The sequence below is a fragment of the Rhododendron vialii genome, chromosome 4a (genome assembly GCF_030253575.1).
Source record: "Rhododendron vialii isolate Sample 1 chromosome 4a, ASM3025357v1".
NCBI lineage: Eukaryota > Viridiplantae > Streptophyta > Magnoliopsida > Ericales > Ericaceae > Rhododendron > Rhododendron vialii.
In genome coordinates, this window is record NC_080560.1 from 7,184,855 (window position 1) to 7,399,134 (window position 214,280).

General features: G+C 40.6%; 8 protein-coding genes, 1 long non-coding RNA gene and 2 pseudogenes across 31 annotated transcripts in view; 9 read left to right on the top strand and 2 right to left on the bottom strand.

Moving 5' to 3' along the window:
* Window positions 1–6,064, top strand: part of LOC131322978 (probable LRR receptor-like serine/threonine-protein kinase At3g47570) — a 6,252-nt gene extending 188 nt beyond the window's left edge. The window contains exons 1-2 of the mRNA XM_058354589.1: window positions 1–2,027; window positions 2,516–6,064. The exon at window positions 1–2,027 is cut by the window's left edge and continues 188 nt beyond it. Coding sequence (XP_058210572.1) covers window positions 1,112–2,027; window positions 2,516–2,847 — 1,248 coding nt within the window. The 5' untranslated portion in view covers window positions 1–1,111 and the 3' untranslated portion in view covers window positions 2,848–6,064. The remainder of the gene's footprint in view (window positions 2,028–2,515) is intronic.
* Window positions 6,065–8,372: 2,308 nt separating this feature from the next.
* Window positions 8,373–99,894, top strand: LOC131322969 (putative receptor-like protein kinase At3g47110). 3 transcript variants are annotated; one of them, XM_058354582.1, is made up of 4 exons: window positions 8,373–11,200; window positions 11,598–11,932; window positions 12,839–12,897; window positions 99,595–99,894. In XM_058354582.1, exons 1-3 carry the CDS (start codon window positions 8,470–8,472, stop codon window positions 12,872–12,874), a joined length of 3,102 nt encoding a protein of 1,033 aa, XP_058210565.1. In that variant the 5' UTR covers window positions 8,373–8,469; the 3' UTR covers window positions 12,875–12,897; window positions 99,595–99,894. The 3 variants fall into 3 exon arrangements, 2 of the variants coding, with proteins under 2 accessions (XP_058210565.1, XP_058210564.1); XM_058354581.1 differs by lacking the exon at window positions 99,595–99,894 and adding an exon at window positions 13,609–13,854; XR_009199027.1 differs by lacking the exons at window positions 8,373–11,200; window positions 11,598–11,932; window positions 12,839–12,897 and adding an exon at window positions 98,488–98,992.
* LOC131323604 (putative receptor-like protein kinase At3g47110) lies at window positions 93,416–95,751 on the top strand. The gene is made up of 3 exons (XM_058355457.1): window positions 93,416–93,603; window positions 94,100–95,660; window positions 95,725–95,751. Exons 1-3 carry the CDS (start codon window positions 93,416–93,418, stop codon window positions 95,749–95,751), a joined length of 1,776 nt encoding a protein of 591 aa, XP_058211440.1.
* Window positions 94,750–127,646, top strand: LOC131322976 (probable LRR receptor-like serine/threonine-protein kinase At3g47570; annotated as a pseudogene).
* Window positions 127,647–131,358: 3,712 nt separating this feature from the next.
* Window positions 131,359–133,318, top strand: LOC131323605 (putative receptor-like protein kinase At3g47110). The gene is made up of 4 exons (XM_058355458.1): window positions 131,359–132,005; window positions 132,451–132,508; window positions 132,827–132,883; window positions 133,061–133,318. The coding sequence occupies exons 1-4, from the start codon at window positions 131,359–131,361 to the stop codon at window positions 133,316–133,318; spliced, it is 1,020 nt and encodes a 339-aa protein (XP_058211441.1).
* LOC131323606 (probable LRR receptor-like serine/threonine-protein kinase At3g47570) lies at window positions 133,318–190,099 on the top strand (annotated as a pseudogene).
* LOC131322983 (uncharacterized) lies at window positions 138,903–143,240 on the top strand. The gene is made up of 2 exons (XR_009199043.1): window positions 138,903–141,879; window positions 142,794–143,240. It is a non-coding gene; the product is annotated as an uncharacterized LOC131322983 (long non-coding RNA).
* Window positions 146,494–148,321, top strand: LOC131322979 (putative receptor-like protein kinase At3g47110). Its single transcript, XM_058354590.1, has 2 exons — window positions 146,494–146,647; window positions 146,976–148,321. The coding sequence occupies exon 2, from the start codon at window positions 147,149–147,151 to the stop codon at window positions 148,319–148,321; it is 1,173 nt and encodes a 390-aa protein (XP_058210573.1). The 5' UTR covers window positions 146,494–146,647; window positions 146,976–147,148.
* LOC131322981 (uncharacterized) lies at window positions 166,079–167,842 on the bottom strand. Of its 19 annotated transcripts, none has more exons than XR_009199035.1 (5): window positions 167,268–167,833; window positions 167,081–167,174; window positions 166,892–166,975; window positions 166,438–166,486; window positions 166,079–166,342 (listed from the first exon to the last, which is right to left on the bottom strand). XR_009199035.1 is itself a non-coding variant. In XM_058354595.1 (4 exons), the coding sequence occupies exons 1-4, from the start codon at window positions 167,499–167,501 to the stop codon at window positions 166,243–166,245; spliced, it is 246 nt and encodes an 81-aa protein (XP_058210578.1). In that variant the 5' UTR covers window positions 167,502–167,832; the 3' UTR covers window positions 166,079–166,242. The 19 variants fall into 19 exon arrangements, 4 of the variants coding, with proteins under 4 accessions (XP_058210578.1, XP_058210577.1, XP_058210579.1 ...); XR_009199038.1 differs by lacking the exon at window positions 167,081–167,174 and having other exon boundaries at window positions 167,268–167,344; window positions 167,485–167,832; XR_009199040.1 differs by lacking the exons at window positions 166,892–166,975; window positions 167,081–167,174 and having other exon boundaries at window positions 167,268–167,349; window positions 167,485–167,842.
* On the top strand, window positions 177,860–182,540 carry LOC131322968 (probable LRR receptor-like serine/threonine-protein kinase At3g47570). 3 transcript variants are annotated; one of them, XR_009199026.1, is made up of 4 exons: window positions 178,879–180,900; window positions 181,369–181,704; window positions 181,788–181,966; window positions 182,234–182,540. XR_009199026.1 is itself a non-coding variant. In XM_058354579.1 (3 exons), the coding sequence occupies exons 1-3, from the start codon at window positions 178,137–178,139 to the stop codon at window positions 181,799–181,801; spliced, it is 3,114 nt and encodes a 1,037-aa protein (XP_058210562.1). In that variant the 5' UTR covers window positions 177,860–178,136; the 3' UTR covers window positions 181,802–182,213. The 3 variants fall into 3 exon arrangements, 1 of the variants encoding a protein (XP_058210562.1); XR_009199025.1 differs by having other exon boundaries at window positions 181,788–181,960; XM_058354579.1 differs by lacking the exon at window positions 182,234–182,540 and having other exon boundaries at window positions 177,860–180,900; window positions 181,788–182,213.
* Window positions 190,100–207,680: 17,581 nt separating the features above from the next.
* Window positions 207,681–208,649, bottom strand: LOC131323607 (uncharacterized). Its single transcript, XM_058355460.1, has one exon. The coding sequence runs from the start codon at window positions 208,647–208,649 to the stop codon at window positions 207,681–207,683; it is 969 nt and encodes a 322-aa protein (XP_058211443.1).
* Window positions 208,650–214,280: the final 5,631 nt, after the last annotated feature.

Sequence of the window (214,280 nt, forward strand, 5' to 3'; positions counted from 1 at the left end):
TGAAGGAGGCATTGTGGATGAGAGGTTTGCTTTGTGAGCTTGGTCTTGCACAGGGTGTGAGTTCAGTATTTTGTGATTCGCAGAGTGCTATACATTTGACTAAAAATCTGATGTATCATGAGAGGACTAAGCATATCGATGTCAGGTATCACTTCGTTCGGGATATCATCTCACAGAAGCAAGTTGAGGTGAAGAAAGTGGGTACGGCAGATAACCCAGCAGATATGTTGACTAAACCGGTTCCGGTTGCCAAGTTCAAGCATTGCTTGGACTTGCTTGGTATTTGCAGTTGATCGCCCCTCGGGGGCATTTGGCGAGTGAGAGGTTAGAAGGGGATAGCTATATTTGGTGATTTAGTTCGGTGGAATTCAAGTCAAGGTGGAGAATTGTTGGGAATGCCTTGTATTCTTTAGTCCCACATTGGTTAATTATGTTGTTCCCGTTTTTGTAGCCTATTATAAATAAGGCTTTTGGGGTACTTCTAGAAATAATCTTTTGGGCTTTCATATTGTGGCCTTTCTAGAGTTACGGATTATAGCCGGCTCTTTGTATCTCTTCTTCACGTTGGTTAGTGAATCCTCTCTCTCCTCGCCCGTGGACGTACCTATCTTGGGGAACCACGTATATCTTGTGTCTTTGTGATTTCTTGTTTAGTTTTCAATTTCTCGTTCTTAGCTTGCATTCATAGCGTTCGTTACAACAGTTACAGCTGACACTTTCTGGTAACAACCTTAATGGGAGCATACCAATACAACTTTTGACGGTCTCTTCACTGTCAATTAGATTGGATCTAGCTCGCAACAGTTTGTCTGGATTCTTACCACTTGAGGTTGGAAACCTCAATCATTTATCAGAAATCGATATCTCCGAGAATGGTTTGTCTGGTAAAATTCCAAGCACTCTTGGTGCGTGTGTCAGCCTTGAATACCTATATCTGGAAAAAAATTTCTTTGAAGGATCAATTCCTTCATCAATTTCATCCTTGAGAGGTATTCAGAATTTGGACCTTTCCAACAACAACTTATCCGGTCAAATTCCGAGATTTTTAGAGACATTTATTTTGCTTCAGAATCTCAATTTGTCTTTCAACAATTTTGAAGGCGAGTTACCAATGAAAGGTGTTTTTACACATGCAAGTGCAATATCAGTTGCCGGAAATTATAGGATTTGTGGTGGCATTTCCAACCTACGACTACCTCGGTGCACCACAGAGAAATCGAGAAAAAGGATGTCTTTTTTACAAACACTTGGAATCACAGTAGCTTTGGTAGCAATCCCAGTAGCTTTGGTACCCATTGGATTAATCGCGGTATCATCTTTTGTTAGAGTATCCACGGTATCTTCTTTCCTTATATGTCGTTTGTTCAAGAAGAAAAGAAAAACCAAACCTACAATTACATTGTTGAAAGATTCATTCTCAAAAGTCACTTATGGAGAACTTCTCAAAGCAACTAAAGATTTCTCTTCTAGGAATCTTCTTGGGTTTGGAAGCTTTGGCAGTGTTTATAAAGGAATTATTGACCAAAACGGGAAGTTAATTGTGGCGGTCAAAGTATTTGACCTTCAAACTCGTGGCGCTACCAGGAGTTTCGTGGCAGAGTGCGAAGCCTTAAGGAATGTTCGACACCGACACCTAGTTCCCATCTTAACTTCTTGTTCTAGTGTTGATTTTCAAGGGAATGAGTTTAAAGCTCCAGTTTACGAGTTCATGTCCAATGGCAATCTAGATGATTGGTTGCATCCAATTCCGAAAGCAAATGATTTGGAACATGGGTTTGTGGGACTCAATCTTCTACAAAGTGTAAACATTGCCATAGATGTGGTTTGTGCACTCGATTATCTTCATCACCAATGCGAAAGGCCAATTATTCATTGTGATTTAAAGCCGAGTAATATCCTTCTCGATGGTGACATGGTTGCCCATGTTGGAGATTTCGGTCAAGCCAGATTTCGTGCAGAGCTCACCAGCAGTCCAAATACATGTAGTTCAACGGCAATAAGGGGAACCATTGGATACATAGCTCCAGGTAAGAACAAACCCTTTTGTCAGATTTCTTATTTAAATCTCCCTTTCCTAATATCAAATCACCAAATTTCAGCTCATTGGGTATGTTAGATTCCATGGAAGGATTGGATGTGAAGTAGGTTGCATGTGATCCATATATTGATGACATTCACAATGTTAAATTTTGTATGGTTAACAATGTTAAATTTTGTATGGTTAATTATCCTAAACCAAATCATAGTCAATTCTTTTCTGTTATTTAACCAGGACTGACATGCACACGCGATAATTGGATGATGATGTAAAATAAGTAGTTGATTGATAAGTTTGTTATAGAAAATAGTGTCACATAACTTTCAGCTCATTGCGTAAATGTGCCAGTTTCATATTACAAGACGCACGCTATGTATTCTAAGAAAGTTCTCTTTCATTTTGTATCATTTTTCTTTTTGTGAAAAAAATTGAAAGATCACTTTTGTTTTATACGTTAGTTTTTCTTACAAATGGTAGAGTATGGACTTGGAAATGAGATATCAACGAGTGGAGATGTTTATAGTTATGGGATCTTGTTGTTGGAGATGATAACAAGGAAGAGACCTACTCACAAAATGTTTGGGGCAGATCTTAATCTTCATAACTTCTCAAAGATTGCCTTCCCGCAACGTGTGATGGAGATTGTAGACCCTGTGCTCTTAGCGGAGGACAGACATGACAGCATTATGGTGGAAAATTTGATCTCCATTGTAAAAATAGGATTGGCATGCTCAACAGAGTCCCCAAAAGATCGAATGAGTATAAAGACTGTACTCCACGAACTACATCTGGTCAAGAACAAATTTTGAAAGGTAAGCAATTGAAGATCTTACTCAATATTTTGAACCTTGTCCTTATTTCTGACATTAGATTTAATCCTCCATGGTTTTACCTTGCTAGGGCGACATGAATTGCTAGACAATGTTGATAATTAGGAAGTGTCTAAATTAGCATAGCTGACCTTGATGATCCCGGAGGACCAATGCCACCTTTCATTAGACAATGTTGGAAGCAAGCAAGAAACGGATCTTCTTGCATGGCAATGCCCACCATGACCCTGCAGTATGGGTATTTTGATTATAAAGCAAGATTCAAGTTAATTAATGTTGTGGCCAACAATGTTTTCATTTTAAACTTGATGAATTATATGTTAGAACCACATAACCAATGCTTTCATAAGTTCTCTAAGTATATATGCCTTCGACTTCTCTGAACCTGTTGGGTTCACCTCGTTTATATTTGCTTACTTTTTCAAATGCTATTTCGTATTTACTGTATCTATTCAATATGGGCAAAAAAAGCAAGTATACGATGCTCCGCATTGGGTTTTTTTTTTTTCTTTTTTTTCCAGTTAATCTTTACATTCTTTGCTCTTCGTAATGCTCTCGTTGAGATAACAAAAAGTGCACAGTTTGTGTTTAGGAAGAAGAAGAAGAAGAGGCAAATTAGCCAAGATGCCCAAACAGCTTGAAGCTTCTTTAAAGAAATGAGTAATGCCATGAACACTAAACAGGGAAAAGCCAGCAAGGAATCATTTGGGTTGGGTAAACTATATGCGACAAATTGGATATTAATTTGCATATGGTAGTGGCAAATTAGAACTATTCAGTGTACGATTCAATTTAACTTCTACCGTTGGGAGCTCTTATACCATAGTTCAAACCAAAAATCACTTTTTGGGGAAGAAGTTTTGATGAGATAGATAAAATCCTGCACGCCCAACCAGTAGAATAATTTTTCTTTAGTAGCAAACTTCGTGTATTCTAGAGCCTCGTGCCTTTGAAAATGTCGTAATAACTTTTAACACGGACGAAGCCAAGTCTAAACTAGATGTTCTTCCTGCAAATCTGGAACAAACTAGTGCTTCATGAGCTGAATGGACCAGATTCTTGGAGGGATATAATTGAATGTCTTTTTCAGTGTTTATCATATATTCTATGGAATTCAAAAGGTGTCATTTTGACGGTCGGTTTAATTTCTCCTTGGTAATTTTACCTTGATAGGGAAGCATTGATTGTTGGGGACAGCAGAAGTATGAATGGATTTGCCCACCAAATTATAAATATAATTGAATGATTTGTGCAGAGAATATGAGAGAATTTTATTAACACAAAGTGTTTACAATGATTTATGAATTATACAAAGCTGCTGCTCTTGTATTTGCTTCTAAACTTCTCTGATCTTCTTTCTTATATCTATCTCTCAGATTTTCTTCAATTCTTATCAATTACAATCACAATCTAACCTATTTATTAGTTACATAACCATGTATCAATCGTGTACAAGGTGTGTTGAATTTCATTCAACACTCTGAACTTACCTCGGAGCTTCCATGGCTGCTCACGCTTTCCATGTTGATGAAGAACTGTGTTGAAGCTTCCCCTGGCTTCTTGAGTCTTCTCAAACCTTTTGAATCTTCCTGAATCCTCTGGGTTCTTACCAATCAAGCTTATTTTCAACATCCCCCTTAAGCTTGATGTTCTGGGATTTTTTTATTTTGGCAATATGGGTGAATGCTTCGCCATAGTCGATTTCTTTTCTGTGCTTGTATTTTTTTATTTTTTTAGTTACAAGCCTGGCTTTATTCCCTTAAACTTTTCTGTATACGACTGCTGTACAATTATTACTGTACCTGGAGCAGGGTTCGAGCAAATATCGGCTCCTCCTGAGCTGTTTTTTAATCCTGCCGAAATAGTGTTAGGACAGTACTATTCACCCGTATAGCACTATTCACACACATGACACTATTCCTCCGTATGACACTATTCATCCGTATAATATTGTTTACTTATACGGTTGAACCATACCACACATGGTACCATCCACACTGAATAATTTCTCCTTAGTGGAAGTAATTATTGATGCCAGGTGATTAAGACTGTAATAAAGAAGCCGACAGCTTTTTTCCTTTTCTTTTTTACTTTTGACTCCTTTTCTTCCTTGTTTCTTTTCTTCTTCTTTTTGCAGCTTCTGCGTGTTCTTGTTCAAACAAAAGAGTACAACGCAATACTTCAAACAGCTCGGGGGAGCTCGTTTCAAATCCGAATTTGATGCTGTTTGGGGCAATGACTTCGTATTGTTGAGAGGATTCTGATTCTACTCTCAAAACTTTGATTTGAGCAAATCAATCTCTGGGCAGCGGCTCTTTGGGCTGCACATGACTACATGAGGGCCACACCGAAATTTTCCGGCGGCGGAAAGGCTCCTCAACGATCTTCTGGGTCCGACGAACTCATTTATCGTGTCAAAATGTGTTTTCGATTATTTCGAAATGTCGGCCTTCAAACCAGTGGTTGTTTCGACTGGTCTTTGCGATTGTTGTTGGCCCCGATCTTGGGCTCTAATACCAAAGTTTGTTGGGGACAGCGGAAGTATGAATGGATTTGCCCAACAAATTATAAATATAATTGAATGATTTTTGCAGAGAATATGATAGAATTTTATTAACACAAAGTGTTTACAATGATTTATGAACTATACAAAGTTGCTGCTCTTGTATTTGCTTCTAAACTTCTCTAATCTTTTTTCTTATATTGCGACACGTCGTCATGTTCTATTTATTGATATCACAGTTTTGCAACGTAGCGCGATTGTAATTTATTTGAAGGAAAAAAATGTTTACACTAACGGTGTAAAGAATTTATTCTCTATATCTATCTCTCAGATTTTTCTTCATTTCTCATCAATTACAATGACAATCTGTTGAATTTCGGTCAAAGACTCCGAACTTACCTCGGAGCTTCCATGGCTGCTCACGTTTTCCATGTTGATGAAGAACTGTGTTGAAGCTTCCTCTGGCTTCTTGAGTCTTCTCAAACCTTTTGCATCTTCTTGAATCCTCTGGGTTCTTACCAATCAAGCTTATTTTCAACATAGATAGCCAGAAAACTGTTGGAGCAAGCATGAATCCAATCTCCTTGCAATGGCCACCATGATCCCGTACTGTGGGTGTATTTCTCCTTGGTCTTTGTACTTGTACTCATATGTTGAATGAGAACCCATCTTGAATAAGCATTACTTGTATCTTCATCTTCTCCATTTCGTGCTTAATGTATCTTAGTGGCTGAAATACTAAATCAGAATTAGATCTGGTGGCACAATACATTATGCTAGAATGCATTTTTAACATTCAGAGATGGAGGCACGATATCAAAAGTAGATCTGGATGCAGTTTTCTATTCTCATTTAGAAATCTCTTTTCACATTCAACGGAAAAGACTACTTTAACCGGAGCAAGTTCAAACAATTACTACCCTTGGTAATTACTGACTATTTGTAGGCTATGACTACATGGTAAAACTGCACATCATAATCTATACTTCAGGTTATACACCAAAACATTGTTCTGTTGGAATATCAATATTTATGTGCATATGATCCAAACACTTTTAAATATTTGAATCATAATCCAATGTAATTCAAAGAATCAAAATCTAACAAACATCGACTTCCAAAGAAAGGGCAACAACGTCTCTGGTTGAGACTGTAGGTTCGAACCCCCTATCCTTTGAGAAGGGCCGGTCAACAGAGAAGTTGGCTATCATGGAAATTCCATGATGGAATGGAGTCCAGGAATATCCTCCTCATAAAATGTCTTCACGCTCTAGTGTTAAAGGAAAGGAAAAAGCAAAGCCAACTCTCTTTTTTTGGGTAAGAAAGCTAGGGCTCTTCGCGGTCCAGATTGGACTGGATTGCAATGAATCTAATCCTAATTCGCGAGTTATGATTTTTAAAAAATACAATTCGTGTCGAGACCAAAAATTTTACGGTTCAATTCCAATCCAATTCGTAAGTCACGGTTCGGTTCCGATTTTATCCACGGATTACATTCCATAATCACTAAATTTCAAATCCAACGAAAAAAAAAATTTTATTGCCACCAAAAAAACAAGTATTACAATCTGCCATTACATCCAAAAAGGTAGCAACCAGGTAGCATTCAAATGAAGTAAAGTATACAAATATTACCTAGAATTCCAGATTAGTTATAACACAACATACACGATTTTTTTCTCTCCTATGAATGAAATACAGTTTACTCCGTGAGGTTATATATTATTATAATATAGTATTACATTAAGATAAAATTACTGAAAAATTATAACAATGGTAAAACTTATAATTATTAATTTGCTAAATATTACATATATATAGGTATTTTATTTTTATTTATTATTTTTAAATATTTTACAACCCGATTCGATTAATCTACAATATCATAATGAAAATCCGTGGACCAAACCATATTTCATGGTTTTTTTATTTTTAAATCTGTGTCCGGGATTCACAAATCGGTTCGATCCGGTTCGGTTTCACGGTTCTCGATTTTTTTTTACAGCTCTAAAGAAAGCAAAGCTAACTTCATTAGTAAATGTCCCGGATGTGACGTAAAAAGTGGGAAATTATTGGAAGTCGATGACGTAAAAAGTCCAGCTAACTTCATTTGCTGGACTTTACGAAAGTGTTTGACACGGTTTTTGAGAACGTATTTTGAGAAATTACTCCTTATTAGCGTTTTTGACGGACTTCTGGAACAGAAAGTCTACTCACACAGATTTTCTGTGCACATATTGTGCACAGATCACTGTGTAGAATCCACTAAGGGTCCCACACAAATGATCCGATCCGTTCATTAAATTTAAAATTTTTTTTCAAGGGCCCTCGCGAGAAATCAACTAAATCCGATACCTATAGGTGCTCGATCCATATCGGATTGAGTTGATTTCTCCCAAGGGCTCTTGAAAAAATATTTTAAATTTAATGAACGGATCGGATCATTTGTGTGGGACCTTTAGTGGGCCCCACACAGTGATCTGTGCACAATATGTGCACAGAAAATCTGTGTGAGTAGACGGACTCCAAAATATTGATCTCGAACTGTTTAGTTTCGGACACCACGAAAAAAAAAAAAAACCATCTCAACAGAAAAGAAGTTTTATAGGACATCGAATGGAAACCGAAGTTCAGATATTTTTTAAGATGGCAAATGGAGTTTAGTCATAAACTGTATATTTTATTAAAAAATCACGATCTATTCACATGTCTATCCAACTCCAATTAAGCTAATCTTCTGCAATGACATCGTTTTGCATCGTCTATGAGATGAATGTTTTGGATTAGTGAAATTAAAACTCTTTTGGGACCCCCAAAATAAAGTTTAGATGGGTATTGAGAGATGGGATACAGAGGTGAGCTGCTCCATTCTAAATAATGCATGCCAATCAGTGTCCTCTTCTTCAACCCCACATTTCCAGGACCCATGTACCAATATGAAGACGACCAAACAAAGATTTGCAAACAAAGACTTGACCAATGAGACGACTAGACTAGAGTCAATTAGATAGATATATATCATGTGGTTGAACTTGGATCTTCATGCATGTTACATATATAGTAGTTCGATCAAACAAAATTGAGAACTCAGACCACACATGAAGATGAGTCTAGTAACCCAATGTCTATCAATTGATCTTCTAGCCTTATTTCTCCTTCTCATCCCATTGCTTCAAATCAAAGCCCTTGCCCTTCACACAACATCTTCCCTTAGTCGTGTCAACACCATTAATGTTGCTAGCAACGAGACTGATTTCCGTGCATTATTGGCCTTTAAGTCAACTATTCTCCCAGAATATCGACAGGCCTTGAGCTCATGGAATGAGTCTCTCCATTTCTGCCACTGGCAAGGCGTCAAATGCGGTCGCCGACACGAACGAGTCACCGTTGTAAATCTCACATCCAGAGGTTTAACGGGTTCTTTGTCTCCTTACATCGGAAACCTTAGTTTTCTCCGGGAGCTTAGCCTCTTTAACAACACTCTTACAGGTGAAATTCCAACTGAACTCGGTAATCTTTTCAGGTTATACATACTAAATCTAGGCGTTAACGGTTTTGAAGGGAAAATTCCACCAAGCCTATCTCGTTGCTCCAATCTCAAGTTCCTTAGTGTACGCATAAATAAGCTAGTTGGAGAGTTCCCAAAAGAACTTGCTTCTTCAATGCCTAGACTCACATCACTCTACGTCAATAACAACAATTTGACCGGGGGGATTCCTCCGTCAATTGGGAATCTTACTTCTCTGGTAAACTTTAGTGCCATTTACAATCCGTTTGGAGGAAGTATTCCAAATTCTTTTGGTCAATTGAAAAATCTAAGGATACTGGCGCTGGGTGCCACTCAAATTTCAGGTACCATCCCTCCTTCCTTATACAACCTATCGTCGCTAGAAATATTATCGGTGGCTTTTAATCGACTTCGGGGTAGTCTTCCGCTGACATTCGGTTTCATATTCCCTCACCTTCAGCTCCTTCAGCTAGAGCACAACCAATTTAATGGTCCCGTTCCGCTTTCATTATCCAACTCTTCGGAGTTGGTACAACTCGCATTGGAACATAACAGTTTCAGTGGAAAAGTAAGAAATGATTTCGGAAACCTACAATATCTCCAATGGATAAGTCTAGGTTATAACAATTTTGAAACTAAGGGATCTGATGGACTTGCCTTTCTCAGTTCCTTGAGCAATTGTAGCAACTTGGAGTGGGTACTTTTGGAGAATGGCACATTTGGAGGGGTATTACCAGACTATGTGGGTAATCTATCCATTTCTGTCTATGCCTTGGGACTAGCTGGAAATAAATTGTATGGGTCTATTCCTTCAACAATAGAAAACCTTGTGAATCTGGTAGCCTTAACTCTAACGGTTAACCTATTCACAGGCCAGATTCCCAGTAGTATAGGTCATGTTCATAAGTTGCAGAGGTTGTCAATTTCATACAACGCTCTCTCAGGTGAAATTCCAGACTCTATTGGAAATTTGTCCTTGATAGAAGAACTTTACTTGGAGAAAAACAGACTAGAGGGGGCCATACCCGCAAGTCTTGGCAACTGTCAAAAATTGTTATGGCTATCACTTTCTGAAAATAATCTTAATGGGAGCATACCAAGACAACTATTGACGATCTCTTCTCTGTCAATTAGATTGGATCTAGCTCGCAACCGTTTCTCTGGATCCTTGCCACTTGAGGTTGGAAACCTCAAAAATTTAGTAAAAATGGATATCTCCGAGAATGGTTTGTTTGGTGAAATTCCTGAGACTCTGGGTAGCTGCAGTAGCCTTGAATACCTATATGTTCATCAAAATTTCTTTCAAGGATCTATTCCTTCTTCAATGGAATCCTTGAGAGGTATTCAGGATCTGGACCTTTCTGAGAACAACTTATCCGGTCAAATTCCGAAATTCTTAGGGACATTTGACCTGAAAAAACTCAATTTGTCTTTTAATAATTTCGAAGGAGAGTTACCAATGAAAGGCGTTTTTACAAATGCAAGTGCAATATCAGTTGCCGGAAACTATAGGCTTTGTGGTGGCATTTCCGAACTACGACTACCTCAATGCACCACGAAAAAAACAAGAAATGAGATATCTCTTTCGAAGACGTTAGCAATCACGACAGCTTCGGTACTCATTGGAGTAACCGTAGTGTCTTCTTTCATCATATATTTATTTAAGAAGAAAAGGACGACCAAACATGCAGTTTCATTGTTAAAAGATCCATTCTTGAAAGTCTCTTATGGAGAACTTCTCAAAGCAACTGAAGGTTTCTCTTCGACGAATCTGCTTGGTTTTGGTAGTTTCGGTCGTGTGTATAAAGGTGTTATGGAACAAAACGGGATTTTGGTTGTTGCGGTCAAAGTACTTGACCTTCAAACTCATGGCGCTACCAAGAGTTTCATGGCAGAGTGCGAAGCCTTAAGGAATATTCGACACCGAAACTTGGTTTCGATCATAACTGCTTGTTCTAGCATGGATTTTCAAGGGAATGAGTTTATGGCTTTAGTTTACGAGTTTATGCCGAATGGAAGTCTAGATAATTGGTTGCATCCTATTCCGGAAGCAAATAATGGGGAACGCGAGTTCGTGGGACTCAATCTTCTACAAAGAGTAGACATTGCCATAGACGTGGCTTGTGCACTCGATTATCTTCATCACCAATGCGAAATGCCAATTATTCACCGTGATCTAAAGCCGAGTAATATCCTTCTTGATGGGGACATGGTTGCCCATGTTGGAGACTTCGGTCTAGCTAGATTTCATGCAGAGCTCAACACTCCAAGTACTAATAGTTCAAGTGCAATAAAGGGAACCATTGGATATGCAGCTCCAGGTAAGAACAAACTTTTTTATCGGTTTTTTACTTTAATTCCGCCTCTTATAATGTCAACTCACCAAATTTCAGATCAAGGGTAGTTAGTTAGACACCACGAAAATGTTAAATTGGTTGTGATCTGCCTCATCATGAAATAAATCATCTTCAATTGGTCGGTTCCTTAAAAAACAAGGAAATGCACACACCATAACTGAAGGATAACTTTGGCATAGAAAATAGTCACATACACATAAAGAATGATGGGAGTACCCTTTACATATTAGAGCAAATGCACTAGCTAATATTACAAACTCACATGGTGTGTTGAAATCAAGTTTTCTCTGTCTTTTGTATCACTTTCGTTATACGAAAAAAGAATTCTTTCGTGTTAAAGTTTGAATTTTGCAAATTGCAGAGTATGGTCTCGGAAGCGAGATGTCAATTAGCGGAGATGTTTATAGTTATGGGATCTTGTTGTTGGAGATGATAACAAGGAAGAGACCTACTGACAAAATGTTTGAGGCAAACCTTAATCTTTATAAATTTGCAAGTATTGCCTTGCCTCAACGTATGATGGAGATTGTAGATCCTATGCTCTTAACCGAGGAGATAGATGGCAACAAAATGATGGAAAATCTGATCTCTCTTATTAAGATAGGACTGGGATGCTCTACAGAGTCCCCAAAAGACCGAATGAGCATAAATACTGCCCTCAATGAGCTTCATTTGGTGAAGAAAAATATTTTAAAGGTAAGCAGTTGAAGATGTTACTCAATATTTCGTAAATTCGTTCTTTTATGGTTTTGAACCTTTTTCTTTTCTCTGAAATCGGTTTCAATCCTTCATGGTTCTATTTTTTAGGGCACAATTGATAGCAAGACATTGTTGATGACTTAGGGTGTCGAGCCAGCATGCACAACACGACCCGCGTTTGGATTACTTTAAATTACTTTAAATTACTTTAATTAGTTACAGAGGTTAAGCATTATTATTAAATCTACTTTGACTACATTACTTTAAATTCTGAGGACGAAATTATTTTAAGAAAAATAGACTGTTACACCCCGTATTGTATATGTCTTTGGTAGATTTTGTTATTTTGTAGTTTTGTCAAGTCTAGCTCTAGTAGGAACCAAATCATATCCTAAACTAGTTGTATAGCCGTCCCTTTTCCCTCAAAACCGTCCCCTCCATTTGCCTTGTCTCCTCCTACGTGGACTCCTACTCACCAAAATTTCCCTTGTATTGAGCCAAACCCATTCCCTTTTCTTCCCATTCTACATTTAATTGTAGAGAGAGAGAGAGAGAGAGAGAGAGAGAGAGAGAGAGAATTCTCTCTCCAATTTCCAATTTGCAGTACTTCGAATTCATCCGTTTTCCATCCTGGTCCAGTTCCGACCAGATTTGGTGTGTTGAGTTTTCACCCTACTTCTGGGCATTTCTAGCCTTCGAGTTCTTCAAGACTTGTCTTCCTAACATCTTTTTTGAGTTGGATTGATATATGGGTTTTCATCGTTTCCATAGACTGCTTTGTTTTACTAGAAACTATACTGTATAGCTCGAGCCTTACACTTTATAGATAAACTACTTGGCGCTTAACGTACTTGTTTGTGTGACATATTGTGAACCTTAATAGGTTTGGTTTGATGTGTTTAGGTCCGAACATCGGGGACCCATAGCTCACACGTTTGACAAGTTTGCTCGGCACGCTCTTGGTGAGTCTTGTATATGCCTTACTTGAATTTTCGAATGAGAAGCATGCTTGCTTTGTTTTGGCTTAATGGTAGAACTTATAGTTGTGAAATTATACAATAATTAGGAGCACCGCCACGTTATATTACTAACCACTTTACAACCACACATTCCTATGAGGTTCATATAGTCCGTAATATCATGTGGCGGTACTCCTGGACTATTAATTAATTACTCCTTATTGTTTCACATGTGCTATTCTGTTGCAATATGGTAAATGTTTACAAGGATTTCGAACCACGTGAAGAGAAAAAAGAAACGCACGCCATCTTTAAAATTGCCATGATTTATATGAAAACGGATAATTTGAGATTCATAATTATTAATGACACGTGGTTTGGACGGTGCCCTGGCCGCTAGAGGAAGTCAGAAGTGAATAGCAAGGTGAAGTAATAAGGGGGATCATAGCCAGGCGTTCATTGGTGACATCACGCCAAATATTCATATTTAAGGTCGCTCTCTACTACTGGTGGCCGTTGAATATTTTTTAGTATGGAACACTTGACACATGATTATCATGAACAGGCCTAGTTGAGCCGTTATTTGTTGAATGAAATGTTAGATATAAAGATTTACATTTTGAGATATGAATTCGTTGACTTATAAATTCATGGAAACTAGTAAGTTTGTCTCACACTATACTAATGCTTAAGATGTTGTACGTAACATTGCAGGAAATTTATGATTTTGTGGAACACACTTGACGACCAAAGAAGCCTGCATGTTGTTGGTTTGTTTCAATTATGTAGTAGGATCGTGTGCACTTGTAACTCAGACTTGTATCTTTTGTTGACGGTTGTGCTAGACTTGTGCCCAAGACCGTGGTTATGCTTATGTTTAATTCAGGATGTTTGTAATAACTTTGACCTATCTTACACTTAGCTCTGGTTAATTTATCACGCTTTCACTTTTTTTTGTTATACTCGAGTATTTTTATTTATTTATAAATTAATGAGCAGAAAATTCCTAAACTATTTAATTTGTAGGCCTTAGTGAGTAAACCTCATTGGCCGATCATGACCCATGTGTTTTAGGGTTGGATCGTGACATGCACACTTTGATTAAGCCGAGAGACCAAACCCACCTTCCATTCGACAATGTTGGAAGGAAGCAAGAATCGAATCAACGTGGCAATGCCCACCATGACCTTCAACATGGATATTAAACAGGAATCAATTTGATTAATGGTGTGACCAATAAGACTTTCATTGTAAACTGGATGATTTATATGTCAGGACCACATTACCGATCTTTCACAGTTTTCTAAGCCATGTCTTCAACTTCTCTTAAACTGTTGGGTATGACTCGTTTATATTTGCTTACTTTTCCGAATCCTATCTGTGCATTTACTGTATGTTTTTTATTTGGACCAATAATGCTTTCATCATATGATGTTTATTGGCAGTTTTGATTTATCATTTTGCTCTTCGAAATACTCTCACTGAGATGATCAACTGGCCGGGATAGTCTTAAAAGATTCGCACAAGAGCAATGCCACTAAGAGCACCTCCAGGAGTCTAACCAAAATTTTAGCCATTTGGTTTGGATTTCCCTCTTAGCTAGCCACCAAACAAGTGTAACACCCAGCAGTCTAGTCATTTGCCTCAACAAAAAAAACAAAAACTATACATGCACACATATATGACCGCATATATACTCATGTACGCATATATAAACAACTGGAAACCAGATCCGGCCACATATCGCTTGGAAACTCGAGAAACCCACAGATCAAACTCACCAGGAAACTCGAAAATACCACCAGATCAAGAAAATCAAGCTCGAATGGAGACAGTCGCATGACGACAACGGCGAGATATGACTTAGCCGGATGGAGTGACGGTTGACTGGTCTTTCATCCGTACGTAGCCAAGAACAGGGCCGCCGCCGCCGCCAACCGTTTGAGGGGCTGGATCCGGCCAACGCCAACGATGAGATTCGGGGGGAGAGAGAGAGAGAGAGAGAGAGAGAGAGAGAGAGAGAGTGAGTGGAAACCTTGCCACAACAGGCGAGGATTTTTGGCTGTGGACAAAAAGGCGAGTTCCGAGCAAGGCTGCTAGGTCTTCCTTTTTCGGCCATTTCACGCCATTTTGTCCGACAAGAGGATTACCCGAGTCTGCTAGAGATGCTCCAACACCACATTTTTTATTTCATATACACAAGTGTGGTGGGCTCCATAAAAATACTTATAGGGCCAGGGACCACCACACTCGTGTGTATGTAGTAAAAAATGCAGTCTCACAAGATTTTTTCTGCATGCGCACATAATGTCAAAAGGTACACACAAAGAAAATATCTGAAAAAAGAAAGGAAGAAAAAGATAGGAAGCAAATAAGCCAAGCTGCCCAATAAGGTGCTAGAGCAGAACAAGCAAAAACCAACAAAAGAGTTGAAAAATGTGCTAGACGCCTAGACCACAAGCACATCATGAGAGAGATATTGAAACATCACAAAAACAACATAAAACAACCGTTGTATTTTCTGAACAAAGCTATTGAACAGGAAACTATCAAGGAGCAATAGAACACTTTATTTGAGGCCCATAGTTTCGGAAAGCCTATTTAGCAGTCAAATAAACGACAACGGGAAATTCCTGGCCGGTTCCAAATTTTACACGGGTTCCATGCAAATCTTTTTTTTAAAGTGTTATCCCATCTAGATCCTTTTTAAAGATGTTTTTACTATTTTTCCTCTCACTTTTCATACCCCAGAATTCACACCCTAAGAATTCACACCTCCTAAAATTCACACCCCCAAGAATTCACACCTCTCAAAATTCACACCCCTTTCTAAAATTCACACCTTTGCGGAATTCACACCCCTAAAATTCACATCTTTTTTTGAAGAATTCACCTGCACTATTCATACCCCCAGAATTCACATCTCTTTCAAGAATTCACACTCATTTTCCTAAATTCACCCCTAAATGCAGAATTCGCAACTCATTTGCACAATTCACACCCCATCTGCAATGGAATTTCTCGAAGATTTTTATTATGACCATTCTAATAGATTGGTGTGAAGTCTTGGTGTGAATTATGGGTGAAGTTTTGGTGTGAATTCTGAATGAAGTCTGGGTGTGAATTCTTGGTGTAAGGTCTGGGTGAAGTCTTGATGTGAATTCTAGGTGTAAATTCCAGGTGAAGCCTTGGTGTGAATTCACACCCCTTTTTCAGAATTCTGCAAAATTCACATTCATCTGCACAATTCACACTTCAAATTTTTTGAACGTGTGAATTCTGTATTTTGGGACATGTGAATTTTCATTTACAAATAAAGAATTCACACCTGTTATAAAGATAAATAGTGCCACGTTAAACAAAACAACACAACAGTGAAGAAAACCCCCCCTCTCTCTCGAGACCCCAATTAAGCTTGAATTTCACAAATTGCAGACTGTTTTGACTCAGCTATGGCTACGGTGGTGGATCAAACCATCGTGGAACATGAATTATTCGGCTATAGCACCACCACCACAACGATAGAGGACGAACACGGCGGGCCCATCGACTTGACTTGTTGACGGATAAGCTACAGTCGAGTCCGGTGTGCGAACGGCGGGTTCGGGAACCGCGACGGCCGTTACAAAGGGGTGAGGATGAGGAAATGGGGGAAGTGGGTGGCGGAGGTGCGGCAGCTGAACAGCCGTGACAGGATCTAGCTGGGGTCGTACCGGACGGTGGAGGAGGCTGCCCGGGCCTACGACACCACCTCCTTCTACCTCTGCGGGCCGTCGGCGACGCTCAATTTCTCAGATTGTCTGCCGGTTGTTCTGGACGTGGCCGAACTGTCGCGGTCGCAAATCTAGGTGGCGGCGTCGAGGCACGCGCAAAGGGCGGAGGAGGAGGAAGGGGAGTTGGGTGGTGGTGGTGCGATGGGGACATCGGAGGCGAGTTTTCCGACAGCGGCGGGGTTTTTTATGTCGGAGAGTTTAGTGGTGGTTATTTTGGTGGTGGCGAGTTGATGATGACAGGAGATAAAGAAGGGTTTGTGGGAAGGATAGATGAGAGGAGAGGCGAGGATATTGGGGTATTTTGGGTACCTCACTTAAAACAGGGCTTATATGGGTAGGATTTGACATTGGGTGGGGTAGAATGGGAACAGGAAGACAAAACGGGGCCGGCCTGGAAGAACCCCAAACGACAACGCCCATAGTTTCCAAAAGCCCATTTCGTGATCTTTCTCATTCAATTAAACCCGTCCAAAAGTGTTTTGGACAATTCGGATTAGAAACAAATTATTACCGGTAATAGATATATATTAGCAATCAAAGATTAAAAACATATCTCAATCATTGATTGTCGAAACAAATGGTTGGGATTGCACAGTTCCGTGAATAACTTATTCACGGCTCCTCCATGAATAAGTTATTCTCTTCTAAGAACCCTCAGAATGGTAAGAAACAGGTTGAGGATGTCCAGATACAGAGTGACAGATGCCCATATGTACTCATCATATGAGCAGGGACGGAGGGAAAGGGGGGCACGTGCCCCTGCTTGAAACTAAAATAATTTTGTTATATTTTCGTATATTTTGCATAATTATGAAATTAAGTGTGCTATTACACATAAACACGTGCATATATCTTGAAAATATACATATAAAACTAGTTTTATGTTTCAATTTCGTCATATGGTGCATTTATACTTGTTGATTTTCGAACTATTTGTCTATTTGGATCGATTCTTTCTTAATTGTACTTATTTTTAACCGTCTAAAAGCAATATTTTAAAATAATATCATTAATAAAACTATATCGATCATTCTAAAACTTGTCAATATACATATAAAACATACTCTCAAATTTTGTTTGAGATTTTTTGCTTATTTTTACATAATCTAAGTAAAAGTATGTGTTATATATTTTTGTAGTTTGTAATGCAGGCCTTAATTGTGTACGATCTTATTATGGTTAACTAGAAAAATAAATTTTCGCCACCATGATTAACAAGGTGCCCCCATTAAACGATATTTCTGAATCCGTCTCAGCGTATGAGTGTAGATGCGTATGCAAGTGATTGTAATTGGTTGGGCATAATAGTAACTAAGGCTCCATTTTTTGCTATATGTACAATATTTTCATGACAAATATATTGTAGTTTTTGGCTCGATTTGGACTTCTCGATATCCATGGTCCGGACCAAGGCCTTGGTGCATGGTCCGGACTAGCACGTGTTCTACATTTCTGGTGCTTGCTAATTTTTTGGTCCGAACCAGCCCATACTTGGTCCGGACCAGCGTAGACAGGACAAAAAACTATATAAGCAATTTTTATGGTTTTTTGCTAATTGTATTGCATTCATAGCAACTTTTCTGTGAGAGACAAAGAGAGGAACTCTGAGAGATCTCATCTATAGCCCTTTGGGCATCCGATTCCTTTCGTATAGTGAAACCCTCGATCGTCTTACTGCCCGTGGAGTAGGTATTCATCACCAAACCACTTATATCTCTGTGTTCTTTGTGATTGCTCTCTCTCTCTCTCTCTCTCTCTCTCTCTCTCTCTCTCTCTCTCTCTTCTATGGTTTGTTCAATTACAAAGCAATTAATCACGTCCGTTTCTGAGTTTGTTAACGTTTCCACACAACAAACTGGTATCAAAGCTCCAGGTTTTCGATCTAGGGTTTGTTTCTGGTGATTTTTTCTTTGTTATTGAACAATGATGTCTGAAGAATCCGGTAAATCTGGTAAAACTCCAAAAGATGGAGAATCTACCAAAACTGAATCGAGTTATCGGCCTGGGGCTTCGAGGCCGATTCTGTCGAGTGCGAAGTTTGACGTGGAAAAATTTGATGGCAAAAATAACTTCGGTATGTGGTAGTGCAAAGTTATGGATGCTCTGTGTAGAGACCCATAAATTTCTTTATTTAATTTTAATGTTCGTAATTGAGGAAAAAGGGTGAGAATGTCGTGAATATGAATGTGGAGATAAAATGTGCAAAGTTTGGAAAAAATATGGGTGTTGGTGTGATTTGGTGCATGTGTGTATATGTGTGTGTGCCAAGGAAAATTTTTCCCATTTTTCCTCCCTTTCCATCTCTCGGTCTCTCTCTCTTCTCTTGGCTCTCTTTATCTCTCTCACTCCTCCACCCAAAACTCATCTCTAAACTCAAAACTCAAAACCCACAATAATCAACCTCTACTCCATCTTCTACACGTGTATTGTGGTTCAAATTCCGTTGGATAGAGCTCGGTGCGGTGTATTTTGTTCGGTTTGGATTCCAGGAGCTAGGGCTTGCTCAATCTCTTCGATTTCGACTTGGATACTCGAGATAGGGAATTCTACCTCTCTTTATATGTTGTTTGAGTGTTTCTATGCTTTTCTCAAGCTTGTTTGGGTTGTTACCGAGATTGGATTGAAATCTGAAATTCCTGTCAAAAATCACCCAGAGATACTCTCCCTACCAGTAGGAACTTTTCACCTACCGGTAGGACAAGTGAGAAATTTTTCTACAACCAGCCCAAACATACTGCATCAGCTCAAAAGCAGCTCAAACTTATTCATCCACCTACTGGTAGGACAAGTACAAAGTTGTTTCGTGAAAATTGTTGGCCTTTCTGTTTCCAGTTTCTACCGGTAGGAACCTTCACCTACCGGTAGGACAAGTGCAGAATTCCCCTCTTCTACCGGTAGGACTCATTCAACTACTGGTCGGTAATTGAGCTGCTACAGTGTCTATGAGCAGCTTTTCATACATCTTCCAAATCACATTTTGAAGCTTCTCATCGATTTTAATAGGTTTGTTTATGCAATCTTTCACGTGTTTCGGAGAGTATTACTTGTTTCACACTTAGAGTGGTATCCAGTGTACTAGAGTGAACTCATTGAGTTAAGAAATGAGGAATGTAAGTTATTGCACGTCAAAACACGAACAATACACATGAGCATATCTGGTGATCCAATGAGTAGTATTGCAAATCGTTTTCTCTTAACTCATAGAATCCTTTAGATTCCTTTAGCATATGATTTACGGACACCAAGTATAGCAACTAGAATGCCGGGCATCGCAGAGTCTAGTCGTGGGCTGATACGTGATACGTGAAGGTACGGGGGTGTACTTGGAGGTACGGTGAGAATGTGTGTATTTACTTATATGCGTTGCAGTAAATTGTTGTCTTCGTAATATCGTGTGATTAAATAAATGGCTTTGGACTTGACTGAATGATTTGATGTTTGTGACATGGGATTACCAATGATTGTTTTATTAAATCGAGATAGCGAGAACATGAATGGTTGATATGACATGAGATGAATATGATTGATTTACTGATATTCTGGACACAACGTATATATACATATATGACATTATGGGCATCACTGATATGTGATGTGTCCCGGAGTATATTAATGGGCATCAATGATATGTGATGTGTCCCGGAGTATATAAATGGGCCTCATTTATATGTGATATGTCCCGGAGTACGTGCGATACATGCGAACACCTCGATTGATGAGACGAGAGATCTTGAAAAAAAAAGATTAATTTTTAGTAAACCGGATTGTTTAAAAGGAAAGGGGATATTTTTTGACATAAAAACCCTCTGGTATTCTTGAGCGAATCAACGGTTTTCGGTATTTGGGCACAAATCAATGGACTTCGGTACCCGAATCAACGAAGCTTGACCTATAATGGTCTAGAGTTTTCTCTAAATTGTTTTGGAAATCAAAAAGGAAGGTTTTATGAAATTAGGCTCTATGGTGAATGGTATAGAATGAGGAAGTTGTTTGTGGCATTCATGCGAAAAGTTATTAAATGATTGAATAGTTGTAGTTTGTTGGATTGATATGAGTTTAAATGCTGCTTTTAGTTAACGTGTGAAAGGTTAGGGCTATCTCTTAGACGTCCGAAACCCCGAAATCTAAATTAGTCAGTTCATTTTGGTAACCCCTCTTGTATTTCATGTTCACTTGTTGAGTCTCATCGCGTTTGGTGCATACTTCATTGCATGATAAAGGGTTCGACGACGATCGAAAGGGAAATGGGAAAGAATGTGGTACCTGGATTGGCAATAGTCGGATACATGATCATGATAGTTATGCTTATCTCTGTTGTCATTGGGTCTCTATCATTTGTTCTTCTGTATTGCTGTATTGCTCATTTGCATATAGAGTTTGCGTAGACTTTTCTACTGGGCTAGTGTAGCTCAAGCCTTATATCATTTTCAGGTGCTAAACCGGAAAAGTAGCTTGCATGACTGGAGTGCTTGGATTGTGGACACACTTTTTTGAAAGCTAACCAAATGAGTTACTCATTCATCTTTGTAAACTTCTTTTGAGAGATGTATTTTGTAATTTAAGTTATAATCCTTTTGACTACGGAATGTTTGTAACTCTTAACTCTCATAACACTTGTTACCTAAGTAAATTTGGGTCGTTGAGCCGATGATGTAATATTTGGAAACCTAGTGGACTTGGAACTATGATTACGGAAATGGAAATGTTGAGCTCTTTTGGGTATCGTACGGATTAATGTGAGGGTTTTTATTACAAAAATCATTTATATTTATGTTTAAATTCGAGGGCGTGACATTCTGATCCAACAAGAGTTGGATTTTACTTTAGAAGACAAGCCTGAGGACCTTGATGCAAGGGATTAGGATCGGATCAACCTCCAAGCATGCGGTTTTATCAGGATGTGTCTTGCCAAAGATCATAAGTATTTTGTTATGCGGGAAACGAAATCGAAGGTCCTGTGGAAAAAGCTCGAGGACAAGTACATGACCAAGAGCGTGGAGAATCGCATTTATCTGAAGAAGAAACTCTTTAGGTTTCAGTATTGTTCAGGTATATCGATGACTGAGCACTTGAATGATTATAATAAAATACATGCTGATTTGTTGAATCTAAATGTTGAGATTCTAGACAAGGATAAAGCCCTGCTATTATTAAATTCTTTGACCAAAGATTATGACCATCTATCTACCACCTTAATGTATGGGAAGGATACCATTAAATTTGATGATGTCTCCAATGCTCTTGTGAACAATGAGTATCGCAAGAGGGATATACAGGCACATGGAGATTCTGGAGAAGCCTTATCTGTCAAGGGCAGGTCTGAAAATAGGAAGAATAGCGGTAATCGGGGTTGCTCCAAGTCTAAGGGGGGAGGGACCTCAACTTTTGGTAGAGTTGCTAAGGATGAATGCGCCTATTGTCGTGAGAAGGGCCATTGGAAGAAAGATTGTCCCAAGAAAAGGGGCAAGGATAGTCCCAAGGCCAACATAGTACATTCCAATGAAGATGATGATGCTAATTTAGCTTTGTTGAGTTCGTCACTAGTTTGTCAGTCTGATTAGTGGATTATGGATTCCGGCTGTACCTACCACATGTGTCCTAATAAGGAGTGGTTTTCCAGCATTGACATGGTTGATGGTGGATCAGTTTTTATGGGCAATGATCACGCCTGTAATACAATCGGGGTAAAGAAGATCAGGTTGAAGCTACATGATGGGTCCGTTTGTATTTTGTCTGATGTTCGGTATGTACTGGACTTAAAGAAGAATCTGATATCGCTAGGTACTTTAGACTCCACAGGTTACCGGGTTACCATTGAAGGTGGAGCTCTAAAGGTTTCAAAAGGTGCTATGGTTGTGATGAAGGGCATTCGACAGAACAATTTGTATTACCTGCAGAGTAGTGCAATTGTAAGTGGGTCAGCCGCCGTCTGTAGCAACGTTGGGGAGGATGATTCGGACACTACCAGACTGTGGCACATGCGTTTGGGTTATGCTGGCGAGAAGGCCATGCAAGGCTTGCTTAAGCAGAACTTGTTGAAAGGTGCCAAGACCTGCAAGATGAATTTCTGTGAACATTGTGTTCTGGGGAAGCAGACTAGAGTCAAGTTTGGCATTGCTACTTACCAAACGAAGGGTACACTTGACTACATTCATTCGGATGTTTGGGGGCCAGTTAAGGTTGCTTCTCTTAGTGGTAAGTATTACTTTGTTTCTTTGTTGATGATTTCTCTCGCCGTGTTTGGATTTATATTATGAAACATAAAGATGAGGTGCATGATATTTTCCTTAAGTGGAAAAAGCTGATTGAGACCCAGACAAGTAGACAGATCAAGCGCCTCAGATCAGACAATGGGGAAGAGTATCGATCTGATCCTCTCTTTGATATTTGTGAAAAATTTGGTATAGCGCGACACTTTATGGTGAGAGGCACACCACAGCAAAATGGTGTGGCAGAGAGGATGAACCGTACTTTACTAAACAAGGTGCGGTGTATGTTATCGACATCTAGTTTGGGTAGACAGTACTGGGCTGAAGTAGTGATGTATGCATGTCATTTGGTCAACCGTTTGCCATATGTTGCACTTGAGGGTAAAACGCCATTGGAGGTATGGTCAGGTAAACCTGCATCAGATTATGATTCCTTACATATTTTTGGTTGCCCTGCTTACTATCATGTTAGGGAATCAAAGCTGGATCCTAGAGCCAAGAAGGCATTATTCTTGGGCTTTACGGAAGGTGTTAAGGGATACAAGTTATGGTGTCTCGATTCAAAGAAGGCGACCAGTAGCCGCGACGTGACCTTCAATGAATCTGAGATGATCAAGCCACTGTAGACAACCCATTCTGGACTGTCCAGATAACGTTATTTGTCGATCCTTTATTACCCCAATGATGATTACAGTCGAGAACAGTCTGAGGATGAAGGTGTGTTTAAGCTTTGAGCGTCCCAAACCCCTTTTCAAACCCATTTCAAACCTTTCAAACCAGAGCCAAACAGCCCCAGCAAAACCCAACTGGCACACGCCAGTGTATTGGACGCGTACGCCAGTTATCTGCCACGTGTCAGTCATCGACCGTTGACTCAGCTATCACTGGCGCACGCCAGTCTATATGTGGCGCACGCCAGTCAAACCCAGTCAAATCAACTTTATTCAGCCACATGGACGAGACTTTTGTGCCACCCTGACGTCGGCCACAGTAGCCCCTGATGATTATCTCGGCCAGGCCCGCTCCCCCTCTCTCCTACACCCCCCATCAACTAGTCCCATGCATTTAATGCATGGGAAGGCTCTCTTCTTGACCCAAGCCAGCCAAACAGGCCTTAACACCAGACTGATCTCAGTCTCTCTCTCCTATAAATACCCCCCTTGCATTCATTTGCAAGGGGTTAGCCTCATCAAGAAGCAAAAGCTCCCATCTCCTTTCTCCTTGCTCTTCTTCTCTCTTCTTCCATTGAAAGAGAAAAGAAGGCCATACACTTCCACATACCCTGCTGACATACAGCCACCTTCTAAGCCTCCATCTTCAACCTATAAGCTCAATACCTCCTCCAAACCTCAATACGAAAAGGTATTTCACCTTTACGTTCTTTTCTGTTCTCGACTCCTGAGGGGAACCAGCAAGGCCCAGGCTAGTAAACAATACTAGTCCTGGCCTTGGACTGGAAAAATACAACAATCGTATGAGGTGACGCATGGCGCACGCCAGTGACCATATGCCGTACGCCAGTCATGGCAGAACGAGCACTATTGGCGTGGGGATCATGGATCACCATTTCTGTCATTTTATCTTTCTGTCAATCACCCTCGCATGCTAAATAACCAGTTTACTGCTTTCTGTATGTTTAGAACTGTTTAGATATAGAGGTTTTTGCTTATTCTTTATCTGTTTAGAAGGCCTCTGGGATCCTTCTGGTCATGTTCCAGAGCCCAGATGATGCAAAGCCAAGCATTGGATCAAGGTCAAAGTGGCGTACGGCTATCCATAAGCGGCGTACGGCAGTTTGTTCCAGGATCCAGTGGCTGGCCCTTGCATCTTAGCTTAACCTCGGCCTATTTCCTGTCCCCCCACCGTTTTGGGGTATTTCTTCTATTTTTCGTGGCTTGAAGCCATTTCATCTGTCTGTAAATATATTCATTCCTGCTTTATTAATTGCGTGGTTTGTCCTGGGTGTGCGCTGGTCCCTTTCCAGAGCCCAGAGGGTTGAGAACAAAGACTGAGCAAACAAACAAGTGGAGTACGCCATTTATGGGGTGGCGTGCGCATGTTCTGTCAGCATGCAGTGGCTCGGCCAGTGTATGCCGACACAGAATCTGCTCACGTCCCTGCAGGGCAGCGTACTTCAGGTTATTCAGTTTGCTCAGTGCTTGTTCTCAATCTATATTCAGCATTGCAATCAAGTCATCCATAAACCATTTTGTCACATAAATCACAACTTGTTATAGTTTTAACCCCCATTAACTGTTCCCCCGCCCTAACTGGCCAAAAGATGACCAAGTGAGAGAAAAATGCAAACGTTTTTACAAAATGCCCGAGTAGAGACCAATCTCCGGATTGGGCGAGAGGGGTGCCATAAAACCCTTCCCCTCTCGTAACCTGGCTCCCGAACCTCAGATATCGAAGGTGACGACGGTCCAGTCTACAAAGCCTTTTTCAAATCAAACAAACGTAGCAAAACGTTTTCGAGTTCGGTTCCTTGGGTGTTTTCACCGCTAAAACCCGAGTGGCGACTCTGAATCGAGGCGTTTCGCCGTGCTTTTCCAAACACAAAAAGGGCCGCACCCGATTCCACAAGCGGAATTTCTGGGGCGCGTGCCCACAGCCACCTGTGCAGGTTGTGGGTAATAAAGTTACTCAGAAACAGGTGGAGTTAGAAACCTCGGTGGTTCCTCAAAATCCGATTCAGCCAGTTGAAGAAGACAGTGGGGTTAAATCAAATGATAGTGATACGTACGGTTGAGGGTGCAGTTCCAGTAGACAGTTCTTCGCAACAGCAGCAGTAGAAAGATTCCATTGCAACATCTTGACCCAAAAGGACCATCCGTGTACCTGCAAGGTATGTTGATATGGTTGCCTATGCATTGGCGGTTATAGATACTGATATCCTGTCCACTTTCAAAGAAGCTATGGGTAGTCCAAAAACTATGGAGTGGAAGAAAGCGATGGGTGAGGAGATGACTTCTCTTCACAAGAATCAGACATGGGATTTGGTTCTACTTCCGAAAGGCAAGAAGGAGATTGGTTGCAAATGGGTTTACACCAAGAAAGAAGAGTCAACAAGGAAAGGTGGTATTCGCTTCAAAGCTAGGCTGGTAGCCAAGGGCTACGCACAAAAGGAGGGAATCGACTACAATGAGGTATTTTCTTCTGTTGTGAAACATGCTTCAATTCGCATTTTGCTAGCTTTGGTAGCTCAGTTTGATTTGGAGTTGGCTCAATTAGATGTTAAAATTGCATTCCTACATGGTGATTTGGAGGAAGAGATTTATGTGTCTCAACCTGATGGTTTTCTTGTTGCTGGTAAGGAGAAGTTGGTTTGTTGATTACATAAGTCTCTCTACGGGTTAAAACAGTCGCCGCGTCAGTGGTATAAACGTTTTGATAGCTTCATATTGAGTCAGAAATACACTCGGAGCCAATTTGATCATTGTGTATATTTTAGAAAGTGTGGGCACACGCCCCGAAAAATCTTATCTTGCATACAAAATCGGGTGCGCCCTTTTTGGAAAGTGCGGCTAAACGTTTCAATTCAGAATCGCCACTCGGGTTTTAGCGGTGAAACACCCAAGGAACCGAACTTGAAACATTTGCTATGTCTTGATTTGAAAAAGGCTTGTAGACTGGACCGTCGTCACCTTCTATATCTAAGGTTCGGGAGCCAGGGTACGAGAGGGGAAGGGTTTTATGGCATCCCTCTCGCCCAATCAGGAGATCAGTCTCCACTCAGGCATTTTGTAAAAATATTTGCATTTTGCTCTCATTAATCACTTTTTAGCCAATTAGGGCGGGGGAGCAGTTAAAGGGGAATAAAACTGTAACAATTCGCATTTTATATGACAAGATGACGTGTGTAAGGACCTGTAATTTTAGAAATTATTAAAAGGATTATTCGATATTATAAATGAGAAAAATATGGAATTTGTTGAGTTTAAATGAGTTGCGGTTAATGTGATGAAATTGTTTGTAGGAGGGTGCAAGCACAATGTGTGTTTATGTTGGTATATATTTGTGTAGGTGTGTGTGTAGCAGAGTATTTTACTCCTCATTCTCTCTCTCCATCTCCCGATCCCTCCCTCTCTCTCGGCTCTCTCACTCTCTCCACTTCATCACTCGCAAATTCACTCTTTAGCTCAAAACCCATGGCAAACAACCACCAATCCATCATCCAATCATGTTATTGAGCTTGAATCTCGGTGGGTTAGGCTTGGAACGACATATTTCGGTTGATTCTTGGAGATTTGGGGATTCGAAGTTCTAGGGCTTGTTCAGGCTTGATCTTGTGCTTTCGATCTTTGAGGTAGGGATTTCTCATTCTCTTTATATGTTCTTAAGTTGATTTGGTACATAATTTGTGCTTGAATCCTTGTTTGAGGTTGGGTGTTGATTCGACTGAAATCTGCAGAAATCTACAGAAATCTGCTCGAAGTGCCTTGGTACCGGTACCTAGTTTTTAAGGTACCGATACCTCTTTGTTAAAAACACCATATTTTGACTCTAGTACCAATACATACTTTTTGAGGTACCGGTACCTTAGTACCGATACCTACTTTTTGAGGTACCAATACCTTGACTCTGATAGCTCACTGGATTGGTCTGGTACCGATACCTACTTTTTGAGGTTTTGGTACTAATGACTCAGAAAACTGTTTTTGAACTTTGTTGATCATTCGTTGATTGTGTTGATCCCCAGTCACTTCTAACACTCTCCAATCACATTCTAATCACCTCTAAACATGGTTACTTGCAGTCTGATGATTCCTTGATTATCCTCATTCGTTATCTCTCGTTGTGTAGAGTTCTAGGATTGCATGAAATGAGTATTGTTCCAACACCTTGATTGCGTGTTCATTTAATTATTAATGATATTATGAACTGTTAAAATAGACAATGTGAACTCGTTGAACCTTATGTGTGTTGTTAAGATTGAATGTTAAATAGAAGGATGGAGAATCATATACGTAACACGACAACTTGACGCTTGATGCCATGTAGTACGAGGAGTAAATTGAGATAACGAGTTTGGAAACAAAATGGGAATATGAGGTGGAATGTGGGCCATTTACTTATCATCCATATCTCTCACTAACTACATTCTTCAAATTAGAGTTTTGGAAATGCGTACAATGAAATGTGAAATGGATATACGGGGTCATGAGCACCCGGAATGTATTATGAGTATATGGGGCCCTAAACCCCGGAATGTATTATGGATATATGGGGCCCTAAGACCCGGAATGTATTATGCGTATATGGGGCCCTAAGACCCGGAATGTATTATACAAATATGGGGCCCTAAGATCCCAAAAAATTTCTTAAGCTTACTATTCGGTATATTAATGGAGGAAGGGCTACTTGAGCTCATATTGGAGATCAATAGGAGATGTACTGGGTCCTTAAGACCCGGAATGTAAGTCAATTAATGTAGAAGCATGCGAGATGAAGTTGATCAATAAGGACACATAAAATATGGCTAATAGATTGATTAATGACAAGTGAAGTGCCCTTTTAAGTCTTGAGTTCCCTTCATGAAGTTGCGTTAGTTATATTCTCTTTCGTTGTCTCAGACCTCGTTCTTTTATGTTCAAATCTTCTCATTTGCATATAAAGTTTGTAGAGATTTCTCTACTGGGCTCGTGTAGCTCAACCTATTATTATTTTTAGGTACACCTCAAGGGCATTAATGTGGAGTGTTTGATTTACATACAACTTCATCATTTTGAAAGCTGACACAGAAGAATTACTTTAACATTCTTGTAAAATTCTTTTGGGAGATGTAATTGTTATTTTGAGCCAATCTTTTGTCTTGAAAATCATATAATCTCTAAACTTGCCGTCTTTTACTTAACTATGAAATTTGGAGCCGGAGTGCCATCATTGTAAACTTTTAAACTTGATTGTTCTCTCAGATGAATTATGGAAAGCATTTTGGGGTATTACGATGTACTATTACGAAAGCATTTTTATTGGAAATCCTATTATTATTATGTTGAAAATCCGAGGCGTGACAACTTGGTATCAAATCGTCTAGGTTTAGAATACCTAGAGACCGAGGGGAGACTTAGTCTCATGGGTTCAAAACTCATTGCATATTTTTACATGAACGTGCGCTTACATGAATGAGTCAATACATCGGCGTGACATTGTCTATACGATAACATAGATGTTTATGGTGTTGTTGACCCGTGTTGGGGAAGTTTGAGGTTTGATTTCACGATGGAGACGTGGTTGTTATCATTGATAGTTGTTGTCGTTGATGTTGATTGTAGAGACCCGTAAATTTCCTTATTTTTTTTTAATTTTAATATTTTATAAAGGGATAAGTGATGGTTTAGTGTGGAGATTGTGGTTGTAGGTTAATGTGCAAGAATATGGAAATTATGGGTGTTAGTGTAATATAGTGCATGTGTGTATATGTGTGTGTGTGCCAGGAGAGAAAATTCATTTTCTCTCCTCCCTCTCCATCTCTCGGTTCTCTCTCTCCTCTCCCGGCTCTCTTCATCTCTCTCACTCTCTCACCCAAAAACTCGCCTCTAAACTCAAAACCCAAAACTATCAACCTCAACTCCATTTTCTACTTGTGTAATCGGGCTCGTATCGCATTGGATAGAGCTCGGTTCGGTGTATTTAGCTCGGTTGGGATTCCGGAAGCTAGGGCTTGCATAATCTCTTTGGTTTCGGCTTGGATACTCGAGGTAGGGAATTCTACCTCTCTTTATATGTTTTATGGGTGATTTGGTGCATGAATCGTGCTTGTAATGTCGTGTTTAAGTTTGGATTGAAAATTCGTAGTTGCTGTTAGAATTGTCTGTTTTTCCTAGATTCCTACCGGTAGGCCTGTCCTTTCTACCGGTAGAACGTTGTTACTTTACCAGAAAATCGATTCCCTACCGGTAGGAGCCTTTTCCTTACCGGTAGAACAATTGAGGAATTTCTTCGTAACCAGCTCAAACGTACAGCAGCAGCTCAAAAGCTGCTCAACGTATCGAACTTCTACCGGTAGGAATTCCATGCCTACCGGTAGGTCAAGCACAAATTCGAATGTTGACCTTTCTGTTTCCAAGTTCTACCGGTAGGACTTTCTTGCCTACCGGTAGGTTGCGTGAATTGGAGTTTCTACCGGTAGGACTTGTTCACCTACCGGTAGGTCTAGGTTCTACCGAAATGTTGGCCTTTCTGTCTTCAAGTTCTACCGGTAGGACTTGCCTGCCTACCGGTAGGAGACTAGGAGTTTGAGCTGCTTTCAGCTGCTTCCTTGAGCTGCTGCAGTATCTTTCAGCTGCTTTCCTATATCCTTCAACTCGCGTGTCGAAGCTTTTCATTGACTCTATTGGGTTCGTTTCCGCATCATTTCTAGTGTTTGGAGAATAATACATATTTCATACCTAAAAACATGCCCGATGGACTTGAATGAACTTATTGAGTTAATTATCACGGAAACTAGGATCAACGGATTGACTTTAATGGATTACGAATATAATGTGATATGCTACCGCCTAATTTGAACTGAAAACCGCAGTGAGTAGTTGATGCGTGGGTCATGGGTTTAACTTGAAGTAAAAGGTTAGTAGATCGCTTAAAGGGGAATTAATGACGGTTTCAGAACATGTGAATGATAAGATGGCAGAAACGGTAGCTAATCAATGAAACGAGAAACATGTAATGTAAGGATTGATTTCTGTTGAACCTGAAGCTGGGAACAAAACATGTGATCGGATATACGGGGTCCCGAGAACCCGGAATGAGAATCGGATATACGGGGTCCTGAAAACCCGGAATGAGAATTGGATGTACGGGGTCATTATCACCCGGAATGTAAATTGGGTATACGGGGTCCTAATGCCCGGAATGTCTTTTGATTGATATCGTGATGCGACGATGTGAAGGATTTCTTGTGTGCCCATCAAGGATCCATAGGGAACTTATGAGATACTAAGCGGTTGTAACGTAACCATATGAGGTGGATGCGTGAAGATCGAAAGATGAGTAAAAATGAATTCGAAGGACAAAGATAGGTTAACTGTCAAGAGTGAAGTGTTCGTTTACGTTCTAAATTTCTAATATAGTACTCGTGTCTCATCCATGCTCCCTTTGTTATTCGAAAGTCTATGTTTCATCGACATCTTTCATCTTATTTGCATATAGAGTTTGCGTAGACTTTTCTACTGGGCTAGTGTAGCTCAAGCCTTATATTATTTTCAGGTGCTAACCCGGAACCATAGCTTGCATTGCTTGGCGTGCTTGGAGTGTGGACATTATTTTTGAAAGTTAACCGAAGGAGTTGCCTATTCATCTTTGTAAATTTATTTTGAAAGATGTATTTGTAACTAAAATTGTAATTCTTTTGACTCGAAATATTGTAACCACTAATTCTTTTTCGAACTTCGCTACTTATGATAATCTGGGGCCGTCGAGCCAATGTTGTAATATGTTGGAACATTATGGACTTGGAAGCTTAATCGAGGGAATGGGAACACAGTGATCTTTTGGGTACAGTACGGATATTTGTGAGTATTTTTATTATGAAAATCATTTATAATTATGTTAAAATTCGAGGACGTGACAACTTGGTATCAGAGCGTTTAGGTTTGAATACTTTGAGACCGTGGGGAGACTTTAGTCTCATGGGTTCAAAATCATAGCAAAATTTTTACATGATATGTGTGCTTGCATTAAGGAGTCTGTACATTGGCATTACATCGCATTTACGATAATGTAGATTGTCAAAGCATGGTTGGCTTGTGTTGGGAAAGCCGAACGTTTAGTCTCACGATGGAGTCGTGGTTGTTATTGTTGATGGTTGTTGTCGTTGATTGTGTTATGTTTTCAATCCTTGTAGCGCGATGCCTCCGAGACGTGAGAATAACCTTGCTAGGGAGATTGTAGCGGCACTTGCGGAGTCGAATCTTTTGAATTCAGCATTTAGGGCTAACACGAATGACCGTGCCATGGAAGCAATGAGGGCATTCCATCGTATGAAACCACCTCAATTCGATGGGGAGAGTAGCGATCCTCTTGTGGCCGACCATTGGCTTGCACAAGTTCGTAAAATCTTTAACGCTCTTAGGATTACTGAAGATGACCTACGAGTGAGCATTGTGGCCATTCAACTTACTGGCGAGGCGAATGAGTGGTGGGAATCAGTTTTAGGAGCAAGAAGAGACATTAGGAGAATGTCAAGGACGGTTACTCGAATAAATGAACCTGATGCAGAGAACTTGACTTGGGCTGAGTTTGAAGAACTCTTCGAGAATCAATATTTTCCAGAAACGTATCGCGAGCAACTTAGAGAACAATTTGAGAAACTAGAACAAGGTAATATGACCGTCTCCGAATATGCTACGAAATTTCAGTCTCTGTCCCGTTTTGCTCCGGAATTAGTGGCATCAGAAGAAAGAAAGTGTAGGCGTTTTGAGAAGGGATTACACCCATCCATTAAGTTGTTGGTTGTGAGCCAGCGCATTGGAAGGTTTTCCGAGATTGTTGAATGTGCAAGGAGTGTTGAGAATCCAGTGGGTGCGCAGGGAGAACCAAAAGTGTGGGAAACTAAGCAACCGACCTCTAGTGCAAGTTTGCCTTCGGGAAGTTCTGAGAGCCAAGGGAGAAAGCGACAGCGAGAACCACATCAATCATTGCATGTTCAACAGAGTTTGGGGCCGCCTACTTCTTCGGGAAGTCATGGAGCTTTTGTCAGACCACAAATTGTGTGCCATCGGTGTGGTCAGTCAGGTCACTTTCGTGCTCAGTGTTCGCAACAGCGGAAGACATGTTTCATTTGCGGTGCACCTGATCATCTTGCGAGAAGATGCCCTCAAAAAGTAGGAGAGCATAGTGGGCCTAGTTCAGTGAGACCAGGGCAGAGTCTAGTTCGACATCACTCCCAATTCCAGTCTACTTCGGGTCAAGGGTCACGCGCTGAGCGAGGAGCGAGTTTTACCATTTCTCAAACTCCAGAGACACCAGATGTGTGGGGTAATTTCTCCTCTCTCGTTTAATCCTTTGCTAGGATTCTTTTAATTTGGGAACATATCATCTTTCCGTGGTTTGCATCTTTTCTTTTACTTGAATTTGAACACCAAGGATTCCTAGACCATTCTTATTTGTTGAGTAACACCTCCAGATAGTATTAGCCGAGACAATGAGTTGGTTGTTTCAGGTTATCGTTTTGTCTGTGATCTCAGTGTCTTACGTGAGGTGAGGTTTGGTCTTGTCTTGAGAAAAGATTGGCTATGCCAGTGATTGCTTGCTATATGTCGAGCGTGTCTTCATCCGAGTTTTTCTTTTCCCGCTCTTCTCTCTATGGTTTAGTTGAACCTTGATTGAAAATTGTATCTGGGCTTGCTATCCATGAAGTCGTTTGTTCATTAGCTTGAATAGATTTTGACATCTGCATCTATTACCACACGATCCTTTCAAGTGCTACTCTGTGCTACACGAATCCTTGTCATGAAGTACCATGTGGTGTACCTACTATTGATTTTGAAGTAACTATTGTTGAAATCTATGAGTACTTCTCGTCTATTATTCTCATTCTACCCCTTATGTTACGATTCATGGTATAAAATCTCGTTAGTCGAATTGAAATTCTATTGCTATGGTTACAAGTTTCTTAGTTTGCAGTAGCTATTCACTTGATCTCTGTTGTTACAGCCCCTATCTATTAAAGCTAAGTTAGTAGTGATGTCTTCAACGACATCGCATCCTTTTGTGTTGTCAAATTCAAATCTTGTTGTGATTGTGGCCTCTCTCGGGCGTTTAAAAAAAAAAAATCTGATATAGTCCTCAGCCTTGGAGGTACATAGTTTGTTCTATACTATTTCGTTCTAGATTATCAAGAGTTATGCACCTTTCGGTATTAGTCTAAGTATGGTTGCGCATCATTCGTTAGTTTTGGCGCTATCTTTTATATTGTGCTCATCATTGGTATCAGGATACTCGTTTGCCAAGGCGTATGTACTAGTTTCCTAGACTCGTGGACTAGTGGGGCAGATGAAGTTTCTTTTCCTAGATTCTTGGGTTTATTATGAGTTGGTGCATTGAGTTTGTGGCCGCTTTAAAGATTTTCCATATTCCATATTATACAAATTCATTGGTGCCATTAGATGCGGACTTGCCATTTTTGCCTACTTTAGCATTACAGTTCGTTGTGACTCCTCAACGTTGAAGTTACGAGATTTGAACTTACTTTTGCTTCATATCGGCTTGCTCAATTAGACTTTATTGATTGGTCTAAATTCCATCATTGCTGCTACTGGTCCATTTATTGAAAGCTGCTACTCTACTCAAGTTCTTGTGTCTTAACACTCACTTATTGGAGACAAATTTTTGGTGACCTATTGGTTGATATTGATTTATAGTTATTGTTCGATTCAAATTCACTTGTTGTAGTTGGTCTCTGTGATGTTCAGATTTGTAGCCTTCGTGGTAGTCCCTTGACTCTGAAAGCATAAAACTCATTCTATATTGCTCAATTTCACTCTGTTAGAAGTTTTGCTTGTCCTTGGTATTAAACACATTGTCAATCTTGCCTCAGTTTGTTTACTTAATGAGCTGTCCTGTTGCTATGTGCTTGTCCCCAGTATTGAAATCTATCATTTGCAAGAGATTGTTCATAAACTCATTTGGCTTGTAGAGCAATAAAAAGGTTATGATCGGTTATTTCTATGTTCCTCGGTACGTTGAGTTGGGTGTTTAGCGAATTTAAAGATTTCATGTGTTCCTTGGATTCCGGATGCCTCGTCTCCATTCTTTGAGTCCTTGATCAGTGTTGTCTGAGTCTTGAAGCTCATTGTTTCGTTTGAGATAACCGAAGGATGATGTTGACCGTTGTTGATACCCCTTTGTCATTCGAAGTGGGAGGACGTATTTCGTAAATTATTGCCGCGTTGAGGTTAGTTTCGTTGAGGCAGAAAAAGGAGGAGCTTTTATAGTTTGAAGAATACGTTATGTATCGGATACGGTGCGTGTCTTTCGGATACCCAGGCGACAACTGACGAAATCCAGTTGGAAGAGGCGATTGATCACCGCCCATTCCAGATGGAAGTCTCGGGAAGTCAATTGGACTATCAGGTATTCTTGATGCATTTTAATACATAGGTATTGAGGAAGTATGAAACGAATCTGTATGAAACGAGTCTATTGCATGTGTTAGAGAGGTCCAAAATTGAGTTAAAAGCCGACGTGTCCTAAGGTGAGAATCCGACACGTATCCTAGATTTGTGTAGCCAAGTTTTGAGAGGCAATACGATACGATTAATATGAGTTTACATGGGGAAAGGGGGACGAAGTTCGAAGGAGATATCCACCTTCGTTTTAGTTGATTGATGTGAGTATGACGTAGCACTTTCATGATTATTGAACCGTTACATATATAAGTTGTTGTGATTTTGCGTATCTATATGATGCTTGGTAGCGTTGGACCTGGTTTGGCAAATTTCGGGACGAAATTTCTTTAAGGAGGGTAGAATGTAGAGACCCGTAAATTTCCTTATTTTTTTTTAATTTTAATATTTTATAAAGGGATAAGTGATGGTTTAGTGTGGAGATTGTGGTTGTAGGTTAATGTGCAAGAATATGGAAATTATGGGTGTTAGTGTAATATAGTGCATGTGTGTATATGTGTGTGTGTGCCAGGAGAGAAAATTCATTTTCTCTCCTCCCTCTCCATCTCTCGGTTCTCTCTCTCCTCTCCCGGCTCTCTTCATCTCTCTCACTCTCTCACCCAAAAACTCGCCTCTAAACTCAAAACCCAAAACTATCAACCTCAACTCCATTTTCTACTTGTGTAATCGGGCTCGTATCGCATTGGATAGAGCTCGGTTCGGTGTATTTAGCTCGGTTGGGATTCCGGAAGCTAGGGCTTGCATAATCTCTTTGGTTTCGGCTTGGATACTCGAGGTAGGGAATTCTACCTCTCTTTATATGTTTTATGGGTGATTTGGTGCATGAATCGTGCTTGTAATGTCGTGTTTAAGTTTGGATTGAAAATTCGTAGTTGCTGTTAGAATTGTCTGTTTTTCCTAGATTCCTACCGGTAGGCCTGTCCTTTCTACCGGTAGAACGTTGTTACTTTACCAGAAAATCGATTCCCTACCGGTAGGAGCCTTTTCCTTACCGGTAGAACAATTGAGGAATTTCTTCGTAACCAGCTCAAACGTACAGCAGCAGCTCAAAAGCTGCTCAACGTATCGAACTTCTACCGGTAGGAATTCCATGCCTACCGGTAGGTCAAGCACAAATTCGAATGTTGACCTTTCTGTTTCCAAGTTCTACCGGTAGGACTTTCTTGCCTACCGGTAGGTTGCGTGAATTGGAGTTTCTACCGGTAGGACTTGTTCACCTACCGGTAGGTCTAGGTTCTACCGAAATGTTGGCCTTTCTGTCTTCAAGTTCTACCGGTAGGACTTGCCTGCCTACCGGTAGGAGACTAGGAGTTTGAGCTGCTTTCAGCTGCTTCCTTGAGCTGCTGCAGTATCTTTCAGCTGCTTTCCTATATCCTTCAACTCGCGTGTCGAAGCTTTTCATTGACTCTATTGGGTTCGTTTCCGCATCATTTCTAGTGTTTGGAGAATAATACATATTTCATACCTAAAAACATGCCCGATGGACTTGAATGAACTTATTGAGTTAATTATCACGGAAACTAGGATCAACGGATTGACTTTAATGGATTACGAATATAATGTGATATGCTACCGCCTAATTTGAACTGAAAACCGCAGTGAGTAGTTGATGCGTGGGTCATGGGTTTAACTTGAAGTAAAAGGTTAGTAGATCGCTTAAAGGGGAATTAATGACGGTTTCAGAACATGTGAATGATAAGATGGCAGAAACGGTAGCTAATCAATGAAACGAGAAACATGTAATGTAAGGATTGATTTCTGTTGAACCTGAAGCTGGGAACAAAACATGTGATCGGATATACGGGGTCCCGAGAACCCGGAATGAGAATCGGATATACGGGGTCCTGAAAACCCGGAATGAGAATTGGATGTACGGGGTCATTATCACCCGGAATGTAAATTGGGTATACGGGGTCCTAATGCCCGGAATGTCTTTTGATTGATATCGTGATGCGACGATGTGAAGGATTTCTTGTGTGCCCATCAAGGATCCATAGGGAACTTATGAGATACTAAGCGGTTGTAACGTAACCATATGAGGTGGATGCGTGAAGATCGAAAGATGAGTAAAAATGAATTCGAAGGACAAAGATAGGTTAACTGTCAAGAGTGAAGTGTTCGTTTACGTTCTAAATTTCTAATATAGTACTCGTGTCTCATCCATGCTCCCTTTGTTATTCGAAAGTCTATGTTTCATCGACATCTTTCATCTTATTTGCATATAGAGTTTGCGTAGACTTTTCTACTGGGCTAGTGTAGCTCAAGCCTTATATTATTTTCAGGTGCTAACCCGGAACCATAGCTTGCATTGCTTGGCGTGCTTGGAGTGTGGACATTATTTTTGAAAGTTAACCGAAGGAGTTGCCTATTCATCTTTGTAAATTTATTTTGAAAGATGTATTTGTAACTAAAATTGTAATTCTTTTGACTCGAAATATTGTAACCACTAATTCTTTTTCGAACTTCGCTACTTATGATAATCTGGGGCCGTCGAGCCAATGTTGTAATATGTTGGAACATTATGGACTTGGAAGCTTAATCGAGGGAATGGGAACACAGTGATCTTTTGGGTACAGTACGGATATTTGTGAGTATTTTTATTATGAAAATCATTTATAATTATGTTAAAATTCGAGGACGTGACATTGATTGTGTTATTTTTTTTAATTATTGTAGCACGATGCCCCCGAGACGTGAAAGTAACCTTGCTAGGAAAATTGTAGCGGCACTTGCAAAGTCAAACCTTCTGAATCCAGCACTTAGGCTAACAAAAATGATCGTGCCATGGAAGCAATAAGAGAGTTCTGCCGTATGAAACCACCTCAGTTCGATGGGGAGAGTAGTGATCCTCTTGTGGCCGATCATTGGCTTTCACAAATTCGTAAAATCTTTAACGCTCTTTGTAGGGGGATGAAAACAATTGGAGCCTTGAACTGCACCAATTGGCAACGGCTACTCTTGCCTCTGCACCGGAACCCTAATTCGTCGTCGGAACACTAATCTGCAAAAAAGACAAGGGGTGAGCGCACCTTTGCCTCTCGTGGCAAAGGCCCTTCGATGCCTAAGTTAGTCTCACGTACTAGCAATAGAACCCTAATTATCAGTAGGAAAACAATATGAATGACTCGTATTGCGTACCTTTTACCTTTAGGTTTACCTTATATTTATAGATTCATGGATGCTTGCTGCCCAAGTATCTGTGTTGCCCTAGATTTCCTACCTCGTATAGGAATCCCAGGATACCTTGGATTCTCGTTCCCTTATCAGTTCATTACCTTAGTCTTTGTAGGACTCTTTTCCATAACAAGCCGTACATCCCATTCTCGTTAGGTATCTTTTCCAGATCCTACATTCTTGAGATCTTATTCTTTAACGGAATACCACTGTTTCTGGACCCTTCCAGAGTGTTTCCTTTACTCCAACATTTGATTGGATTTCTTCCCTTGTTCGGCTATCTTATCGCCGAACAGACCGCCTAGACCAGTCACTTCACATGCAACTGGTCCTCTATCAATTATTTAGAGCTTTCCTCCTGTTCGTCTTTCTCTTTGCGGAACAAGCTACTTGGACTAGTGACTTCTCATGTCACTGTTTCTTTATTAGTCTCCTGGTCCAATAACTTCTCATGTTAACCGGACCTAGACCACGTACAACCTTTCTGGACCAATGACTTCTTATGTTACTGGTCCATATTGCCGAACACCGTCTAGCACGGTGACTGTCCCTATTATTGTTATACCATGATCCCTCTTACCATGTGTTCGGGCCCTCCTTGGGCCTGTTCGGGAATACCTCCCTACAATTGCTCCCCAGCTTTACTCGTTATTATTACTCAAATGATGAGTAAAGCTCTTAATTACCGAGCAAATTTATTCTGTTCCTGCACCTTATTTCATAAAATTGGTGCAATTTTCATCATTAGTCCAGGCAAAAACATCTCTTCGTTCGGCTTGGACAAGCTTTTTAGTCCTAAACTTTACACGTGGCGTTCGTTGTATTGCTTACATTAAATGCGGGCGGACGCCTTTTGGGGAACGGAACGCCCAAACGGCGTTTGGGGCGACGTTTCACATACGCCACCCCACTTATTTGGGTATTTTTGGGTTTTCATCCCATTTTAAACCCGCTGTCTCTCTCTCTCTGCAAAAAAAGACTACTCGTACACACCCACCATTGGAGCTCTGTTCACCCTTTCAAGGTTTCCTCTTTTCTGCATTAGGAACTCCGATCACTGATCCATTGTAAGTCTTTGCTCCCCATTTCGCCCTATTTCTCTCGTAGATTTAGGGTTTAGTTATTTCTTAGGGTTTCTTCAATACCCTTTCTGTAAAACATACTTTTCAACAATGGGGAGATTTAGATAGCAGTGTAACACACCCCAGGATATGGCTAACTTCAGATCACACTACGAGATCCCTGAGAATGTCGCCACCACCCTTGCCCCTGCGGACGCCCTTCGTGAGTGTCCAGATCATGACACCCTTCATATACCAGTAGTTGCCATCGTTGAAAGTGGGGTTAGGTTTCCCCTATCACCCCTGCTTCGTCATGTTTTAGCCCACTATGGTTTGTCCCCAATGCAGGTTTCTACCAATTTCTTTCGGGTAGTCATGGGCATAAATGCTCTAAACCAGATGCTAGGCACATCCCTAGGTCTGCACGATATCCATCACTTGTACAACATCTCGAGGACAAAGGACGCCCTTACTTATTATCTCAAAAGTAGAGATTCCAGAAAAAGACTCGTGCTTGAACTTTCTGACTCTGCCTGGGGAGACGATGATGACTTCCTCATCGTTACGGGAAACTTCGAACCTAGAGATGAGGATGGCCGAGTGATAGGTTTTCATGCCCCTTACAGATTTGGGAGCCCACGTTAGTGCTCTCCTCTTGTTTTGTCTGTCTTTAGTCAAAGCTTCTTCGTGCTTTTACTAACATTCTTGTGTTACGTATGTTGTTGTAGCCACAAATGTCAACCAGGGTTATGCCATCATCACCCCTCAGGTCCATGTTGCAGATATCAGGCAGGTATTAGCGTTCAACGGACAGGGTACTTATCTTACTGGCCGAGCAAGGGCTGCCCAAATTCTTCTTAGTTATAGGGCCTCATATGGCGGGTTCATTGATCGTCGTACCCGTCCAGCTGATAACCTGATAGCTGCTGGTCCCTCCACCTCGCATCCTGAGCAAGGAGAAGAAAGGCATTCTCAAATGCCTCCCTTCCAAGGCGAGCCAATCATTTTGGCCGAAGAAGCATTAACGTCCACATCAAGCGGCTATACCCCTTATCCTCCTCAAGAGATGAACTAGCCAATCGACCTTGGGGACCTTCTCACCATTCCTGGTGCAGGTCGAGGTCGTGGCGTTGCTCGAAGCCACAGTGGCTCTCAGGGCCATGGTCGTCGAGCCCACATTCAAACTGATGTTCCCCCTGGGTTTTCTCAAGAAAAAATTGACAATAGCCACCGGGACAAACGTCAACGGGTGGAATCATCACACGAAAGGCCCCTTCCGCAGTCTTCATCGATTTCAGCTCCTATTTGGGCTCCTCCACTCACCAATGGGAATCGGCCTATCACTGCTCGAGACAGTGTAGAATCTGAGGGGAGAGCCATTGCACTATCCCAGGCTTTTCTACTGTTAGGGGACATGCAAAAAGAGGTTGCATGCTCTCCTGATAACCTCCTTGGCTCATTTATGACCCACAGTGCCAAGGTAACCTTCCTCGTAATTTATTTACTAATCACTTAAGTCATATCTTCTTGTAATTGTGTTAACTGTTTGGATCTCCAGGCAATTCAGAAGATGGTGACTATGGCCTAAAAACTCGGCCAATCTGAACCCCAACGTGCCAAGCTGGCAAATGAGAACGCCCAATTGCAACCCACAATAATCAGGCTTGAGAGAGAAAGAGACTAAGCTCGTGGGGAGGTGAACGAACTGAAAGGTAAGCTTGACAGTGCTGAGGACAGTTTGAACCAAACTATTATGGAGCTAGAGTCAAGTAAGAATGAAGCAAAAGACGCATACCAGCAGGGGTATAATGAAGGGATCAACGTAGCCACTAAGAGCTACAAAAATCAAATCCCTGTCATTCAAGATCGGATTTGGGTTGCCTCTTGGACAACTTGTCTTACAAAGATTGGAGCACCTGAGTCTTCCCCTCTGTGGACCAACAATGACCTACTGAGCACACGAGCCTTTTCCAAAGATGAGACAGTAGTGGAAAAGGGGAGTTTGGACAGAGAGCTCAATATTGTTGTCCCCGATCAGCAGGTAACAAATGCCGACCAAACGATTGATACGTCTAACCTTGGCCAGAAGGAAGCCAGTGGTGGTCAACCTGGGGGAGATAGTGCTGCGGAGGACATTACTGCACCAGCTTCTCTAGCAACTGTTCAAGATCTTCCTGAAGATGAGTAAGTACAATCTCCTCCTTTTGACAGGCAATCCTAGTCTTTCAAACAGTTGAACTGGCCCTGCGTGGCACAAGTATGGTTCTAAAAACTTGTCTAACATAGGTGTTTTGGCCTTTTGTGGCCCTGTCTGGCCTGAACACTGTTTTGCTTGGCCCTTCTTGGCTTTACATTTCATTTTTTAATGCCAAGGTTCCTTTCTAGATGCATATTAGCTAAATGTTTCATACTTGGTTAAGTTTCTCGTACTTATGCATGTATTTGTATGCAACCCCAAGCTTGTTAATACTTGGACATATTCGTATGTCTAAGTTTTTCATATTTAGACAATCCGTGAATTCTAAGTTTATTCATACTTAGTTCGGTGCCCAAATGTATTCGCATGTTTATCATATGTATGCCAAGTGCTTCGTACTTGAACTATATCTGCATGTTCTCGTATGCATTCTAAGTGTGTTCGTACTCAGGCAATGTTGTATGTATTCGTACATACTAAGTTTGTTTATGAATTTTTACTTAGATGATTGCATCTCCTCGTATGCATCCCAGGTTTATTCGTGCTTGGATAACCAGCTAAGTTTGCTCGTACTTAGTTGTCTGTGCATATTCGTGTATGCTTTCCAAGTTTCACGTACTTGGATATATGCCTAAGTTCACTCGTACTTTAGACAGTCAACTACATATTCTCGTATGTATGCAAAGAAAGTGTATGGGCCCACTCTCTGCTCCCCAATATGAAGGAAGGTTGAAGAATGAGTGTCATACTGCATATTCTAGTACCCAGAATAAAAATTTGCTAAAAAAGAAGAATGTTTCATAATTCAAAATCAAAATTCATAACTCAAAACTCAAGGGGGCGTTACTCGTACCCCTTGCAACTAACAAAGAATAAGACACAAGAGAGTTTTGTTCGTAACTCCCACACAATCACGATGTGCATCCTAAAAAATAAACTTGAAGCTATTCAGACAAAGAACTTTCTTAAATTATGGACATTCCAAGGCCTTGGCAGCGGGTTCCCGTCCAAGTCGGCCAATCGATAAGCCCCAATGCCCACAATCTCAGTGACTCGATATGGGCCTTCCCAATTGGCACCCAACTTACCCTCGTTGGCCACCTTGGTGTTGCCGAGCACCTTTCAAAGCACAAGGTCTCCAACAATAAACTCTCGTGGGTGGACATTTTTGTTGTAGGTTTTCATTAGCTGCTCTTGGTATGAGGCTAAATGCACCAGGGCCCGCTCTTTTTGTTCCTCGGTAAGATCTAATTCAATCTCCAGGGCTCTGTCATTGCCTCCACTTTCAACCAAAGTGGTTCTATTGGTCGGCAGACCTACTTCTAACGGAATAACGGCCTCCGTTCCATATGCTAATGAATAGGGGTCTCTCCCGTAGACCTCATAGGCGTTGTTCGGTGCGCCCATAAAACCAGTGGCAATTCGTCAGGCCACTTCCCCTTTGCTTTATCCAACCTCTTCTTGATCCCGTCAAGAATGATTTTGTTGGAAGCTTCTGCCTGCCCGTTACTTTGAGGGTAGGCTGGGGTCGAGTAGTAGTTCCTTATTCCATACTGGGCATAGAATTCTTTGAACTTTTTTTGAAATTGGGACCCATTATCCGTAATCAATGAATAAGGGACCCCAAACCGAGTAATGATTCTTTTCCATACAAACCTTTCTATCATAGGTTCAGTTATCTTAGCCAAAGGTTCTGCTTCAATCCATTTGGTGAAATAATCCATTGTTACCGACAGAAATTTCCTATTTCCTGTTACCTTATGGAGTGGACCCATGATGTCCTTGCCCTATTGGGCAAATGGCCAGGGACTCGTTAGTGGCACCAAATCTTCTGTTGGCATTCGTATCATTAGTGAGAACTTCTGACACTTCTCACAGATCTTTACATAAACCTTAGCATCTTCTTGCATGTACGGCCACCAGTAACCTTGGGTGATTGCTCGATAGGCAATGGATCTGCCCCCTGCATGGCATCCACATGTTCCTTCGTGAATCTCGTGGAGAAACTTCTGTACCATCTCGGGGTGCACACAAAGCAAATAGGGACCTGTAAAAGACTTCCTGTACAATTTTCCTTTTGGGGACAGCCAAAACCTAGCAGATTTGGTTTTTATCTTGTGAGCCTCCTTTTTGTTTAAAGGGAGTATTTCGTCTCGTAAAAACTCCACAATTGGGTCCATCCAACTTGGTCCTTGGTTCACGCCCAAGACCAACTTCACACTTCTCCTAATGCTCGGCTCACTCAGATACTCTACTGCTACCTTTCTTTTTAACTCAGTTGGTAGAGCTGCAGCTAACCATGCTAATGAATCTGCGTGAGCATTCTGTCCAGGCTTATCTGCTCAATACACACCATTTCGAAGGTATCAAGCAGATCTTTGGCGGCCTGCACATAGGCCGCCATCTTCTCACTCTGGGTTTCCTATTCCCCGAAAAGTTGATTGACTACGAGCTGTGAATCACAATATACCCTAACCCGTTTTACTTTTAGGGTTTTTGCACTTCTCAGGCCAGCTAAGAGTCCCTCGTATTCTGCCACGTTGTTTGACGCACTGAATCCTAGCCGAACAGATAGTTCCAACATTGCTCCTTCAGGAGGAAAAAGCACAACCCCAATTCCTGATCCAGTGTTACATGCTGATCCGTCAACAAACAGCTTCCATTCCATGGGATCCTGTTCGGCTGGGGCTTGGTTCTTCTTTGCTGGTGACCCTGTTACTTGCTCTTTTCTCATAGGAGGCAAAGGTGCTACTGCAGGCGAGAATTCTGCCACAAAATCAGCCAACACTTGGCCTTTGATTGCCGTGCTCAGCTGATAATCAATATCTGCTTTTCGTAGCAGCGACTTCAATGGGAACTCAGTATAGACTACAACTCTATGGCTCTAGAAATAATGTGGCAGCTTTCTAGTTGTTGTTCTTAATGCCAGGACTAATTTCTCGAGGGGCAGATGTCTCGTTTCTGCGTCTAGCAACGTTTTGCTCACATAATAGACAGGGATTTGCTCGGATCCCTTATTCCTTAATAGGACTGCACTCACAGCATGTTCAGAAACAGCTAAATACAAAATTTGAGACTCACCTGGTTCTGGAGTTACAAGAAGGGGAGGGGGGGTGGGGAAGCCAAATATTTCTTTAGGTCTTGAAAGGCCTGCTCACACTCTGCTCCCCATTCAAATCCTTCCCTTTTCCTCAACAATTGGAAAAAGGGTCTGCACTTGTCACTTGATCGGCTGATGAACCTATAAAGGGCCGCTGCCATCCCAGTTAGCCTTTGGACTTCCTTAGTTGTCTTCGGACTCTGCAACTTCTGTAAGGCCGTTATTTGGTCAGGGTTTACCTTAATCCCTCTTAAGGTTACAAGGTGACCCAAGAACTATCCAGAACTGACTCCAAACGCACAATTTGAGGCGTTGAGCTTCAGTTTGTACTTCCTCAAGATTTCAAAAGCCTCTTTCAAATCTGCTATATGGCCTTGTTCAGTTTTACTTTTTACCACCATGTCGTCTATGTAAACCTCCATAGTTTTGCCGAGCAATTTTCTGAACATGATGGTTGCCAATCTTTGATATGTTGCCCCTGCATTCTTCAATCCAAAGGGCATGACACTATAACAGTACAACCCTCGTGGTGTAATAAAAGAAGTCTTTTCTTGATCAGGCCCAAACATGGCAATTTGATGATATCCTCGATATGCATCGAGAAAATCATCCGTTCGTATCCAGCAGTTGCATCAATCAACTGGTTTATCCTTGGAAGAGGGAAGCTATCCTTTGGGCATGAATTGTTTAAATTTGTGAAGTCCACACAGACACGCCATTTTCCATTCTTCTTCAATAACAGTATTGGATAGCCACTATGGATAGTAAACTTCCCTTATTGCTTTGGCTTCCAACAAACGATCTACCTCTTCAATTACAGCGTCAACATGCTGTACGGCTGCCCTTCTTTTCTTTTGAATGACTGGCTTATGTTGTGGATCAACATTCAAGTGGTGGCAGATGACATCTGTATCCACCCCAGGCATTTCCTCTGGCGTCTAGGCAAATACATCAACGTATGTCTTTAGGAAACTTGCCAATTCAGCCTCTTCCTCTGCTGGCAGCGATTCCCCAATTAAAAAATACCTATCAGGATCACTTTCGTTGATCTGTATTTTCTTCAAACCCTCAATTACCCTCTCTGTTGGGTCCTTTCTGACGTCCTCGGTAGTCGGTTGATTCGAGACTTCCACCGTATGGACATGGTGGGCATTTTGGATTCTCTTTACGATGGATGGACACCAAGCACTGTTGAGCTACCTTCTGGTTACCCTTGATCTTTTCAATCCCATTGGATCCCGAGAACTTTACCATTTGATAGAAGGTGGAAGAGACTACCCTCATTTTGTGTAACCGTGTTCTCCCTATAATCACGTTATAGGAGGATGGCACATCCACCACAAGGAAGTCAGTTCGTAATACCACTGTCCCAGCCCGAACAGGCAAAGTTACCTTTCCTAATGGCCAAACTCTCTTGCCCCGAATCCGACCAAGGGGGTTACTGACTGTACCAAATCTGCTTGAGTCAATCCCCAACTTCTTGAATGCATCGTAATATAGCACCTCGGTGCAACTCCCTGAATCCACCAGGATTCTTTCCATGTCATATTCCCCAACTCGTAGGGTTATGACTAAAGCATCATTTTGAGGTACTTGGACTCCTCCCAGATCCTCATCCGTGAAAACTATGCCCTCGTTGCATGTTTCTTCGTCACGCCCTTTTTTCTTTCCCAATCGCATCACATGTTGGTCATGTTTGATCTGTCTCTGAAGTAATCTCACCTCATTCCTCGTATAGGGCTCGGCCAATCCATGTATCATATGGATTATACCCTTTGGATTCTGCTCGTAATCCAATTCCATTACTTTTTCTTTATCCTTGGGATCTTCCTGGATAAATTCCTTGAGATAATCTCGCGAGACCAGATCATCAAGGTGCCTTTTAAACATCTCACAATCCTCTGTCATATGGCCCCAATCCTTATGGTAGCTGCAGTGCTGATTCGTAGCACGTTTTGTATTTTTATCTCCACTAAGACTTGGGGGCCATTTGAAGTAAGGCTGATTTTTTATTCGATAAAGAATCCTATAGATGGGCTCCTTCTAAACCGTGGTAATGGAAAAGAAAGATTTTGGATCAGGTGCTTGTTTATTCGGCTCTCTCTTAGCCTGCCCAAAGTCCTTCCTCTGTCGATAGGTTTTGGGCTTTGTCTTGTCTGCTTTCTTTGCAAGGCCTCTGACTTGCTCGGCAACTACCTTGCCGTCTTCCCGGAGTATGTCATCTTCGTTCTTGGCATGCTGCTCTATCCGTTCCATTAACTTTGCTAGTGTTCTCACTGGACTCATGTTCAAGGACTTACGCAGTTCTCCCCAAACAGGCAACCCGATTTTGAACGTGGCTATCGCGTATTCCTCACTGCAACCTTCAATCTCATTGAAAGTCTCCTAGTATTTTTTGGCATAACTTTTGATCGGCTCATCCTCGCCTTGCTTCATAAAGGAGAGGCTCTCAAAAGTTTTTGGAGCTCTTCTGCTTGTTAAGAAACGAGCAGTGAATTCTTCAGCCAACTGCACCCATGTTCGGATGGAGCGTGGTCCCAACTTATGGAACCAAGACAAAGCTACCTTCTCCAAACTTGATGGGAACATCTTGCACATAATTGCATCGTCTTCTTCATGCATGAACATTGCCTGCTGGTAATGCTGTATGTGTGCCACGGGATCAGCATCTATTTCGTAGATGACGAATGTTCCGTGTTTCACTCTGCTCGGCAACCTAGCCTCCTGTAACTTCTTTGCAAAAGGGGAGGATGCAATATTCCTCAATGCCTTTCGTGCTGCTTCTCGTGTAGTCATGGTTTCATCTTCTAGTCCCTTCGTTTTGTTGGGTCTAGTCATTTCCCAATCGGAATTAGGTCTCTCGTACCTGTCCCTATGATGTTTCCTAGTCCCATTCTCCTCAGGGGTAGAACGTCGGCCCCTGCTTCTCCTCCTTTTTGAAGAAGCCCTTCTTCGTTCTGGTGTTCGGCTCTTACTCCTGCTCCTCTCTTTTCATGGAGAAGCTTTGTGCCGCCTTGGGGTTGGACTTCTGCTTCTGCTCCTTCTTCCTCATGAAGGGGCTTCTTTGTATTTTACCATAGCATACCCGTTGCCCCTGGAATTTCTTCGAGACAGTCCGGAGTCCTTCGGGTGTTCTCGGATCCCCTCTAGCTCTCTGATTTCATGCTCTCATTTTTTAATCAGACGAGCATACTCCACGATTTCTAGCCTCTTTTTATCGAGGACATTTTTGCTGTAGTGCACACTATTGGAGTGTGCAACCGATTCATCCCTTCGGTGGGATTTACTCCTTTTCGTGGATCTCGAAGCCGTCCCTCCCTCTCTGTTCTTAGAGTTGTCATGAATAGTAAGGGGGCGGCCCTTACTCGTTGTCCTCCTATGTCCGCCTTCGGGCTTTCTTGGAGCCCCGGGCGGAGATTTATCTCCGCCTCCATCTAACAGACTTTTTGGATCATGTGGTGTTGATGGATCTATTTCCACCATGGTCGTTTTTTAAAGGGAACTCGTTCGATTCCCATAGACGGCGCCAATTGTAGGGGGATGAAAACAATTGGTGCCTCGAACTGCACCAATTGGCAACGGCTACTCTTGCCTCTGCACCGGAACCCTAATTCATCATTGGAACACTAATCTGCAAAAAAGACAAGGGGTGAGCGCACCTTTGCCTCTCGTGGCAAAGGCCCTCCGATGCCTGAGTTAGTCTCACGTACTAGCAATCTAATTATCAGTAGGAAAACAATATGAATGCCTCGTATTGCGTACCTTTTACCTTTTGGTTTACCTTATATTTATAGATTCATGGATGCTTGCTGCCCAAGTATCCGTGTTGTCCTAGATTTCCTACCTCGTATAGGAATCCCAAGATACCTTGGATTCTCGTTCCCTTATCAGTTCATTACCTTAGTCCTTGTAGGACTATTTTCCATAACAAGCAGTACATCCCATTCTCATTGGGTATCTTTTTCAGATCCTATATTCTTGAGATCTTATTTTTTAACTGAATACCCCTGTTTCTGGACCCTTCCAGAGTGTTCCCTTTACTCCAACATTTGATTGGATTTCTTCCCTTGTTCGGCTATCTTATCACCGAACAAACCGCCTAGACCAGTCACTTCACATGCAACTAGTCCTCTATCAATTATTTGGAGCTCTCCTTCTGTTTGTCCTTCTCTTTGCCGAACAAGCTACTTAGACTAGTGACTTATCATGTCACTGTTCCTTTATTAGTCTCCTGGTCCAATAACTTCTCATGTTAACCGGACGTAGACCCCGTACAACCTTTCTGGACCAATGACTTTTCATGTTACTGGTCCATATTGCCGAACACCGTCTAGCATGGTGACTGTTCCTATTATTGTTATACCATGATCCCTCTTACCACGTTTTCGGGCCTCTTTGGGCCTGTTCGGGAATACCTCCCTACACTCTTAAGATTACGGAAGATGACCTTCGGGTGAGTATAGTAGCTTGTCAACTTACCGGTGAGGCGAATGAGTGGTGGGAATCCATTTTAGGAGTAAGAAGAGACGCAAGGAGGATGGCTAGAGCGGTGAATCAAGGGAATGAGCCGGATGAGGAAAACCTAACTTGGGCCGAGTTCGAGAAGCTCTTAGAAAACCAATATTTTTCAGAAACATGTCGTGAGCAACTTAGAGAGCAATTCGAGAAGTTAGAGCAAGGAAATATGACCGTCTCTGATTATGCTGTAAAATTTCAATCTTTATCACGTTTTGCACCAGAATTGGTGGCAACGGAGGAAAGGAAGTGTCGGTGATTTGAGAAGGGGTTGCATTCGTCTGTCAAGCTGTTGGTAGTAAGTCAGCATATTGAGAAGTTTTCTGAGATTGTTGAGTGTGCGAGGAGTGTTGAGATTTCGATAGGTACACAGGGAGGTGTGGAAGTGTGGGAACCTAAGCAACCGACCGCTAGTGCAAGTTTGCCTTTGGGAAGTTCTGGGAGCCAAAGGAGGAAGAGACAACGGGAACCACCTCAGTCATTGCAAGTTCAGCAAAGTTTTGGACCACCTACTTCATCAGAAAGTCATAGAGTTTCTGTCAAACCACAAATTGTGTGTCATCGGTGCAGTTAGCCGGGTCACTTTCGTGCTCATTGTACACAACAACGAAAGACATGTTTCATTTGCGGTGCACCTGATCATCTTGCAAGAAGATGCCCTCAGAAAGTAAGAGAGCATAGTGGGCCTAGTTCAATAAGACCAGGGCAGAGTTTTGTTCGACATCATTCACAGATCCAGTTTACTTTGGGTCAGGGGTCAAGCGTTGAGTGAGGAGCGAATCCTACCATTTCTCAGGCTCCAGAGACACCAGATGTGTGAGGTAATTTCTTCTCTCTTGTTAATCCTTTGCTAGGATTCCTTCGATTTGGGGAACATGTCATCTTTCTGTGATCTGCATCTTTCTATTGACTTGAAATTTAGCACCGAGGAATCCTAGGCCATTCTTGTTTGTTGAGTAACCACCCCCCCCACCCACCCACCCACCCCGAATGTATTTGCCGAGATTATGAGTTGGTTATTTCAGATGATCATTTTGTCTCTGACCTCCGTGTTTTGCGTGAGGCGAGGTTTGGTCTTGTCTTGAGAAAATATTGGTTACACCATGATTGTTTGCTATACGTCGAGCGTGTCTCCATCTAAGTTTTTATTTTACTACTCTTTTTCTATGGTCTAGTTGAACCTTGATTGAAATTAGTATCTGAGTTAGTTATCCATGAGGTCGTTTGTTCATTGGCTTGAATAGATTTTGATATCTGCATCAATTACCACACGATCATTTCTAGTGCTACTCTATGCTATGCAGATCCTTGCTATGAGATCTCATGTGGCGTATCTGCTATTGATTTTGACATATCCGTTTTTGAAATCAACGAATATTTCTCGTCTCACACTCTTGTTCTACTCCTTATGTTATGATTCATTGTGTAAAATCTCGCTAGCCGATTTGGGATTCCGTCACTATGGTTAAAAATTTCCTTGTTTGTAGTTGCTATTCACTTGATCTCTGCTATTATGGCCTCTATCTGTCAAAACCGAGTTAGTAGTGACATCATCAGTGACGTCGTCTCCTTTTGTGCTGTCAAATTCAAATCTTGTTGCGGTTGTGACCCTTTTTGGGTATTAAAGATCTGACATAGTCCTCAGCTTTGGCGGTACATGGTTTGTTCTATACTATTTCATTCCGGCTTATCAAGAGTCATGCACCTTCTGGCATTGGTCTAAGTTTGGTTGTGCGTCTTTTGTCAGTTTTGGCCATACCTTTTGCATTGTGCTCATCATTTGTATCAAGATACTCTTTTGCCAAAACGTATGCACTCATTTCCTAGACTTGTGGAGTGGTAGGGAAATTGAAGTTAACTTTTCTAGATTCTTGAGTTTGTTGTTGTGAGTTGGTGCATTGAGTTCTTAGCCACTTCAAAAAAAAAATCTCTCATACTTCATGTTATGCAAATTCATTCGTATTGTTAAATGCGGACCTTGTTGCCATTGTTGCCTACTTTGGCGTCACAGTTTGTTGTGACTCCTTAACCTTGAAGTTATGTGATTTGAACTTACTTTTGCTTCGTATCGGTTTGCTCGTCTAGACTTCATTGGTTGGTCTTGATTCCATCGTTGTAGTTACTAGTCTATTTATTGGGAATTGCTACTTTATTCAAGTTCTTGTGTCGTAATACTCACTTATAGGGGCCAAAATTTATGGTGACATATTGATTGATATTGATTTATGGTTGTCGTTCAATTCAAACTCACTTGTTGTAGTTGGTCTCTGCGGCGTTCAGATTTGTAGCTTTTGTTGTAGCCCCAATTCTGTAGGCATAAAACTCGTTTTATGTTGCTCAATTCCAATTTGTTAGAAGCTTTGCTTATCCTTGGTATTGGACAGATTATCGATCTTACATCAGTTTGCTTTCATAGCAGCTTATCTTGTTAATGTGTTTGTCCTCAGTATTGAAATCTGTCATTTGTAAAAAGTCATTCACAGACTCATTTGGCTTGTAGAGCGATAGGAAGGTTATCATCGGTTATTTCTAAGTTCCTCATATTACCCCAGAATTGGTATGCTGAGTTTGTTGCCTAGCGATTTTAAAGATTTGATGTATCCTTTGGATTTCGGATGCCCCGCCCCCGTTCTTTGAGTTCTTGATCGGTGTTTGAGTTTTAGAGTTCACTTGTTTCGTTTGAGATAACAGAAGGATTGTGTGACCATTGTCGTCACTCATTGTCATTCGGTGAAAGGTTTCACGTATTTCATAAAGTATCACCGCGCTAAGGTTTGAGTTGTTAAGACAGAAAAAGGGGAAGCTTATATCGCTAGAAAGATATGTTATGGTATCAGATTCGGTGCGTGTCTTTTGGGTACCCAGGCGACAACTGATGAAATCTAGTTGGAAGAGGCGATTGATCACCGCACCATCTAGATGGAAGTCTCGGGATGTCAATTGGATTATCAAGTTACAGTTAGGGGCTGAATCTTTATGATGAAATAGATGACCGTATATAGGAATTTTGCAATAAAAAGGAAGCTTATAAATCGCATGCCGCTTGATATTGCCGCTGTAGTTTTCGAATATTTGTGATGCGCTCCATCCATAAATACTGTGGAAGTACGAATCGAATTCATTGCGTGTTAGAACGGTCCGAACTTGAGTTAGAGGCCGATGTGTCCGATGGTAAGAAACCGATACGTATCCTAGATTTGTGTGATCATGATTTGAGGGGTAATACGATACGGTTAGTGCGAATTTACGTGGGAAAATGAGGACAAAGTAAGAAAGAAATATCCGCATTTGTTTCGATTTGGTTGATGTGAGTTTGACGTAGACTTTCATGATTATCAAATTGTTGCATGATGAATAGTGTTATGGTTGAGGCACATCTATGTGTTGTATGTTTGGTTGGGCTTAGTTTGGCAAATTTCGAGGATGAAATTTCTTTAAGGAGGGAAGGGTGTAAGGACCCGTAATTTCAGAAATTATTAAAAGGATTATTCGATATTATAAATGAGAAAAATATGGAATTTGTTAAGTTTAAATTAGTTGGGGTTAATGTGATGAAATTGTTTGTAGGAGGGTGCAAGCGCAATGTGTGTTTATGTTGGTATATATATGTGCAGGTGTGTGTGTAGAGGAGTATTTTACTCCTCATTCTCTCTCTCCATCTCCCGATCCCTCCCTCTCTCTCGGCTCTCTCACTCTCTCCACTTCATCACTCACAAATTCACTCTTCAGCTCAAAACCCATGGCAAACAACCACCAATCCATCATCCAATCACATTATTGAGCATGAATCTCGGTGGGTTAGGCTTGGAACGACGTATTTTGGTTGATTCTTGGAGATTTGGGGATTCGAAGTTCTAGGACTTGTTCGGGCTTGATCTTGTGCTTTCGATCTTTGAGGTAGGAATTTCTCACTCTCTTTATATGTTCTTAAGTTGATTTGGTACATAATTTGTGCTTGAATCCTTGTTTGAGGTTGGGTGTTGATTCGACTGAAATCTGCATAAATCTGCTCGAAGTGCCTTGGTACCGATACCTAGTTTTAAGGTACCGATACCTCTTCGTTAAAAACACCGGATTTTGACTCTGGTACCAATACCTACTTTTTGAGGTACCGGTACCTTAGTACCGATACCTACTTTTTGAGGTACCAATACATTGACTCTGATAGCTCACTGGATTGATTTGGTACCGATACCTACTTTTTGAGGTATTGGTACCAATGACTCAGAAAACTATTTTTTAACTTTTTTGATCATTCGTCGATTGTGTTGATCCCCGGTCACTTCTCACACTCTCCAATCACATTCTAATTACCTCTAAACATGGTTACTTGCAGTCTGATGATTCCTTGATTATCCTCATTCATTATCTCTCGTTGTGTAGAGTTCTAGGATCGCATGAAATGAGTATTGTTCCAACACCTTGATTGCGTGTTCATTTAATTATTAATGATATTATGAACTGTTAAAATAGACAATGTGAACTCGTTGAACCTTATGCGTGTTGTTAAGATTGAATTTTAAATAGAAGGATGGAGAATCATATACGTAACACGACAACTTGACACTTGATGCCATGTAGTACGAGGAGTAAATTGAGATAACGAGTTTGGATACAAAATGGGAATATGAGTTGGAATGTGGGCCATTTACTTATCGTCCATGTCTCTCACTAACTACATTCTTCAAATTAGAGTTTTGGAAATGCGTATGATGAAATGTGAAATGGATATACGGGGTCATGAGCACCCGGAATGTATTATGGGTATATGGGGTCCTAAGACCCTGAATGTATTATGCGTATATGGGGCCCTAAGATCCCGAAAAATTTCTTAAGCTTACTATTCGATATATTAATGGAGGAAGAGCTACTTAAGCTCATATCAATAGGAGATGTACTGGGTCCTTAAGACCCGGAATGTAAGTCAATTAATGTAGAAGCATGCGAGATGAAGTTTGATCAATAAGGACACATAAAATATGGCTAATAGATTGATTAATGACAAGTGAAGTGCCCTTTAAGTCTTGAGTTCCCTTCATGAAGTTGCGTTAGTTATATTCTCTTTCGTTGTCTCAAACCTCGTTCTATTATGTTCAAATCTTCTCATTTGCATATAAAGTTTGTAGAGATTTCTCTACTGGGCTAGTGTAGCTCAACAAATTATTATTTTCAGGTACACCTCAAGAACATTAATGTGGAGTGCTTGATGTGCATACGACTTCATCATTTTGAAAGCTAACACGGAAGAATTATTTTAACATTCTTGTAAAATTCTTTTGGGAGATGTAATTGTTATTTTGAGCTAATCTTTTTTCTTGAAAATCATGTAATCTCTAAACTTGCCGTCTTTTGCTTAACTATGAAATTTGGAGCCAAAGTGCCATCATTGTAAACTTTTAAACTTGATTGTTCTCTCGGATGAATTATGGAAAGCATTTTGGGGTATTATGATGTACTATTACGAAAGCATTTTTATTGGAAATCCTATTATTATTATGTTGAAAATCCGGGGTGTGACAACGTGTACACCTTATTGGAACAAAGAATATAGATTGAGAACAAGCACTTGTGAGAGCTTTAAGTGGATTAGAACACACTGGTCCTATGTGTCCTACGCAAGAAGAAACCTGCATGCACTGGCCGAACCACTGCATGCAACCATGACCTGCGTACTCTACATCATAACTAGCGTGCGCCGGTATTCTCAAACCCTCAACTCTTGTTTTCAACCCTCTGGGCTCTGGAGAGGATCAGTGCACACCCAGGACAAATTTCAAAAATAAAAATAAAAGAATAAATACAGATACAGATAACAGGAATGGATCTAGAGAAATAAAATGAACAGAACACCCCATAAACAGTGTAGGGGACAAATAGAGGCAAGGGCTTAGCTACCATGCAAGGGCCATCCACTAGACCTTGACATAACTGTCGTACGCAAGTTACAATGGACCGTACGCCAGTTATATCATCCATCCAGTGCTTGGCTTTACATCATCTGGGCTCTGGAACATGACCAGACGGATCCCAGAGGCCTTCTAAAGTAGAATTAACAAATAAATAACTATATGATTCTAGAACATCGAATGCAATAAACCGGTTTTTACAATGCAATAAAGTGATAAAATGGAGAGAAAGACATAAAGTGGCTGATTGATGATCCCCATGCCAGTAGTGCACATACAACCATAACTGGTGTACAACTCAACATCACTGGCATGCGCCATTGATAGCTGTGCACGATCCTTGAAACTCTGCCAGCTTTAGGGCCAGGATTGATATTGCTTATCAGCCTTAATCCTACCAGTCCCCCTCAGGGGTCAGAACAGAAAGTTTACAAAAAGGTGGTATACCTTTGGATTGAAATTGATAAGGTGTTGAAGTCTTGAACTTCGGGTATGAGAGATGGTAGATGGGTGTAATAGTGCTATGGTATGTGGAGAAGAGCTTCCTTGTGTAGACACTCCAATCTGGGCTTCCAGATTAGTTTACTTTCGACTTTTGATTCCCCGATGATGAATCGGATAAAGAACACCCCAGGAATGATAAGTGTTTGAGCTTTGAGTGTTTGACACCCTTTTGAACCTAACCAAGCCTAAGCCACTTCAAAAAAGCCGAAAACCTTACTTGTACACACGCGCGCCAGGGCGCAACCATCGCGCACCGGGGCTCACCATCGCGCTCCAGACTGACTCCCGCGCGTGACAGTCAACCTGTCAGGTGGTGGTCAACAGTCAAAGCTTGACCGTTGACCATTGCGCGCCAGACTGACTCCCTCGCGCGACGGTCCAAGCTGTCCTCATCGCCTTTATCAGCTGCTCAGCTTAACCACCAAGTAAACCTCAGCCAGCCTCGTGGACTAGCTAAACTCCTCTCCTTGTACCAACCAGATTCACCTCCATCCCTCTCTATATATATCCCCCTTTGTTTCTCTTTCAAAGGGTTCAAAAGGTATTCAAAGGGTCACACCATTCTCCATCCCCACACCTCAACCAAGCAATAAGCTACCTTGTTCTTTGCATTTACCACTCAAATAAACACTTCAAATCCTATTTTTAACCTCAAAGCTCAAACACCACTCAAACTCAAAAACCAAGGTATAGCTTACCTTGGTTCTACTTTCTGTTTTGATCCCTGAGGGGGGCTGGTAGGGCCAAGGCTAGTAATCAATACCAGTCCTGGTCCTAAAGCTAGCAAGGTTTCAAAAATCGTCATGGTAGAAACCAGCGCGATGGACCCATATACGCGCGCAACACTCTGTGGCTGCACTCGATGGTTCGCGTGGGGATTGGTTTCTTACTGTTTTATGTATTTACTTACATATAGATCACTGTAAGCATGATAATAACCAGTTTATTGTTTTCCTTAGTATAAACTGCTAGTCTTAGTTCAATATGAGTTTCTACTGTTATGGAGTACCTCTGGGATTATTCTGGACCTGTCCCAGAACCCAGACATGCAAACCAAGCACTGGTCTGGTTGCGCCAGGGTGCGATAATCGCGCGCCAGAGCACAACCATCGCACGCCGGAGTGGCACACTCGAGCGCCAGAGCGCATCTGACCAGTGGCTGGCCTTGCACGAGTAACTTGGCTTTAAGCCATTATTTTGTCCCCACGCTGTTTATGGGGTATTTTGTTAGTTTTTAGGGCCTTTTAGCCTTTAAACTGCTTAGAACTGTGTATATTAACTGCCTATAAACTGCTTGGTTTGTCCTGTGTGTGCATTGGTCCTTCCAGAGCCCAGAAGGGGATAAAATTCAATCTGTTAGTAGGACATCAACTCGCGCGCAATTGTATGAGTTTGACGCACGATGGTTGGCTTGCATGCATGTAGATCCATGCATGCAAGTTGGCTATGGTCCGTGTCAAATCCATACAAAGGCACATTGTTTTGATATCTAGTCACAGTGTTGGATTTTATCTCATTTATTTTCTAACATATCATCCATCGATGCTATTTATCATTCACATCCTCCAAACATGTTAACAGTTTAAATCCCCTTAAACTGTTCTCCCGCCCCTAATTGGCTAAAGAATTGATTAATCAAACAGAATCGCAAATGTTTTCGCAAATGCCTAAGTAGAGACCGATCTCCGGATTGGGCGAGAGGGGTGCCTTAAAACCCTTCCCCTCTCATAACCTGGCTCCCGAACCCAGATATGGTTATGATGGACCGGTGCCCTCACCTTTTTCAAATCAAACAGTGCAGCAAGCATTTCAAGTTCAGTTCCTTAGGTGTCAAACCTTCAAACTGTGGGCATGCGTGCCCGTTTTCGGAATTTCTGGATTCCGAGACGCGAGATGCCCGGGTCGAGGGAGCGCGAGCGAGGAAGCAAGCGCTCGCAAAATACAGAGTCGCCACTCGGGTTTGAAGGTCCGACACCCAAGGAACCGTATTTCGAAGCACTTACCGCGCTGTTTGATTTGAAAAAGTTAAGGAACCAGTCCGTCATGACCATATCTGGGTTCGGGAGCCAGGTTACGAGAGGGGAAGGGTTTTATGGCACCCCTCTCGCCCAATCCGAAGATCGGTCTCTACTTAGGCATTTGCAAAAATGTTTGTTTGCGATTCTGTTTGATTAATCAATTTTTAGCCAATTAGGGCAGGGGAACAGTTAATCGGGGATTTAAAACTGTAACATGTTTGCAGGATGTGAATGATAGCATGGATGAGCAGTTAGTATAGGATGAGAACAGATTGCTGTGGGAGTTTAAACAAACTGGGAGGCCCCTGTTTTGGAGTGACGTGCGTAGGAAGAAACCAGCATGCACTGAGCAAGTCACTGCATGCTGCTTACTCCTGCGCACACAATTCCAAGACAAGCGCGCGCTGGTAAGCTCAAACCCACAGCTCTTATTCTCAAACCATCTGGGCTCTGGAAGGACCAGTGCACACCCAGGACAAACCACGCAGTTTATAGCAGCATAATATACAGTTTAAAGGAATGTTAAAGGCTAAAAAGCCCTACAAATTAATAAAACACCCCATAAACAGTGTGGGGACAAAATAATGATCTAAAACTAAGCTACCCGTGCAAGGCCACTCACTGGTCAGAGGCATACTGTCGCGCGAGGATGCGCCTTGGCGCACTGTCGCGCGAGGATGCGCCTTGGCGCACTGTCGCGCGACGGAGTGAGTCTGGCGCGCGATGGTGCGCCCTGGCGCACTGTCGCGCGATGGAGCCAATCTGGCGCGCGATGGTGCGCCCCGGCGCGGACCAGTGTTTGGTTTACACATTTCTGGGTTCTGGGACAGGTCCAGAATGATCCCAGGGGTACTCCAAAACAGAAGACATGCAAATTGAACTACAGCTAGCAATTTCTAACAAAGGAAAGCAGTAGACTGGTTATTAACATGCTCAACAGAGTGATCTATACACAAAATAAAGCATAAAACAGTAGGACACCAATCCCCACGCGGTCCATCGCGTGCAGCACCGGAGTGTCGCGCGCGAGAGTGGGACCATCGCGCGTTGGTTCCTACCTCGACGGTTTTTGAAACCTTGCTAGCTTTAGGACCAGGACTGGTATTGATTACCAGCCTTGGCCCTGCCAGCCCCCCTCAGAGATCAGAACAGAAAACAGAACAAAGGTAAGCTATACCTTCGGTTTTGAGTTTGAAAGGTGTTTGAACTTTGATGTTTGAAGGCTTGATTGAGGAGTTTGAGTGGTAGAAGCAAAGAACAAGCTTTGTTCTTGGAAGGTTGAGGTGTGAAAATGGGGAATGGTGACCCAAAGTGTATTCTTTTGAAATTCTTAAACCCTTTGAAAGAGAAACAAAGGGGGATATATATAGAGAATGATGGAGGTGAATCTGGTTGGTGTAATGAAAGGAGCTCAGCCAGTCCATGAGGCTGGTTGAGGTTTGCTTGGTGGCTAAGCAACCCAGCTGATAAAGGTGATGGGGACAGCTTTGACCATCGCGCGATGGTTTGAGTCTGTCGCGCGATGGTGCGCCCTGGCGCGGGATGGTTGCGCCCTGGCGCGCATCAGTAGGGTTTTTGGTTTTTTGAAGTGGCTTGGGCTAGGTTAGGTTCAAGTGTTTTGCAAACACTCAAAGCTCAAACACACTATCATTCCTGGGGTGTTCTTGATCCATTTCATCATTGGGGAATCAAATACCGTAAGTAAACTAATCTGGAAGCCCAGATTGGGGTGTCTACAGTAGCCCCTCTTTGACGGCACTTGAAGCACCATCGACTTGGTACAAGTAACGTCAAAGAATTCTAGACACCCCTCAAGGCAATCGAGAGCAAAGCATACTAGCAAAGTAGACCAGTAAACTTAAGGAACCTGATCGGTGGAATGGACTGGCTGGTCCATTGCCGGGGATGGAAGTAGAAGTGGACGAATGCATCGCCGCTTGTTGATCGAATTTGGACAGGACAGGCTGTCACTGCAGATGTGGACGGGACAGGCCGTTGTTGCTGGGGATCAAGCTATCCTCGGCACAAAGTATTCCAACAAACACGGGTAGGTCGTGTCAGGCAAGTTGAATTCCATCTGTAGGGAATCAGAGCCAATCTCCTTATCAAAGACCATCCGAGACAGAGCAATAAGCCTGCTGGAAGATGCACTTGCGGCTAGACTGAGGGTGATTGTCGTTCGGGACAGGACAAGACGGACTCTCCTGGAGAACAATCAGTTGCGGATGAACGGACCATCGAATGATGTTCTGGCCGTTGTTTGTGGATTTGACAGGACCGGCTGTCGTGAAGGCAGACGGGGAGATCAATGTGCCGAATGATCAAACCGTTGGAGAACTGTGACAGGAGACGGGCTGATCAGTGTACCGAAAGATCAAGCCGTTGGGGGATTTGACAGGAAGGATCATCAGTATAAATGATCGAACCGTTGAAGTCTGGATGGGAGGATCATCAGTATAAATGATCAAACCATTGCATACATGACAGGAGACTGGCTGATCAGTGTGCAGAATGATCAAGCCGTTGATTTGGTGGAGATAGACGATATGGCTGACCGTCATGGATGATATGGCTGACCATCGTTGAATGACTGATATGGCTGACCGTCATGGATGATATGGCTGACCATCGGGTTGATTGAGCCGGACGATATGGCTGACCGTCGTTGATGATATGGCTGACCATCAAGTTGATTAGGTCGGACGATATAGCTGACCGTCGTTGATGATATGGCTGACCATCAGGTTGATTGAGTCGGACGATATGGCTGACCGTCGTTGATGATATGGCTGACCATCAGGTTGATTGAGTCGGACGATATGGCTGACCGCCGTTGATGATATGGCTGACCATCAGGTTGATTGAGTCGGACGATATGGCTGACCATCAGGTTGATTGAGTCGGACGATATCGCTGACCGTCGTTGATGATTTGGATGGGTGGGAAGATCACTTTGCAAAATTATCAAGCCGTTGGAAATTGGACAAGACCGGCTGTCGTTGATTTGAAAGGGGAAGATCAGTGTGCAGAATGATCAAGCCATTGAGATTTGGACAGGACCGGCTGTCGTTGATTTGAAAAGGCAGATCAGTGTGCAGAATGATCGAGCCGTTGAGAAATGGACAGGACCGGCTGTCGTTGATTTGAGATAGGCAGATCAGTGTGCAGAATGATCGAGCCATTGAGAAAATGGACAGGACCGGCTGTCGTTGATTTGAAAAGGCAGATCAGTGTGCAGAATGATCAAGCCGTTGAGAAATGGACAGGACCGGCTGTCGTTGATTTGAGATAGGCAGATCAGTATACAAAAAGATCGAGCCATTGAACATTGGACAGGACCGGCTGTCGTTGATTTGAAAGGGCAGATCAGTGTGCAGAATGATCAAGCCGTTGAGAAATGGACAGGACCGGCTGTCGTTGATTTGAAAGGGCAGATCAGTGTGCAGAATGATCAAGCCATTGAGAAATGGACAGGACCGGCTGTCGTTGATTTGAGATAGGCAGATCAGTGTGCAGAATGATCGAGTCATTGAGAAAATGGACAGGACCGGCTGTCGTTGATTTGAAAAGGCAGATCAGTGTACAGAATGATCAAGCCGTTGAGAAATGGACAGGACCGGCTGTCGTTGATTTGAAAAGGCAGATCAGTGTGCAGAATGATCAAGTCATTGAGAAAATGGACAGGACCGGCTGTCGTTGATTTGAGATAGGCAGATCAGTATACAAAAGGATCGAGCCATTGAACATTGGACAGGACCGGCTGTCGTTGATTTGAAAAGGGCGGATCATGCTTCAGGATGACCGTGCCATTGAATTGGGACAGGACCGGCTGTCGTTGATTTGAAATGGGCAGATCATGCTTCAGGATGACCGTGCCATTGAATTGGGACAGGACCGGCTGTCGTTGATTTGAAATGGGCAGATCACTATACAAAAGGATCGAGCCATTGAACATTGGACAGGACCGGCTGTCGTTGATTTGAAATGGGCAGATCACTATACAAAAGGATCGAGCCGTTGAATTGGATTGAATTCTGATTCCCCAAAGGGCATTCTAAGTGCCAACAGAGTGGGACAGCGAGGTTGTGTGCTTGATGGTTACCATGGCAAATGAGACAAGGAAAGTGGTGTGTGGCATTCCCCCATACTTGCACTAACCCACAGAAGCGATTCCGTCATAGAATTTTCCTGCTTTAAACATTTGATATACAATATGCAAAGATGCATACTAAGAAAATGCACAAATTGAAAATGTAGATGCAAGCTAAGGGCGGCTCCTACGAGGACAACGACGCCTAAGGACTACCACTGAGCCCAAGTACTTTACTGCCTTTTGCCCTGAAGATGCGCACCAAGATAGAGAGACATTGAGCGGGCTGGCGTGCCCAATTGACATGTAGCAACAATAGTGGGCCTGCGTGCCCTTTCTTCGATGCTTAGGCAGACGAGCCCCAGAAATATGCTTTGCTTGGCCTTGGGCCGACATGCCCTTGATGTCCACAAGATTCCACTGCTTGTGGGTTACAGATACTAGGGTAGCAATGTAAAAATTGCGTTTTCCAGTTTATTGACCCCCTTTTACAAGTGTTGAAGAGAATGCAAAAACTAACCACTAATATCTAATTTGCATTGACAAGTGATTTGAATCGACACACAGACGTGCGCACATAAACAGACTCGCCTAGCTCGAATGAAAAGGGAAAAAGAGCCCCAGGGTATAATGCAAACCCTTAGACACACGGAACATAATGAAATTTTTGGGTATTAATGAGCCAAAAACTCACAACATTCCTCAGACAGGTGAAACTGATACTTGCGAAAGACGCAAAAAAGCACAAAGACCTGTACAAACAAAACCGAGAAAAGCATCTCGAAATGACAGTTGATTGAAAAGCTGGAAAAATGTCGCAAAAACGGACATAAGACGTAGAGAATGACTCGTATAGGCCCGGACTGAAACCGACAACCCCGTGTAGTCACATTAAGTCCATATGACTTGCATGGTATGACAAGACTTGGCAAAAGCCCCTGGAATGACATTCGAGGGTAGTAGCTAGCTGCTACTGTCTGTTGCAAGAAGCGTGCGCAGGTTTGAGACCAACGCGCATCACTTCGAACAAACGCGTTGCGGTTGCTTATACCAGACTTCGCTGAACTTAGAATAAATTGTGAGCCGGTTAAGGCCACTAGCATTTCGTTCTGTTTTTGATGCTTCAAATATTTTAAGACTTATGCTCAGCCTGTAAATTGAAGAAGCAGTTTGTAATAAAATTGAAAGACAAAGGTTTTCCCCCTTCTGATTCCTCCAATGCAGCTTGATCTGATCTTCGATCCTCTTCGACCTTTGATGTGTACCAAAATGTCAACCATGGATCCAATTGATGGAATGTGACCGAGTCTCAAAGAGAGACTGCCTACGTATCCCAAGCTAGGGAATCAGGTCAGAACGTAGTTCAGGCCAAGGTTCACTCGAGTATTTTACCTCACCTTTTACGCTCGAACTTTTGCCTAGAACCGCCCATTCGGGTTTTCGGTCTAGCGAGCTTTCAAACGTTGCCTTTACTTTTGCCTAGACCTCCTTCATAGGTTCTTGGTCTAGCGGGCTGCTCTAACTTTTGCTTGGAACTGCCCACCCTTGGGGTTTTCAGCCCAACGAGCTTCTCTCAGGGAAAAGACTTTTGAATTGATCCACGTTGACCAAGGTATTTGAAATTGATTGCCATCGAGGTCGTCGAGATCGATGATCTCTGGCCACAGCCTCAGATAAAACAGCCTTGATAGCGCAGAGTCCAATGTGCTTCGGTTGACATGTCTCGTTCCAGGCCAATTTTGAACTTGCTAACTTGTACTTGGTGGAACGCTGCTCCTACAAACTTGAACATGTATGAGGCGCTGGACCTTTTGAGCTTCTGCTTTTTGGCTTGGCATCTGGTAGCAAAGGGATTCGATGTTTCTTCATCTCAAGATCAATACCAGGCGTGTCTTTGTGAGACCATGCCAAGTCGTTGCTGAATCCTTCGAGCTTGCCTGACCGGGCGCAATGCTCCTTTGGGGGCAGTGCTTGGACCAACCTTGAACCTTTCGGGAGGTTATACTTGTCTTTCAAGTTTATTTGAAACTACTTCTCCTTTTAATAGGCTGAGCACGCCTTTCGTCTTCCCTTTCGGCGAGGGAACACATTTCCTTGGGGATGATCCCATCAAAATCTATCCCTTCGTCGTCAGAGTCGACACAGTGTATATAAAAGCCAGCGAAGTACTTAGAAGCAAGATAAAGCATATCATAAAAACCCCTGGGGTTTGCCAAGTACAGCAGACTCAAAACTTGAAACAAAAGCTATGACGTGGAGGGCCAAGAGGCACAACCTCCGACTCAGAGCTAGACTTAGATGACTCAAAAGACTCTGTGTCAGACTCAGACAAAACGCCAATGCAAACTAGACGCGATTTGAAAATGCAATATTTAAAAAGCTACCTATAACTTCCACAAAAAGAGGTAGGATCCAGCGGGTGTCAGGCCCAAGCAACAGCACTTCGGCTTCCTCAGCTTCTTTGACCAAACCTACTCGGTGCTCTTTTGAACAATGGACCTCAGCCTGTCAGCCTGCTCCTTTGTAAGTTCCTCATCACTGTCAATCTAGTTGTCGGCAGTGAAGACCTCAATTGCCCAACCTACAGCCATCATGTTAATCTCCGGTTCGAACGGGATGGATACGATTAGTTTGGGTTGGCTCTCTGGGACGATATAGTGGCTAGGGTTGAATATGGTGGAGCTCGGGTTGATTTTAGTGGAGGTGATAGATATCTGACCAACCAGAGGGTCAGAGTTGTGTTGAGGCAAGGAGTTGGAAATGACGTTGGGCTTTGGTGGAACTTGAACCGTGCCATTGTCAATGAGATCTTGAATCTCATGTCGAAGACGATAGCATGCGTCAGTGGGATGGCCAGGCATTTGGTGGAAGGCACAGAAATGGTTTGCATTGCAGTTGGCTGGTAAGACTTTGGGTGGGGAAGTCGGGGTCAAAGGCTTGAGATGCCCGGATTGGAAAAGCTTCTCCATTACTGTAGATAGAGGTGCCTCGAAGACAGAGAAACTCCGGGGTTGGGTTCGGGCTCGGAAGCTTTGAGCGTTTTGAACCTGATTGGTATCGGCTGTTGATGGTGGTGGGGTTGTGATGATACCACAATCAACGAGATCTTGAACGGCATGTCGAAGCCGGAAGCAAGCACTGGTAGGATGGCCAGGCATCTGATGGTAGGCACAATAGAGGTTATACTTGAAGTTGGGTGATGGATTTTTGGGTAGAGGAGTTGGATTGAGGGGCTTGATGGAACCAGCATCGAGGAGCTTCTCATAAATTGAGGCCAAAGGTGTAGAGAAGGGTGAGAAAGTCCTTGGTGGGTTTCGGCGAGTGAACTGAGAATCCAAAGCGGAACCCTTGTTTGCTTCGCAGTTGCAACATATTGCCTCATCAATAGGATGCATTCTTTTGCCTTCGGGGCTGAATTCATCACTAAGTATGTCCTCCCCTTTGGCAATGGCTTCGACAAAGGAATCAACATCCTCCTTCGAGTGAGTCCTGGCCTCATGAAACTCAGCCAGGTCTTTGAACATATCTCCTGAGCACAGCTTGATTCCAACCGTCGGAGGGTGGTAGGCTTGAGAAGGTTCTTTGACTAGCCCCATATCTGGCTGCGGGGCTCTGGAGGTAATGAGGCCAACGAGTCCCTGGACCATAATCATCTATTTGTCCATCTTGTGACCCAATTCTTCTACAGTCTTCTTGAGCTCAGCCAGCTCCATTTGTACTGCCATTCTGAATTGATGGACAAGGCAGGTGATATGACCTTGGAAGCAAAGGTGCAACAGCTCCGGTAGATGTTCCCAAGCAGGTTTGGCTCTTCTTGTTGGTACTCTTTGACGATGCAATGGCCCGAAGCTTTGGACAGCAAAGTAAGACAAAAGCTCAGTGGTGTTCCTACAGCAAAATGCAATGTACACGTCGTTGTCGGTGTCAACCCTAGACTCTAGAACTAGAGACAAGTCTGTCTCATGATGTTCGGAGGCTGCCAGAATCCTCAGAATTCTTTTTGAGGGTGTATCCTTTGAATAGATCAAACTGATCCTAAGAGATGTCAAAACAGACTAAGTCTTCGACTAGTCCCATTTGAAGATTCGACTTTGAATTAGAAACAACTCGGTATTGACGGCGTGACACCTTAACCGGGGTGGCGTGAGCAACGCTGTGCTTTAGCCGGGGTGGTTGTAAGTGACAAGGCACTTGTAACCTGAATGATATCAATGTCACGACATCAATACTTTGTGGTTCCTTATTGTCAGTTGAATCCTTAATCAGGCATGAGCCAAGGACTTAATAAGGTTTGATTTATCAAAGTCTCGCTAATCTAAGGACTTTGAAAAATTAACAACGTGCACCATCGAGATGCACGACTCTTCATCGGGTCTAGCAGCGTCCTAATAAGCATAAGACAGACTCGAAAGAGAGAGACAACCTAGAAGCCGCCCTAATCATGCTCCTACGCAAAACAGAATGTATGTATGTACAGTTCCAGAGACGAGTTTGCCTCACGAGTTTCAGACGTTGCCGGAATCCTCAGAATTCTTTTCGGTGATGTGTCCTTGAGTGGATCGACAGATCCTAAAAGATGTCAAAATAGACTAAATCTTCGACTAGTCCCATTTAAAGGTTCAACTTTGAATTTGGAACAACTCGGTAGTGATGACATGGCACCTTAACCTTGAACACGGCGGTGTATAGTGACTTCGCACTTCAACCTGGGTAGTACCAGTGACATGGCATCACTACTTTTGTTGTTTCATATTTTCAGTTGAATCCTCAATCGGGCATGAGCCAAGGATGTAGTAAATTTTGATTTCTCAAAGTCTCATTGAACTAAGGACTTTGCGATTGATAACGAACATTCAACAGAATGATCGACTCCTCATCGGGTCCAACAACGTCTTAGACAGCGTAAGACAAACTCGAAAGAAAGAACCACCTTAAGCGTGCTCCTATGCAAAACAGTGCATGTACAGTTCATGCGATAGGAAAAGCAGTAACACGTAGACAGTATATGGGGTTAGATGCAAATAGATCTTAACCTGTAGGTACCTGTCCTAGTTTGGAGAGTTCTAATGCTTTGTATATGCAAAGGCTGGTTTTGGTTTGTAACGGGTTCCTCGGACTAGAACCAAGATATACCTCCCGCTGCCCGCGTAATCGCAGAGCAACAGTCAAACGGTAGAATGACTCATCATCGTCGAAGGTTGTTGGTCATTCGGGGTCCCCGAGCTCCGGTAAACCGTGCCAGATTGCCAAAACGATCCAACGAGGCTTTATCCCACATCGATGCATATGAAAAATGCTAAAGAATTTGATTAATCGAACAGAATCGCAAATTCACAAATGCCTTTTTCAAATTTGGCTATCTTTATTGATCAATACTTAGAAAAAACTACAAAAGAGAACAATCGGAAAAGCCCCAGATTGGATGGCCGGACACGAGGTCCTGTTAAATCACCAATCCTTTCTTTAGCAGCGCGAAGCTCACTATTTTGATAGACTTTTGTGGGATTGTTCTCGAGCGTATTAAAATCTAAGCATAGACCAATATTGATTCGATCCCCAGCAGAGTCGCCACTGTGGGCATGCGTGCCCGTTTTCGGAATTTTCGGATTTCGAGACGCGAGATGCCCGGGTCGAGGGAGCGCAAGCGAGGAAGCAAGCGCTCGCAAAATACAGAGTCGCCACTCGGGTTTGAAGGTCCGACACCCAAGGAACCGTATTTCGAAGCACTTGCCGCGCTGTTTGATTTGAAAAAGTTAAGGAACCAGTCCGTCATGACCATATCTGGGTTCGGGAGCCAGGTTACGAGAGGGGAAGGGTTTTATGGCACCCCTCTCGCCCAATCCGAAGATCGGTCTCTACTTAGGCATTTGCAAAAATGTTTGTTTGCGATTCTGTTTGATTAATCAATTTTTAGCCAATTAGGGCAGGGGAACAGTTAATCGGGGATTTAAAACTGTAACATGTTTGCAGGAAGTGAATGATAGCATGGATGAGCAGTTAGTATAGGATGAGAACAGACTGCTGTGGGAGTTTAAACAAACTGGGAGGCCCCTGTTTTGGAGTGACGTGCGTAGGAAGAAACCAGCATGCACTGAGCAAGTCACTGCATGCTGCTTACTCCTGCGCACACAATTCCAAGACAAGCGCGCGCCGGTAAGCTCAAACCCACAGCTCTTATTCTCAAACCATCTAGGCTCTGGAAGGACCAGTGCACACCCAGGACAAACCACGCAGTTTATAGCAGCATAATATACAGTTTAAAGGAATGTTAAAGGCTAAAAAGCCCTACAAATTAATAAAACACCCCATAAACAGTGTGGGGACAAAATAATGATCTAAAACTAAGCTACCCGTGCAAGGCCACTCACTGGTCAGAGGCATACTGTCGCGCGACGGAGCCAGTCTGGCGCGCGAGGATGCGCCTTGGCGCACTGTCGAGCGACGGAGTGAGTCTGGCGCGCGATGGTGCGCCCCGGCGCGGACCAGTGTTTGGTTTACACATTTCTGGGTTCTGGGACAGGTCCAGAATGATCCCAGGGGTACTCCAAAACAGAAGACATGCAAATTGAACTACAGCTAGTAATTTCTAACAAAGGAAAGCAGTAGACTGGTTATTAACATGCTCAACAGAGTGATCTATACACAAAATAAAGCACAAAACAGTAGGACACCAATCCCCACGCGGTCCATCGCGTGCAGCACCGGAGTGTCGCGCGCGAGAGTGGGACCATCGCGCGTTGGTTCCTACCTCGACGGTTTTTGAAACCTTGCTAGCTTTAGGACCAGGACTGGTATTGATTACCAGCCTTGGCCCTGCCAGCCCCCCTCAGAGATCAGAACAGAAAACAGAACAAAGGTAAGCTATACCTTCGGTTTTGAGTTTGAAAGGTGTTTGAACTTTGATGTTTGAAGGCTTGATTGAGGAGTTTGAGTGGTAGAAGCAAAGAACAAGCTTTGTTCTTGAAAGGTTGAGGTGTGAAAATGGGGAATGGTGACCCAAAGTGTATTCTTTTGAAATTCTTGAACCCTTTGAAAGAGAAACAAAGGGGGATATATATAGAGAAGGATGGAGGTGAATCTGGTTGGTGTAATGAGAGGAGCTCAGCCAGTCCATGAGGCTGGTTGAGGTTTGCTTGGTGGCTAAGCAACCCAGCTGATAAAGGTGATGGGGACAGCTTTGACCATCGCGCGATGGTTTGAGTCTGTCGCGCGATGGTGCGCCCTGGCGCACTGTCGCGCGATGGAGTGAGTCGGGCGCGCGATGGTGCGCCCTGGCGCGGGATGGTTGCGCCCTGGCGCGCATCAGTAGGGTTTTTGGTTTTTTGAAGTGGCTTGGGCTAGGTTAGGTTCAAGGGTTTTGCAAACACTCAAAGCTCAAACACACTATCATTCCTGGGGTGTTCTTGATCCATTTCATCATTGGGGAATCAAATACCGTAAGTAAACTAATCTGGAAGCCCAGATTGGGGTGTCTACACAAACCCAAGTGGCGACTCTGTATTGAGCGCTCGTCTGCCAAAAAAGCGTGCTCATCGATCCGCCCTTTTTCCGGGCACGCTACCCACACCTTGCTTACTTTTTTAATAGAAGAAGAGAATGCAAAGAAACTAGGCAAATGAGAAAGAAAAAGGCTTGAGAGTCTTGATGGTGGTTAACCCCTTGCATATAAATGCAATGGGGTATTTATAGGCCAAAGGGTGACTGAAAGGAGGTGGTAACCAGGCTAGTTGAGTTAGAGAGGGAGCCTCCCATGCATTAAATGCATGGGACTAGTTGATGGAAGGTGTATGAGAGAGAGGGGAACAACCCTGCACAATTATAATCATTAGAAGACTGTTCATCGTACTGGGGTGGCCGCAAAAGTTTTGTGCACGTGGTTGAATAGTGATATTTGACTGGTTTTGACTAGTGTACGCCAGCCCTATACTTACGTGCGCCAATGACAACTGAGTCAACGGTCGATGATTGACACGTGGCAGTTTACCATCACACGCCAACACAGTACTAGCGTAAGCAAGTATGGTTTTGCTGAGGCCATTTGGTTCTGGCTTAAAGGGCTTGGAAGAGGTTCGACGAAGGTTTAAATGAGGTTCAAAACTCTCAAAGCTCAAACATGCCAACAATCTCAGGGTGTTCTTGACCTCAATCATCATTGGGAAATCAAAGACCGTAAGTAAACTAATCTGGATGGTCCAACATAGGGTGTCTGCAGTAGCCCCCCTTTGACAGCACTTGAAGCACCATTGGCTTGGTACAAGTAATGTCAAAGGTTTTCTAGACACCCTTCTTGGCAATCCAGAACAGAACGTACAAGTCAAAGTAAACACAAACTTAAAGAACTTGATTGATTTGAACTTGAATGGACGGATAGATCGCCGCTTGTTGAAATTGGACAGAATAGGCTGCTGCTTGTTGGGGATGCTATGGACGATGTGAACCGCCACTTGATTGAACTGAAAAGAACAGAGTGGGCTGTCATAGAAGGTCAACTCTCCTTGGAAATGATCCATTTGTAAGCAAGTCGTTGTCACTCGCTTGACTTAAAAGGACAAGGATGGGCGAACCGTCGTTGATTTGAAATTGGACAGGCAGACCGTCGTTGATTTGAAATTGGACGGGCGGACCGTCGTTGATTTGAAATTGGACTGGCGAACCGTCGTTGATTTGAAATTGGACGGGCGGACCGTCGTTGAAATTTGAAATTGGACGGGTGGACCGTCGTTGATTTGAAATTGGACGAGCGAACCGTTGTTGATTTGAAATTGGACGGGCGGATCTTTCGTTGAAATTTGAATTGGACGGGCTCTGCTTGGGAAATAATCTGCCATGGGTACCAACATGAGTTAGGACAATATGGGCTTCCGTTTGAGAACGAATTTTGATGTAAAGAGTGATTTGGGCCTGAGGCCCAGATGATACTGGCATACGACACTTCATGACTGGCGTACGCCATAATACCCAATAGACCCAAGCCTAGATCCGCTCTGCCCAGTTGCTTCCCATGCTTTATATACTTCTGCAGGAGTACGAAATCGCCATTCTTCAGTTTTGAACTCCCATAATCCTCCAAACTCTCTCAAATTCCTCAATCTCTTCCTCATTCTTTCATTCTTCTCCCAAAATACACCTACCCACATCCATCTATGGCTGAATTCGGCGGCGGCAGTGGCGATGAAGGTGGTGATGGAGGCTGTGGTGACGGGGTTCGGCTGAGAAGTGAGACTGAGAGTCCTCAAATCGATGATCAGTTAACGGGTGAAGTTCAAACGAGCATTGGTGCAAGGGTTTCAGGCAGTGGTGGTGGCGGCGGCGATGGTGGCCTTGCAATGAAGGTAGTTGGTGACGATGAGCGGCGTACGCCAGGAGAGGTGGGGCGTACGCCAGCCGTCGTTGAGATATGGGGCCCACGGGTTCGATGGTTGGACTCCCGGAGTGAAGTGGAAGGCTTGGTTATCACGGGGGTGGGTTCAGTTGGGGCTGGAAGCAGTGGCAATGGTGGTGGTAGCGGTGGTGATCGACTGGAGACACCGCCAAGGGATCCGGCAAGGGGCAAAGACCCGGTGGTTATGGAAGAGGCTTCCAGAGAGATGCCAATAGGGGCAGCAGAGTTTAGGCTAGTAGTAGGGTCCTCGACGCATGTTCCTATTATGCGCGGAGACTTTGCGGAGTTTGTGACGGAGGAGGAACTTGGCCGACTGCTCCGAGAGAATCCAGGGGTTGTGGCGGCAGTGATAGCGGCACGTGAGGACAGGCAGAGGCAAGTTGAGAGGGCTCAGGAGGAGGAGTGTAACGACCCGAATTTTCGACCCAAAATTTTTTTTTAAATACAAATTTATATTGATTCCTAATTCAATAATTAATTAGATTGAATAATTAAAATATATTATTATGTGTACAATTAGTATTATTTATTCTATTATATAAGATATATATTTATACTTTAGATATACAACGAATCAAGGATTCATATTCATCTATTATCTTTCCTATCTAAACTCTAATTAGAACTCTATTCAAACTAACTCTCAACTTCCCTCTCATACTCTACCACCTCCATCTTTATCCTTCAAACTACACCCCACATTTAAGAGATTTTGTTCCCCTATTTCTCTCCCTCTCTCTCTCATCCTATACATACTCGCGTCCACATACATTCTCACCTTATACATACACGCGTCCACATACATTCTCATCTTATACATATACGTGTCCACATACATTAGATTAAAGAAAACCCCACCAAATGTGGCACTTATCCCCTATCTCTCTTATCATTATCAGTATCCCTCTCATTCACTCTCCTTTCCCATTCCACCACTTCCACACTTATCCTCTCACGTTCTCACTACCTTATTCTCCCTCATTATACATACCCACATAAATCCGAAAATTGAACACCAGTATATTAATCATTCCCAATTCTATGTTGAGTCTAGAATAGAGAGAGAGAGAGAGAGAGAGAGAGAGAGAGAGAGAGAGAGAGAGAGAGAGATTTCTACATAAAATCCCTTCGTTCATCATATTCATGTTCTCAACCAACCACTACATCACCAAGCCTCCACAAACCACTTTCCAATCATTTCGAGTCAGTCCCGAGTCCTCTGCCGCCGCCGTTTTTATTTTTTTCTCATTTTACCGAAATCGTCCGCAAACTAGTACCCGCTTTTCGGCTGGATTAAAGGTATTATAATCGCTACTCTATTTTCTCCTAAGTATATTAAGTGCTTACGTATTGATTTGTGATGTTCCGGAATAAAATAAAACAATCAGAGGCGTCGCATGGCCGGAGCTGGTAGTTCTCGGATTTTCCTCGGCTGTGAACAGTAGACCCACAACGTGGGATTTGAAATATTTTGTTAAAATAATACTTTAGTCCTCTTGATTATTTAGTGTATTGATTTCGGCCCAGATGTATTGATAACATATTACATATAGCCCCCTAATTTATAAAAGTATATATTTCGCCCCTGGAATTTGTTATTTTTGGATTATTAGATTTTCCATTTTATTAAATTGACCACTGACTTTTGAAACAAATTACTAGAAATTACTATTACTGTGAAGAATGTTCATGTGATATTATGTGTTCCTAATATATTAATAAATTAATCTACATCAAAGATTAAGACTAAGCTCGAAATTATTAGAAACTAGAATTACTATAACATAAGAGGTTTAACTCTTGTATTAGTTAAGTAACAAGTAGATAAAGATTCAAAAAACTATTAACCAACTTAAGTATTCACTAAGTTACTATAAGTTGACATCTACATCTAGGCTTCCAAAAATTTATGAATAAGGTTAAAAGCTAAACCATTCAGTTAAACTCTATATTTACGTAACTTATTAGACCACTTTGGAAATTGATTAAGTTATACTTGATTACTACAAAAAGTCAGTACAATTGAAACTAATTCCCTTCAGTCATTAGATTATACTTAGAAGCCTCAAAAGCCTATCTTACTACATGTGGAATATTATTATTATTAGAGATTACTAAAACACTTTAGGGCCTACAAAACAATTTGTTGTTTTTCTTAAGTTAATACTATAACTAACTACTTGTTTGATAAAGAATTTTTAACAATCCAAAAGGCATTGGCCCAATCCAAATCCCTTATGTGTTTAATTATTTGCACATATTAATTGTTATATTGTTGTCTCACTGAAATGTATCATGTTTGAGCTGTTGATTGATTGTATCATGTTGAACGTGTTAGAATGGACTTGGGTTCATGGGTGGTTTCGAGTAGTGAACACGTAGACGTGACACGTGGTTAAGTAAAGGATAAAATGGTAAAGTTGATTGAGGATGTTGGGTGCCGATAAAGGACCCTGGTATGGTAAAGTACCTTTAGTTGAGTTGAGGAACGGTAAAGGACCCCGAGTATGGTAAAGTACTCAGAGTGTGTGGAGGACGGTAAAGGACTCCGGGTACAGTATTTGAGATATAGTAAAGGATCCTAAATATGGTACAGTACCCAGTGTGTGTGTGGAGGACGGTAAAGGACTCCGGGTACAGTATTTTGGGAAACGGTAAAGGATCCCTGAATACGGTATAGTACCAGTGTGTAGATTAGGGGTACGGTAAAGTACCCAGTGTGTAGAGTTGGGAGACGGTAAAGGATCCTGACAATGAGATAGTGCGACCTCTAATGCTGAGTTGTCATGTTGAGCTGTTCCTTTATTATGTTTGTAAGCGAATCCAGACTGGATACATATTTTAGTAGTATTCGCTTAGAACCCTGGTGCAGGACAAATAAAGGGAGAGTTATTCCATGGGACGGTCAAAGTTGGTGGATGTGGGAGGAAAGGATCTCGTGGAGAGTATCCTTAGATTTCATGTAAGATGATGAATAGTAAAGAAAAAGACGATGTGATATTATTCTGTACCTCTCGTGTATTATCAATTGTGATATTATTGTTATTATTGAACTGCTAATTGCAGAGTAAGGGTTGGTAGGGTTCGGATTATTCTACTGGGTAAATTATCACTCACGGATACGTTTATATCTTGGTAAATCGGTTGCTTTGGCGATCAATTTGCCAGAGGGTGCAGGATTCAATGGCAGAGCTATTTGACACAAGAGAAATATCAAGGGCGAAGACCGAGGATGCTTGAGATCTATTTCACACTAGAGTCGCTCTGAAGACATTTAAATAAATGTTAGATTTATTTTTTTGTATTTTTTTTAAATGTAAATTTTGTATAATGACAAATAGGGGCCTAATAGTTTGTAAAATTCAGTGTATTTTAGGGTTAATGCCTCCAAAATTCTTTAAGAAAATCGGGGCGTTACAAGGAGCGTTTGAGAGCCTGGGTCGAAGGGGCTAGGGTCGAGGAGGATGCCTTTGTGAGAGAGACCGAGTCAGCCGAGAGGGCTCAGGAAGAGGAGATATGGGCGTATGAGCATGCAGTGACACTGGCCAAGTCCTTACGGCAGGCACCCCGTGCCAAGTTTGTGGCGGAGACATACACCCCACCAGAGCCACACTTGTTCATACCGTCTGGGATTGAGAGCTATGTGCCTTGGCAAGATAGCTATGACGCAGAGCTCATACTGAGGGACCCCCGAGAGACACTTGTCCGTGACTTGGGCACAGGTATACTTCTGAACTTGCTTCAACTTCCATTTTGTACTATCGCATCTGCATGTCGTTTGAATTTTACTATATAGCTTGTAACGCATGTGACTTGAACTTGGGTTTGACTTGGCATGCTTCGACCAATAATATAGACTTGGGATTTGATTCGACTGATAGGATACCAGGTATAGTTGAATTCGACTATAGAACACCTAGAACTTTGATGGAAATTACTAATAGTGAAGTCGAATCGACCATAGACTGCCTTGACTGATGGTATGACCCTAGAGCTTGAAATCGACCGAGTAGAATGCCACAATACGATAATCATCTCGATAGCATGCCCAATAACTTGAATTGACTATTTGATGAGTAGAATGTCTTTGAAATCGACTGAAAAGCATACCTTGATGGAAATGACCGGAGATAATGCCATGGTAAAATGTTCTTGATTCGATTGAGGGTAAAATTGGATATGATAATCATGTAAACGAACACCCGATAGCTTGCTCGACCTTTATAATGCCTGTTTCGACTGCGGTATTGCTTTTGAAATTCTTGATTCGACTCTGTTGGATTTGAATTGCATTTATTGATAATCCTCTTTTTGTTTTGACTGTTGTGGTACGCAGAGAGGAACGGCTAGTACTCGGGGACATGGTGGTCCAGCGAGCGAGCTCGAGCTATACAGAGAGCTGCCTGAGCGAGTCAAGGCTTTGGTAGATGCTGCAGGGTTCAGATCGTTCATCCTTACTCTAATAGCGGTGAAGAGTGACCATGCTCTACTTACCGCACTGGCTGAGAGGTGGTGGGACTCGTTGAATACCTTCCACTTTCCGATCGGGGAGATGACAGTGACTCCGTCAGACTTTGCAGCTCTTACTGGCCTGAGGGTAGCAGGAGAGGCCATCCCGTTTAACTCGGGGATTCATAGAGATACTGAAGCACTGGAGTGGTTCTTGGGATAGGTGCCAGTGGGTGGTGTAGAGTTGCTTGCTAGATGAAAGTGTTTTTGTGATTGGGTGTTTATGTGTAAGTAAATAACATTGGTAAAGTTTTGTGTTAAGGGAATGACATGTGTAAGTTAACTATGTGCTGAATGAAATTACATGTTTGGATGCTATGTGTTGATATGGTAAGTGACATTTTTTGATAAGTTTACCATCATTACCATTGTAATACTCCTTTTCCTTGGTACAGCTGATTCTTGTCTCAGTTTGTCTTAATTTGCTTCCATTGGTCTGAGGTCTTTTGTATCCTTGACCTGCATGTCTTGGTTTTCGTTATCTAGATTGGCTACCACAATGCCATTCCTAGTATTATCTTGGGCTATTAATTTGAATCCTTGCTATTGATCGCCTATGGTGTGTCTATTATTGTCGTTGGTGGCTCTTCTTGTGGCATATGCTTCTTGCTTCTTCGTTCTACTTCTGCTACTGTACTTTGATATTATTTTTGTTGGTCAGTTTTTGGTTTCTCTATTACCGTTGCTAGTGTTTATTGCTGGTAATTGCCATTTTATCCTAATTCTGATGTTGCTAACTTGCTACTGTTTCTTATTGGGTCAAATTTGATGGTGTCTTATTCACCGATGTCAAAAAAAAATTTCGGTACTATTAGTTTCAGATTCTACTGTTGTTTCCTTCCTCGATGTCAAAAAAATATGATGCCATTTCCTTTCCTTCAAGGGAAATTGCTTGTGAGCTTTAGCATTTCTAATGTTGGCCTTGTACCTTATCGCTTGCTTTGGCGTTGTTTCATTGTGTTGATCTCTCATCAACTGAAGCATTACCTCTGCCTTGTATTCTTCTTCTATATTCTATTATATTTCTTTGCTGGAAAATTCCTTGACTTGTGAAGCCATACAAAGATCATGACTAATCATTCCTATTCATATTCTTTGAATGTTTAAGAGTTGGTATAATGAGTTCATTGTCTAATGGCTTTTGAGTTTCAGCTTGTTCACCCAAATTGCAGATTACCTTATAATCTTTCTTTGAATTCTTGATTAGCCTTGTTGGGTTATTGAGCTTGGATGTTTAAATTGAGGTGTGTCCGGCCGATACGATTTCAAGTTCATTATCTAGCTTAGTTCTCATCGCATTCCTCTTGCCTTGGTCTGATCTTATGATTTTGATGGCCCAACCTTCCTGATGTAAATCTTGTTTGAACTGAAACTTGCACATCATTGGAGTGTCATATCAATAGTTGTGTCCAACCCGGGATAGATTTGTAGTGTTTGCTGTTGTACTTATGTGCTATAAGCTTGTGTGTTAGTCTTTTTTTTTATTTCAGATTCTTGGAAGGATTACTTGCCATTAGTAGAGTTCGCTTGCGATAACAGTTATCAATTGAGCATCGGGATGACATCATGTGAGAGCTTCTACGGAGATTGCTGATTTGTTGGACTGATTGGGAAGTCAATGGTTAAGGGCCAAACTTAGTGCGAGAGACCACCGAGAAGGTTACTTCAATTTGACGAAGACTGATTATCGCCAAAGGTCACCACAAGAACTACAGAGATTGAGGGAGACAACTCTTTGTTGGGTGGAGGAGTATTGATCACACACTTATAATGTATGAAACTCACAAGAGAATTGCACAAACACACTCACATATATTGAACTCATTCAATCTGAAAATAACATACAAAGAGGAGGAATTTCTCTCTCTGTAACTCTCTTATTCTCTTACTCCACTCACATTTTCTCTCTCAATACAACCTGTATTTTATAGAGGAACTCATACAATTGTTCATAGCCATGCGAGGCTTCCAAGTCTTCAAGCGTGGGCTGCCAATTCCACGAATTCGGCTGAGCCAAGTCTTCAAGCGTGGGCTGTCAATTCCACGAATTCGGCTGAGCCTCATCCATTCCACAAAGTCCACAAAGGCTGCCAATTCCACAAACCCAATCAAGCTTACTGTTTATTTCAACATCCCCCCTTAAGCTTGATTCTCAGAGATTCTTCATTCCAAGCATTGTCTTCATTTTGACGAAAGCTTCATGTTTGAGGGGCTTCGTAAAGATATCTGCTGCTTGATCATATGTCCTGCAAGAAACTAACTCCACTTCCTTTGCTTTTACATGCTCTCTGATGAAGTGGTAGCGGGTATCGATGTGCTTGCTTCTTTCATGATGAGTCGGGTTCTTTGCAAGCGCAACTGCAGAGCGGTTGTCGACATAGATCTCTGTGGGCAATTTTTGCAGAAAGCCCAAGTGCTTCAGCACATTCCTTAACCATATAGCATGACAGACAGCTGAGTTAGCGGCAACATACTCAGCTTCACAAGATGACAATGTCACAATCGCTTGCTTCTTGGATGTCCAAGTGAAGGCAGTATCTCCAATGAAGAAAACGAACCCTGTTGTGCTCTTCCTTTCATCCAAGTCTCTTCCCCAATCGCTATCTGAATAGCCGGAAAGATTCAGGTCACCGCCTGACTGATAGAATAGTCCGTCATTATGAGTTCCTTTGATGTAGCGAAGAATCCGCTTTGCTGCGAACAAGTGTAACTGATCTGGCGTCTCCATGTATCGACTGACTAGCCCAACACCATAGAGTATGTCTGGCCTAGTACAGGTTAGATATCGCAGACTTCCAACCAAGCTTTTGAAATAGGTTGGATCAACATTCCCAGTATCACTTTTCTTCAGTTCCAGTCCACTGTAGACTGGAGTCGTCACAGGATTGCATGTCTCCATCCCGTACTTCTTCAGTATCTCCATGGCATACCTGCTTTGGGAGATAAAAATTCCTTCGTCACTTTGCGTCACTTCAATGCCTAGGAAGTGAGCCATAAGTCCGATGTCCGTCATTTCGAACTCTTGAAACATCGTCTTCTTGAATGCTTCAAACATGGCTGGATTGTTGCCTGTAAAAATCAAGTCATCAACATAGAGGCATGCATACAACTGGCTTCCATCAGTCTCCTTCTTCATATAGAGTGCATGTTCGTAAGGGCACTTCTCGAATCCATTCTCTTGGAAGTACTTATCAATTCTGGTATTCCATGCACGAGGCGCTTGCTTCAGCCCGTATAGCGCCTTCGTCAATTTGTACACTTTGTCTTCATGACCTTTCTTCACATATCCAAATGGCTGCTCAATATAGATTTCTTCTTCTAGAAATCCATTCAGGAATGCTGTCTTGACATCCAACTGGTAGATCTTCCATCTTTTCTGAGCAGCTAATGAGATTATTAGCTTGATTGTCTCCATCCTGGCAACAGGGGCGAATACTTCGCCATAGTCGATGCCTTCTCTTTGCTTGTATCCTTTTGCTACAAGCCTTGCCTTGTATCTCTTAACCTCTCCTTGAGCGTTCTTCTTAGCTTTGTAGATCCACTTTACTCCAATTGCCTTGTGACCTTTTGGGAGGCAGGTTAGCTCCCAAGTCTTGTTCTTCTCTATGGACTGAATCTCTTCATCCATAGCCTTCCTCCATTTTCCTTCTTGGGTAGCTTCCTCGAAACTAACTGGATCACAACTGATTTGCAGACAAAACATGGTAAAATCTGCATCCATCTGATCTGTATTCTGATACAGATCATTCAAGTTCCGAATTCCTCTGGGCCTCATGTCTGAAATTTCTCGTTCAACTGGTGAGGATGGTTCACCTTGTTGTGGTGAAGAGAAACCACGGGAAGATGCTGGTTGATCTTCTGGTCTACCAGGTACATCTCTGGTTTGTACCTGTTCTTCATCTTCAAGTGTTAGCTCCATATTCTTGGTAGCTTCTATTTGACCCCAGCTCCAGGATTCATTTTCCTCGAAAATGACATCTCTGCTGAAAATCACTTTTTGAGTGATGAGATTATACAACCTGTATCCCATCGTTCTGTCACCATATCCAACAAGGATACACTTAACTCCTTTGTCTTCGAGTTTGGTTCTGTTAGCCTCCGGAACTTTAGCATAGGCAATACAACCAAACACTCTGAGATGACCCACACCTGGCTTGTGAGTGGACCATGCTTCTTGTGGTGTCTTCGACTGCACATTCTTCGTAGGACACCTGTTCAGTAGATAAACTGCACACTGAACTGCTTCGGCCCAAAATCTCTTGGGCATGTCTTTATCTTTCAACATGCTTCTAGCCATGTTGAGAATGGTGCGATTCTTCCTTTCAGCTACACCGTTTAGTTGAGGAGTATAGGCAGGTGTGCACTGGTGTCTGATTCCTTGTTGCCTAAGGAATCCCTCAAATTGATCTCCAGTGTACTCTCCTCCTTGGTCTGACCGCAATGTCTTAATGTGGTAGCCGCTTCCTTTCTCAACAAGAGCTTTGAACTCTTTGAACTGTTCAAATACTTCTGACTTCAATTTCAGAAAGTATACCCACGTCTTTCTGCTATAGTCGTCGATAAACGTGAGGAAGTATCTGTTCTGACCGTTTGAGATTGGCTTTAATGGACCACAAACATCTGTGTGTACTAGCTCGAGAGGCATAGATGCTTTCCAATCAACTTGCTTTCCAAAGTTATTGCGGTGTTGTTTGCCAAGAATGCAGCTTTCGCATACCTCATTTGGATGTTGAATATGAGGTAAGCCCTTAACCATCTTCCTATTTGCCAACAGCTTCAAGCTTTCAAAGTTGAGGTGCCCATATCTGAGATGCCATATCCAATCTTTGTCATTGATAATGGCATTGAGGCACTTTGGCGTGTCATGAAGAACAGTTAGCGGAAACATCCTGTTCTTCGCCATCATTACTCGAGTTATCAGCTTCCCTCGAGCATCCGCAACTGTCAGCTGCATATCCTTCAGGCTAATTTGATAGCCTTTCTCAAGGAATTGTCCAAGACTAAGAATATTAGTCTTCATGTCTGGAACATAGTAGACGTTAGAGATGAATGCATGATCTCCATTCTTCCTTTTGATTATAATATCACCTCTCCCTCGAACTGGTACTTTAGAGAGGTCACCAAAAGAAATATCTCCCTGAACCTTTTCATCAAGTTCAGTAAAAAGCTGCCTTGAGCCAGTCATATGATTACTGGCTCCAGAATCAAGAAACCATGTACCTTGATCCTGCTCGATTGGGCTGTGTGCCATGAGACTCATTGAATCTCCTCCTGATGGCTCCTTGTCTGCATAGTTGGCTATTTCGCCAACTTGATCTGATGCTGATCTTCCCCGACACTCGTTGCTATAGTGGCCATACTTTTCGCAATTGTAACACTGAACGTTACTTTTGTCAACGTTCGAACGATTGTTGTAACTGCCTCTTCTGCCTTGTCCTACTCCTCGTGGATTATGACCTTGTTGTCCTCGTCCACCTCCTCTTGGAGCATAATTTTGTTGTCCTCGACCACCTCCTCTTGGAGCATGATTTTGATTCCCTCCTCTGGAGAATCCTCTGCCACCTCTGCCTCTGGAATTTGAATTTCTAGAGCCTCTTCCATGGGAACCATAGCCTCGTCCCCTCTGAGATGTCCCCCCTTGCTCGTACCTTCCTTCGTTGAGGGATAACTTCATTTGTAGAGCTTGTTCCGGGGCTCTATCATCGTCTCTGTGCAACTTCTGTTCGTGGGCTTGCAGCGAACCCACGAGCTCTTCAATAGACATGGTTGAAACGTCTTTAAGTTCTTCTAACGTAACAACGATGAAGTCGAATCTGCGATCCAAAGATCGCAAGATCTTTTCTATAACTCTCGTGTCGGTGAGAGTTTCGCCATTTCTCCTCATTTGATTTGAAACCACCATAATTCGAGCATAATACTCAGAAATAGATTCTGAGGATTTCATTCGTAAAGACTCGAATTCACCTCGTAGTGTTTGAAGGCGAATCCTCTTTACTTTGTCAGCACCTCTGTAGGTCTTCTGCAGCTTCTCCCAAATTTCTTTGGAAGTTTTGGCGGAAGCGATGATCTCGAATGTGGCTTCGTCAAGTCCTTGATAGATGATGGACTTGGCTTTGCAATCCTTCTTTCGCTCGGCACGAAGTGTGGTCTTCTGTTCCTCCTTTAAAGCTGTTTCAGCTTCTTTTGAGGCGGGTTCATCGTAACCTTCTTCTACCATCTCCATAACATCTTGAGCACCCAGCAGTGCTCTCATTTGGATAGACCAATTATCATAATTATCCTTGGTGAGCTTTGGAATAACAGCTTGGGATGTTCCATTAGCCATCGAAACTAGAAATGATGGAATCTAGTTTACTGGGGTCAAAGTGAAATCTTTGCAACTTTTGAACTTTGACTAGATAACTTCAAAAGTACAGGAGTTAGACTGCAATTGAACCTTCGGTGGACCAGCTTTTATGGAAAGTAGCTCGGTAGGAGTAATGAGATCAGACAACTTGTCTGGTGGTGAAATTAAATGTAATCTTTTGTTTTTTTTAAAAAAAACAAAGACACCTGCTCCTTTCTTCTTTGATTTTGACGATGGAACCAAAGAAGAAAAAATTGCTTCTTCAATCTGGAACTACAGAGACACACTGTCCGTCTGGCTTCGGGTGTGACCACTCCGGCTTCGTCTCAATGATTCGGCTTGGTTCACCAGACTTGTGGAAGATGAATAGCTGCGCTTTCACCTCCAGTCGGACGGCTTCGATCTTGCCGGGACTGAACTCGTCGGCGTGAGACGATTCAGTTTATGGAATCGAAAAACTGAGTGTCGATCACTTCTGTTTTTCTGGTGGAAAAAACAGATGGTTCTTTTTTTTCGGCGCACTCAAAAATCTGGGCAGCACCAAAAAAAATTGATTTTGAGTCTGTTTGAAAAATAGCAGGGCGAAGGTATGTTTTGTGAGAGAGATTTTTTTTTCGGGATTAGCCTAAGAGCTCTGATACCACTTTGTTGGGTGGAGGAGTATTGATCACACACTTATAATGTATGAAACTCACAAGAGAATTGCACAAACACACTCACATATATTGAACTCATTCAATCTGAAAATAACATACAAAGAGGAGGAATTTCTCTCTCTGTAACTCTCTTATTCTCTTACTCCACTCACATTTTCTCTCTCAATACAACCTGTATTTTATAGAGGAACTCATACAATTGTTCATAGCCATGCGAGGCTTCCAAGTCTTCAAGCGTGGGCTGCCAATTCCACGAATTCGGCTGAGCCAAGTCTTCAAGCGTGGGCTGTCAATTCCACGAATTCGGCTGAGCCTCATCCATTCCACAAAGTCCACAAAGGCTGCCAATTCCACAAACCCAATCAAGCTTACTGTTTATTTCAACACTCTTGACATTTAGAACTCGAGATTGAGGATGACAACTTTTGCGAAGAGCGACAACTGAAAATTCTAGACAATCGAATGTGAGTCTTGCGTGAGAACAACATTCCTTTTATTAAGGTGATCGATGTAGCATTATCTTGGAGTCAAGGAAGCCATGTGAGAGTGGAAATCCAAATTCCGTTCTAAGTATCCAATTTGTTTTCTTCTAGAGGTACGAGGCGAATTTTGGGGATGAAATTTCTTAAGGTGGGGAAATTGTAGAGACCCGTCCTAAATATTAATTTATTTTATTTAATGTGGCTATGTGGCAATAATCAAATTTAATAGACCTTACATATTCTCAATCAAATACATCAATCATTATACAAAAATGTTCTATCTCTCTTCTCTTTCCTCTCTCTTTCTTTTCGAACAATATTTTTGAAAAAAAAATATTTCACTAATTTTTTTTTTAGAAAACAGTTTTTTTCTAAAAAAAAGGTTTCAAAAACTATTTTCTATTTCTAGTGATAACAATTTTTAGGTTTTTGTAGTTTGGAAAAGATGACTGGACAAGTTTTGGTTATTCAATTTTGATTATGCCATTGTAAACACCGACATTGCTAACCTTAGCAATCTCTTAAATGAATAATCAAAAGCTGATGTGGCAACTTTTGGTTATCAATTTTTGATTATAGCATTGTGGATACCCTAAGCAAGTTTTCTCTTTCATTTCGTATCAATTTTGCTTTTCCGTAAAATGAAAAAAAGAAAAATCCTTCAGTTTTAATTTTGCATTTTACTAATGGCAGAGTATGGTCTCGGAAGTGAGATGTCAACTAGTGGAGATGTTTATAGTTATGGGATCTTATTGTTGGAGATGGTAACAAGGAGGAGACCTACGGACAAAATATTCGGGGTAGACTTTAATCTCCATAACTTTGCAAAGATTGCCTTCCCCCAACGCGTGATGGAGATTGTAGACCCCATGCTTTTAACTGAAGAGAAACATGGCAAATAAATAATGGAATATCTGATTCCCATTGTAAAGATAGGACTGGCATGCTCCGCAGAGTCCTCTAAAGACAGAATGAGTATAAATATTGCACTCCAGGAGCTTCATCGGGTCAAGAACAATATTTTCAAGTTAAGCAAATGAAGATCATAGTCAGTAGTTTGTTAATTCGCCCTTCTATGGTATTGAACCTTCTCTTTAATTTTATCTGAGTGTGGCTTAAATCCTCCATGGTTTTACCTTGCTAGGTCGACACGGATAGCTAGACAACGTTGGACCACATCACCTCTACGTACGTACGACTTCTCTCAGCCTTGGCAATGCCCACCATGCCCCTGCAGTATGTATATATGCATCAAGAATCAACTTGTTTAATGGAGATGATCTGAATGTCAAATAATGCTTTCATCTTCAACTGCAAGAATCTTAGTCAAAAATTTGTTAATTCACCCTTCTATGGTGCTGAACCTTCTCCTTTTATCTGAGTGTAATGTAATTAATTGTCACTCGAAACAGAGAACTCTGGCTAATTCAATCAGATAACGCATGTATGTTTTAGCATCCACCGATATGAAACATAATGAAACAAGGTAATGCCCAATGCTTAGGACGACTTGCTTCAGACTTGTGAATTTGCCTCTTTTGTATACAAGGAATTGTAGTTTAGTCATCAGATTTTAATTAGGAGTCTCTTTCTTACCATATTGTTACCATTATTATTATTATTATTATTTTGGTCAAGTATCTTAACTGGAAATTACTTGTAATTCGAGTTTTGTAACGCAATTAAAATGGCTGCTTAGGAAAGAACAAAATGGCATCTGGAGATGGATCCAAGGGGTAGGAAGTTATAAGCTTGGCACCTCCAAACCATAAGAGACCGCACTCCCAAAGCTGGAACCTTGGATTCAGACCAGTGGCATGCGTGTGGTGGATAAGAGAGTTGAGGTACCACGTGGCGATGCCCCAAGACCACCAAATAAATTTTCGATAGTTAGACATACATGCGTTATCTGTATAAAGTATGTGAGGAAATGTGCATAGTGTAGACGAAATTCAAGTTCTATTTCGTTAACTTTCCCCTTTTATGATGAAATTAATGAAACTCTCTCTCTTCTTTTTTTTTTTCTTTTTTTCTTTTTGAGTTTCAAACAATAAAAAGAAAGAAAATACCATTTTTTTTTAGGTTCCAAACAAGTTTTAGGGCGATGGTCAGGTGAAACCGATCGTGATCATAAAATAAGCTGACACAAAATCTTAGCCTTTTAAGAGAATGCGAACTCGTTAAAATAAGCTGACACAAAATCTAAAAAACTAGACATAAATAGTACAGCCGGCATCGATTTGTAATCCTATGCCCAACTGAGACCTAAATCCGAGGTTATCAAGAAGCCAACCAAAGGAACATCTTTTAAGACAAGTCCACACCAAATAGGCCAAGCCAGAAACACCCATTGGGACGAACCATACACCTAAAGGGCTAAGCCCAAATACAAAAACACCTAAAAAAACAAAGACAAAGAACCCTAGCCACCGAAACACCGTAGCCCATCGGAATAAGATACAATATCATTTCACAATATATTTATCTTAAAAACTGGATTTATTTAGAGAAGGGGACTGTTACACCCAAGAATTTTCTTTATTTTAAATAGTTTCGTTGCCACTTAATATGTTCGTTTGGGTACTAATTATTTATTATGTGCATGTTATAAATGTTCATGGCCTTATTGTAATTTAAGGAATCTTAAGGCTACGCAATTGTAATTAATGCTTAATCCCTTTATTAGTTGCAAGCGGCTACGTGGCTTAGGTTATTAGTGGTTTTAGGCTATAAGTATATTGGAATAGGGTTTATTTGGAGAACACACCATTCGAGAGGGAAAGCCGCAGCAACGTGGGTTATCCGTGGTGATCTTGGAGCTTCTATTTTCTCCCTTTGGTTCTTTAAGGTAAGATTAAATATATATTATTTTTCATCAATTCTATTTCCTTTATCGGTGTCGTTTTATAGAGGAGAGGTTTAATTGGGTGGACATTATTTTACGTTGTTTGGTGGGTGGCAGCTTGTGTTGCGTTGTGAGTTACTCGATGTATGTGGCCGGCGGCGGCGATTGGTGGTAGTCAGTTGGGTATTGCCAAAATATTGGACATTTGGGAAATGTTTTGAATATTAAATAATACGAGTAGTGGAATTAAATGGGTTTGATGCCGTAGGCTAGATTTGATGCATGTGTGGATGAGTTGTCATATTGAAGGGAATACAGGTGGGTTTTGGCACTTGGAGTTGGGTTCATGTGTACGTGGAACTTGAACTTGGGAATTAGAGTGTTGGGTTAATTTGCTAGTTTGGTGACTTGGGTAATTAGTCTAGGTTAGTTAAACACTCTTTTAGGCAGCCAATCCTACATTGGGTAATACTTGATATACAGTTAGTGATAATATTGCTAAATGATTCTTTGTTCAGGTTATGATCGTTTTGTGTGATTCGAGTTGCATTACTTTTGGATTCAGGTGAGTAGTTAAGTATGTTACGTATTTTTAAAAGATTCCTGTGTTCCTTAAAAGTATTTCCTTCAGAAATTTATATGAATGTTATTCGGAGACTCAAAACTGTTTATAAATTGTTATATAAATCGGCATGCGATGAATTTTCTGAGATCAATTGTTCATATTCTTTTTGGTAAGAACTTGGTAGATATTAATGGGAACATTTATTTCAGAAGTCCAGGGAAATTATTCCTTCTCGTGTCGGTGACCCTGGCCATTGGGGAAAAGACCATGTTAGGCCGGTAACCCAAATGCTCAACGGCTTTTTTTTCGCCGGATCGTCTTAGGGAAAAGTACCACGGGTTGCCAACCCTGGTGACTCTAAGTTCGATATTGGATCCAATTTTGATGAGATTTATTTTGGCCATGGTACTATTTGATTCTGGTTCCTCATTATTGATGGAGTTAATGTTGTGATCACCACCAAGAATATAATTTATTATTTTGCTGGACACCTCGTATGCCAAATTATGATTAATGGTAAATTATTTTAATCTCCGTTTTCAACTTTATTTAATATACATACTTGCTACTCACTGAGCTCGTCAACTGACGGATTTATTCCAACTTCTTTTTCAGGCAAGTTGGGGAGTTAGGAAAGGACTCAGGCGGCATCTCGGGGATTTATTTTGGTTGACCTCCTTAGGGTGTCTCATTCTAATTTTATTTTAAAAATCGCTTCCGCATTGAAAACAATTGTCAGATAACAAATTCTTTTTTTTTATTGTTGGACCACTGGATATTGTTTGGTTCATGGGATGGTTGTACCCCATGTTTATGATTGAGACTCATTTGGCTTTGGATTTGATTAATAAGAAAATAGTGATCATTTGATTTTCGGTTAATTTGATTTATTCAGGCTGCGTGTCTCATGAGTTAGCCTCATGGTTCACGATCGGTCACTTCTCATTTTTGAGGTGTTACAGAGACGTTGGTAATTTAACATGCCACACAGTATTAATCAAGGAAGGGTGTGTGTGATTTCAAAAAAATAGAGGGACGTAATTTATTTAAATTGAAAACAAAATAACGGTTCAATATACTGTAGATAAATCATGCATTTCTTATGCATTTCAATAGGGCTGTCCAAGAAAAATTGAGAACTGTGAAATTGGACCGGATCGAACCGATCCGCGACTTTTGGATTGGATCCGTAGATTAATGGTTCGGACACGGATTTAAAAATTGAAAATCCGTGAGATACTGTTCGGTCCATGAATTTTCATTATGAAACCATGGATAAACCGAATCGGACCGTGAAATAATTAAAATATATATATATATATATATATATATATATATATATATATATATATATATATATATATGTGTGTGTGTGTGTGTGTGTGTGTTGTGTAATATTAGTAAATAATTATAAGTTTTACCAATTGATTTTATTTTTCCAGCAATTTTATCTTGATGTGATACTATTTATTTGTTTTGTGAAACTAATTGGCTAGTTTTTGTTAGGTTTTATATAATGTAATACGTAAATAATGTTTGGACAATACTTGACTAGAATTTGCATGTTGTGTTAGTGGAGTCATGTGGTTGCTGCATTGCTGTATCTAATCTGGAACTCTTGATAATACTTGTGTGCTTTACTTCAGTTGGTTGCTACTTTGATTGATGTAATGGCAGATTTGTAATGTTTATTTTTTTGGTGGCAATAATTTGATTTGTTTTTTGTTGGATTTGCAATTTAGTGTTTTATGGAATGTAATCTGTAGATAAAATTAGAACGGAATCGTGACTCATGGATTGGATTGGAACTGAACCGTGAGACTTTTAGTCCAGACACGGATTGTATTTTCTAAAAATCGTGACTCGCAGATTAGGATTTGACTCATAGCAATTCGGTCCAATCTGGACCACAGACAACCCTACATTTCAAGCTTTACAAATCTGCAAGTGGAGCTAGTGCAGTTGGTGCCTCCCTTATACTCTCATACATATGGGTAGTGTTCGTAGTTGGTGCGAAGATCTTATTTTTCTGATCATTTTTTCTTAAATAGTCATAATGAATTTTTGGCTTTAAGGCCTTTCAAGGAGTACCCTATGAGAGTCCTGAAACTAAATAAGAAGTCTTCGGGTGCTCGTTGAAAGGCCTTAGAGCCAAAAATTCTTTACAATCATATAGGATAAAATGATTAAAAAAATAAGATTTTTGCATTGGTTCAACCGGATTGAAAATTGAAGCACTTAATTTTTTAATCATACTTTTCCGTTAATTTCATTTACGGTGTTAACGATTTTACAAATTTGGAACGTAAAACAAACTACAGAGTTTATTTGGTAGCAATTGAAACAAGAGTGACGAAATTGAGACAACCGTAAAATTAGAGTGACGACTACGAAAATTTGCCATTTTTATTTTTGAAAAACCGTGTTCCATCCAGTAAAAGTGATATACTTTGTGCTTAAGAAAATAACTAATTTCGGCGAATGAAGCAGCCCTAGGGATCTGACATGGTAATGAACACCGGATAAGAAAAAGAAAAGAAAAGAAGAGATCATAATAATAATACAAAATGATACACGGATATATGTTTAGTAAGAACTTCTGCAAAACAAAAAACACCAAAAAACCTGAACGAAAACTTCAACACCATGGAAAATGATATTGGTACCGATCAAAATATACCGACGGTGTACCGACCGCCACGCCGGGTCCGCTCCGGCCACCGGAAGGTCGATCCGAGCCGTCCAAAAATAAAAATAAAAAAGAAAAAACGAGGGCCCTTTGCAAGAATCAACGGCATCCGATGTGTGTAGGTGCTCGATCCAAACACCCCATTTTTTTTGTATATATAAGTATACGAAAACATGGGGTGTTTGGACATATATATATGAAAAAATGGGGTGTTTGGATCGAGCATCTACACACATCGGATGCTGTTGATTCTCGCGAACGACCCTCGTTTTTTTTAAAATTTTTTTTTTTTGGACAGCTCGGATCGGCCTTCCGGTGTCCGGAGCAGGCCCGGTGTGGCGGTCAGTACACCATCGGTATGTTTTTGGCGCGTGGGGATAGGACTTGGTGGGATAATAATTATTCGCATTTGTGCGCAAGGGCTTTTTTTTTTTTTTTTTTTGCCATTTGTTAAACTTAATTAATCTCATCCTAAGAGACTTGAAGAAGGGGATAAGTGCTTACGGAAATCGAACCATGCATGTCTATGTGCATGGAAGTATGAGAGAGGCACCAACAGCACTCTACTTCACTCTACACTTGCTTGTGTGCAAGGACTCACCACTTGCTTGTGCGCAATGTGCGCAAGGACTTGATGAGGTATAATTCACCCACATAGCACCGATATGGAAGAACCCCTTCTCTTTTTGCATACAACGGAAAAGAGTACCAAACCCAAGCAAATTCAAACAGTTTTTTCCCTTTGTAACTATTAGCAATTTGTAGGGTATGACAACATGGTAAGAATGCACATCATAACCTATTCTTCAGTTTATATCCCTAAACATTATCTAGTCGGAAAATCGATTATGCACATATGATGCAAACAGTTTTGAATATTCGTAATTTACTCGGATCATAATTCAAAAATCTGCAATTTCAGAATTAAAAAAAAAAAAAAACCATCAACTTCCACACAGCCCCTTACACTATAAAAAGTCGAAAAAAACAGAACTAACATTATCTGGGAAGGATAAAGACATAGCGAAGCCAACTTTGTTAAAGTAAAGGGGGAATTCAAAAGTGAGTGAAGTGGGAAATTATTGGAAGTCAATCATTCCAGTCCACAGGGAAAGTTAGCTGGGAAGGATAAAGACATAGCCCTCCCCAATCAGCTCCAAACCCTCACAGATGTTTGGCGGGATTATGGACCTGGGTTATCGATTGTGTTTCTGGGAAAAAATTTCAGTGCTGAGCGGATACAACGTGGTGTCCGCTTGCTCATCCGAGCTGTTCATTACGTGTTTGAATGGCACAGATTTTGAGAGAGAGAAAGTGTTGGGGTGAGAGGAGAGAGAGGGTTTCAATCCGAGCCGTCCAAAAGTGTGTCGGATGTAGGGAGGTATTCCCGAACAGGTACAAAATAAGCCCGAGCACGGTCAAAAAAGGGGGTCAACGCGCTGTGGACCAGTGATATGAGAAGTCAATGGTCCAGAGAGGTTGTACGATTCTCGGTGCAATAACATGAGACGTTATTAGGACCAAATACAAGGAACATGACATGAGATGCCACTGTTCATAGAAAATTGTTCGGCAAGAGAGAGCCGAACAGGAGGAGAGCTCCTTAGAAAGGATATGGTTCAAATTGTTTCCTTAGGACCAGTAACACGTGAAGTAACTGGTCCAGGCCGTCTGTTCGGCCATGAGATGGCCGAACAGAGAGAGAAGTCCTATTTGAGGGAACATTCTCGAAGGGTCCAGAATCACTGATATTCCGTTAAAGGATGAGATCCCAAGAATATAGGATCTAAGAAAGATACCCAACGAATATGGGATGTTCGGCTTGATATGGAAAAGAGTCCTACAAGGATTAAGGTAATGAACCGATAAAGGAAACGAGAATCCTTGATATCCTGGGATTCCTATACGAGTTAGGAATCTTAGGGCAACACGGATGCTTGGCCAGCAAGCATACGCAAATCTATAAATAAGAGGTAAACCTAGAGGTAAAAGGTACGCAATACACTGCATTCTATTTGCTTTCCTACTGATAATTAGGGTTTGATCACTAGTACGAAATACTAACAAAGGCATCGGAGGGCCTTTGCCACGAGAGGCAAAGGTGCACTCACTCCTTGTCTGTTTTGCAGGATAAGGATTTCTTTGGCAAATTAGGGTTACGTTCAAGAGACACGTGAAGCCGCTGCATTCCAGTGCTGTACAAAGCACTACTTGAATTTGTCCGAGCTGTTCATTACGTGTTTGAATGGCACAGATTTTGAGAGAGAGAAAGTGTTGGGGTGAGAGGAGAGAGAGGGTTTCAATCCGAGCCGTCCAAAAGTGTATCGGACGGCTCGGATGTGCCGAACGAGTACCACGTGGGATATACCCGCTCGGCACTAAAAATCATTCGTGTTTCTGAATTATGAAAGTGCTTGGTATAGGTTGTGAGAATGTATTTTTGTAGGGGAAATGGTATAACACTCACTTTTTTGATAAATGCACTAGTACTTCTTCTTTTTTTTAGTGAAAAAATTATATGTAATTTTTTTTTTGTCATCTTTATGCATTAGAGGGATTCGGGGAAGTAAGTTTGTTAGTATGTTACGGAGTAGTTCACAAGGGTCTAGAAGTTATTCATAGCCTTGGACACCTGTCGCACCTCCCATGGGCTAGAACTCATGCCTCGACTGGAGAGGTATATGAGAATATCAACTTGGCAAGCTTACACTATGTCACGAAAAGTGAATTGATATGAAACTTGCTATTATTGATGTGTATAAACCGTAACCCTATCTAGTGTGCTTTTATATAGGCTACAGGCTTTTATATAGGATACAAGACTTGATAACCAAGAAACATAATTAATTAAACTAATAAAAGAAGTATGCATGACAAAGGAAACTGAACCAATTTCGGTTCAGTCTTGGTTTTGTGAAAATGCTGACCGACAGAACCCAACTGAACCGACAATGGACAGAGCCGAACTGAACTCGGACCGAACCGAACCAATCATACATTTTATATATATAATTCACATTAATCTAGACCGTTAGTTTATTTCTTGTTCAATCTCGACCATCCACACAAACTGAACCCTAACTCATCTCAAATTCTCTCACTCTCACCAGTCAACATACCACCCTTTGTAACTATTAGCAATTTGTAGGGTCTGACAACATGGTAAAAATGCACATCATAACCTATTTTTCAGTTTATATCCCTAAACATTTATCTAGTGGGAAAATCAATTATGCACATATGATACAAACAGTTTTGAATATTCATAATTTACTCGGATCATAATTCAAAAATCTGCAATCTCAGAATTAAAAGAAAACATCGAATTCCATACAGCCCCTTACACTATAAATTAAAAGTCGAAAAAAAATACAGAATTTTGTCCCGCAACACTGTCAAGGAAAGTAAAACCAAAGCCAGCTTTGTTAAAGTAAAGGTGGGATTTGGAGTAAAGGGGAAATCCAAAAGTGAGTAAAGTCGGAAATTATTGGAAGTCAATCATTCGAGTCCACAGGGAAAGTTAGCTGGGAAGGACAAAGGCATAGCCTAATTATTGGAAGTAACCCTCAGGGGTGTTTGGCTGGATTATGGACCTGGGTTCTGGATTGTGTTTCTAAATTATGAAAGTGCTTGGTACAGGTTGTGAGAATGTATTTTTGCCAAGGAAATGGTATAACACTTTTTTTTTTATTATTATAAATAAATGCACTCTACTTCTTGTTTTTTATTGGAAAAATTATATATAAAAGTTTCACCATGTTAAGAAAAGTGAATTGATATGAAACTTGCTATTATTGATGTGTATAAACCATAAACCTATCTAATATGCTTTTATATAGGCTACAAGACTTGATAACCAAGAAACATAAACTAATAAAGGAAGTATTTATGCATAACAAAGGAAACCTAGAGTACTATCTAGGAAACATGAGTAATAACGTACCCTAAACAAATATATTATATTAAAACATAGAAAACATGGTACCATAATATTTTTTAACATTATGTGAACATCTCCCTCAAACTCAAGTAGGTCTACCAAGTTGAGTTTGAAAAAAAAAAAAAAAAAAAACAAGTTAGGAGCCAAAACCAGGAAGAAAACTAGAAGAAACCAAGAAAAAAACGAGGAGCCAGGAAGCCAAGACCGAAAACCAGGAATTTAAGAGATGCCGGAGCGGAAGAAGCTGGGGTGGGAGAGCACACAAGCACAAGCGTTAAAGACATGCTGAGCAACGTTAAAAAGAAGTTCGTGAACTAGGCAAGCAAAAGTGAGAAGGAGTTTGACATAGTATATCGTGAGTGTCTGGCGGACGGTGGTAATGCTTAGGCCTCCCTCTGGAAAGCAGGTAGCCCACTAGGCCTAGATCTTATGGCTCTTGGATGGCCTCACGTCACTTGGTCGAGTCGTCGTTTCCTAAGTCAAATCTCCTCGCCTTCCCAGTTCGTACCACCACTTGGCCAATTGGTTTTAGGTTGGAACTCAATTGAACATGGTATCTACGTCGCCCGAGTCAAATCTCCTCATCTCCCCAATTCATACCACCACGTGGCCAATTGGTTTTAGGTTGGAACCCTTCAAAAAATCAAACATGGTATCTACGTCTCCCAAGTCAAATCTCCTCGTCTCCCAAATTCATATCTCCACGCCCATCTGAGCTACACGTTAGAGGGAGTAATAGACTTTAATTTCACATCGCTCATCTAAATCACCCAAGCTTGGTTAATATATTATAGAGGTTACTCTACCTATAGCCAATTCATTTTAGGTTTGAACCCTCCAAGAAATCTACCACACTAATAAAGACAAAAAATAGAATAAATTTATCAATTGATTTTAGGTTGGAACCCTCCAAAAGTACTCCAGAAGTGTTTTATGGTATTTTTTAAATCAAATTTTACGTGGATAATTCCATATATAGACTTGTACTAATAAAGACTTGCACTGATGAGACAAGCAAAATCAAGTGTAAGTTGGCAAAACACAAGACAATTAGAAGAGATATTTACATATCATGTGGTTGTACTAGCTTGGACCTTCATGTTCCATATATAGTTGGGAGCTCGTCGTCGAACCAAACATGAAGATGAGTCTAGAAACCAAAGCTGTCTCAATTCATCTCGTAGCCTTATTTCTCTCTCTCATCCCACCATTGCTTCAAATCAAAGCCCTTGCCCTTGACACAACAACATCATCTCTTAGTCTTGCGAACAATATTAATGTTGCTGGCAACGAGACTGATTTTCATGCATTATTGGCCTTCAAGTCAAATATATACCCAGAATATCAACATGCCTTGAGCTCATGGAATGAATCTCTCCATTTCTGTCGCTGGCAAGGTGTCACATGTACATACAGTTGCCGACTCAAACGAGTCACCATTATAGACCTCACTTCCAAAGGTCTAACGGGTTCTTTGACTCTTTATATTGGAAACCTCAGCTTTCTCCAAGAGCTAAGACTTTCTAACAACACTTTTATTGGTAAAATTCCAACTGAGCTCGGTAATCCTTTTAGGTTACAGAATCTGAATTTGAGCTTTAACGGTTTCGAAGGTACAATTCCAACAAGCCTATCTCATTGCTCAAATCTAATGTACCTTAATGTCCGCAGAAATAAGCTAGTTAGAGAGTTCTTGAAAGAACTCGCTTACTCAATGCCGAGACTCATATACCTCATAGTTTCTGAGAACAATTTGACGGGAGGAGTTCCTCCGTCGATTGGAAATCTTAGTTCTCTGACATGCTTTTCTGCCTTTGACAATCCTTTCAGAGGAAGTATCCTGAATGCTTTGGGTCAATTGAGAAACCTAAACTTTCTTCAATTGGGTGAAACTCAAATTTCAGGTACCATCCCTCCTTCCATATACAACCTATCGTTGCTTGTTGTGTTCTCAGTTCAATATAATCGACTTCAGGGTAGTCTTCCACCGACATTCGGTTTCATGTTCCCTCACCTTGAGGACCTTCAGCTATACGCCAACCAATTTAATGGTTTGATTCCGCTTTCAATATCCAACTGTTCGCAGTTGGTAAGGCTCGAATTGCAAATGAACAGATTAAGTGGAAAAGTAAGCATTGACTTTGGAAACATGCAAAATCTCCGTTGGATACATCTAGAAGGGAACAATTTTGAAACTAGGGGATCTGATGGGCTAGCCTTTCTTAGTTCTTTTACCAATTGTAGCGCTTTGAGAAAATTACTTTTGGCCAATAACCAATTCGGAGGGGTACTACCAGACTCTGTGGGCAATTTATCAACCTCTCTATATTGGTTGTCACTAGGTGGAAATCAATTGTATGGATCAATTCCTTCAACAATAGGAAACCTTGTAAATCTGCAAACCTTACTTCTGGGAAATAACCTATTCACAGGCTCAATTCCTTTTAGTATAGGTTATCTTCATAAGGCACGAAGAATATCTTTTTCACAAAACACTATCTCAGGTGAAATTCCAAAGTCTATTGGAAACTTGTCATTGCTGATTGAACTTTACTTGGGGAAAAACAAACTAGAGGGAGCCATACCCGCGAGTCTTGGCTACTGTCGGAATTTGTTATTGCTAAGACTTTATGAAAATAACCTTAATGGGAGCATACCAAGACAACTTTTGATGGTCTCCTCTTTATCAATTGCATTAGATCTTTCTCGCAACTGTTTGTCTGGATCCTTGCCACCAGAGGTTGGAAAACTCAATCATTTACTAGAAATCAATATCGCCGAGAATGGTTTTGTCAGGTGAAATTCCTAGCACTCTTGGTAGCTGTAGTAGCCTTGAAAACTTGTATTTGCAACAAAATTTGTTTCGGGGATCTATTCCTTCATCAATGGAATCATTGAGAGGTATTCAGAATTTGGACCTTTCTCAGAACAACTTATCCGGTCAAACTCCAAGATTCTTAGCAACTCTTTCCTCGAAGAATCTCAATTTATCTTTCAACAATTTTGAAGGTGAGTTCCCAATGACTGGTGTTTTCACAAATGCAAGTGCAATATCAGTTGCCGGAAACTATAGGCTTTGTGGTGGCATTTCCGAACTACGACTACCTCAATGCACCACGAAAAAAACAAGAAATGAGATATCTCTTTCGAAGACGTTAGCAATCACGGCAGCTTCGGTACTCATTGGAGTAACCGTAGTGTCTTCTTTCATCATATATTTATTTAAGAAGAAAAGGACGACCAAACATGCAGTTTCATTGTTAAAAGATCCATTCTTGAAAGTCTCTTATGGAGAACTTCTCAAAGCAACTGAAGGTTTCTCTTCGACGAATTTGCTTGGTGTTGGTAGTTTCGGTTGTGTGTATAAAGGTGTTATTGAACAAAACGGGGAGTTGGTCGTTGCGGTCAAAGTATTTGACCTTCAAACTTGTGGCGCTATCAAGAGTTTCATGGCAGAATGTGAAGTTTTAAGGAATATTCGACACCGAAATCTGGTGTCGATCATAACTTCTTGTTCTAGCATGGATTTTCATGGTAATGAATTTAAAGCTCTTGTTTATGAGTTCATGCCGAATGGAAGTCTAGATAAATGGTTGCATCCTATTCCAGAAGAAAATAATGGAGAATGTGAGTTCGTGGGACTTGATCTTCTACAAAGAGTGACGTGGCTTGTGCACTCGATTATCTTCATCACCAATGCAAAAGGCCAATTATTCACTGTGATTTAAAGCCGAGTAATATCCTTCTTGATGGTGACATGGTTGCGCATGTTGGAGATTTCGGTCTAGCTAGATTTCGGGCAGAGCTCACCACTCCAAGTACTAGTAGTTCAACTGCAATAAGGGGAACCATTGGATATGCAGCTCCAGGTAAGAATTGAACAAACTTTTTTATCCGTTTTCTTCTTTAATTCTGCCTCTCATAATATCAACTCACCAAATTTCAGCACAAGGGTTAGTTAGTTAGGCACCACGAAAATATTAGATGGGTTGCATGTGATCTGTCCATGCCATTCAAAATATTGAATTTGGTATTGTTTCGTGAATGGTGACTGTAAAATGAGTAGTTGAAGGATAACTTTGGAATAGAAAATAGTGACAAACACATAAAGAATGACGGGAGTAACCTACACACATTAGAGTAATGGTACTAGCTAATATTACGAACTCATATGGTTTGTTGAAATCAAGTTTTCTCTTTCTTTAATTTGTATCACTTATGTTATCCGAAAAAAGGAATCCCCTGGTGTTAAAGTTTGAATTTTTTGAATTGCAGAGTATGGTCTCGGAAGCGAGATGTCAACCAGTGGAGATGTTTATAGTTATGGGATCTTGTTGTTGGAGATGATAACAAGGAAGAGACCCACTGACAATATTTGGGGCAGACCTTAATCTTCATAACTTTGCAAGAATTGCCTTGCCTCAACGAGTGAGAGAGATTGTAGACCCTATACTCTTAACCGAGGAGACAGATGGTAGCAAAATGATGGAAAATCTGATCTCCCTCATCAAAATAGGATTGACATGCTCTACAGAGTCCCCAAAAGACCGAATGAACATAAATACTGCGCTCCATAAGCTTCATCTGGTCAAGAACAATATTTTGAAGGTAAGCAGTTGAAGATCTTACCCAATATTTTGTAAATTCTTTCTTTTATGGTTTTGAACCTTCTCCCTTTCTCTCATATTGGTTTCAATAATCCACCATGGTTTTATTTTTCAAGGGCAACATTGATAGCTAGATATTGTTGATAACTCAAGGTGTCGGAGCCAACATTCGACACACTGTGAGGACCCGACCCGCGCTTGGATTGATTAAATTTGTAATCGAGTTGTTTTAATTCGTTACAGAGGTTAAGCATTATTATTATTTTTTAAAATAGTTTGTGTAACTTAAATCTATTTTGACTAAATTAGTTTAAATTCCGATGACGAAATTATGTTAAGGGGTGATAGATAGTAACACTCCTTATTTTATTGGCATAAAAATTCTTAGTATTTCTAAGTTCTAAAATATAAGAGAGAATTTCGCAACTGTACGTGTGTGTGCGTGGCTAGGAGGAACGACATCATATCCTGAACTAGTTGTGGAGTCCTCCCTTTTCTCTCAAATCCCTCTAAGCAATGCTAGGTACACAGAAAATGTATCCCAATATTATCCCAAAGAGATAAATCAACGGTACAGATTTACTTCAGAAGATAAATCAATGGTATAGATTCACTTTTTGGGTAATTTCGGAGTAGATTTTTCTGTGTACTCAGAATTATTGAGCCAAACCCATTCCCTTTTGTTCCCATTCTACATTTGGGCAGAGAGAGAGAGAGAGAGAGAGAACAAGTATCTTTGTTCTTCCCGTTTTCCATTTTCACTTTGGTAAGTTCTTAATACTCTTCTAAATCTTGTGTTTATCATCATATATTATTTTATTGTGACACCTTAATATCTATCTTTGAGTAAACTTTAGACTTGGCTTGAAAACTCCCATTAATGGAGTCAACCAGTCTGGACGACTGGTACCCGTCCCGCGATCAGTCAAATCTTCCGAAAAGTTCCTAGGACTATATAACACTCTGTTTTGCATGATTCTTGCGCCAAAATTTTTGTTTTTGAATCTACTACGTACGAATAATATGAACAGAAAACAACACTAGAATTCGCACCTCGAATTCATTTGTTTTCCATCTTGGTCCAGTTCTGACCAGATTTGGTGTGTTGAATTTTCACCCTACTTCTGGGCATTTCTAGCCTTTGAGTTGTTCACAACTTGTCTTCCTAACATCTTTGTCTATGTCCTTGTAAGATTACATAAATTTCTGAGCTAAATTGATATTGGTTTTCCGGGACTGCTCTGTTTCAGAAACCATACCGGATAGCTCGAGCCTTACATGGTAATGAAAAACTTTTGATGTATCGTGAACCTTAATAGGTTTGGTTTGATGTGTTTAGGTCCGAACATTGGGGACCCGTAGCTCGCACGTTTGACAAAGTTTTCTCGGCACGCTCTAGGTGAGTCTTGTATATGCTTTACTTACTTGAATTTTCGGATGAGAAGCATGCGTATTGCGTGCTTTGTTTTGGCTTAGTGGTATAACTTATTGTTTTCACATGTACATTGTGTTGAAAATATGGTAAATGTTTGCAAGGATTTCGAACCACGTGAAAATTGCCATGATTTATATGAAAATGGATAATTTGTTGGGATTCATAATTATTAATGACACGTGGTTTGAACGGTGCCCGGCCGCTAGGGTAAGTGAATAGTGAGGCGAAGTAATAAGGGGGGATCATAGCCGGATTATCTTGGGTGACGTCAGGCCAAATATTTATATTTAGGGTCGCTCCATAACTACTGGTGGCCGTTGAACATTTTGCTTATAGGTCGTTAATGAGATGGAACACTTGACACGTGATTGTCATGAATGGGCCTAGTTGATCCGTTATTTGCTGAATGAAATGTTTGCAACATGGGCTTAAAATGTTGGATATAAAGATTTACATTTTGAGAAATGAATTCGTTGACTTATAAATTCATGGGAAACTAGTAAGTTTGTCATATCTTGTGTCACACTAGCCTAAGGCTTAAAACGTCGTTGTACGTTACATTGCAGGTAATTTATGATTTTGTGGAACACACTTGATGGACTCGCAATAAAGCTAGGGTCCTGATCGAGCAAGACGTAGTTTTATCTATCTACCTCTCCAGACCTCACTTCTTTAATATCGTTACTCTTCCATGCTGTGTCTCAGGAACCTCTTCAATACTGAAGAAGCCTGAATGTTTGTGGTTTAGTTTCAATTTTGTAGTAGAATCGTGTGTACTTGTAACTCAGACTTGTATCTTTTGTTGACGGTTGCGCTAGACTTGTGGTCAGGACCGTGATTAACTGGTTATGCTTATGTTTAATTGAGGATGTTTGCAATAACTTTGACCTATCACTACAACAAAACACACAATTCTCGACTAAAATTTCTCGACTAAACAATGTTTAGTCGAAAAATATAAGCCAATTACCGACTAAAAATTTGTAGTCGGTAAAATATACAACAATTGCCGACTAAATTAATTTGGTTGGCCAAAACATATATTTTAGTCGGTAATTGATAGAAATAATTCCGACTAAACTATATTTTGTCGGTAATTGTTATAATTGCCGACTAAATTTTACGTTAGTCGGGAAATACCATTTTTTCCAATTTAATAAAATAGAAAATTAATTCCGACTAAACTATATTTTGTCGGAAATTTTTATAATTGCCGACTAAATTTCAAGTTAGTTGGGAAATATCATTTTTTCCAATTTAATAAAGTAGAAAACAAAATTCCATTTTCCGACCAAATATATTTTAGTTGAGTAATTTCATTTAATCCAAATTAAAAAATCAAACACATTACCCAGGCCAACTAATAGATTTAGTCATGGAATATCAACTTTTACCCCTTTTTAATAATTTAAAAGAAAGGAAATATTTATTCCATCATCCGATTACAGTAGCCACAAGATCGCGAAACAATATTGACGATCAAGATCGTTGATTTTCTTGCACTTGTTGAATTATTCATTCCCGTAAATTTGCGGCTCGGTCAGGTTTAGAATATCCCTTTATCGATACGTGAAAAAACCAAAAAAAAATGTTATTAAATAAACAACGGATTTCAGATTATAGTTTACTTTATTTCTGTGTATTTTTTGATAATCCAATAATTTATTAATCTTTTCCTTTTATTTAAGTAAAATAAGCTTTTAAAATATTTTATATGATTAAAAAATTTTAAATCAAAATTCAAACATGATAATATACCAATTACTACACATATACTAATATACACTGCGTTTCATCTAATAAATATTTTTAAAATAAAATACATTGAAAATAAAATAAGAAAAAAAACTAGTTTTAAAAAAATAATCGGTTTTAAAAAAATAATCTCTATAGGGTTCAAACCCAAGTCCTTGGGGACTTGAGACACAGATCTCAAACCACCAAGGCCAACAATCTTTTTGTGCTTATAATTGGAACAAATGATATATATTATATAATTCTATTGTATAAAAATGGGCCTATTGTACGGTAGCCACACAATTGCGACACAACTATGACGATCCATACCGTTCATTTTGTTGTTCTTGGTATTTTAATCATTTTCGCATATTTTCGGGTCTATAGGGTTTTGAAAGCCTTTTCATTGGGACGTAGATTCATTAATATGAAATTTTTTGTTATGTTCGATTAAGTATATAACGATAACCAATTTATTTCATTTTTTGCATGAATCATATAATCACTCCCACATAAAAAAGGTAGATGATTCCGATTTTAAAAAAATATCTCGAGCGGCCCTCGAGTCATGGATTGTAGGACTTTAACGCCTTTGGAAGCACCAAATGTGTTTTCAATCACATAGTTTCCGACATCTGATTATCACTTATTTTAGGGGAGAATGATAAATTTGATAAGATTTTAAATCGTAACGGTTTAGATCGAATATTCAAAAAAATGAGTCTGTAGCTACCTTTCAAATCTATACATCCAACTTATTTGGTTCTAAACCAATGTATTCTGCTATAGTCCAACGTACGCTAGCCACATGATTGCGACACAACTATGACGATCCATACCGTTCAGTTTGTTGTTCTTGGTGTTTTAATCACCGTCGCAAATTTTCGAGCCTATCAGGTTTTGGAAGCCCTTTCATCGGGATGTAGATTCATTAATATGAAATTTTTTGTTATGTGCGATCAATTATATAACGATAACCAATTTACTTTATTTTTTGCACGAATGATATAATCACTCCCACATAAAAAGTAGACGGTTTCAATTTTTAAAAAACAGCTCAGGCGGCCTTCAAGTGATGCATTATAGGACTTTAACACATTTGGAAGCACTGAATGTGATTTGATCATGTGGTTTCCGACTTCCGATTATCACCTATTTAGGGGAGAATGATAAATTTGATAAAATCTTAAATCGTAACGGTTTAGATCGAACATTCGAAAAAATGAGTCTGCAGCTACCTTTCAAATCTATATATCCAACTTATCTAGTTCTAAACCAATGTATTTCGCTATAGTCTAATGTACGCTAGCCACACGACTGCAACACAACTATGACGATCCATACCATTCATTTTGTTGTTCTTGGTGTTTCAATTACTCTTACAAAGTTTCGAGTCTATCAGGTTTTGGAAGCCTTTTCATCAGGACGTAGATTCATTAATAGAAATTTTGTTTATGTGCGATCAAGTATAGAACAATAACCAATTTACTTTATTTTTTGCACGAATGATATAATCACTCTCACATAAAAAAGGTAGACAGTTCCGATTTTAAAAAAACAACTCGGACAGCCCTCGAGTGATGCATTATAGGACTTTACGAGAATTTTTCTCTATTGATTACATATGAATTATGGTGCTACTGTTGCACATGATGTGTTTTTAGTATACCAAAAAAACGGTGGTCTTTCAAATACAACTGTTTTTAGTCCCCAAATTTTGGGCGGCATTTGGAACGCGCTAAAAAGGGCTCAAGGGCGGGAAATAAATTTTCCCCTTAGGTGAAACGGCATCGTTTCATTGTTTTTTGCCTTTTTCTTTTTTTGTTTAATCTTTTTTCTTGCTCTGTACTTTTCCCAGATCCCTAGTTCACTACTTCCCCTCTTTTCCAAACCCAGCGGTGGAGAGAAAGGGAGCGACCCAGTGGTGGAGAAATCAATCTTCCCCATATCGAGCTACCCCAAATCAAGCGTCCTCGAGGTATCCTCAAAATCTCGTTGCTGTCGATTGCTTGCTTTATCCTCGCATATACACTAGCACACACACAATATATGCACAGTGCGTAATAAGATCTCCTGTAGAGGGTGTCGACGAACGGCCTCCGATGGGCTTTCCTTTGGGCTCCCAACAGACCTACCAATTGGGGCTCGGGGTCAGAGTTCATGCCGATGATGATGACGAGCGGGATGAAGCCGTAGTGGGTAAACCTTGGCTTTCTTCATGATCCAGTTCGTCCATTCCTTGATGGACTCGGCCGGCGACAGGTCCTCCGACGGCCTCGAGGAGCCCTTCGCCGCCTTGCCTTTTGCCTTCAGTGTAATCACCTTAGACGCCATAGAATTGATTCGAGTCAGCTCGAACTCCCTGCAATGTAACCCTTGTTTTTTTTTTTTTTTTGTAGAAAAACGAGGGTTTGGTGGTGGTGGAGATTAATAGGACAACTTTCTCGATCTAAGGCCTCGTTTGGTTCTTCTTAAATTGTTTAGGCCTAGTTTCCCAAAAAATATAAAAAAGCTTGGTTTTTTTTTTTTTTTGTCATCGTTCAGTTTTTTTTTCCGCATGCGTTAAAAAAATCAATCTTTAGCCCTATCTCCCTCTCTGCCAGCTTGTGTGGGTGTGTGTTGACCTTTTTGAAAATGCAGATTGATGATCTCAAGCATTGCATTTTTACTGAGGTGATTAAGCTATATTAAGGTAATGTTTCATCTATATAACTTTCAGGAGGATTATATTTTAATGTGCTTGCTTAATATAAGAGAAGCAAGGATAAGATTCAAATCAACACTGATTAAGGTTTTTTGTGCTTTGTTTGTTGTGGGTTTTAATTTGTACAGACTTTGGTCAATATACAGTTTTTTTGTTTCTCTACTCTATAATGTTTCTTGTTTTGATTTGTATTAAACACTTCAGGTGGTCATACGTATAGTTCTAATGGATAAGTCTTGGATTCACATGAAGAATAGGCTAGACAACCCACATGGGGCAGAAAGTTTCATTGAGTTAAAAGGTTGTACCTTATCTGCATGAGTGATTATACTTTATCTTATCTGCATGAATGATTATACTTGTCGATGATTTGTAAATGACTTGTAGTATGTAGTATGTACACTAAGTTTCTGCAATTGTACTCTTCTGTCCGATTAAGAGTAAAGAATACTTAGTATGGAACCTCATAAGAGGTTTGAATGATTAGTAAAGCTAGTGGATAGATTTCTGATCTGTAAACCAAATGAAAACATGACCCATGTATTAACACTGGTTTTTCAAATAACAGTCTTTGGGCCTTGCAAAATGGGAATATTTCCAGTTTCCCTTTACTAGATAGTAGGATTCGAGGAGCTAGGGCAGGGCAAGAATTTTTGGGCAGTTGGGTGGATCGACTAAGCCATATTTTAGTGTACAACAAATTAGATAGGCGTGTTTGGTGGTGAATTAGAAAAGGGCAGAAGCTAAGATTATAATGGAAGTTCTTAGGAAAACCTTTTACTAATATTCATGAGTCTTCTTATACCTATGTGTGACAAGTTCTTCAAGTCAGTAGGGTCTACCACATGTAGCTCCGCCCTTGTCGGTGCCAATAAGTAGTTTCTTAAGTACCATATATTTACAAACAGGCAGGGGTCACAGGCTTATCATATCACAGCCGAGCTTCAACAATAGAAAGTGAACTCTTTTTGTTCTCAATTCTTCTGTCTAATGTTTTTACTGGGCATTTTAGTTGGAATTAGTTGGATCTAATTTGCTAATCAACTTGGCTTCTTTATTTGACATTGTATATTCCTCTCCTTAGTCCATGTTCTCATTAAGAAGTTGCAAGGAAAAAAGTCCTGTAACAACTATAATTGAATGTAACAGCTGTAATTGAATGATAAGTTTACTCATCTCCTATTAGTTTACCACCATGACCGGTGGTTTTCGTCAATAGAAATTCGTTTGGGTGGTGGGGCGACTGGGGGGAGAGTATGTTGATATACATGGGGATCAAGGATGTTCATGTAAATAATTATGAGAGAATGCTTCTAAGAGAAACCTTGCTGGCCATCCTTGGATACACTTCCTCTGTTTGGGTAGATAAAGGTGATGGAAAATTCGGATTAAATGATCTCTTTCAATGCTGGGAACACTGACCATAACTAAGCTTATATCTTCAAATCTTTCCTATTGTGTTTTCATCAACATGCTCCTCTAGTTGTCTTGAATTACCCGATCTTTCTGTTCCCACATTGGGTTGGGCCATGTTGCACATTCTAATCTTATAGTTATTTCTGTATGCATAATTATGTCAAGATAATTTTAAGTTTTCGTTTTGCCTTCTAATTAGTAAATATTTACCATGTTCATGCTTTGTGCAATGAGATACACTAGTTCATAAATACTAATGATAGATTGTTCTTTTTTTTTTGGTTTTTTTTACAGGGACGACGTTTTAATGGAGTATTGTGCAGGATGTTGGTTATTGGCTATGAAGATCGAAGTTGGATTTTGGTTGTGGACGTGTTTGGATTTTTTTTGTTATCCGTTTGCATGTCGAAGTTGAGTGTCCACGGGGTTTGGATACATTTTGTTACTGAGCTTGGATTTTTTTTTTATTTTACTTCCGTGGTGGACGTGTTGTTATTTTGCACTCTAGGAATTTGGATACAAATTATTTTTTAATTATTTGGTGGACACCTCTCTATTTATGAAAGTTTATTTATTTCTTGAAAATTTTATTTTGTATTAATTTTGTGAATTTAATGATTATTGGCTAAAATTTACCGGCGGGAATAATAATGTGGAAAAAATTTGCAGGGAATGACAAATTGGTATGGAACATTTCCCAACTAAAGTTTAGTCGACAATAGGCTACAAATTAGTTGATTCAAAATGACATTTACCGACTAAAGACTAAACTTTTAGTCGGTGATAATTAAAACACATTTCCCGACTAAACAATTAGTCGGCAAAAAGGTATCACATTCCCCGACTAAACAATTAGTCGGCCAATAGGATAAACATTTCCCGACTAAATCATTAGTCGGCAAATATGTTACACATCCCCGACTAAATAATTAGTCGGCCAATATTAACACATTCTCCGACTAAAAATTTAGTCGGCAAATGGACTAATCTTTACCGACTAACCTTTTTTTAGTCGGCAAAAACCTTTGCCGACCCTCTTCCACCGACTAATGTGCCGACCAAAATTTTTAGTCGGGGAAGACTTTTGCCGACTAAAATGCCTACTATTGCCGACTAAACCTTTAGTCGGGAATGGTGTTTTTTCTTGTAGTGTATCTTACACTTAGCTCTGGTTAATTTATCACGCTTTCGTTTTTTTCTGTTATACTAGAGTAATTTTATTTATTTATAGATTAATGAGCAAAAAATTCATAAACTATTTAATTCGCAGGCCTTAGTGAGTAAACTTCATTGGCCAGTTATGACCCATGTGTTTTTGGGTTGGGTCATGACATGCACACTTCGTTTAAGCCGAGAGACTAAACCCACCGCCTTTCATTCGACAATGTTGGAGGAAAGCAAGAATCGAATCACCTTGGCAATGCCCACCATGACCTTGCAAATGGGTATATTAAACAAGAATTAATTTGATTGATGGTGTGTTACTGTTACCTAATTTTTTGATTTCTATCCAATCGACGGAAAATCGACAGAGAAACTATGTTATGATTTGCTAGAATGTGGAGTGTGAAGGTGGAGTTTAGTTCCTTGCCGTTTTCAGGATTTCTTTGGAAACAAACAATGAAGTGGATGAGATATAGAAGAAGACTAATAAATGGATTTTATTAATCTCCAAAGTAGAAGAACAATCGATTAAGATAATCGAGTGAACAATTACAAGTTATAACTACTCCTAGAAAAGACAAGATAAAGATTTGTTGGCGTTGATTGTGTGTCCCTCAAACTGTCTTCGTTTCGATCATAAATAGAGGCCCTCTTAAGTTTGAATTTGAATGTTCCCTCCAAGACGGCAGTTGAACCTCCTTTCAGACTCTGGCAAATAACTTCCACGAACAATGAGAAATCCACGTCTGGAAAAACTGCCACTTTAATCGTGGTTAACTGCTCCTTTGATTATGGGAGAGTTGGATATACTCCCTTCTGACACCTGTCACTTGATCGACGGAAGAATCAATCCATATAATATTAATAAAAGGGTCATGCCATGAACTAATCACTGGACGGGTGAATAACCCTTTAAAATTTTACCACAGTTTTAGTAACATTAATCAAGTCTATCTAGTCCAAACTTACTTTATTACGGTGAACCGAATTACCTTTCATCTTTCCAATTTTACCCTTGCCACGTGTCATCCAATCGATGGGTAAAAAGAAAATCACAGTTATGGATGAATTATATGTTAGGACCACATAACCGATCTTTAACAGTTTTCTAAGCCATGTATTCCACTATTCTCTTAAACTGTTGGGTTTGACAGGTTTATATTTGCTTACTTTTCCAAATCCTACCGGTGCATTTACTGTATGTTTTTTATTTGGACCAATAATGCTTTCATCGTATGATGTTTATTGGCAATTTTGATTTATCTTTTATCCTTGCCGTCCAAATGAGCAAAAACAAAATAGAAACCAGAAATGATAGAAAGAGAGCAAACATCAGCTGCAGCCATACCCTTGCTAGCAACTAGAGCATAAACAGGACAAGGTTACTGGGCAACCATAGAATCAATAGTGACAAAATTAAGGCTCCCTAAAACATCTATTAGGCATCTCCCGTATATCACCTAGGTTCTTGTTTCTTGCAGAAGGATCGATCAATCTGTCTCCATGATGCTGAACAAGCTCTCGCATCCTCCTCTATCTTTTTCATAACTAGGTGCTTGTGCTGACAATTTGGAGATTTGTCTCGCTAGAGATAATACACTAAGGCAGATCGAGAAACTAAGCAAGCTTAAACACTGAGGCTTTAAAGGACTTCCCTATAACATTCGAAGCAGCACACTCGCTCTCAAAATTCAAAACCAAAGTCAGATGGTGGTCTAGTTATGCCATATTTTTATTTTGTTTGGTAACTAAGAATTTTATTAGAAAACAATGGCAAGAACCCTATATGTAACTACAAAGAAGTCAACCTATTGAGTAAAAAGCAATTTGATATATGCCACTTCTTACAAAGTAAGGAAGTGATGCAGGGTGCCGTATAACTACAGAGATAATCGTGCAATAAGAAAACCACAAACAATAGAAGTTAGAGAAACTAGACTTTTTTAATTTTAATAATAATCAACAACTCCCTTAGCCCGAAGGCTTACAACTTATTAAATAGGTAGAAAATCCTAACCCTAATTGAGCCCTAATTCGTGTACAAAACATAAAATAGGAAACTAAATAAACTATAATTGAAAAACTGAATATTCTATAACACTTATTCCTAAAATTAAAACTCCCTAACAAAATTACTAAAACATAAAATACGAAAAACTATATAATGCTATTTATTAAATTATTTTCAATTTCCAATCTGCATCAGGAAGACAGATCAATCAACTAGACATTTGTGCTTTGGGTAGCTTTAATTCTCACTTCAGATTCGATCTGGCCCATGGCAGAGTTCCATCTCAGAATGCCCTTGAAAATTCTGTTCTTTTCTTGCTAGATTAAATAGACCATAGCAGCTAGAGCAAGCCTTCTAAGAGTATTAGGTAAACCTCTCTTTTTGAAATTGGAACAAAACCAAGCAACTTTATGGAACTAAGAAGCCGTAGCTTCTAGCTCCCAATTGAATTGGCAAGAAATTCTAATCTTTTTGTTTTGTTCCATCAAATCCCTAAATTCAAAGAGCCTGGAAAGGACTTTTAGCTAAAGCTCAACATTGTGTTTTTAATTGGTTTGTTTGGTTTTCCGCTGTATCTCTGGTGCTTTGTTAATTTGGGCTCTCAAGGTTATAGATACGTACCCTTGGTGTAATTAATTAGTCTTTAATGAATTCCAGAACCCCATATTACTTTGGCAAACAATTTGACTAGAAACTCTGGCGTCTAAGTTCAGTTATTTCTACTATTACTTGACTTGACTTTGAGGACTTACTGCTGGTGTATAACTTGACTTGACTTTGAGGACTTACTGGTGGTGTATAAGCTCCGATATTGTCCGTGGAGGGACTGAAGCAATTGATGCGAATTGTAGTGGCCGGTAGGAGGTAAGCAGAACGAAAATGATGGAGGAAGAGAGGGAGAAAGTTGCCGCAGAGGAAGGGAAAATTACAAGCTAGATAGTGACAGCTAGGAGATTTAGAAACTTACACTCTTATGTACGTGGGAAAATGCAAAGTGTAGGTGTAATTTTTACTTTATACCCTCCGTCTCTAAGTAAGTGTACAACGTGCAAATCTAAATCTTACAAAAGATGCATATTTTTCGTTAAATTTTTTTTTTCACAATTTAATTGATCTCATTACTATCTATTTAAAAACTTTTAACGAAACAAATGCATCTTTTTGAAGGCCTAACTTTGCGTACCGGACACATATAATTAGGGACGGAGGGAGTAACTTTCTCTTTTGCTTATATAAAAAAAAAAAAATCAAAACAACACAAAACACTCCCTTCTTTTTCTCTGAGTTTCAAACAAGAACAAGAACGAAAATAAATATTTTTCTTTCTTTTTCTTTTTATTTTCAGGTTCCAATTAAAGTCTTAGGACTATCATGGGATGAAATCGATCTTGATCATTCCGACAAATATGTCTTGTGTAGAGGCCCCGGCAGATTGGGCCTCGGACCGCTCCTGAAGCACGAGCCACTGGGCACGTCCGGACCAGCTCCCAGAACCTATCGGAGCCCGGTCCCTCATGGCGTCTAAGCCTTCGGGCTTCCCGCCGGAATATCACTCGGTACGACAGAGCCAGTGCGCCCGAATGATTCAAAGGGCGGGATTCATCCTCCGGCGCCCGAGTGCTCACCTCCGGTACGTCATCATGGCGTATCCAGACAGTTAAGCCAAGGAGGATGATGTAGGACATGAATTTAGGAGATTTCAACTATATGAAAACTTTATTTTAGGAAATATTCGTTTTAGGAATTCCTTTTTCAATGCCACTTGTTCGAGCATATTCTTATCAGTCTTTTAATTTTGTTAGTCTTGGTCTCCAAGTATTGTTTTGCTTGGTCTCCACTCTAAGCAGTTACCTTATTGTTAAGACTACTACGAGTATAAATAAGAGGGGAACCCTCCTTGTAATTTATCTTTTACGTCAATAATATTTAGAGTTTTTTTCTAATTTTTCTTGTGCGCAAGTTTTGCTTATGGATTCGAGTTCTATCTCGTTTAGATTAGTATGCAACTAGTCACTTCGTGAATCATCATTGAGGGCTGACCTGACAATGTACTCGTCACCCAAGGCGGTTATCCAAGCGTATCTTACACGCGCTTACTTGGGGACCAAGTAAGGTGTAGCCTATAAAAGGGAAGAGATATATATCAACCTAGAGAGGTACGCTGTCCTTCTCGACCCTAACCTACCCTCCTTCTCCTATGTACTGACTTGACCATCGGAGGGTTACTGGGCTACACTAGCCCTAGTAACTTGTTGCAAATATGGCGGAGGGGAGCGGAGCAACCAAGGAAGTAACTAGAGCCCACCTACATTACAGATCCCTACAAATCAAACCCCCTTGTATATATCGAAGATGGTCCTTCTACTTGATTTGGGCACAAAGTCCTTCTACTAGATAGATCCATCGGTAGATAGTAGATTTGTACCTGAAAAAGCTGATAAAAATTCAAAAAATTGACTAGAGAAATATCGATCAAACCTGGTATTGATTTGAAATTTATGATGTAGAGAAAATATGCATTTTCAAGCTTTCCAAATCTGGGGCCATGGTGTGAACAAAATGACTCATTCAATTAGTGAATTGGATTCCTCAACTTCCTAAAGGAGAGCCTCTCTCTCTAACTTCCTAAACCCAAGCTGCCGCTTCACTACTCTCCCCCTCACCGGCCCGTTCTTGTCGTTATGGGCGTCGCATTGGTTCGAGCCCTGACAGGGGCGTAGTTTCTTGGGACGGAGATGGTAGTTGGTGGTGTTGTACAGTGGAGTGTGGTTGCTATGGTAATTGTGGTTCCATTCTATCGGCGTTTATGGGTGGCTGGAATTAGGTGTGATGATCTGCTGTAGCTTTTTTGTTTTGTTCTATTTTGTTGACAATAATAGAACAATTCTGTTCGTAGAAAAAAGAGAAGCAAATTTTCTTTCTGTTTTCTCTCCCGTTGAGGGAGCTTTCCTAATCCCTACGTGGGTTTTTTTTTGGTTGCTTCGCTAGTGTTGCGCTGATCGGAGATGTTCTCCATCTGTTTTGCGCATTAGGTTGCGTGAGGTTCTGAATGTTCTGCATGGTATTTAGGCCTCCATTGTGGTTGCTATATTCCTTCTTTTGGGATGGTTGCCCTTTCGTTGTTATTTCTTTGTTATCAATGAATATCATCCTATGGATTGACAAAAAAAAATATCTGGGGCCATGGCTACAAGGACTTTGCATGTGGTAATTCTTCTCTCAGAAAAATTGCTGGAAAGATTTGCGAAGGGGTTGAAAATTGTAAGGCCATTAATAGAACGGCCCCACCGGCGACCACAAATGTGGAAATTCTGGTTCTTACACACACACACAAACCCACTGCGTTAGTCGTGAATGCGTTGCTTCTTTTCTTTGTTTTTGTTTTTAGGTGTTTCCCTTTCTTTCCTTTTGCTTTTAGGTCTCTTTCTTACCATATTAATTGTTACTTTGTGTTCGTGTGTCAAGTATCTAACCGGAAATTAACTTGTATTTCGATTTTGTAAGGCAATTAGACTGGTTGCTTAATTAGGAAAGAGCAAAAATTTGGCATCTGGAGATGGATCCAAGGGGTAGGAAGTTATAAGCTTGGGACCTCGATCCAAAGTCCTAACCATAAGAGACCGCACTCTCAAACGATCCTATTGAGGTCTTTTCTGAGCCATTTTTAGTTCAATTCAATGATCAAAATTGTTCATTATTTAAAGCTCGTGAATAACATCAATCATACTGGCCCTCAATTTCAGTGATACAATATTATTCACTATCATTTCACAATCCTTTTTCGGTGGTCTTGAGTGGCTTATGTCGGTGTGCCCTTGTTCCATTTAATCTTTGTATCTTTTTGCTTAGCAAATAAAAAATAAAAAATAAAATCATATTTATCTTAAAATTTGGATTTATTTAGAGAAGGGGACGTTGGTAATTTAACATCAACACAGTGTTAATCAAGGAGGGGCGTGTGTGTGTGATTTCAAAAAATAGAGGGACGAAATTAGTTTATATTGAAAAGAATATAAGCGTTCAATATTCTGTAGATAAAACATGCATTTCTTATGCATGAAATTCAAGCTTTACAAATGTCGGGTCACGGCTATAAAGACTTCCTTTTGTCCCAAATCTGGGGTCTCGGCTATAAGGACTTCCTTAATTTGGTCAAGATTTGGGGAAATTCTTGCTAATCCGAAAGCGTGTTTGACTACTGGAATTTTCATTTGCGACGGTTAATTTATTATGTAGACGCCGAGAAATTTTTCAGTGCCGGATAGGTATCACGTCACCCGGCTGACGCGCGTGGTGTCTGAACGGACACATCTATCCGAGCCATCAAAAAGTGTATTGAATGGTCCAGATTGAAACACTCTCTCTTCTCTCATCGATGCACTCTCTCTTCTCTTTCTCTCTCCTTTTTCTCTCTCTAAATCTGAGCCGTCTAAAATCGAAATGAATGGTCCGGATGCACCGAGCGGACACCACGTGGTACCCACTCAATACTGAAAAATTTCTCGTAGACGCTTATAAAAAGAACATGTGGGTGTAAAATCAATTTAATCGAACATTGATTGATAGAACAGTAAACTTTTCATATATTTTTGGACAACAGATTAATACAATTTTATAATTGAATTCTACATTCAACAAAATAGAACACGTATGATTCATTTGCATGTCTATCCAAGCCCAATCAAGCTAATTCTTTTTAAAAAAAAAAAATTTCATACAACGAATGTAAAATAAACTACTCAAAACAATGCTTTAGAACTTACCAAAATTGAGGAACTTTGGGAGATAGGGGTAAGGAAGTAAATCCCAAAATCAATGCCCTCATCTTTTTTTTTTTTTTTTTGATCCGCAATGTCCTCATCTTCAACCGCACAGACTTTAAGAGTAAGTTTCCCAAACGGGCTAAAGGAGGTATACCCCTAAAAATAAATGGGTTTCGACACATATTATTCTCCCAGTAAATTATCTGTGGGTCTAGAAAATCAAGACTTAATTTCCACTAAAGATGAACTCAAATTTTATTCTCCTCACATACATCAACTTTTGGGAGTAAATTAAATGGGCTTTTTTTTTTTTTTTTATAAACAAAGTGGTTAATGTCAATAAAATTTACCCGGCTTATTTCTGGAAATTCACTCTAATTTTCCTTGTATAATTCCACATACCCAATTAAGACCGCATGTACTAGTATTCAAATTCTACACGTCCAAACAAAGACTTGCATGCAAGTTGCACCAAATTAATGGGACGACTAGAATTATGTTTTCCTTATATATGTTCCAACATACTCCAATTGAGAACTCAAACCACACACCAACATGAGTCTCCTAACCAAATCTCTCCCTATTTCTCTCCTACCCTTATTTCTCTCTCTCATCCCATTGCTTCACATCAAAGCCCTTGCCCTTGACACAACATCATCCCGTAGTCTTGTTAACACCATTAATGTTGCTAGCAACGAGACCGATTTGCATGCATTATTGGCCTTCAAGTCGAATATTTTCCGAGAATATCAACAGGCCTTGAGCTCGTGGAATGAGTCTCTCCATTTCTGTCACTGGGATGGTGTCCAATGCAGTCGTCGACACGAACGAGTCACCGCTATAGACCTAACGTCCAGACGTCTAGTGGGTTCTCTATCTCCTTATATCGGAAATCTCAGCTTTCTGTGGGAGCTTAGCCTTGGAAACAACACTTTTACAGGTGCAATTCCAACTGAACTTGGTAGTCTTTTCAGGCTAAAGAAACTGAGTCTAACCTTTAACGGTTTCGAAGGTAAAATTCCAACAAGCCTATCACGTTGCTCCAATCTCAGGTACCTTACTTTAACCGAAAATAAGCTAGTTGGAGAGTTCCCAAAAGAACTTGGTTATTCAATGCCGAGACTCGTTACACTCTATTTTAGTAAAAACAATCTGATTGGAGGGATTCCTCCGTCATTTGGGAATCTTACTTCTCTGCTAAACTTGAGTGCTTCATTCAATCCGTTGGGAGGAAGTATTCCAAATGATTTGGGTCGATTGAAAACTTTAAGGCACTTGTGGTTGGGTCACACTGAAATTTCGGGTACTATCCTTCCTTCCTTATACAACCTATCGTTGCTGGAGTCATTATCTGTGTCGTATAATCGACTTCAGGGTAGTCTTCCACAGACATTCGGTTTCATGTTCCCTCACCTTCAGATCCTTCAGCTAAATCGCAACCAATTTGATGGTCCACTTCCACTTTCAATATCCAACTCCTCGAAGTTGTTACAACTCATGTTGGGTTTTAATAATTTCAACGGAAAAGTAACAAATGATTTCGGAAGCCTAAAAAACCTCCGCGAGATAACTCTAGATATTAGGAGTGTACACGGTCCGGATTGGTCCGGTTCTCTAAAAAACCAGTAATCGGACCATTTCAAACGGTTCTAGGAAATTGAGAACCAGAACCTAACCAATATATGAGTGGAACTGAACCAGAACCAAACCGCAAAACTGGTTCGGTTTTGGTTCGGCTTCGGTTCCGATTCTATCCAATTAGCATTCAAACCTATCACCGGTGTGTGAGAAAGAGAGGCGTGAGATTGAAATTATAAAGACTAATCCGTTAAATAAGGTTGCAAAGAATTAAAAGAATAAGAAGGTAATCTATTAGAATAGAAAAAGAAGAAAGAAAATAAAAACTTTCCTAATGAATGAGATTTCATCTCTAAATAAAGTAAGTTTAGCAAGAAAGAGATTAACTTACCAAATTACACGCATATATTTATTTTATATAATTATATATATTAGTTTGAAACGGTCCGGTCCGGTTCTAACCACGGTTCTTTAATTGAGAACCAGTAACCGAACCAAAATTAATGGTTCTTATTTTTTTGGAACCACAACCTGACCGCAGAACCATAGAACCAGATCAAATATGACGGTTCGGTCCGGATTGGACCGGTTTTACAGTTCGGACGGTTTTCTTGAACACCTCTACTAGATATGAACAATTTTGAAGCTAAGGGATCTGATGGACTACCCTTTCTTAGTTCTTTAACCAACTCTAGCAATTTGAGAGTGGTAAGTATGGGGAAATGTCAATTTGGAGCGGTATTACCGGACTCTGTGTGTAATCTATCACTCTCTCTCTTTAGGTTGCTACTAGGTGGAAATAAATTGCATGGATCTATTCCATCAACAATAGGAAACCTTGTGAATCTGGAACACTTAGGTCTAAATGAAAACCTATTCACCGGTCCAATTCCCGATAGCATAGGTTATCTCCACAAGTTGCGAAGGTTGATATTTAGTACCAACACTATCTCTGGTAAAATTCCAGACTCTATTGGAAATTTGTCATTCCTAAATCAACTTTACTTGTGGGAAAACAGACTAGAGGGAGCCATACCCGCGAGTCTTGGCAACTGTCGGAATTTATTAACGGTGGCACTAACAGATAACAACCTTAATGGTACTATACCAAGACAACTTTTGATGGTCTCTTCCCTCTCAATTGGATTGTACCTAAATCGCAACAGTTTGTCTGGATCCTTGCCACTCGAGGTTGGAAAGCTCAAAAATTTAGTATTAATCGATATCTCCGAGAATGATTTGTCTGGTGAAATTCCTTAGACTCTTGGTAGTTGTAGTACCCTTGAAAACCTGTATATGCAATAAAATTTCTTTCAAGGATCTATTCCTTCCTCAATGGAATCCTTGAGAGGTATTCAAAATTTGGACCTTTCCAGCAACATGTCCGGTCGAATTCCGATATTTTTAGGGACATTTTGTAGAGACCCGAAATTTTCTTTTAAATTTTAACATTTTATAAGTGGACAAATAATGGTTAAGTGTGAAGATTATAGTTGTGGGTCAATGTGCAAGAGTTTGAAATATGTGGGTGTTAGTGTGATAAGGTGCATGTGTGTATAAGTGTGTGTGCTAGGGGAAAATTAATCCCATTCTCTCTCCCGTTCCCTCTCTCGGCTCTCTCTCTACCTCTCTCACTCCCTCACCCAAAACTCTCCTCCAAACTCAAAACCCACTCAAATCAACCTTCCATCATTCATCCCTACGCGTCTTGTGGTTCGTATCTCGTGGGTCTTGCTCGGAGGAGGAGTATTTAGTTGTTTTTCGAAGTTTGAAGAGCTAGGGCTTGCTCAACTTGCGTGGGTTTCGCTTCTCGACTTGAGGTAGGGAATTCTACCTCTCTTTATATGTTTTATGAGTGATTTGGTGCATGAATCGTGCTTGTAATGTCGTGTTTAAATTTGGATTGAAAATTCGTAGTTGCTGTCAGAATTGTCTGTTTTTCCTGGATTCCTACCGGTAGGCCTGTCCTTTCTACCGGTAGAACGTTGTTACTTTACCAGAAAATCGATTCCCTACCGGTAGAAACTTTTCACCTACCGGTAAAACGTTTGAGAAATTTCGTCAACCAGCTCAAACGTATAGCAGTAGCTCAAAAGCTGCTCAACGAACCTAACTTCTACCGGTAGGAATTCTTTACCTACCGGTAGGTCAAGCACGAACTTGAATGTTGGCCTTTCTATTTTCAAGCACGAACTTGAATGTTGGCCTTTCTATTTTCAAGTTCTACCGGTAGGTCAAGCACGAACTTGAATGTTGGTTGAATGTTGGCCTTTCTGTTTTCAAGTTCTACCGGTAGGACTTTCCTACCGGTAGGTTGCGTTTCTATTTTCAAGTACCGGTCAAGCACGAACTTGAATGTTGGTTGAATGTTGGCCTTTCTATTTTCAAGTTCTACCGGTAGGTCAAGCACGAACTTGAATGTTGGTTGAATGTTGGCCTTTCTGTTTTCAAGTTCTACCGGTAGGCAAGTCCTACCGGTAGAACCTTTCCTACCGGTAGGTTCTTGCCTACTGGTAGGTTGCGTTTCTATTTTCAAGTCCTACCGGTAGGCAACCTTCCTACCGGTAGAACCTTTCCTACCGGTAGGTTCTTGCCTACCGGTAGGTTGCGTTTCTATTTTCAAGTTCTACCGGTAGGACTTGGTTGCCTACCGGTGGGAGATCAGGAGTTTCAGCTGCTTCTTTGAGCTGCTGCAGTATCTTTCAGCTGCTTCCTTATATCCTTCAACTCGCATGTCGAAGCTTTTCATTGACTCTAATGAGTGTGTTTAAGCATCCTTCCAAGTGTTTTGGTGAGTATTACTCGTATCTCACTTAGAGTGGCATTCAATGGATTAGAGTGAACATGTCTAGGGATTCAATGAGCAGTATTGCAATCTGTTCTCTCTCCCGACTCGTAAAATTCTTAGATTCCTTTAGTACATGCTTTTACGGACTCCGAGTATAGAAACTAGAGAATCGGGCATCGTAGAGTCTAGTCGTGGATTAATATGTGGCTTGTAAAGGTACGGGAAATGTACTTAGAGGTACGGTGAGGACGTGTGGGATTATGGTGCACTTAAAGGAAAAGGCGTGTATTAATTAATTAGTCAGAGTCTTGACATGGATGACAGTTAGGAACGGTTTGAGATGTAATCAACGTGGTGGATTGGTAGATTGTTTAGAATGCTTGAAGTGAAAATCGATGGGAGAAAGAATTGTTTGAGATGATAAAACAACTTGTGTCCTTTCGACTCGTCAAGTCTTTTAATCCTTTTGACACTCTATCTATGAGGTTCAAGTGTAGAAACTAATGGATAAAGTATGGTAGGATTATACGTACGGGCTTGATACGCTATGTTAGATGTGAATGGGTAAACCAATGAAAAGGCATGAACATGTACATTTGTGGAGTCACGTAATGATTAATTAAAATTCAGTGGTATAACCGTCGAAGGGACGATGAAATTGATTATGAAATGATGTCGAATTGAGAAAAGTGTGAAAGGTGACCTAAGTGGTCGTTATTGAGGGAAAATACTCGGGGTGACCCTACGCTCGAGGGAACTAGACCCGAGGTGACCCAACTGATTCATATTATTGGAGGAAAAGACTCGGGGTGACCCTGCGCTCGAGGGAACTAGACCCGAGGTGACCCCACCTGATTATTATTATTAAGGGAAAAGACTCGGGGTGACCCTACGCTCGAGGGAACTAGACCCGAGGTGACCCTAGTGATTATTGATGGGAAATATCGGATTAAAGGAAGAGAAAGGTTTCGCAATAAAGGGATTTAATGGAGGTCAATGTGGACACGAGAAAGATTGTACTACCGTACGAAGAATAATAAGATGTTTTGATTTGATTATAGACAAGTGTGGAATGACGTGAGTTTAATAATGTAACTAGTTAAAGAAGTAAACGACTAGTGACCTTGATGTGAAGTCTAGGACTCTTAGGCGATAATTTGCAGCTTGTTGGTAGTCACTTGTATTATAGGCGTATCTGTCCATACTCATTCATTCTCGGTGTATGATTCATTCAAACTACATATAGCTTGAGCTTAGAATTCTCTACTGGGCTAGTGTAGCTCAACCAAATCTTTCTTTTTAGGTTCTGATGCCGGGCAATAGATTGCATGCAATGTGTGCTTGACAGTAAAAGACTTTTGGAAGCTGACATCACTGGTTATTTCGTCATCTTTGAGAAGATCTCATTTCGTTAAAGATGGTTTTGTAAATAATTACTATTGAGTTTTCTTTTGACTAAAGTTGTAATTATCTAAACTTAAGGACTTGTTTGTAAATTAAACTGGTGGGAAACTACTTTGGGTAACGTATATGATATGCGAGGTTTTTCTTTTATTGAAATGTATTACTTAATCATGTTGAAAATCGAGGGCGTGACACATTTGCCCTGAAGAGTATCAATTTGTCTTTCAATAATTTCGAAGGAGAGTTACCAATGAAGGGCGTTTTTACAAATGCAAGTGCAATATCAGTTGCCGGAAACTATAGGCTTTGTGGTGGCATTTCTGAATTACGACTACCTCGGTGCAGCACGAAAAAATCAAGAAACACAAAGTTTCTTTCACGAACGTTAGGAATCACGGTAGCATCGATACTCGTTGGTGTAACCGTAGTTTCGTCTTTCATCATACGTTCGTTCAAGAAACAAAGAAAGACCAAACCTACAGTTTCATTGTTGAAAGATCCATTCTTGAAAGTCTCTTATGGAGAACTTCTCAAAGCAACCGAAGGTTTCTCTTCGACGAATCTGCTTGGTTTTGGTAGTTTCGGTCATGTGTATAAAGGTGTTATTGAACAAAATAGGGAGTTAGTTGTTGCGGTCAAAGTACTTGACCTTCAAACTCGTGGCGCTACCAAGAGTTTCATGGCAGAATGCGAAGCCTTAAGGAATATTCGACATCGAAACCTCGTTTCGATCATAACCTTGTTTCGATCATAACCTCTTGTTCTAGCACGGATTTTCATGGGAACGAGTTTAAAGCACTTGTTTGCGAGTTCATGCCGAATGGAAGTCGATCTAGATAATTGGTTGCATCCAATTCCAAGTTCAAATTGTCATGCAGGACGTGAGTTCGTGGGTCTCAATCTTCTGCAAAGTATAGACATTGAGATTGATGTAGCTTGTGCTCTCGATTATCTTCACCATCATTGTGGAAGGCCAATTATTCACTGCGATTTAAAGCCGGGTAATATCCTTCTTGATGGTGACATGGTTGCTCATGTTGGAGATTTCGGTCTAGCTAGATTTCGTGTAGAGTTCACCACTCCAAGTACAAGTAGTTCAACTGCAATAAGGGGAACCATTGGATATGCAGCTCCAGGTACTTTAAATCTTCCTCTTCTAATATCTAGACTAGACATTTTAGACACGACGAAAGGATTGAATTGACATTGGGTTTTGATCTGTCCATGCCATTTGAGATGTGGAATTAATTTTTCATTGTTATTTTGAAACAAATCACATTCAATTTTTTCATATTCGAATGACAATGGTAAAATAAGAAGTTGAAGTATAACTTTGACATAGAAAAGAGCTAGTGTTACGTAGACATGAAAAAAGAGGGGACTTTCGACCAAAAAAAACGAAAAAAGAGGGGACCACGGACCACCCATTGCGTGTTAGTGTAAATGTACTAGTTTTATCTTGGAAAACCCAGCATTGTGTACGTACTGAAAGCAAGTTTTCTCGATCTTTCTTTTCGTATCACTTCTGTAATCCGAATAGTGATCCTTTTGTGTTGATGTTTGAACTTTACGAGTTATGTACAGAGTATGGATTGGGAAGTGAGATGTCAACTAGTGGAGATGTTTATAGTTACGGGATTTTGTTGTTAGAGATGATAACAAGGAAGAGACCTACTGACATAATGTTTGAAGGAGACCTTAACCTTCATAACTTTACAAGGATTGCCTTGCCTCAACGTGTAATAGAGATTGTTGACCCTATGCTCTTAACCGAGGAGAGAAATGGCAGCAAAATGATGGAGTATCTTATCTCCGTTATAGAAATAGGACTGGCATGCTCCACCTAATTCCCAAAAGACCGAATGAGCATCGATGTTGTACTCCGTGAGCTTCATCTGGTCAAGAACAATATTTTGAAGGTAAGCAATTGAAAATCTAACTCAATATTTTGCAAATTCATCCTTCTCTGGTTTTAAATCTTCACTTTTTCTCTGCCATTGGCTTTAATCCTCTATGGTTTTACCTTGCTAGGCTGACATGGATAGCTAGACAATGTTGATAACTCGAGGTGTCTCAATTAGCGTACGCACACCTTGATTAATATCATGAGACGAATCCCACTTCCATTAGACAATGTTGGAAGCAAGCAAGAATACAATTACCTTGGCAATGTCCACCATGACCCCACAGAATGTGTATATTAAACAAGACTCAATTTGATTAATGGTGTGGCCAATAATGCTTTCATCTTATAAGTTGTAGAATTATAGGTTAATTAGGACCACATAAAAAATATTTCGTAAATTTCAATGTATGTCTTCAACTTCTATTAACTTGTTGGGTTCGCCTCGTTTATATTTGCTTTCTTTTTTGAATTCTATCTGTGCATTTACTGTATCTTTTCAATTTGGACCAGAAGGCAAATATAATATATCTACTGTTTATTCGGATTTTTTCAGTTATCTTTCTTTTTCATCTTTCCTTAGTCCTTTCCTTGAGATGAAATTGAAATGTATTTCCATTCGCGAAAAAATGTCAAGAAAGATTAACAAATGAAGAAAATTAAATATCTCAAAAAAATAAAAAAGAAGAAGAAGAAGAAGAATCAAAAAGCCAAGGTGACCAAACAGTTTGAAGTGCCAAGAAGCACTACAACACGAATAACCTATTGCGAGGAAAAATAGTGAGGAAATTTGTTTTTGGTAAGGAATTGTTGCCTCGCAAAATATGGACAGTTGGCGAGGACATTGTTTTTCCTTACAGTAAGTTTCAGCAACAATGTTTAGGCAAGGAAAGTGGGCGACGAAAAGATTCCTCACTAATACATTCAGCAAGGAAATTCGATGCTATAGCGATGAAATAAGTTCCTCACAATAGCACAATTTTGTTGTAGTGATTAAGCTTGAAGCTTCTTTATAGAAATGAGTCATGCTATGAACACTTGCAGGAAACACAACGAAGGAATAATTAGTGTTGCGGGCCTTTAATTATGCGACAAATGAAATTGGGTAGTGGCGATTTAGACTTACACCAAGTACAAGTCAATTTAACTTCTACCGTTGCCAGGGTGGTAATTTTGTCTAAATAATCCATGAAAAACATGGATTATTTTAGAATTGATCATATTTGAAAAATTGGTCGGTAAGGTAACAAATGAGGCATAGCAAATAAAAGGTTTAAAATGAAGAGTGCAATTTATTAAATGAGAGATAAATTGTTTAGAGAGAGAAAGAGAGAAAATTAATTAATAAGAGCAAAATGGGTCATCCAACCAATTTATGGTTCCGAACATAAGTATTTAAAGCCACTGGAATGGACCTTTACACATCGAGAACCAATGAAGAGTGCAATTTATTGAATGAGATATAAATTTTTTAGAGAGAGAGAGAGAGAAAATTAATTAATAAGAGCAAAATGGGTCATCCAACCAATTTATGGTTCCGAACATAAGTATTTAAAGCCACTGTGATGGACCTTTACACATCGGGAACCATTGCGGATCAAAGAAAAGATCAGGGACCATCAAAAAGAAAGAAAGGTAATGTTCATCCTCCTTTTCAGTAGGGGCTTCCCCAGTCCCCACCACACGAGTACAATTTTGTTCACCCTCTTTAAACATGACATCACTTTATAGTGGAATTCACATACTTTGTGTTAGGATCCACATCATTTCAACCAATAAAAATGAGTATAATATTTACTCTCTTAAGTGGAAGATGAACAGAACTCAACTCCCACCACATCAATTTGCGAAGGGATCAGATTTGTGGAAATATTCCCAATAAAAAAACCGCTTAGTTTATAACACTGCGAAAAAAAATCTCAATATAAAAACAGTGTCATTGGATATCGATAGAAATCGAACTTCTGATATTATTTTAGATGGCAAACGTGATTATAAACATAACCTATATTTATGACGGACTAAACCATGATTCGTTTGCATATCTATCCAGGTCCACTCAAGTTAATCTTTTGCATTGACATTTTTATTTTTATTTTTTTTGCGTTGTCTACATTGAAACTCTGTTGGGACATACAAAATTTAAAAAAAATGTAAAAATTAGATGTCTGAGCTAGCTTTGTACGCACATGGACTAATTCTGGAGTTTTGAAGTTAACAACCGAGCAAAACCTCTAGTGGTTTCAAAGGTTTAGAATGTTTGGCATCCTTGGGATTTCGACATGCAACTTTATGGAAGATAAGCATTTGTTAGCTTTTTTATGTTCACTTGGCTAAATCCCTTGCAAACCCGGAGATTAAGTTTAGAAGGGGCTTGAGAGAGATGGGATTCAGAGGTGACCAGCTGTATGCTTCCTTCTAGATAATGTCCTCTTCTTCAACCCCACATAATTTAATTTTACGTTGACAATTCAACATATAAGACAAGTCTGCCACTAGATATTTCAATCAAATTCAACACATCCAACTAAAGACTTGCAACTTGGACCTTCAAGTTACATTTATATTATAGTTCAAACACAATTAATGAGAGCTCAAATCAGACATGAAGATGAGTCCAGCAACAAAATCTCTCTCAATTGATCTCCTAGCCTTATTTCTCTCTCTGATCCCATTCCTTCAAAACAGAGCCTTTGCCTTGACACAACATCATCCCTCAGTCTTATTAACACCATTAATGTTGCTAGCAACGAGACTGATTTCCATGCATTATTGGCCTTCAAGTCCAATATTTTCCCACAATATCACCAGGCCTTGAGCTCATGGAATGAATCTCTTCATTTCTGTCACTGGGAATGTGTCAAATGCGGCCGCCGACACGAACGAGTCACCGTTATAGACCTCACCTCCAGAGGTCTAGCAGGTTCTTTGTCTCCTTATATTGAAAACCTCAGCTTTCTACGGGAGCTCAGCCTCATAAACAACACTTTTATTGGTGAAATTCCAACTAAACTTGGTAATCTTTTCAAGTTACAGATACTGAAACTCGCTTATAACGGTTTTGAAGGGAAAATTCCAAATCCGTGTCCGGACCATTAATATTCCACGGATCCAATCCATATTCCACGGATCCAATCCAAAAGTCACGGATCGGTTCGATCCGTTGTGGTTTCACGGTTCTTGATTTTTCTTGGACAACCCTAATACAAACAACATAAAAAACTCTCTCTTCTTTTTCTCTAAGTTTCAAACAGGAACAAGAACAAAAATAATTATTTTTCTTTCCATAGGAGAAATTCTAAGGGGGGTGAGCGAGTCAAAGAGGTAAACTTCGAGGGGTGTCTAGGTACTTAACCCACCCTAATAATGTAGAGAAAAGATGTATTTTCAAGCTTTCCAAATCTGGGGCCATGGCTACAAGGACTTTTGTGGTTCTTCTCTCAGAAAAATTGCTGGAAAGATTTTCAAAGGGCTTGAAAATTCTAAGGCTCCAGCGACCAAAAATGTGGAACGAGATGAGTCTCTTAACCAAATCTCTCTCCATTTCTCTCCTACCCTTTTTTCTCTTTCTCATCCCATTGCTTCAATTCAAAGCCCTTGCCCTTGACACAACATCATCCCTTAGTCTTGTTAACAACATTAATGTTGCTAGCAACGAGACTGATTTCCATGCATTAGTGGCCTTCAAATCAAATATTCTCCCAAAATATCAACAGGCCTTGAGCTCATGGAATGGGTCTCTCCATTTTTGCCACTGGGATGGTGTCCAATGCAGTCGTCGACATGAACGAGTCACCGCTATAGACCTAACGTCCAGAGGTCTAGCGGGTTCTCTATCTCCTTATATCGAAAACCTCAGCTTTCTACGGGAGCTTAGCCTCGGAAACAACACTTTTACAGGTGCAATTCCAACTGAACTCGATAGTCTTTTCAGGCTGGAGAAATTGAATCTGAGCATTAATGGTTTCGAAGGCAAAATTCCAACAAGCCTATCATGTTGCTCCAATCTCAGGTGCCTTACTATAACCCAGAATAAGCTAGTGGGAGAATTCCCAAAAGAACTGGCTTATTCAATGCCGAGACTCCAATCACTCTACATTAATAAGAACAATTTGACTGGAGGAATTCCTCCGTCAATTGGGAATCTTACTTCATTGGTAAAATTTGTGGCCTCTTCCAATCCTTTTGGAGGAAGTATTCCAAATGCTTGGGGTCACTTGACAAATTTAAGAGTATTACGGTTGGGTACCACTCAAATTTCAGGTACCATCCCTCCTTCCTTATACAACCTATAGTCGCTAGTTTGGTTATCAGTGCTTGAGAATCAACTTTGGGGTAGTCTACAGCCGACATTCGGGGTCATGTTCCCTCAACTTGTGGTCCTTCAGCTATGGGGCAACCAATTTAATGGTTCAATTCCGCTTTCAATATCCAACTCTTCGCATTTGGTACAGCTAGAATTGGCCCAAAACAATTTCAATGGAAAAGTAAGAAACGATTTCGGAAACTTGCAAAATCTCATTAATATAAATATTGGTTATAACAATTTTGAAACTAAGGGATCTGATGGACTTGCCTTTATTAGTTTTTTGACCAATTGTAGCCACTTGGAAATATTAAAGTTGCTAAAAGGCCCATTCCAAGGGTTATTACCGGACTCTGTGGGCAATCTATCAACCTCTGTCTCTTACTTGACACTAGGTCTAAATCAATTGTATGGATCTATTCCTTCAACAATAGGAAATCTTATGGGTCTAGAACTCTTAGCTCTAGAAGATAACCTATTCACAGGCCCGATTCCCGGTAGCATAGGTTATTTGCGTAAGTTGCAAATATTGGACCTTTCAAACAACAATATCTCGGGTAAAATTCCAAACTCGATTGGAAATTTGTCATTGCTGCTTAATCTTCACTTGCACCTAAATAGAATAGAGGGGGCCATAACCTTGAATCTTGCCAAATGTCGGAATTTGTTAGAGTTGACACTTTCTGATAATAACCTTAATGGGAGCCTACCAAGGCAACTTTTGACGGTCACTTCTTTGTCAATTAGATTGGATCTAGCTCGCAACCGTTTGTCTGGATCATTGCCACTTGAGGTTGAAAATCTCAAAAATTTAGCAGAAATCGATATTTCTGATAATGGTTTGTATGGTGCAATTCCTGGGACTCTTGGTGGCTGTAGAAGCCTCGAAAACTTGTATTTGCAGCAAAATTTCTTTCAAGGATCTATTCCTTCCTCAATGGAAACCTTGAGAGGTATTCAGAATTTGGACCTTTCTCATAACAATTTATCTGGTGAAATTCCAAGATTTTTAGAGACATTTGCCCTGAAGAGTCTCAATTTGTCTTTCAATAATTTCAAAGGAGAATTACCAATGAAGGGCGTTTTTACAAATGCAAGTGCAATATTAGTTGCCGGAAACTATAGGCTTTGTGGTGGCATTCCCGAACTACAACTACCTTGGTGCAACATGAAAAAATCAAGAAATAGGAAGTTTCTTTCGTGGACATTGGGAATCACGGTAGCTTCGATACTCGTCGGTGTAATCGTAGTGTCGTCTTTCATCATATGTTTGTTCACGAAAAAAAGAAAGAACCCTACAGTTTCATTGTTGAAAGATCCATTCTTGAAAGTCTCTTATGGAGAACTTCTCAAAGCAACTAAAGGTTTCTCTTCGACGAATCTGCTTGGTTTTGGTAGTTTTGGTCGTGTGTATAAAGGTGTTGTTGAACAAAACAGGGAGTTAGTTGTTGCGGTCAAAGTACTTGACCTTCAAACTCGTGGCGCTATCAAGAGTTTCATGGCAGAGTGCGAAGCTTTAAGGAATATTCGACACCGAAATCATAACCTCTTGTTCTAGCATGGATTTTCAAGGGAATGAGTTTAAAGTTCTAGTTTACGAGTTCATGCCAAATGGAAGTCTAGATAATTGGTTGCATCCAATTCGGGGTTCAAATTGTCATGCGGGACGTGAGTTCGTGGGTCTCAATCTGCAGCAAAGAATAGACATTGCGATTGATGTAGCTTGTGCTCTCGATTATCTTCACCATCAATGCAGAAGGCCAATTATTCACTTTTATTTAAAGCCGAGTAATATCCTTCTTGATGGTGACATGGTTGCTCATGTTGGAGATTTCGGTCTAGCTAGATTTCGTGCAGAGTTCACCACTCCAAGTACAAGTAGTTCAACTGCAATAAAGGGAACCATTGGATATGCAGCTCCGGGTACTTTAAATCTTTCTCTTCCACTATTTACACTCGAAATTCCGGCACAAAGGTTGATTAGACACTGCGAAAGGATTAATGAATTAACATTGGGTTTTGATCTGTCCACGCCATTCAAGATGTGGAATTTGTTATTGTTAATTATCTTGAAACAAATCACATTCAATTGTTTCATATTCGAATGACGATGGTAAAATAAGTAGCTGAAGTATAACTTTGCATGTTAGTGTAAGTGTACTGAAAGCAAGTTTTCTCTTTCTTTCCGTATCACTTCTGTTATCCGAATAGTGATCCGTTTGTGTTGATGTTTGAACTTTACGAGTCACAGAGTATGGACTGGGAAGCGAGATGTCAACTAGTGGAGATGTTTATAGTTACGGGATCTTGTTGTTAGAGATGATAATAAGGAAGAGACCAATTAACATAATGTTTGAAGGAGACCTTAACCTTCATAACTTTACAAGGATTGCCTTGCCTCAACGTGTAATGGAGATTGTAGACCCTATGCTCTTAACCGAGGAGAGAAATGGCAGCAAAATGATGGAGTATCTTATCTCCGTTATAGAAATAGGACTGGCATGCTCCACCGAATCCCCAAAAGACCGAATGAGCATCGATGTTGTACTCCGTGAGCTTCATCTGGTCAAGAACAATATTTTGAAGGTAAGCAATTGAAAATCTTACTCAATATTTTGCAAATTCATCCTTCTCTGGTTTTAAATCTTCACTTTTTCTCTGCCGTTGGCTTTAATCCTCTATGGTTTTACCTTGCTAGGCTGACATGGATAGCTAGACAATGTTGATAACTCGAGGTGTCTCAGTTAGCGTACGCACACCTAAATTAATATCAGGGGACCAATCCCACTTCCATTAGACAATGTTGGAAGCAAGCAAGAATACAATTACCTTGGCAATGTCCGCCATGACCCCACAGAATGGGTATATTAAGCAGGACTCAATTTGATTAATGGTGTGATCACCAATAATGCTTTCATCTTAAAGTTGTAGAATTATATGTTAGGACCACATAAAAAATATTTCGTAAATTTCAATGTATGTCTTCTACTTCTATTAACTTGTTGGGTTCGCGTCGTTTATATTTGCTTTCTTTTTCGAATTCTATTTGCGCATTTACTGTACCTTTATACTGTTTATTCGGGTTTGTCCAGTTATCTTTCTTTTTCATCTTTCCTTAGTCCTCTCCTTGAGATGAAATTGAAACATATATATTTCCATTTGCGAAAATATGTCAAGAAAGATTAACAAATGAAGAAAATTAAATATCTCAAAAAAATAAAAAATAAGAAGAAGAAGAAGCAAAATGCCAAGCTGACCAAACAGTTTGAAGTGCCAAGAAGCACTACAACACGGATAACCTATTGCGAGGAAAAGTAGTGAGGAAATTTGTTTTTGGTGAGGAATTTTTTCCACGCAAAATATGGATAGTTAGCAAGGAAATTGTTTTCCCTTACAGTATGTTTCAGCGACAATGTTTAGGCGAGGAAAGTGGGCGAGGAATCTTATGGACAGTTAGCAAGGAAATTGTTTTCCCTTACAGTATGTTTCAGCGACAATGTTTAGGCGAGGAAAGTGAGCGACGAAAAGATTCCTCGCTAATACATTCAGCAAGGAAATTCAATGCTTTAGCGACGAAATAAGTTCGCCACAATAGCTCAATTTTGTTGTAGTGATTAAGCTTGAAGCTTCTTTGTAGAAATGAGTCATGCTATGAACACTTACAGGAAACACAACCAAGGAATAATTAGTGTTGAGGGCCTTTAATTATATGTGACAAACGAAATTGGGTAGTGGCGATTTAGAATTATTCCAAGTACAAGTCAATTTAACTTCTACTGTTGGCAGGGTGGTAATTTTGTCTAAATAATCCATGAAAAACATGGATTATTTTAGAATTAGTCATATTTGAAATATTGGTCCGTAAGGTAACAAATGAGGCATAGCAAATAAAAGGTATAAAATGAAGAGTGCAATTTATTAAATGAGAGATAAATTTTTTAGAGAGAGAAAATTAATTAATCAGAGCAAAATGGGTCGTCCAACCAATTTACGGTTCCGAACATAAGTATTTAAAGCCACTGGGAAGGACGTACATCGGGAACCATTGCAGATCAAAGAAAGAGATCAGGGACCATCGAAAAGAAAGAAGGGTAATGTTCATCCTCTTTTTCAGTAGGGGCCTCCCCAGTCCCCATCACACGAGTGCAATTTTGTTCACCCTCCTTAAGCACTTTGTAGTGGAATTCACACACTTTGTGTTAGGATTCATACCATTTCAACTAATAGAAAGGAGTGTAATATTTACCCTCTTAAATGGAGGATGAACAAAACTCAACTCCTACCACATCAATTTGCGAATGGACCAGATTTGCGGAAATTCTTAATATTCCCAATAAAAAAACCACTTAGTTTATAACGCCGCGAAAAAAAATCTCAATAAAAAAACAGTTTCATTGGATATCGATAGAAAAATCGAACTTTTGATATTATTTTAGATGGCAAACGTGATTATAAACATAAACTATATTTATGACGGACTAAACCATGATTTGTTTGCATATCTATCCATGTCCACTCAAGTTAATCTTTTGCATTGACATTTTTTTTTTGCGTTGTCTACATTGAAACTCTGTTGGGACATACAAAATTTTAAAAAAAAGAAGTAATAATCAGATGTCCGAGCTAGCTTTGCACGCACATGGACTAATTGCGGAGCTTTGAAGTTAACAATCGAGGAAAACCTCTAGTGGTTTCAAAGGTTTAGAATGTTTGGCATCCTTGGGATTTCGACATGTGACTTTATGAAAGATAAACACTTATTAGGTTTTTTATGTTCACTTGGCCAGATCCCCTGCAAACCCGGAGAATACGTTGTTGGAAATATGCCTTGAATTTGGGATGGTAGAAAAGATATTTGACTTCCTAAAAGATTTATTTCCTTGTTGGTTTAGACTTTGGGTGTAAGGAATTTTGTTTGGGCAAGTATTGGTTTTAGGAAGGACTTTGTGGCTATAAATATAGCCTTATTCTCTTCATTAGGTTTTGGACTTCTTGAGTGAATCCTTTTGGAGAGGCCCCCAGGGGGTCTCTCATGTTGAAGATTAGATATTAGGGTTTTGGTTTATGCTCTATTGGATTCCACCTAGGGTTTTAGTATTCCTATCGGGTTTTGCCAGAGATTTGTCTCTAGATGTCTGTAATTGGATGCTTCAACGAGAGTTACGAGTATAGCCGGCTCTGTGTGTTATCTCTCCGTTTATAGTGGATCATCTTGCTCTTCTCCCGTGGACGTACCCAGTTTGGGGAACCACGTAAATCTTGTGTTCTTGATTTTCACTTGTTGTTTTGTTTATATTCTCAATTTCATTTTCGGCATAGCAAACTGGTATCAGAGCTCCGGGTTTTCAATTCGAGACTTTCATTTTCCACTGTGGACTGTGCAATTGGTGATCGTTTCAATGGCGACTTGTTACAAAGTTGAGAAGTTTGTTCAACAAGGATTATTCAAGGGTTTTTTTTGTTGGAGGAGATGTATAAAGTTTGTCAAGAGTTTCAGGAGGAGACTATATTTATCGGTATACTCGTTTGGTAAGTAACTCTGTGGTGGAGTCGGTAATTAACTCCGTGTGGAGTTTGAGCAGATCTTCGTGTGTATCCGGGAGGGATGCATTGGGTGGGAGGTGCCCGTTGGAAGATAGAGGCTCAATTTGGAAGCATGTGCGGCTGGGTTTTCCTGAGTCGCATTTACAAGGTCAAGCAGGTGTGCTTGAGCCTTGCTCGTTTGTGCCGTTAGTGATTGCCCGGTGGGAGGCTTTTAGAGACATGAGCGATTGAAGGAGAGGATTGCCTATAGTGTTGAGTTCGAGGGAATTCAAGTTAAGGTGGAGATTTGTCGGAAATATGCCTTGAATTTGGGATGGTAGAAAAGATATTTGACTTCCTAAAAGATTTGTTTCCTTGTTGGTTTAGACTTTGGGTGTAAGGAATTTTGTTTGGGCAAGTATTGGTTTTAGGAAGGACTCTGTGGCTATAAATATAGCCTTATTCTCTTCATTAGGTTTTGGACTTCTTGAGTGAATCCTTTTGGAGAGGCCCCCAGAGGGTCTCTCATGTTGAAGATTAGATATTAGGGTTTTGGTTTATGCTCTATTGGATTCCACCTAGGGTTTTAGTATCCCTATCGGGTTCTGCCAGAGATTTGTCCCTAGATGTCTGTAATTGGATGCTTCAACGAGAGTTACGAGTGTAGCCGGCTCTGTGTATTATCTCTCCGTTTATAGTGGATCATCTTGCTCTTCTCCCGTGGACGTACCCAGTTTGGGGAACCACGTAAATCTTGTGTTCTTGATTTTCGCTTGTTGTTTTGTTTATATTCTCAATTTCATTTTCGGCACAGCATAAGTTTAGAAGGGGCTTGAGAGAGATGGGATTCAGAGGTGACCAGCTGTATGCTTCCTTCTAGATAATGTCCTCTTCTTCAACCCCACATAATTTAATTTTACGTTGACAATTCAACATATAAGACAAGTCTGCCACTAGATATTTCAATCAAATTCAACACATCCAAATAAAGACTTGCAACTTGCACCCATATTGATGAGAGCTCAAATCAAACATGAAGATGAGTCCAGTAACTAAATCTCTCTCAATTGATCTCCTAGCCTTATTTCTCTCTCTCATCCCATTCCTTCAAAACAGAGCCCTTGCCCTTGACACAACATCATCCCTCAGTCTTATTAACACCATTAATGTTGCTAGGAACGAGACTGATTTCCATGCATTATTGGCCTTCATGTCCAATATTTTCCCACAATATCACCAGGCCTTGAGCTCATGGAATGAATCTCTCCATTTCTGTCACTGGGAAGGTGTCAAATGCGGCTGCCGACACGAACGAGTGACCGTTATAGACCTTGCCTCCAGAGGTCTAGCAGGTTCTTTGTCTCCTTATATTGGAAACCTTAGCTTTCTACGGGAGCTTAGCCTCATAAACAACACTTTTATTGGTGAAATTCCAACTGAACTTGGTAATCTTTTGAAGTTACAGATACTGAAACTCGCGTATAACGGTTTTGAAGGGAAAATTCCAACAAGCCTATCTCGTTGCTCCAATCTTGGGTTCCTTAGTGTAACCAGCAACAAGCTAGTTGGAGAGTTTCCGAAAGAACTTGGTTATTCAATGCCGAGACTCAAATCACTCTACGTTACTAGTAACAATTTGACTGGAGGGATTCCTCCATCGATTGGAATCTTACTTCTCCGGTAAACTTTAGAGCCGTTGACAATTCGTTTGGAGGAAGTATTCCAAATGTTTTGGGTCAATTGAAAATTTTAAGGTACTTTTGGTTAGGTGCCACTCAAATTTCAGGTACCATCCCTCCTTCCATATACAACCTATCGTAGCTAGTTAAATTGTCAGTGCCCTTTAATAGACTCCGGGTAGTCTTCCACCGACATTCGGTTTCATGTTCCCTCCCTTTCAGTTCCTTCAGCTACATGCTAATGATTTTGGTGGTCCCATTCCGCTTTCAATATCCAACTCTTAGCAGTTGGTACACTTCGAATTTCAGGGAAACCATTTCAGTGGAATAGTAAGGAATGATTTCGGAAACTTACAAAATCTCTCTGTGATAATTCTATCTGGTAACAATTTTGAAGCTAGGTGATCTGATGGACTAGCCTTTCTTAGTTCTTTGACCAATTGTAGCAATTTGGAGCTGTTGGGTTTGGAAGATAACCAATTTGGAGGTGAATTACCAAATTTTGTGGGCAATCTATCAATCTCTCTCTCTTGGTTGACACTACATAAAAATCAATTGTATGGATCAATTCCTTCAACAATAGGAAAACTTGTGAATATGGAACTTTTAGCTCTGAATGATAACCTATTAACAAGCCCGATTCCTGATAGCGTAGGCTATCGTCATAAGTTGAAATACTTGGCATTTTCAAACAATACAATCTCGGGTGAAATTCCAAAGTCGATTAGAAACTTGTCAATGATGAATAAACTTTACTTGGAGAAAAACAGACTAGAGGGAGTCATACCATTGAGTCTTGGAGACTGTCATAATTTGTTATAGATAACAATGAATGATGAAAATAACCTTAATGGGAGCATACCAAGACAACTATTGATGGTCTCTTCTCTATCCATTGCTTTGGATCTTTCCCACAACCGTTGTCTGGATCCCTGCCACCAGAGGTTGGATATCTCAAAAATTTAGCAAAAAATCGATATCTCTAAGAATGTTATGTCTGGTGAAATTTCTGGGACTCTTGGAAGTTGTAGTAGCCTTGAAAACTTGTATTTGTAGCAAAATTCGTTTCAAGGATCTATTCCTTCATCAATGGAATCCTTGAGAGGTATTCAAAATTTGGACCTTTCTCACAACAACTTATCCGGTCAAATTCTAGGATTCTTAGGGACTTTTTCCTTGAAGAATCTCAATTTGTCCTTCAACAATTTTGAAGGAGAGTTACCAATGAGAGGGGTCTTCACAAATGCAAGTGCAATATCTGTTGCTGGAAATTATAGGCTTTGTGGTGGCATTCTTGAACTGCTACTAGCTTGATGCACCATGAAAAAATCGAGAAACAAGATGTCACTTTTGCACACCTTAGCAATCACAATATAGCTTCGGTAGTCATTGGAGTAACCGCAGTATCATCTTTCATTATATGTTTGTTCAAGAAGCAAACAAACACCAAACCTGTTGGTTCATTGTCAAAAGATCCATTCTTGAAAGTCTCTTATGGAGAACTTCTCAAAGCAACTGAAGGTTTTTCTTCGACGAATCTGCTTGGTTTTGGTAGTTTTGGCCGTGTGTATAAATTAAAGGTGTTATTGAACAAAATGGGGAGTTAATTGTTGCGGTCAAAGTACTTGACCTCCAAACTCGTGGCGCTACCAAGAGTTTCATGGCAGAGTGCGAAGCCTTAAGGAATATTCGACACCGAAACCTGGTCTCAATCATAACTTCTTGTTCTAGTGTGGATTTTCAAGGGAATGAGTTTTAAAGCTCTAGTTTACGAGTTCATGCCAAATGGAAGTTTAGATAATTGGTTGCATTCAATTCCAAACGCAAATAATGGCGCCGGCCAACGTGTGTTCGTGGGACTCAATCTTCAGCAAAGAATAGACATTGCCCTTGATGTGGCTTGTGCACTCGATTATCTTCACCAACAATGCGAAAGGCCAATTATTCACTGCTATTTGAAGCCGAGTAATATCCTTCTTGACAGTGACATGGTTGCCCATGTCGGAGATTTCGGTCTAGCTAGATTTCGTGCGGAGCTCATAACTCCAAGTATAAGTAGTTCTACTGCAATAAGGGGAACCATTGGATATGCAGCTCCAGGTAAGAAAAAGCTCTTTATATATCTACTTTCTACTTTGAATATATGCCTCTTCTAATTTCAAAATCACGGAATTTCAATACATTCAGCAGATTAGACACCTTGACGGATTGGAATTTGGTTTGGTTATCTTAGAACAAACCAAAGCCAATTCTTTTCTGTTACTTAAACAAGAAAGGTATCCACACACGATAATTGAAAAAAATAGTGTCACAAAGCCTAAAAAAATATAACACCTTCTAATGTTAGTGTAAATGGCCTAGTTTCATATTTGCAAAACGCACATGATGCAAAACGCACATGTTTTTTGAAGAAGTTAAAGAAAGATCATTTTGCTCTAACGTTTGAATTTTACAAATGGCAGAGTATGGTCTTGGAAGTGAGATGTCAACTAGTGGAGATGTTTATAGTTATGGAATCTTGTTGTTCGAGATGGTAACAGGAAAGAGACCTACTGAAGAAATATTTGAGGCAGACTTTAATCTTCATAACTTCGCAAAGATTGCTTTCCCACAACGTGTGATGGAGATTGTAGATCCCATGCTCTTAACCAAGGAGAGAAATGACAGTAAAATGGTGGAATATTTAACCTGCCCCTCTTGTAACAATAGGACTGGCATGCTCTATAGAGTCCCCAAAAGATCGAATGAGCATAAATACTGTACTCCAAGAGCTTCATCTGATCAAGAGCAATATGTTGAAGGTAAGCAATCAAAGATCTTACCCAAAGTTTTGGAAGTTTGTGCATCAATTGTATCGAAATTCGATACCTTCTCCTTCTGTTCACATTGGTGTTAATCATCCATCATTTTACCTTAGTAGGGCGACATGGATAGCTAGACAATGTTGATAACTCGGGGCGTTCGAGCTAGCACAAGCATATCTCGATTAGTGCTGGGAGACCAATCCACCTTCCGTTAGACAATGTTGGAGCAAGCAAAATTCCAATCACTTTGGCAATGCCCACCCCATGACCCGGCAGTATGGGTATATTAAACAAGTGATTAATGGTGTGACCAATAATGCTTTAATCTTAATTTGCATGAGTTATATTTCGTAAGTTTCTAAGTATGTGTTCGACTTCTCTTAACCCGTTGGGTTCACCTTGTTTACATCGGCTTACGCTTTTGAATCTAAGTATGTCTTCGAATTCTCTCTATCTGTTTCGCTTCATCACCCGTCCACTACAAATTGATTGAAGCACTTCATTCAAGACAAATACAGACGCGATACATAGAAAGATGCACGCAACGATCGTATTACCATAGTTACTGTTACCTTACCATCGTCTAAACTTGCACGGCAACAAATGAAATGTTATGCACACCAACTGTCTGATTCAATTCGCAAGCAACATTTTTGAATGCCACAAAATTTTTATGAACCAAAGAGTATAATTGTCCAAAAACAAGAGCATTCAAAAGCAGCTGTGGTGAATTGGACTTCATACATGGTGAGGAGAGCAATGAGCCAACAAACTTAGAGGAATGCAGGTTCACTAATATTCTAATTTCAGAAACTGGTTTTCCCTGCCGAAACAGGGTTATAAGTTGCTGAAACTGATATTCTAATTTCAGAGAGTACTATTCCAGTTGCTGAAATTAGTTTTGAAATCCCCAAAACTGCTTTTGAACTGCTGGAACTGGTTTTGAAACCAGTGGTTTTCCAACTGCTTGAACTGAGTTCTAAGTGGCAAAAATCTATGGTGGTGAAGTCATGGATACAATGATGAGCAATGCCTCCTCAAGTACTTATTGTTCTTCTGTGTTTATTTGATCTTTTTGGTAAAATCTTTGGTTCCATTTTGTTTCTTTAGAAGTATCTATCTCTTGCTAATTCCTTTGGATAAATTAGAAGTCGGAGAATTTTGAGGCCAAATGCTAGGTGTCTTTCACGTTGTACCAGCGGTAAATATTTTCCAGAGGTTGCATGGTTTTAGACCACAAACCAAACCCAAACCCAAACCCAAAATCAAAACCAAAACCCATGCCATGTTGAGAACATGCTTACGCTTGTTGCAGTTATGTTTCCCACATCGAATGAGTTAAAGCTGACGTAATGTTGCTGTCCTTTGGTCGATTTGGTTCGCATGTTGTTATGCTCGTATTATCTTAATGAAAATAGGCTCAATTAATCTCTCCGTCTTTTAATTAGCACTAGGATTAAAAGCCAGACTGTGGCTTCATTTGCTCACTGGTATTTTGATACCATCACCGAGTTCGCCCCCATTTGTTCTAGTACATTTCATGATTCTATTGAATATGGGGCTTGAACCAGCACAAACACAATCCCCTGCCAATTTCTAAGGCACTTAATTTGGGGAGCAATTACTTCATCCATTTAAACAGATCATTTGGTGCGAAACTTTTTCCAAGGCATTTAGCCTCGAAGGCTCGGGGGGGCCCAAAAGAGCGTCGCGGGCGCCACCGAGCGTATTCATCTAGTTCATAATTCACCAAGCGTATTCATCTAGTTCATACTCGGTCGAGATCATCATCTTGAGGGAGCGTATTCATCTAGTTCGTAGTTTCTTCTAGTTCATAGTTCATTATGTCTTGATAATCCTGTATCTTTAAATTGTGTAGTAATAAAAACCTTCATCACATACCCTATCGTTCAAACGTGCCTTTAGTTATACTTGGCGGGATGGACCCGGAGTCGTGTTGAACAGAGATCGTGTCGATGAACTCGTGGAAGCTATGGGATCAAGAAGAAGCTTGGCGAGCTACATCAAAGTTGCAAAGTTATGGAGCTATGTAAACCTTTTGATGTACAGCAATCTGGTTGATTAGGTCGTGGTTTTCATCTTACGGATCTTTGTCCCTAAGTAGTTTTTACGTACGTTAATCCTCGTGTCCTTGTTCTTTACCATTTTTTGGATATTATTTTGTTTCGTGGTGATTTTGATTGATGAATTATGGATACTGATTTAATCGGCCAAAGTTGCAATTGCTAATTTTTATAGTACATTGGTAGACCTATTCACCCACTTAGGCCTACTAATGCTATAGGCTAGTTCCAGGATCCTGTCCTGTGGAAAAAATCATGCACCCAATATGTTTATTTATATCAAACAAACCAAATAACCAAAAGGGAGACTTGAGTCTCAGTTCAATTGGGGTCAGCAAAACCAATAGGCCATGATAGTGTTGATTTAAGGTGGCCTAACATGCTATTATAATCATTACCATTATCGAAGGTAATTCCAAATATCTTATTATATATGTAGAGGGAGACATATACTATATTTTACTAGTAAATGGGGCAGGTGCGTAAAATTATATTCTTCCCTATCCACAAATGATCAAAGTTATTGGGTTAGATTTGTTGGATTCGATATGTTTTTTATTTGAACCATCAATTCGGAAACAAATCAAACCCAATAACTTTGATCCTTTGTGGGTAGGGGAGGGAAGATATTAACCGCGATGACTATGGATGGGTAGTTGTAGTGGCCATTAATATCATGGCCCCAGGGATTACTAGATTTTTGAAAATTCTTGATGCAATATTTTCAAAGTATCTTTCACAAGAATGATTAAGAACTCCTGATTCCGAAGTACTATCACATTGTGCATGCTTTAGACACCTTTTCATCATATATTGGTGTGGGCTCTAGGAGCTCTTAATAATCATTCATTTTTGGTACCTTTTTTTTTTTGGACAGTATAAGAGGTATTTCAACACTCAAATAGGATGAGACTAAGACTAATCATTCATCTTTTAAAAAATTGGAGAAGTTTTTATTTAAAAAAAAAAGTAAGTGGTAAGAAGAACCATAAAGATATGTACACAACATTCGATTACAATACTTTCACACAGAGGTGTGATTGAGATCGACATGTTGCACCCATATGTGGGTACCACTCCCATATGAGAGTGTTGCGGTTGGTGTACGTATTGTTGTTGAATGTTGTGTGTATGTAACATTGTTGAAGAAAAACGACTCATGAGTGAGGGGGACTTGCACCATTTTCAATAACTTTGGAAAAAATAGCTAAAAACTCAATTCCACTGTATGCTCTCAATTGTGAACCCAAACACTTAGAATAGGATTTTAACCTTCTTTCCTGGATAACATTCATGTGTCAATCACCCATGAATCATGTTACTGGGAATGTTACTTCTGATTTTTGATTCTCATCATCCAAACTGAGCCTACTATAGTGGCTCCACTAGTGACAAGATTCGTGAAAATTCTTGATATGACCAAAGCATTTTTGGCAGGCTTGTGGAAATTATTACATTTGGAAACTCCGAAGCGTTTTTGACGGACTTGTGGAAATTATAGCATTTCAAAACTCCATAGCGCTTTTGAGCGTTTTTGACAAACTTGTGGAAATTATGATATCTGCAAAGCCAGCCTAGCTCTATGGCACATTTCTGGAAATTACAAGATCTCCTCCGTCCCACCAGCCCTTTTAGAACTCAATTTCATGAACGTGGTTCCAACATATTGATCTAAACAGTTCATTTCTTGACGCCACAAAATAAATAAATAAATAAAATCTCAATAATAAGTAGCTTCATGGTACACCGATAGGAAAGCAAACTCCTCATGTTGTTTTGAGGCAAATGTGAGTTTAGACATAATCTGTATATATTTGATAAAATCAAACACAATTCGTTCGCATCGTCTGCAAAATGAACGTTGCGGATTAGTAACAAAAATAAAGTTTATAGAAGTGAGCCAACGCCAATCTATACTTCCTTATAAAAGAGTCCCGTGTTTGTCTACTTTTTGATTCCAAAAATACCCTTAATGAAGTGTTAATTTTGCACACTGACCACTGGTACCCTTTGACGGTTTTTGAAGCAAGAACCGGGGTTTGATGACAGTTCGAAAGGTTGGGAGTTCACAGCAACTGTAGTACAAAGAGCGGGCCAACGTTGCTTAATTCACGCCGAAGCGTATAGGCGTCCCACAGCACATCCAAACGGCGCAGCCCAAATACCCTCCATTTCTCAGGCACCCCACCGTCTCTCTCTCTCTCTCTCTCTCTCTCTCTCCCTCTCTGACTTTCTCCCATCTTCTTCTCCGACCTTCAAATGCATTTTTCGACTTTTACGAAGACCCTGCCCTGGCGACATTCATCAATGAGACCAGAACCGGTATTCGTGTTCAGCCCTCTTCATGTCTAGCCCTTCATCCAATTCTCATTGATACAACAAACCTCCCGGGACTTCCAAAGATTTCGCTGCCAACTATATTTGCAAAGTAAGTTCAAACTTTTCCATCCTCTTTCCCCAATCTTCATCAAATACAATCTACATTAGTAGAGGCTTTGGCAAGGTATATCTCTGCTCTTTAATGGATGTCAACACCTACATCAGACTTATCCCTTCAAAGGATTTCAATTGTTGATATTTTGCACACCAATTGTTCGATGAAATTACTCAACATTTTTGGGTGCTGAATTTTAGGGATTTCGTTTCCCTTGGTGCGAAGTGACCACAAATTAGCCAGTTTTAGTTACAAGTTTTTTGAGTTTTGGCTTCATGTGGAGCAAGCCCGACTCCATTCCTTTAAACTCATAACTGGTACCTGTTTGTTTATGATAGGTTTACCTTCTAATTGACTGAATCTACCATCTTTTTCCTCTACCAATCCTGTCTTAGGAGTGGAGTTTTATATTTGAAGAGTGAGTATTCAATGCTGGATAAAGCATGTTGGTATTCAAATCTTCTCCTCTGTTTTCTAGAAGGGTGTATAACTTTGTTATGTGGAGTTGCCTCGATCCTACTTGTAACGTACAAATCATAACGGGTTCACCTATGTTGGACATTGATAAGACATGTTAGAGCCCTTGAATAAAAAAGAACAAGTTTTGTCTTTAATATATACTGCTTTAACCTACACCTTATAGGCTTAAGTTAAGTGGATACAAATGGCAAACATCGTAGAATAGGCCAAGGTGCAACTAAGAAATCATATTGGCACCATCTATCACTACATCCAAGTGTACGTTTGCATAACATCTCCTAGGCTATACGTTGTTCATATGCAACCTCAATGGACTTCCATATATTCTGATTGTCAACTGCTGCAAAACTCTTGGACTCGAAGTTGGATTTAACTAAGTATTGTTAGGCTCATTTTCTTGTGATCTTACGTACATTTTATATTGGAGTTCCGCATGGAGCAGCCCCTACGTATAGTTTGGTTCTTACGGTTTTGTCCATTTTGGCCTTGGAACATCGCCTGGTTATAGAGACTATGCTCATTAATTGGAACAATCCCCGGTCGGCAGCAGGGATTCAGTCTTCAAGAATTTGCGGATCAATGGTTTGGAAACAAAATTGATTATGGAAAAGGCAGGCAGATGCATATCCATTATGGTTCCACTAAACCCAATTATGTCAATGTTTCATCAGATTGCATAAGGTATATAATGCTATAGATTTGAAAATCGGCACAAAGGACAATATTGAACTTTGTTTAGACGTAAGGGAGAACCCCGGTCACAATAGCTGGTTATTGTATTGCAATACACAACTTCCCCATGCTGTTGGAACTACATATTCTATGAAGATGGATGGATGAGATGCATGCACAGTCCCCTTTTTTGGGGACGCTGGCACCAGTGAGATAAGTATGTAATTATGTAAGATAACCCATTTCCCGTTTTGTTTGATTTACAATCATTTTATCATTAGATCAATAGGAGTCTTGGAATTTCCATTTAGATATCCCGTATTTCTTAGAAAAATCTTGTTTCCATTTGTTAAGCTTAGCATACTAGCTAGCCTTCTCTTTATATGACTTGGTATAAAGAGACTTCATTCGATTTGCAATTATCTTGGTTTTGACCCTCAAGTTTAATGGTTTTGTGTTTATCCGTCGACATCTATCCTCTTTAGTCAGAAAGGTTGAGGACTCAAAGGTAATGGCTGATGCCACATGTCTACCTCCATGAGTGTATGATATTGAAGAATTCAAGAATAGTCACGGGCGGCTTTGAATTCCTATTCAGGCTTTTCTAGACCACATAAAGTTAAGAAAATCTCGATTTGCAATTGTTTCATTCAAATGAACAGTTTTTTTTGCCATTAGATGAAGTGATTTCATGGCTGTTATATGTCCTATTAATATCAAAATTCAATCTAGCTGAATTTGTCATATTATCACCTAAATTTTAATACAAGATCCTGATAGGGAGATTTTCAAACGGCTTTTATTTTTGTGGCGGTTATTGAGTCCCGAGTTTTTTTTAGTAGCCGGAACAACAGTGGGCCATCAACACCCGTCTCAGATCATTGTGAAAGTATTTTACCTCTTGACTTTCCCTTTTCCAGGTTCTCATTTTAAGGTTACATTGTTGTTCTAGGTTTTTATTCATTGCTATGGTATTGCTATTAGAGGACAGGCATATGGAGTTCGTACTTTTCGTGTAAACGGTAATGATGCTCTTGACATCTTTAGTGCAGTTGAAGCAACGCATAGGATAGCCATAAATGAGCATAGGTCTATCTGGCTTGAGGTAACCTAATGAATCAGTTTTAATCATTACTTGTAATGCGAAAAAGAGTTAGAGAAGATTTCGTTTAGAGTTTTTGAAGTTAATTGCATTACACTTGCGAAGTTTTGATTCGATTTTCAATGGATAGACCAGGAAATCACTCCACTTCTGGTGATTCCACCAAATTTTATCCAGATAAAGAGATCGACTGGTGGAGAGAGCAAGACCCTGTGTCCAGATTTTGAAAGTGAATTGAAACTAATTGTTTGTGGAGTGATGAGGCCGAGTCTAAGCGTCGAACCTCTATCAAGAACGAGGTAACACTTCCTCCACTTTGAAGAAACTCAATAGATGACTGATTTCAAAGTTTAAAATAGACTGTCATATGTAGGCTGTAGTTTTTTTTTTTTTTTTGATAAGTGAAGCCTATGTATCTTTTTGCTACAACGGCTGTAGGCTGTAGTTGTGAACAGAACTCTTAATTCATCTCCATATCTATAAGTTTAGGAAATTTCACCTTTGTATGACACATAGACTATGATTGTAATGGTTTCAGCAGGAGGGCATTAATGCATGCTTGAAGGGCTTTGTAGGATACATCAAAGACATACAAAAGGAGCAGCTCAAAATCACCCTGTGGAACGGTAATCGTACAGTCCTACCCCTTACAATCTTTACTTATATATGCTTATGATGTAATATTTGTGACTTCATGATTTTGACAACATTTTCGGGTCCCATGTCCGTACTTGCCTTGGTATGTTTGGCAGTGTCTATTAATTAGTTCACACACCCCCCAACTGAAGCATGCAAAACATGCCCAACACAAAGTTGGTAAATGCAAAACATATCAATTTGGCATCGTCAAGCAATTACATGGGCATGAAACGTTGTTAGATTTTTTGCTTACAGTGACTGTTAAGAGCTGATTACAAATAGATGGTCTAAGGTAGGCAAGCTCATTAGGTTACGGACTCCTTGACCATGATGGGATTTTTTTGGTCTAGAAACTGAAATTTATAAGAAATCTCTTTAATACTTTGATTGTTAATTTTACAGAGCCCACAAGCATAAAGATGAGTGTTTCCCCGTGATGCCATAATGCCACCATGTAGAGTGACTTTCTTTTAAAAAATGAGTATCATTTAAAATGATTTGAGCCTGAATATGTTTCTTGAAAATGATGAATACTCCACGTAATATGTGACATTTAAGTTTCTTATAAATATAGGTAATTGAGAAATTTGCAAAGATTGATATGCTTCTCAAAGTCAAGGGGTAGACGAAGAGTAGAAGTTCAAAGTCCAAGTACACAAGAACAATGAAGGTATCATTGGTTGAATCAGATGGAGCAATATAATTCTTGGACTCATTCAAAAGTAAGAATCATGCAGTCGCTTGACAAACTAATAACATTTTGTGTTAGCTCCCCTAACTCTTTTTGGCCATTAGAAGGGTCTTTGGATTCTTGTTTATGCTTTCAAGTTTTTGAGGGGTCCAACAGGATGGCAGTGTTTATGTGCCACTTGGATCCTTGTGTCCGTTTGAAAATGCTGGAACTGCTTCCCAACAGTTGTATGCTAATATAGGTTTTTTGAACTAAGGAAATAAGCTTCTAAATTGTAACTACTGCTGAATTTGGCATTTGAAATGCAGAAACTACTATTCTAATTGCTGACACTGATTCCCAATTTGCTGAAACTGTATTTGAATTGCTGAAATTGGTTCAAACTATTGCCCTCTACGTCTCCATAAAGGGTAAGTATGGTAAGTAATATTTTGGAGGTACAATTATGTTAACTCTTAAAATCGAGTGAAAGTCAAACTTGGACACCTAAAAAGGGATGGAGGGAGTATAATCTAATCAACAGGGAAAGCAAGTGCATTTTCTAATGGACGGAACTTGTATAGCATTGGGAGGATGGAACACTCAAATAGGGGCTGGAATGCAGAATGTTTGAAAGTTTTAAATACACGTTAAATATCGTGGAGCCTCACCTCCTCGTCAATTTCAATACTATTTCTTCTAGAGCTACAAAGTGAACGTTGGATTAACAAAAGATATAAAATGTGTAAATAGAAAATGCAGTCAAAGATATAAAATGTGTAAATAGAAAATGCTGTCAAAGAAAAATAGGAGAATTTTTCATAATTCCACTATAGCACTGTCCAAACCCATCTAGTTCATTTCTAAGTTTCATAACCCAGTAAGTCCATTAATAATTTTAATGACAAAAATACCCCACCTAAGAAACAAGGGCCTTGTTTGGCTAACATGAAAATATATTTTTTTCCATTTTTGTTGCAATCAAGCCGCCACCGCCACCGTCGCCGCTGCCATCACGCAACATATAACGTTATATTTGTAACAAAAAACATATTTTTTCATTTTTCTCGATTTTTTTTATTGAACCCACTACACTTAACATTTAACGTTATATATTTGACAAATTTCTTTTTTTGTTTTTTCCTATTTTTCTTGTATTGATTTTTTAACGTTATATGAGTAAAAATTTTTCTAACATACAAAATTATATGTGTGGCAAAAATTTTCTAATATGCAACATTTCTTTTTGGTTTTTCTTATTTTTAGTCTTTAAGGTTATATGATGGTCCATACAAAACATATAACGTTATATGATCTGTTATCGATCACTTATTGAATTGGTTCGCGCAGCGGCCTCTTCGACTTGCTTCTGATAATATATGGATATCCATATATTAGTTCATATATAATGTTACACGGTACAAAAGGTCATATATAACGTTATATGTTTTCTTTATTAAATAACATAGAATATTTCTAATCTAGAATGTTATATATAACAATATAACGTTATATATTATTATATCTCTCTCTAACTAAGAATGTTTTAAAAAAATGACATTAAATAACAAAAAAAAACACACAAATTTTTTATTTTTATTTTTTGACATGAAAAACACAACCAGTTCTAACCTTATATGTCTAGCCCTAGAAAAAACACACATATAGCCTTATATATTTACTCAAAAAACTCCAAATATATTAAAAGCAAGTCGGAGAGGCCGCTGCGCGAACTAAACCAATAAGTGATTGATGAAAAATACAAATATAATTTTATATATTTATTCAAAAAACTTCAGATCACATGAGTCAGTGAGCCCACAACACTTCGAAGAAGAGAGAGAGAGGGGTGGGTTCTCCCTGAACATTCCAGTCGACTCCACCAACGACACAAACGTCGCCACCTACAGCGGTAGCAACGGAGACACCAGCACCGGCATTTTGCTACTTCAATTGGGTTGTGAAGATCCCGTCGCAACCGTCGGGGATGCCTCCTGATCCCGTCGTGATCGTTGGAGACGCCTCCTCCCTCCACCAAACGACGTCTTCTTCCTCTACCTCTGTAGATCGAGCTCGTTTGTTTCCTCCCTCAACTGCCTCGTTAAATCTTCTCCCTCATCTCTAATATTTAACGCACCTAATTTCATCTCGTCCCTATGTTTGGTACAATAATTCAATTTCAGAATTTTTTGAGAGAGATAAAATAGCAAGACAGCGGTGTGTGGCCGGAGAGCAAGAGCTACCACAATGAGAGAGAGAGAGAGAGAGGAGGTTGTGCTTCATATTTGTTTTGGTCCAGGGTTTCTCTCTGTTGATAGCTTATATAGGAAGACATTTTCGTCTTGATTTAATTTATTTTTTAAGAAAAGTGAACTTAAGGCCTTAATTACTAAACTATATTAGTGGACTAGAGGGGTTATAAATATTAGAAGTGGACTTACTATGTTACAAATTCTCTATAATGGATCCTAGACTAATTTTTTTAGAAGGATAACAAAAAGTTGGATAATACATTTTGAGGGCAAAGCCTAAGCCACCCAAAGGTCTACTAGGTCCAAAACAGCAAAACATTGCAGCTCAACTCAAACACATGAATATAAACATAAAAGCCCAAACACCCTACCCCGGTCCACCCAAGGACCGGCCCACCCAAACCAGCACCCAAACCCTGACTAGTTGAATCACCACCGCCGCACAAACCACCAGAAAACCAGCCTCGCCGTTAAGCCAAGCCAGCCTCTCCCAGATGTAGAGACCGGAGACGAAAACCAGCCTACGACAATGACAATTGAAGCAATCAAGGCTTAGGAGAACAAACCACCACCAAACACAACAGTCCCCAAACAAGTCCCCAACACTCGGTGACAACCTGCAACAGCAACAACCCAGAGGACGAGGGTGTAAATATTGGACATTCATACAATTACGGAATGAGAAATTAACCATAACGATGTTCATCACTGATTGAAAACTTAAGTAGATGGTGATTTTAGGACCATGATTCAATTTGCTCTTATTGTCATCCGCCCCACCATACAACAAGATTAATACAAAGGGTAGTCAAAAAGAAGGTGATCCAATGATTCGTCAATTAGCTTAAAGAGAGAGTAAATAGGAGTATCAATGACACCCCAGCTAGCTATGACCAAATGACATGATAATTTCACGTACAAAAGACCGCATGTACTACTAGTATACAAGTCTGCCACTAGATATTTTCCTCAAACTCTACACGTCCAAGCAAACACTTGCACCAATGAGATGACTAGAATTATGTGATTGGACTTGGGCGTTCATGCTCCTGCTTATATATAGTTCGAACATCCTCCAATTGAGAACTCAAACCACACACCAAGATGAGTCTCGTAACCAAATCTCTCTCTATTTCTCTCCTACCCTTATTTCTCTCCCTCCCTTATTTCTCTCCCTCATCCCATTGCTTCACATCGAAGCCCTTGCCCTTGACACAAAATCATCCAATAGTCTTGTTAACACCATTAATATTGCTAGCAACGAGACTGATTTCCACGCATTATTGGCCTTCAAGTCAAATATAGTCCTAGAATATCAATAGGCCTTGAGCTCATGGAATGAATCTCTCCATTTATGTGATTGGGAAGGTGTCAAATGTGGCCGTCGACATGAACGAGTCACTGTTATAGACCTCACCTCCAGAGGTCTAGCGGGTTCTTTGTCTCCTTATATCGGAAACCTCAGTTTTCTCCGGGAGCTTAGCCTCTTTAACAACACTTTCACAGGTGCAATTCACTACTAGAAAACTTTCAATAGGTGACGAAAGAAGTGGTGACGAAATTTACTATTTTACTATAGCTGACGAAACAGAAAAAATTTCGTCACCAAAAGTCACTATAGGTGACGAAAAATTTATTTTTTGTCACCAAAAGTGACTTTTGGAGACAAGCTATAGGTGACGAAATTTACTATTTCAATCGTCACCTATAGGTTGTCTCCGAAAGTCACTTTTGGTGATGACTTTTGATGACGAAATTTTGTTGTTTCGTCATCTATAGTAAAATAGTAAATTTCGTCACCACCTTTTTTCGTCACCTATCGGAAATTTTCTAGTAGTGATTCCAACTGAACTCGGTAATCTTTTTAGGTTACAGACACTGGATCTGGGTGTTAACGGTTTTGAAGGGAAAATTCCACCAAGCCTATCTCGTTGCTCCAATCTTAGGGACCTTAGTGTAGGCAACAACAAGCTAGTCGGAGAGTTCCCAAAAGAACTTGCTTATTCAATGCCAAAACTTGTTACACTCAATATTAGCAAGAACAATTTGACAGGAGGGATTCCTCCGTTGATTGGGAATCTTACTTCTCTGGCAGACTTGAGAGCCTCTTACAATCCGTTCGGAGGAAGTATTCCAGATGCTTTGGGTCAATTGAAAAACCTAAACTTTCTTGGACTGGGTGTAACTCAAATTTCAGGTACCATCCCTCCTTCCTTATACAACCTATCGTTGCTACAAATATTGTCGGTGCCTTCTAATTATCGACTTCGGGGTAGTCTTCCACTGAAATTCGGCCTCATGTTCCCTCACCTTCAGGTCCTTCAGCTATACGAAAACCAATTTAATGGTCCAATACCGCTTTCAATATCCAACTCTTCGGAGTTGGAAGAACTGGAACTGAATGATAACAATTTCAATGGAAAAGTAAGAATCGATTTTAGAAACTTGCAAAATCTCTATTTTATAAATCTAGGTGATAACAATTTTGAGACCAAGGGATCTGATGGTCTTGCCTTTCTTAGTTCTTTGACCAATTGTAGCAACTTGGGAGAGGTAATGTTGGAGAATGGCCAATTCGGAGGGGTATTACCGGACTCTGTGGGCAATCTATCAACCTCTGTCTCTTACTTGGCGCTAGATATAAATCAATTATACGGATCTACTCCTTCAACAATAGGAAACCTCGTGAATCTTGAAGTCTTAGGTCTGAATGACAACCTATTCATAGGCCCGATTCCCAGTAGCATAGGTTATCTGCATAAGTTGCAAATATTGGCATTTTCAAACAATAAAATCTCAGGTGAAATTCCAATGTCGATTGGAAACTTGTCAATGATGAATAAACTTTACTTGGAGAAAAACAAACGAGAGGGAGCCATACCATCGAGTCTTGGGGACTGTCGTCATTTGTTAGAGATACTACTAAATGAAAATAACCTTAATGGGAGCATTCCAAGACAACTTTTGATGGTCTCTTCTCTACCAATTGCGTTGGATCTCTCTCGCAACCGTTTGTCTGGATCCTTGGCACTTGAAGTTGAAAACCTCAAAAATTTAGCAAAAATTGATATCTCTGAGAATGGTTTGTCTGGTGAAATTCCTGGGACTCTTGGTAGTTGCAGTAGCCTTGAAAACCTAGATCTACATCGAAATTTCTTTCAAGGATCTATTCCTTCCTGAATGGAATCCTTGAGAGGGATTCAAGATTTGGACCTTTCCGAGAACAACTTATCCGGTCAAATTTCGAGATTTTTAGGGACGTTTGCCCTGAAGAAACTAAATTTGTCTTTCAATAATTTCGAAGGAGAGTTACCAATGAAGGGCGTTTTTACAAATGCAAGTGCAATATCAGTTGTTGGAAACTATAGGCTTTGTGGTGTCATTTCTGAACTACGACTACCTCGGTGCACCACAAAAAAATCAAGAAATAGGAAGCTTTTCTCACGGAGCTTAGGAATCATGGTAGCTTCGATACTCGTTGGTGTAACCCTAGTGTCGTCTTTCATCAAATGTTTGTTCAAGAAGAAAAGAAAGACCAAACCTATAATTTCATTGTTGAAAGATCCATTCTTGAAAGTCTCTAATGGAGAACTTCTTAAAGCAACTGAAGGTTTCTCTTCGACAAATCTACTTGGTGTTGGTAGTTTCGGTCGTGTGTATAAAGGTGTTATTGAACAAAATGGAGAGTTATTTGTTGCGGTCAAAGTACTTGATCTTCAAACACGTGGCGCTACCAAGAGTTTCATGGCAGAGTGCGAAGCCTTAAGGAATATTCGACATCAAAACCTGGTTTCAATCATAACTTCTTGTTCTAGCATGGATTTTCAGGGAAATGAGTTTAAAGCTCTAGTTTACGAGCTCATGCCGAATGGTAGTCTAGATAATTGGTTGCATCCTATTCCAGAAGCAAATATTGGGGAACGTGAGTTCATGGGACTTGATCTTCTACAAAGAGTAGACATTGCCATAGATGTGGCTTGTGCACTCAATTATCTTCATCACCAATGCGAAATGCCAATTATTCACCGTGATTTAAAACCGAGTAATATCCTTCTTGACGGTGACATGGTCGCCCATGTTGGAGATTTCGGTCTAGCTAGATTTCGTGCAAATCTAGAGCTCACCACTCCAAGTACTAGTAGTTCATCTGCAATAAGGGGAACCATTGGATATGCAGCTCCAAGTAAGAACAAACATTTTTTCCCCTTTTATTCTTCGATTCTGCCTCTCATAATATCAACTCACCAAATTATAGAAGAAGGGAATGCACAGTCACCATAACTGAATGGTGATGGTAAAATGAGTAGTTTTAGAATAACTGTGGCATAGAAAATAGTCATATACACATAAAGAATGGGGGGAGTACTCTTTACACAATAGAGTAAATGTACTAGCTAATATTTCAACCTCACATGGTGTTAAAGTTTGAATTTTTCAAATTGCAAAGTATGGTCTTGGAAGCGAGATGTCAACCAGTGGGGATGTTTATAGTTATGGGATCTTGTTGTTGGGGATGATAACAAGGAAGAGACCTACTGATAAAATGTTTGAGGGAGACCTTAATCTTCATAAGTTTGCAAGGATTGCCTTGCCTCAACGTGTGATAGAGATCGTAGACCCTATGCTCTTAACCGAGGAGACAAATGGCGGCAGAATGATGGAAAATTTGATCTCCCTCATCAAGATAGGATTGGCATGCTCTACAGAGTCCCCAAAAGACCGAATGAACATGAGTACTGCGCTCCATGAGCTTCATCTAGTCAAGAACAATATTTTGAAGGTAAGCAATTGAAGATCTTAGTCAATATTTTGTAAATTCAATCTTTTATGGTTTAGAACCTTCTCCTTTTCTGTCATATTGGCTTCAATCCTCCATGGTTTTAATTTTCAAGGGCAACATTGATAGCTAGGCATTGTTGATAATATTCTAGGGTGTCGGAGCCGGCATACGACAGATTATGAGGATCCAGCCCGCGTTAGGATTGATTAACTTAATAATCGAGTTGTTTTAATTAGTTACAGATCGAGGTTAAGCATTATTATTTTTACAAAAATAGTTTGTGTAACTTAAATCTATTTTGACAGAATTAGTTTAAATTCCGATGACGAAATTATGTTAGGGGGATAGATAGTAACACCCTATATTTTATTGGCATAGAAATTCTTAGTATTTCAAAGTTCTAAAATATAAGAGAGAATTTCGTGATTGTGTGTGTGCGTGGCTTGGAAGAACGAAATCGTATCCTAAACTAGTTGTATAGTCCTCCCTTTTCTCTCAAATCCCTCCCAACAATGTTAGGTACACAAAAAAACGTACCCCGAAATTACACCCAAAAGATAAATCAATGGTATAGATTCACTTCAGAAGATAAATCGATCAACGGTATAGATTCACTTTTTGGATAATTTCGGGATAGATTTTGTGTACTTAGAATTATTGAATCCGTCCCCTCCATTCCCTTCTGGGCATTTCTACCCTTCGAGTTCTTCACGACTTGTCTTCCTAACATCTTTGTCTATGTCCTTGTAAGATTACGTAAATTTCTGGGTTGAATTGATATGGGCTTTCATCGGTTTCCCTGGATTGCTCTGTTTTAGAAACTATACTGCTCGAGCCTTGCACATTATAGATAAACTACTTTGCGCTTAACGTGCTTGTTTGTGTGACGTATCGTGAACCTCATAATAGGTTTGGTTTGATGTGTTTAGGTCCAAACATCGGGGACCCGTAGCTCGCACGTTTGACAAATTTGCTCGGCACGCTCACGGTGAGTCTTGTATATGCCATACTTGATTTTTCGGATGACAATTGAGAAGCATGCGTGCTTTGTTTCGGCTTAGTGGTAGAACTTATTGTTCCACATGTGCTTATGTTGCAAATATGGTAAATGTTTACAAGGATTTCGAACCATGTGAAGGAAAAAATTGCCATGATTTATATGAAAACGGATAATTTGATATTCACAACTTTAATGACACGTGGTTTGATCGGTGCCCCGCCGCTAGGGGAAGTGAATAGTGAGGCGAAGTAATAAGGGGGATCACAGCCAAATGATCGTGGAGGACGTCATGCCAAATATTTATATTTACGGTCGCTTTCTAACTACTGTGACGGTTGAACATTTTGTTTATAAGTCATTTATGAGATGGAACACTTGACGTACAGGTGATTGCCATGAACGGGCCTAGTTGAGCCATTATTTGCTGAATAAAATGTCTACAACATGGGCTTAAAATTTTGGATATAAAGATTTGCGTTTTGAGAAATGAAATTCAATGACTTACAATAAATGGAAAACTAGTAAAGTTTGTCATATCTTGTGTCACACTAGCCTAGTGCTTAAAACGTCGTTGTATGTAACGTTGCAGGTAATTTTTTATTTTGTGGAACATGCTTGATGGCCGAAGAAGCCTAAATGTTGTTTTGTTTCAATTATGTAGTAGCATCATATGTACTTGTAATTAAGATGCTTGTATCTTTTGTTGATGGTTGTGCTGGACTTGTGGCCAAGACTGTGGTTATGCTTATGTTTAATTCAGAATATATGTAATAACTTCAACCTATCTTACACTTAGCTCTGGTTAATTTATCAAGCTTCCGCTTTTTCTGTTATACTTGAGTAATTTTATTTATTCATAGATTATTAATGAGCGGAAAATTCCTAAACTATTTAATTAGCAGGCCTTAGTGAGTTAACCTCATTGGCTGATCATGACCCATATGTTTTGGGGCTGGGTGGCGACATGCACACTTTGATTATGCCGAAAGACCAAACCCATCTTCCATTCGACAATGTTGGAAGAAAGCAAGAATCGAATCACCTTGGCAATGGCCACCGTATACCATGACCTTGCAATATGGGTATGTTAAATAAGAATCAATTTGATTAATGGTGTGATGAATAAGGCTTTCATTGTGATGAGTAAGCCATGTCTTCGACTTCTCTTATACTCTTGGGTTTGAGTACTCGTTTACAGCAACCATGGAATCGTTTGTGACTTTGTGTTCAGAGTCTTTAGGCTGGGTACACTATGTATGACAAATTGTAGAAGATATTACTTTGCATATCGATAGTATCCATTAAAGTACGATTGAATTTACCTTGTACAATGCCGGCTCTTCAGCAAAGTTCAAAACAAAATTCACTTTTTGGCAAAGAAGTTTTGACGAAATAGAAAGTCATACACATGCATCCAGCCGGTAGAATAATTTTTCTTTCATTATGAACTTCTCGTATTGTAGAGGCTCATGCCTATGATTATGGGGCAACTTAAATCAAATGAAAGACATGCACACAAATACGGTGGTTGTGTTCAGAGTCTTCAGACGAAAATTGTAATCTGCTCTAAAAATCTCCCCCTTGGCATTTTCGGACAAGGCTAAGTCTAATCTGGATCTTCCTGAAAATCTGGAACAAACTAGAGCTGAATGAACAAGATTCTTGGAGGTACATAATTGAATGTCTTGTTCAATGTTTAGAAATCCTATCTTCAACTGAATTCAAACAGTGTCATTTTGACATTCAGTTTATTTCTCCTTGGTTTTACCTTGCTAGGGATCGAAGCTTAGATAGCAATTCAATCACCTTGAATGCCCACCATGACCCTGTAGTGTTGGTTTTCGTGAATGATCATTCATGCTTTCGTACCTTTGAAAAATCTCGTTTTGGGCAACAAGCGTGAATGCGTTGAGCGCGGGCGTGCCAAGGCTTGTAGCGCCTAACTTTTGGTGAAGATTCCCGTGAATCTTGACTTCTAACTTATAAGCGATTGCGTGTGACCCAAAGGTTAAAGATCACAATGAGGTTCGTGTTTGTCACACGGTTGTGGACTTAAAAATTTCCTAGTCGTATAGGAAATGAAACGTAAAACGTGAATTTTATTACTCCGGAATAATAAAGTTTGTACAAGAAAAATAAAAGATCCAAATGACTTGATGAAGTAAGTTTGAATGGGGTTTGAGCGCGAGGTACTCGATATGCTACTTTGCTGAAAGTACGAAAGTGTGCTTCGTTGGGAAGACTTTGGTTTAAGCGTTGAGCGTTAATTGGTGTTGGACCCTTTTTTCTTCGTCGATTCTGCTACTTATAGGCGAACAAAGAACTGATCCAAATCTAGATGGAACTTCCCGACTTCTTCATAGCATGACAAGTGTCCCATGATTCCCCCTTTTGCTGCGTGAGTGAGCAGTTATTAGAAACTAAGAGCAGTTATCAAGATCATGGGTCCATTTGATAACTACCCCACTCCCTCATTTTATGCTACTGCTCGACATGTGGCCATTGACTGAGTCAATAGCCTTTGAACCTTGGAAGGAAAATAACTGCCTCGAGCCAATAACTAATTCTCCTTAATCCATGGGCCTTGCTCTCGATCCAGATTGGCTTTATCCTCTGTGGGTTGTATCTCCTCTGTATGAATGAACAATTGGGCCCGAGAACACTACAGAAAATTCACGGCCCAACACGCTTTTTAACCCATAATCAAATAACTTTGGCCCAATCTAATTAAAGAATTAATTAGATGGCCATTCACAGCTAGCCCGATCAGAAGTGCCAAAAACGGGTATAAACAACCTTATACTGCATTATGTCGACCCAAAACCCATCTTGAGTAAGGTTTATGTGTGCATCCGACCTCTGCTTTTCGTGCTTAATGTGTCTTATAAGACACGAGCAAACTTTTTTTGGTAAGTTAATTCTTACTAGAACCACAAATGACAAAACGGAGGGGAACAAATTAAGACCATGGGAATATCCTTGCAAGTCCAAACAAGCAAAAACAAAATAGAAACCAGAAAAGAAAGAAAGAGCAAACATCAGCTGCTGCCATACCCTTGCTAGCAACTAGAGCATATATAACAGGACAAGCTAGGCTACTGGGCAACCATAGAATCAATAGAGACAAATTAAGGCTGCCAAAAACATCTACTAGACAGTAGACACATATATATCCCGTATATCACCTAGGCCCTTGTATCTTGTAGAAGGATCAATCTGTCTCCATGATGCCGAACAAGCTCTCACGTCCTCCTCTATCTTTTCTTTTTCATAACTAGGTATCCAGCTATTGTGCTATCTCCGTCTCTCCAGATTAGACGTACACTAAGGCAGAGAAATTAAGCACCCCGAGGGTTAGTGGACGGTGGAATTAGTCTCCCGGAAATTGGTGAAGGCTAGCGTAGGCTGGCTCGGACACACAGAGATATGAAAACCTCTCTTTTTGAAATTGGAACAGAACCAAGCAACTTTTTGGAACTAAAGAGTAGGACCAGCAGGGATATAACTCAGCTTAGCGCTCAAAAAGAAGATGATCCAAATATTCCTCATTCAGGTTACAGAGAGAGCAAATTGGAGTTCTATGACACCCCAGCTATGAAGTTAAATCTCTAGCTCGATCAAGGCCCCCTCTGACAGCCATCCAAAAGGATAAAACCGTATCTAGGGATATTTATCCAGAGAATCAAACCATGTTATGCCAGGTAACAAGAGGATCAATTCCATATTACCGAGTCCGTTTCATTGGGATTATTAGGTAGAAAGGTAGCGCCAGTGAGAGAGAGGAAAGGCCTTGAACATTCATCATTATAGATAATTAAGGATAAAACTTTGCTGTCCATAACAAATTGGTGCCCATAACAAAATATAATTTTTGCACTTTTCTCATCAAATTACTTAATCTTATTTATTGAGTGAATTGGCAAGAAAACAAAAAGATGGTTTCTTCAAAAAGTTAAAAATAAAAAATAAAGGAAACGAACAGAAAGAAAAGAAAGAAGATCTCGATTAATTGGTTTTTCCTTTAAGGAATTCCCCAATTGGCAATAAGTGGAGTAGCCTCTAGAATATATTAACCAAGTTTGGGTGGCTTAGATGAGCGATGTAGAACAAAATCTAACAATTTCTAAGGCACTTAATTTGCTGATTGAGCATTTCATCCAATTAAACATATCAGTTTCTTGGTGCAAAACTTTTTCAAAGGCATTAAGCTTCCAGACAGCTCTACTCCCGTGTTGCCTCGAAGGCATGGGGCGCCCCAAAGTATGTCGGGGTTGAGAGGGGCGATGGTGCTCCCGGAGCATATGTTCATAGTTCTTTCTTGCATATATATATTGATAGAATGCGCCCCAGAGTGCCCTGATAGTGCGCTGGCAGTGCAAAGAATGCCCATCGTGCCCCGACGCCTTTCCGAAGCACTTTTATGATTGGCTGATGCCAGACTGCGTATTTTGAGAGTATATAAGCATGCATTATTTTCACCATTTTAGGGTAAGGTTGTGCCAACTTTGAGAGGAAAACCCTTTCCCTCTATATATCTTGTGAGCTTAATTAGATAAATTAATTGTTTCTTTGTTCATCATTAGTAGCATTTTGGAGTCATATATATATTATGTCTATATATCTTGTGAGCTTAGAAAAATTAAATAACATGTTTGCACAATTCTACCACTACATTAAGTGGATGTCTACATATATAACATCACTCAAGTCAGACACCTTATTCACATGCACAGGACAGGACCAACGAAGACCATATTTTCAGTTTCGTTTCAAAGTACGTAAAATTCCATTTTATTGGAAGAACTCCACTTGCTAAGCACGTGCCCATATACTAGTAGTATATAAGTGTTGCCAAACCACTATATTTACAACTCGGGTCCATTAAAGTAGGTAAAACAAAAATGTCTTGGGGCTGCGTTTTCTAGTGAGCCGTAAACTCTTACTATTTTTCCTCTAGGTGCAAGGTACGCTATAATCTCTTTTGTCATGCCTACAGACTATAGTTTTCGAAATGCAAACTCATAGTTTCATCAATACGTGGGAGAATTGTCAAAACAAAAGACAATTTTGGCATTGTGATTATGTTTCAACTAATAATCCAATGACTTGGCAGTGACGTGTCACTGATGAAAAAACCACAGGGCGTACGTGTGACGGGGAAGTCATACAGGTGGTGTGCCGGTTAGGATGATTTGATCGTTGTCGTTGATCGTGATCGGACAATCCACGGTATTGGTGTTGGTCCATGTATTTGTTTGGGTGAAAAGAGTGGGTGTGGACGGTTACGGCATTGGTTTGAATTAGGAAAACGCAATATGCGTATTATAGTTCTTCAGTTAATTGCTATTTGAGTATACAGTAATGCTACCCACACAGATTTTGTGCACAGATTTTGTGTACAGATTTTTTGTGGGGCCCACTACGGGTCCCACACAAATAATCCGAGCCGTTCATTAAATGTAAAACATTTTTTCAAGGGCCCCCGCAAAAAATCAGCTCAATCCGATATCTATAAGTGTTTGATTCAATCATTTAACTTTTCATTATCCTGAGATTCGAATGAAAAGTTTAATGATTGAATCAAGCATCTATGAGTATCGGATTGAGCTGATTTTTTTTTGCGGGGGCCCTTGAAAAAATGTTTTACATTTAATGAATGGCTCGGATTATTTGTGTGGGACCCGTAGTGGGCCCCACAAAAAATCTGTGCACAAAATCTGTGTGGGTAGCATTACTGTTTGAGTATATGGTGCGGGATTGGTATTTATTTTTATGCATGACTTGTATACTAGGATATGTGTTTTATATTGGTTACAAATCGTTATTAGCAGTTGCTATCTTCGGTGCGGTTGCACCGTTTGGATTATAAGTAATTGGACCCATAGGTCTTACGGCCCCTTTGGTGGGAAGTTGAATTGGCACTGCTTGGGATTAAAAATCAACCATGTGGCACCTCTTGGTCATGGTATTGGCATCTTGGTCAAATGGCACTTGAACCGTTAGAAGCAGCCGGCATTACTAAAATTCGAATTCTTAATCGGTTCGGAACAGTTGTTTTTTCAATATATAAAGGATCTTTTTCAAAGTGTTCACATACTCTCTGTTATGTTCATTAGTATTCTTTCACGAGCACTAATTGTCCCCTGTTTGTGTGAGTTACCGACAAACCCATTTGAGTGGATAGAATTTTACCGACTATAATGCCTTCCGAAATTCCCTTGAACATTATATGCCTTTCGGCTCATTTTCTTCCATCGTTTAACATCGTTTTGGGAGACTCTTCAACACCTCCAAGTCCCGAGGATATTCTTTGGTTTAAAGAATGGAAAGAGGTCTTTGCAAGGAGAGGCCTCTTGAATGAGAGTCAACCGGTGATGATTGATATCTCTTCTAATGAAGAGGACTCTTTTGTGGTAGAACGTTCAGTCCAAAACATTGCGGCTAATCCAGCTAAGGAAATATCGGAACATGGGTCTCAGGAAATTGGAAAGGATTCATCCGCGTATGATGATTTTCATAGTCCAAAGGAGATGGCTCCATTGAAAAATATGGAGGATTCCGATGAGTTTACCGCAGCGATGGAAGGTTTGCCTGATGGTGTCAACTGTGAATTGTTCCCTCCGCTAGGTTTTGAAGGAGTGAACGAGTGTGTTTTTGCTCTGACTCCTTTGTGTGGATTGTAGACAATGGAAATGGCAAGAAAGAAACATAATGATGTTTTTGGTCATAAAAGGCCGATAATTAGGCGGACGGCACGCAAGAGCGTTCCTTGTCCTGGATCTTTAAAGAATATCAAATTTTCGGTTGATTAGGGTGTTGAAATATGTGTCATAGTTTATGTATCCACATGCTAAGTAGGTTTGATCCACATTTCTTTTATTTGGAGATGTATGTTGTGTACTCTTGTGCTTAAATAAAGGATGTTAAGTTGGCAATTGCGATTCGTTATTTGGTGTATGCATAATTTTGGGTCCACAATTATGGAGTTGATTATAATTTTGATTTGGGTATGACTAGAATAGTAATTTCATAATCATGGACACTTTGTAGTTAATTTACTGCATTTTCGATCTCTTAACACGATTCAGTTGGCTCTTGCCCACCGCGCCAAATCATGTTTGACGTTTGAATTGGCATGCAGTAGGGATGCTCTTATTGGCTTGTTAGTATTGTTAATGTTGTTGTGAATGTGAGGATGGCACATGGGTAGACAAATGGTTTTGTCTCCGTTTCAAAACATATTTGTTTACAGTCGGAAACGGTGTGATTGTCTGAACAATCACGGCTATTGCACCTTTTTATATAGTTATCAATCGGTAATTAACTAACTGTTTGAGTTCGTTGTGGTTCAGAACTTTAATAGTTTTGGGACTGATTATTCGTGAAGTATTAATTAGAATTTATCTAATTGTTGCATTACTCCTTTAATATCTATGGAGATATTGTTGCAATGCTTGTATCAGATCTTTGATGTGATTTGATGGAATAGTGTACTTTTTCAGTTATTTCAGTTCATGTGAATCGGTGACTTCGATTGATAATTTACTAATATTTAAATTGTTGCACCGTTTGAAAGGTTTCGGTTTTGGACCATTGGAAGGAGTTAACTGCCATGCATGGTGACCGTGCATATGCAACGGTTTTATTTAAAATGTTTCGTTTATATGCATGGGTATAAGGTTTTATTCATGGAAAGTTTCGGATAGATTTTTATAGCCAAGGCTTATGTGGCTTGTCAAAGGTGACGCCTGACATGGTATTTGTGTCATGATAGTATTTCGGTAACACGGAAATGTGTTATGTGGCTCTTGATGAGCGGTGTTTGACGGCCTTGATAGAATCGTGCTGGGGTAAGTACAAGGTTACAGTTGTGACGTCCCACTTTTTCAGGTAAAAAAAAGATTTATATAATATTTTTTTGACAAAAATAATTCAGTTATTTCATTTCTCTTTTTCCAAAACTTCTTTCTAATTAAAAAATAAATAAACTCAGATTAACTCATATTTTGTGTTATTTGGAGTAATGTGTATGTTATATTTTGGACCGCTTATTTTATCGTTGAGTCACGCTTAATCTTTGTAATTAATGATGGGCCCGATTAGGAGAGTGGACGTGTATTTGCATATAAGTTGGAGAGACCTAGGGTTAGTTTATTTTCTAAGGGGTGCTGTGAGAAAGAGTTAGAAAACGAGATAGACATAAATATAGCGCCGACGTCGGGAGGGTTCCATCGTGAGTTTTGGGTTGGTAAGTCTCCTGATCACTTCTCTTTGAAATTAATTGATGCTATATTCATATAATAGAACATGGGTTTTCTTGGTGTGTTGCTTGAGGAAGATCAATGGGTTTTCTTGGTGGCGTGGAGAGAGAGAGAGAAAGAGAGAGAGAGAGGTGCTGTATGGGTGCCGTGTGTGTGCATGCAGGTGTAGGGGAAATGGAGGTGTAAGTCTTAGATTTAATTGCATAGTCATCATAACTTAGATTAATAGTTATACATACTTACAGTTTTATATGTTTCTTTTATTTGTGATTCAGAATAGCCGATTAGTATCACGCTTCGTATTTGGTAGCATTCGTTCGGAATCAAGGTGAGTGGTTAAGCATGTGATCCCTTCTTTTGGAATTCTCTTGAGCCTATCGATTATTGACAGTTCGTTATTGGTTGCGATCCGATGATAATTATTCTTATTCGTTGCTCTCATAATTATTGGCAATTGACGTACCCTTTGGCATACAAGGTTCATTGATAAAAATTAATAGAATTGTTGGATTGCCCATATTTTTCTTGTTGCTCCATAATATTATTGTGACTCTGCAACGGCACGGAGAATAATCCTGGTGCAGGTGCCTCCGGCTCACCGTTGTTCTATTTGTGTTTGGGACCATAGACTGTGTTGATATTTATTAAAGTCCAAGGAAAAGACCCGTGAGATATCGTGGTGACTTTGGCCACTAGGGAAAAGACTTGTGAAATACCCTGTGACTCTAGTGCTCAACGGATAGGGAAAAGACTTGTGAAATACCCTGTGACCCTATTCCGGATCGGCTTAGGGAAAAGGTCCCAGGCGCCATCCTGTGGTGACTCTAAGTACGGTATTGGATCCAACGGGCAAAGCCCTGAGAAAATATTTGGCATTTGGAAATTAGTAATTATGGTTCTCACTTTGGTTCATACTTCTGTTATCATTGTTCGTCGTTCAGATATTATTGGATTCATTGTTTGGTATAATTATTGTGGTGATTCGATTATTGTTGTTGCTATTCGTTAATCCGTTATTCATCTTGTGGATACTATTTGTTGAGTTGTTGATCTCTTTGTTCAATATTCGGTTTGTTGATAGTATTCGTTGAACCTTCGACCTTCCTTAATTTGACACCATTTCTTTGGAACCCTCATTATCGTTCGTTCAAAAGTATGCCACTTTGTATTATCACCCTTAGCATGCTTAACTACTCACTGAGCTCGTCAGCTGACGGATTTATTCCACATTATTTTTCAGGTTAGTTCATGGAGCATTATAGTGGACTCTGTGGCATTGTTGGGATCTTCTGTTTGGACCTCTAGGACGTCTGCATTCTTATTTCTTTTCTATTGTCAAAAGCTTCCGCACTTTTATTTATTAGCTTCCGCACTTTTATTTATTAGCAGTTCATTAGGAAATTTGGGATTGGAAAATATGAGATATCGTGTCATTTGCTATGAAAAATATTGGTTTCGTGTCGCACATTTATTGTAATAAAATATCCAGTTTTTTTTTTATTTGTTTCAAGTTGCTAAAAATATTTTTAATTAGGCTTCGTGTCCCATGATTGCTTCATGGTACACGGCCGGTCATGCGCCCGGATTTGGGGTGTGACAAAAGTACTGTTGGACACGTGGTCGGTGGTTAACCGAATCGGTGGCTATTTAAAATTATCTCGAATAGTTTGCTTTACGCAAATCCTAGATATGTGGTTTCATATCTTTGATTTGGATGACATTTCCAAATTGAATATACCATCATAAGTTTGTAAATTAATGCATGTGCTTTGCATATAATAATCACAATGATGGGTGTTGTGAATTCTTAATTGAATGGGTTCGTTTTTGTGTAGGAAAATAAAACGGACGGTGTGGCTCTTCTATTGTCTTTACCAAAATACACTTTGACATATACATATTAATGTATTTATATGAAGTTTAAGGATTTAACCAGTGGTATTACCTGAAAGGTGTGGCTTTTGGATTTAACCCAAATGGTGTAACCATTGGAGGTTAAATAAAGCGGTGTGGTGTTTGGATTTAAAAGAAGAGTCCTGACTTTTCCCAAGAAGTTGGGATTAAATGAAATGTTGTTTCATTGGAAGGAATGTTGATAATGTGGCCTTTCGGTCACATGTTCTCCTATGTATATTGGAGATTAAACAAGATATGAAGTGGAATGACAAATTCCTATTATCTTGGTTGCATGGTTGTTCCAAACAATTATGGCCCACAATTTAATTAAATCCTTAGTTTATTTGGTGGAGTTGGTTTATATGCTTGTAATTGGTATTCGTCAGTTATGATGGATACAAAGGCACCTGATATAATTTAAGCAAGAAAACCATGGGTTAATAGTAAGTCTATTTTGTGGGAGGTTCTCTCTTTGATTAAAGTGTCACGCTCTCGATTTTCAACATAATTAAGTAATACATTTCAATAAAAGAGAAACCTCGCATATCATATACGTTACCCAAAGGGGTTTCCCACCTGTTTAACTTACAAACAAGCCCTTAAGTTTTGATAATTACAACTTTAGTCAAAAGAAAATTCAATAGTAATTATTTACAAAACCATCTTTAACGAATTGAGATCTTCACAAAGATGATGAAATAACCAGTGATGTCAGCTTCCAAAAGTCTTTTACTGTCAAGCACACAATGCATGCAATCTATTGCCCGGCATCAGAACCTGAAAAGAAAGATTTGGTTGAGCTACACTAGCCTAGTAGAAAATTCTAAGCTCAAGCTATATGTAATTTGAATGCACCATACACCGAGAATGGATGAGTACTGACAGATACGCCTATACTACTAATGACTACCTACAAGCTGCGAATTATCGCCTAAGAGTCCTAGACTTCACATCAATGTCACTAGCCGTTTACTTCTTTAACTAGTTATGTTATTAAGCTCACTTCATTCCACATTTGTCTATAATCAAATCAAAACATCTTATTCTTCGTATGGTAGTACAATCTTTCTCGTGTCCACATTGACCTTCATTAAATCCCTTTATTGCAAAACCTTTCTTTTCTTTTAATCTAGTATTTCCCATCAATCATCACTAGGGTCACCTCGGGTCTAGTTCCCTCGAGCGCAGGGTCACCCCGAGTCTTTTCCCTTAATAATAATAATCAGTTGGGGTCACCTCGGGTCTAGTTCCCTCGAGCGTAGGGTCACCCCGAGTCTTTTCCTCTAATAATATGAATCAGTTGGGTCACCTCGGGTCTAGTTCCCTCGAGCGTAGGGTCACCCCGAGTCTTTTCCCTCAATAACGACCACTTGGGTCACCTTTCACACCTTTCACAATCGACATCATTTCATAATCAATTTCATCATCCCTTTGACGGTTATACCGCTGAATTTTAATTAATCATTACGCGACTCCACAAATGTACATGTTCATGCCTTTTCACTAGTTTACCCATTCGCACCTGACATAGCGTATCAAACCCGTACGTATAATCCTACCATACTTTATCCATTAGTTTCTACACTTGAACCTTTTAGAGAGAGTGTCAAAAGGATTAAAAGACTTGACGAGTCGTGAGGACACAAGTTATTTTATCATCTCAAACAATTCTTTCTCACATCGATTTTCACTTCAAGCATTTTAAACAATCTACCAATCCACCACGTTGATTACATCTCAAACCGCTCCTAACTGTCATCCATGTCAAGACTCTGACTAATTAATTGATACACGCCCTTTTCCTTCAAGTACACCATAATCTCACACGTCTTCACCGTACCTCTAAGTACATTTCCCGTACCTTTACAAGCCACATATTAATCCACGACTAGACTCTAAGATGCCCGATTATCTAGTTTCTATACTCGGAGTCCGTAAAAGCATGTACTAAAGGAATCTAAGAATTTTACGAGTCGGGAGAGAGAACAGATTGCAATACTACTCATTGAATCCCTAGACATGTTCACTCTAATCCATTGAATGCCACTCTAAGTGAGATACGAGTAATACTCACCAAAACACTTGGAAGGATGCTTAAACACACTCATTAGAGTCAATGAAAAGCTTCGACATGCGAGTTAAAGGATATAAGGAAGCAGCTGAAAGATACTGCAGCAGCTCAAAGAAGCAGCTGAAACTCCTGATCTCCTACCGGTAGGCAAGCAAGTCCTACCGGTAGAACTTGGAAATAGAAACACCTACCGGAAGAAACAGCTGAAACTCCTGATCTCCTACCGGTAGGCAAGCAAGTCTTACCGGTAGAACTTGGAAATAGAAACACCTACCGATAGAACTTGGAAATAGAAACGCAACCTACCGGTAGGCGAGCAAGTCCTACCGATAGAACTTGAAAACAGAAAGGCCAACATTCTGGTAGAACCTAGACCTACCGGTAGGTGAACAAGTCCTACCGGTAGAAATAGAAGATAGAAGGCAAATTTATGCTTTACCTACCGGTAGGTGAACAAGTCGTACCGATAGAAACAGAAGATAGAAGGCAAATTTATGCTTTACCTACCGGTAGGTAAGGAATTCCTACCTGTAGAAGTTAGATGCGTTGAGCAGCTTTTGAGCTGCTGCTATACGTTTGAGCTGGTTGACGAAATTTCTCAAACGTTCTACCGGTAGGTGAAAAGTTCCTACCGGTAGGGAATCGATTTTCTGGTAAAGTAACAACGTTCTACCGGTAGAAAGGACGGGCCTACCGGTAGGAATCCAGGAAAAACAGACAATTCTGACAGCAACTACAAATTTTCAATCCAAACTTAAACACGACATTATAAGCACGATTCATGCACCAAATCACTCATAAAACATATAAAGAGAGGTAGAATTCCCTACTTCGAGTCGAGAAGCGAAACCCACGCAAGTTGAGGAAGCCCTAGCTCTCCAAACTTCGAAAAACAACTGAATACTCCTCCTCCGAGCAAGACCCACGAGATTCAAGGCTGGGGTCGCGTATAGAAGTCAAAATGGAGGTGGGTTTGTATGGGTTTTGCACCAATTTGGTGGGCTTTGGTGGAGAGTTCGGGAGAGAGAGATGAGAGCCGGGGAGAGAGACAGCCGAGGGAAAAAAAATGAAAAGGGGAAAGTATTCCCTGGAAATAATAGAGGTGGGGGAAATAATCCCATGCCCTCACACCACACACTCACACATGCACCTCTCATCTATTTACCTTTATATTCTTCTACGAATACGTCATTCCATATATCCACACCGTTTATCTCGACAAGCCGTACAATTATATAAAAAAAATATAGGCCTAAAATACGGGTCTCTACATAAAGTGAGGATTTTACAATGAGATGGAGTGACATGGTATTTTGTTACGGATATATATCTCAATAAATCACTTAAGAGAGAGTTGGTAGTTATGACTGTGGTGGTAGTCCGGATAAATGAATCACGTCATAAACTATGGTGATATAGCTATGGAAAATATTGCTTTCACAACAATGGTTTTATTTATTCTTGCAAGAGATTTGGTGTGAAAGACATCAAAGGGGATGAGACTTTTGCCCACTTATTTTGATCACTCTTGGTGGAAACTCAACTCAACTGGTTGATGCTCTCAATCTCTTGAGTTCAATGAGAAACTACATCATATGTCGTGGTTGTAAGTACTCAAAATGTTATTTTATTCATCCCAAGGTAGAGTGCTTGGTACTTGTAATGTGTAAACAGAGGAGGATGAGCTATTTAGCTCTTAATAGATTTTAGGTGTTGTTGTTACAGGGGCACTGGTAAGAATCTACCTATGTGAGTGTGGAAGTGATGCTGCTTCCCATAGGTCAAGCGGGCTAGACCTTAAAGCACTCATGAAATCAAGATAAAGACCCAAGGCCAGTTCACGGGTCAACCGATTGGGATATCTGCATTATTTGGAGGATTTTGTGTGAGACATGTCCGGTTGGTCACTAGAGGACAACTAGTTCAAAGATACGTCTACTATATTGCCCTGACTAGCTTTGGCATGGTTCACTAAATGGATGGTTGAAGTCGTGAGACACTATTCATGTATGCACAAGCCTTCTGAAAGGAACAAAAACTCTTATTCTTTATTTCGAAAATGGTGGGGGATTGTTGGAGTTTTTCAAAATAAAATTGGTTTTTAGTTTGGAATTTTTTGAAAAGTACTAAGTGAGGATTTTGTGAAAGGTTGCTACACTTTTCACATGAGTTGTGACTTTATGTAAATGATTGTAACACCCATGAAATTAAGGTGTATTCATTTGGAAAGATGTGATTGTTAGGAAAGGATGTGAAACATGGGGGTGTCTCCAAGAGGCATGACCCTTCTAATTAATTGTTTAAAGGGTGCCTACTAACATGCATGTTTCTTTCTATTAATTGTCTTTGAAAGACATGATCCTTCCTAACTGGTGTCTTCAAAGGACATGACCATTCCTTATGGTTGTTTATTAGAGACACAACCTTTCATAAAATGGTGTTTATAACACTACTACAATAATGCTTAATGATCACACTTATTATCCGTGATCTTTTGATTTTAATCACGGTTATAAAACCGTGGTCTATCGGGCCGTTATGAAAAGTCTCCTACTTTTAATTACGGTTATAAACTGTGATACAAGCTAATAAAAAACCGTGCTTGATAAGTAAGAAACGTGATTGCTTGCAATTAAACATCTCAGTATTATAAAAAAAACCGTGATCATTTTGAATGAACTAATCACAGTTTTTACTCAAACTGTGATCATATCTTCTTTACCGTGATCATTTTCAATCAAATAAGCACAGTTTTTTTCAGATACCGTGGTTTGTTAATGGACTTAAAATATCTCGCTTTATTCAGAAACTGTGGTGAACTTGGTTATTTTCTTAAATTAGATATTTTCCAGCTCCGAACCTAGAATTTGTTCCCCGTTGCTAACTTTACAAGTTCATCATGCTGCAATGATATGGCAAACACATTTACTAACTGAAAAAGCCAAAATTTGAACTTATATTAATCTGAAAGCGTTTTACACATAAATTCAAGAATCAAACATGTTACATGGTCCGAGTATTGAACCGAAAACATAAAGCCTAGCTAGATCAATGTTTAGGCAAAAACAAATGACAAATATGCTAACTAGCCTCTCAAGTTCGTCTAGCATTTGCCACAATGACTAATGTGTTTTCCTCAAAACTCAAACTATAGTCCATAGTCTCTGTACAAAATCTGAACATTGGCAGCCATCTGCAAGCAGGAAAATTACAAACTCGTCAATAATTTACTGAGAGAAAATGATAAATCATGTCACATATAGCATAAAACAATATAAATACAACGACCTCCGACTTTGTGGTTGCAAAGTTGTGACCAACCCATCTCTTCTACCACCTGCAACATATCATTATGCAGCAATAAGGTCACAAGCAATATTACAATCCTCCCACAGTAAAAAAGCATAATTCAACTTCAATTCAAATAACTGGACTAAAGTCGAGTTTTGGGAGACTAAAACAGAGCCACGTCACTTTTTCTCTCGTTTCACCATCTTGCTTTTTACACCAAGACACCCTAAGCATATTGGGTGTTTAAAAACATCACCGGATAAATTGACGAATCCAAAATATTACTAAATAACACTTAAATAAAGTAGTGCAGTAAGCTCGATGGGTTATCTGGTCAGCCATGTATAGCATTACAAATATGCAAACAGAGATTAACATGAATAGCTCTATAAAAAAACAGAATATAAATTGAGTTTGCTAACAAAGCCAATTTCAAAGAACTTAATTGCACCTTTTGTCGATACGAATAAGGAGAATTCCAGTACCATTGCCACTCATGACCACTCTATGAATAGGAGGCCATTTTACTCCCTTTCTGATTTTTCAAGAAACAACAATTGAAGCTTTAATTTAACTTGTGAAACAGCACATAAAAATTGGCTGGAAGAGAAAGTAGAAACAACAAAATTGAAACTAGTACCAAAGATTCCTACGGTGTAGCACTTAAGACTCCCACAGATTACAATTCTTGTGCTAATTAATACCAAAACTCGTTTGGTACTTTTATCGAACACCTAATATGCAGAATCATCCGTGATTGCAAACAACACACAGCAATCTGTCAATATCTGCATAATCACAATCCAAAAGACCAAGAGCATGCTTACCATGAAAAATAAGCACGACTTTGCCGCGAATGCAGGAGGCACCATAAGCATTCGAATATCTTTCCTGGAAATCAGCACTAAACTAAATAGCCATTGATTAGATAACCGAGACTCAGGGAGCCCAAGTCCCAAAACCCTCACCCTAGGTTGAAAGTAAAAAACAAGAACAAAGAGGGAAAGTCGGAAAAGAGAAATTGAATCTGGGAGAAACACTTACCGCAGAGGAAGATTCATCTAATCAAAATCGCCTCAACAGATGGTTGTCGACGGGCGACGCTCTTCTCACCGGAAGCTGGTGGTGGTGGTCGCGGATGTTGCAACTGGAAGCAGGAGATGAAACATGCTGCAGGATGACGAGACGCGACAATGGAGAGGAAGAGGGCGCGCCGAGTCGCCGACCTCACCGGGATGGAGAGGAAGAGGAGAAAGCGCTGAAACTGTTTAGGGTTTTCCTTTAGTTGCTCCCTAGAGAAAGGTGGGGTTCGGATAAAAAAAGAAGAGAGAAACGACGTGGGGTTGTAGGATAAAAACGTTGTGTTATAGAATTGGATGAATTGGAGGCAAAATGCGCGCCCAACTTTTTAATCTTTTTTAGGAGTGTTTTGAAAATCTTGCAGGTCGTCTTCTCACCTAAATAATTTATCACGGTTGTAAATAAAACATGGTTAAAATAAATAGGCAGAAATAAATAAAGAAAATTTTATCACACTTTTTAATAAACGTGGTTAAATAGGCAATTAGATTTTTCCACGCTTGTAATTAAAGCGTGGTTAAAATAAGCAAACACATTTAATCACGCTTTTAAAAAAATGTGGTTAAATCAAATAAGAACGATTTTATCACAGTAGCAACGAAACGTGGTTAAAATAGACTCATTTTATCACGTTTGTAAGAAAGTATGGTTAATATAAACACATTTCTATCACGGTTGTAACGAAGCGTGATTAAAATAAATACATTTTATCACGCTTGTAGGAAAATGTGGTTAAATTAAGCAATTTTAATCACGGTTCTATTAAAACTATGATAATAAATGTTAATTACCACGGTTTTATTGGCAAAGTGACATGAAAAAATCACCTTACATTTCTTTATCACGTTTTCATCAGAACTGTGATCTTTCTAACTTTCTTAGTGTGTTCTTTATCCATTATTCTAGTAGTGTAAGTCTATAAATAGGCCATTTGTAAAGTCATTCAATGGACCGAAAATTCCATAGAGAATTGCTCTCTTTCTCTCTACACATTCTCCTCCTAGAAATGGAAATAGAGTATCAGTTCTTGGTTTTACATTTGCTTAGCGGATATTCTGTCTGTCTTCGTTTGTGCAAACACAGATAGAAAGAACCTAGAGTTCGGATTCAATTTATCTTGAAAGCGGATTTGCTGTAACCCAGTGCACACCTTCTGGTGGGAGCAAATACTGTTTTTAGGAAAGCGTTCTCCTAACGTGACTCGAATGCTTCTACCGTTCTAAGTTTGAAGAGACGACGCCATCACTTTCATCATATTGAAGACCAGATTTCTAACACTGTCTTTGAGTAAACTTTAGACTTAGCTTGAAAACCCCCCACCGATGGAGTCATTATTTTCCCTCTCTGTTTGAAGAACAAAGCCAGTCTGGACGACTGGTACCCGATGGTCCGGCTATCAGTCATCTTTTCGTAAATTCCCTAGGACTCTATAAAACTGCTTTTTCGATTATTCTTGTACCACAAGTTCCGTTTTTTCGATTATTCTTGTACCACAAGTTCCGTTTTTGAATCTACTATGTAGGAAAAATATGAACAGAAAATAACACTCAGATAGAATCTGCACTTCGAATTCATCCGTCTTCCATCCTGGTCTAGTTCCGACCAGATTTGGTGTGTTGAGTTTTCAACCTACTTCTGGGCATTTCTAGCCTTCGAGTTCTTCACGACTTGTCTTCCTAACATCTTTGTCTATGTCCCTGTAAGATTACGTAAAATTCAGAGTTGAATTGATATATGGGTTTTCATCGGTTGGAACTGCTCTGTTTTAGAACTATACCGTATAGCTGGAGCCCTACACATTATAGATAGATAAACAACTTGGCGCTTAATATATGTACTTGTGTGTGACATATCGTGAACCCTAATAGGTTTGGTTTGATATGTTTAGGTCCGAACATCGGGGACCCATAGCTTGTACGTTTGACAAGTTTGGTCGGCACGCTCTCGGTGAGTTTGTATATGCCTTGAATTTTCGGATGACAAGAATGCTAATTTGCTTTGTTCTGGCTTAATTGTAGAACTTATTGTTGTGAAATTATACAATAATAGGTGTAGTGCCACATGGTACTCCAAACCAGTTTACAATCATACATTCCTGTGAGGTCCACCAACCATTTAGTGTATGGAGCTCACAGAAATGTGTGATTGTAAAGTCCGTTTGGAGTATCACGTAGCAGTTCTCCCGAACTATTGAATAATTACTCTTTATTGTTTCACATAGGGTTGTGCAAAAAATCTGATGAACCATGAAACTGGTCCAGACCAAACTGATCTGTACCTTTTGGATTTTGTCCGTGAATTAATGGTCCGGACATCGATTGAAAAATTAGAAAACAGTGACTCGCAGTTCGGTCCACGGATTTTCATTACGAAACTGTGGATTAACTGAATCGAACCTTGAGATATTTATTTTATATCAATAAAAAATAAATAAATATGTATATATATAAATAATTGGCAGTACTATTAAAACTTGTTTTTACCAATTTTAGTATTTTTCCTTAATAATGGGATATAGTGTAGGTCTACATAACACATAGGAGGTAAAACGTAATTTTTTGCATAAGTAATGCTAGCAAGACTTCCTCGTTTGGGGTAAAGTGGGAAAGATGAACATGATGATGTTCATTGCTATCGTGTTGGATCCCTGTTTTAAGTTGAAGTATGTGAAATTCTATTTTAGTGAACTTTTTGATTCTGAGTTAGAGGACGGGTTAACAAAAATGACAAGGGAAGTGTTGGATCGTGTCTTTGTTAAGTACAAAAAGTTGAACGAAATCCATGGATAAAATCGTAACCGATCCGCGAGTCAAGGATTGGAATGGAACCGGACCGTAGGACTTTTGGTCCGGACACAAATTTTATTTCGTAAATACCATGATTAGCGGTTTGATCCTCGGCTTTCTAGGAATCCACCCCGATCTGGATCACGAACACCCCTAGTTTCACATGTGCTATTATATGCAGCAAATATGGTACTAAAAATTTACAAGGATTTCGAACCACGTGAAGAGAAAAAAGAAACGCACGCTATCTTTTAAAATTACCATGATTTATAAGAAAACAGACAATTTGGGATTCATAATTATTAATGACACGTGGTGTGCCCTGACCGCTAGGGGAAGTTAGAAATGAATAGCAAGGTGAAGTAATAAGGGGACCATAATAGCAAGGTGAAGTAATTAGGAGGATCATAGTCAGATGATCGTTGGTGCCATCACGCCAAATATTTATATTTAGGGTCGCTCCCTAACTGCTAGTGGCCATTGAATATTTTGAGTATGGAACACTTGACAAGTGTTTGTCATGACCAGGCCTAGTTGAACCGTTATTTGTTAAATGAAATGTTTGCAACATGGGCATGAAAAATGTTGAACATAAAGATTTACATTTTGAGAAATGAATTTGTTGACTTATAAATTCATGGAAACTAGTAAGTTTGTCATACCTTGTCTCACACTATACTAATGCTTAAGTCGTCGTACGTAACGTTGCAGGAAATTTATGATTTTGTGGAACACATTTGACGACCAAAGAAATCCGAATGTTGTTGGTTTGTTTCAATTATGCAGTAGGATTGTGTGAACTTATAACTCAGACTTGTATCTTTTGTTGACGGTTGTGCCGGACTTGTGGCCAGGACCATGGTTATGCTTATGTTTAATTCAGGATGTTTGTAAAAACTTTAATCTATCTACACTTAGCTCTGGTTAATTTATCACGCTTCTGCTTTTTTTCTATTATACTCATGTATTTTTATTTATTTATAGATTACTGAGCAGAAAAACCCTAACCTATCTAATTAGCCAACCTTAGTGAGTTAATCTCATTGGCCGGTCATGACCCATGTGTTTTTGGGTTGGATTGTGGCACGGATACTTCGATTATGTAGAGAGACCAAACCCACCTTCCATTAGACAATGCTGGAAGAAAGCAAGAATCGAATCACCTTGGCAATGCCCACCATGCCATGACCTTGCAAACTGGATGAATAATGGTGTGACCAATAAAGCTGTCATTGCAAACAGGATGAATTATATGTTAGGACCACATAACCGATCTTTCACAGTTTTTATAAGCTAGCCATGTCTTCGACTTATCTTAAACTGTAGGGTTTGACCCGTTTATATTTGTTTAATTTTTGGAATCCTATTAATTTGTGCTTTTACTGCATGTATGTTTTCAAATTGGACCAATGATGCTTTCATCGTACGATGTTTATTGGCGATTTTGATTTATCTGTATCTTCTTCATAATCACCTCCATCCTGCCCTTTCAAAACTGATTCTGTGGGGTCTCATAGGAGTCCCAAAATATTGATCTCAACCGCTTAGTTTATTACACCATGAAAAAAAATAGTATCTCAATAGAAAAGCAGTTTCAGAGGGCATCGATAGAAACCAAACTTGTCGATCATGTTTTTTTCAGATGGCAAATGTGATTATAGACATAGCATGATTCGTTTGCATGTCTATCCAAGTCCAATCAAGCTAGTCTTTTACACTTGCATTGTTTTCGTCTCGTCCATAAAATGATCGTTTCGGATTAGGAACATTGAAAATCTGTTCTATTGGGACCAACAAAATTAAGTTTAGAAGGGTCTTGAGAGAGATGGGATTCAGAGGTGATCGATCAACTGCTTCCTTCCAGATAATGCCAATCAATGTCCTCTTCTTCAACCCCACATAATTTAATTTCACGTTGATAGGTCCCCACATAATTTAATTCTGCCAGCAGATATTTCTCTCAAATTGAAAGCACCCATTAAGAGACTTGCAAGTTGAGAAGTGAGAACATTGACAGAAAAATGATCAAGCTAATTCTTAACTAATATTTTCTCAATACGACGTCTATAAAATAAACTAGTACTTGTTAAGGAAATATGGTTCCTCGGCCATATTATTTGAGAGTGGCATGAGTAATTACTTAATAATACTTGGGACTGCAATGTGAGACTATATTTCCTTAATACTAATCGGAACAATGCTTTAGAACTTTGTTAGAACCTACAAAATTGAATTTGGAGGGACTTTCAGAGGTAGGGGTAGGGAAGTAAATGCCAAAATCAATTTCCTCTTCTCCAATCCCACAGTATTTAAGGGTGAGCTTCCCAAACGCGTTGGCCCCCAAGAAAATATGAATTTTGAGATAGGTCACTGTGGGCTCCCCGACCGGCGCGCGCCCAAAAGAGTCGCCACCGGATTTTTGAAATGGATGATCCGAGAAACCGAGAGGTTGTTTGAAAAGGCATTTTGGTCCAACGAAAACGTCTTAGATTTTGGGTTCGGGAGCCACGTTACGAATGGGGGAGATTTTGTTGAAAAAGCACCGCACTCGCCCGGTAAAACCAGTCTCTACTAAACACTTTCTAAAGGGGAATTTTAAATATCTTTTGGAAAATCAAGCTCTTTTATAAACAAGTAAAGGGGAAAGGGACATGGGAAATATATCAGGTTAACGTGCACGTGGTGCTGTCTGTACAGGGATGGTAAAGATGATGCAGAAGAAAAGAACTTTCCAACAGAAACTGTCTGGATCTCAGTATCCTCCTGCACGACATATTATAATACCACGCACAGCTTTAAAGTACGCCGTGCGGGGTATTTGTTCTATTTTCAGGCCATCATCAGGTTTCAGAACGCCGCCCGGCATATTGTGTAGTACGCACGGGGTTTTTAACAAACATCAGATAGTGCTTTAGTCACTGGATCATTTTGGGAGGGGACCATTCCTTCAAGCCATGAACGTAAAACAACTTTTAATGCGTTTAATCACTCAAAATGATCAAGGAAGCTTTGTTTATGTTACACCCCATCTTTTCTAATTCCTAATAATTATATTTCTGTAATAAAATAAAGGATTTTTATGGTTTGGATTGTAATTGATATGTTCTCTCTCCACATAGTATAAATTGTTGTTGGCACTATTATAGTGTTGGGGTTTAAGTCTAAACAGTTTCAGTATTTGGTGTTGTACTGTAATAATTAAGTACTTTTATTAAGTGGTTACCTATTATTTAGGGGAGAACGTGGGTCAGTAATATATGAAACTAGGGTTTTTATTTGACAACAACGTTCAGAGAGAGAGAGAGAGAGAGAGAGCAGCCGAGGTTTTTCAAGAGGTGTGGTAGTAGAAAATCTGTTCTCAATCCGTCGAAATTCTGTTCTCTATCTTGTTCTCGGTTTTGTTGTGGTACGTATTATTGTTCTTGTTATTTCCATTACATTTAAGCGGTAGTCAGTTATTGGGTTACGGTAATCCATTCGGTGTCGTGGTGTACACTTAAAATTGGGTTAAGGTTGAAGTGTGGTGGTGCGATACGTGCGTGGCAGCAGTGTTTTAGTTTGCGTCATGTAGTGTGCCGTGGATCGGTGAATGTGCAAGTGAAATTGTTGGTGATCTGTGTTCATGTTGATGGTGGTGGGGGGTTTTATTTTGTTTATCATAATGATGAATATAGACTCTAGTTAATACTAACATTATAGCCATGGTTATAGGTTTCGGTGTTTTGGTTAAGAACCAAGTGGTATGCCGTGGGTGATCCAATAGATTAAGGGGAATTGGAGTTTAATGTTTGGGTTGATCATGGTTTGGTTGGTGGCTTGGGTTTTTAGGTTTAGGTTTCATTTTTTTAGGTAGTTCTATATTAGATATGTTGATACAATTAGTGTTAATATTGTTGTATGATTCTCTTGGTTCAGGTTAGCATCTTTTTGTGTACTCGTGTTGCAGTACGTTTGGATCCAGGTGAGTAGTTAAGTATGTTACATATTTTCGAAAGTTTCCCGTGACCCTTAAAAGTATTTCCTTCAGAAATTTATATGAATGTTATTCGGAGACTCAAAACTATTTATAAATTGTTCTATAAATTGGCATACGATGAATTTTCTGAGATCAATTGATAATATTCTTTTTGGCGAGAACTTGGTAGATATTAATGGGAACATTTATTTCGGAAGTCCAGGGAACTTATTCCTTCTTGTGTTGGTGACCCTGGCCATTGGGAAAAACACCGTGTTAGACCGGTGACCCTAATGCTCAACGACTTTCTTTCGCCGGATCGTCTTAGGGAAAAGTACCACAGGCTGCCAACCCTGGTGACTCTAAGTTCGATATTAGATCCAATTTTGTTGAGATTTATTTTGGCCATGGTACTGTTTAATTGTGGTTCCACATTGTTGATGGAGTTATTGTTGTGATCACCACCAAGAATATTTATTTGGTTAAATGCTTCATTGATTAATTTATTATTCTATTAGACACCTCGTATGCCAAATTATGATTTAATGATAAATTATTTTAATCCCCGCTTTCAACTTTATTTATTATACAGACTTGCTATTTACTGAGCTCGTCAGCTGACGGATTTATTCCAACTTTTCTTTCAGGCAAGTTGGGGAGTTGGGCAAGGACTCTGGTGGCATCTCGGGGATTTTCTTTTGTTGACCTCCTTAGGGCATCTCATTCTAGTTTTATTTTAAAAATCGCTTCTGCATTTGGAACAATTGTCAGATAACAAATTCTTTTAATTATTGTTGGATTATTGGATATTGTTTGGTTCATGGGATGGTTGTGCCCCATGTTTATGATGAGACATATTTGGCCTTTGATTTGATTAATACTGAAAAAGCGATCATTTAATTTTCGTTACTTTGATTTATTTAGGCTGCGTGTTCCATGGTTTAGCCTCATGGTTCACGGCCGGTCACTTCTCATTTTTGGGGTGTGACAGTTTATAAAACCAAACATGGCTTGTAGATATAGTCTTATTCTAAAAGCACTGATGACTAATACCTTAGCAACAAAAATGAGCCTGATGAAGAAATAGCTATGATCCAGACAGTTCAAATAGGAAGTTAACAACTAGCAAAACACCGCACACTTGATCGCACTACGCCGTGCGACGCATCAAAACGCTGCACGGCGTGGTGCAGTCAGCACAGTGGTTTGTTTTTGTTTTTAAAAATGGTTTTTGAGTCAGTATTCAACCAAGGGGGTTAAACCTGACTATAGAAAAGTTCCCTCAGGGATAAGGACAGAGCCTATCCCAAGAAAACTAGTTTATACCTTTTGATCTTGAGCTTGGATGAAGATGAACGGCTATGGATGAGTGCGGGTAAGACCGGTTGAGAAAAGAAGGTTGTAGGTGTGAGTAATAGATGGTATATTGGGTAGTTGAGACCTTAAAGTGAGTAAAAGGACTAACTTAAATGGTGAGGAGAAAAATGAAAGATTTTGAGAAAGAAAAAGCCTAAATAATGTTTTTAGAATTACTTTCTTAAGACTTAGAAGTGAGGAGTGGGTGTGAAAGCACGATGAGAGAGAAAGAGAATTCAGGGACCTTTTCTCTTCAGTGGAGGGTTGTATTTATTGGCAAGAGCCAAGGATTTTGAATTCAAATGGGGGAGGTATTTTCTGGGCGGACTAGAAGTGTTTTTTCAGCTAAGCCAATTTGTAGCTGTGGCTTAAATGGGCGTGGCTGACAGCTAGCTGAGCCAGTCAGAACTTTATTCAAAATGCCGTGCGGTTGACCTCATGATCTCGTGCGGCATAATGATATGCCGTGCGGTGTAGAGATGTGCCGTGCGATACTGAGAATCCAGTTCTAGGCCCTTGTGTTTATTTTGGGCTTTTAGGCTTTTGGGCTTAAGGGAGTCCTTCCTCAAAGCTCTCGAATGTATTGTTTCCTTTATTTCATCATCGGGACATTTAAAGTACCTCCGAGGTCCGGATTGGGATGTCTATAATTAACTATTCACATCGGTGCAAGTAAACTCTAGAAGACCAATACCAGGTTCATTAGCGCGGGTCATTTCAAGCCAGTGAAGGCAACAGGTAACGCAGGATCAAATGACATGATTCTAGTTCTTGGCGTCAAAATGCCTTCAGATTTTGATTATATTGCGTTAGTGCAATTATTTGGGCGTTGTGAGTCATGTAGGTGACATGATTTCTTTTTTGATCACTTAGGGAGTTGTGGTCAATTTATGTTCATCTCGACTAATCTCTGAAATACCAATAACACCGTTAGCTAGCCCCGGCCATTCAAAGCTGGGGAAGGCGGTGGGCCGGTGGCCTTTCTTTGGGTCAGGCATGACCAAATGAGATGATTCTATTGATTGGGAACAAGTGAATGATTTATATCTCCATTATTAAGAAACATTCAGTGGATTCGGAGAAGAAGTATCTGAAGGCAAAAGAGGCAACAACCCCACGCCTCCATTTCTGCTGGAGAGCTTTCAATGCATTGTTGAAAACTGTTACTACCATTTTTGCTTGGCAAGAGTAACCCCAAGAAATTGTCTCCCCCAAATCCTGATTTATTTTTCTTGTACTTTCGGTGGGAAAGTGGAGACGATGATTTGCTGATCCAAAAAAAAAAAAAAATTGGAAACGATGATTTGATCCCAAAATCTTGAGTATATGGTATGGTAGTGATTAAACACTTTGGTCGAGGATTTGATATTTGGAGTACAATTTGACGAATTGTATCTCCATTTGATTTCAATTGCCTTTCCGAACCCAACTACTTTGATCATTCACGTTGATGAGAGGGAAGGGAAGGGGCCGGCCTTGCAGGATAGTGACGGGGAGGTTTAGAGAGAGAATTTTGGTTTAATCATTCGCGTTGATGAGAGGGAAGGGATGGGGCCGGCCCTGCAGGATAGTGACAGGGATGTTTAGAGAGAGAATTTTGGTTTATAACGCAGCGAAAAAAATATCTCAATAGAAAGGTAGTTTCATAGGACATCGATAGAAACCAAATTTCTCATATCTTTTAGATGGCAAATGTGATTGTATAAGTAGCCTGTATATTTGACAAAATAAAATTTGAAATTCGATCGTATGTCTATTCAAGTCCAATCAAGCTAATCTTTTGAGATGGTAACTTATTTTTTGCATCGCCTATAAATGAACGTTTCGGATTAGTGACACTGAAACTCTGTTGGGACTTCAGGTCGTTTGTTGGCATCTTGTCACCGTATAGGTGTTCATTTCAACTTCTTCTTTTTTTGATGTTTTATTTACAAATTGAGCGGCTGAGGGGTTGGCTGAGATTTTGCGAGTAGCACACTAGAAGAGTCATGGGTACTTTTCGGAGCTATCTCTATGTTTTTCTTATCTTCGTGATAATGACAATTTTTTGTTTTTTTGCCGATAAAAATAAACTCCGTTGGGACCTACAAAATTAAGTTTAGATGGGTCTTAAAAGATGGGACAGAGCTAGAGCTGAGTTTCTGGCTTCTAAATAATGCCAACCATGTCCTCTTCTTCAACCCCACAAATTAATAATACAATACAAGTCCGCCAAGATCGAAGACTTGTTCTGATTAAAAAAAAGAAGGAAAAAAAACAAAGACTTGCAAGTTGCACCAATGAAGACTTGTTCTGATAATTATACATATCCAACACTCCATCTGGTTGAGAAGCAGCAGGAGAAGGAAACTTGCACCAATGAAGACTTGTTCATGTTAGGAAAGTTGCTGCAACGGGTTTGAAAAATTCTTAGAACGGCCCTACCAGTGACCAGATTTGTGGTAAAACTTGGACCTTCAAGAGTTCAAGTTACATGTATTACATATGGTTCAAAACATAATTGAGAGCTCAAAACGCACATGAAGATGGGTCTATTAACCAAATCTCTCTCAGTCTCTCTCATAGCCTTATTTCTCTCTCTCCTCCCATTGCTTCCAATCAAAGCCCATCCCCGTGACACAACATCATCCCTTAATGTTGCTAGCAACGAGACTGATTTCCGTGCTTTATTGGCCTTTAAGTCAACTATTCTTCCAGAATATCGACAGGCCTTGAGCTCACGGAATGAGTCCCTCCATTTCTGCCACTGGGAAGGTGTCAAATGCGGTCGCCGACACGAACGAGTCACTGTTGTAGATCTTGCGTCCAGAGGTTTAACTGGTTCTTTGTCTCCTTACATCGGAAACCTCAGTTTTCTTCGGGAGCTTAGCCTCTTTAACAACACTTTTACAGGTGAAATTCCAACTGAACTTGGTAATCTTTTCAGGTTACAGAAACTAAATTTAGGCGTTAACGGTTTTGAAGGGAAAATTCCACCACACCTATCTCGTTGCTCCAATCTTAGGGACCTTAGGGTAGGCAAAAACAAGCTAGTTGGAGGGTTCCCGAAAGAACTTGCTTATTCAATGCCTAGACTCATATCACTCTACGTTAATGATAACAATTTGACCGGAGGAATTCCTTTGTGGATTGGGAATCTTAGTTCTCTGGAAGACTTTAATGCCGCTGGCAATCCTCTTGAAGGAAGTATTCCTAATGCTTTGGGTCAATTGAAAATTTTAAGAGAACTTTGGCTGGGTTCCAGTCAAATTTCAGGTACCATCCCTCCTTCCTTATACAACCAATCATTGCTAATTACATTATCAATGCCTGCAAATCAACTTCGCGGTAATCTTTCGCCAACATTTGGTTTCATGTTCCGTCACCTAGAGGTCCTTCAGCTATTCGGCAACCAATTTGATGGCCCAATTCCGCTTTCAATATCCAACTGTTCGCAGTTGGTACAACTGGAAATGGATGATAACAATTTCAGTGGAAAAGTAAGAAACGATTTCGGAAGTTTAAAAATCCTCTATCGGATAAATCTTGGTTATAACAATTTTGAGACTAAGGGATCAGATGGACTTGCCTTTCTTAGTTCTTTGACCAATTGTAGCAACTTGGGGGTGGTAATTTTGGAGAATGGCCAATTCGGAGGGGTATTACCAGACTCTGTGGGCAATCTATCTATCTCTTACTTGGCACTAGGTCTAAATCAGCTGTACGGATCTATTCCTTCAACAATAGGAAACCTTGTGAATATTGGAACCTTAGCTATGAATAATAACCAATTCACAGGCCCGATTCCCGATAGCATAGGTTATCTTCATAAGTTGCAAAGGTTGTCAATTTCACAGAATAGTATCTCAGGTAAAATTCCGAACTCTATCGGGAATTTGTCTTTGATGAATGATCTCTACTTGGAGCGAAATAGACTAGAGGGGGCAATACCCTCGAGTCTTGGCAACTGTCGCAATTTGTTACTGTTGACACTTTCTGGTAATAACCTTAATGGGAGCATACCAAGACAACTTTTTACGGTCTCTTCTCTGTCAATTAGATTGGATCTAGCTCGCAACCGTTTGTCTGGATCCTTGCCAACTGAGGTTGGAAACCTCGATAATTTAGCAGAAATCGATATCTCCGAGAATGATTTATCTGGTGAAATTCCTAGCACTCTTGGTAGCTGTGTCAGCCTTGAAAACCTATATCTGCAACAAAATCTCTTTCAAGGATCTATTCCTTCCTCGATGGCGTCCGTGAGAGGTATTCAGAATTTGGACCTTTCCAACAACAACTTATCCGGTCAAATTCCGAGATTTTTAGAGACATTTATTTTTCTACAGAATCTCAATTTGTCTTTCAATAATTTTGAAGGAGAGTTACCAACGAAGGGTATTTTTACAAATGCAACTACAATATCAATTGCTGGTAACTATAGGCTTTGTGGTGGCATTTCTGAACTACGACTACCTCGGTGCACCACAGAGAAATCGGGAAAAAGGATGTCTCTTTTACAAACACGAGGAATCACAGTAGCTTTGGTAGCAATCGCAGTAGCTTTGGTAGTCATTGGACTAATCGCGGTATCATCTTTCGTTAGAGTATCCGCGGTATCATCTTTCCTTATATGTCATCTGTTCAAGAAGAAAAGGAAAACCAAACCTACAATTACATTGTTGAAAGATTCATTCTCAAAAGTCACTTATGGAGAACTTCTCAAAGCAACTAAAGGTTTCTCTTCTAGGAATCTTCTTGGGTTTGGAAGCTTTGGCCATGTTTATAAAGGTATTATTGACCAAAACGGGAAGTTAGTTGTGGCGGTCAAAGTATTTGACCTTCAAACTCGTGGCGCTATCATGAGTTTCGTGGCAGAGTGCGAAGCCTTAAGGAATGTTCGACACCGACACCTAGTTCCCATCATAACTTCTTGTTCTAGTGTTGATTTTCAAGGGAATGAGTTTAAAGCTCTAGTTTACGAGTTCATGCCCAATGGCAATCTAGATAATTGGTTGCATCCAATTCCAAAAGCAAATGATTTGGAGCATGGGTTTGTGGGACTCAATCTTCTACAAAGTGTAAACATTGCCATAGATGTGGCTTGTGCACTCGATTATCTTCATCACCAATGCGAAAGGCCAATTATTCATTGCGATTTAAAGCCGAGTAATATCCTTCTCGATGGCGACATGGTTGCCCATGTTGGAGATTTCGGTCAAGCCAGATTTCGAGCAGAGCTCACCAGCAGTCCAAATACATGTAGTTCAACGGCAATAAGGGGAACCATTGGATACATAGCTCCAGGTAAGAACAAACCCTTTTGTCAGCTTTCTTATTTAAATCTCCCTTTCCTAATATCAAATCACCAAATTTCAGCTCATTGGGTATGTTAGATTCCATGGAAGGATTGGATGTGAAGTAGGTTGCATGTGATCCATATATTGATGACATTCACAATGTTAAATTTTGTATGGTTAATTATCCTAAACCAAATCATAGTCAATTCTTTTCTGTTATTTAACCAGGACTGACATGCACACGCGATAATTGGATGATGATGTAAAATAAGTAGTTGATTGATAAGTTTGTCATAGAAAATAGTGTCACATAACTTTCAGCTCATTGCGTAAATGTGCCAGTTAATTTCATATTACAAGACGCACGCTATGTCTTCTAAGAAAGTTCTCTTTCATTTTTTATCATTTTTCTTTTTGTGAAAAAAATTGAAAGATCACTTTTGTTTTATACGTTAGTTTTTCTTACAAATGGTAGAGTATGGACTTGGAAATGAGATATCAGCGAGTGGAGATGTTTATAGTTATGGAATCTTGTTGTTGGAGATGATAACAAGGAAGAGACCTACTCACGAAATGTTTGGGGCAGATCTTAATCTTCATAACTTTGCAAAGATTGCCTTCCCTCAACGTGTGATGGAGATTGTAGACCCTGTGCTCTTAGCGGAGGACAGACATGGCAGCATTACGGTGGAAAATCTGATCCCCATTGTAAAAATAGGACTGGCATGCTCAACAGAGTCCCCAAAAAATCGAATGAGTATAAAGACTGTACTCCACGAACTACATCTTGTCAAGAACAAAATTTTGAAAGGTAAGCAATTAAAGATCTTACTCAATATTTTGAACCTTGACCTTATTTCTTACGTTAGATTTAATCCTCCATGGTTTTGCTAGGGCGAGATGGATAGCTAGACAATGTTGATAACTAGGAGTGTCAAAATCAGCATAGACAGACCTCAATGATCCAGGAGGACCAATCCCACCTTTCATTAGACAATGTTGGAAGCAAGCAAGAAAGAAGAAACGAATCATCTTGGCAATGCGGCAATGCCCACCATGACCCTGCAGTATGGGTATATTGATTATAAAGCAAGATTCAAGTTAATTAATGTTGTGGCTAATAATGTTTTCATTCCAAACTTGATGAATTATATGTTAGGACAGCATACCAATGCTTTCCTAAGTTTTCTAAGTATGCCTTCGACTTCTCTGAACCGGTAGGTTTCGCCTCGTTTATATTTGCTTACTTTTCCAAATGCTATCGCATATTTACTGTATATATTCAATATGGGCAAAAAAAGCAAGTATATTATGCTCTTCTGATTGGGTTTTTTTTTCAGTTATCTTTTGGTTCTTTGCTCTTCGTAATGCTCTCGTTGAGATGTCAAAAAGTGCACAGTTTGCGTTTAGGAAGAAGAAGAAGAGGCAAATTAGCCAAGATGCCGAAACAGCTTGAAGCTTCTTTAAAGAAATGAGTGATGCCATGAACACTAAACAGGGAAAAGCCAGCACGGAATCAATTTAATATTAATTGGATATTAATTTGCATATGGTAGTGGCAAATTAGAACTATTCAGAGTACGATTCAATTTAAGTACTTCTACCATTGTGAGCTCTTAGACCATAGCACAAACCAAACTCACTTTTTGGAGACTGTAGGTTCAAACCCCCTATCCTATGAGAAGGGCCCCGTCAACAGAGGAGGCCTCATAAAATGCCTCCACGCTCCAGTGTTAGGAAAGAAAAAGCAAAGCCTCTTTTTTTCGGGTAAGAAAGCAAAGCTTAATTTAATTAAAGTAAATGCCTCGAATGTGACGTAAAGTGGGAAATTATTGGAAAGTCATCTGGGAAGGATAAAGAAAGTGTTTGACACCAAAGCGTTTTTTACGGACTTGTGGCAATTCTTATATTTGGAAGTTACAACATCACCTCCAGCCTGCCCATTCAAAACTCGATTTTAAGGGTCTCATAGGAATCCCAAAATATTGACCCGAACTGTTTAGAGTTTAGACATAACTTGTATGTATTTGATTAAAAAAAAAACACGATCCGTTTGCTTGTCTATCCAACTCCAATCAAGCTAATCTTTTGCAATGACATTGTTTTCGCATCGTCTATAAAATGAATGTTTTGGATGACTGAAATTAAAGTTTAGATGGGTATTGAGAGATGAGATACAGAGGTGAGCTGCTCCATTCTGAATTATGCCAATCAGTGTCCTCTTCTTCAACCCGACATTTCCAGGACCCTTGTACTACTACTATAAAGACGACCAAACAAAGACTTGACCAATGAGACGACTAGAGTCAATTAGGTAGATATCATAATGCATGCCAGTCAGTGTCGTCTTCTTCGACGTACCGCACATTTCCAGGACCCATGTACGTACTAATATATAAAGACGACCAAACAAAGACTTGACCAATGAGACGACTAGAGTCAATTAGATAGATATCATGTGGGTTGAACTTGGATCTTCATGTTACATATAATAGTACATAGTTCGAACATAATTAATTGAGAACTCAAATTAAACCACACACGAAGATGAGTCCAGTAACCAAATCTCTCTCAATTGATCTTCCAGCCTTATTTCTGCTTCTCATCCCATTGCTTCAAATAAAAGCCCTTGCCCGTGACACAACATCATCCCTTAGTCTTGTTAACACCATTAATGTTGCTAGCAACGAGACTGATTTCCATGCATTATTGGCCATCAAGTCGAACATTTCTCCAGAATATCAACAGGCCTTGAGCTCATGGAATGAATTTCTCCATTTATGTCACTGGGAAGGTGTCAAATGCGGCCGCTGACACGAACGAGTCACTGTTGTGAACCTCACGTCCAAAGGTCTAGCGGGTTCTTTGTCTCCTTATATCGGAAACCTCAGTTTTCTCCGGGAGCTCAGCCTCTCTAACAACACTTTTATAGGTGAAATTCCAATTGAACTCGGTAATCTTTTCAGATTACAGAAACTGAACCTGTCTATTAACAGTTTTGAAGGTACAATTCCAACAAGTCTATCTCGTTGCTCAAATCTCATGTACCTTTATGTCCACCAAAATAAGCTAGCTGGAGAGTTCCCAAAAGAAGTTGCTTATTCATTACCGAGACTCATGTCGCTCTACATTCGTGAGAACAATTTGACCGGAGGGATTCCTCCGGCGATTGGGAATCGTAGTTCCCTGGTAAACTTTAATGCCGCTCACAATGAGTTTGGAGGAAATATTTGAAAAATTTAAGAGAACTTCGGTTGGGTTCCACTCAAATTTCAAGTACCATCCCTCCTTCCTTATACAACCTATCGTTGCTAGTCGTATTATCAGTGGCTAATAATTCACTTCGGGGTGATCTTCCGTCGATGTTTGGATTTATGTTTCCTCACCTTCAGGTCCTTCAGCTATACGAAAGCCAATTTAACGGCCCCATTCCGCTTTCAATATCTAACTTTTCGCAGTTGGTACAACTCGAGTTGGGCGATAACAATTTCACTGGAATAGTAAGAAATGATTTTGGAAACTTACAAAATCTCAAGTGGATAAATCTAGCTCATAACAATTTTGAAACTAAGGGATCAGATGGACTTGCCTTTCTTAGTTCTTTGACCAATTGTATCCACTTGGAGATGGCATTTTTGGAGAATGGCCAATTCGGAGGGGTACTACCAGACTCTGTGGGCAATCTATAAATCTCGCTCTCTTACTTGGCACTAGATATAAATCAGTTGTACGGATCTATTCCTTCAACAATAGGAAACCTTGTGAATCTTGAAGTCTAAGCTTTGAATGATAACCTATTCACAGGCCCGATTCTCGGTAGCATAGGTTATCTTCGTAAGTTGCAAATATTGGACTTTTCGAACAATAAAATCTCAGGTGAAATTCCAAAGTTGATTGGGAACTTGTCAATATTGATGAATAAACTTTACTTGGAGCAAAATAGACTAGAGGGAGCCATACCCTCGAATCTTGGCAACTATCGAAAGTTGTTAGAGTTATCACTTTCTGAAAATAACCTTAATGGTAGCATACCAAGGAAACTTTTGACGGTCAATTCTCTGTGAATTAGTTTGGATCCATCTCACAACCGTTTGTCTGGATCCATGCCTCTTGAGGTTGAAAATCTCAAAAACTTGGTAGAAATTGATATCTCCGACAATGGTTTGTCGGGTGAAATTCCTAGCACTCTTGGTCGCTGCAATAGGCTTGAAAACCTATATCTACAGCAAAATTTCTTTCAAGGATCTATTCCTGCATCAATAGAATCCTTGAAAGGTATTCAAGATTTAGACGTTTCTCACAACAACTTATCAGGTTCAATTCCGACATTCTTAGAGACTTTTGCCTTGAAGAATCTCAATTTGTCTTTCAACAATTCTGAAGGAGAGCTACCAATGAAGGGTGTTTTTACAAATGCAAGTGCAATATCAGTTGTCGGAAATTATAGGCTTTGTGGTGGCATTTTTGAACTGCAACTACCTCGGTGCACCACAAAAAAATCAAGAAATACGAAGTTTCTTTCATGGACGTTAGGAATCACGGTTGCTTCGATACTCGTTGGTGTAAACGTAGTGTCGTCTTTCATCATATGTTTGTTCAAGCAGAAAAGAAAGACCAAACCAACAGTTTCATCGTCGAAAGATCCATTCTTGAAAGTCTCTTATGGAGAACTTCTCAAAGCAACTGAAGGTTTCTCTTCGAGGAATTCGCTTGGTTTTGGTAGTTTCGGTCGTGTGTATAAAGGTTTCATTGACCAAAACGTGGAGTTAGTTGTTGCGGTCAAAGTACTTGAGCTTCAAACTCGTGGCGCTACCAAGAGTTTCATGGTAGAGTGTGAAGCCTTAAGGAATATTCGACACCGAAACCTGGTTTCGATCATAACTTCTTGTTCTAGCATGGATTTTCAAGGAAACGAGTTTAAAGCTCTAGCTTACGAGTTCGTGCCGAATGGAAGTCTAGATAATTGGTTGCATCATCTTCAAGAAGTAAATAATGGGGAATGTGAGTTTATGGGCACGCGCCCCAAAATCTTCGACTTTTTTTGTTTTAAAAATCTGGTGCGGCCCTCTTTGAAAAGCGCGGCGAAACGCTTCGATTCAGAGTCGCCACTCGGATTTTTGCAGTATGCACGCAAGGAATCGAACTCGAAAACGTTTGCTACGTTTGTTTGATTTTGAAAAGGCGTAGACCTGTCCGTTGTCACCTTCGATATCTGAGGTTCGGGAGCCAGGTTATGAGAGGGGAAGGGTTTTATGGCACCCCTTTCGCCCAATCCGGAGATCAATCTCTACTCGGGCATTTTGTGAAACTTTTGCATTTTTCTCTCATTTAATCATTTTTCAGCCAATTAGGGTGGGGAAACAGTTAATGGGGGGATTAAAACTGTGACAAATTGTAGTTATGTGACAAAATGCTTATGGATGATGATTTATTTGCAATGATGAACATAGATTGAGAACAAGTACTGAGAGCAGTCTGAATAAATTGGAATACGCCGTTTTGGAGGGATGTGAGCAGGTATCGCCTCAGTATGCACTGGTCAGGCCACTGCATACCAACGCAATCTGCACACGCCACCTCGTCACCTGCGTACTCCACTAAACATGAACCCTCAGTCTTTGTTTGCAACCCTCTGGGCTCTGGAAAGGACCAGCGCACACCCAGGACAAACCACGCAGTTGACAGAGCAGAATATATACAGTTACAGACAAATAAAATGACTTCAAGCCACGAAAGATAACAGAATACCCCAAAAACAGTGTGGGGACATGAGAGGAGGCCAATGCTAAGTTAAATGCAAGGGCCAGCCACTGGAGCCTGATATGACTACCGTACGCCAGTCCCAAACGACCGTACGCCAGTTTCACTTTAGTCCAGTGCTTGGCTTTGCATCATCTGGGCTCTGGAACATGACCAGAAGGATCCCAGAGGCCTTCTAAACAGTTAAGGAGTAAGGATTAACTATTACAGCTAAACAGTTCTAAATACAGAAAGCAGTAAACTGTTTCTTGTCATGCAGTAAGGTGATGAAAGGTAAACACAAGTGAGAAATAGGTGATCAACGATCCCCAAGCCAGTGGTGCACGCACTGCCATTACTGGCGTACGGCTTGCTTTAACTGGCGTGCGCCGTTTTCACCTTACATGAGCTTCATTATATTACCAGTTTTAAGGTCAGGACTGGTATTGTTTACCAACCTTAACCTTACTGGCTCCCCTCAGGGGTCAAAACAGAAAACCACACAAAGGTGGTATACCTTTGGTTTTGAGGTTGATGGAGGACTTGAGACTTGAGCTTGAGGTTTGAGAGATGGATGATAAGTGGATCAGTGTGAATGGTATAAGTGGGGGATTGCTTGCTTGTTCTTTCAATGGATGAAAGAAGAAGCAATGAGAGGAGAAGCAATGAGCTTAGAAAGGGAAATGAGCTTGGAGCTTTCTTAATGTGGTTAACCCCTTGCATATAAATGCAAGGGGGGTATTTGTAGGCCTGAGATGGACTGAGATCAGTTGGGTTAAGGGCTGGTTTGACTGGTTGGGTTAAGAGAGAGAGCTTCCCATGCATTTAATGCATGGGACTAGTTGATAGGGGGTGTAGGAGAGAAAGGGGAACGTCCCTGCCAAGTGTAATCATCAGGGGAGCTGTAGCCCACGTCAGGGTGGCACAAAAGTCTCGTCCATGTGGCTGAATAAAGTTGATTTGACTGGGCTTGACTGGCGTGCGCCATGTTTTGACATGCGTGCGCCAGTGATAACTGAGTCCACGGTCGATGACCGACACGTGGCAGTCCACTGGCGTACGTCAACTCAGTACTGGCGTAAGCCAGTTTGGGTTTTGCTTGGGCCGTTTGGTTCTGGTTTGAAGGGTTTGAATGAGGTTCGGAACGCTCAAAGCTCAAACACACCATCGTCCTTAGACTGTTCTTGATCATAATCATCATTGGGGAAATAAAAGACCGAAAAATAGCGTTATCTGGATGGTCCAGAATGGGGTGTCTACAGAGTTCTTGGGACTCGATCTTCTACAAAGAGTAGACATTGCCATTGACGTGGCTTGTGCACTCGATTATCTTCATCACCAATGTGAAATGCCAATTATTCACCGCGATCTAAAGCCGAGTAATATCCTTCTTGATGGGGACATGGTTGCCCATGTTGGAGATTTTGGTCTAGCTAGATTTCGTGGAGAGCTCACCACTCCAAGTACTAGTAGTTCAAGTGCAATAAAGGGAACCATTGGATATGCAGCTCCAGGTATGAACAAACTTTTTTATCCGTTTTTTTCTTTAATTCTGCCTCAACTATTATCAACTCACCAAATTTCAGCACGTGGGTAGTCGGTTAGACACCACGAAACTATTAAAATTGGTTGTGATCTGTCCATACCATTCAAGATGTTGAATTTGGTATTGTATCGAGCGAATGCACACACCATATATAACTGAATGGTAATGGTAATATAATTAGTGGAAGGATAGCTTTGGCATAGAAAATAGTCACATACACATAAAGAATGAGGGGAGAGTACCCTTTACACATTAGAGTATATGTACTAGCACACATGGTGTGTTGAAATAGAGTTTTCTGTGTCTTTTGTATCACTTTTGTTATCCGGAAAAAGGATTCTTTGGCTTTAAAGTTTGAATTTTGCAAATTGCAGAGTATGGTCTCGGAAGCGAGATGTCAATTAGTGGAGATGTTTATAGTTATGGGATCGTGTTGTTGGAGATGATAACAAGGAAGAGACCCATTGACAAAATGTTTGAGGCAAACCTTAATCTTCATAACTTTGCAAGTATTGCCTTGCCTCAATGTGTGATGGAGATTGTAGACCCTATGCTCTTCACCGAGGACACAGATGGCAACAAAATAGTGGAAAATCTAATCTCTCTTATCAAGATAGGACTGACATGCTCTACAGAGTCCCCAAAAGACCGAATGGACATAAATACTGCACTCCATGAGCTTCATCTGGTGAAGAACAATATTTTGAAGGGTAAGCAGTTGAAGATCTTAATCAATATTTTGTATATTCATTCTTTTATGGGTTTTCTCCTTTTCTCTCATATTGGCTTCAATACTCCATGGTTTTCTTTTTCTTGGGCAACATTTATAGCTAGATATTGTTGATGACTCAGGGTGTTCGAGCCAGTATTCGCACTATGAGGACCTGACCCGCGTTTGGATTGATTAAATTAGTAACCGAGTTGTTTTAATTAGTTATAGAGGTTAAGCATTGGAGTATTTTTTTTTTTTTAAATTAAAACGTTTGAATATACTATGGAGGAAAACTATGAACAAAAAATAACACTCAGAATCTGCACCTCGAATTCATTCGTTTTCCATCCTGGTCCAGTTCTGACCAGATTTGGAGTGTCGAGTTTTCACCCTACTTCTGGGCATTTCTAGCCTTTGATTTCTTCTCGACTTGTCTTCCCAACATCTATGTCTATGTGCTTGTAATATTACATAAATTTCAAAGTTATATTGATATGGGTTTTCATTGGTTTCCCGGGACTGCTCTGTTTTAGAAACCATACAGTACGTATAGCTTGAGCCTTGCACGTTATAGATAAACTTCTTGGCGCTTAAAGTACTTGTGTGCAGGGGCGGATTTAAGTAAAGCACAGGTGGGTCAGTGACCCACTTGAAGTTGTTTGAATTATGTTTTTTTAACCGAAAAAATAAGTAATATATATGAAATTATCCAAATCATAGCAATACTGGAGCCTTGCACCAGCGGTAAGAGTGTTGGCTTTTAATCCATAGGTCGCTCTTTCGAACCCTGCCTTCTTTCAACTTTTCTTTATTATTGATGATGCTGAAAAACAATAAAAAAAAAACTTTTGCTTTGCAGATAACAGGAGTTGAACCATGAGCTTTATACCGTAGATGTACCACAATGCCAACAAATAGCTTTCTATCAGAAATATGTTTCTTTTGAGTTCAAAATTGCACGAATTTCTGTATGGAGCATTTAAATTGGGACGAAGGGAGTATTCCGTTTATTTTTTCCTAAATGTTCTTCACTATCTGTTGTTTGATATTTAAGGCTATGATTGAGAGGTCACCCATCTGTATACAATTCCTGGATCTGCCATTGCTTGTGTGTGACGTATCGTGAACCTCAATAGGTAAATTTGGTAAATTTGATGTGTTTAGGCCCGAATATCGGGGACCCGTAGCTCGCACGTTTGACAAGTTTGCTCGGCATGAGTCTTGTACATACCTGCGTTCTTTTAAACTTATAAGTTTGAAACTTATTTCAGTATTTTTTACTTTTCGTAACTTTTTGTTTAGCTTTTCAACGTAATTTTAAGGGTTAAATGTTTGTCTCGTCGTAACTTTCTGTTTAGCTTTTCATCTTTAGTGAACTTTTTTTTTTGTTTTTGGACATAATTTTGTACTTTTTACACTTCTCTCGTCGAGATGGATGTTTATCCAAAAAAAATCACGTGAATCTAAACAAAAATTCAAAAAGACGAACTGTGGGGCTCCATTCCGAATGGTTTATACTTTCTGACTATGGGTTCGAGATCTGCTCCTAGTCTCTTTCTTCACCCTGCAAAAAATGAAGCACGACTAAAGACCACACCGGAGGTTCTCCGGGATTGCCCTCCGGTGCAAGAGTCAGTTCACTTGCAGAGAGAAATTGGGAATTAGGAGTTAGGGTTTTTTCTGTGCGTACCTCTAACAAGAAGGCATAATGGAATATTTATAGGGAACCACTTAGCTTGATCCCCAAAATTGCTCCTATGGGTTCAAAAAGATGAACTGTGGGGCTCCATTCCGAATGGTTTATACTTTCTGACTATGGGTTCGAGATCTGCTCCTAGTCTCTTTCTTCACCCTACAAAAAATGAAGCACGACTAAAGACCACACCGGAGGTTCTCCGGGATGGCTTTCCGGTGCAAGAGTCAGTTCACTTGCAAAGAGAAATTGGGAATTAGGAGTTAGGTTTTTTTTTGTGCGTACCTCTAACAAGAAGGCATAATGGGATATTTATAGGGAACCTCTTAGCTTGATCCCCAAGATTGCACCAACGCTCGACACGCGTCGGCTGACGTCATTCTTATGTCAGGTTTAGGGTTTTGTAACCATTTAGAGGATGAGCTGGCACCTTCACGTGCCCCCATCGTTATCCTTATAACCGTTTGGATGATGTCACAATCATTATCATTGCCACAGTTGCTGTTCCCATGCAGGCGAGCTGGAACGATGGCTACGCTTGTTCGGCACCGAGCGTGTTGTGCGACCATCGGAGGATGTCCAACAGAGCCCGTTTCCCGCTCGCGTGGGTGCTGGAGACTGAGGCGATTAAGGGAGTTGTAATTAACGAGACCCTCGGCTATGGAGGCCTTTGGCGTTCCGAATGTTGAGAGTAAGATGACTCGGAGTTGATCGGGATACTGGATCACGTTCAGAAATGGCACGAACCATTTTGCTCGGCCTGCTACAATAGCCCCTCAACCCATGCCGAAGCTCTTTACTTTGTATGGGTTGATTTCGGATTTGGCCGAGCTTTATCCGAGGATCTTCTTTCGAACTTGCAACAGATTCATCCGAGCCCCACGTAGGATGACAGTTGTCGAGCATTTGAACAGGTGTGTCAGTCGAAAGGATGCCTTGGCAGATGACGAGACGGCTGGCGTGGGAAAGGCTTTTAGTCGCCACGTGTCATGTAGTGGTTGGCGAGGGGTTCGGCTGTGAAATGATAGGCGAGAAATTCGAAACGCCCGCTACATCTATAAATAACGACGAAGGAGGAGAGAGAAAGTTCTTCTGCACTTTCTCTCTCTAGCATTTGGAACTTCTCTCTCTACAACCCCGTTCCAGAGCTCGATTCAGATCCAGATCTTCACTTTGAAGCCTCATTTCATCAGAAATCTTTAGGTATGTCATTAATTTTTATCGCTTTACCTTTTCCCTTGCTTTTTATGCACATTTTCTGGGTTTTTGGGGTGATTTTGGGATTTTTCTGTTCTGAGTTAATAGCAGAAACCTGGGGGTGAACAGTGATGTTCAACCCTAAACTCATCTTGTTCTTCCGAGCCCCAATAGGATGTTCGGGGATCTCCGAACGACTTCTCCCGATGGGGGTAGGTAACCGAATGAGATCCCTATTTGATTGTTAGGTCGAGTGTAGAGAGACGTTTTTAGATGTGCCGAGCCCATCCTAGGATAGCTATGACTTGTGAGCTGATAAGATGAGCCAAACTTCTAGATTAATTTTTTTTTTGCCGACGCAGATTTCAACTGCTTATTATCCCTTTGTTCTTCTCCTAGGTCTGGCTCACGAGGTCATCGACGTGTTTTCAGACTCGGATTGCTCGGAAATAGAATTCGATCGTCAATTTATTAGGGAATTGCTTGAGCAACGTAGAAGGAGGAGCGGCCGCCCGGTCGAATCTATCTCCACCAGGATGTCGGCAAATTCTCCCGCATCCGATGACTCGAATGTCGAGCTTGTTCACGAGTACACCGCAGATGACTTTTTGACCGACCCTGAGATCAGCTTTACCGCAGAGACGTAGTCTGAAGTCGATCCTCAGATGGGTCATGAAGCCAAGTCGAGGTTTCTGTCTGGAACCGAGGCTTCGACGTCGGCTCCGAGCGACGTCGATCTTTTTGACAAAGGTCTGCTATGCCCATTACTTTAGTGGTGATCCAGGGGAGTACGAAGCATTTTGCGTAAAGTATAGCATCCCTGACGACGTGCTGATTCATAGAGTCAAGAGCACTGAAATTAAAGACCAGAGGGAGCATCATCCCGAGCATATAACCGTACCCTTGATGGCCATTTATGAGGCTGGGCTTCAGTTCCCCCTCCACCCCTTCCTTAGGGAAATACTTTGGAGATTTAGTTTGGCTCCCCATCAGCTCGCGATCAACAGTTACCGAATCATCATGTCGGTAATCGCCTTGATCGAGAGCCAAGATCTTGATTTCAGGCCGACGGATCTCTTTTTCACATATACTATGTCTCGTCACAGTAAGTCTGGCCGTCGGTACCTTACAACTCGTCCCAAAAAGAGTCCTTTGATCGAGGGCTTATCCGACACGGATAAATGGGCCGATTTCTACCTTGAAGTTCATGGGAACTATGAGTTTGGCGACGGTCTGCGTCAGTATACAGTTCCGAAAGTTAGGGACACAAGAGGTACTACCGAACCGTATTTTCTATTTTGAGAAATATTCATCCGGCTTTTCTTTTGTTGCTAATGCTTTCATTCTTGCTATCTTCCGCTTGAAGAGCTTGGTCCAATATCGAAGGGACTCAACACCAATTCCCGAGAGAAAGCCTGCGACACGCTTCTCGCCCAAGCTTGCCGACACGCTCCAACCTTACTTGACTACAGACCCTCATACAAGGGTGTGCTGAGGAGGAAGGAGAGGGGTAAAGAGGCTGAACTAGGCAAGAAGAAGACAGGCGTCCCTAAGACTATCGGAGCTTCTAAAAAGAAGGAGGCTTCAAACGTTGAAGGTGTTCGGCAGAAGAGGCAGCAAGGAGTATGGTTGCCTAAGATCAGATTTACAGCCGAGGAGTGGCTTACTCCGCTTTTATCCGACGATTTAGCCGAACCCTTTATCGAAGACATGTCGAGGAGAAACATTCCCAGACCTCTCATTCCAACAAAGACGACTAACCCAGGACGTAGCCGAAGCTCTGCGGACCAGCAGCAGTAGCAAAAAGAAAAAAAGGCAAAAAATATCTGAGGATGTTCTAGCGCCGAACGTATCTCAATCAGTTCCTTCAAATATTGCCCGAGCCTCTCCGCCCAAAGAGCAACGAAATCTCACTGACCCACACATCGATCTTACTGACCCTGCAACCGAGGCAGCCATTCAACGCCAATTTAGCCCTTCTTACACGATGTCCGACGGCAGAGTCCTGCAATTGAGTGATTCCGTGAAGGAAGAACCGAATCTTGCCGTGACACTCTTAAGGGGGCTAGCCCTTCCGAGAGACTACGATCAAGTGCCAACCGACCTTCTCCCTGGGCTCGGAGAAATGTGCTCTCATTTGGTGCAGGTACTTTTGTACTTCAGCTTTATTCCTTGTGATCTAGCCTTAGAATTTCCTTGTGGTAATCTTTTACTTTCATGTTTTTGCTAGGCCAGGCAAGTTGCCTTGAAGGCCTATGATAAGGCCACCAAAGTCTCTGCCGAGCATGAACGATACAGATCTGACCGAGATTCCTACCGAACCAAATGGAGGATCTCAGATCAGCAAGCTAAAGATGCGGAGGCTGAGGTGGATAGGCTGAGGAGGGAACTTGCCGATGCTAGGACTGCTGCTGAAAAAGCCGAGGCCAATGCGAAAAAGATGAGGGAAGAGGATAAAGAGAAGCTCAGGGCTACCGATGCTAAAGGATATGAAGCTGGGATAAACCGAGCCGCTCTGGAGTATACCCAAATAGCGCATAAGATGGTGAATGACGAGCTTGAGGCTCGGCTTCCTGATTTTTATAAGCTTGGGTATACTGCTGGTGCCGAGGCAATGGATGCGGTTATGGCGATTTAGGCCGACTCTGGATTTCTAAAGCAGCTTCCCGAGCCGGTCGTGCCTGATTTAGAGCTTCCCTACACCGAAGAGGAGTGCTAACCATTTCCTCCCGAGGATGATGATGAAGAGATGGCCGATGGTGAGAATCAGGAGAAATTTGGTGATCAGCCATCCGAACTTCGAGAGAAGAATGCCGAAGATGGAGATGTTCTAATCGACTGAGATGGACACGTTCCAATCGAGTGCCGTTTGATGAATATGTTTTGAATGTTTGACGAATTTTTCTTAAGTCTTTTTTCTTTCTGAATATTTTGAACTTTGTTTTTGGACTGGATGGCTCCGAACATTAGGAATTTGCCATGCCAGATGTAATAGTTTGAAGAGGGACAGCATTGAACGGTTCACCATGGCGAGCCCTCTTGCTAGGAGTTTCTGAATTCCCAGCTTATCTTTTAATGACTTAGAAAAAATTCTCGAATTTGTTGCTTTATTAAATATTCCTCTATGCCTTAGAAATATTTTCTGAGTTTGGCCGAAGGTCAAGCAACCTTGGCTTGTTTCCAAGGTTTTGTTATTTACTCATAATAGCCCCTACGTTGGTATAAGGCTTGGCTCAAAAATGCCAGTCTTTTGCCAAGGTAATATATGAAGTAAGTGTCTGAAGTGGCTATTTAGTTCAAGTCAAAATATGAACATAGCCGAGCCAAAAGCAAACTTGTAAGTTTGTTGATTGTTTTGTGTCTGGACGTCAAGTTGTCCGAGCCACGACATGTTTTGCAGATGATTGATCCGAACGCAGTCGTAAAAGCTAGAAGGCCGAACTTAAGTGATCGAAGTTTGAACAATGTAATCGAATAATAGAGAACATTGATGCTTCAGAAATAGGAGGGACTTCTCATTAAGTTAAAAGTTGACAAAGACAGGTACAACATTTTGGTAAATAATAAGTAATAAACTGGTAGAGGGAGTGATAGACCAAAACTGAGGAGAAACTTCAAAGGTATGCCTTCCTGAGGTTTAGAGCATTCCAGGGGTTCTCAATTTCCCTTCCTTCTTTGTCTGCCAACTTGTATGAGCCATTGCCGACCTCCTTGACCACCCTATAGGGACCTTCCCAATTAGGTTTGAATTTAGTCTTCTGGCTGGCTCGGACAACCTTCCTCCAGACCCAGTCGTCGGTTCTGAACTTCTTGAGCCTTACGCTCCGATTGTAGCCCCGAGCGGCTTCCTGCTGATAGTTAGCTAGTTTGAGCTGGGCATCGTCTCGCTTTTCTTCGACTAAAATAAGCTCGGTAGCTACTGCATCATTGTTGGTTTGTGGATCAAAAGTTTCAGTGCGCAGGGTTGGGAACCTGGATTCAAGTGGGATGACAGCCTCCATGCCGAAGGCCATTGCAAAAGGAGTTTGGCCAGTGGATCGTCTTGGATTGTCTTGGAGTGGAGCGGTAGGCCCAGAGAACCCGAGGCAGTTCTTCCGCCCATTTTCCTCGTTTGGAGTCTAGCCGACGCTTGATGCCAGCGCACACTGTCTTGTTTGTTGCTTCGGCGTAACCGTTGCCCTGGGGGTAGGATGCGGTTGAATTAAAAAACCTAATTCTGAACTCAGCGCAAAGTCCTGTTAATTCTTTGCCGACGAATTGGGAGCCATTATCCGAAACAATTGCATAAGGCACGCCGAACCTTGTGACGATGTTCTTTCAAACGAATCGCCGAACGTCTGTTTCAGTGGTTGTGACTAGTGGCTCGGCTTCCACCCACTTTGAGAAATAATCTGTTGCAGTTATCAAAAACTTGAAGCCCCCAGGGGCAGTTGGAAGTTTGCCAACTATATCCAAGCCCCATTGAGCAAAGAGCCCCCAAAGGGCCAGGGGCTGGTGATAGGTTTGAGGGATTGAGCGGGCTACTTTGGTATAGGAGAAAAAAGTTGGCAAGGTTTGCACTTTTTGACTACTTCTTCACAATCCTTCTTCATTCCTTTCCAGAAGTATCCTTGACTTAGAGCTCTTTGACAAAGGGAAAGCCCGCCGGAGTGACAACCGCAGCTTCTAGAGTGAAGTTCGGTCAATATTGTTGGGACCTCGGTTGGATGAACGACTCGAAGATATGGCCCCTGTAGACACCCCAATTTGGGCTTCCAGATTAGTTTACTTACGGTTTTTGATTCCCCGATGATGAAACGGATCAAGAACACCCCGGGAATGTCGAGTGTTTGAGCTTTAAGTGTTTGCAAAACCCTTGAACCTAACCTAGCCTAAGCCACTTCAAAAAAACCAAAAACTCTACTGATGCGCGCCAGGGCGCACCATCCCGCGCCAAGGCGCAACCATCGCGCGCCGGGGCGCACCATCGCGCGACAGACTGAAACCATCGCGCGATGGTCAAACTACCAGGTGGTGGACAACAGTCAAAGCTTGATCGTTGACCATCGCGCGCCAGACTGACTCCATCGCGCGATGGTCAAAGCTGTCCCCATCACCTTTATCAGCTGGGATGCTTAGCCACCAAGCAAACCTCAGCCAGCCTCGTGGACTGGCTGAGCTCCTCTCCTTTCCAACCAGATTTATCACCATCTATCCCTATAAATACTCCCATTCTTCTTCCATTAAAGGGGTTCAAAAAATTGATACATGAAGGGCTAGAAGATCCATACACCTTGGGTTTTCAAACATGAAAGGTTAAGCACAAGCTCTAGTGCTTTTCTTCCAAACTCACAATCCTCCATTTTCACACTTCAACCATCCAAGAACAAAGCTTGTTCTTTGCTTCTACCACTCAAACTCCTCAATCAAGCCTTCAAACATGAAAGGTTAAGCACAAGCTCTAGTGTTTTTCCTCCATTTTCACACTTCAACCTTCCAAGAACAAAGCTTGTTCTTTGCTTCTACCACTCAAACTCCTCAATCAAGCCTTCAAACATCAAAGCTCAACACCTTTCAAACTCAAAACCGAAGGTATAGCTTACCTTTGTTCTGTTTTTTGTTCTGATCTCTGAGGGGGGCTGGCAGGGCCAAGGCTGGTAATCAATACCAGTTCTGGTCCTAAAGCTGGCAAGGTTTCAAGAGCCGTTACCAGGACTACCCTCGCGCGATGGTCCCATAGACTTGCGCGATAGTTTTGTCTACGTGAGATTGGACCACGTGGGGAAGGGATGCTGGTCTTTAAGTTTCTTGTTGTGTTCATAGTCATTTTCAAGTCTTTTAAAAGGTATTAGCTCACTGCTTTTGCATGTTAAAAATCATTGTTTAGCTTAGTTTATAATTCCTCTTGGTTTGGAATGCTCTTGGGATGCTCTTGAACATGTCTCAGAGCCCTAAGTGTGCAAAGCAATTCCTGGAAGTCCAGTCTGAACAATCGCGCGCCTGTATCACTCTGTCACGCGATGGTTCTTTGTTTTCCAGGGACTGCCCTTGCATGAGCAGCTTGGCCTTGGCCTCTGTTTAGATACCCCCACTATTTAGGGGTTGTGTTTTCATAATATTTCCATTTGTTTGTTGTAATATTGCTTACTTTCAAGTACTTATAAACTGCTTGGTTTGCACCTGGGTGAGCACTGGTCCTTCCAGAGCGCAGAAGGGGGTGAAATCCAAAACATTGGTAGAACATCAACACTCGCGCGAGTGTATGGGAGTGTCGCGCGATGGTTGGCTTGCATGTAGATGGATTCACGCATGCAAGCTGGCTGTTTGTTCGTGCCAAAATCATACACAGCACTGCTTTGATGTATGATCGATGTTTTGAACTTTATTCCATTTATTACTCATCATCTCGCCAAATCCACGTCATATCTTATCACATCCTGTAAATTGTTACAGTTTTAATCCCCGATTAACTGTTCCCCCGCCTTAATTGGCTAAAAATTGATTAATCAAACAGAATCGCAAACAAACTTTTTCGCAAATGCCTAAGTAGAGACCGATCTCCGGATTGGGCGAGAGGGGTGCCATAAAACCCTTCCCCTCTCGTAACCTGGCTCCCGAACCCAGATATGGTTATGACGGACTGGTTCCTTAACTTTTTCAAATCAATCAGCGCGGCAAGTGCTTCAAAATACGGTTCCTTGGGTGTCGGACCTTCAAAACCCGAGTGGCGACTCTGTATTTTACGAGCGCTTGCTTCCCCGCTCGCGCTCCCTCGACCCGGGCCCCTTGCGTTTTCGGAATCCGAAAATTCCGAAGGGCACGCATGCCCACAGTGGCAACTCTGCTGGGGATCGAACCAATATTGGTCTATGTTTAGATTTAAATACACTTGACGAACGATCCCACAAAAGTTTGTCAAAACGGTGAGCTTCACGCTGCCGAAGGTTGGAGTGGTGATTTAACGGGACCTCGTGTCCGGCCAATCCAATCTGGGACTTTTCCGATTGTTCTCTTGTGTAGTTTCTTCTAAGCATTGATTAAATAAAGTGAGCCGAATTTGAAAAGGGCATTTGCGAATTTGCAATTCTGTTTCAATAATCAAACCTTTTAGCATTCTCATTTGCATCGATGTGGGATAAGCCTCGTTGGATCATTTTGGCAATCCGGCACGGTTTACCGGAGCTCGAGGACCCTGAATGACCAACAACCTTCGACGATGATGAGTCATTCTACCGTTTGACTGTTGCTCTGCGATTACGCGGGCAGCGGGAGGTATATCTTGGCTCTAGTCCGAGGAACCCGTTACAAGCCAAAACCAGCATTTTTCATGTACAAAGCACTATAACTCTCCAAAATAGGACAGGTACCTGCAGGTTAAGATCTATTTGCATCTAACCCCATATACTGTCTACGTGTTACTGCTTTCCCTATCGCATGTACTGTACATACACTATTTTGCATAGGAGCATGCTTAAGGTTGTCTTGTCTTTCAAGTTTGTCATGCGTTGTCTAAGACGTTGTTGGACCCGATGAGGAGTCGTTCATTCTGTCGAATGTTCGTTATCAATCGCAAAGTCCTTAGTTCAATGAGACTTTGGGAAATCAAAATTTACTACATCCTTGGCTCATGCCCGATTAAGGATTTAACCAACAATAAGGAACAACGAAGTAGTGATGTCGTGTCACCGGTACTACCCAGGTTGAAGTGCGAAGTCACTATACACCGCCGTGTTCAAGGTTAAGGTGCCATGTCATCACTACCGAGTTGTTCCAAATTCAAAGTTGAACCTTTAAATAGGACTAGTCGAAGATTTAGTCTATTTTGACTTCTTTTAGGATCTGTCGATCTACTCAATGACACATCGCCGAAAAGAATTCTGAGGATTCCGGCAACGTCTGAAACTCGTGAGGCAAACTCGTGAGGCAGCCTGCTAGACCAAGAACCTATGAAGGAGGTCTAGGCAAAAGTAAAGGCAATGTTTGAAAGCTCGCTAGACCAAAAACCCGAATGGCTGGTTCTAGGCAAAAGTTAGAGCGTAAAAGGTACGGTAAAATACTCGAGTGAACCTTGGCCTGAACTACGTTCTGACCTGATTCCCTAGCTTGGGATACGTAAGCAGTCTCTTTTTGAGACTCGGTCACATTCTATCAATTGGATCCATGGTTGACATTTTGGGTACACATCAAAGGTCGAAGAGGATCGAAGATCAGATCAAGCTGCATTGGAGGAATCAGAAGGGGGAAAACCTTTGTCTTTCAATTTTATTACAAACTGCTTCTTCAATTTACAGGTTGAGCAAAAGTCTTAAAATATTTGAAGCATCAAAAACAGAACGAAATGCTAGAGGCCTTAACCGGCTCACAATTTATTCTAAGTTCAGCGAAGTCTGGTATAAGCAACCGCAGCGCGTTTGTTTGAAGTGATGCGCGTTGGTCTCAAACATGCGCACAATTCTTGCAACAGATAGTAGCAGCTAGCTACTACCCTCGAATGTCATTCCAGGGGCTTTTGCCAAGTCTTGTCATACCATGCAAGTCATATGGACTTAATGTGACTGCACGGGGGTGTCGGTTTCAGTCCGGGCCTATACGAGTCATTATCTGTGTTTTATGTTCGTTTTTGCGACATTTTTCCAGCTTTTCAATCAACTGTCGTTTCGAGATGCTTTTCTCGGTTTTGTTTATATAGGTCTTTGTGCCTTTTTGCGTCTTTCGCAAGTGTTAGTTTCACCTGTCTAAGGAATGTTGTGAGTTTTTGGCTCATTAATACCCAAAAATTTCATTATGTTCCGTGTGTCTAAGGGTTTGCATTATACCCTGGGGCTCTTTTTCCCTTTTCATTCGAGCTAGGCGAGTTTGTTTATGTGTGCACGTCTGTGTGTCGATTCAAATCACTTGTCAATGCAAATTAGATATTAGTGGTTAGTTTTTTTGCATTCTCTTCAACACTTGTAAAATAGTGTCAATAAACTGGAAAACGCAATTGTTACATTGCTACCCTAGTATCAGTAATCCGGAAGCAGCGAAATCTCTTGAAGCAGCAAGGGCGTGTCAGCCCAAGGCCAAGCAAAGCACATCCATGGGGCTTGTCCGCCCAAGCATCAAAGAAAGGGCACGCAGGCCCACTACTGTTGCTACATGTCAATTGGGCACGCCAGCCCGCTCAATGTCTCTCTATCTTGGTGCGCATCTTCAGGGCAAAAGGCAGTAAAGTACTTGGGCTCAGTGGTAGTCCTTAGGCGTCGTTGTCCTCGTAGGAGCCGCCCTTAGCTTGCATCTACATTTTCAATTTGTGCATTTTCTTAGTATGCATCTTTGCATATTGTATATCAAATGTTTAAAGCAGAAAAATTCTATGACGGAATCGCTTCTGTGGGTTAATGCAAGAATGGGGGAATGCCACACACCACTTTCCTTGTCTCATTTGCCATGGTAACCATCAAGCACACAACCTCGCTGTCCTGCTCTGTTGGCACTTAGAATGCACTTTGGGGAATCAGAATTCAATCCGATTCAACTGCTTGATCATTCTGCACACTGATCTGCCTATCTCAAATCAACGACAGCCGGTCCTGTCCATTTCTCAACGGCTTGATCATTCTGCACACTGATCTGCCTATCTCAAATCAACGACAGCCGGTCCTGTCCTTTTCACAACGGCTTGATCATTCTGCACACTGATCTGCCTATCTCAAATCAATGACAGCCGGTCCTATCCATTTCACAACGGGCATGATCATTCTGCACACTGATCTTCCCCTTTCAAATCAACAACAGCCGGTCCTGTCCATTTCTCAACGGCTTGATCATTCTACACACTGATCCGCCCGTCTCAAATCAACGGCAGCCGGTCCTGTCCATTTCACAACGGCATGATCATTCTGCACACTGATCCGCCCGTCTCAAATCAACGACAGCCGGTCCTGTCCATTTCACAATGGCATGATCATTCTGCACACTGATCTTCCCCTTTCAAATCAACGGCAGCCGGTCCTGTCCATTTCACAACGGCATGATCATTCTGCACACTGATCCGCCCGTCTCAAATCAACGACAGCCGGTCCTGTCCATTTCACAACGGCATGATCATTCTGCACACTGATCCGCCCGTCTCAAATCAACGGCAGCCGGTCCTGTCCATTTCACAACGGCATGATCATTCTACACACTGATCTTCCCCTTTCAAATCAACGACAGCCGATCCTGTCCATTTCACAACGGCATGATCATTCTGCACACTGATCCGCCCGTCTTAAATCAACGACAGCCGGTCCTGTCCATTTCACAACGGCATGATCATTCTGCACACTGATCCGCCCGTCTCAAATCAACGATAGCCGGTCCTGTCCATTTCACAACGGCATGATCATTCTGCACATTGATCTTCCCTTCTCAAATCAACGGCAGCCGGTCCTGTCCAAATCTCAACGGGCTTGATCATTCTGCACACTGATCTGCCCTTTCAAATCAACGACAGCCGGTCCTGTCCTTTTCTCAACGGCTCGATCATTCTGCACACTGATCTTCCCGCCCATCCAAATCAACGACGGTCAGCCATATCGTCCAACTCAATCAACCGAAAGGTCAGCCATATCAGTCATTCAACGATGGTCAGCCATATCATCCATGACGGTCAGCCATATCAGTCATTCAACGATGGTCAGCCATATCATCCATGACGGTCAGCCATATCAGTCATTCAACGATGGTCAGCCATATCATCCATGACGGTCAGCCATGTCGTCTATCTCCACCAAATCAACGGCTTGATCATTCTGCACACTGATCAGCCCGTCTCCTGTCATGTCTGCAACGGTTCGATCATTTATACTGACGATCCTCCCATCCAGACTTCAACGGTTCGATCATTTATACCGATGATCCTTCCATCCTGTCTGCAACGGTTCGATCATTTATACTGATGATCCTCCCATCCAGACTTCAACGGTTCGATCATTTATACTGATGATCCTTCCTGTCAAATCCCCCAACGGCTTGATCTTTCGGTACACTGATCAGCCCATCTCTTGTCACAATTCCCCAACGGTTTGATCATTCGGCATATTGATCTCTCCGTTCGCCTTCACGACAGCCGGTCCTGTCAAATCCACAAACAACGACCAGAACATCATTCGATGGTCCGTTCATCCGCAACTGATTGTTCCCCAAGAGAGTCCGTCTTGGCCTGTCCCGAACGACAATCACCCTCAGTCTAGTCGCAAGTGCATCTTTCAGCAGGCTTATTGCTCTATCTCGGATGGTCTTTGATAAGGAGATTGACTCTGATTCCCTATAGATGGAATTCAACCTGCCTGACACGACCTACCCGTGTTTGTTGGAATACTTTGTGCCGAGGATAGCTTGATCCCCAGCAACGACAGCCGGTCCCATCAACATCTGCAGCGACAGCCTGTCTTGTCCAAATTCGATCAACAAGTGGCGATGCATTCGTCCACTTCTACTTCCATCCCCAGCAACGGTCCGTCCGTCCATTCAACCGATCAGGTTCCTTAAGTTTACTTGTCTACTTTGCTAGTATGCTTTGCTTTGGATTGCCTTGAGGGGTGTCTAGAATTCTTTGACGTTACTTGTACCAAGTCGATGGTGCTTCAAGTGCCGTCAAAGAGGGGCTACTGTAGACACCCCAATTTGGGCTTCCAGATTAGTTTACTTACGGTTTTTGATTTCCCGATGATGAAACGGATCAAGAACACCTCGGGAATGTCGAGTGTTTGAGCTTTAAGTGTTTGCAAAACCCTTGAACCTAACCTAGCCTAAGCCACTTCAAAAAAACCAAAAACTCTACTGATGCGCGCCAGGGCGCACCATCGCGCGACAGACTGAAACCATCGCGCGATGGTCAAACTACCAGGTGGTGGACAATAGTCAAAGCTTGATCGTTGACCATCGCGTGCCAGACTGACTCCATCGTGCGATGGTCAAAGCTGTCCTCATCACCTTTATCAGTTGGGATGCTTAGCCACCAAGCAAACCTCAGCCAGCCTCGTGGACTGGCTGAGCTCCTCTCCTTTCCAACCAGATTTATCACCATCTATCCCTATAAATACTCCCATTCTTCTTCCATTAAAGGGGTTCAAAAAATTGATACATGAAGGGCTAGAAGATCCATACACCTTGGGTTTTCAAACATGAAAGGTTAAGCACAAGCTCTAGTGCTTTTCTTCCAAACTCACAATCCTCCATTTTCACACTTCAACCATCCAAGAACAAAGCTTGTTCTTTGCTTCTACCACTCAAACTCCTCAATCAAGCCTTCAAACATGAAAGGTTAAGCACAAGCTCTAGTGTTTTTCCTCCATTTTCACACTTCAACCTTCCAAGAACAAAGCTTGTTCTTTGCTTCTACCACTCAAACTCCTCAATCAAGCCTTCAAACATCAAAGCTCAACACCTTTCAAACTCAAAACCGAAAGTATAGCTTACCTTTGTTCTGTTTTTTGTTCTGATCTCTGAGGGGGGCTGGCAGGGCCAAGGCTGGTAATCAATACCAGTTCTGGTCCTAAAGCTGGCAAGGTTTCAAGAGTCGTTACCAGGACTACCCTTGCGCGATGGTCCCATAGACTCGCGCGACAGTTTTGTCTGCGTGAGATTGGACCACGTGGGGAAGGGATGCTGGTCTTTAAGTTTCTTGTTGTGTTCATAGTCATTTTCAAGTCTTTTAAAAGGTATTAGCTCACTGCTTTTGCATGTTAAAAATCATTGTTTAGCTTAGTTTATAATTCCTCTTGGTTTGGAATGCTCTTGGGATGCTCTTGAACATGTCTCAGAGCCCTAAGTGTGCAAAGCAATTCCTGGAAGTCCATTCTGAACAATCGCGCGCCTGTATCACTCTGTCGCGCGATGGTTCTTTGTTTTCCAGGGACTGCCCTTGCATGAGCAGCTTGGCCTTGGCCTCTGTTTAGATACCCCCACTGTTTAGGGGTTGTGTTTTCATAATATTTCCATTTGTTTGTTGTAATATTGCTTACTTTCAAATACTTATAAATTGCTTGGTTTGCACCTGGGTGAGCACTGGTCCTTCCAGAGCGCAGAAGGGGGTGAAATCCAAAACATTGGTAGAACATCAACACTCGCGCGAGTGTATGGGAGTGTCGCGCGATGGTTGGCTTGCATGTAGATGGATTCACGCATGCAAGCTGGCTGTTTGTTCGTGCCAAAATCATACACAGCACTGCTTTGATGTATGATCGATGTTTTGAACTTTATTCCATTTATTACTCATCATCTCGCTAAATCCACGTCATATCTTATCACATCCTGCAAATTGTTACAGTTTTAATCCCCGATTAACTGTTCCCCCGCCCTAATTGGCTAAAAATTGATTAATCAAACAGAATCGCAAACAAACATTTTCGCAAATGCCTAAGTAGAGACCGATCTCTGGATTGGGCGAGAGGGGTGCCATAAAACCCTTCCCCTCTCGTAACCTGGCTCCCGAACCCAGATATGGTTATGACGGACTGGTTCCTTAACTTTTTCAAATCAATCAGCGCGGCAAGTGCTTCAAAATACGATTCCTTGGGTGTCGGACCTTCAAAACCCGAGTGGCGACTCTATATTTTACGAGCGCTTGCTTCCCCGCTCGCGCTCCCTCGACCCGGACCCCTTGCGTTTTCGAAATTCGGAAATTCCGAAGGGCACGCATGCCCACAGCCCCGTGAAGCTTTTCCTGTAGAGTTGGCCGTTCTCAGAGATCCAATAGTGGGCTGCTTTGCTGCGTACCCGATGGGCTTCCTTTCTGTCGGAGGGGAGCGTGTCATTCTTGAGGAACAAGATTATCTCATCCATCGAGCTAGGAACGATGGAAATGTTGAGAACTTCCTCCGAGACTTCAAAGCTTGGCTGGTGGATCTCGCCGAGGCTGATGTGTCTATATTCAGATGCTTTGCTTGCCGAGGCTAAACTTGCTAGAGCATCGGCATGAGCGTTATTTTCTCTATTGATCTGTTCAATGTGGAATCCTTTGAACCCTCGTATTAGCTCAAGAGTCGTAGCCTGATACTTTATCATCCTTGGGTCCCGAGCTTCATAATCTCCTGTTACTTGGTTGATGATCAGTTGAGAGTTACAGAATACGTGTAGGTCTTCAACTTATAAACTTTTTGCGGCTCAGAGCCCAGCTAGCAGTGCTTCATATTCAGCTTCGTTGTTTGGGGCTGGGAAGTTGATTGGGATGGCACTTTCATGAAGGACGCCACAAGGGTTTAAAAGGACAACCCCTGTACCCGCGCCATTGCTGTTTGAAGCCCCATCGACGTGTAGCTTCCAAACGTCTCCATTGAATAAGTTCCATGTTTTCCGAGCCTCTTGTTGTTCCAGCATTCCATAATTAGGCTTAACCAATGCTTCTTCGTCTGGGCTTCCAGGGGTGAATTCAGCAATGAAGTCTGCCAAGACTTGGGCCTTGATTGCTGTTCGAGGCTCAAAATGAATATCAAAATTTGCTAATTTGACTGCCCACTGAGATACTCAGCTTGATAGGTCGGCCTTCCTTAGGAGGTTTTTTAGTGGAAACTCTGTGAGGACTATGATAGGGTGCTCCTGAAAATAAGGGAGTAATTTCCGAGCAGCTGTGACCCATTCTAGAAGAAGCTTCTCCAGTGGCAGATATCTGGTTTGAGCTGGGAGTAAGGTTCGGCTAGTAAAGTAAATGGGTTGGTCTTCAAGGCCTTCCCGTCGGATAAGTGCCGAGCTCACAGCATGTGGAGAGACAGCTAGGTAGAGATGGAGAATTTCAAAAGCCTTTGGTTTGACGAGAAGCGGGGCCGAACAAAGATAATATTTCAGCTCGGTTAGGGCTGCGTCGCAATCTTCTGTCCATTTGAAGCTTCATCGGCTTTGCTTCTTTAGGGTTTGGAAGAAAACGTGGCATTTATCTGATGAGCAGCTAATAAACCTGTTAAGGGCCGCCGCCATCCCTGTCAGCTTCTGAATTTCCCGAGGAGTCGATGGTGGTTTTAATTGCTGAATTGCGGAGATCTGGTTCGGATCTGCTTCGATGCCACACCGAGTGACGAGATAACCGAGGAACTTCCCGGAACTAACTCCGAAGGCACATTTGTCGGCGTTAAGTCGTAGCTTGTACTTCTTTAGTATTGCAAAGACTTCGGCAAGGTGAGATAGGTGGTTCTCGGCTTTGAGACTTTTGACGACCATATCGTCAATATAGGCTTCCATGATCTCTCCGATGAGCATCCCGAACAATAGGTATACCATTCTTTGAAATGTGGCCCATGCGTTCTTAAGACCGAACGGTATAACCAGGTAGCAAAAGAGGCCCTTGGGGGTGATAAATGCCGTCTTTTCCATGTCGTCGGGGTTCATGGCTATCTGGTGGTAACCTCTGTAGGCATCCAAAAAACTGAGCCGAGCGTGACCCGCTGTTGCATCTACTAATTGATCTATCTTCGGAAGGGGTAGGCAGTCCTTTGGGCAAGCATCATTCAAGTTGGTGTAGTCCACGTAGACCCTCCATTTGTCGTTCTTCTTCTTTACCACCACAGGGTTCGCAAGCCAAGTGGGATATTGCACTTCCTTGATGGCACCCGCCTCGAGGAGTTTGTCCATTTCTTCATTTACTGCTTCGGCATGAATAGTTGCCAATCGTCGAGGCTTTTGAATCATTGGCTTTGCCGATTTTAAAACGTTGAGTGAGTGCTGGATGAGCTTCGGGTCGATGCCTGGCATATCGTACGGCGTCCAAGCAAAGACTTCAATATTGCTCTTTAGGAACTGAAATGTTTCTTCACTCTCGGCTTCGGGCAAACCGGCGCCGAGCATGAAATACCATGATGCATCCTCGTTGAGTGGGAATTTGATAAGGTCTTCAATGGATTTTTCTTCCGGAAGAGATCCGACGTCCTCGAGAACCGGTTTGTCTGGGACTTCAACCCAATGTACTCATTTAGAGCTCGGTGTCTTTCCGACGGCTGATACATAGCATTGTCTGGCCTCTAATTGATCTCCCAATAGATCTTCTTGTCTGCCGTGAGCGCCGATGTACCTAACCACCTGGTGGTAGGTTGAGGTGCCGAATTTTATTGAATGGAGCCAATTTCGGTCGAGGATTGCGTTGTACGGACTTAGGGCATCCACAACAATGAACTCCAGATTAGAAGCAACCGAGCCTGTAACGACGGGGAGGGTGATCCTACCGAGAGGCCAAACGGGAGTTCCACTGAATCCAATTAGGGGAACTTCTGCTGGGAGAAGGCATGACTCTGGGATTTTGAGCTCCTTGAAGAGGGATAAGTACAGTACTTCCGCCGAGCTTCCTTGATCTACAAGCACCCTTTTGACAGAGTGAGTTGAAATTTGCACCATGACCACCAGAGCGTCATTATAGGGTGTTTGGATTCGTTGAAGATCTTGCTTGGTGAAAGTGATTGACCAGAAATGCTCAAGCGTCTTTATCCGTTTAGAAGCACGATCGATAGAAAAAATTTGGGTAAGTTTCTGAGCTTTGTCAAGCTCTAAACAAAGCTGTTTTGCTGCCTCCTTTGTAGTTGGTCCGTGAATAACGTTGATTACTCCGACTGGATGAGGAATGGGATTTTGAGCACCGACGTTCGGCTGTCTCCTCGGCGTTTTGGTCCAGTCAATATGGTCATCGAGAAGTCCCTGTGCCGCTAGATTTTCCAAAAGTGCTTTATACGGAGTGCAAGCCGTGGTGTAATGCCCAAGCTCGTTGTGGTACGAGCATCTCTTCCGACTATTATTATTACCTTCTTCTGTGTTCAACTTGGGAGGGTTCGGCCAGATAAAGAACGGTTCCCTCTCTAACGTACGGAGGAGGAAATAAATTGGCTCTATAAACACGGTGGTTTCGGTTATATAGTCATGGGCTTTCGGACCATTTTTGTCTGCCATCTTGACTGTGTTGACCTGCTTCTTCGGCTGGACCGCGACCACAGGCTTTGGGGGTGCAATTTGGGGCGTGGGGACATGAAGGCTTTGGGGTGTGGTTGAGTTTTGTCCTCTTTGAAGTTCTCGTTCGGCGAGGAACTCTTCGTAGGAATAGAACTATTCAACTGTCCTCATTAGCTCGTTCATTCCATGAGGAGCCCGTATTGCCAGCTCATCTAAAATTTTGCTTCCTGTTTCCAATCCATTTTTGAAGTTCCTTGCTGCCCAGTACTGATCAACACCGGGTATCTCGTTAAACAATTGCCAGTAACGCTCGGCATACTTCCGAAGTGTTTCGCCGGGCCTCTTCCTCATCTGTGCTAGGGCATCTTCTTACTTGGCTTGCTTGTTGCTTGTGATAAACCGATAGTTAAAAGCCTTTTCAAGCTCTTTGAAACTATGGATCAATCCTGCCTCTAATTGGTTAAACCATAAGAGGCCGAGGCGCCCAAGACTTGAGGGAAATGCTTTGCACATGATGGCGTCGTCATCGGTAATGCATGAGATGGTGCTTCTGTAACTGATGAGATGGGTGTATGCTTCGGTTGTGCTGGGGTCGAACTTCTGAAACTTCGGGAGATGGAGCCCTGGCTTCGGCAAGGTTGCTTGGATCTTAGCCGAGAAGGGAGACTCTGTCAGTTTTTTCAATTGATACTCGTGAGTTGGCCGAGGAGGGAAACCTTCTCGAGTGTTCCGTGATTTCTTCGATGCTCGGTATTCCTGTTCCTTTGGTTTTTCTTCCATCACATCATGCCGACGTTGAGATCCCCTCTCTCTCTTCTCTACGGGGTCCCTTCTGTGGTCCTCTTCTGGAAGATTTTCAGTATGATAGACCCTTCGATGGCTAGGACGATCGTCATGCCGAATGACCACACTTACGCTTTTTTCACGGGGAAGTTTTCGAGCGTTCCCTGAATTTGTTACTCGTCCGTCGTAGGTCTTTTCCCGAGGGACTTCATCATGTTCAATTCGATGGCTTTGGGGACCTTTCCCGTTTCTTCACGGCATTCGACTTCTTCGCCGTTCGGATTCATATGGGATAAGAGCCTGATCGTTGTCTTGAAATTCCACGGTATCGTAACTTTGGGAGCCTTGAGAGTATTCGTCTCCAGCCGATGAACTTGAGAAAATAGTATGTGGGCTCCCTTCTCGTCGCCCTTCTCTTCCTCTAAGTCCCGCACCATTGCCGAGACATTGATGAACTGGGGAGAGTTGCTGCCTAAAGCGAGCGCTATCCCCGGCTCGGTGCTCCGTCAATGGTGGGTCCAAGCGATCATGGACTGAGATTCTATGTGGCCGTCCATCACCAACCAGAGGAGGAGGTGGCAGATTTCCTCTCCGGTGCCGTCCCTTAGATTCGGAATGGGATGCCGTCGGACATTCGTTAGCCTTAATCTTTGCGATCTCCATTTTGAGAATGGCGGCATCAGCGTTGGTCTGTTCTTGCTGCTGTTCTAGCATTTGTACGTATGCTAGAGCGTCTTCACTTAAACCTACTGGACGCTAGATGGAGGTGCTCACGCCTGGAGAAGTAAATCCAGGGGGGTGAGATGGGGAGGCGGCATTGATACCGGTTTCAGAGGTGATGTGTAAAGAGGAACCGAGGGGTTGAAAAAGAGGAGGTGGTGGTGCTCCGCCCATTTTTTTAGGGGGAGACTGATGGAAATCTGGTGGAGTGAAGTTTTTAGGACAAAAGAGGTGGTCGACATGGAGGAGCCATCGTGGATCTGAGAAACAGCCTTTTCACGTCGGGTTCACCAAATTGTGGGGCTCCATTCCGAATGGTTTATACTTTCTGACTATGGGTTCGAGATCTGCTCCTAGTCTCTTTCTTCACCCTGCAAAAAATGAAGCACGACTAAAGACCACACCGGAGGTTCTCCGGGATAGCCCTTCGGTGCAAGAGTCAGTTCACTTGCAGAGAGAAATTGGGAATTAAGAGTTAGGGTTTTTTTTGTGCGTACCTCTAACAAGAAGGCATAATGGGATATTTATAGGGAACCTCTTAGCTTGATCCCCAAGATTGCGCCAACGCTCGACACGCGTCGGCTGACGTCATTCTTACGTCAGGTTTAGGGTTTTGTAACCATTTAGAGGATGAGCTGGCACCTTCACGTGCCCCCATCGTTATCCTTATAACCGTTTGGATGACGTCACAATCATCATCATTGCCACGGTTGCTGTTCCCATGCAGGCGAGCTGGAACGATGGCTACGCTCGTTCGGCATGAGCGTGTTGTGCGACCATCGGAGGATGTCCAACCGAGCGCGTTTCCCGCTCGCGTGGGTGCTGGAGACTAAGGCGATTAAGGGAGTTGTAATTAACGAGACCCTCGGCTATGGAGGCCTTCGGCGTTCCGAACGTTGAGAGTAAGATGACTCGGAGTTGATCGGGATACTGGATCACGTTCCGAAATGGCACGAGCCATTTTGCTCGGCCTGCTACACGAACAAAATACACAAAACAAAGAAATAAATTAAGTTTAAAAGATTGAAGCCGTACTTGAATTTCTGGATGAGAAGCGTGCGTGCTTTGTATTGGCTTAATGGTAGAACTTATTGTTTCGCATGTGCTATTATACGTGTTGCAAATATAGTAAATGTTTACAAGGATTTCGAACCACGTGAAGAAACAAAGAAACACATGCTATCTTTTTAAATTTCCATGATTTATATGAAAACGGATAATTTGGGATTCATAACTGTAAATGACACGTGGTTCAAACGGTGCCCAGACCGCTAGGGAAAGTGAATAGTGAGGCAAAGTAGTAAGGGGGGATCATAGCCAGATGATCGTGGGTTTTTATTTAGGGTGACTTCCTAACTATTGGTGGTCGTTAAACATTATGGAACACTTGACACGTGATTGTCATGAATGGGCCTAGTTGAGCTGTTATTTGCTAAATGAAATGTTTGCATTATTGGCCTAAAATGTTGGTTATAAAGATTTACGTACATTATGAGAAATGAATTCATTGACCTAAAAATTCATGGAAACTAGTAAGTTTGTCTTATATATTTTGTCTCACACTAGTCTAGTACTTAACACATCGTTGTACATAATGTTGCAGGTAATTTATGATTTTGTGGGACATGCCTAATGGCCGAAGAAGCCTGGATGTTGTTTTTTTCAATTATGTAGTGTGATCCTGTGTACTTGTAACTCACACTTGCATCTTTTGTTGACGATTGTGCCAGCCTTGTGGCCTAGACTGTGGTTATGCTTATGTTGAATTCGGGATGTTTGTAATGACTTTAACCATCTTACACTTTGCTCTGGTCAACTTATCACGCTTCCGCATTTTTTGGTACTAGTAATCTTGCACGTGCGTTGCACGTGTTATTTCTCATGTTGTACAAGAAACCATGAAAGACAAAGGTGTGTGTTTTTTTCAATTTTTGAGACCATTTTGGCCCTAGGTATCCATTGAACCTATGCTTCTCATTCAGTAGAGTGTCAAGAACATAAGTGTTAAAACAACCTTGTGAGAAGTGTATATCCTAGCTCCAAGCCAGTAGTAAAAAAAACATTGATCACCAAGGACACCAAGAAGAGCTATGGAGGATTCAACTGATATTGAGTGCCTCTTGGATATGTCGTTACATGTCACGGGCTATCTACCTCGATTGTACCAAAGAACTACACAAAAATCATTGTGATGCATTATGAGATATGGCTTCTAGAAGGAGAATCTGGTGTAAAAGAAAGTAATAATATTGTGGCCAAATATAAGTTCTTGGCCATTGGCTTTTGTGTCGGCAAACATCTAGACAACTGATAATACATAGTGGAGATGAAAACTGGGAAAAAAAAAAACAGTTCTGATCCATGACACAAGAGCTCTGAATTTGTAGAAGTCGAACACATGCAGGTACCTAAAGCACAAGCACTTAATATAAAGCATTCCTGCTATAGCCTATTTTAAACTCCACCCCAAGACACTAACTTCCAACCATCTCATACACGTGCACACACACCAAAACAGATAACCATGAATTGCCAAATAGAATTTGTGAACCATATACTCCACCCCAAGAGAGGCAGTCGAAATGTTCCTTTCCACAATAGGTGAAGGCTTTCTAGAAAGAACCAAGACCTCGAAAAGGTTACTTGTTTACAATTCAGGAATAAGTGTTGGGTCTTATTTGTTTCCCTTAATAAGAAGATAGTCCTTCCTTAGTTCCGTACTCCAAATGGACATGTCAACATTCGCAACATACATCTCTACGTTCTGATGGATGTAAACATCTACTTCAGACAGATCTCCCTAAAAAAAAAATCACAATTGACAATGTTCATCATTCCGCCCAAATTCACTACAAGTACGCATGTGTTCATTGTAGTACTCAATACTCATGTGTGCGTATCGTATATTATCTACTTTAAGCACTTCTTGAGAAGCAAAAGTGAATGTTTCAAAAAATATTAATAATCACTTCTCACTATTGATTTTATCTAATTAAGAGATACTGACTTTATGACCGGAGGATACCATTGGATATTATATTCCCCTCAATGTATATATTATTTGGACCGTAGCAAGGTAATTAAGGATTGAGTCAAGCTAAACATATGAAAATGGAGGTTATGTTGGTTGGCATGAGTTGTGACATTGATTAAACAGTTGGTGTACACTATTAAAGTGAAAGAAGAAGAAGATTTAGATAGCAACATGCTTTACCCAACATTGCTACTCACTTTTCAAGAATAAAAATCCACTCCTAAGAAAGGAACAGTGGACAAAAAGACAAGGTAGGAACAGTCAAATACAAGTTAAAACCAGCATTAATACCTGGGTACATGTTACAAATTTGGGGCAACAGAATCGGGCTTGCTCGACATGGACTCAAAACCCGAAAAACGTATTGGACCAAGAACTGTCTAGATTGTGGTAACTTCGCCCCAAGGGAAAAGAAAGCCCTTAAATCCAACACCCAAAAATGTTGAGTAATTCCATCGAACAATTGGTGTGCATAACTTCATCAATTCAAAAATTCTATCGACCAATTGGTGTGCGTAACATGAACAATTGGTGTGCGTAACATCAACGATTTTCAGAAACCCTATCAAACAATTGGTATGCATAACATCAACAATTCATTTTTTTAAGGGAAACAATCTGTGGAGATGGGAGAAAGGAGTATGGAAAAGATTGAACTTACTATGCAATTAAATATTGTAGGCAACATAAACCGGGCTCTTCTTCGACGATTGTTGCTAGGACGGGGTCTGAGTAGCAATCCGGAATCCAATTGAAGGTCGGGGACGAAGATGGAGAAAAAGTCAGAGGAAGACGGGGTGGTGGTTGTGTTTGGTGATTGTTGAAGCGTTTGAGAGACGGAGGGAGGTGCTTGGAGGTGTTTCTGGCGTTAATGAGCAGGCTAGGTTTTTTTTTGGGATGTGTTGGTAGTGAGGAATCTGAAGATAATTCAGATAAACGTGAGGGGGAATTTGATTTTCCCAAGGCGAACCATTGTAAAGAAGGATTGAAGGGGTGCTTATTGGGAGCTGTTGGAAAATGGTGCGTCGTTCAGGTTGTATCGTTTTGATTGGAGCCGTTGTATTGCGTCATTGAGAAGAGGTGCGTCATTGAGA

Bases quoted from the DNA above. Each gene is read 5' to 3' on its own strand.
- LOC131322969 (XM_058354582.1), top strand. From the start codon at position 8,470: ATGAAGATGAGTCTAGTAACCCAATGTCTATCAATTGATCTTCTAGCC. The intron at 11,201-11,597 runs GTAAGAACAAAC...TGCAAATTGCAG, and splicing joins CATTGGATATGCAGCTCCAG to AGTATGGTCTCGGAAGCGAG. The intron at 11,933-12,838 runs GTAAGCAGTTGA...TGATGTGTTTAG, and splicing joins TGAAGAAAAATATTTTAAAG to GTCCGAACATCGGGGACCCA.
- LOC131323605 (XM_058355458.1), top strand. From the start codon at position 131,359: ATGAAGATGAGTCCAGTAACTAAATCTCTCTCAATTGATCTCCTAGCC. The intron at 132,006-132,450 runs GTAAACTTTAGA...GACCAATTGTAG, and splicing joins ATTGGAATCTTACTTCTCCG to CAATTTGGAGCTGTTGGGTT. The intron at 132,509-132,826 runs GTGGGCAATCTA...AATTTGTTATAG, and splicing joins GAGGTGAATTACCAAATTTT to ATAACAATGAATGATGAAAA.
- LOC131322979 (XM_058354590.1), top strand. From the start codon at position 147,149: ATGCCAAAACTTGTTACACTCAATATTAGCAAGAACAATTTGACAGGA.
- LOC131322981 (XM_058354593.1), bottom strand. The intron at 167,175-167,267 runs GTAAGCATGCTC...TCTGCATATTAG, and splicing joins AGTCGTGCTTATTTTTCATG to GTGTTCGATAAAAGTACCAA.
- LOC131323607 (XM_058355460.1), bottom strand. From the start codon at position 208,649: ATGGCAGACAAAAATGGTCCGAAAGCCCATGACTATATAACCGAAACC.
- LOC131322968 (XM_058354579.1), top strand. From the start codon at position 178,137: ATGAAGATGGGTCTATTAACCAAATCTCTCTCAGTCTCTCTCATAGCC. The intron at 180,901-181,368 runs GTAAGAACAAAC...TACAAATGGTAG, and splicing joins CATTGGATACATAGCTCCAG to AGTATGGACTTGGAAATGAG.
- LOC131323604 (XM_058355457.1), top strand. From the start codon at position 93,416: ATGGCTCTTGGATGGCCTCACGTCACTTGGTCGAGTCGTCGTTTCCTA. The intron at 93,604-94,099 runs GTTTTAGGTTGG...TTCCATATATAG, and splicing joins TACCACCACGTGGCCAATTG to TTGGGAGCTCGTCGTCGAAC. The intron at 95,661-95,724 runs GTCTCCTCTTTA...CCTTGCCACCAG, and splicing joins TACCAAGACAACTTTTGATG to AGGTTGGAAAACTCAATCAT.